The 247,859-nt window shown below is 33.5% G+C and overlaps 1 protein-coding gene and 1 pseudogene across 4 annotated transcripts; one reads left to right on the forward strand and one right to left on the reverse strand.

Annotated features, from left to right (window-relative positions):
- Positions 1-73,080: 73,080 nt before the first annotated feature.
- Positions 73,081-241,676, reverse strand: Dph6 (diphthamine biosynthesis 6). 4 transcript variants are annotated; one of them, XM_076850525.2, is made up of 9 exons: positions 241,614-241,676; positions 238,366-238,460; positions 234,385-234,575; positions 149,806-149,879; positions 136,734-136,852; positions 100,126-100,187; positions 82,859-82,953; positions 76,044-76,131; positions 73,081-74,509 (listed from the first exon to the last, which is right to left on the reverse strand). In XM_076850525.2, exons 1-9 carry the CDS (start codon positions 241,634-241,636, stop codon positions 74,456-74,458), a joined length of 801 nt encoding a protein of 266 aa, XP_076706640.2. In that variant the 5' UTR covers positions 241,637-241,676; the 3' UTR covers positions 73,081-74,455. The 4 variants fall into 4 exon arrangements, with proteins under 4 accessions (XP_076706640.2, XP_076706639.2, XP_076706642.2 ...); XM_076850524.2 differs by having other exon boundaries at positions 234,385-234,578; XM_076850527.2 differs by lacking the exon at positions 82,859-82,953 and having other exon boundaries at positions 234,385-234,578.
- On the forward strand, positions 134,757-134,870 carry LOC143396192 (small nucleolar RNA U13; annotated as a pseudogene).
- Positions 241,677-247,859: the final 6,183 nt, after the last annotated feature.

Consider the following 247,859-nt stretch of genomic DNA (forward strand, 5'->3'; position numbering starts at 1 on the left):
TCACACACAAGCAAAGCAAAGATTTTTCATTATTAAAAGTAGAATTCGGGCTTGGGTTGTAGTTCAGTGGTGGAGTGCTTGCCTAGCATGTGTAAGGCACTGAGTATGATCCTTAGCATCACATAAAAACAAATAAATAAAATAAAGATATTGTGTACATCTACAACTTTTAAAAATATCTTTAAAAGTAGAATTATTATTTTCAAAACTGTCAATGCTATAAGTACAAAGAAAAGCTTCATAGAAATGTTCCACAGCAGAGAGTAAATGTAGTGATCCTAGGTTAAGTCCTGTACTATAGGCAAAATAATACTGTTAAGAGTATCATTAGGTCAATTCATAAAGTTACAATACAGATGAAAGATTAGAATGTATCAGTTTTAAATTTACTTGTATGTAAGATAATATTCATATTTTTAGGAAATAGACACTGAAGTATAAGGGAGTAAAGAGCTGTGACACTAACTTTCAAAAGGTTCAGAAAATGTACTTATGTATACATGTTTGCAGTACTATATACATACATGTTTTATATATCTATATACTGTTAAATAACATATACTTAAGCAGAAGGAAAAAGTGAGAGTTATTAGCGTATTCATTTATAAAGCAAATGGGGCAAATATAAAAAACAGGTGAATGTGGGCAGAATGTAAATATATGAGCATTCTATGTACTATTCTTATTTTTGTTATTTTCCCTACAATTTGAAATCACTTCAAATAAAACTCTGAAGATATGAAAACTTCTACATGTCAAAAACTTCTACAATATACCATACAAGAAACCATGTGATGTAATGTATATATTGACCAGCTTGATTTAATCATTCTAAATATAAACATATATCTTCTGTGTGTGTGTGTGTGTATATATATATGTATAATATATATATTATATATTTCTAAAACAGAAAGATATAGTCAGCTATGGTAAGAGGTAGGGAAGACCTGAAGAAGGGATGAGATTTGTGAAGTAGACAGAAACCTCTTAAGTGGCTAGTAGTCCAAAAGAGCAAAAACTATTTGGATAAGCTGCAATTGGAACAGCAATTCCTATTGAGATTAGAGTATACACTTATGCCCAGGGAAGATTCTTTCTTTTTCATATGCCATAAACACTTAGGAGTTGAAATATCTTGTATTTTAAGGAGACATATTTAAAAACTGATCTCACCTACTAGACACTAAATATAATAAGTGTAACTGGAATGTAACAATAAGATGATCACTGTGTATAGAGTTAATATGTGCTTATCTGAAAATTAGCAGATAAAGAGATACTGACTGCCATGATAAACAAGCCAGAAAGAGAGAAAGGACATTCAAAGTACATTATTGTGTTACCAGAACATCTGGTACTAACACTGTCAAGTTTACATATGTTCTCAAATACTTATTTATGTAACAATCAAATGCTAAGCATTCCAGCTGCACTTGTAAACTTTTTATGAACTGAAGTCATATGCACAAGCTCAGCTAAATACACTTCACAGAGGGAGGAGCGAGCGTGAGGAAACTATTAACTCTCAGAACTGAAGTTTGATTGCGGTCAGGCATTCTGGAAGTGTTATGGACCTGGGACTGGTATGAGAGTTGAGCTGCTGGCTCATGTGAAATTCATTTCATTTTAGCAGGTAGAATCATAAATATCTAACCAATGGGTCGTTATTATGATTTGGCAGTTACCTTTTTTGACATTATTTACTCAGGTAAGAAAATGGTATAAGGGGAAAAATTAGAGCAAATGACACAGTAAACTCATTAAGAGAAAGAGCATTTGATAGTAAAGTGAAAAAATAGAGTTCTCAATTATTCCTAGAGCTAGTACAGGTAGATTGACTGTGGCAATACGAAAGTAGAAAAGATAGCACAAAAGAGAAGGCATTTTGGTACCATAATTATATAATATTACTCCTAACTAAAATTTGTTGTGTGAAATTCCCTCCTTCAATACAAAATGAGTAGAAATACCCTTAAAGCCATTTTTTTAAAATAAAATGGCAGAAACAGGGAAGCAAGTATTTCTATGCTCCATTTTTCTCTTTTACTAACAATGAAGCAGATACATATATTTTCCCCAAAGTTTACCTAATCATTGCTTTAATGCAATTTCTAAGGTATGAAATATTGCAAAATAGAACTAACTTACCATAGTCTTTGTTTCATGAACAGAAGATCTTACAGTGATTTCTGACAAGTTATGGTTAAAAGATCATATCACTCTTGATATGACTGGCAGAATTCTGAAAGTTTACTTTAGAATTAACCAGATGTTTCAGAGATTTGCTGATCTTGAGGTGTATTGTAATCTGTGAGATCCTTCTGCTTGTACTTTTAAACTCTCAGTAGCAGTTTACTTGTTCCAGCATAGTAATCACAAACCTTGGGCCTAGGAAAAACAAACAGCTTTTTTTGTTTATTTTTTGTTTTTGTTCTGTTTTAGTAATTTTAGCACAGCAGCTCTCAACTTAAGATGCACATTGAATCATTTGGGGATTTGGAGAACTTTTATAAATTGCAAACCCAGGTCCTATCCCAGACCAATTAAACTGGAATGAAACTCAGGCATCAATACTACTAGATTGTGCTGCCAAGGTTGAAAATATTGGTGAGAATGAGGGTGGGAACTGTTTATGGATTGTGGCATTAGTTTCACAAAAATGGTATTTTTTGCAAAATAATTGAAGCACCAGTCACTTCCCATTGTGCTTTTTCATTGGGCTCTGGAAATTTGAGAGTTACAATTACAAGAGTTCTGACTCTTCAAACTCCACCTCTTCTCAGATCTTGGAAGCATCTTTAGTGCTCATAAGTGAATGTCTACGACCAGTCCTTCTTCTATCCTTCTATCCTATGTCTTCCCCCATTTTCACAGAGGAAAGGTGGAGCAAAACAAATTGACCCTCCCCCATTTTTGACATATTATGAAAAATGGCAATTTCTACATTCAAAAATACATTGTAAAATTGTGAATGTGAAGAGGGTAGGATATAGGTGGGAGCTTAAATCACAGGTAGAATAGGACATAATTAATAACTTTTAGGAATGCCTGTTAGAGCTGTTTGAAATAATGTGACATATATATGCAAATTTTAGTATAACCGTATTAACTAGTAGAATTCTGTTCAACTTTAAAAAGGACTGTAAGACCTGGTCTTCCTGGGTCATTCCCATCAATTATCTACTGTCTCAGTATAATTACTCATAGTACCTTCTTTGACTCTTAATGTTTAGATAAAAAATTATACTAAAAGAGTTGGAGAGTTCTTGTTGAGCCGAAAATTTGTCCACAAGTAAAGACAAGATACATGAATTGCACATGGTATATACTAGATAAATATTAACTGCTACATGGTTATTGTCATTATTATTAATTCAGAACAGGTTTCTAAAGACAATCTATAAGTATGAATATAAAACAGAAATGCATGCCCTTTATTTCATTTGTATCTTTGAAATTAAAGATGAGTTTTCTTTATATCCTCACAATGGTTATGCAGCAATTGTCTTACTCTTTTTTAATAGAATAAAAATAAAAATAAATTTGATTATTATATGAAGAATTCTGTCTTCAAAAAGTCAGACAAATTTATATATGATAATAGTGTTTTAATAATTACCAAATTGATGCCCTTTTTATGATTATTTAGTAATTTATGTTCAATGCTTTGGTATAAGAAAGCGACAGGGAGTGGGGAGAGAGAGAAAGAGGGAGAGAGGGAGAAGGAGAGGGAGGGAGAAGGAGGAGTGGCATTTAGATCTGCTTTAAGTACAGCTATCTAAAATGTTCTCTTGTTTTGACGTATTCCAGAAGGACAACTTGTAACAATGAGTAAATGCGTATAAGTTACAAGGAGGCATATTTTAGCTCAACATAAGGATTTTTAAAATAGAGTTGTCCAACAGAATGGATTGTTTCAGGAAATGATGAGCTCCTTTACTGAAGATATCCAAATTGAGACCGGATGAGCATATGCCAAGGATGCTGCAGGAAACATTTCTGTTCTGTGTGGGAGGTTAGCCAACAGAAGATGATGTCTTATCCTTTCAGCATTAAATTTATAATCTCATAACTATTTTCAACATGAATAACTAATGATAACATATCTCAAGTTTGGTTAAGAACACAAAAAACAATAACAAAAACCTAATTTTCCAACTGAAGAATAAGAAATTATTTACCAAATTATTTACAAAACAATTATGTACAAAACAAGAAGATAAGAATCTAGGCAGAAAGCCAATGAAGGGCTGAACAAGGGTTTTCATAATCTCACAGTCCTATGGAGACAAAAACTGAATTTTAGATACTTCCAAGGGGAAGAAATCCTGACTAAAATCCCAGGATCTCAACTAGGGATCCAGGTTTCCACATACTAGAAAATAAGAGATAAATAAGGGGCAGACTGAGCACTATAAAGTCTGTAACTGAGTTCCAGAATTAGAATAAAGTAATCTGCCAATACTCTGTTGTTTTACCAGATACGTGTAAAGCAGTAACATTATCCAGAAGCAGTATGGTTTAAAAAACATAATACTTAGCATTAATAAAAAAGATACAACAGATATGGCACAAAACAGGACATGATACAACAGATATGGCACAAAACAGGACATGAAACAAAATAGATACATAGATGTCTCATTAGAGTTATCAAGTTGGATAAAAGTAGCTATGATTAATATGTTAAAATACGAGGGATATGGTAAATAATTTATAGATTCTAAAGATCTAGAATTTGTAAAAAAGGATTAAATAAAAAAATTTTGGGACTAAGGAAATATAAGAATTGCAATTAAGAATGCAATAGATAGGCTAAGTAGAATATTAATGTGAGGATAGTATTCTGGAAGAATTACCAGAAAGTATTTGTGCTAAAATTTGGTGATTCAAAAGGATGGATCATAATACTGAAGAGATTATAGCTGCAGTATTACACTGGTACAAAGGCATACCTAATTGAAGTCCAGAGAGTATACAAGAGAAGAAATAGAAAACAACTGAAGAAATAAAAGTAAAGCATTTCTAAAGTGAAAGATATTAAAGCAAAGAAAACCACACCTGAGTATGTCACAGGAAAACTGTTGAAAATTAAAGACAAAGGAAAAGAAAAATAAAAACTTGAAAATAGCCGAAGGACAAAATCTATATTACCTTTCAAGGTACAGCAATAAGATGTATGATTGACTTCTCAGTAGAAATAATAATAGACAATGGGATGATATTTTCAAGCCACTGAATCAAAAACTGTCTTCTGAGAATTTTGTACCTAGCAAAAATGCTCTCCAAAAATGAAAATAAGATAAAGACATTTGTAAATAAACAAAACTAAAGTAGAATTTTCACCAGCATATATTCATTAAAGTAAATGCTAACATGAATTCTGTTAGCAAAGCAAAATAATTCCTTGTGGAAAGATAGTAATATGGAAAGAAATGAAATATGACAAAAAGAGTAAAACTATGGGTAAATATAAACAATTATCAACTACATAAAACAGTAATTATTATATCTTCTGGTGAATAAAACTTTTGTGGGATTGAAATGATAGACAACAATAATACAAAGGATAGTGATATAAGTTAAACTATTCTAAGGTCATAGCATCAGCCAAGAAGTATCAATGTATAAAGTTATATTGGGTTGCAATAAGTCTTGGCATTATACTATATTCACTAGGTTATGTACTAAAACACAGTAAAATAATATTCAATTAACAAACTAATGAGAGGGCAAGAATAATAAAGGATTTCTATCTAATAAATCTTAAATCATGTAAAGAAGGAAAAAAGGAACATTAAAGCTAGTGAGACAAACAGAAAATAGATCTAAACTAATATAAACAAATATATCAGTAGTTGCATTGAAAGTATTTGTTCCAATTAAAAGGTAAATGTTTTCAAATTGGATTAAAAATGAAACTGGGTGCTACTTTTAAGAAATATTCCTTACATGTAAGGAGGAATAAGATATACTATGGAAAAATTAACCAGTTTTCTCTTTAAAAATTTAAAAATTAAAGAGAAAACTGATATATTATTATATTATTAAAGTAGAATATGTGATATAAGGAAATCTAGTAGCACAATAATATAATTTTAAATTTGATTTCACATATCTTCAATTACCTAATAATTTATAAAAAAGAATAAAATAGAAATGCTGTAACTAAAGAAGGAAAGCTAGGCATGGTGGTATATACCTACAACCCTAGTAAATTGGGAGGCTAAGACAGGAGGATTGCAAGTTTGAAGCAAGCCTTATCAACTAAGTCAGACCCAAAGCCACTTAGTGAGACTGTGTCTCAAAATAACAATAAGAACCAATAAAAAGTGCTAGGGATGTGGCTCCATGGTAAAGTGCCTTTGGGTTCAATCCCTGGTACAAAAAAAAGAAAAAGAAAAAGAAAAAAACTCAGCACAGATGTCAGTCTAAAGTCTGTTTTTAAAATAAACCTTATTTAATTGGCATATAGAAAACACTACACAAAGTCACAAAGATAACAGAATTATACATTCTTTATAAGTACATATGAATCATTTGCCGGAACTGGTCATGTGCTGGCCTGCAAGGCAAACCTCAAAAAATTTAAGAGACTAAAATCATATATAGTACATTCTTTGACCACCATTTAATTAAGCTATAATTCAATGACAAAAAAAATAGCTTGCTTCACATCCTAAACTAAGACTACAACAAAAAGATCTGCCAGTTGTCCTTGTAGAAAAGGATCCAAGATAATTATAAACATTTAAAAGTATATTTTAAAATTAATTCATATTTATTTTCAATTAATAGCATGTTTCAAATAACTTTTATAGATAAAATCATTCATAGTCTTGTTTTTCTTCATTATTTTAGCCTACAAATCTAATTGCCCCATTTTAATGTTGTCAATATACATACCTGAGATCACTAAGATTTATTTATAAACTTGATTAATACAGAAAAATTAAGTGGTCAACTTCTGTCACATAGTTGGTTGCCACAAAAGAAAGAAAAGCTTAAGTAAGTCTACTAAACTTGACAGACCAATTACTTGGTCCATGCTAGCAGGTGCCCACAGAGAAATACTCTTGAACAGGCAAGAGCTGGGGTGCTCTCACTCCAGAGATCCTGCATAGTCTGAGTACTGGTCTCATCACCAGTCTTCATGTCACTTTGGTAAAAAGGGCAATCTATGAGAAAAGTACTTCTTTTAGCATCATGGTTTCTACATACACCCTAAAAAAGAAACTTAACATAAAGGAATAATGTTAAGTGAAAGAAGGAAGGAAGGCAAGCAGGTAGGCAAGCTACATATTGAATATGGAAAGACTATTCCCTCTAATCTTAAAGGTATTGTGACAGATGACACCTAGTTTGGTTCCATAGCTTGGCTATTGTGAATTGAGCTTCTCTAAACATTGATGTGGCTGCATCACTTTCATATGCTGATTTTAAGTCCTTTGGATATAGACTGATGAGTGGGATAAGTGGATAAAATGGTGGTTCCACTCCAGGTTTTATCAGGCATCTCATACTACTTTCCAGAGTGGTTGCACCAATTTGAAGTCTCACCAATGATATACGAAAGTACCTTTCTCCCCACATCCTTGCCAACATTTATTGTTACTTGTATTCTTGATAATTACCATTCTGACTAGAGTGAAAAGGAATCTCAGTGTAGTTTTAATTTACATTTCTATAATTGCTAGAGATGTTGAACATTTTTTCATATATTTTTAACCATTTGTATTTCTACTGTGAGGTGCTTGTTCAGTCTCTTTGCCCATTTATTGACTGGGTTATTTGAATCAACCTAGGTGTCCTCCAACAGATGAATGTATAAAGATATACATAATGGAATACTACTCAGCCATAAAGAAGAATAAAATTATGGCATTTGCTGGTAAATGGATAGAACCGGTGACTATCATGCTAATTGAAATGAGCCAGTCTCCCAAAACCAGAGGCTGAATTTTCTCTATGATATGTGTATGCTAACCCACAAGGGTGGATAAGGAGGGGAAGAACAGAGTTCATTGGATTAGACAAAGGGGAATAAAGGGAAAAAAGTGAGGAGAGGAATAGGAAGGACAATAGAATCAATTGAACATAACTTTCCTATCCTTGTATTTGAATACATGACCCGGGTAAATCTTCATCCTATTCAACCACAAGAATAGGATCCTAATTAGAATAACTTATAATCCATGTATGTAAAAATGTCAAAATACATTCTATTGTCATGTATATCTAAAAAGAACAAATTTAAGAAAAGATATCATTGTGGTTCATGGTGAGAGATTGAACCTAGGTATTTCTTGTCCCTCCACAAATTTTAATGAAGTGACAGTAGAAATACAAATCTAAAATCATACCTTTAACAAAACTATAAGTTAGGGATGTACTACCAGCATATAAGAAAAATGAATTTATGGATGATACAAAGAAAGTTTAAGAAAGACTGATAAAGAATTGCAACAAGGCTGAGAATCTGCTGACTCGGCAAGAAAAAATGTTAAGTGCAATAAATTCTTACACTTTCCCTCTCTATGCCATTTTACATGGAGTTATGTGACAATTAGTGTTCTTCCTTTTGGTTCACCAAAGTGACCTTTATTTGCTTCTATTATTTAGACTAATTACTGATTATATAATTTCCACCTCATCTTCTCCCCCAAGATGTATCTGCTTAAAGTCACTAAAATAATTTTAAAGTTCTCTTTGTTTACAAAGTTAATTTTGTTTCACCACAAGTTATATTAAGTTTGATGCCTCTTTGTACTTACATTGGTTATTCTTCAATGTTTGGTTCTTCATTATTTATTTTTATAAACAAGGGTCTTGACAACTAAATATTGTTAGCTGGATTGTATTTCAAGAGAGAGTGTTCAACTGGCTCTGAGGGTGAAAATGATTAATGACTATATGAGCACTGGGCACTGTCAGGCTGGCTTGTGTAGATAGCATGCTGTTATGGTTTGGATATGAGGTGTCACCCCAAAGCTCACATGTGAGACAATGCAAAGGGTTCAGAGGGGAAATGATTTCTGAGAGCCTCAAACTAGTCAGTGAATTAATCACTGGATGGGATCAATTAACTGGTACCTGAGGGCAAGTAGGGTGTGGCTGGAGAAGGTATGATTTTAAGGTATATATTTGTATATGGCAAATGGAGTCTCTCTCTCTCTCTCTCTCTCTCTCTCTCTCTCTCTGTGTGTGTGTGTGTGTGTGTGTGTGCTTTCTGATCATCATGTGAGCTGCTTCCCTCTGCTACATTCTTCTGCTATGTTGTTCTGCTTACCTGGAGACCCCGAGGAATATAGCTGGCTGTCAATAGACTGAGACCTCTGAAACTGTGAGCCCTCAAATAAACTCTTCCACCTTTTTGTCACAGGAGCAAAAAAGCTGACTGAAACAGAAAATGGTACCAGAAGTGAGTTGTTGCTGTGACTAACCTGACCTTGTAGTTCAGAAGATTTTGAAGGTTTTGGAATTGGTGGGGGGATTTTGAGATGCTTAGCAGTGCAAACTAAAAATGCTTTAGATTGTTGTAAGCAGAGCTTAATGGACGATTCTGATGGGAGCTTAGAAGACCAGGATGCCAATAAGACTGTGAGCAGTGAAGACAGGGCTCAAGAGGAAAAAGAGGACACTTTTGGAATTTGAAATGGGAACTATTTGTGTTATGTTCTGGAGAAGTTGTTCACATTTTGCTCATGTCCTGAAATTTTCTGTGAAGGTGATTTTGAAAGTGATGGGCTTTTTCTTTTTTTAAATTATTTTGACTTATACATGACAGTAGAATGTATTTTGACATATTATATGTACTTGGAGTATAACTTCCCATTCTTAGGGTTGTACATGATGTGGAGTTACACTGGTCATGTATTTATATATGAACATAGGAAATTATGTACGATTCATATCTCCCCTCTCTTCCTTCTCCCCATCCCTCCTTGTCCAATCTGGTGAGTCTTCTAAAAATGATGGACTTTGTACATTGATTTTAAAAGTGATGAACTTCTTAATTTTGCAGAAGAAATGTCTAGGCAACATAGCATTCAGGCAGTGGCATGGATATTTCTGGCAGCTTTTAGCCAAATTTATTGTAATAATCAGGAGCAGAAAGCAGAGCAGAAGGATTTGAAAAACTTGGACTGAGACCTCTGAAACTGTGAGCCATCAAATAAACTTTTCTTCCTCTAAAGTTGTTCTGGTTAGTCACAACAGTGAAAAAGCTGACTAAATCAATAAGTGGGATGGAATCAAACTAAAAACTTTCTTCTCAGCAAAAGAAACAATCTGTGAGGTGAACAGAGAGCCTACATCCTGGGAGCAAATTTTTACCCCTCACACATCAGATAGAGCACTGATCTCTAGGGCATATAAAGAACTCAAAAAACTAAGCACCAAAAACAAACAAACAAACAAACAAAAAAACATAAACAAATAACCCAATCAACAATGGGCCAATTGCCTGAACAGACACTTCTCAGAAGAGGGTATATAATCAATCAACAAATATATGAAAAAATGCTCATCATCTCTAGCAATCAGAGAAATGCAAATCAAAACTACTCTAAGATTTCATCTCACTCCAGTCAGAAGACAGCTATTATGAAGACAAACAACACTAAATGTTGGCGAGAATGTGGGGAAAAAGGTACACTCATACATTGCTGGTGGGACTGAAAATTGGTGCAGCCAATATGGAAAGCAGTATGGAGATTCCTTGGAAATCTGGGAATGGAATCACCATTTGACCCAGCTATCCTTCTGCTCAGTCTATACCCAAAGTACTTAAAAAAGCATACTACAGGGACACAGCCACATCAATGTATATAGCAGCACAATTCACAATTGCTAAACTGTGGAGCCAACCTAGATGCCCTTTAGTGGATGAATGGATTAAAAAATGTAGCATATATATATATATATACACACACACACACACACAATGGAATTTTACTCAGCAATAAAAGAGAATAAAATCATGGCATTTGCAGGTAAATGGATGGCGTTGGAGAAGATAATGCTAAGTGAAGTTAGCCAATCCCCAAAAAACAAATGCCGAATGTTTTCTCTTATATAAAGAGGCCAACTCACAGGGAGGGGGAGCATGGGAGTAATAGATGGATTCTAGATAGGAAAGAGGGGTGAGAGGGTAAGGGAGGGGGCAGGGAATTAGCAAGGTTGGTGGAATGTGCTGGATATCATTATCCAAAGTACATGTACGAAAACACAAATTGGTGTGAACATACTTTATATACAAACAGAGATGAAAAATTATAGTATATATATGTAATAAAAATTGTATTGCAAAATAAAAACAAAAACAAAAAGTACATGTATGGAAACATGAATTGGCATGAACATATTTTATATACAAAGATATATATATATATATATAAACTTGCCTTTTGAGTGGGTACACTTGCTTATTTTCCGTACCCATAGTCAGGGAACTTTTAATCATTAAAAGTCTACTTTGAGATTACCCCTCATCATATTTAGATTTCCATACTTGTGGCTTTATTCTATACTTAGGAAAGTTAGCTGCAATTGTTCTACCAGCCTATAATTGATTAAATGACTAGAAATACATAGCTTATTCCTTCCAGTTCCCTACAACCTTTCTCTTGGGCTTATTTTCATATTCTTTTTGGTTTGGAGGATGTTTTCCATCTCTATGGAATTGCAGAGTCCACTTTGTTGGGATTTGCCATCCTAATTATCCTATTTCTTTTATATTATTAAGAAATTCACATTGATTAGCCTAAAACAACAACAACAACAACAACAACAACAAAAACTTGGGAATCAATCTAACAAATGAGAAAAAAAGACCTCTATAATGAAAACTATAAAACACTAAAAAAAGAAATTGAAGAAAACCTTAAAAGATGGAAAGATTTCCCATGCTCTTGAATAGGAAGAATTAACATTGTCAAAATGTGTTGCAATGCACAACTAAAATGGTCAGGGTCACTCCAAGTGAATTTTGGTGGAATAAATAAAGACACAGACACAGAAAGTACCTTTTCTTTGGGTTCAGTGACAGGTCCTCAGCCATAGCTTCCACAAAGGGGGCAAGGCAGGCAATAAAGAGAAGGAGAATAACTCAAACCTAGGTTTTATTGGGGAGAAGCCATTCAAATAAGGAAAGGGGTCAGGTTTCAGGGGGTTGAGTCTAGCTTTGTGATGTCTTGCTGTCAGCAGATTGACTGACATTTTGGGAGGTCACACCCATCTCATGTGTGTGAGAGCAAGCAAAAGGGACACATATGTTCACAGTCCAGACAGAGCAACAGTGTCAGTCCAGTCTGCTTTGTGAACTAAAAATGCTCACAGATCATACACACAACCCATGGCTGGCTTGTTACAGAAATGCCCATACTACCAAATGTGTTATATGGATTTAATGCAATTCCTGACCTTAAATTATACTACAGAGCCATAGTAAAGAAAAAAAAATCATGGTATTGGCACCAAAACAGATATGTAGGTAAAGAATACAAGACTCACAGTCAAACCCACATATATAAAGTTATCTCATACTAGACAAACGTGCAAAAAACACACATTGGAGAAAAGATAGCCTCTTCAACAAATCATGCTGGGAAAACTGGAAATCTATGTGTATCAAAATGAGATTAATTCCCTATCTGTCACCCTGCATAAAAAAATCAACTCAAAATGGATCAAGAACTTAGGCATTAGAACAGAGACCCTGTGCCTAATAAAAGAAAGTAGACCCAAATTTTCACCATGTTGGCTTAGGAACTGACTTCCTTAACAAGGCTCCTAAAGCACAAGAGGTAAAATCAAGAATCAATAAATGGGATGGATTCAAACTAAAATGCTTCTTCTCAGCAAAGGAACAATAACGTGAAGAGGGAGCCTACAGAATGGGAGAAAATCTTCACCATATGCACCCCAGACAGAGCATTAATATCCAGATAGTACAAAGAACTCAAAAAACTAAATGCCAAAAAAATAATAATAATCCAATCAATAAATATGCTAAGGAACTGAACAGGCACTTTACAGAAGGAAAAATACAATTGATCAACAAATACATGAAAAAATGTTCAACATCTCTAGTAATTAGAAAGACACAAATTAAAACTACACTGAGATTCATCTTACTCCAATCAGAATGGCAGTTATCAAGAATATAAGCAACAATAAATGTTGGTAAGGATATTGGGGAAAAGTACACTCGTACACTGCTGGTGAGACTGCAAATTTGTGTAACCACTCTGGAAAGGAGTATGGAGATTCCTTAGAAAACTTGGAATGGATCCACCATTTGATACAGTTATTCCACTCACAGGTTTATACCCAAATAACTTAAAATCAACAGACTACTGTGATGCAGCTATAAACATCAACTATAAACAGTAATGCAGCCATATCAATGTTTATAGCAGCTCAGTTCACAATAGCTAAACTATGGAACCAACGTAGGTGCCCTTCAAGTGATAAATCTATGAAGAAATTGTGGTGTATATATATACATAATGTAATATTACTCAGCCTTACAGAAGAATGAAATTATGACATTTGCCAGAAGTGGGTGGAACTGGAGCCTATTAAGGGAAATAAGTCAATCCCAAAGAACCAAAGGCTGAATGTTTTCTCTGATATGCAGATACTAATTCACAATAAGGGGAGGAAGTGGCTAGGAAAGAATAGAGGTACTTCGGATTAGACAGAGGGGAGTGAAAGGTGGGGAGAGGGTCTGGGGGTAGGAATGATAGTAGAATGAATCGGACATAATCACCCTATGTGTGTATATGATTACAAGACCTCTGTAACTCTGTATCATCTACAACCAGAAGAATGACCTGTGTATCTCTGTATCATCTACAACCAGAAGAATCGGACATAATCACCCTATGTGTGTATATGATTACAAGACCTGTGTAACTCTGTATCATCTACAACCATTTATGTATGATGTGTCAAAATGCATTTTACGGTCATGTATAACTAATTAGAAAAAATCTAAAAAATAACAACAACAAAAAAAAATTCACATTACTGATGATGTCCTTCACTGACTGCTTTTAAAAGTTGCTATGGATTTATTACCGTTTTATATTTTTCTGTCATTTAAACAGAAGCTTGGTAGAGAGGAAATATAAAAACAGTCAAAATGTTCAGTGAGCTCTCTTGAACAAATATATAAATTTCTCTGTCACTTCATTTGCATTATCTGAGCAATTAAACAAATGAAATCTAATGGGACTTTCTGATTTACTAAGATGAGAGCCAACTGTCTTAATTCCAATTATATACTCCATTGATGTTTTAGTGAATTCATCCAGCATCTCCTTTTCCCATCATACTTAAGTATACTAACAACTCCCCTCTCACTCACACACCTACTCCTTCTTTCTTTTGCATTCCTTTCTCTCTTGAGCTTCTTCCTTTTTACTACTATGGATGATAAATCTCTTCTATTGTAAAGCAGTTTCCTCCATTTTACCTCCTCCTATCCTTTAGAGATACTTTTCACAGGAAAAATAGTATTTTCTCATTAGTGAATCATTTTTTGTTTATTTACTTATGATGGGCCTTCAGTTGTTTTATAGGAGACCTATTTTTTTGAGACCTATTTTTTTATGTAAGCTTGTCATGAAAATTTTTCTTTCTTTCATCTTTCTATTATAATGTTCTATATCAAAATTACATGAATGTTTCTAAAAAACTTCCTATAAAATTGACAGCACTGTGAAGCTACTGGAATTTTCTTTAAGTATTTTCTATTATACAATCAAAACCATGTTCTTTTCTTCTTTCCTTTTTCTCTTTGAAGTGTATTTCAAAATAATTAGAAAATGCAGTTAAGTATTGGTAAATTTCCCTATTTAGTCTCATGTAAGCAAAACAACAAAACCTCCAGTGTTTGGTTGTTTGAGATTTTGTTTGAAACCATGTGTTTTTTTTTTAAATTTAAATTTTAATTTTAATTTTGTTTGTTTGTTTTTGGAACTGGGAATTGAACTCTGGGGCGCTCAACCACTGAGCCACATTTCCAGCACGTTAGTTAGAGACAGGGTCTCACTGAGTTGCTTAGCACCCTGCTTTTGTTGAGGCTGGCTTTGAACCTGCAAGCCTCCTGCCTCAGCCTCATGAGCTGCTGGGATTACAGATGTGCACCACTATGTCTGGTTTGAAACAGTGTTTTTTAAGGATAAAAAAAATGGCCAAATTAGACCACTTGAAAATAATTATAGACAGGAAGGATAGAGGAGAGATGAAGAACAAGGGAAAGAGTCTACTAGTTCTATGAAGATTGCATTTTTATACTCATTGACAAAACCTTTCCAATATTAATTTTTCTTTCCTTATCTCAAAGAATCCCTTCATTTCTCTCATTGTCCTTTCCTTATCACTACATTTTTCTTTTGTAGAATGTCACCTAATATCATCCAAGAATAGTTCTGGGCGATAAGTTTTAATATGAATCATCATGTCTTTTAAAATAAAGGATAATTTTCTTTTATTTTCAAAAATTGCCTTTTCACTACTACCTATTTGACTTTTTTATAGCAGTGGGACCTCCTAGAATTTTCTTTCATAGCTTCAATTTTTCTCCCATATTATCCAAACAGTTTTATATTTTGGTACATATCCTAGATTGATATAAAGTTACCACAGGTTATCAACTTATTTATTTATTTTAAATTATATTATGTGACTCTGAACATCATGTCAGTCTCAGGTTATATCTAGATGATTGTTGGAATCTCATCAAAATCTGAAAACTCCACAGGTTTCAGAACAAATTTATCAATGTCTTTGAAACATCTGATCTGGAATTTCACTACATTTTTAAAATTTCATTCAAATATTATTTAAATAAGTGAAAGAACAAAAAAAATGACAAAATGCTTATTGATGAGTTTGCGGTTTTTAAATCCTCTTTTTAAAATTCTCATATTGTAGAGACATAAAATAATTAAATTGAGCTTTTAAAAAGTTGAAGTTCTAAATATTGCATATAAGAAATCTATTTAAAGATGATGTTTTGAAGGTATAAGAGACTTTAGACATGGCATTTTCCCATGAATGCCTTTGAATTGATGTTCTTATGGACAATTTTCATTTTATGTCTGGCTTTAAACATTTTTTTGGTTTTGTTTCAAATAACATATTTGTGGGACTACAGCCAAGAGAATGTTCCACTTAGGGAAGGAGGGGAAACATTTTGTTTCCTTTTTTATTTTTCCCCTAGGGATATTTTTGTTTAGAATGAACACAGGATGCCATCTAACTTCCAAATATGAACAGCAGAGGTGACTTTGTCAGTATCACTTTGCTGTTGAAGTCAGTAGCTTTCCAAAATAGTACAGCTGCCAACTGACCTCTTTAGGTATTGTCACCTTTGGATGCTGAAATAAAAGCCTATTGTTCACTTTAAGCTTTATGTATTGTGTACTCAAGGTAAATTTATTCATAAGTAAGGATTAATTTGCCATCAAATTGCTTTCACAACACTGGAGAATTACTTTCACAGTTACTAATAAACTAAACACAGCATCAAAATGCACTAGCATTTAACTTTGGGTTAGGCACAGGGGAGTGAAAGAGGGTTGGGGGTCTGGGCATAGAAAAGATGGTAGAATGAGACGGACATTATTACCCTATGTATGTGTATGATTGTATAAATGGTGACTCTTCATTGTGTACAACCAGAGAAATGAAAAGTTGTGCTCCATTTGTATACAATGAGTTGAAATGCATTCTGTTGTCATGTATAACTAATTAGAACAACAAGAACAACAAATCCACCAGCATTTGCTGAATGTCAGTACTTATTCCTATCAACATTCCATTTAAAATAATTGTACAGAATATGACAAATTTCTTTTTTTAAATCATTATTCATTTATTTTTATGTGGTGCTGAGGATCAATCCCAGGGCTTCATACAAGGGAGGCAAGCACTCTACCAGTGAGCCACAATCCCAGCCCCCAGAATATGACAAATTTCTATACTTCAATTTCATACTGAAAATTTCATATCAAAGTACTTCCATTCTTTCAAAATCCTTCAAAAACTGATTGTAATGTATGTATATTGCTGACCTGTGGAGTAGACATATTGCATAGAGGTAAAGCACAGGCATTAGAGTCATTGTGCTTGAATATATCCTACCACTAACTAGTTATGTAAATGTTGAGAGCCACAGCCAGAATGGCCCCTGGCATTTTGCCAGAAGGCACAAAATAACTGAGCCATTAAGATGATGATAATTAAGTTAAGCTGTGTATAATTGCTGTGACTGGATGATGCTGGATTGAAACAGGCTGTGTATTCAGTTGTATATTAGACCCTGCTGTCCGCCAATAGGGCAGCTACTGCTGCCTCAGGCCCGGCTACTTTTGAGTTCTGGAGTTCCTGTTGAGTTCCAGTTTAGCTCTCACGGGGATTCCTGGAGAGTTCTTGTTGGTTGGTAAAGTTCCGGTGGAGGGAGTTTTGGTTGGTGTGTGGTGTTCCTGGAAGGGCCATGTGGGCGGCGTTCACAGGAGTTTGGGTAATAAAGGAATTCCTGTTTGAATCTACAATTTTGTTACTTCTGTTATTCTCAATCCTTTCTAGCAGTTACCTCTAAGACCAGATATTTCCTCTCTCCCTCTCTCTCAGTGCTGAACATATACACAGTTTTATGAAGTTGAGGAATCTTCCAACTCAAAACAGAAATGAAGGGCATTAAATGTAACACACTCCTGTAATTTTCTCATTTCTTTGTGATTAAAGAAAAATTTCTTAGCTCAAACATTTGGCTTAGTAAATAGGTATTTAGACCTGTTTTTTCTCCTATTCATCCCAAGTGCTAAGATTATGTTATATTTAAATTTATATTTAACTTTCAAAATGGCCAGTTTTTGTCAAAGAGATACATATTCCTTAATTTGTCTGATACTAATTATAATACTTAGTTTTCTTTTGTTAAGGCTTTTTGTTGAGTTTGATGATTGTCTGCCCTACCTGTGTTGGTTTTACTCAAAGTTTGATGATTATTGATTGCTAGTTTATATTTATGATTAAGCATTTAGATTCCTGATTATTTCTGGCTACAATGTATATCCTCAATCACAGTGACAATCTTCTCTCCTAGGTCTGGATAAAGAATCTGATTATATGAGTTTTGGTTATGCTGCCAGTGTAAGGGTCCAGCGAAGCGTCGGAGGAAGAGACCACCAAGAGACTGACTTTATGCAATAAGCAAGAGGGAGTTTATTGAGGATCCGATTCAGTGCGCTGAGGCTCCAGGCAGGCTCGCTCAAGAAGGGAGAGCAGCCCAGAGCCCAGAGCAGAGGTCAAGCAGAGCTTAAGTGCACTTTTTGGGGAGGGTGGGGGCTTTGCATACATCAGAACAAATCATCATGAGACGCGGGAAAATTGAACAACAACTCTGAGACATGATTAGTACATTCATTGGCGGGAACAGATTGGACGGGGGTGATTGGTCTCTCCTAAGCGGGGTACACATTCAAACTGATTGGTTTTAGGGCCTAAATGCCTACGTGACATACTACACAGAGTCCCAAGTTACTACACAACCAGGGAGTCAATGGAAATATTTACTGGGCAGTTCGGGTATTGTCCTAACAGCTACAGGGATTTCAAGTTTCGGGGGTAGCAGAGGAATTTAACAATACTTGGTCTTTTCCTCTTTAACCCAGGCCTCGAAGCTTTACAATGCCCGGTCTTACACTTTTACTCAGGCTTTGCAGTTTAGAAGCAGCTTAAAAATTTTACCCTTACACCAGGTCAGTTCTTATAGATCACTTATATTTTAAATTTAAACCTACATCTCTGGTTCCAAAGAATCTGTCCATGGGAGTTAGATTCACATACTTAAAGATTTGGCCTGGGTTTAGATGGCATATTCAGCTGCTTTGAGAGTGAGAATCTGATGGAATTGTTCTACTATTTGTAATAAAATAACAAGTCAGACAGATCCTATACTTCCCAGTTTACTACTGCCTTTAACCTTGGATGTAAAAGTTGCATGCTAGTTTGCTTTATGTATTTATGAGAAGTCCCCCCGCCCCCCCCCCCCCGGGAACTGGCATCTGAACTCAAAGCTATGGCAAGCACAGAATTCTCCCTTTTAACAGGGGTCACCATCAACTGGGCAGTTTTCAATCAGCACCTTCCCACCGAGAAATTCTTAGGAGTGGTGTCAACTCCAAAGCGAGAAATTCTTAGGAGTGGTGTCAACTCCAAAGCAATTATTTCATTCACCACTCCCATACTCCAGCAAGGACTAGCTGAGAATCACAGAGAACAAGCAAAGCTAAAGACATAAAACATATCTCATGCTAGATACAGATGAGTATTAAAGAGATATTTAAGACAAGAAGCAGTAAAGGAAGTATCAGAGTGAATGTAAGGCATTCATAGATAGATTAGCCAGGGAAGTCCTCACTTAGCCAGTGACTTGCCCCTAAAGGTGATGAAAACGTGAGCTATACCCATACTTGTAAGAAGAACATTCCAGGTGGACTGAACTGCAAGTACAAAAAACCTATAAAATAGTAGAAACTTCAACATAAGAAAGCTGCCTTCTAGATTTAATCATTCCAATCCTATCTTCTGGTTCAGTGATAGAAAACCTGCCTAGCATGCCTGAGGCCCTCAGTTCATTCCCAAGTAACACACACACACACACACACACACACACGCACACACACATACACACACACACATATACACACATAAACACACACACACATACAACCATGCATTCTGGAAACTATACTGGGTACATATTTTCTTTATGCTGTAATTCCATATGTGGCAAGCTTTTGTAGCATTACAGATTTTAGTTCCTACTTAGAAGTTATAATCTAAGTGGTGAAAATTTTCCTAAAATTGACTTTCTAAAATCAAATATAATTTTTCTACCTTAAAGTAATAACTGAAATCTCTAGAGAAGATTCTTGAAATAATGTTGAGAGTCTATTAAATCAAAATCATGGTTCTAGTCCCATTTCTGCTACTCACTTGCTGTGAAACATGATCTCTAACTTCTTCAGGCTTCAGTTTTCTCATCTAGGAAAGGAGATAGGTGGGGTGATTCAAGGATCTTAATTTCCTGTGTTGTTGACTAGCTTTAGACTGAGCATGCATTCTCTGGTTTATCTCTCTACTTTGTCACATCAAAACTTATCACCTTATACCTGGCCCATTTTACTCCTTAGTTATCTGCCCAACTCCTGCCCAAATGATCCTTGTGGCTTTTCCAGGTGTAGCAGCATGATGTCACATCTGGGCAGAAATATACCTGGGATGCAAGTGCCTACCTTTTATGAAGCTTCCAGAGGTAAGGTTCTGGGAGAGTTGACAGAATAAAAGTACAACTATAAATAGCTCATAGAGTTATTTTTCTTACAAAAATACTCCATCTTAATCATTAAACACAAATTGGATACATAGATCACAAGCTCTTTGAGGGCAGGACCTATTCTTTAGATGTCTTTGTATCTTAATGGCACAATAACTTAGTATATGCTTATAGGGTCAATTTATGTTAATTTTTGCCTCTTCTATCACTATTTTCAGGTACTATAATTATATTCTTTCTCACTTCTAGGCCTTAAAATGCTATTTATTGTCTGATAATTTCTTGTCTGACTAGCACCATATTTCTTGTTATTTCTCCCATTTTTACCTGGTATCTATACAGCCAGAATACAAAAATCTAAGATAAGTGCATCTCTTTCTTACTCTGTGTCTGTCTCCAATTCTCTACCTTAATTAATTAGGATAATTATGTACATTTCCTCACCAAACTTTAAATCATGTAAGTACAAAAAAAGTATATTTTATTATCCTTAGGAGAGTTAGCTTCTAGCACAGTACTTGACATAGTAGACACTAAAAATGTACTGCTAAATGAATTTTTTGGAAGAAGACATGCTAGGATGTGCCTGGGCAAAAGAAGAAAAGGGATGAGAAAAATATAATACAAAGAAATAGAGACTTAAATTTATTTATCAAGAAAGATAATTTGAAATTAAATCTTAAAAAGTCATTTAAAAAGTGTGACATAATGACTGCTAAAAAATGAAGATGAAAAATCCTTATAGATTACTATTCTTAATCCTAAAATTTATTTCCTATGAATTGTTCCAAATAGGAAGAAAAATAATGTCATAAGTCCAAGAAAGGATATCTCCTTAGGGGTCAGTAAAATACATTAGAAAATATAAATTAATGTTTATTGAGGAGTAATGAAGCAGAGTAAACCATAGTCTCAGATGATGGCAACATACATTAGCTTTTGCTAACACTCCAAACACATTGATTTCTAAGATTATAATACACAAATGCTATTTGGTAATATTTGTTTTTATATAAGATGCAAGGAAATAGAACTGAAAATTATGAGAGAAGCATTCATTTTCAAGAAATTAATACAAGAACATAAACTATTTGCATTATAAGCAACTTAATATTATTTAGGCTCAGTTGTGAAATTCTAAATTCCTAAATTTCTAGGTTTCTAAATTCCTCTGACAAAATGTATCTTCCTTGGGGATTATTAAATCAATTAACCTTGCAAAGGGAAGGTTAAAAGGGCTGTGTATACTACATTCTCACAGCATGAAAGAGATCAGACAGAAGCCTAAGTGAACTGCTGGTAGGGTTCAAAGCAAGGCTTGTATAAGCAGATGATTAGCTCTGTTCTTGCTAAAATTTGGCAAAGAAACACATTGTGGTTTCTTCAGATGACAGCATTGTAATTCATTTAACTCTCCACTACCTTTTCACTAAAAGGCCAAAGCCCCATAGGAAATGTGAGCACTGACATTTTCTACCAGGATCAAAACTCTCTATTTTGCCAGAAATTGAAAACAAGATAGCCAAAACAATAAATACATGGTAATATTTTGAAAGAAACAGGCTGCTGGACTGGTCAGTGACACAAAATTTCTGTTTTAACTTCTGATAGATAAAAAGGTAAAAAAATATGTTGGATTGGCAGACTTCCATGCAAATATAAAGAAAACCAAATAAATGTTAAAGAATTCCTTTGCATTAATTTACAGATAATGTCTCAAAGATTTATGTTACACACTGTGCCTTTAATGGCAAGTTTGATTATACATTTCTAGCTGATTTCCAGGCAGTTAAAAGCTAGCTTAAGGGCCATCTAGAAGGCATGATTTCTTTGCTTCTTTATCATTCTGTATTCAGTCATGAACTCAGCTGCACAAGCCAAACGTAAAGATTTTATGGGCCAATCTATCATGTGAATTCGTGAACAAGAATACAAGCCTACTCATGCAGACACTAGGGGTGATTTCCATTTTTATGAATGAAAAAGAACCCTGCATAAACATTCTTTATTTAAAGTTTTAAATGAAGAAAGATGCAAAACAAAATGGGAGCATTTTGTTTTATATGTCAATATCTTGTAAGAGGAGCAAAGTAAGGAATCTGGCTCACATGATTCCCAAGACAGCAGTATCTCCTTTGCATTAAGTACATAAATGAGATTTATGGCCACTGACCTAATCTTGGATGCCAAAATGTACAGCAGGAACAGCTTTCTGGAAAACTTAATTTAAAATTATGGTGTTAACAAAAGCACTTTAGGAAGCAGACAACCTACCCAGAACACATACACAAATGCACTTAAGAGACCTGACCATAGAAAGGCACCAGGGTTATTTGAATATGGCTATAGAATACATTTCAGAGATAAGTTCATATGTATTACATTTTATCCCTACAACATTAATGTTTATGTATTTCAAAAAATTCATATCAATAGTCAATTTTAATTATTAAAGCTCATTTAATATCATATACTCATAGGTTCAGGTTTGAGGAGGATAAAGAAACTAAATAAACCAGTCAATTCACTTTTCTGTGTTTTTTTAAAGTGATTTTCCTCCTCACTAAATATTAACTAAATTAGCTACTCAGGGAGAAGAAAAGTCTTGAGCAGCTACACATAATATGCTTTCTTCACTGATTGAAAGAAATGGGCTGTGATGCTACTAATACACAGGTAACCACTGGGAGATGTTCATGAACACACTGGTTTCTGATCTTGAAAAAGACCAAACAACAATAACAACAACAATAATAGCAACAACAAAAACCAACACAGTAAGTGAAAACTATAATAACAGAGGTCAAATCTACACTTTCCTGATATATCCTAATATAACCCATAAAACAGAATTCTTGGGGGAAAAATAACATCCTCAAGAATGAAATGTCATGTTAAAGAAATATGTCATATTTCTTATCTCTGAGTACTATCAAGTGATCTATGCATACTTAGAGAAGGTATATATAAAGAAACCAATATTTCTTTAATGATTTAAAAAATTTATGTTTAAATATGGATTTGAGCCACTTGTGGTGGTAAGTGCCTATAATCCCAGATAATTGGGACACTAGCAAGTTCAAGGTCAGCCTTGTCAATTTAGCAAGACCTTGGATCTAAAAATAAAATGGTAAAAAGGACTGAGATATAGCTCAGTGGTAGTACCCACCCCTGTGATACATATTTATGGAAATGACATGAACGTTTCAAGTATACATAAATCTATCATCTCTTTGCAACAGACAACTTATGCTACTATGTAATATGTAGAGAGCTAAAATTATTTTAGAGTGCATTGAAATTTTGAAATTAAAATGTACCATTCCAAAAAAGAAAAAAGAAAAAAAAAACACCAATGGGTTCCATAAGTTATTAGAAGATCCAACTTTAAATTTCTCTCTTAATTCAGATTGTCCAAAAGGAGTCTAAAACTAGAAGTTGGATGTAGATAATTTATTTATCTCAAGACGTAGATGGAGGGAGCATAAGAAGTGAGACATATGAAGTGAGATGGAGAAGAAAAGACCTATAATAAAGCTATTGAGTTGGTTTTTGGAAAACTTAATTTAAAAATTATGATGTTAACAAAAGCACTTTAGGAAGTAGATGACCTACTTAGAACACATACACACATGCATCTGGGCAACCAAGGATTATCCAGGGAACTCTAGAATGTGACTCAAAATTGCTCGTCTGAAGCATATTAGACTGGTACATACTTTCACGAAATCCTGCCCTGTCTCCTGGTATCTGGAGGTTGCTGCAGAAGGAAGTGACTCCTTCATTCTTTCCGGCTTCATTGACAAGAAATAAGTAAACTCCTTTGGCTTCAGGAAAGAGCCTAAGGCAGAAGAATAAAGAAATGCACATCCGGAATCTATAGTAGAATATTGTCAGTGTGCCCAGATCTACTTGGCACCACTGTAGCAGGGATGAGAGCTGGGAAAACAGCATGTAATATGGGTACAAAACCCTGTGACTTAACATGCAACATCACCTATAACAGTTTTGATTATGCTCTTTGAATCACCTCCCAAGATAGAATTGGTAAGACTCTTCATCAATCTAATGTTTGTTGTACATTATTATTCATATTTTTTGAAAAATATGAAAAAAAGACTCATAAAAATAATTAATATGTCCATATAATCAATCTGATCTCTCTTCCAACTAGCATATATTTGACATGTGGATGCATATGGGTTTTCAGAAGAAATTGATGCTAAGAATGAGGCCAAACTGAATTTAAAATAAAAAGGAAAGGAGTTAATGACAGTAAAAGAGGAATAATAAGTATAACAACCAATTTTCACATTGTTTCTGTAGTCTAAAATGACTTAATGGAAAATAATCTGATCAGCTGTATTCTGTTCTTATCTCAATAACAATATGTTTTGGATTAATTTCATATTTTTAGCATCACGAAAACACTTTCTTAATTGTACTTTTAAAAAGTCCATGTGTCAAGAGATTCAAGATAACAGGCCAGAGGGAGGCAGCATTCTGGGTCACTCTGTGACCCGTGTCTCAACTAGTGGGAAGAATGCTTCTCTGAAAGTGATAGAGGACCCCTACACAGCTGTTCTCACACAGAAATCACCAGCACTGTGCCCACACACAGGGTTCCGGGCCTCAGCATTGGAGCAGGACTCCTTACTCCAGACACAAAATTCCAGACTAGTAGCCCATGCAGGGCTCCCGAGTGCCTTAGCAGGATCACTACATCAGCACTGGTGCAGAACTTTCAGATACTGCTCTGCTCCCATGCAGGACACTCAGCTGCTACCCACCCACAGGAACTCCAGCCACCATTCCCCTCTAGACCCACATCTACCAATGTGTGGCTCCCCTGGTTGCCTCCATCTTGTGCTTCAGCAGCTACTGCCAAAGTCCCCAATGCACAGTAGTCTCCCTGCACCTGAGGACATCCCACAGGCTCTGAAGACAACCAAAAGCTGCAACACTGCATGCCGCAGAGCTCATCTCTGAACACATCGCATAAACCCATTGCCCAGCTCCCCCCCCCCACCACCTGACCGGACACCTCATCGCTGGAAGCAGCCCACCTCCATCTTAGGTCACCTTCCTCTCCATCTTTGGTAAGGGCAGCTCCCAGATTGGAACTCCAGCTGGCCAGGTACTCTGTTTACAACTCCCCCCTCTCCCCAGCAGCCAGTAACCCAGCACAGTAACTGTCCAACATTAAACAGCTCTCAGTGGGATGGGTGCACAGTGCAACCAGAATGCAGCCCAGGAGAGCCCCCATGAGGGAGGTCCCTAGAAGGGGAGGGTGCAATAGTTTGGAGACTAACAGACAGACAAGGAACAGGGAAATCTTCAGGCAAGATAGGGAGATAGGACCAGGTACTCAAGTCAGATGAGCAGACCCAAAAAGAGACCCTTGAGGTGTAGTCTCCCTTCAGGGATTTGCAGGTTCCAAATCTCACTTCCAGGTGCCCTGCACTGGAACCAGCCTTCCCACTCTGATTACCTTCACCATCCTGAGGGTGGAGATACCAGCTAACAATGGGCAACCTCACCTATTGGATGAGAAGGGAAGCAGGAAAGATACTTATCTCCAACCAAAACAGTTAACAATCCTGGTTCCTTCCTACCAGATATCTTTTTCTCTTTTTATTCTCCCCCTCTATTCTACAGCCCTCACATCCCCAACATGTGTGAAACCAAGTACTTTGCATTAAATAGAATTTTAGGACTGGGACGTCTGAATAGTACATTATACTTGTGTTGTATATGCCTTTTTTGCCTCCCCCCCCCTTTTTTTTTTTTTTTTACTATTTTAGCATGTCTGTTTTATGTACTATACTGTCTTCCCATGTACTGTCTACCCAAAATGACTTCCTATATATTCTTCTGCTACTAACCCTCTTCATTAGATTTCCCTTTGACACTTCCTAAGATATACTAACTCTATATCCTCACATCCTGCCTCTTCAGCATACTATCCTACACTTCACTCTCAGTTCATTGTCCTCCATCAGAAACTATAAACACTTTTACAAACCTACTGATTATGTTATATATAAGAATCAAATTCAACATTTGTGTACATAGTGGCCAAACTATAAATGTCTTAATAGCAACAAATTGTTTATAAGTAGTATATTGTTTATATTGGGATCTATTAACATTGTTCTTCTCCACAAATGAGAGGTATTGGAACCCTTCAGGAGTAATATAAGCCTATAGGTAAAAACAATAATGCCTTGGACCCACAGAGCTAGAAGGGAAGACTCACGTACAACATGAAAAGAGAAGAGAAGAAAGTGCACTAAACAAATCAAGATACCACATTATTAGAATCCATGGATACACAGCAGAAGAAAGACAGAGAAGGAATTCAGTATGTACATGATTGAAATGTTTTGTGAATTAAAGGATGATATAAGAGAGCAAATATAGGCAACAAAAGATCATTCTGACAAAGAGCTACATAAACACATACAGAAAGCAAAAGATTAGTTCAATAGGGAGATAGGGGTTAAAAAAAACAAAAAAACAAACAACAGAAATCCTTGATATGAAAGAAACAACGAACCAAATTAAAAGTTCAACCGAAAGCATCCCCAACAGAGTAGACCAGTTGGAAGACAGGACCTCAGACAATGAAGACAAAATATAAACCTGAATGTTAATGGCCTAAACTCACCAATCAAAAGACACAGGCTAGCAGACTGGATTAAAAAAAGACACAACAATATGGTGTATCCAAGAGACTCATCTGATAGGAAAAGACATACAAAGACTGAAGGTGAAAGGTTGGGAAAAATCATACCACTCACATGGACTATGGAAACAAACAAGGATTTCCATCCTCATATAAAATAAAGGAGACTTCAAGCTAAAATTAATCAAAGGAGATAAAGAAGGGCATTTCATACTATTCAAAGGAACCATACACCAACAAGACTTAACAATTAAAAATATATATGTCCCAAACAATGAAGCATCTACATTCATCAAACAAATTCTTCTTAACTTCAAGAGTCAAATTGACCACAACACAATAATCTTGGATCTCTTTAACACACCTCTTTCACCACTGGACAGATCTTCCATTCTTCTTAACTTCAAGAGTCAAATTGACCACAACACAATAATCTTGGATCTCTTTAACACACCTCTTTCACCACTGAACAGATCTTTCCATAAGAAAGTTGAACAAAGAAACTATAGAATTCAGTAATACACTCAATAACAGACTCAACTGACATATAAAGAATATTTCATCCTTCAACAAACAAATACACTCTCTTCTCAGAAGCACACAAATCCTTCTCTAAAACAGACCACATAATGTGCCACAGAACAACTCTTAGCAAATACAAAAAAGTAGAGATACTACTCTGTGTTATATCAGATCATAATGGAATGAAATTAGAAATCAATAATAAAATAAAAAATTAAAATTACTCAACACCTGGAGACTAAATACTATGCTACTAAATGAATAGAAGATTTAAAAAAGACATAAAGGAGGAGATTTTAAAAATTTTGCAGATAAATGAGAAAACTGACATAACATATCAAACTCTCTGGACATTATGAATGCAGTACTAAGAGTAAACTTCCTTGCATGGAATTCACTCCTTCAAAGAAGAAAAAGTTTTCAAATAAATGACCTAACATTACTCTCAAAACCCTAGAAAACAGAAGAACAAATCAACACCAAAAGCAGTAGAAAACAGGAAATAATTAAAATCATAGCTGAAATCAATGAAATTAAAACAAAAGAAACAATTGAAAAATTTGACAAAACAAAAACTGGTTCTCTGAAAAAAATAAATAAAATCCACAGACCTTTAGCCATGCTAATGAGGGGAATGTGAGAAAAAACTCAAATTACTATCATTTGTGATGAAAGAGGAAATATCACAACAGATACTACAGAAATATAGAAGATATTTAGAAATTATTTTGAAAACTTGTACTCCAATAAAATAGAAAATATCAAAGGCATAGACGAATTTTTTGAGTCATAAGATTTGCCCAAACTGAATCAGGATTTTATACACAAGTTAAACAGATCGATTTCAAGCAATGAAATAGAAGATGCCATCAGAAGGCAAGAAAAGCCCAGGACCAGCTAGATACACAGCTGAGTTCTCCAAAACCTTTAAAGAAGAACTAATACCAATATTCTTCCATTTATTTCAGGAGATAGAAAAAGAGGCAGCACTTCCAAACTCATTCTATGAGACCAATATCACCCTGATCCCAAATTCAGACAAAACATCAAAAAAAAAAAAAAAAAAAAAAAGAAAGAAAAAAAAACTTCAGACCAATATCTCTAATGAATATAGGGGTAAAACTTCTCAATAAAATTCTGTCAAATTGAATACAAAAATATATTGAAAAGATAGTACACCATGATCAAATGGAGTTCATCCCAGGGATGGAAGGTTGGTTCAACATACAAAAATCAATAAATGTAATTTATCACATCAATAGACTTAAAGATAAGAATCATATGATCATCTCAGTAGACTCAGAAAAAGCATTTGACAAAATACAGCACCCCTTCATGTTCAAAACACTACAACAATTAGGGATAACAGGAACATATCTCAACATCATGAAGGCTATCTATGCCAACATCATTCTAAATGGAGAAAAATTGAATTCCCTCTAAAAACTGGAATAAGACAGGATTCATTCACCACTTCTATTTAACACTGGCCAAAGCAATTAGACAGACTAAAGAAATTAAAGGGATACAGGTAGGGAAAAAAAGAACTCAAATTAGCATGATTTGCTGATGATATGATTCTATACCTAGAAGATCCAAAAAGTTCCACCAGAAAATATCTAGAACTAGTAAATGAATTTAGCAAAGTAGCAGGATATAAAATCCACACCCGTAAATCAAAAACATTTCTGTATATCAGTGACAAATCCTCTGAAAGGTAAAAAAGGAAAACTATCCCATTTACAATAGTCACACACAAAAAAATACTTGGGAGTCAACTTAATGACAGAGGAGAAAAACTATGAATTACAAGATGGAAAGATCTACCTTGTTCTTGGATAGGCAGAATTAATATTGTCAAAATGACCATACTACCAAAAGCATTATACAGATTTAATGCAATTCCAATCAAAATCCCAATGGCATTGCTCACAGAAATAGAAAAAGCAGTCATGAAATTCATCTGGAAAAATAAGAGACCCAGAATAGCTAAAGCAATCCTTAGCAAGAAGAGTAAAGGAAGTGGCATCACTATACCATACCAGACTTTAAGCTATATTACAGAGATATAGTAACAGAAAACAGCAGGCTATTGGCATCCAAAAAGACTTGTAGACCAATGGTACAGAATAGAGGACACAGAGATTAACACACTAAATTATAATTATCTTATGTTTGACAAAGGTACCAAAACATAAATTGGATAAAAGATATCCTCTTCACAAATGGTGCTGGGAAAATTGGAAATCCATACACAACTAAATGAAATTAAGCCCCTATCTCTCACCATGCACAAAACTCAACTCAAAGTGGATAAAGGACCTAGGAATTAAACCAGAAACCCACTGTCTAATAGAAGAAAAAGTAGACCCTAATCTTCATTATGTCGAATTAGGCCCCAACTTCCTTAATAAGATTCCTATAGCACAAGAGTTAAAATCAAGAATTAATAAATGGGATGAATTCTAACTAAAAAGTTTCTTCTCAGCAAAAGAAACAATCAGTGAGGTAAAGAGAGAGCCTACAACTTGGGAGCAAATTTTTACCCCCTCACACATCAGATAGAGCACTAATCTTTAGTGTATATAAAGAACTCACAAAACTAAACACACACAAAAAACAAAAACAGAAATAAACAAACAAAAAAAACCCCACAAAAACAAATAACCCAATCAATAAATGGGCAAATGGGCCAAGGACCTAAAGAGACACTGCTCAGAACATGATGTACAATCAATCAACAAATATATGAAAAAAATGTTCAACATCTCTACCAAGTAGAGAAATGCAAATTAAAACTACAAGATATCATCTCACTCCAGTCAGAATGGCAGTTATTATGAAGACAAACAACAATAAGTGTTGGCGAGAATGTGAGAAAAAGAGTACACTCATACACTGCTGATGGGACTGCAAATTGGTACAGCCAATATGGAAAGCAGTATGGAGATTCCTTGGAAAACTGGGAATGGAACCACCATTTGACCTAGCTATCCCTGTCCTCGGTCTATACCCAAAGGATTTAAAAACAGCATACTACTGTGACACAATCACATCAATGTTTACAGCAGCACAATTCACAATAGCTGAACTATGGAATCAAACTAGATGCTCTTCAGTAGATGAATGGATAAAAAAAAATGTGTTATATATACACAATGGAATATTACTCAGCAATTAAAGAGAATGAAATTATGGCATTTACAGGTAAATGGATGGAGTTAGAGAAGATAATGCTAAGTGAAGTTAGTCAATCCCAAAAAGCCAAATGCCAAATGTTTTCTCTGATGTAAGAAGACTGACTCATAGTTGGGCAGGGAGGGGTGCATGGGAGGAATAGATTAACTCTAGATGGGCAAAGGTGTGGGAGGCAAAGGAAGGGGAGATGGGGTTACAAATGATGGTGAAATGAGATGGACATCATTATCGAAAGTACATGTCTGAAGACACTAATGGTGTGAAGATACTTTGTATACAACCAGAGATATGAAAAAATTTGTGCTTTGTATGTATAATATGAATTGTAATGAATTCCACTACCATATATAACAAATTAGAGTAAAAAAATTAAAGAAAAGAAGTCCATGTATTATACTGGTTAAAATTGCTTAGTCCTTAGGGGTAAGCTGCTTATGTTAGAATTCTTACTCTAAAATTTACCAGGGGTACAAAATGGTGATAATAATAGTACTTAAGAATATATTCAGTAATTTTCAATTTAAGATTAAGGCATGTACGCAGCTGTCATAAAGGTGTCTATTTCACAATGAATGATCAGTATCATTAGTTATGACTTTACCTCCTAATGTAATAGTCATCATAACAACACATTTTTATTATATGTGCATTCACATTCAATTACACTACAAAGGAATAAAGGAGAAAAAAGAAGAATATTACTGAGTAAACTATCCACTCACTCTTATGTAGAAAGGGAGTCAGTGATTACCAGATGAAAGGTAAAGTTTTACTTTGTTCCTCTTCTTTTAGTAGAGTAAGAATATCATCCTCATTATAGTTCACCTCACATGGGCAATTATCCACAAACATCTTGTCTCAGGATGCCAATGTTAAGAATAAAGATCAGTGAGAGAATAGGAAATAATGAATCAGGAAAAAAAAAAGCTGATAGTTAAGTGCAATTTACATTTACTCAAAGGAATACATAAAGTGAGAAGTTTATCCATTAATAGATACTAATGTCTTTCACAAAACAAGTTGATATCATTGATACAAATCATCAATGACAAATGTAAAAGTCACAGAAAGCATACTGTAATCATATGCATACTTGGTACATTGCTATTACACAAAGGAGTAAAAGTATGTGATAATAGCACAGAGCTCTGAATTACTAAAAGGGAAAATATTATATAGTTATTAGAGAGAAAAAACAAATTTAAAAAAGGATACATTTAAAAACTAGTAGAAAAAAGTTGATCACCATTAGAAAGTCACAGATTAGTATCAGTAATAAATGAATGCAATTACACAACTTAATTAACAAACAAATTCATAACATTGTTCAAAGTAGGCCACTGTAATATAAATAATAAAACCTAAAACATACTGTAATAAACTAAATTTACATTCAATGGAATAAATTTGTTATTGCAAATTGGTACAAATTTGATCTAAAACACTGTGGAGGCATAATGGGCATCAGAGAGGTAGGAGATAGCTATTTGAAATCATTCAGACTCCTCTAATTTTGTATTTAAGAGTGAAATAGGAGGGCCTGGAATTGTGACTCAATAGTAGAGCTCTTGCCTGCACTTATGAGGTCCTGGGTTTGACCTTAGCACTACATTAAATAAATAAATAGATAGATAGATAGATAGATAGATAGATAGATAGATAGATAAAGTTCAAAAAGGTAAAATAGGAAAGCATACTTATATGAGATTTTGTTAATTTCAATTCTAAAAGAAACTTATACTAAGATTAAAAACTATATAAATTATCTGAAGTTACCTTAAAGAAATACTTCCATTAATTAATTCTAACAGACTCTTGAATTAAAAAATGTTTGGTTTAAAATGAATAGATAGACTAAAACATGTCTTTAAACTAAACTTGTATATTAAAATAGCAAAATAAAATGTATTTTGTCCAGTTTTTCAAAGTAGTTTCTTATTGGATTTTAAACTAGAATTTCATATCAAAACAGTATTCTTCTTATGAGTTTTCATAATATGAACTCAAGAAAAGAAGTCAAATGTTTTCCTATAAAGCTATCCAACAGATTGAAGATTATAGAAAAGTAAAGATGATTAATTTGCATTCATCAGCAAATTTAAATGGAAGTAGTTTGTGGGTTACCTGTGTTTCTTCCTTCATACACTCAAATGAGAACTCCATCCAGTCTAGAATCCCTGCCTTCCACCTCTATAAATTTTCAAATCAGAGATAATCTTTTTCATCTATACTTTTGCCTACTACTTCTTCCTCTTACCATGATTACATAAAAGCAAATCTCAGATTTCAAAGTGTTTCATCTGTCCATATTTCATTAAAGACTGGGAACTCTATTTTTATTTTTAGAAATATTTTTAGTTATAGATGAACACAATACCTTTATTTTATTTTAATGTGGTATTGAGAATCAAATCCAGTGCCTCACATGTGCTAGGCAAGTGCACTACCACTGAGCCACAACCCCAGCCCCTCTATTTTTATTTTTACATATACTTTGAATACTAATTTCATACCTAAAAAACAATGCCTTAAATGTTTACATAAAAATTGACTAAAATACAACAAAATGTAAGACATCTCAACAAATATTATAACAAGTGGCCAATACAAAATCTATAGGTAATCTGTGTAAGTGCCTTAATTCTTAAAACACATTTAGTAATTAATTATTCCTTTTATATGACTTATTATCAGTCAAAGTTCTTAACCATCCAGTGTTATTAAATTTGAAGTTTCTGGGCTGGGGATGTGGCTCAAGTGGTAGTGCACTTGCCTGGCATGCGTGGGGCGCTGGGTTCGATCCTCAGCACCACATAAAAATAAAATAAAAATATTTGTGTCCACTGAAAATGAAAAAATAAATATTAAAAAATTCTTTCTCTCTAAAAAAGAATTTAATGTCTCTTAAAAGCAATACAGAAGGATTTTTTTTTTTTTGTATTGGGGATTGAATACAAATCCCCAATACAAAAAACCCAGGGGTGCTCAAAAACTGTGCTATCTCCCCAGCCAATTTTTTATGTTTTATTTTGAGACAGGTTCTTACTAAATTGCTTAGTAGCTCACTAAGTTTCTGTGGCTGTCTTTGAACTTGCCATCCTCCTGCCTCAGCCTTCTGAGCCACCAGGATTACAGGTGTGTGCCACCATGCCTGGCTACAAAAGGATTTGACTTCAAAATTCTGGCTTTACCAATGAGATATCTCCTGTGTTACCCCACACCCCACCTTTTAATATTTTTTAATTGTAGATGGACACAATACCTTTATTTTATTTATTTATTTTTTTTGTGGTGCTGAGGATGAAACCCAGTGCCTCACACATACCAGACAAGTGCACTACCACTGAGCCACAGCCCCAGCCCTCATCTGTGTTAACTTTTTTCTGTGAATAATTACCCTAACTTCTCATATTTACACATATACACAAATTTAAAAAGGGCAATGTTGCTTCTATGCATACCATATAAAAGTCCAGGTGATCTTTCTAGTTACATGACAGCCTCATATCCTATTAGATACTACCTTATGTCCTAGTAACTATTTTATCTGTGGTAGCAATGAATAGGTAGGACTCTAGACTACTTTAAAAGATTGTTTTAGATAAATTACTTATCCTTTGACAAACTTAAAGGCTAACTCAATTCAACTTAATTCAACAAATATTTATTAATGCCTATGTAATGCCTCATGTTCTATGATTAATATACATAGTTGATGTTAGTAATCAAAAAGAGATAAATGATCTCTTTATTTGTCAAGCTTATCATTTGGGCTAGTATAAAAACATAAAAAAGTATGCCAAAGGAAGGTTCAAGTAAATTTAATTCTAAAATCAAGAAATGTGATATTTAAATCAATATCCAACATAAGTCTCAATGTGGAAAATATGATTTTGCTAGGGAAAAAATGAGGAGAGGCAGGAAGTTTGCATATAGAATACCACTCAACAAATACTACTAGGACTAAATTGATTAACCTAGGTTTTTTTTTAATAGGTTGGAATACATTACTCTTAAAGTTCAATAATAGTTAGCTATGTTTAAGTCAGGTTAAACAACCTGTAATTAAATCTGAATAATCAATTAAGATAAATTTGAAACATCAAGTTTATATTTTATTATAATATGGTTTTCTTTTTCAGAAGTTTATGATTACCACTAATGATAAAGAGAGGCCAGACTGAAGGAAAATGAATTGGCAAGACTTATACTAAGTTCAAAGAGGAAAAGTAAATTGCCAATTTTAAATCTACTTAAAAATGTTCTCTGTCTTTAGAAAAATATTTGTTCCAAGCTGAAAGCCCCACTATATGCAAGGGAACTGACCCTTAACTTATAATTAGCTTTGGGTCAACAGTGTAAACCAAAAATTCAAAATATACATACTTACTTGACCTTAGGAAAAATGTCTCCAGTTAAGAAAAAGCTGTAGATTTTAAAGTACTTAGGAAAGACTTCCCTCTAGTCTTTTAGGAACTAAGTTGAAGAAGGCCTGACAAAAAGTTTGTTGCACAAATACTACATTCTAAAATGTATTTATATTCTCTCATTAGATATCCCCAAATTTAGGCAAACATATGACCAAATCATAGATACCAAATTGGATCAACAAAAATAATTAAATAGTATATGACATAAGCCAATTTATAACTTTCCATATATGTGATTCATAGTCTACATTAGAAATAAAAAGTAAGTTACTAGAGTCTGTGACTCTATTCTGAACTTAATTCAATTACAATGAAGCTGGAAAAGTCTTCATTTATGTATTATGTCACAGTTAAAGAATGTGCAAAAACAGAAATAGTTACTAGTTCCTCTCATTGCAAACTGAATTTGAAGTACCTTTGGAAGTTATCCAGGGAAATTACTTTTAAAACAGAGAAAAATCTTATTTATAAAGTAATTTTAATCATTTGCCTTTGGTATCCTATTTGAAAAGAGACATTTTTTGAGAAGAAAATGTGTTTTGCATGCTTGACTAAGAAAAAATATAAAAAAAATGCTAAAATATGGAAAAAAAATTTGACTAACAATGTTAAAACATGGGAAAAAATAGTAAAATACAACATTACTATCTCTATTTTATAGATGATGAAACTGAGACATGAGGTTTTAGAAAATATGTCCGAGACATGAAAGAAGAAGGAGATCTTGTATATATTCTATTTCTTGGTTTATGTAGATAAAATTGATTTGAAAATTAACTTGTATCTAGAAAACCTATCAAATTCAGTACTAGTTTAAAGAATATCTGTAGATTTGTTTTGTATTTTATTTATATAGTCATAATCTGTGAATAATGATAGTTTTGTTTCTTCATTTCCCTTTATTTGGTGAATTCATTCTAATTTTCAGAAGTTATATCAGTCTTTGGATTTCAAAAAATGAACCCCTTCTCTTTTCCAGAAAATTTTCTTTAAATCCAGCCATTTACCCTTTAAATGATTTGTAAAATTTAAATGAAGTCATCTGGGCCTGGAAATATGTGAAAGTTCTTAGAAATTGATTTAATTTATTTAATAATATGCAACTATTCACCATTTACCTATTTCTCAGGTTTCAAAATATTTCAGATATTATTTCCATTTCATCTAAGTTTTCAAGTTTATTGATATAAAATAGTTGGAAATATTACCATCAGAAGGAACTATAATGATGTCTTTAAAATTTTTCTGGTGCTGGTTATTTGTGCCTTCTCCATATCTCAATTAATAGTGCTAAAGATTGATCAATTTTACTCATTTCCAAGAATGAACTGTTGGCTTTGGTAGCCTATTATATGTTTATATTTGATTTATTTAATTTTTAATCTAATTTCCTTATTGTTTGTTGGGTTGAATTGCTATTGTTTAATTCTTCTTCTTCTTCTTCTTCTTCTTCTTCTTCTTCTTCTTCTTCTTCTTCTTCTTCTTCTCATTCTTTCTCCTCCTCCTCCTCCTCCTCCTCCTCCTCCTCCTCCTCCTGCTTCTAAGACAGAGTCTCACTGAGTTGCTTAGTGCTGCACTTTTGCTAAGGCTGGCTTTGAACTCATGATCTTCCTGCCTCAGTCTCCCAGACTGCTGGGATTACAGATGTGAGCCACTGTGCCCAGTGCTATTGTTTAATACTTAAGATGAATTCTTAGAACTCAAAATATCACTATTTGCCAAAACCATGATTCTATATTTAGAGGAGCTGAAAAATTCCATAAGAAAACTTCTAGAACTATAAATGAATTCAGCAAAGTAGCAGGATATAAAATCAATACCCATAAATCAAATGCATTTCTGTACATTAGTGACAAATCCTCTGAAAGAGAAAGTAGAAAAGTGACCCTGTTAAAACAAAACAAAACAAAACAAAACAAAAAAAACCCTGGAATCAACCTAACAAAAGAGGTGGTAGACCTCTACCATGAAAACTACAGAACACTTAAGAAAGAACTTAAAGAATATCTTAGAAGATGGAAAGATCTCCATGTTCTTGGATAGGTGGAATTTATATTATCAATATGAACATACTATTAAAAGTGTTATATAGATTTAATGCAATTCCAATCAAAATCAAAATCAAAATGCCAATGACATCATTCATTTTCATCTGGAAAAATAAGAGAAATTGAATAGCCAAAGCAATCCTTAGCAAGAAAAGTGAAGCAGATGGCATCACAATACCAGACTTTAAACTATACTACAGAGCTATAGTAACAAAAACAGCATGCTATTGGCACCAAAATAGACTTGCAGACCAATGGTACAGTAGATGACACAGAGACTATTACACATGAATACAGTTATCTCATACTAGGCAAAGATGCCAAAAACATATATTGGATAAAAGATATGCTCTTCAACAACTGGTCCTGGGAAAACTGGAAATCCATATGCAGCAAAATGAAATTAAGCCCCTATCTCTCACCATGCACAAAACTCAACTCAAAGTGGGTCAACAACCTAGGAATTAGACCAGAGACTGCACCTAATAGAAGAAAAAGTAGGCACAAATCTTCATCATGTTGGATTAGCCCCTGACTTCCTTAACATGACCACTAAAGCACAAGAAATGAAATCAAAAATCAAGAAATGGGATGGATTCAAACGAAAAAGCTTCTTTTCAGCAAAAGAAACAATCAATGAAGTGAAGAGAGAGCCTACATAATGGGAACAAATTTTTACTACACACACATCAGAGCACTAATCTCTAGGATATACGAAGAACTCAAAAAACTTAACACCAATAAATAAATAAATAAATAAATAACCCAATCAATAAATGGGCCAATTACCTGAACAGAGACTTATCAGAAGGTGATCTATAATCAATCAACAAATACATGAAAAAAATAATCAACATCTCCAGCAATTAGAGAAATGCAAATCAAAAAACGACTCTTTAAGATTTTCTCTCTCTCCAGTCAGAATGGCAGCTATTAGGAATACAAGCAACAATAAGTGTTGGTGAGGATGTGGGGGAAAGGCACACTCACACACTGCTGGTGGGACTGCAAATTGGCACAGTCAATATGGAAAGAAGTATGGAGATTTCTTGGAAAACTGGGAATGGAATGACCATTTGACCCAGCTATCCTTTTCCTTGGTCTATACCCAAAGGACTTAAAAACAGCATAATACAGGGACACAGCCACATCAATGTTTATAGCAGCACAATTCACAGTAGCTAAACTGTGGAAACAACCTAGATGTCCTTCAGTAGCTTAATGGATAAAAAAAAAATGTGTTGCATACACAATGGAATATTAATCAGCAACAAAAGAGAATAAAATCATGGCATATGCAGGTAAATGGATGGAGTTAGAGAAGATAATGCTCAGTGAAGTTAGCTAATCCCACCCCCCAAAATTCTGAATTTTTCCTCTGATATGAGAATGCTGATTCATATTGGGGTAGGGAGGGGTAGCATGGGAGGAATAGAGGAATTCTAGATAGGCCAGAGGGGAGGGGGAGGGAAGGTGGTATGGGTTTAGAAATGATGGTGGAATATGATGGACATCATTATCCAAAGTACATGCATGAAAACACAAATTGGTATGAGTATACTTTGTATACAACCAGAGATATGAACATTTTGTGCTCTATATGTATAATATTAATTGTAATGAATTCCACTGTCATATATAAATGAAAAAAATAATTAAAAAACACCCCCAAATCAAATAACTCTATAAACAAATGGGCTAAGGAACTGAACACTAAAAACACTTTTCAGAAGAAGATATACAATCGATCAAATATATGAACAAATGTTCAATATCTCTAGTAATTAGAGAAACGCAAATCAATACTACTCTAAGATTTTATCTCACTCCAGTTAGAAAGGCATTTATCAAGAATACAAGCAACAAGGGCTGCAGTTATGGCTCAGTGGTAGAGCACTTGCCTAGCACATGTGAGGCACTGGTTTGATCTCAGGACCACATAAAAATAAATAAATAAAACAAATGTATTTTAAAAAGAATACAAGCAACAATAAGTGTTGGTGAGGATGTGGGGGGAAAGGCACACTCTTACATAGGTGGTGCATTTGTGTACTATGAATTGAAATGCATTTCTTTTTTGCAAATTGGTGCAAAAAATCTGGAGAGCAGTATGGAGATTCCTTAAAAAATTTGGAATGGAACGACCATTTGACCCAACTATCCCACTCCTCGGTCTATACCCAAAGGACTTAAAAACAACATACTGTAGGGACACAGCCACAACAATGTTTATAGCAGCACAATTCACAATACCTAAACTGTGGAACCAATCAAGATGCCCTTCAATTGATGAATGGATAAAGAAACTGTGGTATATATACATAATGGAATATTACTCAGCATTAAAAGAGAATAAAATCATGGCATTTGCAGGTAAATGGATGGAGTTGAAGAATATCATGCTAAGTGAAGTAAGCCAATCCCAAAAAACCAAAGGTCGAATGTTTTCTCTGATATGTGGATGCTGATCCATCATAGGGGTGGAGGAGGGAGCAAGGGAGAAATGGAAGAACTTTGGATAGGGTTGAGGGGAGGGAGGAGAAATGGGGGCACGTGGGTAGAAAAGATGGTGGAATGAGACTAACATCGTTGCCATAGGTACATGTATGATGACATGAATGGTGTGACACTATATCCTGTACAACCAGAGAAAGGAAAAATTGTGCTCCATTTGTGTACTGTGAATCGAAATGCATTCTGCTATCTTGTATAACTAATTAGAACAAATAAATAAATTAATTCAAAAAAGCTGATTTCTTAGCTTGTTGATTTTTCAGCCTGCATTTATCTAATATGTATATTTCAGGATATAAATTTCCTAGAAAGTACTGCTTTGTGTTATTTTATAATTTTGATATGTTAAATTTTTATTAGCCTATGATTTAAAAATTATTAATCTATTTTTGGATTTATTATTTGTTTCATATATTATTTATAATTTTATTCTTTTCATTTTCATATAAGACTTTCTAGATGTCTTTTCCCTGGCAAAAACACATAAAAATTATAAATACGGCAAAATTTATGTTAAGCCTACAATATAGTACTATTAACTATATGAATCTTATTGTGCAACACATTTCTAGAAGTTTTTCTTGCAAAACTAAAAGTATATAACAACTGAACTTGCCTTTTCTCCCTTCATATAATGCCCCCAAAATATTCTTTCTCTCTTATGTTTCTAAGAGTTTGACCACTTTTTTTTAGACCTGCAATTTTGTTAAAATTTTAATTTGTTATATATGAAAACAGAATGCATTAAAATTCATATTACACATATAAACCACAATTTTTCATGCCTCTGGTTGTACACAAAGTAGAATCACACCATTTATTTCTTCATACATGTACTTAGGGTAATGATGACCATTGAATTGCACTGTCTTTCCTACCCTTATGCCTTTCCCTTCCCCTCTCTCCTCTTTTCTCCTTGCCCTATCTACAGTTCATTTAATCCTCCCACCCACCCCTCACAGCATATTATGAATCAGTATCCTTACATCAGAGAGATCATTTGGCATTTGGTTATTTTGGGATTGGCTAACTTCACTTAGCATTATATTCTCCAGCTCCATCCATTCACCTGCAAATACCATGATTTTATTCTCTTTTAATGCTCAATAATATTCTATTGTGTATATATAACAAATTTTCTTTATCCATTCATCTACTGAAGGGCATCTAGTTTGGTTCCACAGTTTAGCTATTGTGAATTGTGCTGCTATATACATCGATGTGGCTGTATCCCTGTAGTATGTCATTTATAAGTCCCTTGGGTATAGACCGAGGACAGGGATAGCTAGGTCAAATGGTGGTTCCATTCCCAGGTTTCCAAGGAATCTCCATACTGCTTTCCATATTGGCTGCACCAATGTGCAGTCCCACCCGCAGTGAATGAGTATGCCTTTCCCCCCACATGCTCACCGATACTTATTGTTGTTTGTTTGTAGTCTTAATAGCTGCAATTGTGACCAGAGTGAGATGAAATATTAGAGTAGTTTTAATTTGCATTTCTCTACTTGGTACAAATGTTGAACATTTTTTCATATATTTGTTGATTGATTATACATCATCTTCTAAGAAGTGTCTCTTCAGGTCCTTGGCCCATTTATTGACTGGGCTATTTACTTATTTGTTTTGGTGTTTATCTTTTTGTGTTCTTTATATACCCTAGAGATTAGTGCTCTATCTGATGTGCATGTGGTAAGAATTTGTTCCCAATTAATAGGCTCTCTATTCACCTCACAGATTGTTTCTTTTGCTGAGAAGAAGCTTTTCAGTTTGAATCCATCCCATTTATTGATTCTTGATATTACTTCTTCTATAGGAGTCTTATTAAGAGAGTTGGGGCATAATCTGACAATCTCTATTTGACTCTTGAACTTGAGAAGAGTTTGTTGGATGAACATAGCTGCACCATTGTGTGGGGCATATGTATTTATAATTGTTAAGTTTTGTTGGTGTATGGTTCTCTTGAGAAGTATGTAGTGTCCTTCTTTATCCTTTTGATTAACTTTGGCTTGAAGTCTACTTTATTTGATATGAGGATGGAAACCCCTGTTTGTTTCTGCAGTCCATGTGAGTGATATAATTTTTCCCAAACCTTCACCTTCAGCCTGTGGATGTCTTTCCTGATATCAATCTCTTGAAGGCAGCATATGGTTGGGTCTTTTTTTTTTTAATCCAAGCTGCTAGTCTATGTCTTTTGATTGGTGTTTTTAGGCCATTAACATTCAGGGTTATTATTGAGACATGATTTGTATTCCCAGCTATTTTGTTTATTTTTGGTATTTAACTTGACTTGGTTTCTCCTTTGATTATTTTTTTCCTTTAGTGTAGTACCTCTCTTTGCTGATTTTTAGCATTGTTTTTCATTTCCTCTTCATGGAGTATTTTGCTGAGAATGTTCGTAGTGCAGGCTTTCTAGTTGTAAATTCCTTTGACTTTTATTTATCATGGAAGATTTTTATTTCATCATCAAATCTAAAGCTTAATTTTGCTAGATAAAAGATTCTTGGTTGGCATCCATTTTCTTTCTGAGCTTGGTATATGTTGTTTCATGATTTCCTGGCTTTGAGGGTCTGGGTTGAAAAGTCTGCTGAGATATGAACTGGTCTCCCCTTATATGTGATCTGATTCTTCTCTCTTGTGGCTTTTAAGATTCTATCTTTATTCTGTATGTTAGGCATTTTCATTATAATGTGCCTTGGTGTAGATCTGTTGTAATTTTGTATATGTGGCGTCCTGTAAGCCTCTTGTATTTGGTTTTCCAATTCATTCTTCATGCTTAGGATATTTTCTGCTATTATCTCATTGAAAAGATTGTGCATTAGGTTTGAAACTCTGTGCCTTCCTCCATCCCAATAACTATTAGATTTGGTCTTTTTATGCTGTCTCATAATTCTTGAATATTCTGTTCATGGTTTCTTGCTAATTTCACTGTGTGGTCAACTTTATTTTCCAGATTGTGTACTTTGTGCTCATTATCGGACGCTCTTTCTTCCATGTGAACTAGTCTGTTCTTTATGCTTTCTGCTGAGTTTTTTATTTGGTTTATTATTCTTTCATTTCAAGGATTTCTAACTTTTTTTTTCAGAGTCTCTAATTTTTCTTGAAGTAATCTTTTGCTACCTGTTTTTGCTTTCTTATCTCTTTGTTGAGTGATCAATTTTTGCCTGCATTTGCTCATTTAGGTCATTCTTTAATTCACAGATCATTTTAATTATGAACCTTCTGAAAGCCTTCTCTGACATTTAATCAACTTTGCTGTCCATGGGTTCTGTTATTATAGTATCCTGGTTTGTTTGGGGGTACTTTTCTCCCTTGTTTTTTCATGTTGTCTATGTTTCTTGTTTTTGTTTTTTGTTTTTTGTTTTTTTTTTGCTGTGTGGATCTGAGAAATTACACCTTTCTTCCTATATTCTTTTAGTACCTGTGCAGATTGTACTTACCTCACCTTGATGTTGGGCTTCCAGACCTTGCTGCTTGTCCCTCAATGTATGCTATTGCAAATAAAGGTGGTGACAGCAATAGCTGAGGTAACTCGAGATAATAGTGGAGGTGTCCCAAGATGGATGCAATGTCTTACAGGGATGGGCTGGAAGAGTGGGCCTTGGAGTGTCTTTGGGATGCCTCCTCTGAGATGCAGCTGCTTCTAGGCCCTGTCTATTGTCAAAAGGTAGGGGTTACTGCATGGAGAAGACTATAGTTATGTCTGCAGTATGCCAGGATGGTAGTGAGTTAGGCTTGGGCTCCCAGGTGTGGGGGGAATCAAACTCAGACCTACCCTGGGCCTGGGTCCTCTGTATGTCATTGTGGACAGATCTGGGCCAGGCGTGAGCTCCCACAGTGGTCTGCTGGTCGGAAGAGGCAGTCCTGTGCCAGAGCCTATGCTCCAGCAGGTGTTTGCAAGTGGCAGAATGGGCCTGGGCCTACTGTGAGCCTGGATCCTGTGTGGGCAGATCTTGAGTTTGACTATGTTAAGTACCACATATAAGTGGATTTATGCCATATGTGTGTGTGTATCTGTGTGTGTGTGTGTGTGTGTGTGTGTGTGTCTGTCTGTCTGTCTGTCTGTCTTATTGCATTAACATGATATTCTTAAGGTCTACCCACACTGTCACATGTGACAGGATTTCTTTCAGTTGTGACTGAATAATCCATCGTATATATATGCCACATTTTCTTTAACCATTCATTCATTGATGGATATTTAAGTTGCTTCCACAACTTGGTTATTGTAAATAATATAGCAATAAACATGGAATACAAATATAATCAGTTTTTGAAATACTTATTTCAATTCTTTTGAATAAATACCTGTTTTATTCAGTGTCATCAAGATATACCTATCTTATTATGAAAGGGGATTTATTAGATTGGCTTATAAGATCCAGATCATCTCACAATGGCCATATGCAAACTTGGGAGCTGGAAGAACCAGGAGCTGCTTAGTTTAACAAGCTGAACCTGCAGAAGATAAAGAACCTATGATGAAGCCCCAGCCTGGGGCTGGAGACCTGAGAACTCCCTGGAGAGTTTTTGATCAGTCTTCTTTGGAAGAGTGAAGGAGCTGGAACTCAATGTCTGCAATAGCAGCAGGCATCCAAACACCTGACTAAAACTGAGAAAATGGCACCTATTTCCATATTGATTTTCTCCTTCTTCCATCCCTTTTCCATCTAGACCCCCACCCCATGGGCTGCACTAGCACATTCAGGGTGGCCCTATCATCTACCCCTCTCAGTTTGCTGTTCCACAGGTCAATAATCTCTGGAAATATCTGGGGATTCAAGATGGCAGATTAGAGGAAGGCCACATTCCTATTTGCTATGCATCTCAGGGTTCAAGCCACAGGAAAACTGCTTCTCAGCAAGGTGAGTGAAAGAGGGATTTCACTAAAATTTGGTATTTGACAGAGTGTCTTACAGACTCATAAATTTGAGTGCATTAACAAACAAAAAAGACTATATTGGATCTAAGGTAGTTGTAGCAGCAGCAGTGGTGTTGGTTCACCAGAGAGGAGGGATAACAAACAGAGAGAAACACAATGGACAGAGTTGATATGGAAAAACCTAAAATCAGAAAAGCATCTTGAACTTAATTGATCCAGAGACTGAACCACAAAATGGTGTTTGAAAAGTGCTATGTATTTCTCAACTGGAAAGTGGAGCCCTCTTGAGGAGGCCATGCTGCAGCTTGCAGCTTGCAGCTGATGATCCTGGGAGATCATAGCAAATATTGCCACACTCTTGCAGCAAGCACCTACCATGTGGCATAGGGTATTCCTAGCAGAACATGAGTTAAACAGCACCATAGAAGATTGTACACAGTGGGGATTCAAGTCAGAAAAATGAAGGGGAACCCAACTCTCTTTTTCTTGAAATCTGGCAGTGTATGTGACCAGCTGAAGCAGGTCAAGAATCTGAATAGGCAGGTGTGAATATGCTCAGGGACTATAGAAACTTGGGAAGGCTGTGCTGGTGGGCAGCAGAGTGAGTGAAGGATTGGCTCCCCTGCCCCATGAGAAGAATTCATGGGAAGCTTCTGGGATCCAGACTATCAGCAGAGATCAGCAACTTCTGGGCCCTAAGATTGTGTTTATCTAATTTCTACAGAGCAGATATAACCCAACAAAATCCCTAAGGCATTATCAGACCTAAGCCTCAGCCATTGGAACTCCCTTCATAGAATTCTGCAGTAGCCTAACCCTGGGAGTACATAGATCTGATCTTTGCAGACAAAACTCCAATTGATGGTAGTTTACTCTCCAGGCCCACCTTGTACTGGTAAGAAGGGAAGCTGAGAGCTATTTCAACCAGCTACAGTCATAGGTCACTGCAACTCAATGAGCAATACAAAAAGAAACCTTGCATTATCTCTATTTCTCTCTTCCGTCTTCTCTCCCACCTCCCCCGCTCCTCTATACATCCCTCCCTCCCTAGCAGAAATGGAAAGAAGAGTTGGGAATAAGCAGTGACCATCTACTCTAATCGACTATTTGGCCACTTCATTTTTAATTAAGAATATTTTTTTCTATATTTTCTTTTCTTTCTTTGTTTTCTCTGTGTGTGTTCTGACTGTACTGATTGGTTCATGGACATATATACCTGTACATATTTGTTTCCTTTCCCCCTCATTTTTAACATTTTAAAATGTAGTTATTTTTCCTTGTCTTGTCTTTTAAGGGTTAGGGGTTTTGTTTTATTTTACTTTTATTTTGTTTTTGTTTGTTTTCTCTTTCTCTCCCCAACAGTTAAATTCTCTTATTGTTTCTCGCCTTAGTTTTTTCTTATTTTTCCTCCTCTTTTCTCAGAACCATCACCTGCTACATCTTTTCTGCATTCTCTCTGTTTACTCTTTGAACATGGTAAAATCTCTTGTACCTTCACATTTTCTGTTCTCTTAACTCTATCAATTTTAAACCCTAATTGATTAATACAATTATCAATTGCAATTATTACTGCTGAGATGACATAGTTGACACCTGCTGTTTGCTTTAATGTCAGATCTAGTTCATGGTTATCTATTGTTTTTGCTGTTGGCAATTGATGACCTCTTCATTCCGATTTTTTTGTGGTCATTAATGTTGCAGAGTTTACAGTAGGAACAGGGTATTTATTTTAATGCTGTAAACCAATGACCAGGCCCCAAGAAGAAATAGCTAGGGATGGGCCCACAGGTCCTACTCACAGACATCCACTACTACAACAGACTAGAATTAACACAAAGATTATGGAAACCATGCTCACAAGGGTATCTTGATTTAGATCACTCTATGACACTTTGGCAAGGGAAAGCTGTGTTCTAAAAAGGCCCACTGATAAGAATGGAAGCAAAATTCACCCCAACAGATGCATAAAACTGAACACACTAGTAAAAGAAACTTTAAAAAACAAGGTAACATTACACCTTCTAAAGTTTACAATTTACCAGCAACTGACCCCAAAGATATTGAAGTAAATGAAACACCAAAGAATTCAAAAGTATGATTACAAAAATGATCATGAATTCCAAGAGAAAACAGAAAAACAACTGAATGTATTAAGGAAGTCAGTATAGAATATAAATGAGAAATTCAATAGGGAGATATAAAAATTCAGGGGAGAAATTTAAAAATCTTAGACTCAAATAAGTATAGCAATACAACGTACCAAAACCTCTGAGACACTTTGAAGGCAGTTCTAATAGGAAAGCTTATAGCTAAGAGTGCTTACTTAAGAAAATCAGAAGTATTCCAAATAAACAACCTAGTACTATATTTCAAGGACTTTTGAAAAGAAGAACAAACCAGTACCAAAACCAGTAGAAATGATGAAATAATATCAGAACTCACAAAACTAAATAAAATTAAGAATAAAAAAAAACTACAAAGAATCAATAAAATGAAGGGTTGGCTCTTTGAAAATTAAACTACACTGATAAGTTCTTAACCAAACTGACCAAAAGAAAAAGAGAGAAGATACAAATTAATAAAATTAGAGCTGAAAAGGGAAAAAAACACCACAGATATCACAGAAATCCATTGGATCCTTAGAAATTATTTTGAAAACTTATACTCCAGAAAATTGAAAAACTTAGAAATGGATCAGATCTAGACACTTATGACCTGCTGGCATTGAATCAAGAGCACATAGAAAACAGAACAATAACTAGTAATGAGATAAAAGCAGTAATAAAAAGCTGTCCAAAAAGAAAAGCCCGGGACCAGATTAATTCTCCACTGAACTCTATCAGACCTTTAAAGAACTGTTGCTAATTCTTAAATTATTACATGAAACAGAAAGATATGGAACACTTCCAAATTCATTCTATAAAGCCAGTATCATACTCATACCAAAACTAGACAAGGACACATCATAGAAAGAAAACTACAGACCAATATCCCTGATTAACTTAGATGCAGAAATCCTGAATAAAAGAATAGAAAATCATATTCTACAACATATTAATAAGACTATATCTCATGACCTAGGTAATTTTATCCCAGAGATGCAAGAGTGTTTTAACATATGCAAATCAATAAATGTAATCCATCACATGGACAGAATTAAAAACAAAAATCACTTAGTCATTTTAATAGCTGTAGAGAAAGCATTTGACACAATTTGACACTCACTTATGATAAAAAACACCAAAGAAATAAAATATAGAAAGAACATACCTCAATATCACAAAGGCTATATAATGAAAACCCAGAGCTTAAATCAAAGTAAATGGACAAAGTGAAAACATTTCCTTTAAAATCTAGAACAAGACAAGGATATTCATTCTCACCACTCCTATTTAACATAGTGCTAAAAATTCTAAGCAAAGCAATTATGTAAGAGAAGGATTAAAAATAAGAATGGAAGAAATCAAATTATCATTGTTTGCGGATTATATTTTCCTGTATTTAGAAGAACTAAAAACCTCCACCAAAAAATAACTAGAGTTAATAAATCATTCAGCAAAGTAGTAAGTTATAAAATGAATATACAAAAATCAACCACTTTCCTGTATACCATTAATGAATCTGAGAAAGGAGAACAAACCCATTCACAATAACTTTAATAAAAATATCTAGAAATAAATCTACAATGGAAACTACAGAATATTGAAAAAAAATTTTTTATTGAAATTGAAATTTCTTCTTCATTGAAATTGAAGAAGACCTCAGAAGATGGAAAGACTCCATGTTCATGGATAGACAGAATTAATATTATAAAAATGGTCATACTACCAAAAGCTAATAAAAAGACTCAATGAAATCCTCATCAAAATACAATGACATTCTTTACAGAACTAGAAAAAAAAAACAGTTCTAAAATTTATTTTAGAATAAAATAAAAGACCCAGAATAGCCAAAGCAATCCCAAGTTAAAAAAGCAATGCTGGAAGTATCACAATATCTGAATTCAAATCATACTACAGATCTATAGTAACAAAAACTGCATGGTACTGGCATAATGGTGCATAATAAAAGATACAGAGACAAAAACCACACAAGTCATCTGATCCTTGAAAAATGTGCCAAAAATATACATTGGAGAAAAAACAGCTGCAGGAAGCCATCTGTCAACTGTGTGTAAACTAAAGCAATGTTGAAGCCATTAGGCAGCCTGGTATCAGGAACTCCCAGTAGGAACCCCACTGATTTGAGAATGCCTGGTTCATGTAGTGTCCTGATAGCTTTTGCTCAAGTTCTAGCATGGTGTTGGAGATGAGAATGACCCATTGGAGCCACACAGCCTCCCAGAGATTGGTATGGCTTGACAAATGCAAATCAACCTATTTACTGCAAGACCCCTGCCACACTGAGAAGCCAGCACTGAACCAAGACTTCTCCTGCTGAAACCTTAACCCTGCCTTTGATATACTGCCCCCAAAAGAGAGAGAAATGTGTCACAGTAGATTGGGTAGAGAGAGGTGATGGGAAGGGAGGGGAGAGGAGGGGGTGAGGGGAGGATAGAAGGGCAGCAGAATACAATAGACACTAGTATTGCTGTATGTATATATGTGGCCGTATAACCCGTGTGATCCTGCAACCTGTACACGTGGAAAAATGAGAATTCATACCTCATTTGAATTAAATGTATGATATGTCAGGATCATTGTATTGTCATGAGCAACTAATAATAATAATAATAATAATAATAATAATAATAAAGAATTGGAGCCTTTTTTTAGTTGTTCAGTTTCAGCTCCTATCAGGACTGGAGACCCATCGGGCACTCCTCTTTGAATCTAAATTCTGCCTCTGTCTTTATTTCTTACTGATTATTTCAGACTTTTGATTTCTCAGGTGGCTCATACTTCCTGAGCACCCTGTCAGGGTGCAGTCACCTTGTCAAACAGCCTTTTAAACCACTGGTGACCGAAAACGGATTATCCATATGTAGAAGAATGAGATCGTATCTCTCATCCTGCACAAAAATCAACTCAAAATAAATTAATGACCTAGAAATCAGACAAGATTTAGAAGAAAGCAAAAATCTTTGAAGTTGTTCCTAGCATATAGACACTCTAGCATATAGACACTCTAGCATATAGACACAGGCAAAGGTTGTTTTTTAAGTAAGACCCCTAAAACTCAGGAAATAATAACAATAATTAATAAATGGGTAGGCATTGAATTAAAAAGTTCTGTACAGTGAAGAAAACAATTCAGAATGTGAAGAGAGAGCATATAGAATGGGAGAAAATCTTTGCTGGCTACTCTGCTAACAGAGAATTTATATCTATAATATATAAAAAACTCAAAAAACTTAAAACCAAACAAAAAAACAAAACAAACAAACAACCCAATTAATAAATGGGCAGATGAATGAAACATACATTTCTCAAAAGGAGAAGTACAAATGTCCAACAAATATATGAAAAAAAAATGTTCAATGTCATTAGCAATTAGGAAAATGCAAACCAAAACTACAATGAGATTTTATCTCACACCAATCAGAATGTCAGTTATCAATAATCTCTGGAAACAACCTCATTAACACACAGGATTATCTTAAGCCAATCAAGTTGACAATTCATTGCAATCAAGTTGACAAACTATCACAATACCTCAAAGTTAAATTGTTAGATCATATGCAGCTCTCTTTTTAATGTTTTGATCAACTTCTATTCACTTTTCCATAGAGGGTGCACTATTTTATATTCTCATGAGAGTGCAAAAGTGTGTAATATGAATGATACAGCAAATATTGCTGTATCATTCATATACATGGTTCTACTTGAAGTTTTCTGAGAAATTTTCATACTGCTTTTGTTATGATTTGGATGTGAGTGTCCCAAAAGCTCAAATGTAAGACAATGCAAGAAGGTTCAGGAGGAGAAATAATGGGGTTATAGCCTTAACCTAATCAGTGAATTGATCACTGATGGGATTAACTCAGTGTTAACTGGAGGCACGTGGGTGTTGCTGGAGGAATTGTTTCATTTGGGGTGAGGTATGGAGTGTATATTTTTTATCTTGAGAGTGGAGACTCTCTCTACTTCTTAATCACCATGATGGGAACTACTTCCCTCTTCCAATACTCCAGCCATGATATTTAGCCTCACCTGGAGCCTGAGGAATGGAGCCGGCCTTCTATGGACTAAGACCTCTGAAACCATAAACGCTCAAATAAACTTTTTCTCCTTCATTGTTGTTCTGGTCAGATCCTTTAGTCATAGCAGTGAGACAGCTGTCTAAAACAGCTTTCCAAAGGGGTTACAACAATTTGTAGCCCCACCAGCAATGTACAAGTGTACATTTCCCACCACATCCTTGCCAACATTTATTGTTGATTGTATTCTTGATAGTTGCCATTCTGCCTGGAGTGAAATGAAATCTCAGTGTAGTTTTGATTTTCATTTCTCTAATTGCTAGAGATGTTGAAGATTTTTTAAATATATTTGATGACCAATTATATTTCTTCTTCTATAAAATGCTTGTTCAGTTCCTTTGCCCATTCATTGATTGGGCTATCTGAGTGGTTTTTTTTGTGTTTCACTTTTTTTTTTTGAGTTATTTGTATATCCTGGATATTAATGCTCTATCTGAGGTGTAGATGGCAAAGATTTTCTCTCATTTTGCAGGCTCTCTCTTCACATTCTTGATTGTTTCCTTTGCTATGAAGCTTTTTAGTTTGATACCACCTCAGTTATTGATCCTTGATTTTACTTCTTGAACTTTAGAAGAAAGTTGGTTCCTAGGCTGACAAGGTAAAGACTTGGGCCTACATTTTCTTCTAGTAAGCACAGTGATTCTGATTTAATGCCTAGACCCTTGATCCAATTTGAGTTGAGTTCTGGAGAGAGAGAGAGAGAGAGAGAGAGAGAGAGAGAGAGAGAGAGATAGATCCAGTTTTCCCAGCATCATTTGTTGAAGAGGCTATCTTTTCTCCACTGTATGTTTATGGTGCCTTTGTCTAGTATGAGATAATGATATTTATGTGGATTTGTCTCTGTCTTCTATTCTCTTCAATTGGACTCCATGTCTGTTTTTGTGCTAATATCATGTTGTTTTTGTTATTATAATATAATATTGTATTATATAATTTAAGTTCTGGTATTTTGATGCCCCCGGCTTCACTTTTCTTACTAAGCATTTTTGGCTATTCTGGGCCTCTTTTTTTTCCAGATGAATTTCATGACTGGTTTTCATATTCTATGAAGAACATCATTGGAATTTTGCAGTGCATTAAATCTGTATGGCACTTTTGGTAGTATGACCGTTTTGGTAATACTGCCTATCCAAGAACATGGGAGATCTTTCCATCTTATAAGTTCCTTCAATTTCTTTCTTCAATGCTCTGTATTTTTAATTGTAGAGGTGTTTCACCTCTTTGTTGTATTGAATCCCAAGTTTTTTTTAAGGCTATTGTGAATGGGATAATTTTTCTGATTTCTTTTTCAGTGGATTCATCATTGCTGTATAGGAACAAAATTGTTTTTATGGTTGTTAGTTTTATATATTGCTACTTTGCTAAATTCATTTATGAGTTATAGAAGGTTTCTGATAGAGGTTTTTTTTTTTTGGTCTTCTAAATATAGAATCATGTAATCAGCAAATAGACACACTTTGCTCTTCTTTTCCTATTTGTGTCACTTTAATTTCTCTCGTTTGTCTAAATGCTCTGACTAGGGTTTCAATGACTGTGTTGAATAGAAGTGGTGAAAGAGAGCATCCTGTCTTGTTCCAGTTTTTAGAAGGAATGCTTTCAATTTTTCTCCATTTAGAATGATATTGGTCTTGGGTTTAACATATATAGCTTTTCGCTGTTGAGGTATGTTTCTACTAGCCATACTTTTTCTATTGTTTTGAGTATGAATGGATGTGAATTTTGTCAAATGCTTTTTCAACCTCTACTGAGGCTGTGATTCTTGTCTTTAAGCCTATTAATGTGATGAATCACAATTATTGAGTTATGTATGTTGCAACAACCTTGCATCACTGGGATAAACCCACTTGATCATGGTGCACTATCTTTTAAATGTTTTGTATGTAATTTGTCAATATTTTAGTAAGAAGTTTTGCATCTATGTTCATTAGGGATATTGGTCTGAAGTTTTCTTTTCTTGATATATTTTTGTCTGGTTTTGGTATCAGGATGATACTAGCTTCATAGAATGAGTTTGGGAAAGTTTGCTCCTTTTCTATTTCATGAAATACTTTGAGGAGTATTGGTATATGTTTTTCTTTGAAGGTCTTGTAGAACTTGGCTAAGAATTCATCTGGCCCTGGTCTTTCTTGTTGTTGTTGGTAGGCTTTTGATGGCATCTTCAATTTTATTGCTGAAAATTGATGTATTTAAATTTTCTATGTCCTGCTGATTCAATTTGTGTAGGTCATATGTCTCTAGAAATTTGTCAATGTCTTCATGATTTTCTATTTTACTGGAGTATAGGTTTTCAGAACAGTTTCCGATTATTGTTTGTATTTCAGTAGTGTCTGTGTGGATATTTCCTTTTTCATCAAGAATTTTAATAATTTGAGTTTTTGTTCTCATTCTCTTCATTACCTTGGTAAGGCTTATCAATTTTATTATTTTTTCTTAGAACAAACTTTTTATTTTGTTGACATTTTAAATTTTTTTGGTGTTTTGTCTGTTTCAATTTCATTGATTTTGACTCTGATTTTAATTTTTTAGTATATTCTACTGCTTTTGGGTTGATTTGTCTTTTTCTAGGGCTTTGTGATGTAATGTTACATTATTTGGTGACTTTTTAATCTTTTAGTGAATGAACTTAATGCTAAGAACTTTCCTCTTAGCATTGCCTTCAGTCTTCCAGAGATTTTTGATATACTGCATCATTATTCTGATTTACCTTTAAGTATTTTTTATTTTTTCCTTAATTTTTTGTGCTATCCATTGGTCATTCAGTAGCATATTATTTAGTCTCCATGTGTTGGAGAAGCTTCTATTTTTAATTTTATCATTGATTCCTAATTTCATTCCATTATGATCTGATAGGATGCCAGGTATTATCTGAATTCTTCTGCATTTGGTAAGAATTGCTTTGTGGCCCAAGATATGGTCTATTTTAGAGAAAGATCCATGTTATGCTAAGAAGAAAGTGTATTCAGTCATTGACAGATGAAATATTCTATATATGTTTGTTATTAAATTACTAATAGTATATTATAGTTCTATAGTTTTTTAATTTAGTTTTTCTTTGGAGCATTTGTCCAGGATGAGATAGGTTCCTTAAAGTCACTCAGTATTATTGTATTGTGGTCTGTTTGATTCTTCACATTGAGAAGAGTTTGTTTGATGTATGAAAATTAGTATTAAAAGATATTAAGGATAGAGTTTATTATGAGGAAATAAGAAGAGATCAGAGAGTAGAAAAGTATTTGCAATTTCAAAGGGTAAACAGAAAAAATGAAGTGGTAACTTAGGATATATTTTTAATGAGAAAGAATAATAAATTTAGAAAAATATAAAGGAGGAGAAAGAGAATGTAATTTGGCTGTCAGCAATAGAAAAAAGAGAGAGGGAGACAAGGGAGACAGAGTAGTAGCAAAACCATACAACACAAAATCAAAATATGCTACTCAAAAACCCTAACCCTCAAAATATAGAGCATGGGAAAATAACACCTTAAGAAAAAAAGTCTAGAAATGAGAAGAAAAACAAATATGTATATGTATAGTAGTCCTTGAATCAATTAGTATACATCCAAATAAAACAAAAACCCAATATAGAAAACCAAAACAAAATGAGAGAGAGAGAGAGCGAGAGCGAGAGAGAGAGAGAGAGAGAGAGAGAGAGAGAGAGAGAGAGAAAAGAAAAAATCCTAAGATTGAGGAATCATTTCTACTAGGGTGGGAAAAATAGTGAGACTGATTCTGCCAAGTTATGTGTTTGTTGTTTGTGCCCAACTGATTTTCTTTTTGTTTCTTCTTGATGTATGAACTGAGTATGAGAGTATGGGCTGTGAGCTGTTGAGTCTTTCCTTTTTATTGTGTTGCTCACCAAGTTGAAGTTTTAAGACTTGCCAACTTCTCTTCCTGGGAGATTGGTGTAAGTAGGCTGAGCTGCTGGCCAAGTGGTGAAGCTGCTGCCTGGGCAGGTGTGCCTGGCAGCACATGTCGTATTGGACAACCTGGACTACAGCCAGGTGACAAAGCAGCTGGCTAGGCCATGTGGTACACTGGCCTGTTGGCTGGGCCCAGCCAGCCCACTCTGGGTGAGACAGGAGGTAAAATGGCAAGCTTGGCAGGCCAGGAGAAGTGGTTGGCTGGACCAGGTGGGCCTGGTGGTGAAGCAGTGTGCCCAGTAAGCTGGGGTGTGGCCAGGTGGTAAAGCAGGTGGCCATGTCCGTTGGGCCTAGCTGGCTTTGGCTAGGTGTATCTGGGCTGGGTAATGGATCCTGTGGGCTAGTGGCAAAGCTGTGTGCTTTGCTGGGCAGTCCTGGCAGAGATGTGGAAAGCTGGCAGGCTGGGTTATGGGATGATGGCAAAATTGTGGGCCTAGTAGGTTGAGCAGTGGGCTGGGTTGGGGACTGTAGACAGGGTACCCAAGTAGGTGATAGACTGGTCCCAAACCCAGTGGGTGACCAGGACCTGAGGACATGTGAGTACCAGACTGCAGAGTGAACCAGGGACCAGGCTGGTATTGGGATACTGAAAGTGCTGCCTTGGGTGGCCCTGACAACCTGGTTAGTGTTGGAATGGCTAGATGGGCAAGCAGAGAGCCAAGTGCCCTCACACCTACTTCTCCAACCACCCAACTTGCTGTAGCTGGCTCTAAACCACTGTCAGCCACAGGAGTCACAGGGCTAGGGAGAGCTGGGTTCTCTCCAGACTCCTTGCTAGGCTCAGAAAGGCCCATGCACACCTAGTGGTGAACTCATGGATCTGGATTTCCAGTTCCTGTTGGTTCTGCTGCACTGCAGTCCCAAGGTGGCTCCTGGATTGCAGGGTGATTATTATTATTATTATTTTAGATCGTTTTAATGAGTTGAACAGTCTCTGTTTCAGCTAGTGGGCAGACTGCCCTTCCAGTTTCAGGATTTTTCTCTCTAATCCTAGGGGAGAAGTATTCCTACTGTTTGAGTTATGGATAGCTGAGATAGGAGAAATGCTGTTCTATAATCCACCATCTTCCCTCCCTCCCATTTCATTCACTGACTTTTGAAATGTTCATTAAATACCTTGGTTATAGACCACTTTGGGTTCAATATATTTAAGTCTATTGGGTTTCATGACTCAAAATGTTCATTTCTCTCCCTAGATTTGAAAAGTTTTCAGTCATTTCTTTTAACAGAATTTTGGCTCTTTGTCTTCTTCTGATAGTTCCTCTGACTGGATAATTTCCAATGGTTTGCCTTTGATTTCATTGACTCTTCTGTATGACTCAGTCTGTTTTTGAAACTACTGAATTTTTTTCACTTCAGTCATTGTATTCTTCAGCTCCAGGATTTCCTGCCTTGTTCTTTTAAGATATTTCTATATCTTTATTATAAACTTCTCATTTTATTCATGTATTGTTTTCCAGCTTTTGTTTAGTTGTCTATCTTGGTTCTCTTATAACTAGCTCATTGAGCTTCTTTCAATGAATATTTTCAATTCTCTGTCAAGTAGTTCATGCATCTCCATTATTTTAGTGTAGTATATTGGAGCTTTATATGTTGCCTTTGTTGCTGTTGTTTGACTTTCATTTTCATTCATATGACCTTTCATTGTATTCTGTACAATTGAAAGAATAAACATCTTTTGCAGTCTTTCTTTAGAGACAGATTCCGCCAGGTAAAGATCTGCTTGTCTGACTGCCTTGGGGATCCTGGTCAATGGAGTGGGGGACTAGAGCAATGTTACATGTATACTGCTGGGTCTGTATTCAGTTCTGCAGTTAGGGAGCCTGCTACTGGAGGAGCAAGTGGATGCGATTCCTGCCAGGTTCCTATGTGGATGGGATTGTCTCTGGAACCATGGCTGAACAGGATTTGAGAGAGGTCACAGGGTTACTTGGTCTGAATATAGTAAGTAGGCTTGTTACCAAGGACTGAATGATTGTGACTCCTGCTGGATACCTGCCTGCTTAAGAAGAACTGATCATGGAACACAATATATAGGGAATAGAGCAGAGTCAGAGGGCTGCTTTAGTGTCCCCAGTAAGACATGAAGTCAGTAGGCTTGTTACTGGAGCAGAGATACAAGTGCCTTCTGCAGAGTACACAGGTGGGCAGTACTACCCCCAGCCTATAGCAGAGTGATGTTAGAGATAGGAAAAGTTCAGGGTATAAAGCCAACAACAAGGATGGTTTGCTACTGGGAGTACAAATGTGTGTTGTGTGTCTCTAAGAGCATCTCTGGTTGGGTAGGACTATCCCTGAACCCACATATTTTGTGGCTAATGCCTAATTATGAATGAACAACTTTACTGTTTAATTAAGTCTGAGGTCCACAGGCCTGCCACTAAAAATACAAATAGGTGTGTCTCCTCCTAGGTTCCTTCTGAGTAGGAATACCTCCAGACTATATAACAAAGCAGAATTGGGGTTGAGTCATAGGACCACTTCAGGATCCACATCCAGTACTTAATTTGGTGGACCTGCCACTGAGTATGTGCATTACTGTGATGACTTCCAGGTCCCTTGGTAAATGCTGCTGGTGATAGGACTGAGACAAGTCAGAATAAAGGTGAGACCTCAAGCAAAGAGGACTGCACCCAGTGTTTAGCTGAGACTATTATCAGTGGACCCAGCTAATGGGGTGCAGGCTAACCTTCTCAAGGAGAACCTTCTCAAGGAGGCCCTCCTTAGTCTTGAGCATCATCAGGGCTTTGCAACCTGTTATTTGGATCACAAAGCTTCCAGTAAAACACTTTTTGTCCTTGTATGATTGCCAAATTTTCATTACTAGGAAGAGAAGTGAGTTCAGAACCTATTCTGTCATCTTGCCTTTGACATTATTTTTTACTTCTGATGGTTTAATTATAGTGTATCAGAGAGTAGGACTCTTTGAATTCATATTATTTATAGTTATTTACTCTTGCTTCTGTGTGGCTACTTTCCTCAGATTTTGGGGAAAATAGGTGTGTCTCTAATTTTTTTAATCTAATTTTTCTCTCTTTTTTCTTTTTTGTGCCTTATATAAATTTATAGTCACTTAACAACAGGAATATGCTCTAAGAAATGCATTTTTAGGCAATTTCATCATTGTAAACATAATAGTATTCAGGCATGTGTCACATGACACTGCCACAGTCTGGCTGGGCACAAAATCACGAGCCACTCAAACAGGAACAAACTTTATTATTTTTGAAACTTCCGCCAATGCCCTGTATGCTCCCGGGAAATATGCCGACCTACACACACTCGGCGTTCTCCCGGACACACACACCAACAGGAAATCCCTCCTCCGGAATTCCCTCCTACCGTACTTCCCCAACCAATGGGAACTCTCCAGGAGTCCCGTAGCAGGTCGAGGTGGAAAGCAGGGGTCTAATATCCATTTGAATGCAGATCTTAATATAATCATATCATCTCAATGGCTTTCTGGCGTCACCTTTCAACCAAAAATGCCATGCATCATTACTACTTGGCTATGGCTCTTAGCATCTCCCCTCTTCTGTTTAATTAAGCAACAAGCAATGTGGCTTAGGGACCGTGCCTGTTAGGTTGTCCAATTCAACATATGGTTCTGACCCGTCATCGGATGAGCTGACCTCCTGTCTTAGGTTGGTACCACTGCAACTGGATCATACCCGTCACTGACTACCAGTCCAGCATACAGCCATACTTGTGGATAGGCCTATGCACCACTTGGGGGGTGAGGTTCATTGCCTCACCTCTGTTGGCCCCTAAATTTGGCCTTGGTGCCAGTGGGGGAGTGAGGTTCTTTGCCTCACCTCTGTTGGCCCCCAAATTTTAGACCATCACTAGCAGAAGGGAGGAGGATACAGAAATGCCACCACACCAAGCCAATTGATGGCTCCTTTGGAAAAATTGTATCACTGCTGACACCATCAGCAAAGATACGCCAGCACTACCACAATTTGCTGTACCAACAGATAGTTCACAATTCATATAAGTGATACATAGTCCAGGCAAGTTCTGCAAGTAGTTCAAAGCGGAGGAATCTATCAATATGTCCATTTCCTCCCAAAGTAAATTGACTCCTTGATTGAGCATTACTTGTTGGGTTATTATTCATTGATGTATCAGTTTATACAGTTTGTTGTGATAACTATCAAAGAAGTTGTAGTTTGGTTTCATCTTTGTCTTTACCGGCACTGGGATGAAGATAGGAATTCTGACAATGATGCTAAAAAAATTATGTACAATTCCAACAGGTACTAAAAGAAAACAATTTTCTGAACAATTTACATTATCCTGAACAGAATTATTAAATATAATGAAAAGGAAAGGTGAAAGTAAACAAACAGATCTGTCAACCTCCTATTTGTTCACATATTAAAACAATCCTCAACAGCTGTTTACCCAATTTAAATTAAACCATTAAAATAACGTGAACAATAAAAAAATTATGGATACATTTTTCATGAGCGCTCCTCATATATGATATATGGGCATACACACATACAGACATAAAACACAAAACAGAAGTGTGCACAAAAACATACAACACATAAGACAATAGTAAAGGCCTTGTAGCTTTACACAGGTGAAATCTCCATTGCAATGTTTAAAAACTCCACAGTCAAAAAATAAAATTGATCAGAAAAACATTAACCTAGGTCTGTATGAGCTCAAAAAATAAAATAGAACTTTATGATGTGGGAAAAGGCAATAATAAAATAGATACTGAAAAAAGCATCCTGGTTAATCCCTGTCGCAGATGTAAGAATAGCCAAGCTGGAGCTCTGGATATCAGCTGTTATGGATTTGAGTCAAATCATCTTCTTTTTGGTCTGTAGAAATTACTTTGGTTAGTCTCTCTGGAATACAAATCAGCTGCTGTTTTCCCCGTGGAAACACACAAACAGAATCCCAACTCCAGACAGTCACTGGGTCAGGACCTTTCCATTGTCCTGTTAGAATATCCTTCCAAAGTACCTTAGGCTTATGTACATTTTTTGGATACATACATCTTTCCGCAGCACTAAGTCCTGATGAATCCAAATTTAAAAAGTTTAGAGAAAAAAGTGTTATTTTAAGTTTATCTTTGGGGGATATATACCCCTTTCCAATTCCCTCTTTTTGCTTTAATAAGTACATTTTAATAGTTTGATGAGCTCTTTCAACTATGCCTTGTCCCTGTGGATTGTATGGAATTCCTGTTATGTGAGTAATGCCAAATGATGAGCAAAATTGTTTAAAAGAGTTAGAGGTATAGCCAGGACCATTATCTGTTTTTAACTGTTTTGGAACGCCCACAGTAGCAAAATTTTGTAAGCAATGAACTATAATATCTTTAGTTTTTTCTCCGGCATGAAGGGAGCCCATTAAAAATCTGGAAGAAGTATCAACTGTAACATGCAAATATTTTAATTTTCCAAATTCTGGCAAGTGTGTGACGTCCATCTGCCAAATATGATTAGGTATCAATCCTCTAGGATTGACTCCAAGATTAACTTGTAGTAAAAAGGTCACACAATTTTGACATTGTTTTATTATATGTCTGGCTTGTTCCTTAGTTATTATAAAATGCTTTTGTAAAGTATTAGCATTGACATGGAACCTTTTATGAAAATTTATAGCTTCTTCTATTGTGGAGAAAATATGTATGCCATATGTAGATTTATCTGCTAATTCATTGCCCAAACTAAGGGCTCCAGGCAATCCTGTATGTGCCCTGATATGTCCTATAAAGAATGGATCTTTTCTGCCCCAGATTAGACTTTGTATAGTGGAAAACAAAGAGAAAACAGTAGAGGAAGGGGAAATCCTACCAGCATCTTCAAGGGATACTATAGCATTAACTACATACTGACTATCAGAAAATAAATTAAATACAGAATCTTTAAACATCACAAAAGCGTGTAATACTGCATTAAGCTCTACCTTTTGAGCTGATTGTTTGGGTACTAAAAATGTAAAAGTTTGATCATGGGTAACTACTGCTGCTATACCATTATTTGACCCATCAGTGAATATATTTGGAGCATTCATGATAGGGTTTTTTTTTTTTTTTTTGTCATTTTTGGAAAAACTACAGGATGCGAAGACCAAAAAGACAACAAAGGATTAGATGGTAAGTGATTATCAAATAAAACATTAGATTACACATGATTATTGTCCAAGTATTTAACTCATTAGCTAACTCATCAATTTGATCCATAGTATATGGAGTAAAAATTTTATTGAGAGATATCCCAAACACTCCCTTTGCTGCTCTTATTCCTTTGAGTATTAATTGTCCTACAGCCTCAGGATACCTAGTAAGAATAGTGTTAGGAGAATAAGATAAATGTATCCACAATAATGGACCTTCTTGCCAAAATACCCCTGTAGGAATATTTTTTGTTGGTAGTACAATAAATAACAAAGGCAAACTTATATCAATTCTATCCAAATGCATATTTTCCATATATGTTTCAATGATTTTTAATGCCTTTCTTGCTTCAGGTGTTAACATGCGGGGTGAATTTGGATCTGATGGACCCTTTAGGATATCAAATAAAGGTCCCAACTCTCCTGTTGGTATGCCTAGATAAGGCCTTATCCAATTTATGTCTCCCAATAACGTTTGAAAGTCATTAAGTGATTTGAGTTGATCTACTTGTATTTGAATTTTTGGTGGAACGAACATGGTTGAGGATAATAGAACTCCTAAATAATTAATTGGAAGATTTAATTGTACTTTATTGCTATCTCTAGATTATAATTTTTTAATAAATTTGTAAGTGTGGCATAACATTCTAGCAATGTGTTTTTATCTTTATGTGCCAATAATACATCATCCATATAGTGAAATATTTGTAGTACAGGATTTTGATTTCTAAGTGGCTGGATTGCTTTGTTAACATAAATTTGACACATAGTTGGACTGTTAGCCATCCCTTGAGGGAGTACTTTCCATTCATATCTCTGATCAGTACCTTCATGATTTAGTGCAGGGATAGTAAATGCAAAACGTGGACTATCCTTATGATGAATTGGAATTGAAAAAAAACCATCTTTAATATCTATAGCTAAAACATACCAGGTTTTTGGCAAAGTAGACAATTGGGGAATCCCCGATTGAGCAGGTCCTATAATAACCATCTCATTATTAATGGCTCTTAAATCTTGCAATAATCTCCATTTACCATATTTCTTTTTAATGACAAAAATGGGAGTATTATGGGGAGATACAGAAGGTTGTATATGTCCCTCCGCTAATCGTTGTTTGACCAGGTCATGGGCTACTTGTATCTTATCTTTAGTCAGGGGCCACTTAGGAACCCATATTGGTCTTTCTGATTTCCAAGTAATTTTGATTGTCTCAGTGGCCCTTTCTGAAAACCCAATCCATGTCCTTTTATTCCTCGATCTATTTGAATTGGTGCTGTTATACCTTGTTCTTGTTCTCTTAATCTTTTTTCTTTCCTAAAACCTTGTCTAGCCCTAGTTGGCGCGTTAGGATTGATGTTATTTGTTAATGTCAAACCTAATTGATCTAGGACATCTCATCCCCATAAATTTATAGGAAGATGATCCAATACATATGGTTGTATAGTTCCTTCACATCCTTCAGGATCCTTCCAATCTAATACCATCGCACTTCTATGGGGATTAGTTGCCACTCCTAGGCCTCGAAGCTTTTGAGTGGCTTGTTGTAATGGCCAATGTTTTGGCCATTCTTAATTTCTAATGTACTATAAAGATAACGCAACCCAACAGGATAACATAAAACAAAACCGAAACAGAATGAAACAAAAACGGAACAAAAAATCATTGTATCAATTTTCTCTTTCTCAGGGCGGAACAACTTCAAACCTTGAGCCAACCATTTTTCCCAGTTTGCCTGAGAAAGTTCTAGGGATAGGCAGCTTGAAACAAAAACAAAATAAATCAAAACAAGAACACATTGTTTTTTGAAATGGTTACCCATTCTCTCGCCTTCCCTCAGGGGCGAGCAATTTTACTCACCTCCAAACTTCAGGCGTTCCCCGTACGGGCCACCAATTGCTGCAGTCTGGCTGGGCACAAAATCACGAGCCACTCAAACAGGAACAAACTTTATTATTTTTGAAACTCCCACCAATGCCCTGTATGCTCCCGGGAAATATGCTGACCCACATACACTCGGCGTTCTCCCGGACACACACACCAACAGGAAATCCCTCCTCCGGAATTCCTTCCTTCTGCACTTCCCCAACCAATGGGAACTCTCCAGGAGTTCCGTAGCAGGCTGAGGTGGACAGCAGGGGTCTAATATACATTTGATATTAACATAATCATATCATCTCAATGGCTTTCTGGCGTCACCTTTCAACCAAAAATGCCATACATCATTACTACTTGGCTGTGGCTCTTAGCATGACACTGTGGTCAGTGACAGACTGTAGATATGATGGTGGTTTCAAGATTATAGTAATAGTAAATCTAAAAGTTCATGCTGCCTAGGAACCTCATAGTCTTCATAATTGTGTAGTCTAACATATTACTCATGTGTTTTTGCTAGTATAGGCAAGTCTATTGTGTTTCCCGTATGAAAGTATAGCACATACAATTATGTACACTATGTAACATTGACAATGGTTAGAATTATATTACTGGTTTCTGGAGTTACTATATCATACTTTTAATTGTTAAGGTCTAGTCCTTCTACTCACTTAAAAAATAGTTTGCTCTAAGTAGTATGCAATGTTATACTAGCAGAAGCCTTATCATCTTGTTTACTACATTTCTTGACTATATCATTTTCTTTTGCTTGATTTGATCTCATGTTGTTTTGTTCATTGTGATCTATAAATGTACAAAATCCCCACCTAATGTTGCCAGTAAAAAGTCACAATAGCAATAGGCTATACCATATTAAGCCTATGTAAAGATTTGTGCAAGTATACTGATGTTTGCACAATGAAGACATCATCTAATGGTGCATTTCTCAAAATTACTGCCTATTATTGAGTCAAGCAGAACTATACTTACACAAATGTAGATGTTATGGGTGAATACTGGACTAGTCCTCTGGATTCAATTAAGAGAAAAAGTAAACACTAGATGAATGAGGCTACTGCTGGTGTAAACTGACATATTATTTCACAATAAATATTTTAAAAATAAGTATTAAGAATACACTCTAGAATAACAATAAAAATTATGGTATGGTAAATACATAAGCTAAATACATTTATGAAGTTGCCAATCCCCCAAACCAAATGCTGACTGTTTTCTCTGATATAAGGAAGCTGATTCATAGTGGGGTAGGGATGGGGAGCATAGGAGGAATAGACAAACTCTAGATAGGGCAGAGGGGTGGGAGGGGAAGGGAGGGGGCATGGGGTTAGAAATGATGGTGCAATGTGATGGACATCATTATCAAAAGTGCATGTGTAAAGACACGAATTGGTGTGAATATACTTTGAATACAACCAGATATGAAAAATTATACTGTATATGTGGTCAAGAATTGTAATGCATTCTGCTGTTATATATAAATAAAAATTAATATAAAAAAGTATTATATACTGTACATAATTTTATGTGCAATACTTTCAGAGCAGTATGTCTTTTTTTACCAGCAGCACCACAAATACATGAGTAATGCATTTGACAATGTTGTTATGAAGTCTAAAGTGTCTCCAAAAAGAAAACATATTCCTATGTTCTGTTTGAAAATTTCTTAATTTCCCTTTTATTTTTCTCAAATTTTTATGAAGAAAATTCCATACATACAATTCAAAAGACTTTACAATTACCACCTATATATCCACCATCTAAAATCTACAATTAACATTGTATTATTTTATTGTAAATATATCTACTCATCCATTCACTATTAACTATCTTATATTTTTAAGCATTTCCTAATAAATTGCAGACTTTATTCCTAAATGCATTATCAGGTATGTTGATAATTAGGTTAAATATTTGTTTATTTTTTAAAATTTTAAATATATTTATTTATTCCAATTTGTTATACATGACAGCAGAATGCATTTCAATTCATAGTACACATATAGAGCACAATTTTTCATGTCTCTGGTTGTACACAAAGTAGAGTCATACCAGGTGTTTATTTCTTTTTTTTAAGAGAGAGAGAGAAAGAGAGAGAGAGAGAGAGAGAGAGAGAGAGAGAGAGAGAGAGAGAGAGAGAGAATGAGAATTATTTAATATTTAGTTTTTAGTGGACACAACATCTTTATTTTTATGTGGTGCTAAGGATCGAACCCAGCACCCCGCATGTGCCAGGCAAGCGCGCTACTGCTTGAGCCACATCCCCAGCCCAGGTGTTTATTTCTTAAGGGGGAAAAATACAGAGTAAAATAGAACATTACACATTCACCATTGAGTTTTGTCAAATGCATTATTACTTGCTTGGAATTTTTCTCATTCTTCTTCTTTTTATTATTAGTATTTTTGGTACTGGGGATTGACTCCAGGGGTGCTTAACCACTGAGCAACAACCCCAGACTTTTTAATTTTATTTTTTAATTTGAGGCAGGGTCTAAGTTGCTTAGAGCCTTGCAAAGTTGCTGAGGCTACTTTGAACTTCTGATCCTCCCGCCTCAACCTCCTGAGTTGCTGGGCTTAAAGGCGTGTACTATTGCACTTATTTCTTGAAGGGTATTTTTTTTTTCTGGATTGTAGTTGTTTTCATATAGCATTATAAAAGACATGATTGCATTGTCTTTTGACTTCAATTTTGTTGTTAAAAAGTCATGTTTTGCCGCAGGCCGGTTGCAGCAGAATAACCGGGGGGTGACGAATAACTTGTGCATGTTGATGCAGCAGGAATGGAAGCCGTTTATTGTAGGATAACAGAGGTATTTATACATTTTGCACAGCTTATCTTAATTAGCATAAACTAGATACAGCAGTCAACCAATCAGGAATCTCCACACTTATGGCTTGCTTTTGTTACTTTACAAACCACTCCCTCTGGCATTTTGCCAGGCGCCATCCAGACTTGTTTACAGACTCTAACATATCCCCCTTTTGTTTAATTTAAATAACGACCATAGTGGTTTTTACACAAACACCATAAATAACCTGCTAGAAACAGAAAGGGAGGATACAAAATGTTACAATTCCAAGCTAATTGATGGCTCCATGCAAGAAGCCCTTGGAAAAATTATACCAGCAATGACACCGTTAGCAAAGATACTGAGTTACAATTTGTTGTAGATTATAGTTTGTTGTCTCAGTCCAGATAAAGCAGTGTCTCAATAGATTAACTCACAGTCCAGGTAAATTACAGTCCAGGTAAGTTCTGCAGGCAGCTAGCTTAAATCACAGTCCAGGTAAGTTCTGCAGGCAGCTAGCTTAAGTTGTAGCAGCAGAAACAGCAACAGCTCCGAAGTCTCCTCGGGTTCTCAGCTGAAGTTTCCTCCGGTTCTCAGCAACACTGTAAATTCTTTCACCTTTGTTTTCACCGGCACTGGGATGAAGGCAGGAACTCCGGATGGCTAAAGAAAATCCTGTAGCATTTCACTGAGAAAACAACCTTCTGAACAATTTAGTACATTATCTCAAGGTTTTTTACATTTGAAATAAGCCTTAATAGTGCTCATTACTCATCAGCCTCCAGGTGTGGGAAACCCATTGTAGTTACTGGCCTTGGAAATGATCAAACTTCAGGGACGCCAGTAGCGTCTTTTGCCAGCTGTAGCATCCTGGGCAGCCCCAGATGGCCCTGGGGAGAGTCCCAGATTCAAACTGCTTCCGGGCACAGGGAGCAAAAGCCTGGAGACTGTGCCTCCAGGTCAGGTCTAGATTTGGGCTCGCAGTGGCTATCCGCTCCCCCGGGCAGGGGGGCAGGGAAGAGCCCACAACTGCCGCTTGGAAGATTCTTGCTGTGCCATGATCAGTTTGGGCAGGTGGCAGCCGCCTTGTCGTTTCAAGCACCCTCTTCACGAACCCTCCGGTATCGAAAAGTATTCAGTAATAGCTTTTTGGTGCAACTTTTTTCTTGATAATCTTTTTTCTTCTGAACTTTCTTTTTCTTTCTGACTAGAGTTTCTGGGCTTTTATCAACACATGCCCTAACTATTCTTGGTTCCACTGGGGTGCCTTTTTCTCTTATCAATTTACTTCTCACCCCTTCCATATTTTCATCACAAAGACAATACAACATTTCGAGACAAAACAAGACACAAACATACTGCATCAATCTTCTCCATTTTCTCGAAATGGCCATTTTTCCTCTCGCCCTATCTGGCTAGGGACGAGCAGATTGCTCCCGTCCTATCTATGGACAGGCAGCTTTTTTCATCACTTACCCCCGAGTGTCCCGGGGCTCCCCGTAACGGGCCACCATCTGCCGCAGTCCGGCTGCAGCAGAATAAGCGGGGGGCGACGAACTACTTGTGTAGATTGATGCAGCAGGAATGAGAGCCGTTTATTGTAGGATAACAGAGGTATTTATACATTTTGCACAGCTTATCTTAATTAGCATAAACTAGATACAGCAGTCAACCAATCAGGAATCTCCACACTTAATGGCTTGCTTTTGTTACTTTACAAACCACTCCCTCTGGCATTTTGCCAGGCGCCATCCAGACTTGTTTACAGACTCTAACAATGTTTAATTCTAATTGTTGCTTCTTTAACCTACTTGGACTGTTTGCAATTTTTTTCTTTGCCTTTTTATTTCCAGTTTTACCATCATGTGCCTAAACGTGGATCTTTTTATTTTATTTGAAATTCATAAGACTTATTGAATTGATACCTTGGTATGCTTTATCAGCTTTAGAAAATTTTCAGCTATTATCTTTTTAAATATGGCACCTTCCCTATTTCCTTTCTTTTGTTTCTGATAATCTAATTACATATATTTTAGATCTTCTCACTGTATCTAATCTTCTATCCCATTATTATTATTATTTGGTACTAGGAATTAAACCCAGGAGCGCTTTACCAGTGGACCATATCCCCAACTTTTTTTTATATTTTATTTAGAGACAACATCTCACCAAGTTGTTTAGGGTTTCGCTAAGTTGATGAGCTGGCTTTAAACTTGCAATCCTCCTGCCTCAGCTTCCTGAGTCACTGTGATTATAGGCATGCATCACCATGCCCAGTTTGTGTGTGTCTTTTGTTTTTCTCCATAATTTATTCTGAATATTTTCTTTTGAACTCTTTCCAAGTTCATTGATTCACTCTTTGGCTTTAACGACAGACTCCTGGTAAGACTTACCTCTTCCGCACCCCACTTCAGGTACACAAAGCTCATAATCAACATCTGCCAATGTGACCAAAATGACTGGTGTTTTTTAACTCCCAATCTGGGTTTAAATATGTCATTTAATCATCACATCACATCTGTGGGCAGTGAGTGAAGCAATTTTTACTCCATTCCCTGTACTTTATCTATGTGATTTACTTGTTTTTCTATTTTATTCCATAGGACACATGTTCTAAGAAGGCAATAATTTTAGATGGTTCAGTTCACTACTATACCCCAAATGCTGAAACAAGAATAGGCATTCTATAAGCACTCAATAAATATGTACTGAATAAATAAATAGTATGCCACTTTCATTTTTAAGTAATCACCAAACTGGAGCTTTCAGAAAAGACAAATCAAAAACTTTATTTATTAAAATAACAACAAAATTTACACAGAACAGCATTACAAGAAAGTAAAAATGCCTGAAAGCAGAAAAGGAAAATAGTTGGTTGCTTATTTGTTATTTTTCTCTCCATATTAGCCAGATGTCTATAGATTTAGGGTATAAAAACAATCTTTCATTTCCCACTTTGAATCCTGACTCCCTAACTTATGGTTTGGATATGTGGTGCTCCCCAAAAGCTCATGTATGACACAATGCAAGAATGTCCAGAGGTGAAATGACTAGGTTATAAGAGGTATAATTTAATCGGCTTAATCCACTGATACAGATTAATTGGATGATAACTCTAGGCACATAGGGTGTGGCTGAAGGAAGTAGATCACTAAAGGCATGTCTTTGGTTTATATATTTTATCTCTGATGAGTGGAGCTCTGCTTCCTGGTGGTCATGTCCTGGGATGAGTTTTTCTACCAAGCCTTTTCGCCATCTGTTCTGCTTCACCTTTGGTCCGGAACAATGGGGTCACTGTCTATGGACTAAAACCTCTGAAATTGTGAACCAAATAAACTTTTCTCCCTTTAATCATTCTTGTTAGGTCTTTTAGCTACAGTGATCAAAAAGCTGACTAAAACACCAACACAATGACATGTCACAGCTACTACTGAGGTTTATTTACTAGGGTTAGAAATTAATCAAGTAGGTCTAAATTTGGGTGACTCTAATGTTTATTAATAGCTTCAGTGATCACCTATAGCAGCACCATCCCAGAAGTATTTAGGGTGCAAGGCACATCCAAGTCCCAAGTTGTATCATTTAGGTTTAAATACCTTGTTTTAACCTTTCCAAATAAGCTTTCTTCTCTTTAGACTGATGGTAAATGTTGGGAGAAGGTAAATTTCCTTAATCAATTTCTTTTTGAGTTAAAGTGTATGCTCATTGTAAGAAAACATAAATTACAGAAATATAAAGCATTAAGCTTCTCTATGTTTTTCTCCTTCTTTGTCCCTTCCCCCATACCCAAATCCAATATCAATATAGCAGTTTTATATGTAGCTCTTACACTTCTCGTTCATACACAAACTTTTTTATAAGCTCCAAGTTTATACCATAAAAACAGGCAGATATAGGAGAAAGACAAAACCATAACTTAAACATTATTCTTCATTTTTGAATCAACAATATAGTATGGCCATAACTTTAGCTCAGATTAGCTAACCTAGTGATATCTGTTGCTGTATCACAGTACTAGGAATAATGAATACTGGTAGTAATTTGTACTTATCAAAACTAGAATTATTCTGTAATTTGTCCATACTTAGTTAATTCCATGTAGAACTGAGTAATTACTCAAAGTCGAAGGTTTGATGAAGAGAAAAACAAAAGCATGAAGATGGTTTAATGTTACAGTGTTTTTTCAAGTATTTGATGATATATCTGAAATACTGTAATTCTGAAAATAATGCAAAATAAAATGAAAAGGTCAAAAAAAAAAGGACACAAAATAGTGATGTCTTTCAAATTCTAGGTTTGTGGGCTTTTATAATTATACAAAGCATAATTTCCTATGTAATTATTTCAACAAAAAAAGTTCTAAGTGATTATAGGATAAAATTTGTAACCAAGTGATTATTTCCAAAAAAGCAAAATTAAGTACTAAGTCATAGTAGAACATTAGCAAAGCTAAATTTCTGTGAACCTCACTTAAAAAAAATTAAATAGATGTAGATGGACATCATGCCTTTATTTGTTTAGTTTTTTTTTTTTTTTTAATGCGGTGCCAAGGATCGAACCTGGTGCCTCACATGCTAGGCTAGCACTCTGCCACTGAGCTACAGTCCCAGCCCCGAACCTTGTTTCTTTATAAATACCTTGGCTTTGCCAACAATTAATTTGAAATACTATTGTCCATAAATCTATCTGAAAATCCAAAACAACTATATAAGGAAAAGTATCTGAATAGTTACAAATAAAAGTCTTGATTTTTCTCTTTTTGAAGGTTATACATTTTAATATGATCTTTTGGTTGATTTATGTAAAGCTTTGTATTTTTCATTTTCTCAAGACCATCATTGCAGTGATATATGATACATCTTAATATCGAGTTTTCCATAAGCAATAAAATCAGGGTCCCAAAGAAATTTTAATATATTTCCCCATTTTTAACTCAGAGCTTTGCATTATTCAACTATTTTGCTTGGGATCCATGTTTAGTTGATATTTTAATACACACATAAATAATTCAAGATTTTAACTTAAAGGTAAAATTTAAGTAAATTATTTAAAAGTTTAATAGTAGTCATTACATACAAAGTGAAAATCTGAATGATAACTTAAAATATACACAAAACAATCTCTCTAAATGTTGTATTTTATATTCTAGTTTGCTTAGAGCAGTTTTCTATAATAAAAAATAAAGTTATTCATAAAATGATATTGAACATAAAATGGAAAACGTATCTTTAAGAGTCTGTATGAAGGAAAAAACGAAGTATAAATAATTAGTTCAATTGCAAACTTCTTATTGTTTTTTCTCAATTTTAGGGATTGAACTCAGTACATCATGCATATGCGGGGCAAGCATTTTACCAACTGAGTCACATACCTAGCCTCTCATATTGAACTTTTACCTAACACTTAAAAGCTAATAGCTGAACCAGAGGGTGAGATAATGAAAAAGATCAGTCCTCAAGAAATTTTCAACCTAGTAAAATTACTTAAGTCCTTGATAACATAAAGCTAAATAAAGTTATTTGTAACAAAAAATGGGAAGAAACAAAGTGTTAGGGTAGTTTATCTTGTTGAATAAATGCATGGCACAGTATTTGTGTTCAAGGTTGTGTCATGGATAAGATGTAATCAGTTAAAGGGAAGAAGAAAAGAAAGCAGATAAGACAAAATAAGCAAAGGTAAGGAGAAGAAAAGCAGAAGGCAGTTTCTAAATGTTTCAGTATTATTAGAACAAAGGATACATATAGGAGAGGCCTAAGACAAAGAGTGAAAAAGTTGCTATAGACATATGCCAAATGGCCTTTGATTCATGGCCAATCATCTTATAACTTTAGAAAGGAATGTAACACTATTGTGGAATTTTGTGCAAGGAAATGAACACTAGAAAGGAAAATCAATATGGTGGTAGAATTGACTATGAAACATATGGAAGCAAAGAATGAACTCAAACTAGAAGAGTTTGGGCAAGGTACAACTTTAATTGAAGAGATGGCCATGGGGATGTAATGAGGTAAGAGATATATTAGAACTACAATATAAAGGATGTGATAATCAATTGAATGTTCATGGTGAAAGAGATATAGTTTACAGAACGATGACAAAATTCTGTGCCTGAACCACTAGGGGTGAATCAGTTGTGATAAATAACAAAATAAGAAAAATACATGTGGAATGGGAAATAAGTTCAAATTTTATATATAATGACAAATAGTCCTAAGGCCATATTTAACTTGTCCAATTATAATAATGGATATAAAAGATATCTAAACAGAACTCTGATGAATTCAATAAAATTTTAATATATAACTATATAAGATTAACAAAATCAAAGTTCTGAGAACTAAGCATGTGAGGAGACTCAATATTACCAAAATGTCAGTTCCTTCCAACCTTATCTATAGATTCAACACAATTCCCATAAAAATTCCAACAAGGTATTTTGTGGATAAGAAACAAAAGACAGAACTGGGGTTGTGGCTCAGTGGTAGAGCACTCACCTAGCACAGGTAAGGCTCTGGGTTCGATCCTCAGCACCAAATAAATTAATAAATAAATGTTAAATTAAAAAAAAAGGACATAGTATAGTTGATATAATATTGAAGAAGAACTAAGTAAGTCTGAAGACTGATACTATCTGACCAGACTCACTATGTTTTAATAATCCCAAAAGTGTGGTATTGGCAGAGGAATAGATGGGTCAATGGAACAAAGTACAGAGTCCAGAAATAGTTCACACAAATAACTAAAATAACAAGGCAATACAAAGAAGAAAAATGGTGCTAGAACAAATGGATATCTACTTTTAAAAAATAAATCTATACACTGATCTTATATCCTTTATAAAATCAATTCAAAATGTATTAAAGACACAAATGTAAAACACAAAGCTATCAAACTCTCAAAAGACAACATAGAATAAAATCTAGATAGACTTGGGTTTGGGTGAAATTTTTTGGATATAACATTAAAGGTACAATAAAAAAAGGAAAGAGTTGATAAGTTTGGCTTTATTAAAATTAAAAAACTTCTGGTCTGTGAAAAACATTAATTACTATGAGAAGCAGATGTCAAACTACAGAATGGGAGAAAATATGTGCAAATGATATGTCCGAAAAAAACCTGCTATCTAAAATATACAAAGAACTCTTAATACTCAATATTAATATTAATAATCCAATTAAAATGGGCAAAAGAGGGGCTGGGTTTATGGCTCAGTGGTAGAGTGCTTACCTAGGATGGGTGAGGCGCTGGGACCATGGTCAGCACCACATAAAAACAAATAAACACCACCAAAAAATAAATAAAATAAAGGTTAAATTCTAAAAAAGAAAAAAAAATGGGTAAAAGATCTAAAGAAAAATTTTACCGGAGAAGATATACAGATGGCAGATAAGCATATGAAAAGATACTCAATGTCTTAAATCATTAGAGAACTTCAAACTTAAACAACAATGAGATAACGCTACAAACCTAATATAATAGCCAAAACAACATCTAATGCTGGTAAGAATGGAAGAAAAAAACCTCATTTATTACTGGTGGGAATGCAAAATAGTACAGCTATAATGGAAGACAGTTTGTCAGTTTCTTACAAAGCTAAACATCCTTTCATTATACTTTTATAAATACAATAATCATACTCATTGGTATTTACACAAATGAATTAAAAACTTATGTTTACACAAAAACATGCACATAGATGTTTATAGTAGTTATATTCATAATTGCCAAAAGGTGGAAGCAACTAAGTTGTCCTTCAGGAGGTGAAAGGATATAATAAACTTTGTTATGTTCAGACAATGGAATATTATTAGATACTTATAAGAAATAAGCTAACAAGACTTTAAAAAAATAAGGGAACCTAAATGCAAATTAACAAGAGAAAGAAGCTAATCGGGAAAGGATACATACTGTATGATTTTATATGACATCCTGGAAAAAACAAAGGTATGGAGATAATAAAATGAGTGATTGCCAGAGATTAAAGAAGACCAATGAAGAAATGAATAGGTGGAACATAGATCTTAAGGTGGCAAAACTATTCTGTATGATATTGTAATAGTGGATACATGTCATTTGACATTATCAAAACATAGACTGTAAAAATTAACAGTGAACCTTAATGTAAACTATGGGCTTTTTATGATAATATTTAATCAAAATAGGTTCAGCAGTTGTAAAAAATGTATGACTCTGGCACAGAAAGTTAATGGTGGAGTAGGCCATGCTTCTGTGGAAGCAGGGAGTATATGTGGGAACTCTGTACATCTCAATTTTGCTGTGAATTCTGAAAGATGCCCCCCACGTTCTATTTTTTTTTTTAAAGAGGATGTAAATAAACATAAAATAACCAATAAAAGTAATGGTATTATTCCTATTTGTCCAGTAACATTGATACTTTTGAAACATAAGTACATTCAAAACAAAAATTAGAGATCATTTTGGTGATATGCAGTAAAATAAACTCAACTGGCTAAATAAAGCGATTGTCTTTTCATATGCCTCTGTATCATGACATAGATTGCAAGGATGAGAAGAATAAAGAGGAAAATAGTGAAATGAAAGAAATAATTACATACACAGGAGTTACAGGTAAAATTAAAGGGGAACAAAAGAGACATATGTCACATAGAAGTCACGGAAAGGTTGTGTTAACCAAAGAAAAAGTCAATATAGAGAAGTTGGTAATGTTAATGAATAAGCTGTTGATATTTTTTCAATTAATCAATGATTCTATTAATTTCTTCTTAAAAAAAGCATTTAAAAAATAAAAAAATAAAGTAATGGGAAAAACTGGCCATAGTAACTGACAAAATGCTATGTTAACTTTTCTGTACAAAAATGACTGCTTAGTCAATGATGTTTTTGAAAATGCTTTTTCAAAAATTATGTATATACGTAGATGTTTTATAGTTGTCAGGCTCTGGAGATACCTGGAAAAGAGAGAGAGAGAGATAAGAAGAATAAGAAGAAAATGAAGGTAAATGCATCATTTTTATTCAATGTCAGTAGATATCTCACCTTAAAGATCTAACATTGTAATGTGCAACAGGGAAATGGACTGTAAAGACAAATACAATACCAAATAGCAAAGTGAACAGTGAGCTGTTTAGGTAGAGCTGAACATATATAATGGTAGTAGTATCTAAACAAGAATTTAATGGTTTTGAATTTGTGTGTATGTACATGCAGCAAAAGCAGAAGGACCTAAAAGTAAGGGGTTCCTTTTAGTAAGTCTGAGAAATGTTCAATCAGTTTTTTGATAAAAGGCAATTCCAGCCCAATTGACTGACCTATTTTTCAATCCTGTTCATCATCATCTTTCTGTAGACCTGGTATCAGTAACTATTTTCTATTATGGAAACTCTCATTCAAAGAGTTTTCCTAATTTTTGCTGAATCCTTGTTAATTCTCTTGATCCTTCAGATTCCCTATCCCAAACATGTAAGTAGGAGTGTGTCTCAAGATTTGGGGAAAAAACACAGACACACAGAATACTTTCTCTAATCTTTTTTTTTTTTTTCTGTCATTAGTCTCATTTCCTTACACAATTTCAGCTAGTATTTCTATGAAGACAGAAATATATAAAGCAATATTTCAAGGATCAGACCTTACAATCAAAGGATCTAATCCAGATTTTTACTGATTCCACTCAACATATTTTTTTAAAATATGTTTTATTTATTTATTTTTTATGTGGTGCTGAGGATCAAACCCAGTACCTCACATGTGTAAGGCAATAGCTCTACTACTGAGCTATAACCTCAGCCCCCACTCAACATCATTAAATTGACATTTTGTTGTATTTAAAAAAGAGCTCTACTGCACTTTTGCCTCATTTTCCATCTTTCCCTTGTACTTCTCTTCCCCTGAATATTTTCAGAAAAGCTGTATATCTCCTCTCTTCTTATTTGTATGAAGAAATCCAATTCATCATCAAATCTTCCCTGTAAAACTTATGCACAATAACCTAATTCTTTTTTTTTAAAGAGAGAGAGAGAGAGAGGGGGAGAGAGAGAATTTTTTTTAATATTTATTATTTAGTCTCAGCGTACACAACATCCCTGTTTGTACGTGGTGCTGAGGATCGAACCCTGGGCGCACGCATGCCAGGCAAGTGCGCTACCGCTTGAGCCACATCCCCAGCCCATAACCTAATTCTTATCTTGCTACATGATTTAATACTTGGTTTTATATTGTCCTTTATCTTCTCATTGTTTAATGTATTACTCCCATTTCACTGACCTGCAAACTTTTCTGAACAGTAATGTCTTTGTATCATAGCGATCTTAAGATTATAAGCAGTTTTAATATTCTTAGTTATTGACTGAGGAGCTGAAAAAAATCACTAATGACAAAATCAACTTTCTTTCTCCTCTCATCTAATGTCACAGAGCTATATATACAGAGTCAATGTGTGTATCTCACTTTTCAAATAAAGTCACTGTAAATCTTAGATTTACTTGCCTTGTCTTCTAAGTGCAATTCTAAAAAGCGTAGATAAGCCACAGGTGCAAATGCATCGGCTGAATGTACAACCACTTCTGAAGAATCCCTGAAATATAATTATAATGTATTTATTTACTATACAAATTATGGCCAGTTACTCCTGCTACTGACAGAAGAGACAAAAAATCCTCACTGTGTACTAATTTCCATTGATGTACAACATGCAGTGATTAACATGTATTTTTAATGATTCAATAATTGGGTAAAAGGATCAAGAATAGTAAACTTTTGAAAAAATAATGAAGTTTTTCATCTTTATAAGAGCAGATAGTTCAACTTACAGGTTCACTCAAAGCTCTTGGAACAATTTTAAGACTTAAACTCCTGTTCAATTTCATTTTCACAAATTTGCTTGGTAGGGACTAAACATTAGTGCTTTATCTTCATTATTCTTTTTATTGTCAAAAGGTAATTCATTCAGTGTTTCACACAAAATCTCAATTATCTTTCACAAAAGCATTACCCAGGATGGTTTAAGCTTCAGCTGAACTCTTCACACTGCAACATCATTGCTATTAAAATTGATCGCCTGACACAGTAATTACCACATTCAGGTAAAATGGTATGAACTGCTTGTTGGAACCATATAGATACATGTAAATTAACCCAACTTTATCAAAGATACCCTGTAAAACACATATGAATAACAAATTATGTGTGAAGTTCTAATAGCTAATTATTTTTTATTATTGTTTATTGGGAGTGATAATACTTTGCATTTTAACTGAAAATTTAAATAGAAATTTCTCATATCTCTTTAATGCCTTAGGAAGTAGTTCCATTGTTTGATTTAATATTGTTAGCATTTTGATCACTGTAGTATAGCAGAATAAATCCTTACTTTGATCTTTTGTCACAAAAGTATGTTTGATGATTTAAAAAAAAGTGAGTTACATTCATGAACCTTTATATCAAATATGCATTTTGTTAATGATTAGGAAAAGCAAATTAAAAAGGACTTCTTTTATATATAACTATAATGCACCAATTAAGATATTAATAGTAACAACAATAGAATGATCACTAAAGTAGAGCAAACAGATCAGGGGAAGGGAGTTGGGTGGGAAAGGGAAAGTACTGGGGAATGTGAGTAATCAGTTTTTACGTAATATGTACATATACAAATACGGCATAATAAATTCTATTACTATGTATACTTATAATCCACCAATTAGAAGACAGAACTTGTTGGACATTAAAAGAAAAGCAAAGTATAACACAACAGAAATAGAATCATTCATGAATCAGGATCCTGATGAAAAGATATGACTTACCTTCATAGGTTACATCAACTAAATGATGCTTCCAGGTATCATGAGGAGGAACAGAAAGATAAAGTACAGAGGAAGCCCTCTTGCTTGTTACCACCTGCCTCTCTGGATTAATCCCCACTTGGTTTGTTATTCCTAATTTGTTATTTCTTTATTTCTCAGAGTTGTCTACTCTAATTGTATCTTGGCTGAGCAATCAGATTCAACCACCAATTCCTGTTCCTGTTACAATGTCACTTAACAGATTAAACTTTAATCTGTTTTTGAACCTGGTCTTGGAAACTGATCCTGAGCTTTAATTATGCCTAATTTAGGCAGCTTGGCTTTGATATCCCTGATAATGGAGTGCACCAAAACTATAATTAATCTGAAGCAATACTATCTACTGAAAGAATCTATCTCAGTAGGAAGGTGCAGGCCCTCCCTTCTCATGTCAGTTATCACCAATAAAAAAACAAAGGATGACAGCAAATAGCTTACTTAATTGATGCAATTATTGCATTTGGAATCAAGGTAATTATAAAGAGAGAATATATAACATTCTCAGCATTAAATGAAAGAAAATGTGATTTTGGTGGATTCTATTAAATCAATAATCTCTAATTGACTAACATCATTTCATTCATTTATATAAAGCAAGACTCAACTGGGAGAGAATAGATCTGATATGAACAGTTTTTAGTTTTAGACAGAATATATCACTATTGCTCTTCTTTTTCTATGAACTGAAGCCACTATTTTTTTCAAGGATGCCTGGTCTCTGTTTTCATCGTACATTGCTCTGAGTTCTAAAAGCAGGATCTGTCAGTACATCTTTAACCCAGAAAATTAAGATCAATTGTGCCACAGCAAATATGCTTTCTAATTGGCTGCTGTCTTCCCCATTCCTTCTTAACACAAGTAATCAGTGCGTTACTACTTTTTCTATAAGTGAGGCATTTGAGACATTTCCATTCCAAGTACTTATCCACACCCCCCCACACTTTTTTTTTTTTTCTATATTGAGCTCATGCCTACTTACAACTTTAAAATGGCAGCTAAGTCTGGGTTGAACGTCTTTCCTGAGGCCAGTCTCCTGATATGTGAGAGAACCTCAAAAGAAACAATCACCTAAAAAGAACTTCTTACTTCAAAAGAAAATTCCTTGTATTTTTTTTTTTTTTTTTGAGAGAGAGAGAGAGAGAGAGAGAGAGAGAGAGAGAGAGAGAGAACGAACCTGGGCCACACCCATGCCAGGCAAGCACGCTACCGCTTGAGCCACATCCCCAGCCCCCTTGTATTCTTTTGAGACTCAGAAATGGTCTTTGTTCTTTCCTCTCCTCTAATAAAACACCTGTGATAGGTTGGGGCCAAGACACTGTATATCATTCCAATTCAAACATATGGTCTCTGTATTCACTAAAGTATACACAGATAGTCCTGTAGACTCACACCTACCCTCACAGACATCTAGATGTGATTTCTGTGAAGCCAGTCCTTATACCCACAGTCAGTACTAGTTTTCTTCTTCATGTTCTTTAGTATTGTATTTATAGCCCTGTTATAACACATCTACTGTAATTGTGTGAGAGGTATTAGTTTTGTTCATCTTTGCCTGTTCATGTGCCATCCCAATCTACCCCGGCTCAGTAGAGCACAATGGCTGGGATTAATTAGACATTAATAACTGTATAGTTAAACTTTGTCAAACACCTTTACATTTTCATATTAACTACTGAAATGATCAGAAATCCACACTAATTTTAATTACCTTCACATGAATACATACTTTTTCATACATACATAACATTGTCTCTTTCATGAGTAATACTTTAAATATGTGAAACAAAGCATGTAAACAAAATAATAATGGCAATTTAACAATATTTAATATGCATACCACATTTGATGTACATGTAAACATTCATGCACACATAGATATCAATAATGCCATATAGTATTCCTAGCATAACAAAAATAAAGGTTAATGGATCTAAAAATTTAAATATAAGAAAAAGAGTTAATACATTTAAATACATTCCCAGGTTTCAAAATCAATATGAGAAGGCAACAAAGTTAAAAGTCTTTGCTTCCTCCTCATGGGGAAATGCCTCAGTATGGTGCTCTGTACTGAATATATCTTGAGTAGGTAGCAAATATGAGCAGTTTGAGAAAGTGGAAAACGAATGGATAGTTTAAAAAAAAACTTTTTTCTTTTAATATTTGTTTAGTTATCAATAGATTTTTATTTTATTTATTTATATGTGGTGCTGAGAATTGAACCCAGGGCCTCACACATGCTAGGTAAGCGCTCTACCACTGAGCCACAACCCCAGACCGAATGGATAGTTTTTTAACCATGTGATTTAGTCCTTCCTTCCTTCATTCATTCTTGTTTTCCTTTACCCCATATGTAACAACTTTGTAGCAGTAGTATAGCAATACTGACTATCCAAAGGAAAATACTGACAGTAAAAATATCAATACTGACATTAAAAAGGATTATTCATCAACAGAGAAAATAAAGTGATTACTTTCTTTAATATACTTTAGGATTTAAGTTATGATATATATGTATAAAATAGTAATTTTTTAAGATTTGAGAACCTATAATTTCCCAGAAATTGTACTCTTCTTTTAAAAGCTAGGCTGTAATTCTTTTCATCAGAGCTTCTAAGAAAAAAAAACCAACTTAATTTTCTGATCTAAAATTTGTATTTTAGAGGTTAGTGACTTTATACATTAATTAATATGAAAAGTGAATTATAAAAGGTTCACGTTGAATTTTTTAAAATTATGAAGGTTTATGAAACTGTCTAGAAGATTTAAAAAATGTTAAAGTTCTGGAATCATTTCAATCTCTAAATTATTTCACTATACAACAAGGATTCAATCTGTGTTTAAAATATTCCTAATTATAATCAAATAATTTGGCATGTGAAAGTTTATTTAATATAAAATATATAAAGTAAAATATTCCTATAATAATCAAACAATTTTGCATATGGAAGATGTGGTCTTTTTCTTTTTTAAAATAAAAAAATTTATTTGAATCAGACATTTGAAATATGAATCCTTATAAATAATTAGTTGTATGCTAACTAGGGCAGACCAGAATTTATTACATAAAACAAAAATTATTAAATTTTCCCCAAATGAATTCTGAACTACAAGATCCATCATTATTAATGGTTGAATGTTATTAGAAAGTTATCTTTTAATTGTATCATATGGAAAACTGTGTCTAAGTAAAATATCTTTCATTTATATATAATTTTAGAAGGGATAATGCATGTTAACTTACATTTGATGCATATTAAGCAGGCATGATAAGGATAATTATATCTTAAAGGGGAGGAAAGATTTTGCACATAGTAAGAAACATCCTTTTTCCATTGAACCAGGATAATCCTCAATATACAACCTCTAAATATTAGAGAGAATAATACATAAAAATATGTGAAACAAAGCATGTAAACAGAAATAGTAATAAAATACAATTTAACAACACTTATACTTATCAGTGCCTACTGTATGTTCTAAGAGTTCACATATAGAACAAGCACTGGAGGTGGTTGGCAGCACAAACCTTCAGAAAGGGAAAACTCTATCAAAGTGGGCAGAAATAGGAAGGTGATTTAAAAGAAAGGAATCAAGTAAGAAAGAAATGAAGCTGAAGAGAGAGATAACCTATAAAGAAAAAAGAGGAAATAATATGCTTAAACATCAGAATTTGGTGATAAACTGACAAATGAATAAGAACAAAAAGGTAAGACTTCCTTTGTGTCTCAAGGTGCATCTGTATGGTGGCACCTCTCACATATTGTTGATTTGTCTGTCCACCTCTCTTTTTACAGAAAGAACTCTTGCAGAGCAGGGAAACAGTTTGCAGTTTCACTTAAAAAATTTCCCTCAATAAATGATTATTTGGCTGCAATGAATAGTTCTATTTGGCATTAGACAGTTCTAATATACTTTCTCTGATACCTTTTCTTGAATAGCATGACAAGTTCCCCTCAAGAGTTTGTCTCCATCAGGTTTAAGGGATGCAGATATCCACAAAATGGAGAGGTTGAAAAACATCCATTTTCTAGGTTTAAGTATTATGATAAGGTGCTGGGGTTGTGGCTCAGTGGGAGAGTGCTTGCACATGTGAGGTACTGGGTTCGATCCTCAGCACCACATAAAAATAAGTAAATAAAATAAAGGTTAAAAAAAAGAATGCTTTAAAAAAAAGTACTATGATAAACAGATATTCTGGTTGTGAAGTAAAGCAATACATGTTTTATAATTATAGGACTTCAGTTTTTCAGGTAAATGGGCAAAGTCTTATTCTTTGGATTTCTTCCTCTTAGTGTTCTCCCCTTGGAGAATTTTGCTAGTCTCATATTAGTAACTAAATATATATCAAGTTTTCCATTATACTATAAATTCACTCTAGCATGTGGATGCTTTTCTTAAATAATCAAACAGTGCTATTTCATGGAAGTAATATCTCATGTATATTTCATTTGTGAATCATTGTGTGATCACCACAGTCAGTAGGATGATCTGGACATAATAGACACCTGATAAATATTTGCTAAATAAGTCATTATTATGTTGATTATTAATAGGAAAGAAAACAGGAAAAACATGAAAGTATACATGAATTTTGTACATGAATTTTTGTGATAAAAACATTTTGCTATATTCTTTTAAATAAATGTTTTTTTTAGAAAATCTACCTCAAGCTGTCTTAATTTTCTTAACTTACTTCCTCTCTTATTAATATGTACAAAGAATTCAAATCTTATTGTTGAAAATACCAAAAACTGTCCATTCAGTCAAGCATAATTCAGATAGTCTTTTCTAAGAAGCATAAGAACTCAGGAAAAGGAGATAAAATGCTTTTTTAGCATATGACAAGAGTGACATAAATTAGAACATGGATAATAATGTAATAAACTGAAGAAAGCTCCTATTTTTCTGTATACTAATTTTAACAATTTATGGTAAATAAATCATAATACTTACCATAAATTGAACCTATTTAAAAACAAAGTTTACATGTAAAAATAACTACAAGTAACTGAAGAGAAATATTTAGTATGCTATTCTAACTTTTTAAAGCCAAAAATAAAAGGAAAAAGAGGATGGAGTTAATGGAACCCACAGGCTACTGATGTGGCAGTTTATCAAATGTTGCTGTAATGAAAGATAAATAATACAGGCAATTCACACTTCATGAAAGGATAAAAGTGTCAGTGTGTAGGTTCCAGTTTTACTGCAGGCCATAATCAGCAAGTAAACGAAAGTGCAATGTCTAAAAAGTTTATAGCCTTCTATGAAGGCCTCGTCTTGTCAGGTATTGATTTAAGTATTCAGACGACTTCACTGGTATTAAACAAATTGAGTGTTTGTGAACTTAGAGGACGTGTTCTATTTCTCCCAACAAAAGTTGCCTCAAGCTTAATGTTAAGTTGCTTCTTCTATCACTTAAATTTAAGGAAAGGGCAAAAAACTTCTAAAATGATATCTTACACAATTATTTTCTTCTTAAATAGAGGGCAATCCAAAGTGAATGTTTCATATTCTCCACCTTCTCCACATACGTGGACTCCATATTTCTTAGAAAGCTGAAAATAGGAAGGGGGGGCGGGGAAGTAATAGAAAACTTAAAATTAGACAGCAAAAATGCTCACTTAACTTGTATTATTTTGTACTAAAAAAAATCATGCAGGAAATTTTGATTGTAAAACAGACTGTAAGCTACAAGAAAATAATAAACTTTCTGCTTAAAACACATTTAAAATCACTTCAAACATTTTATCAAAAAGCATAGGATTTTTAATAGTCTCGAAACCTTTATAAAATAGTAAGGGACCAATATTTTTCTCTGTAGTGTCAAAACTTAAAGATACTATAAATTTTAGGAGTGATACTAACTTTAGATTCAAAATGAGGCCAAGCTACTAAGTAGTAAATAATCTATACAGCCACACTATGTTTTCTTTGTCCGTTGAACTTTAAGTATGAGGGGAAAATCTGCTGTTTTTGGAGAACTTCTCAGGAACAGAGAAAAAAACCTAAGACCTTTCCTTAGGCCTGTGAACAAAAAAGAAGTTAAATACATAGTCAGGCGCAGTGGTGCACCTTTGTAATCCCAGGGGCATTGGAGGTTGAGACAGGAGGATGGTAAGTTCAAAGCCAGCCTCAGCAATGGTGAGGTGCTAAGCAACTCTTCAAGACTCTGTCTCTAAATAAAATACAAAATAGGGCTGGGGATATGGCTTAGTGGTTAAAAAAAAGAATGCTTTTAAAAAATGTACGATGATAAACAGATATTCTGGTTGTGAAGTAAAGCAATACATGTTTTATAATTATAGGACTTCAATAGGAGTTCAATCCCTGATACCAAAAGAAGAAAAAAAAAGTCACATGCATCATGGTTATTATACTTGAGGCTATATAATAGTGTATTTGGAAAGTTCCAAGGCTATGAAAAACCAGTGAAGATCTAAAGTGTAGGAAATCTTAAAAAGTTCTAAGTCCAAAAGAGATTGAGATAGCTTGTAAAGTTGTCTCCAACTTGAAATTAAAAGATAAGCAAAGAAGCAAAAAAAAATACAATTTATAATTTTCATTTAAACATAATCCATGTTACTGAAATGAACATGATACCCAGAATTTTTAAAAAAATCTCCTATTTGGTTGGTTCATGGTTGGTATCAATGCTGGGGAACATTCTCACCAGCTGTCATTGTCTTGAATCTTTCAGCTCCTGTGGGAAGTCTTTATTATTATGATTCCCTCTCCTTTATTCTCAGTTTTCCCTGCTTATAGCGTCTCCTTGCCTAATGTTCTTATAGCCAAAAGAAGAGTGATTTGTTTTGATTTATTACTGCTAATGCTGGAACTGTTGCCTAAGTCTTCAGCTTTACACCCATAGTTAAATATTTATTTATTCATAGTTACATATTTATTTATCTGGTTATTTTTGAAGCTGTGATACTATTCTGAACTTACTAAAGTTCAACTATTGACTATATAGGCATAGTCTTTAGGAATTTAAAGCATGGGTCTAAGAGAATTCTACTTTTCTCATTAAGGATGAGTAGTTAGTTATATGAGGTATTAGAAAGGAAGGGAAAAAAAAAAAGGAAAACTGAAGAGGAGAAAACTGAATGTTTTCTATAAGAGCTCCCAAGAGCAAAGTAGATACATTTTTATCATGCTGGGTCATAAAGCAGTGACTTAGCAAGGCCAAATTGTGAGTTGGTTCTATGATTCCAAATAAGAGGAACAGATTGCTTTATCATAGTAAATTGAATTAAATCTATATCTGCTTTGCTATAAAAATGAATAATAATGGATAAGAATTATAGGGGTGTTTCTCTGTTTTGTTAGCTAGTACCTATCCCCTTCTGTTCATGGCCAATCTCTCATGCAAACTTTCCACTGAGTGAACCTTCTAATCTCACATTTATGACTTATTGCTAGCCTCTTTATATGAGTCTACTTTATCATTATTAGTTTTCTTCTATTAGTAAATGCTTCATCGATTCTTTACATTATTTTTGTTATCCACCATCAAAGAATAACTGGATTTTTAAATTAAAGTTCGGGTAGCTATTGTGTCCTTAGTAGAAATTATGTAAGCTGTTATGTTAAACCAGCATTTACTCTATAAAAGGCTGATATATTCAAGATGGTATTCACTAAAATCTGGATTTACCCAGTGATATTTTCAATTTATATAAAATATTTCTATTCAATTAATTCTTCAATAAATACTTATTGAACAATGATTATTGGCTAGGCCTTGCTAGATGTTAAAGATCCGAGAATAAGCAAGACAACGTCACTTGAAGTTCACCAAATATATTTCAATACTACAAAATATGACATAACATGATGTTGCCTCGATAAATGAATATGTACAATTTCTTTTGCCTTTCTATCAATGATTCACCAGTAATGGACACACAGATTCCAAGTCAAGAAATCCAGATAAAGGGCATAGAGTTTTTAAGATTGAGAAACCAGGTAAGTGTTGTTAAGACATCCTTATGATGTCTTTTGTAGCTCCTCTAACTCTACTAGCTTCAAGCCCTAATATACATAAGTACTGAGAGAAAAACTCACCTTTATTGGCTTACTTTTAGCCAGCTTGAGAGTGGTCATGAAAGAACCTCCCCAAGAAGCAAAGCCTATGCTAGCTATATTTTAAAGATTTGACTATTAAAAATCAAACCCTTGTATCACAAAAGTATGATTTATGCATGTGATGGAAAGTATCATTTTAGGTAAGTGAAGGACCCAGATACACATATTTCAGACACATTTAGGGTGCAACCTTCAATTTACTTTTCTAAAACTTGCAGGTCGATGTTACTAATATTTCATAGAAAACAACAACTTTATTTCTAAAACATCTCAGGTCTGTCTCTGGCTTCACCTTAAAATTGAAAATTAATGTATGCTAGCACTCAAGCACTCCAAATGCAATTTTTGCAGTTCTCTTTGATAAGTTTTCCTATTAGCATAACTGCAATAAAAATACTAAAAATCTAGACTGTTTGGAACTTTAGCTTCTTCCTGAATTTTGAGATTCCATAATTTACATATATATAATAGCAATCTATAACGAAAAATAAATATTTTCATGTTGTCTATTCTTTTAAGAACTAATATTTTTAATGATTAAAATATATTTATGTTTTTTACTGTATATGTACTGTATATGAAAAGTGGAAGTTGAAAGCTATTCTCATCATTACAAAAATGTTGGATGGGTTATAAAATTGTGCTTTTATAACCCAGAGTGCTGAGAATGCAGTCATGTGGATGAACTAAGTTACAGATTGGATAAGCCTTTCCTGAGAAAGTGAAATTCCATGTCTACTTTCTTAATTGGAGAACCAAGGGAAGAGATTCAAACCTCCATAGATTAAAGGATTATATCAATGCATATAGAAAGCAGCCAAACTTTTATGATCAGTGGACTCCTGTGATAAATTTTTAGAGTCCTGAGAAGATCCATGGAATCTGTTTAGTCTGCTAGTTATTTACCACAAATCTTAATTGAGTGCATATAGTGACTACATGCAGTATGCTGGGGCTTGGACAAAAAGGAGATGAGGAACACCTGCTCATCAAATCTTTTCTATTAAATTTTCACTTCACCAAAGACTGTAGGCAGGATAGGAAGACTGAGAAATTTCCTCTAGGGCTTGGAGGGGCTGAGAGTAGAAGCAGAACTGTCTGTAAAGTGGGCTGGGGGTTGGGTTCCCTAGACTCATTAAAGTTGAATCCCAAGCCCAGATGAAAAGAGAGTCCTAACCAAAGTAACTTCAAGAAGTGCATATTCAAATGAAATGCAATTAACAGTCCCAGTTCAACTGGAGATGAGACTGAAGAGAATAAACATCCCAGACTAGCTGCCAGATGGAGAAAGGAATATGCCTTTTTCTAGGTTAAGAATTATTTACCTCAATCTCTACCATTCTTTTTTATTCAATATATGACGGGAAATATAAAAGAGATGTTAAAACATACAAAATGTGACCTATAATCAAAAGAAAAAAGAAAAACCCCAAACAAAAGGAAATAGAAACAGACCTACAAAATAACCAAATGTTGAACTCAGTAGACAAGGACAAAACAATTATGTTGTAGTGCTTAATGGTAGAGGTAGACAAAATTCATTAAAGATGGTGATTGCAACAGAGATGAAAAATTGGAGGTAGATTCATCTAGTTCATATAATGGCTGAAATACGTCTTGGGCAGGGGATCTGGGATAAGTTGCTTAACTTCTCTCAATTTCAGTTTTCCTAGGTAATAGCTTTTGGGGACGTTGTGAAGTTAAATAAGATATTATATACAAATCTCATAACAATATCCGGCACGCAGAAAGCACTCAATATATGTTATCTTCTGCCCATTAGATTATTTTGCCCTTCTCTTGGGTCTTTGGCTCTTTTATTTATTACCAATACTATTATCTATTACTTTTAGGCAAATGATTCTTAAAACTCCAAGCAAACAATCTCTCTCCAATATGTTAAATCCCCCAAAATGTTTATCAAATGTTTTATTTGAAAGCATTAAATAAATAAAACAAAGTTCTTGGTATTTCCTCAAAACTTTATTTCTCTGTTCAAGTTCCCTGTTTGTAATAGTTAAAACAAGCTTAAAATATTAGAGAACTTTGTCCTTTCTTTCTGTATGTAGCCTACATGTAAAAAATGATTAATTCATTTATTGAATCAAAAAATATTTTCTCAGTACTTAGTAAGTACCAAATCTATTTGTACATTAAAGATATGGCAGTGAACAAGACAAAGTGCAAAATTTCTTTCATCCTAACACCCTGATGACCACCCTGCATTTCAACCATTACAAAGATCTCATCTTCCCACTTTGTTTTCACCTCTCCCAAACTCTTTACAAACTATCAACACAATAACTTTCCTTAACACTATATTATTGCAGTACTCATCTGCTTACTTTTGGTGGCTGACGACTGCCTATTCAGTAAAAATCAAGATCCTTAAAACAGGTAATCAAATACTTTAGCCAATTCAAAAAAAACTTTAGTTGGCTTCAACAAACCCCAAAGACTAAATCTTATTAAATATAAAGTGATAAAAATAAATTCCAAGATGTACTCCCATAATGGCTGCAACAATTTGCAGTCCCACCAGCAATGTATGAGTGTACCTTCTTCTCCACATTCTTGCCAACACTTAGTGTTGTTTGTCCTCATAATAGCTGCCATTCTGACTGGAGTGAGATGATATCTTAGAGTACTTTTGATTTGCATTTCTCTGATTGCTAGAGATGATGAGCATTTTTCATGTATGGTTGATTTATTGTATATCCTCTTCTGAGAAGTTCAGGTCCTTGGCCCATTTGTTGACTGGGTTATTTGGTTCTTAGCTTTTTGAGTTCTTTATATACCCTAGAGATTAGTGTTCTATCCGATGTGTGAGGAGTAAAAATTTCCTCCCAGGATGTAGGCTTTCTGTTCACCTCACAGATTGTTTCTTTTGCTGAGAAGAAACTTTTTAGCTTGATTCCATCCAATTTATTGATTCTTGGTTTTAATTCTTACTATAGGAGTCTTATTAAGGAAGTTGGGGCCTAATCCCACATGATGAAGATTAGGGTCTACTTTTTCTTCTATGAGACACAGAGTCTGTTGTTTAATTCCTAGGTCCTTGATTCATTTTGGGTTAAGTTTTGTGCATGGTGAGAGATATGGGTTTAATTTCACTTTGTTACATATTGATTTCCAGTTTTCCCAGCACCATTTGTTGAAGATACTATGTTTTCTCCAGTGCATGTTTTTGACACCTTTGTCTAATATAAGATAATTGTAATTTTGTGGATTATTCTCTGTGTCCTCTATTCTGTACCATTGGTCTACCAATATGTTTTGGTGCCAATACCATACTGGTTTTGTTACTATTGCTCTGTAGTATCATTTAAGCAATGCCACCTGCTTTAACTCTTCCTGCTAAGGATTGCTTTAGCTATTCTGAGTCTCTTATTTTTCCAGATGAATTTCATGATTGCCTTTTCTATTTCTATGAGGGTTGCCATTGGGATTTTGATAGGAATTGCATTAAATCTGTGTAGTGCTTTTGGTAGTATGGTCATTTTGATAATATTAATTCTGCCTATCCAAGAGTAAGATAGATCTTTCCATCTTCTAAGGTCTTCTTTGATTTCTTTCTTTAGGGTTCTGTAATTTTCATTATATAGATCTTTCATCTCTTTCATTGATTTGCAAGTATTTTATTTTATTTTATTTTTGAGGCTACTGAGAATGGGGATTCTTAAGAGAAAAATAATCCTAAGAAAGACCAATCATAGATAAATGATAATCATAGATAAATCAAAGATAAAGTAATCATTCTTCACTTCTAAGGTGATAATTTTAAGAACTTGAAGAAGTTTAAGATGCAATGGCTAATATTATTACATCATTAATTTAGGTTATTACATATGTAAGACTATAGATGTTGTTCTTTAACCTAGAAATTACATTCATAGGATTTTATATTAAGAAAATGATAATCAGAAATGTACATGAAGATTTATGAGAAAATGTCATAATTATAATAATTTAGAACCAATATTTCCAAAAAGTGATAACTTGTAATCTCTTATGCAAATATCTAGCATATTATATAATGCAATATGTAACTATGACATGATACATTGAATATGAATATGTAAAATATGAACATGATGGGATCTACCCAGCCTCTAGTTAATGTATTTTCAAAATACACTTAGTTATATGAGAAAATGAACATGTATATCTGGGGAAAGAGATGACAAAAATGCATGTATGGTTATACTACTGGTGTGACTGAGCACAATGTACAGCCAGAGGAATGAGAAGTTATGCTCTATTTGCATACAATGTGTCAAAATGCATTCTGTCATGTATAACTAATAAGAACAAATTAAAAAAATTATATGTATAGTTGACTCCATAATGTAAGTAAAATCTGTATTAAGTATGCAACTACATGAATTTGCATATGAAACAAACTCTCAGAAATATACTAACATGGAAATATACTAACATGGTAGCACTGTGCACCATGGGGCAGTTAGAACTGTATTTTTAATTTATTTTCCTACACTTTATTATATTTCCAATTATCAGCACATGGTAGGTATTTTTATTTTTCTATTTTTTAAAAATTCCTATTTATCTTCATTCCTTATTCCCCCTTTTTTTCATTATACAGGCAGATTTTTAAAATATGTAATATATGTATTTTATATTTTTATAAATATACTAGTACTTTGTGATGCCTGAATTCTTAAATTATTTATATGCTGATAGTTTTCACTCAGCACTATTGCTTCTATAAGTCCTTCAAGTATATATTCCTACCAGCAGACTTATATTTTATGATATACATCTACAGAATTTTAATATCTTCTGTTTCAGGAACTGATATCCATATTGCCTCCAATAACCCTACCACCATGAAAAATTAAACCTCATAAGACTATTTTTACTAATGTCCCTTTATAAACTAATAGAATTGCTTTTTTAAAGGGGATAGTTACATTTAATCTAGGTATTTCAAAATTGTCCCCAGAATGGGATGGTTCCTGTCTATACACTAGAGGGGTTCTATAAACCAACTCCTGCCAACAATTGTCATTGGCTTTGTAATTTAAAAAATTTTAGTTGCAGATAAACACAATTTCTTTCTTTCTTTATTTTTATGTGGTGCTGAGCATTGAACCTAGTGCCTCACACGTGCAAGGCAAGCACTCTACCACTGAGCTCTATAGCCCCAGCCCTGGCTTTGTAATTTTTGATAAACAGGTAAAAACTAACACCTCCTTTTTGCTTTAATTTGCATTTCCCTAACTACTAAACCAGTGAGCATCCTTCATATTCATATTAGCTTTTGAGACATTCTCTTCTGTATAGTGGTTCTCCATAGCTCTTGCCTATTTTTCTGTTAGGATTGTTATTTTATATGATAATATGTGAGAGTTAACAATCCCTTGACAGTTTTGAACCTTATTCTCATTACTACCCAGTATTTGATATATTTTGAAAAGCAGAAAAATTTCTATTTTTTTCTTTAGTAATCATAAACCTCATGACTGTAAATATTGTTAACATTTACTGAATAGTTAGAATGTGTCAGATACTGAACTAGGCACCTTATGTATCATTTCACTGTAATTACCATCATTTTACACATGAGAAACCACTTAAATTAATGTTTCAGGTAAGTAAAAGGCTTATGGGCATCCAGGCTTAATGATGCTTTGCTGATCACCATCCCACACTGCCTTTTACTCCATGTGATCTGAATGAACTATAAAAAGGGCTTTTGAACTGGGCACAGTGGACATGTCTGAAATCCCAATGGCGCAGAAAGATCACAAGTTCAAAGCCAGCCTCAGCAACCTAGTGAGGCCCAAAGCAACTTAGCAAGACACTGTCTCAAAATTAAAAAGATAAAAGGGGTTGGTGTTATGGATCTGTGGTAAAGCATCCATGGGTTCAATTCCTGGTACAAAAGAAAAAAGAAGCCCAAAGTAATCTTCTGTCTACCACTGCTACCACCAACCTGTCTGTAATCTCACAAATATTAATTTTCACAAGGGAAACCATTACAACATATAAATATTCCTTTAATTAAAAATATTAACTCTTGGATATAGTAATACATTAAAATATTGACACAGTAGTAAAACTGACTTATTACAGTTAACTAGTAATGTCCACCTAAATTACACAAGAAGTACATAAGAGGCATCTCAGGGGCATGGAGGCTGGTGAACAAAATAGGTTAGGTTCTCCTATATCTAACTCTTCCTCTAACCTATAAAAGTTCAAGGATTACCTGTTTTTTTTTTTTGTCTCTTGTATGAGTATTCCTTATTATTCATAACTTGTGTCAACAAGTTGAAAAATGAATATATGGTTAATCTTTTATCTGATTTAATGAGATTAATCACATTCATAAAGATAAGAAGACATAGGCATTCCTTGCCATCTGATTTGTCTTAGATAATGATGGTAAATATAGAGTTGGAAGTAATAACTTAAACAAATCATACTCTCTAAATGCAGAAAGAAGAAAAAAGTTGGATAGGTGACTCATTCTATTTTTATATCCAAATCATCATGCTCTAGATACAACAGGTAACTGAGGCTCCTTTATGAATTTATACAAAAAGGTAAAAAGCAGAGAGAAAAATGTGGGGAGTCTGAATTAAGACTGGGTTCTGTAAGATAATTGTTGTGAATAAGGTGAGAAACAAATTTCTGTATGTGTAAACATTTATTTAGCACTCACTTTATGGACAAATTACACACACACACACCAAAAAAAAAAAAAAAAAAAAAAAAAAGCCCATACACATATATAATTTTTACTCCACAGAAGTCAGAGAAAAATTTAGAAGACAACACTCAGATAGTCTTATATAATTCTCTATAACTCTCAGGATAAGAATTTCTGTTAAAAATACTTAATTATACATTAAAATCCTTCCCTCCCAGGTAGAACAACTTTTATAATCCTGATAAACTACTTGTCAAAATCAGCAAAGACAACCACAGCTATTTTCTACAACAAAATCTCTTCAAACATTGCTTATATTCTATTCTCTCTCCTCTTTACTCCTGAAATTTTAATTGCATGTGTATGATGATCATATTTCCCCTATATCTTTTATATATTTTTCCACTATTTTCCATCCTCTTTTCTCTTGAGCTTCAAGTATAGATATTTTATTTTACCTTATCTTCCAGTCAGTCACTATTTGTACATACAGCTGTATCTCATCTACTAGAAAACTCATATATTTATGTTCTTAATATCTGATAGTTAATTTAAAAAAAATTTTTATTAGCTACACATGACATTTCAATGATCTTGGCAATTCACACATATGAATCATTGGGGTATAATTTCTCATTTTTCTAATTGTACAGATTGCAGAATCACACTGGTCATAGAGTCACCTATATACATACACCAATCATAATGTCTATTCTATTCTGCTGCCCTTCCTATCCCCCCTACCCCTCCCCTCCCCTCCCATCATTTCTCTCTATCCAATCTAATGTGACACATTTTTTTCTTTTTCTCATCACAACATCTTACATGTATTCTGTATAACAATGAGGTTCTCCTTCCATCTTCCGTGCAACTCCCCTTCTCCCTCTTCCCTCCCACCTCTCTTCCCTATTTAGTGGTAGTCTTCTTCTCATGCTCTTCCTCCCTATCCCATTTTGAGTCACCCCCCTTATATCAGAGAAGACATTCGGCATTTGTTTTTTAGGAATTGGCTAACCTCACACAGCATAATCTGCTCTAATGCCATCCATTTCCCTGCAAATGCCATGATCTTGTTATTTTTTAGTGCTGAGTAATATTCCATTGTGTATAAATGCCATATTTTTTAATCCATTCATCTATTAAAGGGCATCTAGGTTGGTTCCACATTCTAGCTATTGTGAATTGTGCTGCTATAAACATTGATGTGGCTGTGTTCCTGTAGTATGCTCTTTTAAGGTCTTTTGGGTATAGTCTGAGATGGGGAATAGCTGGGTCAAATGGTGGTTTCATTCCCAGCTCTCCAAGGAATCTCCATACTGCTTTCCAAATTGGCTGCACCAATTTGCAGTCCCACTAGCAATGTATGAGTGTACCTTTTTCCCCCGCATCCTCGCCAGCACTTATTGCTGTTTGACTTCATGATGGCTGCCATTCTTATTAGAGTGAGATGGTATCTTAGAGTAGTTTTAATTTGCATTTCTCTGATTGCTAGAGATGGTGAGCATTTTTTCATGTATTTGTTGATTGATTGTATATCCTCTTCTGAGAAGTGTCTGTTCAAGTCCTTGGCTCATTTGTTGATTGGGTTATTTGTTTTTTTGTTGTTAAACTTTTTGAGTTCTTTGTATACTCTAGAGATTAGAGCTGTATCTGATGTTTGAGGGGTAAAAATTTGTTCCCAGGATGTAGGCTTCCTATTCACCTAACATATTATTTCTCTTGCTGAGAAAAAAACTTTTTAGTTTGAATTGGTCCCATTTGTTGATTCTTGGTTTTAAATCTTGTGCAATAAGTGTCATATTAAGGAATTTGGGGCCTGTCCCCACGTGATGAAGTTTAGGGCCAACTTTATCTTCTATTAGACACAGAGTCTCTGGTTTGATTCCTTGCTCCTTGATCCATTTTGAATTGACTTTTGTGCATGGTGAGAGAAAGGGATTCAATTTCATTTTGTTGCAAATGGATTTCCAGTTCTCCCAGCACCATTTGTTGAAGATGCTATCCTTTCTCCATTGCATGTTTTTAGCACCTTTGTCTAATGTAAGGTAGTTGTAATTTTGTGGATTTGTCTCTGTGTCCTCTATTCTGTACCATTGGTCTACCAACCTGTTTTGCTGCCAGTACCATGCTGTTTTTGTTACTATTGCTCGATAGTATAGTTTAAAATCTGGAATCGTGATACCAACAGTTTCACTCTTCCTGCTTAGAATTACCTTAGCTATTCTGGGTCTCTTATTTTTCCAGATAAATTTCATTATTGCTTTAATTAAAATCAGAGCTGAAATCAATGAAATCAAAACAAAAGAAACAATCGAACAAACTGACAAAACTAAAAGTTGGTTCTTTGAAAAAATAAATAATATTGATAGACCACTAGCCATGCTAACAAAGAGAAGAAGAGAGAGAACCCAAATTACTGGCTTATGGCATGAAAAAGGTGACATCACAACAGACACTTCAGAAATACAGAAGATAATTAGAAATTATTTTGAAACCCTATACTCTAATAAAATAGAGGATAGTGAAGGCATCGATAAATTCCTTAAGGCTTATGAGCTACCCAGATTGAGTCAGGATGATATAAACAACCTAAACAGACCAATATCAAGTAAGGAAATAGAAGAAGCTATCAAAAGACTACCAACCAAGAAAAGCCCAGGACCGGATGGATATACAGCAGAGTTTTACAAGAACTTTAAAGAAGAACTAATACCAATACTCTTCAACCTATTTCAGGAGATAGAAAAAGAGGGAGTACTTCCAAATTCATTCTATGAGGCCAACATCACCCTGATTCCAAAACCAGATAAAGACACTTCAAAGAAAGAAAAATTCAGACCAATATCCCTAATGAATATAGATGCAAAAATACTCAATAAAATTCTGGCAAATCAGATACAAAAACATATCAAAAAGATCGTGCACCATGACCAAGTAAGATTCATCCCCAGGATGCAAGGCTGGTTCAATATATGGAAATCAATAAATGTAATTCACCACATCAATAGACTTAAAGATAAGAACTACATGATCATCTCAATAGATGCTGAAAAAGCATTCGACAAAATACAGCATCGCTTTATGTTCAAAACACAAGAAAAATTAGGGATAACAGGAAATTACCTCAACATGGTAAAAGCTATATACTCTAAGCCTCAGGCCAGCATCATTCTAAATGGAGAAAAATTGAAGGCATTCCCCTTAAAATCTGGAACAAAACAGGGATGCCCTCTCTCACCATTTCTATTCAACATAGTTCTTGAAACACTAGCCAGAGCAATTAGACAGACGAAAAAAATTAAAGGCATAAATATAGGGAAAGAAGAACTCAAATTAGCACTATTTGCTGATGACATGATCCTATACCTAGCAGACCCAAAAAGTTCAACAAGAAACTTCTAGAACTAGTAAATGAATTCAACAAAGTGGCAGGATATAAAATCAATACCAATAAATCAAAGGCATTCCTGTATATCAGTGACAAATTATCTAAAATGGAAATGAGGACAACTACTCCATTCACAACATCCTCAAAAAATATAAAATAAAATACCTGGAAATCAACCTAACAAAAGAGGTGAAAGATCTATACAATGAAAACTACAGAACCCTGAAGAAAGAAATAGAAGAAGACCTTAGAAGATGGAATGATTTACCTTGCTCATGAATTGGTAGAATTAATATTATTAAGATGACCATATTACCAAAAGCACTTTACAGATTCAATGCAATTCCCATCAAAATCCCAATAACATTCCTTGCAGAAATAGAAAATGCAATCATGATGCTGTTACTTTTAAGATCAACAATTCCATCTGTTTATTTTATAGATTCTAACTCTCGTCTAAAATACTACATCTTCTCATCTATTTTACTGAGCATATTAGCTTTAACCATTTTGGAGTGTAAATCTGATAATTCAATTACATGGATATCCTCTGGGATGTTTCTATTTTCTATTTTTCTCTTGAGTTTCAGATACTTTATCAGGTCTCCTGATACACTAGGCAGTTTTGATTGCCTATTGAAAATTGTAAACAAAATATTTTAGAGGTAATTTGAAGTTCTGAATTATATTATCTTTCCTCAGAAAGAAATAGGTAATAAAAGTAGAACCCAATCACTTAAATCAGTCTAGAATTGACATGACTTTAAAGATAGATACGAGTATTTACAAAGGCTAGACTATTTTGGATTTATCTCTACTCCTAACATATAGCCCATTCAGTAGTTTCAACTAAAAAAACAAGGGAAGGATTAGCATTACTTCTGATGCTCTGAATGCTAACTTTTGTCTCCCTTTCCCTATGAAACTGAATGCCTATTCATCTTCTCAGCTGGAGTTTCCCCCTCAGCTTCTTAACATCTCTGTACTATTTCTGAGTCAAAAATTACTTTGAAGGGGAAATAGGTGATGTTTGAGCTTCTGCTTTCTTTGAAAATCTTGTCCTTCAAATTATTACAGTTATGGCAATTCTCTAATGCCTTCTAATGTTATTTTTCATATAACTTTTCTAGTTGTTTGTGGGAAAGCTAGTCTGATATAAGTAATTCCACCATAGCTGGAAATAAATATCTTCAATATTTATTAAAATTTAAAACATATATACCCTCAGACCTAGAATTTCCACTTCTACTATTTTATCCTACAGAAAAATACAACATGGAACCCAAACATATGTACAATAATGTGCACTCCAGCATTATTTGTAATAGCAAAAGACATTTAAACTCAATAAAGAATAATGTCCACTAATAAAAAATAGGTTTGATTATAGCATATCCATGTAATTGAACACAATGACTATAAACAAATGCCATGGATTTGTATGTGGTAAAATGCAAGATGAAAAAAATATGTATAGTATGCGCCAATTTGGGTAAAAATGAATAAACACATGCATATATATTTGCATATGCCAAAATGTTTCTGAAGAAACACATTAGAATAGAAAAGAGAGGTAACTCTGGGAAAAACACAAAACATGAGTGCTTGGAATCACTGGAAGATTCTTTATTATTTTTTTTGTCTTGAGTTTATTATTTATATAATACAAATGTTAATTTTACAATAAACACTATGAAGAAAATAAGATATACCATGAGAAATATTATAAACAATAAAGAAAAGAGCAAACTGCTACTCCAAGAAGGTATTTTTTTGTTGTTTTTTAAGCGAAACAGTCTCACAGTAGTGAATTATGAATTTAGACTTTAAAGATATCCTGAATTTAGCTAAGTAAAGGAGGGATAATGCTCAGAGAAGGGGAGGAGAATCATCAATAGTTCAAAATTGATGAAACACAGGATATACGTAGTAGATTGTCATCTTATAAGCCTGATTTTCCTCAAGGATACATGAGTCAAGGGAAGGTATTTAAACATTTTATTTTGAGGCAATGAGAAGCAACTCAAAAATTTATAAGGAAAGTGTGATAAGATCACCTTTGCACTTCCTGTACATTGTGGTTGTGGAACTGTGGATAATGAATCAACAAAGGAAAAGACAAATAGGAGAAAAACTTAAGCTAGAATCTAGCTGCAATAACCTACAGGGGACTCTACTGTGGTTAACAATTGAGTATAAAAGGGGGCAGATAATGAGATATTTAGAAGGCAGAATTAAAAGATTTAGGGCTTTATTTATCAACAAAGGAGCATATGAAATCATTTATTACTATTTACTTTTTCTTGACTTTGACAACTGTGTAGATAATGGAGCTCTTCACTGCCAGAAAATGGCACTGATAAGTTAGGATAAGTAGAACTCAGTTCTATGTTGTTGAAGTTCAGTATTTGGGACATTTAAGAGATGAAGGTGAATTTAAAACTGGTCAGAAAATCAGGTCCAGAAATAGATGAGGAACATAAATTTAATTGTTCTAAGATTCAAGTTGGCAGTTGAATTCATTGAGATATTTAAGATCATCACAGAAAGAAGGCTAGGGATGCAACCATATATATAAGAAATAGATTCTATATGAAAAGCCTCCACAAGAAAATAAGTACTCAGAAAGTGTTCAGAAGTGAGTAGTATCATAGAAGGAAATAGACCATAGTTTCAAGAGGGCACATATTCTTTCAGAGGAATCTAGAAGTATGGGGTCTTAAATGTGTCAGTGGTATTAAGAAACTAGAAGATGATATACTGTACTTAATCCCTGTGTCAGAATTACCTAGTGCTTGAGTAAAGGTCATCATCTTTTGTCCTTCTGAATGGAAATTTCTTGAGGTTAAATGAGTATATGATTTTTAATAATGTCACCAGTGAACTATATTTTTAGATCTGAAAACAACTAGAATAGATTGTAAATGCTTCAAGAATAAGGATCATGATTGATTAATTCATCATGTATACTTAGTGCTGTCTGCAGCATTTGTCACCTAACAGACCCTTAATAAATGTTAAATAATTTAAATATGGGATGAATAAATAGATGAAAAGATGAACAAGTACCTGAATGAAGAACTAAAGAACTAATGCCTACCAAAATCTTAGCAAGATTATTAGAGCTTATGTTCTAGCATGGCAATGGAGGGCAATAAAGATACATAAGATAATGTGGAAAGACTGCTCTAACTTGGCCAGCTAGGAAGAGGTTCTCTGAGGCGGCTATATTCGAGCTGTCAAATTATAAAAAGATACTAACCTTGTGATGGTCTGAGGAAAACATGCCAGGAAGGATAAAGTTCAAGGAGAAAAAAAGGTAGTAAATGTGCTGAAATAATAAAGAGGCATATGTGGCAATGGCTCAGTGAACAATATGGAAACTAGTAAAAGGTAAGCCTGAAAAGACTGATAGGATGCTGATGATACAGGGTCTCACAGGTTGTGATCTCATAGGAGTTTAGTTGTTACTCTAGCTTCAAAGAGAACCCATTTAAATTTTAAACAAAGCAGTCATATAATATGATTTACACTTTAAAAATGTCACTCTGGCATCTGTATGAATAATGAATTACAGAGGGCAATGGTGGAAATAAGTAGACCTGTTAGGGGCTGATGTAATATGCCAGACAAGAGATGCTTATGGTGTAGAGGTAGCAGTATAGAAAGTAAGGTATGCTTGAATTTAGAATATAATCTGGAGACAGAGCGGACAAGATCATGTTCATGTGTCACATATAGGAGGGGAGAAAGAAAGACTCCAAAAAATTTTGATTTAGCCTGCAGACAATGACATTCATTTAGTTTTGAGGCATGAGGCAAAATTTGGGAAATAAAATAGAATGCAGAGGAAAATTTGGAGGTGTCAGTTTAGGTCTGAAGTGACAGGCATCCATATTAAGATGAAGACAAAGGGAATGGTAAAGAACAATGATATAAAAGCCAAATCAAGTATGTAGGGATGTAATTTGTGGTCTCTGTAGGCACTGGAGATAGAAGAGAAATATGAGCTAGAAAGATTTAAGAATAATCAAAATAGACTTAATAATTAAAGCTGTGTGAGTAACTGTGATCAAGAAAAAGTTTATAGAGTGAAAATGGAATATCTACTATGAACAACTGGCAAAAGAGATGAAGAATGACCAAAAAAAAAAAAAAAAAAGAAGGAAAACTAGAGAAGTGTGGCATCATTTTGGTGAATAGAAACATTTCAAGGAGTGCTTGTAACTGGCAAATAAAAATTAATGTCTACTGAGTTTAATAAAACAGGATCATTATCATCTTAGAGCTGTATCCATTTAGAGGTGAAAGAATTCAGACTCCAGGTACATGAGACATCTGAGACCAGGAAGTACTGACAAAGAATATAGATAACACTCCTAGTGTTTTTTGTTGTTGTTTGAAGCAAAGATGATTTTCATAATTTCAAACTTTTTTTTATATTCATTAGAAGTATAATTTCATAAGACATGCAATAAGTATTTCTAAAATAAAAATCATTTTTATAGTCATATGCATAGCACTTCTTTTTTCTTCCTTTATGCTTCTATATTTTGAAAAGTAGCATATTCTTACCTCTAAGAGATAAGGCTCCATCTCATCCAGCGTTTTCCCAAGATGTTTATCTGGATCTAAACCTGCCAAGAAAGATTTAAAAGTTTTTCTAGATAACTGTAGATAAAAACTTAAAGACATATTCACCTTCCTTTTGCCCCTCTTACCTAGGAAAGCAGTGTGAATATATTTTAAGTTGATTTTGTCTTAAAGTAAAATGTACTTTGCTAGTATTTACTTTCCTATTCTTCTTTTTGTGCTGATTTTTTTGCTCTCAAAAATAAGTTTTAGTTTATTTCAATAGCACTGCATCAATAATTAGATGCATTATTTTGATTCCTTTCTCTTTTTTTGAGAAATTATAGTTAGAATGGGAAAAAGTATAATTTTAAAGATGTGAAATTTAAATTCTTGGTATTTTAATCATTGCAGTTTAGTTTACTCATGAACAACCATATGAATTTTCTGATTTATCCTTATTTAATTTAAACTTGAAACTTTGCACTTTATGCCTGTAACCGTAGCAAGTTATGAGGCTGATGCCAGAGAATTTTAAGTTCGAGACCAGCCTGGACAACTTGGGGAAATGCTGTCTCAAAATAAAAATAAAAAGAATTGGGGATGTAGCTCAGTGGTAGCGCACCCCTGGGCTCAATAGCCATGAATGAAAGCAGAAACAGAACAGTGGTAGAAAGTTCTATCTATATAATTAATTTGCTTAATAGTATCACATAAGCACAAATAATTGTATTATTAAATAAACTGACATTTTGTTTTTATGACCACTTTTGCAACAATGTGTTTTCCAAGAAAACGGAAAAACAACTCTAAAATCACTATTGTGCCAAGAGCATTTTCTTAGGCTACAATAAACAGATTCAACTAATATAACAGTAGAGTATGAGGGTGATGGAGCAATAATGAGAGCGGGGAAAAACTCATACCACAAATCAACTGCAGAATTAAAGAATTCATTTTAGATATTTATTTCTATATGTACATTTATGGATTTAACTCCATTTAAGTAAGTTATTTTTATTTATCATTGATTAAAACATTCAGATTCTTAATTATACAAACTGATTAATAGTTTTCTCTTTTCAGTTGGATGCCTTTCTTGAGTAACATGACCTTTTTTCCTTTCTCTATCTTTTAGTACTGGGGATTGAATCTGGGGTGCTATACCGTTGAACTAGTCCTTGTTTATTTTGAGATGGAGTGTCACTAAATTTTCCAGGCTGAACTTGAAAGTGTGCTCCTCATGCCTCAACCTCCTGAGTAGTTGGAATTTCAGGAATGCACCATCACACCCAGCAACATGACATTTCTTACAGCCAAAATTTCATAGTACCAAGGAGAAATGTAGGACTTATGGCTTCTTCTGCTATTGTGTATTATGTTAGATCATATTCAAAACAAAACAACTCAGACTGGTAGCAGTGGGTACATTATTTAAGTTAGCTTCCTTCATAGCAACCCTGTGGTAGGCTGGGTGAAAACATAAATGAACTCTTGACTATGTCCAATTACATTGCAATTCAATATATAAAATAAATAAATAAATGAAATACTTTGAAGTAACATAACATTTTATAAAAAATAACATTTTGCTACATAAGCCTTTTTACTAAAATTGAATCTAGGGTCTCATTCATGCTAGGCAAGAGTTCTGAGCTGCATCCCTAGCCCTCACTAACTTTTCCTTAAGAAATTAAATACCACCAATGCAACAGAATTTCATAACATATCTACCACTAATCAATATGCTCTACTCTTTTTCATATGGATAATCACTCTTCTGAAGTTAGTGTAATACTTTTCAACTTTGATTTTGTAATTTTACTACAAATCTAATGTCTATAAAACAGTATTTAGTATTGTTTGTGAATGTTAAAGTTTTGCACAAATGATACAATTTTAAGAATTTTTTCAATTCACATTGTTAATGAGTTATTTAATTCTAGCTTCTTGATTTGAACACTTGATTTACTTATATTTACATCTTTTTAAAAATAGGATTTAAATAACAATATTGGACATCCAAAAAATTTGAGAAATTACACTTGTCATTTAGTTTTCCATATTTCATGATTTTTATTGCTATTAAGGAATCACTCTTGTGTGAACACATATATTTTCACTACTTTTTGTTGTTTACTAATTTGATTGTATTGAGGGTAAAGACTGCAGTCGTTATGATAATAACTCTTTAAAATTTGGTTAAGTTCAATAGTTAAACCTTACAAAACAGAATGCACTAGGTCCAGAAAGATTCACTGGTAATTTAACTAAACATCTAAGAAACAAATTATACCTATTCTCTATTGTCTCTTTTATAGGACAGAAGCAAAAAATATTTTCAAAAACCCATTTTAATGAGGCCAGTATTACCCTACTAGCAAAGTGAAAGCAATTACAAATAAAGCAAACTAAACACTAATATCTCTCATGAACACATATAAAAATCTTCAACAAAATATTAGCAAATGGAACTTAAAAATATGTAGGTATATACTATGACCAAGTAGATTTATCCCTGGCATGGATGGCTAGTTAAACATCTGAAAATCAAGTAATGAAATCCATTACACCAGCAGAATAAAACAATAGTAAAAAAATCACATGATACTATCAATAGATGTGAAAAAACATTTTACAAAACCAACATCCATTTATGATAAAAAAAATTTTCAATAAACTAGAAATAATGGAGAACTTCCTCATGTTATCAGAACTCTAATGATAATATCATATTCAATGGTGAGATACTGAAGTTTTCTCACTAAGATTGGGAACAAGAAAAGGATATCCCATTTCCCTACTACTTTCAAAAAACTTATTAAGTTTTGCTAATGGAATGGAGAAGGAAATAAAATATATACAGAATAGAAAAGAAGAAAGAAAACTATATTTGTTTAAAGATAACATAATCATATATGTAGAAAATCTGAAAGAGTCAAGAAAAAATATTATAGGAATTAATAAATTATTATAGAATGGTTGTAGAATACAAGGTTAATACACAAAACTCAATTGCTTTCCTACATACCAGCAATAAACAAGTGGAATTTGTAATTAAAAATACAATGTCATTTACTCTAGTACTCCCAAAATAAATTAAGGTATATATTGACCATAATATAAATAAGATCTATGTGAGGAAAACTGCAAAACTCATGAGTGAAATCAAATAACTAAATAAATTAAAAGATATTCACACTCCTGGATAGAATCAATAATGTCATGTTTTCCCCACTGTATACATATATTTATAGCACTGACAAACTACCAGAATGTTGTGGGTATGAACAAACTAATTCTAAAGTACTTATGGAGGGACAAATGGCCCAAGGTAGTCAACACATTAATGAACAAAGTCAGAAGTCTGATAATACTTTAAGACTTACCATGAAGTTATAGTAATTAAGACAATGTGGCATATTGGCAAAATAGAACAGAGAAATAAATCAAAAAAGTAAAACAAGGAACCCAGACACAGATCCACATAAGTATAGTCTTATGATTTTTGGCCAAGGAGCAAAAACAATATAATGGAGAAAATATAATCTTGAATAGTTCTGGAATAGGTGAAAGATTCACATACAAAAAATGTATGCAGACAGAAAAACCTTATACCTTTCACAAAAATTGATCCAAAGAACTGAACCCAATCATTTAACATTCAATATTATCTGTCTGGACCTATTTTTATTATCTTGGTATCTGTATTAGTCCATTTTGCATTAGTATAATGAATTGCCTGAGGCTTTGTAATTTTATCAAGAAAAGAGATTTTATTTTGGTTCACCATTCTAGAAGTTCAAGGACAAAGGACTGCATCTGGTGATGGCCTTCTGACTAAGAGTCCCAGGGTGGCATATGGCATCACATAGCAAGAGATAAGGAAAAGGCAAGTGCAGTATCTTCTGGACACTTTTTCTTATGTTATACAGCTATCAGTATTCAATTATCGGTATTCTTAATACCTCCAAAAGGCCATGCCTCTAAACACCATGGTCAGAATCTAAGTTTCTATTCAATAATTTTATTGGGCCTTCTAACTATAGGATCATGTTGTTGGCAAATAGAGATACTCTGAGCTTTTCTTTTCCTATTTGTATCACTTTAATTTTTTTCTTTTCCAGACGGCATTGGCTAGAGTTTCAAGAACTATGCTGAAGAGAAGTGGTGAAAGAGGGCCTCCCTGTCTTGCTCTAGTTTTTAGAAGAAATGCTTTCAGTTTTTGTCCATATAAAATCATGCTGGACTTGGGTATAGTACATATACTTTTGCAATATTGAGGTATGTTCCTACTATCCCTACTTTTTCCAGCGTTTTAAACATAAATGACTGCTGTATTTTGTCAAATGCCTTTTCTGCATCTGCTGAGATAATCATGTGATTCTTTTGTTTAAGTCTACTTATCAGGTGAATTACATTTATTGATTTTGGTATGTTCCACCAACCTTGCATCCCTGGGATGAAACCCACTTGATCATGGCGCACTATCTTCTAAATGTATTTTTGTATGCAATTTGCTCGTATTTTATTAAGAATTTCTGCATCTTTACCAAAAGAACTTAAAATCGGTATACTATAATGATAAAATCGGTGTACTTATAGTGATGAGGACACATCAATGCTCATAGGAGCTCAATCGACAATTCCTAAGCTATGGAACCAACCTAGGTTCCCTTCAAAAGATGAATGGATAAAGAAAATGTATTATATGTACACAATAGAATATCACTCAGACATAAAGAAAAATGAAATTATGGCATTTGCCAGTGAATGGATGGAACTGGAAGATACCAAGTTAAGTGCAATAAGCCAATTCCAAAAAACCAAAGGCTAAATGTTCTCTGCTATGCAGATGCTGACTCACAATAGGCTGTGGGGAGAGAGAAGTGGAGGTTCACAGTACTGGATTGGGCGAAGGGGGTAGAAGGATGGGAGATGGGAATGTTCCTATGTTCATATATGAATACATGACCAGAGTAACTTCACATCATGTACTACCATAAGAATGCAAAGTTATACTCCATTTATGTATGGTATGTCTAAATATATTCTAATGTCATGTATAACTAAAAATAACCAATTAAAAAAAACAAATAAGAACCAGGAGAGAGAGAAAAAAAGGAATTTCTGTATCTAGTTCATCCAGAATACTGGTGTGAAGTTTCCTTTCCTTGATGTGTTTTTATCTGGTTTTGGTATAAGGGTGATACTAGCTTCATAGAAAGAGTTTGGAAGGGTTCCCTCCTTTTCTATTTCATGGTATAATTTGAGGATTGGTTTAGTACTTCTTTTAAGGTCTGGTAGAGATCAGCTGAGAATACATTTGATGTTGGGCTTTTCTTTGTTGCCAGGCTTTTAATAATGCCTTCAATATCATGACTTCAAACTGCTCTGTTTAAATTTTGTATGTCCTCCTGGTTCAACTGGGTAGGTCATATGTTTCTAGAAATTTGCCAATGTCTTCAAAGTTTCTCAATTCATAAATTTTCTAAATAGTTTCCTTTTCATCATAAAGTTTAATATTTCAGTTTTTCTATACCTTTCTTTTGTTTTCCTGTGATGTATTTGTCAATTTTATTTTTTCAAAGAACCAACCTTTTGTTTGATGTTTTGATTTTTTTTGTTTAAATTACATTGATTTAGCTCTGATTTTAATTATTTACTGTCTTTTATTGATTTGCTGCTGATTTGTTTTTTTTAAGACCTTGAAATGTTAGATTATTTATTTGGTGTCTTACTATTCTTTCAATGAATGAGTTCAGTGTTATGAACTTTGCTCTTAGAACCACCTTCATAGAGTCCTAGAGATTTTGATATGTTGTATCACCAGTTTCATTTATCTCTAAGTATTTTTTTTAATTTCATCCCTGACTACTTCTGCTATCCATTTATCATTCAATAGTGTATTATTTAGTCTCCATGTTATAATAACATCTGTTTTTATCTTATAATTGATTTCTAATTTCATTACATTATGATCTGATAGAATGCCAGGTATTATCTCCATTTTATTGTATTTGCTAAGCTTTGCTTTGTGGCTTCATAACTGGTCCATTTTAGAAAATAATCCATGTGCTGCTAACAAGACATTGTATTTAGTATTGATGGACAGAATATTCTATATCTAGTTTAAATTATTGATAATATTATTTAGTTCTATAGTTTCTTTGTTTAGTTTTTGTTTCACAGATCTATCTAGTGATGTGAGAGGTATGTTAAAGTCACCCAGTATTATTATGTTGTTGTCTATTGGATTCTTAATATTGAGAAGGGTTTGTTTAATGTATGTTTGGGGTATAAGTATTTATGATTGTTAGTTCTTCTTATTGTATAATTCCCTTAAGATGCATGAAATGACCTTTTTTTTTCCTTTTGATTAACTGTGGCTTGAAGTCCACTTTATCTGATATAAAACAGAAATCCCTGCTTGTTCAGGAGATCTATGTGAATGATATGATTTTTACCCACCTTTTCCATCTTTATCTGTGGATTTCTTTTCCCATGAGCTGTGTCTCTTGGAGAGAGCATATTGTTGGGTCTAGTTTTTTAATCCAGTTTGCCAGTCTATGCCTTTTGATTGATGAATTTAGGCCGATTACATTCAATGTTATTACTAAGAAATGCTTATTTCTTGTCATTTTGATTCATTTCTACTTTTTTGGGGGGTATTAGTTTCTCCTTTGATTGACTCTTTTTGTAGTGTAGTTCTTACTTCTGCTCGTTTTCATTTCTTCTTCGTGAGATAGTTTATTGAGTATTTTGTAGTTCAGGTTTTCTAGTTGTGAATTCTTTTAAATTTTTTTGTTCATGGAAGGTTTTAATTCCATCTTTAATCCTGAAGTTCAATTTTCCTGGGTATAGTATTTTTGGATGGCATTCATTTTCTTTCAGAGCTTGGTATATATTATTCCACCACCTAGTTTTGAAGGTCTGAATTGAGAAATCAGCTGAAATCTGGACTGGTTTACTTCTACATGTGACCTGTCATTTTTTCCAAGCAGCTTTTAAAATTCTATCCTTATTCTTTCTTAGGCATTTTCATAATAATGTGCCTTGGTGTGGGTTTGTTGTGATTTCTATATTTGGAGTCCTATATAACATCTATGTTTGATTTTTCATTTTAAGATTTAGAAAATGTTCTAATATTTATTTCATTGAAAAAATGTGAATTCCTTTAGTATATATTTCAGAGCATTCATCTATCCCAATGATTCTTAAATTTGGCCTTTTCATGTTATCCTACATTCCTTGAAAATTCTGTACAAGATCTCTTAATGTCTTTGATCCATGGTCAACTTTGTTTTGAAGATATTTTGTCTTTTGCATAAAACTCTGTCTTCCCTGTGGGCTTCTCGTTGGTGATGCTTTCCATTGAATTTTGTATTTAGTTTATTGATTTCCTTCATTTTGAGGAGTTCTGTTGATTCTTTTTCAGAATATCTCTTTATTGATCTTTCACTTCCTGTATCTTTTCTGATATTCATTTTTTACCTCACAGATTAACCTAACAATGAACTTTCTAAATTCCTTCTCTGAAATTTTCTCCACTGAGGTGTTAATAGATTCCTTTATTTCAGTCTTTTTGGTTTGTTTGGGATGGTTTCTTTTCTTTTTCTATTTATTCATTTACTTTTTATTTAGTTGGTGCCTTATTGATATACATAAAGGTGATATTTACTGTGGTATATTCATATATGTATTTACTATATTTGGTCAACCTCATTCTGTAGTTATTCCTTTTTCCCATCTCTCCTCCGTCCTCCTGAGTCTGCTTCTTCTACACTCAATTCCTTTCAATTTTTATCTCCTTACTTCTCTCTAGCTTCTTCATATGAAAAAAAAATCATTTGACCTTTGACTTTCTGAGTCTGATGTATTTCATTTACCATGATGTAAATGGAACATCTGTTTACCCAAAAATGCCATAATTTCACACTCCTTTCTGGCTTAGTAAAACTTCACTGTGTATATACACCATATTATTTTTTAAAAATCTATCCATCTGTTGACAGGCTGGTTCTATAACTTGTCTATGACCATTGTGAACTGGACTATAAACATTAGTATGCATGTATAGGTACAGTATGCTGAAATTTAGAATATAAAAAAAGGATTAATGCAGCAAAGAGTTTGTTCTTGGAAAAGATAAACAGATTGATAAATCCCTAGCCAAACTAATCAAGAGAGAAAATACCTGAATCAACAAAATTATAAATGAAAAAGTATGTAAAATCACAGACATTTCTGAAATCCAGAAGATCATCAGGAACTATTTTGAAAATCTAGATGATACTGAAAAATTTCTAGACATATATGATCTATTCAAATTGAAGCAAGAGGATACAGAATATCTTCTGAAGTTTTAATTGTTTTCTTAATTTGTGTTCTCTCTTTATGTTGGTTTCTGGATAAATTACTTTTTTCCTTTTTATCAACTTCACTCACTTTCTCTTTATCTTGCCACATCTAGAGTTTACTGTGCTCATGTTTTTTATTGTTTCATTCTCAAAATTTCTAATTGGGTATTTTTCATATCACCCTGTTATTGTTTCATTCTGGATGATTTATATTTCTCCCTTTATGTTTGTTCCAGATTGAACCCAGGGGCACGTAACCACTGAGTCATATCCCTAGGCCTTTTTTAAAAATTTTGAGACAGAGTCTCAACTAAGTTGCTTAAGGCCTCACCAAGTTGGTGAGGCTGGTTTTCAACTTGCAATTCTGCTGCCTCAGTCTCTGGAGCCACTAGGATTATAAGTGTTAGCCACCCTGCTTTGCTTATATTTCTAATTGATTACTATTTAAAAACATGTATTTTACATTTTTATTTCTTTGGGTTCTCCCATGTGAGACACTTTCAATATCTGTTTCCTCACAAAACATGTTCTATCAACTGTGTTTGTTATCTTTCTGATACCTAAATTACAGCCCACAACTTCGGTCCTGCTTTCTATTTTGTATGTCTCTTTCATTTCTAGTTCACAGAGATGTTTCCAGGTTTTCCAGTAGAAATGTGCCTTTCCCATTTTTCCTTTTTATACTTAACTATTACTTCCATGGGTTTGGGGTGTGAATGCAAGAAAGTCAAAGCACAAAATATGAAAGACCAGCATGTACGGAAGTCACTTTTTAGCTTTCCTTCAAATTCCTTGATTCCCACATCTGTATCAGTCCAACAACACATAAATATCTCATTCAGCATTCAGGTATTAGAATATATATCATTAAAATACTTTAAAACACTCATGATTTAATCTGAGAATTTATGTTTTACATTCTATATAAGAGTAGAAGAATAATTTTTTACTGTTTTAATGGCATAAAAAGGAATTTAAGAGCACACAATTTTTTTATACAGGTAAGCACTGGAAGGTCAAACTGATGATATTCTTATGTTTCTTACATTCTTTTAGGTTATTGCAGAGTTATCAAGCCCTAATTTGGAACTGTTAAAGTATAAAAGCGTCTGCTATATCTCACCTCAAAAATGACTATATTTCATAATAAATATAATTTGGCTTGCTTTCAGAAAACTTAGTAAAATATCTAGACATAAAGCACATGGGCACAATTTTCCTACACAAATTTGTGATTATCACATAGGTATACCTTCTTAAAACTAATCTGAGTATTTAAAGATTTTTCTGTATTCACAGAAATATTTTAAATTTAATTATTACTGGGCTAAGTACTGAAAATTCTGTGAGGCTAAAATTACTGAAATAAATAAAAATTTAAAGCATTATGAAAGATATTTAAATATTTTCCTGAAACACATTGTAGTTCATTTCACTATAATAGTATATTATAGTAAAACTGAAAAATTCCTCACATAAAAGTGTGATATTTCTTTTGCTTACAGTTAATAATGACACAAGTCCATGTATGGCTTTTTATAGGTTTGATAATGAGGTCTGTGTGTTGCTATGATCCATAGATCTGTGTTGCTATGATCTATAGATCTGATGCTTCAGACATTTCATAGAGGGCAGATCAGCAGAAACAATCTTCCACAAAAACAAGATTATTGCTCTAGAAATATAAAGCCAAGGGACTAGCAGGAACAGATAAACAATTCTGAAAAACTGTAATTTATCAAGGTTTACCTCAGCTTATCTAGATAGGCTTTGTTTGGAATGAGCAATGACTTAGGAATTCTTATCTCATGATAACATACTATTTAAACAGATTATAATTCTTTTCCAAAAAAATGCCCAAGTTTTATAATTAAACTGTGCTTGTCTAGATTCAATATAGTGGCCTAGGTACTCTTCTCAATGAATCTTTCAATTTTAAATCAATGCTGTATATAATATATACTTGTAACAAGCTAATATGTCCCACTGCATTTGATTAAAATCACTACTGAGATCTTTTTCTTCTGATGCCTTGCTGATAATTCCATCTGAGTGCAGATTGCGTTTGCTATGATCTCTGTTTATTTGAAAGTGACATGTCTTTGGGGACCCCATGATCACTGCACATTTGACATGCATTTCAGACTGTTTTTAGAAAATACTTTCTTGGATGAGATCCAGAGACTTCTAGAAATTGGAGCTACTATCCTCGAGAAAGCAATGGCCTAAAACCAGCTTGATCTCAGATCTCTTCTAAATAAACCAAAACTATAATATTAGTGAGGGATATCACAGGATATTATTCAAACTTCCCCAGAGTACAATCAAATGCAGAGTTTTTCCTCAAATTCTTAATGCTTAGAACACCCCATAAATATTAATAACATAAATTTAAATACTTAATTATTTTTATAAATATAATAAAAGACTAAATACTTAATTTTATAACAGTTGTATATTTTTTTCTATAAGCTTCTTGTTTAGAAACATTTTACCACTGTATGTATATATGGTCTTTATACTATTTTGCTTCTCAAAATGAAATACAATAATTATTAAACAATTTACAAACAAGAAAAAAAATGTATCTTTAATGAGAAAAATGGTTACCTTATCTATAGTTACGCAGCTTCAAGATTTTAGTTTCTTATTTCACATATTTTGGTTTTGGAATTTTCTAACTGAATGGTATGCACACAGCATGCTAACATTCAAGATCATTTGTAATTGAAAACTGAGGGTCAGTGTCAGATTAGTATCAATAATATATATTCATCATTAGACTCATTTTGAATATTTTTAAGTGGTTCAAAGAGAAACATTTTAAATAATCAAGTCAATGTTCGAGTTAAAATTTGGCACAAAACTTAGAAAAAATAAATCCTTTTTCAATTTAATTTGTTTAGTTTACCAATATTCCTAAGTACAACTAAGAAATGGTGCTAACATACCAACACATTTATTCTCAAATAAGTCTATTATATAGAATAAATTTAAATGTATTAATATATAAGAATACCTTAGTAGTTTTAAAATTTATCTTACACATTTCCTTCTATTTCAATTTTAAGGAAGTACTATTTAACTAGTAAATGCAACCAGTCCAAAAGGTACAATCTTCTCTTTAAATAAACTCTGCCATTAAGACCCATATAATTTCAGAGTAATTTGAAAAATCTTTCTACTAATCTTTGTAATGTCATCATTCCTATTTCATTTTATACAAACCTGTATTACATTAAAACCCTTTGAGGGACTATGAAAAGTCTATGTAAAAGCCCCATGGGCTTTTTCAATGTAATTAAAAGTTTCAATTTATTCTAATCCTAAAGGGGATGTTTCTCTTTTAGGTTGATACTTATTGTCTAGTGTGAATGTACACAAATTGAAATTCACCAAAACCTTAATAAGTCAGTTTAATTCACTTCCTCAACTGGTCAACTATGGAATATTAATCTCAATTCATCTATCTTTTCTATAGAAATCTTTATAATTACTAAGATGGTTACACTTACTAATGCTGATATAAATATAAATATCAGAAAACATCAGTATGAATAAAGAAGATGACAGTCTATAGGATCCAGGTTGCTGTTATATTTAGAGAACATTTTAATTCAAATATATGAATAAGTTCTTTAAGTTACTAACAAGCTTTTTCCAAAGTACAGAAAAAGATTAACTATAAGTCTTGACATATAACCATTTAATCATGTCTTACAGACATTCTTTGATAGAAGCTGGGTGGATGAATAAACCCACAACAAGACCTAGGCACTGGATAACTCCATGCAGAATTAAGAAATTAATTAGGAGGAAGAACCATAATTTGCAGAGCTGACATCTATTTTACTTTACTTGCATGTATCAATGGCAAGCAATTACAATTCAATTAAAATATTCAATTTTATTACTTTACTGACTGACCTTGAAGTTAATGCCTGTTTTATTTAATTGCATCATCTATGAATAAATGTTAACCCTACAATGTTATGCCCCATTATTTTCAATGCATTTCAACTTTCTAACTGAATTATATCAGTCAATTTATTATCTACCGTCATGGAAGCAAGTGAAGGTTTATTTCTTCATGACAGTCCAATATATGAAGAGAGAAACATTACAAAATGCTTGATAATGCTATTTTTAACAGTGAAGTAAATGAATTGTGTTCTCATCTTAAGTGTTGTAGCTTAGACTTTTACTGTAAAATCAGTATGTGATATTAGTAAAGGTATAATCAATTTGAAAAGCAATTTCTAGTTGGCCTATAATTCTTGATTTTAATTCATAATAGTCAGGGACTAAATATCCTATGTATCTTTAAAACTAAAACACAAACACACACTCCTGATAATCTCTTCTTTTTTCTACCAGGCTCAAAAACTAGTTTCATTTTTTAAAAAAATACTTTGCTTTCAAATAAATATTATTTTTCCAGACTCTATATAAAACATACCATTATTCTATAATTGACCATTTTAGAAGAAAAATGATAGAATTTGTGTTAAAAAAGACAGAAAAGAAGATCTATTATGTGATCTCTAAAACAAAAATGAGCTCATATGTTTGAATGATTATGTATGAAGAGACCCTATTTCAATTTCTACATTTTCAGTTCTATAATCAGACCACCAAGTGCATATCATATGTACCTAAGGAGTTATATCAGGACTTAATCTCAACATGTGACTTTTTTTCTGAAATCTATGAAGTAGCATTTTACTTCAGTATAAGTAAAGCAGATTCATACTCGATAGATTCACTTTTAAGATCTATGGCATACATAAAATGAATGACCAATAAATCATATTAAATACACTTATGCAGTTAATGATAATCAATACTTGCTAGCAATTTATTCTGTCTACATTTAAAAATACTATAGTTTTTAACATGTAAAGAATAAAAAGTGAAAGATATATAGAACAAAGAGGTTTTGTTCCCTCAGGAAAGGATCTGAAATATTTCTTCCTAATATTTTCTAATAGTTTTCAACATGAAAACTACTAGAAAACTGAAAGTAACTCAATCTGAGTAGACAGCATTTGAAGCATGAAAAATTAAAACTAAAAATGTAGACAAAAGCCAGATCCTATAGCAACTTGTGTTTCATTTTAAGGAGTTTATATTTGAAAGGAAGGTCAGAGAGAAGACTGAGAAATTTTAAGCAGAAGAATGGCATGATCTAGTTTGACTTTTAAAGAGGTCATGCTAGTTATGGTCTAGTTCTAGGAAGGAAACCAAGATTGACGATAATAAGAAGGTAAATAAGAGGGGTGCTGCTATAGTGTAGATGAGAGAGGATATGATAGACAAGGCTATATAATATATATATGTACATGTTAGTACAATATAATGTAGTGTGTGTGTGTGTGTGTGTGTGTGTGTGTGTGTGTTTCTTGCTGACAAACCAGGTATGAGAAATACAGGAAAGAGAAAAGGCAAAGATGATTTACAGGTTTCTGGCTTTGGAAAAATTAAAAAGAAAACAGCTCTAGCAGCCATTACATCAGATGTAGAGTAACAGAATAAATGTAAGTTTGGGAAGGAAAATTAAGGGTGAATGCTATTTTAGACATTGAGATTCCTATGTAATCACCTGAGAAGAGATATCTAATTGGCAATGAGGTAGGTGGTTCTGAATCTAGGCAAGAGGTCTGGGATGGATAATAAACTCAAAATAGAAGTTCTGAGATGAAACAGCTCAAAAAAAAAAAAAATACATAATGTGACCAGAAAAACCCAGGAAAGATCATGGAGAAATATAAATTTTAGTAATTATAGTTAAGAATGAACTGTCCAAAATATAAATCTGATTTAGTCATTTTCATCCTCTCTGCAAACTTTACTGAAGTATAATTAACAATTAAAAGTTATATATACTTCAGGCATGATTTGATATATGTATACCTTTTGAAATATTCACCAAACTCAAGCTAATTAACATACCTATTACATCACACAGTTACATTTTTTATAACATGGTGAGATACCCAAGATCTATCTTCTGTACTCCACAAATCTGTATCATTATTATGTATGAATTAAAATAAAACAAAAAACTCAAGAAAATAAAAATTAAAAGTTAACTATTTTTTTAAATCTACCATTTTCACAAATTTCAAGTATATTACAATATTGTTAATTACAGTCACATTGTTATACATTACATCTCCAGAACTTACCTTGCATAATTGCAACTTGTCCCCAAATGCCCCCTCTTCCATCCAGCCTGTGGCAAATAACCTTTCTATTCTCTGTCGTATTGAGTTTGACATTTTTAGATCCCGCATATAAATGAGATCATGCAGTATTTGTCTTTTTCTGAATGGTTTATTCAGCATATTGTCCACCATATTCATCCATGTGGCTGCAAAATGAAATGATTTCCCTTCTTTTTAAGTCTGAATAATATTTCTTCATATAGACATACCACATCTTCTTTATTCATCCATCCAAAGATGGGCACTGAAGATGTTTCCATATCTTTGCTATTGTAAATAATGCTGAAATGAACATGGGAGTGCAGAAATTTAAGATACTGATTTCATTTATTTAGATATATGTCCACAAGTGGGACTGTGAGATAATATCATAGTTCTAGTTTTAAATTCCTGAAGAACCTCAGAAACTATACTATTTTCCATAAGGCTGTAACAATTTACATTCCTATTAACAATTCTTTTTTCTTTAACATTTATCTTTCTTCTTACTGATAATAGACAACTTATCACTTCTAATAATAAACAACGTATCAGATGTGAGGTGATCTCTTTGTAATTTTTATTTGTATTTCCTTGATGATTAATGATGTTTAGTACCTCTTTACATATCTATTGATCATCTGTAGGTTTTCCTTTAAAAATGTATTTTCAGTCCTTTGGGCAATTTTTAGTCAGAGTATTTATATTTTTGCTATTGAGTCCCATTAGTTCCTTATGTATTTTGGATATTTACCCCTTTTTAGAACCTTTAAGGTTTGTCAATACTGCTCCCCACTGTATAGGTTGCCTTTTTATTCTGTTATTTATTTTGCAATGCAGGAAATTTTTACTTTGATGCAATCCCATGTCTGTTTTTATTATTCTCGTCTGTGTTTTTGGTTTCAGGTGCAGAAAATAATTACCCAAACCAAGCCTCTCCTATTTTCTTCAAGTAGTTTTATATTTTCAGGTCTTGTATTTAATTATTTAATATACTTTGAGTTGACTATAATATATGGTACAAGATAAGGGCCTGATTCTTATGTATGTGTATGATTATCCATTGTGCATTGTGTGTTCTTGACATACTGTTGTGAGATAAGTTGGTCACATGTGCATATATCTACTATTTTCTTTTAAAAAAACTCTAGCTCTATAACATGTTAGAAAATCTGTAAGTATAATGGCTCCACCTTTATTCTGCTCAAGATTAACACTGGTGATACCTTGTGGATGCAGTTGAATATTGGGATTTTTTTTTGTATTTTTATAAAGAATGACAATAGAATTCAATAAGGATTGCACTAAATCTATAAGTCATTTTGGAAAATATTGAAATTTTTTTTGTAAAGTCTGAAGAATTTTCTACATATTTGATCATGTTATTAACAAGTAGGAATAATTGTGCTTCTTCATTTATTATCTGGATGCCTTTTTGTTTATTTTTTGCCACATTGCTCTGACTAGATGTCTAGTTCTATGCCAAATAGAAGGTAAGAGTGGGCAACCTTGCCCTGTACTATGATCTGGGAATTTTCTATTTTAAAATCCTTAATCATACATTTGGGCAAGATAATTATGTGAGCATGGGCATCAAATTGTTCCTTTTCTTCCATTCCCATTTCAAATGTCACTGAAATTATAGAATAAAGGATAAAAAAATATCAGAATTACAAAAAGTAGTAAAAAAATTTCATTCATATACCCAGAACTTAAATTACATTCTGCTTGAGTAAATGTGGAATAAAGATTTAAAAAAAAAAAAAAAGACTCTCCTATGACTTCTCCAGTGCAAGAATAACTGGTTAGAAAAAGATGTAAGGAAAACTATGGAGAACATAGATCATGCCTACTTTAGACCTTACATTGTGAGATTCAATACCACATCTGGTTCTTATGTAAGTTTACTTGAGTAGGACTTATGCATGGTTATAGAAATTTACCTACATATGTTAAAGACAGCAATCAATACAACAGTACCGATTTATAAGAGAATTTATTAAAGGATAAGCACTATAAATTTTATAGCATCTCCTTGCTCCAAGCAGTTTTAATACATGCATTTGGACTTTCAGCTAATGCAAGACATTAAATTTTACCATCATGACAAATAAGGAATATTTGTATTAAGGTGCTAAACCTAAATATCTGCTTAGGAGGTATACTCATTAAATAATCTGACTGTTACATAGAGAAACAGAAAAACACTTGCTGACCTATTTTTTGTGAGGAGATTTCAGGTAACAGTCACATGTTATCAAAAAAGTAATTTTAGTATAATCTGCGTGACATAATCATATACCATACAACTATAATAGAATTCTCTCCTGTTTGTGAATATTATATTTTATATGTTTTTAATTTGGAGAAGAATTAGAACTACTGGTTGTGATAAAGGCAGAAATGCAGGTTTTCAAATTATGATGTAGTAGATTTTAAAATATATATGCATGTATATATACATGATATACATATACAATATAAGTATTACACACTTTTTATGTATGGAGATAAAGGAGAGATATATATATATACATATATATATATATATATATATATATATATATATATATATATGTACTGGATAAATAGAATCTTAATCCATTCAAAAATTTAAGGAATATGTGCGGATAAGTGCATGGAGTACTGCATAGATGGCATACATTAAGAGCTTCTGAGTGGCAGGCCACTCTTCTCATGCTAGGCATGTGAGCAGCAGGCCGCTTACCCCGTAGGCACAGCCCTGGGTGTGAGGCCATGTGTTGCAGTCCCTGTGCTTGCTCCACGACCCACTCCTCGATTGGTCACTACAAGGACAATTAGCAGAAATTGCATTGGAGGCTGCCTGTAATCTGCTTAGCTACTGCCTGAGTATATATACATGGTAACTGTGCGATAAAATCAGACCTGCTTCGTGCTTGATCTCCAGAGGTCTTGATTAGTGACTCCACAGCCACACTCTCCTTTACCTTGTTCCATGGACCTCCTGACTGGATGAGAGAGAGTCCACGCAAATATAAGCACCAAGCAGTTGTAGGCCTAACTTATTTTTAGAAGAACTTGCCCTAACTGGTAAAGGAAATAATGTATATATAGATGCCCATATATATGGTAAAATGAACCCTAACAGCATTTCTTTCTCCTGCTTCCCATTACAACTAAGCAAATGGCAACTCAGATGGACGGCTATGTGACCAGTGTTATTTTTATTTAAAACTACATAAACAGAATTTGATATTTAATCACTGGTGTTGTTTTTAAATTGAAAATGCAGGCAACTCACAATACATTTTGGAAACTGTTAAAACTCTCAACTTTTAATGTTTCAATTCTTGAGTCATAAGTTTAAAAAATTACTCTGAACAAAGATAGAATATATTTAAATCACAATTAACTATACTTGAAAGCATATTAAGTAATCTTTTTGTAAAAAATAATTATTTGAACAAAGTTCAGGTGTAAAAAATGTTATGTTAACTATAGAATATGAAAGAATAACAAATTGCTTTTAACCTTTACTGTTCAGCATTTTTTTTCCCTAGGAGGCTATTACAATAAATGATTTTAATTATGTCCATTATTATACAAATGAATGACAGAAGAGCACAATGTGTAGAAGCAATAATTAACATGCCTTATCTTGGCTTATTGGGCAGTGATAAAAAAGGAATCAGATTAACATATAGGAATTACTACAGGTGAGTATGCGTAGGAGTGGAATTCAGCTCTTAGTTCTAATTAGTATGGGCATCTCTTAATGTTAACAAAAAGGGTGAGAATTTTAAAAGTATATGTTAAAAATAAGAAGGAAAGTCTGTTTAGCAATACTTCAAGAAGGCAGGAAGAGTTTAAAAAGCATTTGAACTGCTTGGAAGACAGATAAAGACCTAGATAGGAGAAATATACATGCTGTGACATTTGAAAGGTCAAAAGAGAAACTTGTGGATCGCGTTAAAATTAAAAACTGGAAACAATTTGGTAGAGACATTTATGAATAAGTTTAAAGTATCCAGAACGTCTTACAATCTGACATTTTAAAAAACACAATACCAAAAATGTAGCCAGGAAAGGAAGAATCTCAGAAATACAAAGACAAAAAGTAATATGAACATAAACAGGCAATGTGAATAATTGTACTAACTGCTGAGCTTCTCATCAGAAAATGAGACAGCAAGTAAAAAGATAAGAAGTAGCATGGAAGTTAATTCAGTTTTGTTTTGCATTGACCTTTGCTGTACAGGATAGTGGGGGAAACGACTAGTCCAAGGGCACTTTCTGAGAAAAACCAGTGGGGCAAAAGCAGAGAGCAAATCTCCTAGGAGGAAATAACAGAACAACTTGAGAAATTCTACAGCAATAAATCACCATGGCCAGATGGTATTCAACTGAGAGTTTCTGAAGGAAATAAAGTGTGAAATGGCTGAGCTAAAGATGAGGATATGCAATGTAACTGAAAACCAGCACTGTTTCTAAATATTACAATTTTGCTAATATGAACTGTTTCTTTAGGAAGGACAAAACAATAAAATTAAGATTTATAAAATTACAGACCAGAGGATTTCTTGTTGATAATGGAGAAACTGATAGAGTCTAATTAAGAATAGCTTCCTTTAACATCAGGATAAGGTTAACCTGCTGAGGTCAAATCGCCCACTGAGTCTATAAAGAGAACACTGTTTCTCTCCATCCTATTAAACTTATCTGGAAATGTCAATAAAATACTAGAGAGAAGTAAACCAGTAAATGTAATTTATTTGGGAGTTACATGAAGCTTTTAACAAGGTCACATGTGACTGTTGGGGAAAATAAATAAGAAGAGTCTTTGGGAGAAGTCATAAGAGAAACTTCAGTCGTTAATTGTAAAACTTGCTAAGTAATGAAAACAAAGTTTCAGGAACTATTTTTCTTTCCTTCCCTAACACTGGGTTGCCTCTTCCAGAAGTATAGATAATTTTCAAATAAAAAAAATTAAAAGAATTTCACTACTGGGGCTGGGGTTGTGGCTGGGGCTGGGGTTGTGGCTCAGCGGTAGAGTGCTCGCCTAGCACATGTGAGGCCCTGGGTTCAATCAAAATAAATAAGTAAAGATATTGTGTTAAAAAAAAAAGAATTTCACTATAGATAAGGAGGAAAGGAAGATGAGATTCCAAATCAAGAAAGAAAAAAAAAAAAAACAGATTCACAAGCAATGTAAAATAAGTATATATTATAAAATTTATATTCATGAAATGCAATCTGAAAGCTACAACTGAGTATAAGTACTTTATCAGTGTGGTTTTAATAAGCATAAGATTTTAATAAAAGCTAACAAGTAATAATGCACGAGAAAAATTTCTATGTATTCACTTGAGTACTATCTCCTTTGATGTGGTCGCTTTGGGACATCATGTTTATTAAATAGTATGTATTTGCCCTTGATACAATTATTTCTGAAAATACTACTGTAGAATTGTCTTTATAGTCAATAATATATTGGTCTGAATTCAGAATAGAGCAAGAAATCACCAGGAAAAGAGGGAATTTATCTCCAAAAGCAAACTCGGCATGCAGCTAAGTTCATAGGATACATTTAATTCTACAACCTTAAATTACCTCTCTGTCTCATCATGGAGCACTATTATTCAAGGAAAGAGCAAGGGCCATGCAGTAGAAGCTTGAAGAAACCCATACAAGGGCCTGGGGTACCACTGTATAACATTATATGAGAGTCAATGTTAGGAATTAAGACCTGTTTCACGACATAAGTTCTTCTTGCTCTTAGAACTATTCTCTGAACTCACAGAAAGTACTAGCGGCCTTTCAAAAATTCCTGTTCTCCTTGGCTCAGTAACCTACTGCCTTCATTTCAAAGTAAATATAACCCCTTTAAATAGTTCACATATGCCACCATTACTTGTCCTTTCATTGTTCTGGTTATTCACCACTATGAATTTTAGTTGTTTCTGTGTCCCATCTTAATGCAATCTTTTCCCATTTAAAATGGCAATTTCTGCTCATTATAGGAAATAAAGAAATACGTAAAAAAGAAAATTTATTTTTTTCATAATAATACTCACTGAAGATATCTGTTGCTAATACTTTGTCATTTTCATTTTTTGGGTTTTTTTTCTATGAATACTTTTGGTGTAAACTTGAGGTCCAATTTTTTTTTACTGTCTTTTTCTTCAATTACTATAACTATAACCCTCTTAAATGAAAATGCCTATAACAAACACGATACTTCCCATATTAACTTGTTATTCAATCTCTCAGAGCTGATTGCCTGTTTTGGCAGCCACAAAGGGCCAATGATACATATTAAGTATAGCATAAAACCTCTTAGTTTTTTTCTCTTAAGTGCTAGTATTTAACCATTTCCTCTCATCCTATATTGTATAATTGGTTTTAAGGATTGATATTCAGAACTCTATATATACCTATTACATTTTACCTCATTTCATAATTCCTCATTTCAACCAATTAATATGAGTCAGTATTCCAATTCTGTTATTCGAAGTATTACTAATCACAGCAATCTTTGTCATCTGAAATCTAATCAGCATGCCATTACAGTGCTTACTCAAATAACTGTGGAAAAGAGCTAAAAGAGTTGGATAAAGAAATAATGATGTCACGTATCAATAAGGGTCCTTCACACTTGTTCATAACAACCTATTACCAACTTCATATTAGGTTTATTTGTTTAACTAGTTGAATTAATTGTTTGTTTTATATTACATTCCTCACATATACACTCTTATATACACGTAAAGTTTGGTGTCTTTATACGAGACGTGTCTCTGAGAAACTAAAAGTAAATTAAATCACCTTTTAAATAACAACAAAATTCAATTTGAAGGGATTTCTGTAATGAAAAAAGCTACCTCTAATATGAATATACTTTGATAATGCTGTTTTATATTAACTGCTATTGTTGTGCAATTTTAATGAGTTAGAATTGCAAAGTCAAAACTGATTTAATAGAAGCTGAAGATTTTAGAAAGAAGAGATAAACCTAGTAAGGTGGAAAAAGGAAGAAAAGATTAATTTGTTAATATAGATCTCAGTGTTGGAGTAAATTAACCTTGTTAGTTTGCAAAGAATGAACTATCAAAGATGATATTTACCTGTTCAAATAAATGTTCAAGTGAACCTTGAGCTTTTCCAGTGAAAGAAGTGGGGGGAAAAAAAGGGCAGAAGTAGTTTTAAGTTATAGTAATACTAATGCATGCAGGATGGAGATCTAATAATTGCATACTTGCAGCAGCATGCACTTCTGACTGGAGTCTATTATTTGTTGATGTATTCACTGATACTTACTTTATATAGTACCTAGGGTATTTATTTAAAAAATAAATAGATAACCTGTATTTCAACTTTTTTTGCCACTTCATATATTAAATAACCTTCATACTTAAAAAAAATATGCAATTACTATAGCACACCTGAATGACCCCAGAGCACACAGGCTCCATTAAATTTGCTTATGTCTAATTTACTCCTGCCAAAGGCAGGTGAGAAATAATTCTGATAAGATCTTTTATCCTGTAGCCAAAAAATAAACTAAGATGAAATCAGTGATTTCCAATCAAATTACTATCTAAAACTATTTGCTCTTTAATACCTTATAAAGCTGGGCTTTATGCAATAACCATTATAATTATGTTTTTAACTAGTAAAATCATTTCCTCCTAGCAAAATTAGTGGAAGTCATTAGTGTAAACCATCATCAAGGCCAACTATGAGTGTATTTCCTGTATTTCTCATGTTAAACATTATGATTTAGAAATTGTGATACTGTTTCAAGTTTCCTAGAACATGTATCAATATTTGATCTGAACTATGTTTAACAAAGTAAGTAAAAATGTGAGATTAACATGCAACATATAAATCTCCATACACCCAAGGCTGAACCACAGTTTAGACAATGATATTTATGAATCTGACAAAATATGAAAACAATATCTTCTAATTCCAGTTCCATCGAACACTATACACTTTGTGTTTTTGCTTATATTCCATTTGTTGCATGAGAAGTTCTCAAAGATTTTTTTTATATTTTTTTAGTTGTAGACGGACACAATATTTTTATTTATTTATTTTTATGTGGTGCTGAGGATCAAACCCATTGCCTCACACATGCGAGGTAAGCACTCTACCACTGAGCCACAATCCCAGGCCAAAGACTCTTAAATGTGGAGAAAAAAAAGGGAGGTGTTTTGAAATTACCTTGTAGAATAGTTAATATAACACCTCTAGGACCCCTAAGGTTCTCTTTGCAAAACAGGAAAGTAAAACATATAAGAAAATACTCAATAATTTCACTTGTTGTCATATATTATAGCATATCGAAAGGTTCTCAGTAAGTACTTACAAGTAATAGGTTATATAGTAGTATTTATGTGTGTAACATATTTAACTCTTCAAAAAACGTTCATATATACTTTCCCATTTCAATATTACAGATTTTTGACTTTTGAGTCTGGTAGTCTTTTCCTGAAGATGAAATTAACCCATAATAAAATAAAGAAGTGCTCAGCAAGCTAGTGTGCAGTCATGGTTGTAAATCACTGATGTAATGTTGCACAAAATATGAATAAAATAAGGATGAGTTCTGTAGTTAAACAAAAAGGATAGAGGTATATGACAAAGGAATATAAGAGAAGAAAAAAGTCCTATATGATGTTTGATGCATGAAATAGGTTAAACTGGGAAATATTTCATGCAAAATACATTGCTAATTTGAAATGTTGAAGGAAATTCTCATCTTATACTGTGAGTTGCAGTGCGGTTTTCTGTCACCATTCACTTTCCTTGTTGATAAGTTTTTAAGACTCTCATTTATAACAGATATCTTAGACTATGTACAGATCCTACTAGAAATAAACCCACAGAATACAACTGGAAAAAGGAAAAGGAGACTTACTCTGGTGGTGCTGCAGGTGGTGGGGTGGGGTGAGGTTGTGGCTAGAAATTGATGAATTGAAGCCAGGTGCCGTGGTACATGCCTATAATCCCAGCAGTTGAGGTGGCCAAGGCAGGAACATCATAAGCTCAAAGCCAGCCTCAGCAATTTAGCAAGGCCTTAAACAACTTAGGGAGACCCTATCTCAAAAAACAAAAAAACAAAACAAAAAACAGAAGGGGCTGGGGATGTGGCTCAGTGGGTAAGAGGCTCTCGGTCCAATCCCCAGTACCAAAAAAAAAAAAAGGTGTGCTGAAATAAAGTTTCCTAAAAGCATTTCCTGCATCTCAGGGAAGAAGAGAAGAGGTATATCCATAGAAAATTTTGAACTATTAATAAAATTAATCACAAAGCAAATATCAAAGTTATTTCCTAAGGAGAGAAAAAAAAATCCCTAAATATGTTAGCTTTCACATGTTGATGCAAATGAAAGATAATCTGGGATCAAGGAAAATATATTTGACATATACACAATAAATACCTAAGACAGGTATTTGATATATTCTACTGAATGAATTAAAAAGAAAATAACTGGACCAAGAATAAGTAAGTTGTGACATAAAACAACTAATGGCAAGCATTCAATAAAACTCCATTACCATATTAAGTGATGAGCCAGATTTTGGCTTCTAAATTAATTACCTTTATACTTGATCACTAGTTCTCTGCCTTGGCTTACTATTGGAATCAATTCCTACTGCAGCTCTAAAAAATACATGTGCCTGGATACTATCTACAGTTACTTTGATTTAATTGATCTGGAGTGTAGCTTGACAACTAGAATTTTAAAAAGCTTAACAGGTAACTGTGATATGCAGCCAAGGTTGAAAACCATTGTTATAGGAACCTGACCTGGGCCCATGTGTGTATGAACAACTGAAGAGAAGGGAGGAAGAGTGTCTTTATTTGGCTGTGACATTACCAAATGTACTATATCAGGTTGCTCAGAACAACATATAAACTGTCAGGGTACAACAACACATTGCCCTGAAAATATTTATATTTATTTCATTATCAGTTAAAAACAAGTACAAGTCAGACCCAAATAGGAGGCCTATTTCTGAAAAAATACAGGAGGGTGGTTTGAATCAAAGACTAATGCTTTGTATTTCTGGAATCTTAAGTATTCCAAATAGGTCTGAATTTCTAGTCTATCTGTAGGGCCAGTCCCTTAAATTCCTTATATTGACTGGAAAGGCTAGGAAGACACTATTAAAATTTTGATGATGTTGCTATTTAAAGAATTATAAGTTAAAGAATATTTTTGTAAAGATTAAACCTAATTATTAGTAGGATGCATTCCTCCTCAAGCAACAGAGGACATTAAAATATTCCATAGAGCAAAAGACAGAAAATATGGACTAAAACATGAAAAATTCATGATATACGATTAATACAATCAGATGGAAAATTAAGAAGTAGCCTATCAATTCTACCAGTAAACATAGTGAACTAAAAATTTTTAAGACAAATATTGGGTTATAATAAAGTCTAATGCTTTGCTAATTATAAAACATGCATGTAAAAGCATATGTATAAATACATACATATACTCAAGGAAAGATTAAAAACAAAAGAACCCACAACAATATATAAGGCCAATGTAAGGAAATGTTGCAGTAGTCCTATCAAAGCAAAATTCATAGCAATGGTATTAATAAGAATAGATAAAAGTTTTCAAGTGATAAAAATTAAATGGAGAAAAACCAAATTGCTGATGAGGTTTTATGAGTTAATTAAGACTCTACTGTTACAAATAAAATAAAATAATTCCCTTCTTCCAGAGTAACTAACATATATGGCCTTCCCACAAAATATATACATCTAGATGATGAAGACAGATTTTTCAGACCTTGAAGACAAAGTATAGAATCTTGAAAATAAGGGTGACCATAAAGAAAAGATATTAAGAGACCAAGAACAGAATATGTAAAAAAATCTGGGATAACATTAAGAGGCCAAATTTAAGATTAATTGGTATAGATGAAGGCTCTGCAATGTAAGCTAAAGGAATGCACAATCTTTTCAATGAAATAATATTAAAAAATTTTCTAAACCTTAAGAATGAAATAGAAATTCAAATACAAGAGTCATATAGGACTTGAAATATATAAAAGCACAACAGATCCACTCAAAGCCATATTATAATAAAATTCTTAACACACAAATAAGTATAGAATTTTAAAAGCTCCAAGAGAAAATGGACTGGTCACATTTCGAAGTAAATCAATCCGATTTCAACTAATTTCTCAATCCAGACCCTAAAAACAAGAAGGCTTAGAAATATATTACTCTATACGAACCTCTGAAAGAAAGTGGATGCCAGCCAAGAATACTATATCCAGGAAAATTAACCTTCAAAAATGAAGATGAAATGAAAGCTTTCCATGATAAACGGAAGCTAAATGAATTCATAACAAGAAAACCTGCACTATAAAACATACTCAATAAAATATTTCATGAAGAAGAAAGGAAAAATAAAAATGAAATCTAATAGAGGGAGACATTATACGAGAAGAATAGTAAATTAAAGCAGAATCAATTATCATTAAAATATTATCATTAAAACATAAATCAAAATGGCAGGAAATAATCATCTCTCAATAATAATACTGAATGTAAATGGTCTAAACTCTTCAATCAAGACATAGGCTGAAGTATTGGATTAAAAAACAAGACCCCAAAATATGCTACCTGCAAGAGACTCACCTCATAGGCAAAGACATCTACATAATGAAGGTAAAAGAATGGGAAAAAAACATACCATTCACATGGGACTTGTAAACAAACAGGGGTAACTACCCTCTTATCATATAAAGTGGACTTTGATCCAAAATTAATCAGAAGAAACAAAGATGGTTATTTCATATTGCTTAAGGATATCATACATCAATACGGTAGAATATTTATGCCTTATAATATTTATGCCTCAATCAAAAGAGCATAGACACATATCACACAGACTCTTTACAATATTAAGAATCAAATAGACCACAAGAAAAATACTGGGTAACTTTAACATGCCTCTTTCATACTGGATAGATCATCTAAACATAAACTAAGTAAAGATTATACAGAACTAAAAAACACAATTAATAATACAGATCTAGCAGACACCTACAGAATATTCCATCAATCAATGACTGAATTCACTTCTCAGAAGCACATGGAACATCTTCTAAAATAAACTATCATGTACGTTAGCAATGTGAATCTTAGCAAAAAACAAACAAACAAACAAACAAACAAAACAACAACAACAACAACAAAAACCCAAACAAACAAAAACCCAACCCAGAAATACAGAATCATTACCTTGCATTGTGTCAGATCAACATGGAATGAAATTAGAAGTCAAAGATAAAAAACAAAACCATTCTTAATATCCAGAGATGAAAGAATACAATTTCAAATGATCAATGGACAACAGAAGAAATCAGGGGAAAAATAAAACAATTCTTAGAAGTAAATGAGAATAGTGATACAACAGATCCAAATCTCTGGAACAGTATGAAGGCAGTTCTAAAAGAGTTCATAGCATTAAAAGAATAGAAAGATACCAAACAATCAATCTAACATTACATCTCAAAGATCTAGAATAAGAAGAACAAACCAACACCAAAATCAGTACAAGATAGAAAATAATTAAAATAAATAAAATTGAGAATAAAAATAATACAAATGATAAGACAAAGAGTCAGTTTTTTGAAAGTAAAATTTACTCCTCACACTTCAGATAGAGCCCTAATATCCAGAGTATACAAAGAACTCAAAAAAATAAACAATAAGAAAACAAATAACCCAATCAACAAATGGGCCAAAGACCTGAACAGACACTTCTCAGAGGAGGACATACAATCAATCAACAAGTATATGAAAAAATGCTCACCATCTGTAGCAGTCAGAGAAATGCAAATCAAAACCACCCTAAGATACCATCTCACTCCAGTAAGATTGGCAGCCATTATGAAGTCAAACAACAATAAGTGCTGGCGAGGATGTGGGGAAAAGGGTACACTTGTACATTGCTGGTGGGACTGCAAACTGGTACGGCCAATCTGGAAAGCAGTATGGAGATTCCTGGGAAGGCTAGGAATAGAACCACCATTTGACCCAGCTATTGCCCTTCTCGGACTATTCCCTGAAGACCTTAAAAGAGCGTACTACAGGGATACTGCTACATCGATGTTCATAGCAGTACAATTCACAATTGCTAGACTGTGGAACCAACCTAGTTGCCCTTCAATAGATGAATGGATAAAAAAATGTGGCATTTATACACCATGGAGTATTACGCAGCACTAAAAAATGACAAAATCATGGAATTTGCAGGGAAATGGATGGCACTAGAACAGATTATGCTTAGTGAAGCTAGCCACTCCCTAAAAAACAAATACCAAATGTCTTCTTTGATAAAATGAGAACAACAAAGAACAGAGCAGGGAGGAAGAGCAGGAAGAAAAGATTAACACTAAACAGATACATGAGGTGGGAGGGAAAGGGAGAAAAAAAGGAAATTGCATGGTAATGTAGGGAGACCCTCATTGTTATACAAAATTACATATAAGAGGATGTGAGGGGAATGGGAAAATTAACAAGGAGAGAAATGAATTACAGTAGATGGGGTAGAGAGAGAAGATGGGAGGGGAGGGGAGGGGGGGATAGTAGAGGATAGGAAAGGTAGCAGAATACAACAATCACTAATAGGGCATTATGTAAAAATGTGGATGTGTAACCTATGTGATTCTGCAATCTGTATTTGGGGTAAAATTGGGAGTTCATAACCATCTTGAATCTAATGTATGAAATATGATATGTCAAGAGCTTTATAATGTTTTGAACAACCAATAAAAAAAATTCATAAACTCTTAGCCAAACTAACCAAAAGTAAGAGAGAAAAACTCAAATGAACACAATTTGCGATGAAAAAAGATATATCACCAGACATTATGAAAATCCAAAGGATAATAAAAAACTATTTTGAAAATTTTTACTCCAATAAACTAGAAAATCTTGAAGATATTGGCAAATTCCTAGAGATAAATGATCTATCCAACTGAACCAGAGGATATAGAAAATTTAAACAGATTGGCATCAAGCAATGATATTATGGTGAGGATGTGGGGAAAAAGGTCCACTCACATATTGTTGGTGGAACTACAAATTATTCCAACCACCTGGAAAGCTGTATAGATATTCCTCAAAAAACTTAGAATAGAACCACCATAAAACCCAGCTATCCCTCAGTATATATCCAAAAGATTTAAAATCATCATGCTACAGTGACACAGCAATGTTAATGTTAATAGCACAATTCACAATGGCCTAGCTATGGCACCAATCTAGATGCCCTTCAACAGATGAATGGATAAAGAAACTATGGCATATAAACACAGTGGACTATTACTCAGCCATAAAGAAGAATAACATTATAGTATTTGCTGGTAAATGGATGGAAATAGAGATTTTCATGTTAAGTGAAATAGGCCAGTTCCAAAATGTCAAAGGTGGAATGTTTTCTCTGATATGTGGAAGCTAATCCAAAATAGAAGAAAGATCAGTATAGTATAAAAAGGGGATGAAAAGGGAGGGAAAAGGGATGGGATAAGGAACGAATTTTGGAATGAATCTGACTTAATTCTCCTATTACATATATGAATATATCACAGTGAAACTCTCCATCAAGTATATTCACAAGACATTAATTTAAAAAAAAAAAACTAATAGCAGAAAGATCAGTAGAGTGATGGGAACAGGTGGAGGGAGAAAGGGAGGGAAAGAGGAAGTACAAGGCATTGAATCAGAACAAACTACATTCCATGCTGTTATAAGTCTATCAAAATGAATCCTATATAACTTAAAAGAACCAATAAAATTCCATATGTAATAGTTAAAAAAACAACTATATGTACTGCAAGAACATAGGACAAAAAAGTTTTAAGAATGAAATAACTAAATTATACAAAAAGAAACCAATGGAAAGCTAGCTTAGAAATCAATATCAGACAAACAAACTTTAAGGCAAAAGCATTATTAGAAATGAGACATTTCATAACAATAAAGCATTACACCAGGAGAAGTACATAATAATGTAAATCTACATGCAGCTAATAGCACAACTTTGAAATACATTAAGCAAAACTTGATAGAAATACAAAGATAAATGAAAAACTCGTCATATTACCAATTGAAAGAGTTATATTTAAACCTTATACTATGATATAGGAAAAAAACATATGCGATCTGAACAACATGCATAGACAGCCTCATTTTATTTCTAAGTATATTGTACTGTACCTCAAAATAGCAGAAAAAGCATAATTTTCTAGTGCACATGAAACATTTTAACAAAATTGACCATTTTGAGCATCCATTCAAAATGCTCAAAAGTTTGAGCAGTCACTCAAAGTTTTAAAGAAATGAAACGAATTTCAAGTATACTATCTGACCAAAATGTGATTGTGCTAGAAACCAACTTCAAAAGAGAAGACTCTTGTTTGGAAATTAAGAAACACATTTCTAAATAACTCATGCGTTCGATAAGGAATGTACTTTGAACTAACTATAAATAAAAATAGAACTATACCTGCAATTAGAGGAAACATATAGGTTTAAATACATACATTAGAAAACAAGCATAAAATTTAACAACTATGCATGCATCAAGAAATTAGGATTAATAAAATCAAACGTTTACAATACTGATAAAGTGGAGGAAAAGAACTAATTACCTATTGGAATGAAAGAATAACATAATTACTGATCCTAGAAATAATATAAAAAAATAAGAAGACATTAGGAAGTACATTATATCCATAATTTCCAAAACTTACCAATAATTCAGAGAAAAACAAATTCAGAGAAAAACATTATCAAATAAAAAATCTTAATAGTCAAATATAACACAGCAATGGAACATCTAATAAAATCCTTCCCCAAAGGAAATCTTCATGTCCATATGGCTTAAGCAATAAATATTTCCAAACATTAAGAAAAAAGTAATACTGATCTCTTACAAACACCCTTTAGACAACAGAAAAGGAGGAACTACTTTAAAGCTAGTTTTACAAGTCTTATTATCCAGACCTGTCACTACTAGGAAAGCAAAATTATAGATTGATCCCTCTTATGAAAATACATGTAAAATCCTAAACAGAGTACTGGTAAAATGTATAAGCAATGTATAAAAACCACAACCAATTGTGACATTCCAGAAATGCAGTCAAAATGATTACATAAAGAAAAATAACTTAATAGAATTCTATAAATATAATTTATTTCTCAAAGATATTTATAGATGAGAATTACTTCAATTTGATAGAGATTTAAAATAAACATGTTCACAAATTCTATGAAACTTATCCCAATGAGAAATGGAATTTATGATCCTTTCCTTGAAACTGAGGGGGTTTGTGGCTGTTTGCAGAAGAAAAACTTTTTGGTACTCTGGGTTACCATGTAACAAATAAGAATACCTTACAGATACCATGATGTTAGCAAAACTGAGCACATTAATTTAGCCTGGTGTAGGCTCTTTGCTCACAAGGCACAGCTGATGCCAAGCACTAAATATGTAAATGATGAAGTATCCAGATGATTGCATCAGCCAGTCATTTAGGTCACCCTGAGTTGTCCAATAATTCCCAATTGGTACCCCAAGTGTCAAGGAGAAAAAAAAAAAAAAAAGCACTTTGTCTCTTCTAGATTCCAAATCCACAGACTCTGTAAACATAATCAAATGCACATTATTTCATGCCTTTCTGTTTTGAGTAGTGTGTTTTCAGTAAGAGGTAACAAAATGTAACAATTGTCTACAAAATACTTATAGCACAAGTCATTTTAAGGCTTACTGAAACATTTCTTATGAGAATTATACCTATAACTATCATTTTATTCAACACTGATGATGCACGGCTTCTTCCCAGAACAAGGTCCCATACTGGCAAGAAACTTCTAGGAATAAAATAGAAATTGAGCAGGATAAAGAAAAGATAAATTCAGATAAAAGTGGAGAACAAACTCAGGAAATCTCAAGACATAAAAGTATAAGACTCTTAAAATAAAACATACAAGTCAATCTTTATGACAGAGTTAGGAAATGATTTCTGAGATATAATATCAAAGAAACATTGCTATAAAAAATCAACAAATTAAACTCTTAAAATTAAGAACTTTTGAACTTCAAGGTACACCACAAGAAGCTGAAGAGAATATCAGAATGGGAGAAAATATTTACAAATCACACATCTGATAATAGATACATTTCAAGAATATATATAAAAAAGAATATCTCAACTGAATACAGGAGTGAAAAAACAATTCAATTTTACACAATGGTGAAAGACTGGAATTGTCACTACTGCAAAGATGACATACAAATGGCAATAAGTACATGAGGAGATGCTCAACATCATTAGTCATTAGCAAAATCCAAAATAAAAGCATGATGAGTACAACTTTACATTACTAGGATAGCTATGTTAAGAAAGAGGAAAATTATTATTTCTATCTCTTACAAATAGTAAGTAATAATATCTTGACTTTTTTCTTTCCTTGTCCTTACCCCAGGACTGAAGTAATGAGGATGAGATAAAGTCTTGTAAATAATTTATTTTACACTTTGTAAGGAGTCCCTGTTCCCTTTGGAGATAATTTTCTTTAAAAGTAAGGAGAAGGACTGTGCCTTTACACTTTGGAATGTAAATAAATATTTGGTGGGGATGGGTGGGCAAAAAAACAGTGAATCCAGCTTTACAACCCTGGAGATATCTCTAAGATTCTGATTTCATCCCTGACTTGAAATGTAAACACATGTTGCTAGAGGTAAACTCTTTGGTGTTCCCAATATCTATTCAGTCAACTATTAAGTTCTAAAGGTTGCAGTTTTAGTCTGGATCCAAAGTTTCTGTAAAATTTACTCAGAAAGTACTAACTTCGAAAACATTAAAATATTTTCCCCACAAACCCACATATGTAATGCAATACAAAATGAAGAAGAAATTGAGTTAAGCCAAAATATTAGATTGTCAAATAATAACTCAGAGAAAATCAGAGAATTTATATAGTATCAACATTTATGAGAATTCCAAGAATGGAAGTAATCAAACAACACAGCAAAACAGGCAGAGATTCAGGACAGTCAGAAGAGCTCTACAGGACCTTCTGTACCACATTGACTATATTCTTGCTAATATTAGCCCATACATTCAATTAGAATTACAGCACCATCTCCATTTCGCACTTCACATTCACAGTGTCGTGCGTAGTGCCCAGAGATTATCATTACCAATAAATTCTAGATCTCATCTTGTTTGAGGATATAACTATATACCAGATATCACAGTATAGGTTTTAACAGTTATTGGTGTCTAGATGCCATTGTGCCAACAAGCTCCCTTCAAGACAATAAATGCTCTTCCTTTGGTCTTGTCCAATTTTGATCAGTGTTTCATGAGGACAAATTCTCTTTTTAACAATAATACCTGAACCATTCGTGAACAACTATAAAGGCCACACTGTCCAGTAATGTCCAACCATAATTTAGGCTAACTATAGTATTTCCGTAAGTGGGTATCCTTGTTTGGTTCTGGCCAGACTCCCAGCCATCATTATTTAATAATTTCCCCAGTGATTAGAATATTCAATAGTCTTTCCTGGGTAAGGATAATATCCCTCTTCTTGAACTGTTGACTGTTATGATGTCCCATTTAAGTAAATATTCTATTAGTGTAGTCATTTAAAGCTTTCTTGTCCCTCTAGGGTCATCTCCAAATGTGGCCAGTCTCCTGGAAGAGAGCTCCCTCTAGTGTCTCTGTTTGAATTAGTAAGTCTTTTTCATCATGATGAGCTTTCAAAAGAACATTGATTTGTTCTGATGTAGTACTTGAATCCCCAAGACTAGTACCAAAAATTTCTACAGAATATCAGACAGCAGGGAAGACATTGGTTAAGCCACTCCATGGGTCATTACCACAATATACTAGTAAAATTTATGCAATTTAGGAAAACAGTTTTTATACACATACCCCTAAAAAATATGTTCCAAAGATTGCCATTTGGTATATGGAATATAACTTTGCTTGGATATCATAGGTTTTTCCATAAACATATTTTGCACAACTCCATAGAGGAGTTATTAGTAATGTCTATTCATTAAGCCATATCCAAATCTATCCCTCAAGGGTGATCTTCTAATTTTCTTAAATGAAATCTGAATTCCATTCACATTTATATATCCTATTTGAAGGAGATCACACAATGGTAGACAGCAGAAATTTATCTTTTATTCTAACTAGGTAGATGTCTTAGTGACATTGTTTTGATTATCTCACAAAGAGTGTAAAAACTCTACTATTTGGTATTCCGCACTTAAATAATCCATTCACAGTAGTTATCAGAAAAATGATCAAAATAGTAAATATAGTCTATGAACCAAGAACTGAGTGGTTGCTATGAGCGCTAAACTACCTACAGTGAACTAACCTAATACAGTGGAATTATTAAGCAGTACTGTCATTTTGTTATCCGGGTGGAATCTTTTTAGGTGGAGCTTCTACATCACCTATTTCCCTTCTCTAGAAAAAACAGACCCAAAGTGTTTTCTTAATATTAGTTAAGATCTGTAAGGGATACCTAAGAGTATCTCCAAGCTTGGAGGCTCTGGTATGGGGATCACATGATTATATCTCTCCTTAAAACTTTTTTTTTTGAAGAATTTCTTTTTTACAATACCTTTATTTTGTTTATTTATTTTTTTTGTGATGCTGAGGATTGAACCCAGTGCCTCACACATGCTGGGCGAGCACTCTACCACAGAGCCACAGCCATAGCCCTTCCATAGAACTTTAATTAAAAGTACCTTTCCATCCATCTTTTATAATTCCCCTCAGCCCCATTTATTATCTATTTTTATACATACCCTTTTCTCTAAAATTAGGCTTTCTGGTTCAGTAGATGTATTATGAACCCATAGGGCTGATAAAAATAGAAGACTTGGTAACACTTTTTGGCAGAAATTACAGGGTTTGATAGGACACTTGTTTTTGTGTTTAGAGAGGTCTTAATTTGCCTAAATGGGATTAAGTTATGTATACCCCTAAGAACCTTTAGGAATATATGCTGTCAATCCTTTTGCATGTTCATAAGGGTGATGATTGGGTTTTTGGGTTTTACACCATTGTGTTAGATTGCCTCCCTCAAACCTTGTTATAGTGTTGGTGGTACACTGCCTGTTTGATGTGGGGTGGGGGGAGAAAAAAAGAAAATATATACTATCAAATTTAATGGTATTGATATTATATTTTGTGTTAAGATAATATTTTCCACTATTTGGTACATGCACCTTTGAACTCAGATATAGGTCCAGTAAATCAGGCAAAACAAAAATTTTGCAAAATTGTGAGACATAAAATTATGTTCTTTCATCCTTCCCTATATTCTCCATATTCCTACCTCCCAATCGCAGAAACCTTACCAGTAGAGTCCTGTTATTACTCTCTTTCATAGTTAATATTAGCAGAAAATCATTTAACCGATTAAGCTCACCCTTAAACTTGTATGATTTTTCTAGTGATCAATTTATATACTTTGCTAACAAATATATCTTTCAAGAAGGTCTTCCAGTGACAATAAAGTGGACTTAAAGCTTTTTCTGTCATCTCTTTCTTTGTCTGTTTTAGCAACAAGACTACTACAAGCAGTCCACAGATAAAAGTCTTCCCCTGTGGTAAATATGATAATTTGTTGCTAAGTTTTTGCCACAAAGTCTGTAAGTGATGTGTTAATGAGGAGATGATATGGGTTCTTCCTTCTTGCTTTCCAACATGTGTACTCTAATTACTAGAAAAAATGGATTGCAGACCTGTTTTCTTGTCACTTTGTTTCAAATATTATTAGATTTTGTAAAAAATATCATATCATCTGTTCTTAAGAATCAAGATTTTCATTGTGGAAGAAAAATGAAGAACAGAAGGGATAAAGAATATTTATTTCATCATTCAATGATACAATAAACCTCATAAACATAATATTGAGCCAAAGAAGCCAGACATAATAGAGAATACGCAGTATAATTCATTAGTATGAAATTCAAAAACAGGGTTAGAGATATTGCTCAGTTGTAGAACATTTGCAAATAGTTCAATTCCCTGTACTACAAAACCAAAAATTTTTTTTTCTAAAATTAAAAAACAGGAAAAATCACGTATCAAGTATTGAGAAACTTGTTAACTTTGGGAAGGCAAATACTAACCAGGAAAATGTTAGCAATGCTAATGTCTGCAGTCTTTACCTTTCTTTGATGCTGTTTGAAATGTGAATTTATTTATAAAGTCTTCCACAGTTTGAGACCTCTTTATTTCAGAGATCATCAAGGTAAACATTTACATGAGTAGGCTTTGGGAATCCTGAGGCTTCAGGGCATTTTCTATAATAAGTTCATAAAACAAATGCACTGGGATCAACCCTCTAGTTTCTCAAAATCAACATATTCATAAAAATTCAAAATAACAAATTAACATGCTCATATACAACATCCACATTTGAATCAGATTAGCACCTGCCTATTATGTCTATGCTAAATAATCAAATAACATTCCCTCAAACATGATTTTTTCACCATCCCCAACAAAAACCCACTACCATGTTTATTTCTGATAACACAAAATACATCATTCTAATTTTAGTATTATTCAAAATATGTTAAAAATGTAAGAGGAATATCATGTGTTGTACCAAATACATATTTTTAGAATCTTTTGAAAACAAAAAATCCCAAGGATCCCTGTATTTCCTGTTTCCTACAAATCTGAGTTCCAAATCCTATAACAACTTAAAAAAAAAAAAAGAAACATAATACAATATCAGTTTTAGAATTCATTATACATTCAAAAAAAGAAGCTCACTTTTAATCACTTTGGCAAATGTTCAAAATCCTATATTAAAACTTTCTATTCTTTATAACAAAATGTGTGTTAATTTTTTTTAACTTGTGACTATAAATTTTATATTCTAAATCATTCTTAGTTTTTCATTGTAACTGCTTATTAGTGAACTAAGATTATCTATGTGTTAACAGTCCTCTTTTAGAGTCTAGTTACGTACCCAAAGCTGCTACTTTGATGATCACTGCTTGAATGTTAGATGCTATCATCTCTCGGAGCAAATCTTCCTGGTTCCTTTGCCAAAGGTAAGCTAAGAGTTGGAGATTAAGCCTTTTACACCTAAAAGTAAAAAGAAAAAAAAAAAAAGATGATCTCTTAATGTTCCATACTTAGATCTAGAGCAATTACTTTGATTTTGTACATAATACTTCTTTCAAGGATTTCATCATTTAAAATGCTTTAAAAAACATGTCTTGCCTAATGAAACTTACACACACACACACACACACACACACACACATATGTAAATATTACACAAATATATTTAATTCCCCTGGGTTAAGCATAAACATATAAAATGAAATCTCCAAGCAGACTAGATATATTAATGTTAGTAAGGTTATAAGTTTAGAAATCTATGTGAAAAAGCCTACAAATGTCCATCTACAATGGATGATTATCTCATTAAAAAAAAAAAAAACAAAACTTCCATGGGTACCAAAATTGTGAAGTGTATGCAACTGGGAAAATAAATTTATTCTTATAACCATATATTTAGTAAATTTACAATGCCTATGAACTTCTTTTATCTGCTTAGAAATACTTTTTAAGAATTTTAGTGAAAAGAAAATAACAAAAAGTAAAATTCATTGAGTGCATGATAAACTGTAGGCATTGTACTAGATATTTTATACTATTGATATAGTAGAAAAAATATGGATTTTGAAGTCAAAACATATCTGGGTTTGAAATCTCATCTGTATTCTAGCCGGATGGTTTGAGCAAGTTAAGTAAATTCTTAAGATCTGTGTTCATTTTCCTAGTTCATAAATAAGGGCAAAAATATTTTCATTCAAATTTCTTGATAAGATTAAAAGATGGAAAGTGAAGTCATGCTTTATTCTTGTTCCACATTCCTCATATTCCATACCCAATTTTCACCATACTTAATGTGATTATTCCTCATCAATGCCATTACTAATACCCTGGTCTGAGTCACCATTATCTTTTTTTTTTTTTTTGGTGGTGCAGGTGGGGTGGAGGTTGTTACTAAGGATTGAACTCAGGGGCACTCAACCACTGAGCCACATTCCCAGCCCTTTTTTTGTTTTTGTTTTTGTATTTTATTTAGAGATAGGGTCTCACTGGGTGCTTAGTGCCTCAATGTTGCCAAGATTGGCTTTGAACTCGTGATCTTCCTGCCTCAGCTTCCTGAGCCACTGCTGAGTTACCATTATCTCTTATGTCAATATCTTAATTCCTTTTCCTGCTTCCATCTCTTCTCTTTTAAAATTCATTTTCAATATCACAGCCAGTGTGATTCTTTTAAAATACAGATGATGGGATTCCTTGCAATACCTGTATCACCATTTTATACTTGTCTTTGTAGAGACCTTTTACCTCTTTAAATTTATTCCTGCGTATTTTTTTTGTCAGCTATTTTAATTAAGATTGCATTCTTGATTTCTACTTCAGATAACTGGCTACTGATGTACAGCAATGATGCAGATTTTGTCTGGGCATAAATACCAAGGAAATAAGAGTATACTGAAGAGACATCTGCACTCTTGTTTTTACTGAAGCACTATTCACAATAAAGAAATGGAAATAACCTAAGCATCCATCACCTGTTTAATGAATGTGGAAAAAAATACATATAAATAATGGAGTAATATTCAGCCATAAAAAGAATGCAATCCTATCATTTTTGACAACATGGATAGAGCTGGAGATCACCATGTTAAGTGAAATAAGCTAGGACAGCAAGACAAGTACTATAGAATCTCATTTACATGCGGAATCTAAAAAGCTGACCTCATAGAAATTGAGAGAAGGGAGGTTACCAGAGTTTCAGCTGAGAGGAAAGCAGGAGAGAAAGATGGGGAAAGGTTGATTAATAGGTACCATGTTACAGTTACACAGGAAAAAGAAGTTTGGGTTTGCTATCATATATCAGTGTAATTACAAATGACAATAATGCACTCTATATTTCTTTTTTTTTAAATATCATTCAAAATTTTATTAATATTACATATAATTCATAAAGAACTGAGTTTACAACAACATATGAATAAGAACGAGGTCTGGGGACATTGTACAATCTCTAATATAGACTTTTATACCAATTTAATTATACATGAAACTACACTAAATGAGAAGAAAAATCAATTAGATCAACACACCACAATATATAATAAAAACTTGTAAAGACTTAAGTAATAGAACAATAGTGAATGAAGTGTGGCTTCCAAATGCTAGGGGAATAATGGACATATAATCAGAGATAATTGAAGAAAGATAAGTTACCCACTTTGAGCTAGAACAGCATTTGAAAGAAAGAGAGTCACAAACTTAGCAAAGATTATTCACATCCATTTATATACTTTGTAATATATCCCAAAAGATTTCTGCATGTTTTATTTCAGTCAAATTGGCAAACAATCCAGAAAGTTAAAAAAAGACAAGTATTGCTCCTCTGGTTTTAAAAGCAAGAAAAAAAATAGAGAATTATTGAGCTAGAAAAAGTTACTAGTTAAGAGGTAAAAAATAGAACTGAGATATCCAGAGTCTCAGTATGATGAATTTCAGCCATCCCTGGCTGCACAAGGCATTTTTACTTAACAAATAATTTGTTCACTTATGTACAGCTTAAAGAACATTGCTGTTTTCTTTGTTGTTTATTTTTTATTTTTTTTCACAATATTTTTTTATTGGTTGTTCAAAACATTTCAAAAGGCTAGAAGAAAGGATTTTGAAAGTTTTCATCATAAAGAAGTGACAAAGAAATGAAGAATTTCATCATGAAGAAATGAGAAGATAGACATGTTTCATCTGATTTAAACATCATATGATGCACACATGTCAAAACATTACATAGTTACCTCTTTAATATGTATCATTTTTATGTATCAGTTGAAAATTTTAAAATCCTTGCAATGAATCCACAGGGATATCACCCTGGTTAGTTCCTGTTCCTTACTTAATTCATGACTTTGATTAAATGTCACTCTCTTAGGAAGGATTATAATTGATTAATAATAACTTAAAGGTAATGTGGATAAAGAATGTAACAATGCGTAGATAAAACAAGCATTCATGAAATGGTAGTTAAGCCAAGTGACTTGTCCAAGTCACATAATAAGAGATCAATTTCCAACCAAGAATATCAGTCTAAAGCCATTATCTCTAGGTGTCTGTAAGGTTTATTACTCTCTAACCAATCATCCCTAGAATATATATGGTTGTGTAGCTGACTATTCTGGCCTACACAGATATCTTCTCCCCTCCACCTCAGAATCTCACAGTACCTACTCAATGTACTAAATGTTTTGCATTTACTCACAAATGGTATTAAAAATACCACTATCTTTTCAAATACATACATCTAGAATTTCAAAGAAATCAAAACCTTCTTCATTACAGAGATATTTATGTAATTTTTGTATTTGTAAAATGTCTCAAAGCACCTATGCTGAGGTAGTTAATTTTAAAAAAAGTAATAAAATTTGAAATACCCATGTGACACAAGCACTTTGGTTCTTGATTTCTTGTCACTGATGTTTAATGCCTACTAATCAACTATACTCTCTACATTTTCTTAATAAGATTTTGGTTTTATGGAAGACCTTATTCCTTCCAGTCCTCATTGCGAAATTCTTGGTTGTTGCTCTGGAATTCACAGCATTTAAAAATTATTTTAGGGGCTGGGGATGTGGCTCAAGCGGTAGCGCACTCGCCTGCCATGCATGCAACCCAGGTTCGATCCTCAACACGACATACAAACAAAGATGTTGTGTTCGCCAAAAACTAAAAAAAATTAATATTAAAAAATCTCTCTCTCTTTAAAAAAATTTATTTTAGACTTAAATCAATCTTAACCTATTTAAATTTTTTAACAGTTGAAAATATCATGACTCAAATAAACTTCCTGTGTAAATCACTGTTGCATTTGAGCTTGTGAAATCTATTAAACACTTAAAAATAAATAAATAAGTAAACTGATGCACTATTCCAATGTGGACGCCTAGAGGGAGGCTACATTCTATGTCACTCTGTGACCTGGGATTCAACTAGTGGGAATACTGTTTCTCTGCTAGTAATTAGAGGACCCCCAACAGCTGCTCCCATGCAGGAATCCCAGTCTCTTTCTCCATACAGGTCCCCCAGCCTCAGTTTTAGCACAGGACTCCCGGCCACTTGTCCACACAGAATTTCTAGGTGCCCAAGCAGGTCCACTGGCATCACCACCTATGCAGGACTCCTGGCCAACCACACATATGGGAATCCTGGCTGCTGCTCCTATGTAGGACACCAAGCTGCTGCCCACATGCAGAATCTCCAGCCGCCACTCCCATGTGGACCCCCATCTACCAATGTGGGGCTCTCCCGGTTGCTTCCATTTTGGGATATTGCAACTACTCCCACCATCCCCTACATGCAATAGCTTGCATCTGGAGACACCCTACAGGGTCTGGAGATAGCCAGCCACAACACTGCATGCCACAGAGCTGCATCTCTGAATATGCCACCCAATGCCACTGCCCCGCCACACCTAACCTGACACCTCATCACTGAAAGCAGCCACCTCCATCTTGGGACACCTTTGTCACTGTATTTAGTTGGGGCGACTCCTACTTTGGGACACTGGCTGTGGTTTAAAGGAAAATCAAGGTACCTACAGTCCCCAACTCCACCCTCTCCCCGGCAACCAGTAAGTCAGCATAGTGCTTGGGGCTATATAGCCAGTCCATAGATCGCAAAGCCTGGCAGGGAACTACCTAATACAAAACAGCTCTCAGCAAAAGATATGTACCCCAGAGCGCAGCCCACAAAAACTCCAGAGAAAAAGGTTCCTGATTAGGAAGTAGAAAGGGAGGTGATGAGTGAAACACAGTTTAGAAGCTAAATTAGAGAACAGGAATTGTGAGGTCTACAGGCAATATAAGTAGATAAAACCAGGGTCAACATCCCACGAGTGGGGCTCAAAGGAGATGCTTGGGGTTCAGTCTCACATCAGGAACTGGCAAGTGCTATACCCCATCTTCAAGAGCCCCACCCCCAAGACCAACTCTCCCATCCTAATAATCCTTCACCATCCTGAGGGTGGAAATACCAGCAAACAACAGACAACCCCTCCTACTGGAAGAGAATGGAAGCAGGAAAGATACTGATCTCCAACAAAAACAATCCTTATATCTTCCTTTGAGATTTTTTTTTCTCTTTTTTCTCTCTCTTCTCCTGCCCTCACATCCCCATCAACATTGTGAAACTAAGTACTTTTCATGAATTAGGCTACTGAGGACCAGGATGTCTGAATAGTATCTTACAATTATGTTGTATATTCTTTTATCTTCTATTTTTAGACTTTTAATTTTTCTTATGTATTATGTTTATTTGTTTTCTGTACTCTCTCTATTGTCTTCCCACTTACATGTCTCTCCCAAATCACATACTCTTTTCTCCTGCAATTAACCAACTCCTTTAGATTCCTCTTTTCATGATTCCTAAGATCTAATAACTATATTCTCACCTCCAACCCCCTCAACATCCCATCTTACACCTCACCCCTGGTTCTTTGTCCACCATCAGAAAAGGTAGACCCTTTTGCAAACCTACTATTTATATTGTAGATAATAATTGAATTCTCCATTTATGTATATTGTGACAAAACCATAAACATCTTAATAGCAGCTATTTGGTTTAAGGCTGTATATTGTTTGTATTGGGATCTGTTAATATTGTTCTCCCTCTCAAAGGAGAGGCAGTGGAACACTGCAGGGACAGTATAAGTCTACAGGGTAAAAAACCGTAACACCTCAGATCTGTAGTGCTAGAAGGGAAGACACATGAACAACATGAAAAAACAAGGGAAGAAAGTGACTCTCCCCACTCCCAAACCAAGAGACTACATTATTAGAATCCATGGCCAACACAATAGAAGAAATTTTAGTGAAGGAGTTCAGGATATACATAATTAAAATGTTCTGTGAACTAAAGGATGATATAAGAGAACAAATACGGGCAGCAAAAGATCATTTCAATAAAGAGCTACGTAAGCAAATATAGGAAGCAAAAGATTAATTCAATAAGGAGAAAGAGGTTCTGAAAAAAAAAAGATAGCCTTGAAATGAAAAAAAAAAAAAAAAAAACTCAACAGAAAGCACCACTAACAGATCAGATCACTTGGAAGGCAGAATCTCCAACAATGAAATCAAAATATATAATCTTGAAAAGAATGTTGACCACGCAGTGAAGATGGTAAGACACCATGAGCAGAGTATTCAAGAACTATAGGATAACATAAAAAGATCAAATTTAAGAATTATTGGGACAGAAGAAGGCATAGAGTTCCAAACCAAAAGAATGTGCAATCTATTCAGTGAAATAATATCAGAAAATTTTTCAAACAAGAAGAATAAATTGGAAAATCAAATACAAGAGGCTTACAGGACATCAAATGTACAGAATTACAACAGATCCACACAAAAGCATATTATAATGAACATGCCTAGCATACAGAATAAGGAGAGTATTTTAAAAGCCAAAAGAGAAAGGAATCAGATTACATATAGGTGGAAACCAATCAGTATCTCTGCAGATTTCTCAAACAAGACTCTCAAAGATAGAATATTCTAGAACAACATATACCAAGCTCTGAAAGAAAATGGATACCAACCAAGAATCTTATATCCAGCAAACTTAAGCTTTAGATTTCATGACAAAGTATAAACTTCCATATAAACAAAAGTTAAAAGAATTCACATAGAGAGCCTGCACTATGGAACATCCTCAGCAAAATATTCCATGAGGAGGAAATAAAAAAAAAAAAAAAACAATGAACATCAGCAGAGGGAGATAGTACACTAAAAGAAAACCAATCAAAGGAGAAACCAAGTCAAGTTAAAAACCAAAAAATAAACAAAAATGACTGGGAATACAAATCATGCCTCAATAATAACTCTGAATGTTAGTGGTCAAAAGACGCTAATCAAAAGACACAAACAGGCAGAATGGACTAAAATAAAAGACCTAACAATATGCTGCCTTCAAGAAATTCATCTCATAAGAAAAGACATCCAAAGACTGAAAGTGAAAGGTTGGTAAAAAAACATACCACTCACATTATCTACGGAAACAAGTAGGGGTTTCCATCCTCATATCAAATAAAGTAGACTTCAAGCCAAAGTTAATCAAAAGGGATACAGAAGGCCATTTGATACATAAGGGAACCATACATCAACAAGACATAAGGATTATAAATATATATGCCCCAAACAGTGGAGCATCTACATTCATCAAATTCTTCTCAATTTCAAGAGTCAAACAGACCACAGCACAATAATACTGGGTGACTTTAAGACATCTCTTTCACCACTGGATAGATCTTCCAAACAAAAGCTAAACAAACAAACTATACAGCTCAATAGTACAATCAATAACTTAGACTTAACTGTCATATATAGAATATTTCACCCATCATCCAGTCAATATACTTTCTTCTCAGCAGCACATGGATCCTTCTCTAAAACAGACCATATATTATGCCACAAAGCAACTCCTTGCAAATACAAATATGTAGAGATACTACCCTGCATTGTATCAGATCATAATGGAATGAAATTAGAACTCAATAGAAAATAAAAAATAGAAGCTACTCCAAAACCTTCAGACTAAATAATATGCTTTTCAATAAACAATGGCTTGCAAAACACATCAAAGAGGAGATTCAAAAATTTTTAGAGGTAAATGAGAAAAATGATACAACATATTGAAATCTCTGGAATACCATAAAGGCAGTACTAAGAGGACAGATCATTTCATGAAGTTCATTCTTCATAAGAATAAAAAGTCAACAAGTAAATGACCTAATATTATATCTCAAAGCCCTAGAAAAAGAAGAACAAATCAACACCAAAAGCACTAGAAGACAGGAAATAATTAAAATCAGAACTGAAATCAATGAAATTTAAAGAAAAGAAGCAATTTGAAAAATTGACAAACAAAAGTTGGTTCTTTGAAAAAGTAATTAAAATTGATAAAGCCTTAGTCACCTTAATGAAGAGAAGGAGAGAGAAAACTCAAATTACTAACATCTGTAATGAAAAATGAAATATCACAATGGACACTACAGAAATATAGAAGACAACTAGAAATTATTTTAAAAATTTATACTCAAATAAAATAGAAAATATCAAACACATTGACAAATTTCTACAATCATATGATTTGCCCAAACTCAATCAAGATGATATACACAAGTTAAACAGATCAATTTTAAACCATGAAATAGAAGACGCCATCAGAAGCCTACCAACCAAGAAAAGCCCAGGATCAGATGGATACACAGCTGAATTCTACAAGACCTTCAAAGAAGGATTAATACCAATACTCCTCAAATTATTTCATGAAAGAAAAAGAGGAAACACTTCCAAACTCATTCTATGCAGCCAATATCATTGTGATTCCAAAAACAGACAAAGGCACATCAAAGAAAGAAAACTTCAGACCAGTATCTCTAATGAACATAGATGCAAAACTTCTCAATAAAATTCTGGCAAATCAAATATAAAAACACATCAAGAAATGATGCACCACAATCAAGTGTGATTCATCCCAGGGATGCAAAGTTGGTTCAACATACAGAAATCAATAAATGTAGTTCATCACATTACAGACTTTAAATAAGAACCATATGATCATATCAATAGATGCAGAAAAAGCACTAGACAAAATACAATACCTCTTCATGTTCAAAACACTAGAAAAACTAGGGATAATGGGAACATATCTCAACATGGTAAAAGCTATCTATGCTAAGCCCCAAGCCAATATCCTTAAAAATGGAGAAACATTGAAAGCATTCCCTCTAAAAACTGGACAAGACAGGGATGCCCTCTTTCACCACTTATATTTAACATAGTTCTTAAAACTTTAGCCAGAGTAATTGGACAAATGAAAGAAAAGCCTACAGATAAGAAAAGAAGGACTCCAATTATCACTATTTGCTGATGATATGATTGTATATCTAGAAGACCCAAAAAATTCCACAAGAAAACTAATAGAACTAATAAATGAATTTAGCAAAGTATTAAGATATAAAATCAATACTCATAAATCAAAGGCATTTCTATGCATCAGCTATGCATATGTCTATGCATTTCTATGCATCAAATCCTCTGAAAGAGAAACTAGGAAAACTACCCAATTTAAAATAGTTTCAAAGAAAAAAAAATACTTTGGAATCAATTTAACAAAATAGACCTCCATAATGAAAATTACAGAACACTAAAGAAAGAAATTAAAGAATATCTTAGAAGATAGAAAGATATCACTTGTTCTTGGATAGGAAGAATTAATATTGTCAAAATGACCGTACTACCAAAAGCACTATACAAATTTAATGCAAATCCAATTAAAATACCAATAACATTCCTCATATAAATAGAAAAAGCAGTCATGAAATTCATCTGGAAAAATAAGAGACCCAGAATAGCTAAAGCAATCCTTAGCAAGAAGTGTGAATCACGCAGCATCACCTTAAACTATACTACAGAGAAATAGCAACAACAACAGCATGGTATTGGTACCAAAATAGACTTGTAGACTAATGGTACAGAAAAGAGGACACAGAGACTAACCCACATAATTACAGTTATCTCATATTAGACAAAGGTACCAAAAACATACATTGAAAAAAAGATTGCCTCTTCCCCAAATGGTGCTGGGAAAACTGGATATCCATATGCAACAACATGAAATTAAACCCCTATCTCTCACTATGCACAAAACTCAACTCAAAGTGGATCAAGGACCTAGGAATTAAACCAGAAACCCTGCACCTAATAGAAGAAAAAGTAGGCACAAATCTTCATCATGTCAGATTAGGCCCCAACTTTCTTAATAAGACTCCTATACTGCAAGAAATAAAATCCAGAATCAATAAATGGGATGGATTAAAACAGAAAAGCTTCTTAGCAAAAGATACAATCTGTGAGGTGAACAGAGCGCCTATAGAATGGGAGCAAATTTTTACCACATGTACATCAGACAGAGCACTAATCTTTGGGATATATAAAGAACTCAAAAATCTTAACACTGAAAAAACAAATAACCCTGTCAATAAATTGGCTAAGGAACTGAACAGACACTTCACAGAGAATAATATACAATCAATCAACAAATACATGAAAAAATATTCAACATCACTAGCAATTAGAGAAATGCAAATCAAAACTACTCTAAGATTTTATCTCTCTCTAGTCAGAACGGCAGCTATTAAGAATACAAGAAACAATAAGTGTTGGTAAGGATGTGGGGAAAAAAGAACACTCATACATTGCTGGTGGAACTGCAAATTGATGCAGCCAATATGGAAAGCAATACGGAGACTCTTTGGAAAACTTGGAATGGAACCACCATTTGACCCATCTATCCCACTCCTTGGTTTAGACCCAAAGCACTTAAAAGCAGCATACTACAGTGATGTAGCCACATCAGTGTTTATAGCAGCACAATACAGGACAGGTAAATTGTGGAACCAACCTAGATACCTTTTAGTAGAGAATGGATACAGAAAATGTGGTAAATGAATTATTATTTAGCATTTAAAGAGAATAAAATCATGGCATTTGCAGGTAAATGGATGGAGTTGGAGAATATTATGCTAAGTGAAGTAAGCCAATTCCCCCAAACCAAATGCCGAATGTTTTCTATGCTATGAGGATGCTGATCCATAATGGGGATGAGGGTGCATAGGAGGAATGGATGAAATTTAGATAGGGCAAAGGGGAGGAAGTGGAAAGGAGGTGGCATGGGTATAGGAAAGATGGTAGAATGAAATGGACACCATTATCCAAATATATGTATGAATACATGAATGGTGTGACTCTACTTTGTGTACAACCATAGACATGAAAAATTGTGCTCTATATTATGTGTACTATGAATTGAAATGCATTCTACTATCATGTATAACAAATTAGAATAATTGAAAATAAGCTGATATAACACAAATTATAAATTGTAAATAAAGTAATTAAAAACGGAATGTATAGATCAATGGTCTCTCAGATATATCACATTAAACTTTTTGAGGTTAAAATTATTGCAGAAATGCTTCATGATATAAAATATGGTCATAAACCATGTGTTGAAGTATACTTGAACTATGTTTTGAGAAAGTCTTTCCCTCAATCATGGGTCATTCATGTGTGTGTGTTTGTGTGTGTGTGTGTGTGTGTGTCTGAGTGTGTGTATGCAGCTTCCTAATCAGGTACACATTTTAATTTGTTTTCTAACTTTTGGAGATGTCAGCCCTATAACTACTAACTCATGTTATGTTTGAACTTACTAATAACATTAATTTGTAAACTAAGTAATTCTCAAGAAAAAATGTCATGAAATTGCAGTGAATAATATTTCTAACTTATGGCTTAAGGAATACGTGATCCATTTTCATCTGTAGATCAGCCTTTTATTACAAATGCAAGCATACAGAACTTTAAGAAAAACATTCTGAAAATTCTGGAGAATATTTGACATCTTCCTCCACCTCCACCCTCCAATGCCCAGAGATCCTGAAATACTCCTAAAATAGAGATCATCATATGCTTTCCCCATCTCTCCCCACATTTACTTTAACATTTTTCATTTTTAACCTTCATTTTTAGCCTGAAATTCGAAATCAAATAAAAATAAACTTTAAATGTTTAAGCCTATTAGTATACATTTTTAATGAAATAATATGAATGTTTGTAAAACTTAAAAACTACTACATAATATAGTCTGTATCTTACTTCCATTTATCCTTTTGAATGGTATAGTAATTTATTTCAAGTCAAGACTCTCAAATACTGGAGTACAAATTTTCTTTTTTGCTAATATAATTATCCATAAAGACTATAATTTTTTTTTTACAAAACCAACATTAAATAATTAAAAAATAGTAAAATTTACCCTTATGATTTTATATAGATCAATGGAATTGACTGCTTCTAATTGTAGATAAAACTAAAATGTTTTACTAGTGCTACATCCCTTGGAGGGAGACTGGGTAACCTGTAGGAGAGCAACAATTTAAAAATGTGTTGAAATTAGCATGAATTCATATATAGGTATTTCAATCACATGAATATTTTCGGCTAAGAACTAAATTCTATAGGCCAAAAAGAAGGAGATTCTGCAGTAAGCATTTTTTTTTCTTTAAAATGTACTGCATTTCTTTTATTTGCTCCTGATTTTTATTACAAATGATGGCAAATTAAAAGAGATGAAGGGCTGGTGTTGTGGCTCAGAGGCAGAACGCTCGCCTACCATGCATGAGGCACTGGGTTTGATCCTTAATACCACATAAAAATAAAATAAAGTTACTGTGTTCACCTATAACTAAAAAATATATATTTAAAAAAAAAGAGATGAAATAGGTATACTAAAACAAGGAGGAAAAATTCAAAATAGTGTCTACCACTTAAAATATCTGTCTCAGGAATGGGGATGTATCTTAGTGGTAGTGTGCTTAGTTATCATGTCCAAGGAAAACCCTGGTTTTGATTCCCAGCACCACAAAAAACAAACAGCAGCAACAACAACAAAACACTCAAAGTCTATCTAAATTTTTAATTATAAATTATTTAGGAACTGAGGCTGAGGTGGTGGCTCAGTGGTAGAGCACTTGCCTAGCATTTGCAAGGTCCTGGGTTCAATCCTCAATGCCACATAAAAATAAATAAAATAAAGATATTGTGTCCAACTACAACTAAAAAATAAATATTAAAAAAATTTTAAAAAAGTATTTAGAAACAGAAAAAGGTAAATCTGACTTTGTAAATGTACACACTTATTCCACAGGGAATATATAATGTATTTATGATTTAGATATGATTATTCTATTATTTTGATTATTATTAGATATAATTATTCTATTTTTGTGTGTGTGTGTGGTGCTAAGGATTGAAACCAGGGCCTTCTACATAATTAAGCACATGCGCTACCACTGAGCTATACTCCTAGTCCCTCATTCACATTCTTAAAATACAAATACTTTAAAACTATAGGACAAAGTAATGTTTTCTTACACATTTTGTACTCGAGCATGCTGATAATCAGAAAGTATAGCACCTACTGATATCCCATCTACTTCTTCTTTTTCCTGAAAATAAAGAAAAAAAGAATTTAAAGGCTCTACATCATGCTCTGAAAATTATAAATAAATAGTATCACCTAGGAAACCACCTTTTAAAAAATTTTATTAATTCTTTTATATATGACAGTGGAATACATTACAATTCATATTATACATATAGAGCACAATTTTTCACATCTCCGATTGTATACAAAGTATATTCACACCAATTCGTGTCTTCATACATGTACTCTGGATAATGATGTCCATCACATTCCACTATTATTTCTAACCCCATGCCTCCTCCCTTCCCCTCCCACCCCTCTGCTCTATCTAGAGTTCCTCTATTTCTCCCATGTTCCCCCTCCCTACCCCACTATGAATCAGCCTCCTTATATCAGAGAAAACATTCAGCATTTGTTTTTTTGGGATTGGCTAACTTCACTTAGCATTATCTCCCCTAACTAGGAAACCACGTTTGAAGAAGAGAAATTTCCTGAAAGTAAAATCCATATTCAGAAAAAAAAATGCATAAATATGTTTAAATCCACTTCTCTCTACTGTAGGAAAAATAATAAACTAGAGATCTCTTTCCATGGTAGAAAGTAAAAATTTAGAGAACACTTACAAAATATCTTTACACATATATTTAAAGTACTAATATTTGATAAAAACTTTTGAAAAATTTCTATTTAAAAACTATATTTTCCCAGGTTGAGTAACTTCTTCTTCTTCTTCTTTTTTTTAAGGTAAGCAATGGCACAGATGATACAACATAATGATCTTTATCTGTTATCTTAAAAGAAAAAAAAATTGACATAGGAGCATCCAGAAAGCAAGAGATAGAGACAGTATATAAAGAATTCTTTCATGGGATGGAAACAATGACTTATTATCAATACAGTTACAAACAAGAATATCTAGCAGTATAAACCAGCACACTCTCACAGGGACAAAGACAGAGATACACTCTGTCTACCGTACGCATTAATGAGCTGAAGAAGAATGTAAATTCGAGTGTGATCAAATTTGCAGATGATACAACACTAGGATGGAGTAAAAAGAAAAGAAGATCAATCAAGTACATAGATGGATATGGACAACTGGGGATGTGGAAGGACAGGTCCAAGGTGAGATTTAATGTAAAGAAATATAAGATAACACACTTAGGGAAGAATAAAATACAAAATAGGTTTAAACTAGGGAACTCTTGTCTATAAAACAGACCTGAAGAAAGTGACTAGGGTTGTAATTACTAATAACAAGCCAAATAGGAATTCTCTGAACAGACCTAAAAGAAATCCATCCTACCATATAGATATACATAAGAAACTACTTGAGAGATGACTTCATTATTAATACTGTTTTACCAAACAAGGTGACCTAGAAAGAGAAACAACAGCATTTTCAAAAGAAATAAAAGATATATATATATATACATATATATATACACTTCTATACATACTAAAATAACCCTGAAACATAACTTAATAACCCCATGTATCTTATAAAATCCCATAATAAATAAACAAAAATGCACAACAGGAATTTCTCATGTCTTTGGAGATAGTCAATTTAAAATTTCCCTTCCAAAATGATAGAGAATACTGGACCATACTGCCCAAAATAAAATGATTATTTCTATCAGATAAAGTTTCAGAAAAAGAGCTATTTTTTTTCTATTTCAGCATCTTTGTGAGAACACTTGCTTATAACTGTTTTCTAACTTGCCTAGTTATTTTCTTTTCATAAAAGTCATTCATTGTATTCACTGGAAAAAGTCAAGATATAGTGTTTCTTATTAATTGCAAATATAGCACAGATCATAGAATAGTGAAGTTATAACAAGAGGAAAATTTCAGTTATATCCCTATTCCATTTATTTGTTTATCTGAAGTTCTGCCCCCAAGAAAATATGAGGTACAGAATGTTATATACATATGCACATAGGTGTATGTATGTGTGTATTTTTCTGTAAAGCATGGAAACAAAGACTAGAGCCACTATTGTTTTTCCTTCTAACTATCAAACCCCTATTATAATAATGATTGAAATTTGTTATCCATTTACTATCTACTGTTCTGCTATGGTTCTCATTTAAAAATCAATATAATCCTAAAACATCTATTTAATTTCTTATTAATATAGCTTCATTTTCTGGAATTCTTTTCTACTTGCATCCTTTTATTTTTTTAATTTAGTAACACCTAATAATTCAGCTCCAGAATCATATCTGGCTGAATTCTGACTTCTTAACACTAAACCTATATAAATATTATTAGTTGTGTTTGTTCAACAATTGTAATCAATACTACACAATAGAAATCTGACTCTATAAACTGTGAGTTTTGAATAAGTTACTTAATCTGTTTCAGAGTCTTCATCTGTAAAGTCAAGATAGTAACAATTCCTGGTTTTTTTTAGGATTACTATGAAGATTAAAATAATCTGGATAAATAACAGTGTCTAGAACCCAAAGAGGACTCAATAATTTTTAAAATTTCATTATCATAATCTCTATTATTCCTACAACTTCTATAAATACTTGTATTACTATTTCTACTACTACTGACTACTACTACTAGTATTGGTACTACCATGGGATAAAGACTTAACCCTTTCATTCGACTGACAAGGCCCTTCATTCTTGGGCTTTAACATTCTTGCTCATTGTTGTATTTCAATACTAGCCTACTAACCCTTGACACTCAACTATGGCTGCAACAAACTTTTCGAACATAGTAAGTCCTCAAATATCCAGGAATCATCATGACTTCTACTGAATATCTTCATCATTCTGAATATAACTACAAACTTCAAAGAAAGGTAAAATAGACCCTTAAGAGATAAAGATCTATCATATAGTCAGTCCTCTCTGGATTAGTCTGTGTTAGTCCTCCCTAAACCATACCTGCTACCACTTGGGGGAAAAAGTCAGTAACTTAATAACAGAGGCAAAATGACAGAAATGGATGTGTCAGGAGAAGAAAAAGGAAATGTCCTCAGATTAAAAATATCATACTGAGACAGTATAAAATTATAACCAAATAAATCGTCTTGTGCCCATAGCTGAAATAAGTGCACTTCAGCAAATAGTTAACATAAGACTCTTGGACCCAGAAGTTGAGGCACATTCAAACTAACTTCCCATAATCCAATTCTATGTCCCTCAAGAAATATAAAGACTACAATGTAGGCTGCCTTGTTACTTTCTACCCCCAAAAGTTTATGCTATGTTATTCTATCAGCACAGCTTTCACCAAAAAAAAAAAAAAAAAAAAAAAAAAAAAAAAAATCAGAGAATCTAGAGTTTAATACATATTAAATAATATTCTTGTCATCAGGATAACTAAATGGTATTCTGCCAATTGAAGGAGTAGGAAATAAAAACAAAACATAAGGATGTCAGTCAGAGAAAAGGTAGAGACAAAGACTGGACCCTAAATGGCCTGGCACATTGCTAAGCCACACTAGCCTCAGATACTAGTGGAAACTATTAGGCTTATAGCATTATTACTATGAAGGATGGATGTATAAATACAACTAAGGAAATAATGTCAGCAATAGCATCAGTGAGTAATAGAAATAGCAGTGCATAATATCTCTAAATATATTAGTATATAATAAACATATTATATTAGTGAATGCTCTCAACAATGCTCTGCTGAGAGCCACGGACGAGTCTGTATGGCCCCTGGCATTTTGCCAACAGTACTGATTGACAGGAGAGGGATTACTCTCCTCCTGGGCTGCTACTTTTGAGTTCTCACGCTACTTTGGAGTTCTCAGTGGGGATTCCCGGGGCGAGAGTTCCCATTGGTTGGGGAAGTGCAGGAGGAGGGATTTCCGGGAGAGATATTTCCAGCTGGGGGTTCCTGGACGAGCCCTATGGTGTTCGGGAGGATTCCCCAGGAGCGTAGGTGAAGTGTTTTCTTGCAGTTCAAAAATAAAGTTTGTTCCTGCTTCAGTGGCTCGTGATTTGTGCCCAGCCAGACTGCGGCAATGCTCCCTGAAGTAGATTATCATTATCTTTCTCATTTTGTAAATAAGGGACATTAAGAGATCCCTACAAAGTTAGCCATGAGCATATGTGAAAAATAGATATCACAGGCTCATTTGTAGCTTTAATCATTCCCCACAACCCTAATCTTTGTCAGTGTGAAAGAGGCTGTGAGATTCCTGGAAAGCTAGTCCAGAAAGCTATCTTACCTACACTGACAATCCTAGTAGAGAGGACACAAACACAAACTCAACAACCTAAAAAAACATAACTTCATTATAACCACTATTTCCACACTAATCAAAAGGATACTTACACCAAGAATTTATTCAGAAAGAATCAATATATCAACACAAAACAATTAAGAATCTAAGGGCTAAATACAGAGGATCAAACATGATTCCTGCAATATATTTTAAATTGTTAACGGGGAAGAAAAATTACAGCAATTTCTTCTGTGATTAGCCTGTATGTACCGCAATTACGGGACAAACAGTTAGTTTTGTGTATGTATGCACATACATGTAGAGCATATGGGTATGATAAGTCCAACCTTTGGTCTTTTAAATAAAATAAAAGAAATTTTTAATTACAGTGAATTTTTCTTTGGTTTTTTGTTTAATAAGAAGAGAAAGAACAAATTGCTTCTGAAAGAACACATAGCATGATACTAATAGGATTGTGTGATGAATAAAGGAAAGTGATAAAGACTTCTACTTTTTACTTTATACACTTCTGTGTTTCTTGAATTTTTCTGTAAAAATATGTAACAGAGAGGCCTGGCCCAGATCCACCCACACCAGCCTGCATAGAACCAAGGCTCAGAGTAGGCCCGGGTCCATTCTGCAACCGGCAGGCACCCACAGGAGCCCAGCCTCTGGCACAGGACCACCCATTCGGATTAGCAGACTACCCCAGGAGGTAAGGTCCTGACCAGATCTGCCCTCACCGACTTCTGCACAATCCAGGTCCAGAGTAGCTCTGAGTTCGTCCCCTCCCAACCTGGGAGCCCAAGCCTAACACGCTTCCATCTTGGGACACTGCAGTCATTGCCATACCTTCCCCACATAGTAGCCCCTACCTTTTTGACAACAGGCAGTGCCTAGAAGCAGCTGCATCTCAGAACAGGCATCCCAAAAACACTGTAAGGCCCACCCTTCCAGACCAATCTCTGTAAGACATTGAATCAATCTTGGGGCACTTACACAATTGTCTCAAGTTACTTTGGTTATGGCTGCTACCACCTTTAAAGTTGCAGTAACATATATTGAGGGATACCAGCAGGGTCTGGAAGCCCAACACCAAGGTGAGCTACAGACAATCTGCATGGATACTACAAGAATACAGGGTAGAAACCATAATATCTCAGATCCACACTGTAAAAAAGCAAGAAACATAGACAACATGAAAAAACAAGGGAGAAAAGTGACCCCCCCCAAAACAGGATACTACAATAAGAAAAACCATGGACAGCAAAGTTGATGAAATGTCAGAGAAGGAGTTCAGAAGGTTCATAATTAAAATTATCTGTGAATTAAAGAATGACCTAAATGAGCAAATGCAGGCAAAAATCGAGTACTCCAACAAAGAGATAAGAGAGCAAATATAAGTAGCAAAAGATTACTTCAAGAAAGATACTCTGAAAAAAATAGCAGTCAGAAATCTTGAGAAGAAAAAAACAATAAAACAAATTAAAAAACTCAACAGAAAGTATAACCAACAGACTAGATCACTTGGAAGAAAAAACGTCCGATAACGAAGACAAAGTACATAATCAGGAAAATAAAGTTGATCACACAGTGAAGATAGTAAGAAACCATGAAGAGAAGAAGAAGAATTATGGGACAGCATCCAAGGATAATGGGACAGCATCAAGAGACCAAATCTAAGAGTTATTGGGATAGAGAAAAGCACAGAGTTTCAAGCCAAAGGAATGCATAATTTCTTCAATGAGATAATAGCAGAAAATTTCCCAAGCATGAAGAACGAATTGGAAAACCAAACACAAGAGGCCTGCAAGATACCACATGTACAAAATTACAACAGATCTACACCAGGCACATTATAATGAAAATGCCTAACACAGAGAATAAGGATAGAATCTTAAAAGTCATAAGAGAGAGGAATCAGATCACATATAGGGGGAGACCAATTCATATCTCAGCAGATTTTTCAAACCAGACCCTCAAAGCCAGGAGATCATGAAACAACATATACCAAGCTCTGAAAGAAAATGGATGCCAATCAAGAATCTTTTATCCAGCAAAATTAAGCTTTCAATTGGATAATGAAATAAAAATCTTCCATGATAATATTATTAAGTCAAAAAAATTTACAACTAGAAAGCCTGAACTACAGAACATTCTCGGCAAAATATTCCATGAAGAGGAAATGAAAAATAATGATGAATATCAGCAATGCGAGGTATTCCATTAAAGGAAAAAATAATCAGAGGAGAAACCAAGTCAAGTTATATACCAAAAATAAATAAAAATGGCTGGGAATACAAATCATGTCTCAATAATAACCCTGAATGTTAATGGCCTAAAGTCACCAATCAAAAGACATAGACTAGCAGATTGGATTAAAAAAAAAAAAAGATCCAACATTATGCTGCCTCCAAGAGAGTCACCTTACCTCATAGGAAAAGACATCCACAGACTGAAGGTGAAGGGTTGGGAAAAAATCATACCCCTCACAGGGACTGTGGAAGCAAACAGAGGCTTCCATCCTCATATCAAATAAAGTAGGCTTCAAGCTAAAGTTAATCAAAAGGGACAAAGAAGGACACTACATACTGCTGAAGGGAACCATACACCAACAAGACTTAACAATTATAAATATATGTGCCCTAAATAATGGAGCATCTACATTCATCAAACAAATCTTCTCATGTGATTTTAACACATCTCTTTCACCGCTGGATAGAACTTCCAAACAAAATTGAACAAAGAAACTATAGAACTCAATAATACAATCAATAACTTAGACTTAACTGACATATATAGAATATTTCATCCTTCAATGAGAGAATATACTTTCTTCTAAGCAGCACATGGACGCTTCTCTGTAATAGACCATATACTATGCCACAAAGTAACACTTAGCAAATATAAAAAAGTAGAAATACTACCCTGCATTCTGTCATATCATAATGGAATGAAACTAGAAATCAATGATAAAATAAGAAACAAAAGCTACTCCAATACCTGGAGACTAAATAATATGCTACTGAATGAACAAGAGGTTGCAAAAGATATTAAGGAGGAGATTTAAAAAAATTTTAGAGGTGAATGAGAACACAGATACAACTTATTGAAATCTCTGGGAAACAATGAAGGCAGATCTAAGAGGAAAGTTCATTCCATGGAGTTCATTCCTTAAAAGAAGAAAATGTCAACAAATAAATGACCTAATATTACTCTTAAACCCTACAAAAACAAATCAACACCAAAAGCAGTAGAAGACAGGAAATAATTAAAATTAGAGCTGAAATCAATGAAATTGAAACAAAAAAAAATTGAAAAAATTGACAGAACAAAAAGTTGGTTCTTTCAAAAAATAAATAAAATTGACAAATCCTTAGCCCTTGCTAACGAAAAGAAGGAGAGACAAAACTTAAATTATTAACATCCGTAATGAAAAAGGAAATATCACAATGAACACTACAGAAATATTGAAGATAATTAGAATTATTTTGAAAACTTGTACTCCAATAAATAGAAAATATATCGAAGGCATCAACAAATTTCTAGAGTCATATGATTTGCCCAAATTGAATCAGGATGATACAATTGAACAGATCAATTTCAAGCAACAAAACAGAAGACACCATCAGATGTCTACCAACCAAGAAAAGTCCAGAACTGGATGGATACACAGCTAAGTTCTATAAGACTTTTAAAGAAAAACTAATATCAATACTCTTCAATTTATTTCAGGAAATAGAAAAAGAGGCAGCACTTCCTAACTCATTGTATGAGGCTGATATCACCCTGATTCCAAAACCAGGCAAAGACACATCAAAAAAAAAAAAAAAAAAAAAAAAGAAAAAAGAAAGAAAACTTCAGACCAATACCTCTAATGAACATAGATGCAAAATTTCTCAATAAAATTCTGGCAAATTGAATACAAAAAAATATCAAAAAGATAGCGCACCACGATCAAGTGAGATTCATCCCAGGGATGGAAGGTTGGTTCAACATACAGAAATGCCGCAGTCTCTGTCTGGGCACAAATCACGAGTCTCCACACAGCTTGTAGATTCAAACAGCAATTCTTTATTCCCGAACTCACACCGGCCGTCTACAAACACGTTCTGGGGAAATCCACGTTCTCTGCTCAAATCCACACTCTGCCCAAATCCACTTCTCCCAAATCCACTACTCTGCCCAAATCCACACCACATGGGCTTCTGTCTCCCAAAATATACTGTCTGACCCTAAGCACTCAAGAGGAACTCAGCAGCAGGATACACCCTATTCTAAAGGGGGAACACCCTAATCTCCTATTATGCTAAACTGCCCTATTCTAAAGGGGGAACACCCTAAACACGGATCCTGCCCTGGTCCTTGAGCAAGGTCACCTTTCAGAAGTCCTTCCACTAGACAGCATGGGAGTAAGCTGGCAAGGAATTTGTCATACCTACTTGGCTGATGGCTCCCAGCACAGAAATCAATAAATGTAATTTATCACATCAATAGACTTAAAGATAAGAATCATATGATCATCTCAATAGATGGGGAAAAAGCATTTGATAAAAGACACCATCCCTTCATGTTTAAAACACTAGAAAAATTAGGGATAACAGGCACATATCTCAACATCTTAAAGGCTATCTATGCTAAGCCCCAGGCCAACATCATTCTAAATAGAGGAAAAATTGAAGGCATTCCCTCTAAAAACTGGAACAAGAGAGGGATGCCCTCTTTCACCACGTCTATTTAACATAGTTCTTGAAACACTCACTAGAGCAATTAGACAGCTGAAACAAATTAAAAGGATACACATAGGAAAAGAAAACCTCAAATTAGCATGATTTGCTAATGATATGATTCTATACCTAGAAGACCAGAAAACTTCTAGAATTAGTAAATGAATTCAGCAATGTAGCAGGATATATAAATCAAAGGCATTTCTGTATATCAGTGACAAATCCTCAAATAGGGAAACATGGAAAAATTATACCATTTATAATAGCCTCAAAAAATAAAATACTTGGGAATCAACTTAGTAAAAAAGCTGAATGGTCTATATAATGAAAATTACAAAACCCTAAAGAAAGAAATCAAAGAAGTCCTTAGAATATGGAAAGATCTACATTGCTCTTGGATAGGCAGAATTAATATTATCAAAATGGTCATACTACCAAAAGGACTATACAGATTTAATGCAATTCTGATCAAAATCCCAATGACATTCCTCATAGAAATAGAAAAAGCTGTCATGAAATTCATCTGGAAAAATAAGAGACCAAGAATAAAGACCAGGAAGAGTAAAGCAGGTAACATCACTATAGAAGACTTTAAACTGTACTATAGAACAATAGTAACAAAAACAGCATGGTACTGGCACCAAAACAGACTAGAAGACCAATGGTACAGAATAGAGGACACAGAGACTAACCCACAAAATTACAATTATCTTATATTTGACAAAGGCACCAAAAACATACATTGGAAAAAAGATGGTCTCTTCAACAAATGGTGCTGGGAAAACTAGGAATCCATATGCAACAAAATGAAATTAAACCTCTATCTCTCACCATGCACAAAACTCAACTCAAAATGGATCAAGGACCTAGGAATAAAACCAGAGACCCTGCATCTAACAGAAGAAAAAGTAGGCCCTAATCTCCATCATCTTGGATTAGGCCCCAACTTCCTTAATAAGTCTCCTACAGCGTAAGAATTAAAATTAAGAATCAATAAATGGGATGGATTCAAACTACTGTGAGCTAAATAGACAGCCTACATCTTGGGAGCAAATATTTACCCCTCACACATCAGATAGAGCACTAACCTCTAGGGTATATAAAGAACTTAAAAAGTTAAATAACAAAAACAAATAACCCAATCAATAAATGGGCCAAGGACCTGAACAGACACTCCTCAGAAAATGATGTACAATCAATCAACAAATACATGAAAAAAATGTTCATCATCACTAGCAATTAGAGAAATGCAAATCAAAACTACTTTAAGATTTTATCTCACTCCAGTCAGAATGGCAGTTCTTATGAAGATAAGTAATAATAGTGTTGGTGAGGATGCGGGGGAAAAAGGTACACTCATATACTGCTGGTGGGACTGCAAACTGGTGCAGCCAATATGGAAAGAAGTATGGAGATTCCTTGGAAAATTGGGAATGGAACCACCATTTGACCCAGGCATCCCTTTCCTCAGTCTATACTGAAAGACTTAAAAACAGCATACTACAGGGATACAGCCACATAAATGTTTATACTGTCACAATTCACAATAGCTAAATTGTGGAGCCAACCTGGATGCCCTTCAATAAATGAACGGTTAAAAATAATGTGACATATATACACAATGGAATATTACTCAGCGTTAAAAGATAATATAATCATGGCATTTGCAGGTAAGTGAATAGAGTTAGAGAAGATAATGCTAAGTAAAATTAGTCAATCCCCAAAAAACAAATGCTGAATGTTTTCTCTGATATAAGGAGGCTGATTCATAGTGGGGTAGGGAGGGGGAGCATGGGAGGAATAGAGGAACTCTAGATAGGGCAGAGGGGTGGGAGGGTAAGGGAGGGATGGGGTTAGAAATGTTAGTGGAATGTGATGGACATCATTTTCTGAAGTACATGTATGAAAACAAATTGGTGTGAATACTTTGTATACAACCAGAGATATGAAAAATTTGCATTCTATATGTATAATATGAATTGTAATGCATTCCACTGTCATATGTAAATTAAAAAATTTATAATAAACAAATAAGCTCAGAAATATTAAAAATATATAACAGAAAATTTCTAAAAATTTACATTGAAAAAGGAAATAAGGGATACTGTTCTTCAAAAAACTACCCACTTGGGCTGGGGATATGGCTCAAGTGGTAGCGTGCTCCCCTGGCATGCGTACGGCCCAAGTTCGATCCTTAGCACCACATACAAAGATGTTGTGTCCGCTGAAAACTAAAAAATAAATATTAAAAAAATTCTATTTTTTTTTAAAACTACCCACTTGTACATAGAAGGAAATTTATATTTCTCTCTTAAGATTCTAGCATTTTCATATCCTAAGCGCCCATCATGCACACACACAGAATTTTGAATTCTAAGTTAGGTTACATATTCTAAACAAAACTCGCGATTCACACATATACACTCATTCCATGCTAAGATCCTTCCATAATTCTCATCTAAAAAAATGACCCCACATATATATTATTGTTTAGACCATATATATATTACTGTTTAGAGTCATCCATGATTTCTTTCTCTTATGACTTACATTAATCAAGTAATAGTTCTATTAGCTTCACCTTCCAAGAATATCCAGAATTCAATCACTTATCATCAACACTCTGATACTAAAAAGATCTCTTCTTAGTTTGACTACAACAGTTTCCTATTCAGCTTCCTTAAGTTTAGTCTTCCTCACTATAATCTACCTCTGTATGATTCATTTTATCATCTCACAAAATTATGTATAATAAATTGCATCAACTTAAAGTACACAATTTCAATGTGTTGTAACAATTGTAATTTCCAGTAAAACTGGAACTTTTTACTTTATATACACTTGTGTTTCTTTAAACCACAGTGATCTAAAATTTAAACTAGAACATATACCTTTCTCCATTTGAAATCCTCCAGTGGCTTCCTATCCTAATTAAAAGTAAATTCCAAGTTCCTTTTGATTAGTCTGTAAGGTACTATGTGGCCTGGACCATACCAATCTTTCTGGCATTGCTGCCTACTACTGTACTCCTGTTTTATTTCATATATCCACACTGGGGAGCTCATTGTTCCTCAAACACCTAAACTTGTTTCCATCTCCAAGTCTCTGTATCTACATCAGGTCTTCCCTAGAATTTACATGGCTTTTTTCTTTATTTCTTTCAGGTCTCTGCTTACACATCTCAGAGAGGCCTTCTCCAATCTCTCTTTCTTAAATAGCCCATTTACTCCTGCACTGCCATGTCTATTTCATTTCCCTGACTTTATTGTCTTCACAGAACTATCTGAAATTACAGTGTATTTGCTTAGTTAATTTCTTTAATGCCTATCTTCACCTTTATGAGGGTAGGTCTTTTGTTCTGTTCCTGTTATATTCTTAGCTTTAGAAACTAAAGCAGCATATACAACAAATATTCATTATTTAATAAAGTTCACTATAAAATTATAGTAATCCTCTACTTCAACAATCAACTAAAATAAAATTAAGGCAAAAATACAAATAAAAATATCATTTTATAATATACATAACAAAGGGTTAATACATTTATCTTTCAAATTAATAAGGAACGGTCAAAAAAAGTACAATGGAGGAAAGCATAGTAATGGGCAATATATGTACATATTTTTTTTCTTTCTTTTTTCTCTTTTTGGTACTGTGGATTAAACCCAGAGGCACTTTACCACTGAGCTACATCCCTAGCACTTTCTAGTGAGACAGGGTCTTGCTGAGTTGCCTAGGGCCTCACTAAGTTGCTAAGGCTGACTTTGAACTTGTGGTCCTCCTGTCTCAGCCTCCTGAGTTACTGGGGTTACAGGCATGTACCACCACACCTGGCTTGATGGGCAATTTTTAAGAGAAAAAATAAAAATGAATAATTTCATTCTTCTTAGAAAAACAAAAGAAATACAAGCAAAATTGAATACATTTTTGTCAAATGAGTATGTTTTAAAATCTAATTAGTATTCAAAGTTGATGAGGTTACTACATAATTCCATACATAATTGATACTAGTGCAGTTACTAGTGCATCTTTTCTAAAAAACAATTTTGCAATATGTATCATACAATTTTATTATGTTTATTCAGTTAAACCGACAATTTTATATTTGTGGGGAAATCCAGACTATAAAATACTTATAAATGTACACAAGATTTATATTATAAGGACATTCATCACATTTATATGTAACATGTATTAAGAACAAAAACTGAAAAATCCTAAAATTCCAAATAAAAGAAGGGCGGTTAAACAAACCATGGTACACAAGGAGAAAAAAAAATAAAGCAGCCATTAATACCACATTTCCCAAGAATATATAATAAATTACTTATGATATAAAATTAAGTGAAAAATATCCAGAGAGTGTATACTAAAATATATGGATTAAATGAATCCTCAAACATAGAAAAAGGACCAGAAATAGACCAAACTGTAAAAACTGCTTATTTCTGAAATGATGTTTTATTTTTTCTATTTTATTTCCAAATTTTAATTCCTTAAATGTTTTTACATAACACATATTACTTTTGTAATTACAGGGGAAATTATTTAAAATACCTCTATAAATATGGACATTCATTTCTTATCCCATATGCTGTAATCTGGCAAGCAAAATTATTCATGTATTATTCAAAAAGTATAGAAAGCCCTACTGTGTGACAAGTTTAAGACCATATTAGGAAAGGGGAAACATATATGAAAATAGCACACTTAAGAGCCTTAAGAAATTAAAATCTAGAAGTGAAAGATTCAGGGAAATGGATAAATAAATAAATAAAATGTATATAAGTTCATAAATAGAGTATAATGGACAACAAAGGAAGATAATATTAGAAATTATTTTTTAAAATTATACTCCAAACATGAAAAAGTTCAGATTATTGAATCTCTGTTCTTCTAGGAAAACAGATGCACAAGCTCCTACTATTGACTTCCTGCATCCTCCTTAATATATAGGATGACTGAATGAGATAATGCAGTGTTGGTGATAAGCACAGTGCTTTGCAAAAAGTTTCCAATGAAAATTTTTAGAGAAACAAATCTGGCTCTAATAAGAAATAGAAAAAACCTATCACCTTACAAGTTTAAACATTCTTAATTTTCAATTTCGATTTGACAGCTGAGTGTACGGTTGTATCTTCCATGTTATGCAAATAATCAATAAGGCCATAATATACCATGGTATTATTCCAATCACAAAAAGAAATACAAACATGGACCTATTCATGACCGTTCATAACCTAGTCCTAAAAACTTTTTAGACTACTCTCAAAACCTAAGTACTGAAGTATCAGGAACATACACAAAGGGATAGGATATGCATTTCTTATACAAAATGCACCTGATGCTGTGTTCTTATTCATACACAAAGTTTCACCATATCACAGCTAAAAGGCACTTCAGACAGAGACTGGGATGATGAAGGCATCCATCCATATGACAAGAGTGATAATTACAAGTTTAGGAGGAAGATTTAAAGGTAGAAATCCAGACCCAAATTGAGACACTGTGCTTTCAATATTCACTTTTCTCAATCCAGAAAAGCTGGCTCACAAAATCAACAAATAATTTGAAAACAAGCTGTCCTTTTATTGCAACTGAAAATGGGATCTACTTATTCTAAAGATGAGAAGATGTGCAGCTTGAAAGTATAGGAAACGTTATTTTCTTTGAAAAATGCCTCAGTTACCAGTATTATTATGTTAATGAGTGACTGCCTGTTGAAAAAAAAATTATCCACTGAATTTAAAGTGTTTTCCATCTGAAAGCATTCTAACATTTTAAATATGAACTATTCATTAAAGAAATGCACTTGCATTATATCTCTTAATGGAAATATTTGGATTTCTGGCAAGGTGACATTATTAAATAAGAAACATTTGGGAATGCCAGTGATGTTCTATGACCTGGATAACTAAAAATTTATATGACCAGTAAAGTATTAGATTCATTTTCTTTAAACTTCCATTTCTTCATTTGGTAACATTATACACATTCAGACTAACAAAAGTACTACATAAAAGAATACTATTTCAGATGAAATAATTCTGAAAGTGATCCTTAGAGTTTCAGAGTAAAATATTCAAGCACCTCACTAAAAATTTTGCTTAAGTGAACTTGTTAAAAAAGTATTTGTTTTTCTTAGCATCATCAAAAAAAAAAAATAAATAAATAAATTCAATAAATGAGAAATGATCACCATCTGAAGTTCTCCCATTAAATAGTGAGCTTATGGCAGAATATTAGGTCACTTAATTGCAGCATTATTATACCCCTTTGTGAGTTTTCTCAAATAGGGGGAAAAGTTGTTAAGGCTAAAAATCAAATGATAAATAAATTGCAGATGATTGAAATAATCTGCCAGTTATTCCCATTTAAAAAACTAACAATTACTTTACTCTTAAATCTCCATCTTAGTTGTAACAGCATGAAGTCAACTGAGACCAAACTCCATCTACAGAAGAAACTGAAAAGAAGTGTAGAACTACAGTTGCTCTGTTTCCTTAAGCTCCCAAGGCATTCTTCTTGTTAAAAGGATTAGGTGGCATTTTGAACACTTCTATGGAATGCTTTGACATCAGCAATAAACAAATACATAAATAAACAAAGGATTAAATTGTTCAATCCTTGTTTTAGGAGAGCAAAGCAACACTCAGGATGAATTCATTTCTAATCAGCCCAGTTTAGTAGCAAGTGTTTTATCTATTTAAAAGCTATTTTCTAAATTTATTTTCTAAGATGTTGAGGAAATGTTCTTTGATTAGTTTAATGTAACTTTAAAATGTAGTTTATATAAACAGGGTTATTCTGTTCTAAAACCTGTACTTAAACCAGTACTATGAAGATAAAATAATTTATATAAAATTATTTTGTAGGAATATGACCAGACTGAAATGTACATATAGATTACACAGGTTTCATAAAACTCAATTCCTTGAGGAATTTCCATTGGATATGAGTAAGTCTACTAGTAAAATTTTATCCTGCTTCAATATTCACTTACTTAACCTGAACTTACCATGAAACTATCTGCAAAGCCCTATGCTTATCACCAACACTGTATTACCTCATTCAATCATCCCATAATTCTTCAAGGGAGATTTATCATCTCCATCTTATCATTTTAAAGATGAGGAAATTAAGGTCAAGAAAGTTTACATAACTTGTCCAAGGTCACTCACTAATAAATAAAATAATTAAAAACAGGTGAAATTCTACACTTGGAACTGTCATTGAGCCGGGTGGAGGACGCACATGGTGCCCCTGAAGTTTGGTCATTTCCAATGTCAATAACTACAATGGTTCTCCCACGCCTGGAAGCTAATGAATAATGAGCACCATTAAGGCCTATTTCAAATGTAAAAAACCTTGAGATAATGTACTAAATTGTTCAGAAGGTTGTTTTCTTAGCACCTGCTGGAATACTACAGGATTTTCTTTAACATCATTGCCAGAGTTCCTGCCTTCCAGGGTGGAAGAATTTCCAGTGTTGCTGAGAAATGGACAAGACTTCGGAGCTGTAGCTGTTTCTGCTGCTATAGCTTAGGCTAGCTGCCTGCAGAACTTACCTGGACTGTGATTTACCTGGACTGTAAGTTAATCTATTGAGACACTGCTTTACCTGAACTGAGACAACAAACTGTAATCTATAACAAATTGTAACTCAGTATCTTTGCTAATGGTGTCATTGCTGGTATAATTTTTCCAAGGGCTTCTTGCATGGAGCCATCAATTGGCTTGGTATTGTGGCATTTTGTATCCTCCCCTTCTGCTTGTAGCAGATTATTTATGGTGTTTGTGCAAAAACCACTATGGTTGTTATTTAAATTAAACAAAAGCGGGAAATGTTAGGGTCTGTAAACAAATTAAGATGGCACCTGGCATCCAGAGGAGTGGTTTGTGAAGTAACGCCATGGAGCCATTAAGTGTGGAGATTCCTTATTGGTTGACTGCTGTATCTAGTTTATGTTAATTAAGATAAGCTGTCTGTAATGTATTTATACCCCTCCTGTCCTACAATAAAAGGCTCTCACTCCTGCTGTATCAATGTACACAAGTTGCTCGTCACCCCCGGGTTATTTTGCTGCAGCCGGACACGGCAAGGAGTTAAAGCTTGAACACAATCATGAAGAACCAGATCTATTCTAATGGAACAAATCTGTTACTCCAGTAGGCAGATTTTCAAAGGTTGTGGGGCAAAGAACTGAAATAGCAAAAGGAGAAAATGAAACTGGCGAGAATGGAAGAAAAGTTAAGACTCATGGAAAAGGGGCAGTAAGCAAGAAGATGAAACTAAAAGGCTAGGCAGAAGCAATAGCATAAACAGGATCGTATAACATAATTTTATAGATTACAGTAAAGAATTTAGATATGAGGAAAAAGGAAAGGAAGACTGAGAGACTTTTAAAGTATAATACCATCAACATTAGATTTACTTTTGTTATTGTGGTAAAATATACAAAACATAAAATTTACCATTTTAAAATTTTAAGTGTATACATAATTAAGCATATAGGCATTAAGTATATTAACAATATTGTGTGATTGGTCTTATATTTTAAAAAGATTAAGGGGGACTACTGCTTTTAAAAATGTCTGAAGTTAGAAGTAAAGTAACTACTTAGGAAACCCTAAAGAAATATGAGTAAGAAATGAGAAGGTTTGAACTAAGACAGTGGTTATAATTACAAGAAGGCTGATGTGGGCTATGTTGATAAAGAATGAGCAATAGATTGTGGTGATATGTTGCTGAGAAAGGTACTTTCAGGTATTTGACTTGGTCACTTGACGGAGAGCAATGGCATTGTTTTAATAAGAAATGTACAACTTTAGGGAGGAATATGGTGAGTACTATCCTGGTCACTGAGTAGAATGTGTCTTTTTGTCATTCAATGGGAAGTTGAGTGTCCAGAGGTAGTTGAGTCTGAGGCACAAAAAAACAGGGTATAATGATGTGATATAAATGTGTATATCAGTGGTAGCTAAAGTCATGATAAGAGATGAGATAAAACAGAGTAAAAAGTAGAGAGTGAAAGGGGAGGGTGAAGAATAGAGCAAGACTTGAAGAATCAAAACATTTACAAAGTGTTTTAGTCAGCTATGTCGCTGCTGTGACTAAACTATCTGACAAGAACAACTGTAGAGGAGGAAAAGTTTATTTGAGGGCTCATGGTTTCAGAGGTCTTAGTCCACAGAAGATCAGATCCATTCCTTTGGGCTTGAGGTGAGTCTGAACATCATGGCAGGAGAGGGTGGCGGAAGGAAGCATCTCACATCACAGTGATTAGAAAGCAGAGTGAGACTCTGCTCTCCAGATACAAAATATATACCCCATAGCCACACCCCAATTAACACTTCCTCCAGCCACTCCCCCCTTACCACCTAGTTAATCTCATCAAGGATTAATCCTCTGATTAGGTTAAGACTCTCATGACCCAATCATTTCTCCTTTGAACCTTCTTGCATTGTCTCATATGTGAGCTTTTGGGGGATGCTTCATATCCAAACCAAAACACCAAGTAAAAAGACAAAGAAAAATCTTAAAAGAAAACCAGACAGACAGATGGAATACAAGGAGGATAAGATATCATAAATGTAAGGTCAAAGAGGTTTTATAAAGAAAGGAGAGTCTATATTGCCAAGTATCAAAAAGAGGGCAAGAAAGGAAAAGATTGGAGATTTTAAAAAAGAAGAAAAATTGCCCACTGGATTTGGTTTTTATTGACCTTTATAAAAAAGTTTCAGTAAATTGGTACTGATGAGAACTAAGCTGCAACAGGATATGAGAATGAGAGATGAGAAAGAAAATATATATAAATAATATTTCAAAAAGATTTGTTACAAAGAAAGATGTTACAATTGTTAGAAAAGAATGTAGGATCAAAGGGGATGTATCATATATAGTACTAAATCAAAAACAAGTGATATGATTTATACAAGTTCACAAAACATGCTGGCAGCACCGTTATGAAAAGAATGATATGTCATTTCCCAGTCCATTCTTACTTCTACTAGCAAAGAGAAACATCATCTAGTTCAGAAAAATAAAGCCATAAAAAATATATCTAGATTTATGATATTTAAAAAAAAATGGTTGACCTCTAAAAAACAATAAAATAAAACCTCCTGTCTTTAATTATAAACACTAATTGTACTGTCCAGGGGGGGGGGGAACTTTTAAAAAGTGTATAACTCTCCTTTTTAAAAACATTTTCAAAATTAAACTTATTGGTCAGGCACCACATAGATCAGCTCTCTCCTAATTAGTAGAGAAAATATAATTGATGGTCAAAAGAATACATGATTTGAAATTTGGTCAAAATAAGATTAAAAATAAGAAAAAAAACAGGGCAATATGAGAGCTTCTAAGTAAAAAAAAAACTTTACAATGTATTCAGTAGGAAAACTTCATAAAAAATCTAAATTCTCGCAAGTTTGGTTTTCTCATAAAATATATATGACAATTCCTAGTTCATATGGTTGTGTAAGTCAACTAGTAAAACATGGGAAACCACTCAAAAAATCATGAAGGGTGTTGGGTTGGCAGCCTTCCCTTCCCCCTCCCCTTTCCATGGCAGCTATGGTTGGGGACTTTCCCCTGGCAGAGGAGACTGGAAATGGCCAATCAGAAGCTGACATGGCAGAATCACATTGGTCATGCATTCACTTATATACACACAGTAATAATAATGTCTGTTTCATTCTACTATCCTTCCTATCTCCCCAATGTGATTCTGCAACCTGTATATTCAGAAAAATGAGATATTATATCCCAAGTGATTCAAATGTATGATAAGTCAAGGTCATTGTACTGTCATGTGTAACTAATTAAAACAAATTAAAAAAAAAAAAAAAGAAGAAGAAGCTGACATGGCAATGGACCTCAAGGACCATGGACTCCTGCCAGCTGAAGCAATCACCTTGTCAACTCATCTTAGCCCAGACCAACCAGCAATAGATGCCTCTAAACTCAGCTCGGCCAACCTGCTATCCGACAATTTAGATGGCGTAGGCCCTCCTATCTTCAGCTTCCCTTATAAGCACTGTTTTTACCTTTCCTGCCCCTGATTTCCCCAGCCCTCACCCTTTTGCAAGGACTGGTGAACCTCGCCTGGGAGTGCCCCCCAATAATTTTCTTTTGGTGCCTTATTCTTGTTCTTATTTCCTCCTTAACCTCTTGTATTTCCTCTTTTTTCTATTTTTGTTACTAGTGTCACTTAGGCTTAAAATGTTCAAGTGATATCTAACTCCTCTCTGAGTGCTTATCTGATGCCAGGTAGATGATGAGACTCAAAGGATGTTCTCTCCATTTTCTAATTTCTTTGCCCTCCAAATAGTCCAAATAAGAGATTTATCTTTCTAAAGTCAATCCTTCCATGCCAAATAATTTTTTCTCCCTAATCCAGCTTTAATTTCATAAACTCTTTTCATAACTATCTATGATTTAGTTGAACACACTAATTTCCTATGTCCATGCTTTTGTTTTTACTCTTCTTTTCATTTGGAATTTTCTCCTCATCCCTGCCCTCAATCTCTATCTGGTAAATCCTATTTATTTCTCACAACCTGTGAAGTCATGCCTGATTCCACTAACCAGAAGCAATTTCTCACTCCTTTGACCTCTTTATATCTTACCTTGAAAGCTTCTTGAGGTATTTAAATGTAATTTCATATACAGTCTAGGTTCTACTAGATTCTGTTAGCATCCACATACTACTAAGCATGGGGATTTTTATTCAGTTCTCAAAAAAGTACAGAGAATATTTCAGTCATTTGTATGGTTCCCACAATGAGAATGTAAAGGGGTAACCATTTATTATATCATTTAGCAATATTTTATATTTTATAAGATTAGGACTTCGAAGGATGTATCAGTCAGGATGCAGAATAGAAAACATTCTAAAAATTTGAAGTAAAGTAGAGGGAATTTATTACATAGCTCACAGAACTAAAAAGCCAAATAGAGAAAAATGAGGCACCACATAGATCAGCAATTACAAAAGGCAGTTAAACTATCCCTAGACTGAAGGGATGTAGAGGAATATACCAGAGCCTAGTAACAAAGAACCTGGTTAGAAGTAACCTCAACAGACCTGTCCAATAGAAGCTGGAGCAAGTGGTGAGCTAGCAATAGCACAGATTCCACCGAGACAGAGAAAGAGGGAAAAGTCAAGAGTCTTCCCTTTTGCCTTCTAATCTTCCCGGTGCCTTCTTTCCACTGACCAAATCCAAGGGAAAGCCAGCTATATGAGTCAACTAAGTACCCCTGGGATATCAAACAGTGCCTGAAAGGGCAAAAAGAAAAAAAAATGATTATGAAGGTAAAAAGGATCAAGAGCAGTAGAAAGAACTTAACAAAATATAATCATTTTTTAGAATTGAAAAGGGGGGGGTGGGCAGGGGACAAAACCACTAACGAAACTGAAATATCTAAAAATCAGCAAGAAACAGATCCCAGTGGACTTTTTTTCCTACCTCGTAAATTGTTTAGAAATTATATGAGTTTCCATATGCTCTACATTCCACAGAGCACAATGCACAAGCAGATATCCCTACTTTCAAGGAACTTTCCATCTTGCAAAGGTGTCTAGAACACATCAACCCTCACAAATAAGACAAAGTAAAATTCAGTGGCTTCCATCATCACGACATAAAGCACTAAGAACTCAAGGCTATCAGCTTCATTTGAAAATTTATTTTGATTCTCTTCTATCAAATCTGGATTCTGGCAAAAGCAATTTACCTGACAACACCAACAGAAATTTAGAAGACTCAAGCTACAGGATATTCTGCTAGGAATTCAGGGATAGAAATAGAATTTTTACTTAATCTTATTTAATAAATGCCACATAAATTACTCAACAAAGAGCAATTCTCACATTTTCATATGAAGTGTAGTAACAATTCAAGGAAAAAAAAAGAAGTAAAGAAATAGTACTAGCTATAAATATGAAGCAAGTGCTGTTATTTGTATAAGTTTGTCAAATAAATCAGAAGCATCATTATCACAAAAAAGACTCATTTTTCAATTATGTGATCCTTTCATAAGGAAGTGAAAACAAAAGTCTTGATAAAAATATAATTATATAAAAGCCTATCTAGCTTTATATTTCTTATGTCTTTAAAAAAATGCTCAATTACCTCAAAGAACATGATAATTTCATTAAAAACCAGACCTTTAAAGAAAACAGGAATGCACATTAGCAAACCTATCTAGAAGGCCTGAACTAGAATTAAGGCAATATCTATTAATACTACAAATACACATTCCCTTAGACTCAGAAGTCTACCCAAAAACTTATAGATATGGTAGAGATGTACCTATCATGCTTGAGGCCTTGGGTTTGATCTCCTGCCCCACAAAACAAAGCAAAACAAAAACAAATAAATAAAAACATAGATATGTTTACATACAGAAAAATAATTAGCAGGACACGCATAGTAACAGCAAATAATTGGAAAAAATCTAAATGCCCATGAATAGAGTCGTAGTTAAAGACATGATAATATCTACATATAGTGGAACATTACTCAACCATAAACACTGAGAAAGTTCTTTTGAAATGAAATTATCACAGGATATATTATTCAATGAAAAATGAAAGGAATAAAAGAGTGTAAACAGTGTGTATATTTTCTTTTATAGACATAAAATATTTCTAGAAGTATAGCTAACTAAAAACTTGACAACAATGGTTAGATTGGAGAAGAAACTGAGTACTAAGGAAAAGGATATCCCTTTGAATATTGTGAATTTTAAACTGTATGAATATGCTGCCTGTTAATACATTTAAAAAAAATTAATAGCAATATCAGCAACCGCAAAATCCTCTAAATCTTTGCCTTTAGCAAATCTGGCAGGAAACTGATTTCTGGACCAAGTTAGATTTCCCTGTTCTTTAAGATAGGGAAAGAGTCCAATTAGCCTTGATCTACATATTATTGCCTGAAGTGGTGTTACCACTATAAAGTTACTGGGTTTCAAAACTAGCAGAATGTTGCTACATAAACATATGCAACTGCACACTGAAGAAGCAAATACTGAGGACCAGTTACATTCTTCTCTCTTTTGCCCTTGATAAACTCAAAGAAAAAATAACAAAAACCACCAACAGCCCTACCAAAAAATTTTAAGGCAGATTGTATAATTTCCAGATTTTTTTTTTAATGGTTAACCTGCACATAGCCTCCACATGGTTAGGTAAATTAAGTCAAAAACACAGACCTATGAGCCTATTTTTCTTGGTAGAGTATCTTTTAGATAGTTTATTTATTTTAGGATCCATGACAAAAAAGAATACTGACTACCAGTCCAAAAATGCTTCTCTCAAAGCATATTTGAAAACTATGTAAATATAAATGTGAAAATAAAGAATTTTTCAAATGTCTATTATATGTCATTAGTAAGCCAGTATTATTTGAATATCAGCCCCATGACTGCACTGAAAAATAGAGCAAATACATGAAGTGTCTTTACTCAAAAAGATTTTTGTTATAAAGAGTTGGTACATAAAGACCAAGTCTATGACGACAGCAGTTAGAACACTGCTCCTCAGCTACTTGCAAACTATCACATTTGGGATAATAGGAAAAAAAAAAAAAACTTAAACAGTTATCATCATTCTTGATTTGATCCCTCCTTCAGACTTAATCCCCCACAAAGTGAAGCAATACACCACTGGAGACATGTAGTGAAATACATTTAATCTAAACACACAGTTATCTTGGTTCTAACTGCCAAATATTAAATCTTGTATTAAAGAAAAATAAGATGGAGAATAAGAGTCACACAGAATATGGAGATGGTATTTTATAGGTCTTGGTCCCACATGTTAAACTGTATGTACATTAGAGAAATCAAGAGATTGATGGTGAGATTTTTTTAATTTCAAGGTCACATATCAGCTGTAGGGCAGATTAAGAAATAAACCTAAGGGTCATAATTGGTTTCAGAATCTGTAGATATTAATGTATATTTGGTGTCTCTGAGATATCTCAGCAATTGAAATCAGAAATCATAAAATTAGAGAACCTAATTAGAGCCAGTATTTCAAAGTTGTCAAAGCCTTTCAGGACCAAGTATTGAAAAATAAAACACTTCAGCATCAGGTGACAATTAAAGAGACTCCAATTAATTTCAAACACATTGCTTAAGTTGAATAATGTATTTCTTTGGTCAAGCCCTTAGTATTTTGTGGTCTATTACAGAAAAGCAGACTTTTCTGCTGCAGTTGCTGAAGAAAGCTGCTTTGAAGCATTTATATCCTGCCAGTTGTATTATATTCATATTTTAATATCACTATTTCATGGACATAATATATCAGAGGGACCAGACATTAAAAAGACAGCCAAGAAAAGGGGTAACAGAAATAATAACAAATTTTGATGAAAAAATTAAACTGGAAAAAATATAAAGCAATATAAATCAGAGTTTGTCCTTAAAAAGTGGTGTGACTCTACTTTCTGTATAATCAGGGACATGGAAAATTGTGCTCTATATGTGTAATATGAATTAAATCACATTCTTCTGTCATATATAACAAATTAGAGTAAATAAAATAAAAAAACCACAGAGCAATTAGAAAACATTAAATGATTTTTAAAAAGCATATACACAGATGGATAAAAGACACATGAATAGAGAATAATACAAAAAGTAAATAAAAAACCCAACAATTTTATAGGTCAAAACATTAAGACATTGCTCTGAATGACTACTGGGAGGACAGAAGAAATGAAATGAAATTATTTCAGACATGAGAAGTCTTACTAGTTCTTAACAAAAGCATTAAAAAATGTATGGCCACTTGAAACTATGAAGATCTTTAAATGATCTATAAAAGTAAGAAATATTCCTAAGATCTCACAGTAGTAGCATTTTACTAGATATATTTTTGATGTTGACTAAGATGTTAGTCAAGATTTCTAAGTTCTTTGGATCTCAGATCCTCACTGGTAAATAAGAGGTTTAAAGTCTTTGAATGTCTATTATTCTGATACTGAGAACTTTCTTTCTATGGAAACTACTCTATTCTGCTCGAAAATGAACACAATGCGAAACCTTCAAAAACAAAACAAAAGCAAATATATTTGTGAATTGTGGCAAAAGACATTTAGCAGTGGCATAATACTTTTTATATCTACAAAGACAAGACTTCTTACTTATGGGTTTTATTTTACATACCTCTGAAACTATTACATTATTTTAGTTTTTAAAGTACCCTATTGCATATCATTAATGGAAGTGAGAAAGAAAAAAAAAAAAAACCCTGGAGGAATACTGCTAGATTAAATGTACAATTACACAATAAGTATTTATCAAAATATAGTATTTATTGACTGAATTACATACAATTTAAAATACATCTTGTTCTAGATTTTTTTCTGCTATGTTTTGTTAAGGAATCTTTGAGGAAAATATTTTCTCTTTAATATTAAACTGCAGTTACTATCATGCTTTGTTACACAGCATGAAGTATTTTTAGAAGTAGAAAATAAATTATATTACAACGTGTTAAGAGATATATAACAAACATAGGTACTGCAAGTGCCCCAAAGCATCAGTGTACTTCATCAATCCAATGTATTAATTCATTAGAGTAGTGCCAACATACACACGGATGGTAGTGATGCATTGGTTCCCGGAAGATGTATTCCTATTACAGGTCAGACCAATGAAATACTTTATAAACCTACAAGAGTGATTTCATTCATTTAGAAATTTCATTTCCTTGTCACAGCCTACAATGAATTCTTCTAAACATTCATTCACAGTGATTTCATTTTCTATCTAGATATAGATACAGAAATGTTTTAACTGGCCAACTAACCAACTGTTTAAATTGATGTGACTACATGGGCTTTCTTCAATTTCACATTCTCACTTTTTATCCAGCTATCTTAGGGTTCAGCAAAAAGAAAATTAGTGATAATGCTTTCAATTTAATTAGTATATTACATGCACTGTAATTATTAGTGGGAAATGTTATATTAATGAATGTAAAAGTTAGCAGTAAATTACCTTGTAGCCATTATCAATTTCCCAAGCTACTGCTCCTTAAGATAACCCTCTCCCTATGGTCCTTCCGGTAATTTTTCTTTGCCTGATAAACATGATGATTAAATAGCACACAGAGCAAACCTTTGATACTTTTTAAATTAAATCCATGCCCAGCCTAAGGGCTGTGTCTGATTTCAACTAAATGTGTCAGTTAATCAGATAAAAAATTATCAGTAACTCAAAGAAACAGCAGCCTTAGGCTTCATCAGTGCCAGGGAAGGCTGAACAAAATAAGACATTCAGACAATATCACATTATGTGTAAAGGTTACTGATAAGTCTATAACTAAACAAATCTGTTTACCACTGTAAAAATGTCTAGAAAAAAATGTTAATTCGACATTCAAATTTCATTAAAATTTTAAAGAAAAAATATAGAAAAAACTGTAAGAATATTTTATCCATCCATCCATATTCATACAAACAATTCCATATAAAGAAAGCAAAAATAAGCAGTGGATTTAGAACAAAATTCTTAAAACTACATTCTCAGATCTTACTGAGAAAAAATTTAAGTAATACCAATGTAACTCGTAGAATACTGTAACAATTATACAAAGTAAACTGAAAATTTTATGGTTTGTAAGGGAAGGTATATATGAATTCAAGATAATTTGTCCACACAGTTCTATGTAGTGCATCAAATCAACTCAGTGCAATTTCATAAATTTTCTAAAATATCTACTCTACAATAGGAAGATTCTAAATTAATTAAGAAAGATCATTTTTAAACCTATAACAATGAGCACCAACAGTCATTTGCAATATTACCAGTTAAAATAATATCAAGGGCCTGATTATTTTAATAAGAGGATTTAAAAGTTCCTCCAATTATTAAATAGATCAGCTTGTAAACCCTTACACTCTCAGAGCATATTATGATTTTCAAAGCATTCTCAAGATTCCTAATTAAGATTGCTTTAACTATAGAGGAAGGCTATCTTATAAACTGATATAACAGTAATAACTGCAAAAAAGAAATTAAATCTAAAAAGAATAGAAAATTATCTTTGAAAGACATAATGGGCAGTAGCTATGAAAAATCCATTTATAAATCAGAATAGGAATCCCAAGTCTTCTGACAAAGAAAATTTCAAATTAATACCCTATCATCTTTATTCTTGTCTTCTACAGTGATCAGATAATTTATTCAACTAGAACAAGATTTTCCTTCTTCTTCACCAAATGCAACTTTCATTTAGTGGACTTAGGAAACAAATGGGTCAATTTTACACAAACATAAGTTGCTAATTATCAAACACCCATACAAATGAAAGAAATCCAATTATTCTAAATTTATTACATGTGAATGGATATAGGGTCATTCTAAAGAGTTTTTATTTTCAACATATTGAAAAGATTAATAAAGATGCTCTAAAATCACTGTTTTAATCAAGAACTATGTGAAATTCAGAGGAAGTTGTACTTCTTTCCTAACTGCTTTAAGCAGCAATATATAACTTTTAGGAGATACTTTCAAAAAGGGGAATCCATGAAGCACTTACCTTGGTTAAAACTAGGTTAATGCTTCTCCAATACTTCTAAACATTTAACCTCACAGACGAACAATTCAAAAATTATCTTCGGATTACAGGATGAACAGCAAACTGTTCACCAAGTGGTAACTTGATCGAGCTGTCTCTCTACCAGTCCCCAGGGCTTTCTGGTCTTCTCTCATATCTCTTAGGGTTTAATTAATAATGACTGCTCCCTTTGACCCTTATTTATCTTATATTAATGCGCACAACACTGTTTCTCTAACACTCCACAACTTCAAATCTATTCTAGAGTGTTAATAGATTGTTTAAGTGAAAAGTACAATGATTTATTGGTCTTAAAAATTCTAAGTGAAAAATAAGAAAGATCTTTTTTTTTAACTTACTACAAAAAAAAATCTTGCCAAAAGAATTTCAGTGAGGGGGCTGGGGTTCTGGCTCAGCGGTATAGCGCTCACCTAGCATGTGTGGGGCTCTAGGTTCGATCCTCAGCACCACATAAAAATAAAATAAAGGTATTGTGTCCAATTACAACTAAAAAAACGTGAAATATTTTAAAAAAAGAGTTTCAATGAGGTTCTGTAATTACAACACTAGATCTATGCTCTAAAATTAACTGAAAAGAAAATAACAAAAATAATTTACTTATTATAATGATATATTTATTACTGGATTAAAAATACAATTTACTGTATTTTCAAATGTGTATTCCCAGATTATTATAGTATGAATGTCCTCTCCAAAACACATACTGAAATTTAATTGATAATCAAACAGTATTGGAAAGTGGGTCATTAAAGAGGTGTTTAGGTCACGAGGGCTTGCTTTGCCTTCATTATGAATTAAGGTCATTATCACAGAATTGGGTTAGTTACTGTGAAAGTGAATAGTCATAAAAGCAAGTGTGGTTTCTTCAGCTTTATCTTGCTCCCAACTCCTTGCTTTCTTGCATTCTCCCCTACCCTGTGATGTTCTCCACTATGTTATGACACAGCATGAAGGCCTTTGCCAGACACTAGCACCTAAATATTAGACCTCACAGCCTCCAAAATTGTGAGAAATAAATTTCATTTCTTTATAATTTACCCATCTCAAGTATTTTGTTATAGTAGAAAAACAGACTAAGATAATAGTCTAAATGTTACTTTTTAATAAGTACTCTAATGATATAATTAACTTTGGTATGCAGGATTTAAATAAATCAATATTGAAGTTTGAAAAACAAAATAAAAGTTAATCTTAAAATATAAAGATGAATTTTAAATAATTTTAAATTAAATAATTTTCTGATTTTTATAGTAATAGTCTAATTTTGCTCCTGGGGTGGAGTCAAGGCATAAGATTTTAAAAATATATGAGGAAAAAAACAACCTATTATCAGGTACAAGCTTATTTGCTGTCATATGTAACTTCTGTGGTCTCGTACTTTAAAAATTCAAAATTTAGAGAATGTATGCCTATAGAGAATTCTTTTAGGAAATCCTATGTAGTAAGGATGATCTCCATCAGACATCTGATGATGGTGTATATTAAAACTGAATTTGGGGTTTGGGGATGATCCTTAGAAATTAGAGCATACTTAACATGTACAAGGTTCTAGGTTAAATCCTCACCACCACAAAAAATAAAAATAAATTTAAAAAATAAGCTTCCAAAGATTTAATAAATGAATATCACTCTGCAGTGTGAATTGCCATGAACACCTATTATAAGGAGATCTTCACTGTCTCATACCAACTACATAAATTAGCAAATATATTTATTAAAGTCTGCATAGGATGCTTTTATTTTTATTTATTTATTTTTTTTAGAGAGAGAGAGAGAGAGAGAGAGAGAGAGAAAGAGAGAGAACTTTAATATTTATTTTGAAGTTTTCGGCAGACACAACATCTTTGTTTGTATGTGGTGCTGAGGATCAAACCCGGGCCTCACGCATGCCAAGCGAGTGCGCTACCGCTTGAGCCACATCCCCAGCCCCGCATAGGATGCTTTTAAAACTCTATAGTTTAACATTTTTACCCATGAATGGTTTAAAACAACCCTATAATACTGTTGTATCATACGCTAATTATATTTAATTTTATAATTCCACAAAAATGTTAAGAAAAATTAAACCATATTTTACTTAAGGCTAGACATAGTTTTAAGGGAAAATTACTTTCAAATAAACAAGGAGTTAAAGATTTATACTAGTTTATATGAAACTACTACTGGGTAATTGCTTAGTAATCAAATAATAGGTGAAGAGAGTCTTTTCATAATCTAACTCTAGGTAGTAAATGAAGTGGGAATAGGTAGGATTGCAGCATCACCATTTTGCAATCTGTACTAAATAATAAATAAGCAACAATCATCAACAGCTGCTAACATCACTTTAAAAAAGAGATAATCAGTTCTTTTCTCATGATGGAAGAACACGCAATCATTTGTCTTATCAAACTTCTAGTATCTGTGTTGCCCTATAGAACTTTTTGCACTGATGGAAATGTTCTAGCTACCCTGTCCAATACATATGTAACTGCTAGTCACAAATGGCTAATGAACATCTGAAATGTTGGCAAGACTAAAGAACTAATATTCAAACTTTACTTAAGTTTAATTAGTTAAAACTTCAATTTATCTAACAACATGTGGCTAATGGCCACTATATTAGACAGCACATCTTTAGATCTAACTACCAAGTCACAGGAAAAACAAAGTAACATATTGCAAAAAAACTGTGGAGATTTAAACAGTATGTTGGAAACTATCCAGGACAAATGACCTAGAAAATTCAATACTGAAATTAGAGAAATGGAGAGGAAAAAATCGATTACAAGAGATTTCAGAGACATATCAAACTATTGCAACTCATAAAAATTATTTAGACTTTCATACAAACAATAAATTATAAAACCGGGCAGGGAATGTGGCTCAAGCGGTAGCACGTTCACCTGGCATGCGCGAGGCCCTGGGTTCGATCCTCAGCACCATATAAAAATAAAATAAAGATGTTGTGTCCGCCAAAAACTAAACAATAAATATTAAAAAATTCTCTCTCTCTCTCTCTCTCTCTAAAAAAAAAATTATAAAACCAATTAGCAATTATGGAATGCAAATCACAGTGAGAATTCAGTCAGAATGGTAGTCATCAAGAATACCAACAATAATAAATGCTAGAGAGGATGATAAGAAAAAAAAGAAAGACTTTTATACTATTGGTAGGATTGAAAATTAGTACAAACACTATGGAAACTAGTATGGAGGTTCCTCAAAAGACTAGAAACGGAACCACCACCTGACTCAGCTATACCATTCCTTAGCATTTATCCTTAAGAATTAAAATAATGATACTACAGTAAAACATGCATACTATATTTATAACAGCACAATTCACAATAGCCCAACTATGGAACTAGTGTAGGAGTCCATCAACAGATGAATGGATAAAGGCAATGCGGTATGTACACATAATGAAGTTTTATTTAGCCATAAAGAAAAATGAAATTATGCTATTTGCAGGAAATAGATAGAACTTAAGAACATTAAGTAAAATAAGCCAAACTCAAAAGGCCAAGGTTCCTATGTTTTCTATTATATGTGGAACTTAAAGAGGAAAATAAAGATGGGGTAGGGGGTGGAAAATGGAAAGGGACCAGGGGAGGTTGGAGAAGAGAAAGGAGGAGATTGCTGGGGAGTGATATTGGCCAAATTATATCATCCTACTATATGTACGTATGAATGAATATGTAACAACAAGTCCCACCATAATGTACAACTATAATGCACAAATAAAATAATATGGTGAAAAAAAAGAAAGAAAACTTATAAAACCAAACCAAAACAAAACAAAAAACCCAGAACACTGTAGGACATTTATAAAACAACTGAAATTTGAACACTGATTGGATATGTAAAGAATTAAAAATTACTATTAAGTATCTTATTTGTGTTATCATGGTGTTGTCACTTATAGATAGCTACTGAAATATTTATAAATAAAATGTAATGTCTAGGATTTGCTTCAAAATAATAATGAAGGGAGGAAAGCAGGTGGATATATAAATGAAACAAGATGGGTTATGACTAATTGTAGCTAACTAATACATTACATTTTCTTTAAAATGTTTACATCTTTTTCCCTGGGTACAAGGTCTCAATAAATTGCACAGGTTAGCTTCCAACTACTAGGCTCAAATGGTCCTCTGTCTTAGCTTCCAAGTAGTTGGGACTACAGGTACCCACCACTGCATCTGACTTCAAAAGTTTATATTTTTTTAAAAGGAAAAAATAGATCATAAATGGTTGTTTTTCCAAAAGGTGGGACTTCAGGATGATGAATTTATTATTTGGCAAATCCTGTCCCACCAAAAGCAATGATAAACTTGGACAAACTATCAAAACAACCATCTTAGGAACCTAGGAATTGACTAAAGGTACACATCATATTAGGAAATGTTATATATGAAAGACTACTGAACTTTGGGAGTCTATAGCAGTCTTGCCTAATGTTGCTCCCATAATCAAGGTGGAATAAGGTGTAAAAATCAACAGTTTTATTGGAAGAGGAATGGGTTCACTGAATTTGCAGTGGGACAAGGAAAGTCCCCACATCCAGCAGCATTATCAGTAACTGACAGAGGAACTCAGAAGACCAATGTCTTAGCTAGCTTGAGGTTGCAGTCCTGAAATTCAAGCAATGAATCTTCAGACCAGCCAGAAATTTAAAAAGGAGTTCAGAAATAAAACAACATATAATAAATTGATATGCTCTACACACATTATGTTGAAGACATCAGGAAGGTCAATCTAGCAATACAGTCCAAGCTGATCATGAGGCTGTACAAAGAATACACAAGAGAGAACAAATGGGAAAACTTATACCACTTGATTACCAAATTTACTATAAAATGACAATAAAGATGCCAGGTGGAACACACTGTGTTGGATAATTTCATTAATGCTCTGAAGAGGCAAGTCTATACACACACTAGATTAGTAGTTGCCTGGGGTTGAGGTGTGAGAATAAGGCTGATTACAAATGGGCACAGGGAAACTGGCTATGGTAGTAATGTTCTAAAGCTGGACTACAGTGATGACTGCACACTCTACAAATGTTATCATTGAATTGTACACTTAAAATGGGTGAATTTTGCAGCTTCAAATTATTTCAGTCCTTAAACCTATGCTCCAATAAAATCATAAAAATAACTAGGAAGGAATAAGGGGTAGGAGTCAAGGACAAAATGAATTTGTTTATATAGTCATCCCTCAATATCTACAGGAAAGTGGTTCCAGGGCCCTTAGGAATAGCAAAATCTAGAGAAACTCAAGTCTCTTGAGTAATATGGCTTAGTATTTGCATATAATGTGGACACATCCTCTTGTAAACTTCATGTAATCTCTATTACTTATAGTACCTAATACAATGTAAATGCTAGTTCAATAGTTGTTAGTCTATATTGTTAAAGAAATGTTAAGAAAAAGAAAGTATGTACATGTTCAATATAGATGCTATTTTCTTTTTTAACATTTTCTATCAGCAGTTGGTTCAATCTGCAGACTCCAACATAATGGTGTTAAGAGAAGGTGCAGCTTCTTTAAGAAGTGTTTAGGGTTAGGGGATTGTCATCATGAATGAAATAATATTATTGTTGTTTTGCGAGAATGGGTTAGCTATAGAAGTTTATTTAGCCCTTTTTTTCTCCCTTTTGGTGTCCACCATCAGTTGGTATAACACAGGGCCTCCATCAGAAGCTAAAAAGATGTAGGTGACCAATCTTAGACTTAAGTCTCGAGAACTATGAGCTAAATAATCTTTTTTTTCTTTATATATAATATAATCTCAGGTATTCTGTTATAGTAATTAAGAAATGAACTAGAATAGTAACCTATTGCTGAAGAAGAAATTATCTCAAAACTATTTACTTATAACAACTATTTATTATTTCACAGATTCTGTTTTTCAAGTATCCATCTACAGTTTAGCTGGATACATATACACAAAGTCTTATGAAGTTGTAGTCATGCCATTTTTTTTTTTTTTTTTGGTGGTGGTGGTGGTGCTGGGGATTGAACCCAGAGCTTTGCACTTGTGAGGCAAGTACTCTACCAATTAAGCTATATCCCTAACCTACCAACCAAGAAAAGCCCAGAACCAGATGAATTCTCAGCCAAGTTCTACAAGACTCTCAGAGAAGAATTAACACCAATACTCCTCAAAGTATCCCATGAAATAGAAAAGGAGGGAACCCTTCCAAACTCATTCTATGAGGCTAATATCACTCCAATAACAAAACCAGACAAAAACACATCAAAGAAAGAAAACTTCAGACCAATATCCCTGATAAACATAGATGTAAAAATCCTCAATAAAATTCTGGCAAATTGAATACAAAAATATATTTAAAAAGATTGTACACCACAATCAAGTGGGGTTCATCCCAGGGATGCAGGGTTGGTTCAACATACAGAAGTCAATAAATGTAATTCATCATATTAGTAGGCTTAAAAACAAGAATCATATGATTATCTCAATAGATGAAGAAAAAGCAATAGACAAAATTCAGCATACCTTCATGTTCAAAACATTGGAAAAACTAGAGATACTAGAAACATATCTCAACAATGTAAAAGCTATATATGCTAAACCCAAGGCCAGCATCATTCTAAATGGAGAAAAATTGAAAGCATTCCTTCTGAAAATTGGAACAAGACAAGGATGTCCTCTTTCACAACTTCTATTCAACATCATCCTTGAAACTCTAGGCAGTGCAATTAGACAAAAGAAAGCAATTAAAGAATACAGATAGGTAAAGAAGAAATCAAACTATCACTATTTGCTGATGACATGATTCTATATATAGAAGATCCAAAAAATTCCACCAGAAAACTTCTAGAACTAATAAATGAATTCAGCAAATAGCAGGATATAAAATCAACACCCATAAATCAAACACATTCCTATACACCAGCGATGAATCCACTGAAAAAGAAATTAGAAAAACTACCTCATTCACAAGAGCCTCAAAACAAACAAACAAACAAACAAACAAAAACCTGTGAATCAATATAACAAAAGAGGTGAAAGACCTCTACAGTGAAAATTACAGAACACTGTAAAGAAACTCAAAGAAAGGAGACACAGAGACAAGGTGCAGGGGCAGGGAAGTTGGCAGAGTGGCTCTCTGTCCAAGTAGCCACTTTAATTTATACCAATAGGCTACATTAGGTCTTTAGTACCATAACCATAACATTATTGTTTAGAGTATCAGTAAAGTTGCCTATGCTGCAGTTACGTTTCACAGTTACAATATTTTCACAGTTACAGTATGCAACATTAGGAGCTTTGTTCTCAAGAAAGTCCATTGTCTGAAGTTACAATTAGGTGGGCAGTTCCAAAAGCTCTGGAGCTTGATGAAACATTGTAATTACTTATCAAATAAATTCTTCTATTCCCAGGAGCTATGTGCCTAAGATCAAGGTGGAAACCCTGGTGAAGAACATTGCTACAGTGGCCAGGCATCCCATGTCTTCAACGTGGGGAGTTTCCCAGTAACCAGGAATTCTGCACCTTTACACAGAAACTTCCCAGCAGCCAGGCATTCAGAAACTTCTAGCCACCAAGCATGCCACAACTACGAAGAGTATCAGAGACCCAATCCCAAACACAGAACTCCTACAGAACACTAAAGAAAGAAATTGAAGAAAACCTCAGAAGATGGAAAGATCTCCCATGCTCCTGGATAGGCAGAATCAATATTGTCAAAATGGCCATACTACCAAAAGCACTATACACATTTAATGCAATTCCTATTAAAATCCCAATGACATTCTTCATAGAAATAGAAAAAGCAATCATAAAATTTATTTAGAAAAATAAGAGTCCCAGAATAGCTAAAGTCATCTTTAGCAGGAAAAGTGAAGCAGGAGGCATTACAATACCAGAACTTGAACTACATTATAGAGCCATAGCAACAAAAACGGCATGATATTGGCACTAACATAGACTTATAGACGAATGGTACAGAGTAGAAGACACAGGGACAAACTGGTTATGTCATACTAGACCAAGGTGCCAAAATATTCACTGAAGAAAAGATAGCCTATTCAACAAATGGTGCTGGCAAAACTGGAAGTCCATATGTAGCAAAATGAAATTAAATCAGTATCTTTCACCCCTACACAAAAATCAACTCAAAGTGGATCAAAGACTTAGGCACTAGACAGAGATCCTGCACTTAATAGAAGAAAAAGTAGGCCCAAATCGTAACACGTCAGCCTAGGATCTGACTTCCTTAACAAGACTCCTAAAGTGCAAGAAGTAAAATCAAGAATCAATAAATGAGATGGATTCAAATTAAAAAGCTTCTTCTGAGCAAAGGAAACAATCAACAATGTGAGGAGAGAGCCTACAGATTGAAAGAAAATCTTTACCACATGTACCTCCGATAAAGCATTAATCTCTACAATATATAAAGAACTCAAAACTCAAAAACACCAAAAAAAAAAAAATAGCTTAATCAATAAATGGGCTAAGGAACTGAACATACATTTCATAGAAGAAGAAATACAATCGATCAACAAATATATGAAAAAGTGTTCAACATCTCTAGCAATCAGAGAAATGCAAATCAGAACTACACTTCAGATTTCATCTCACTCCTGTCAGAATGGCAATCATCAAGAGTACAGAAAACAATAAATGTTGGCAAGGATGTGGGAGAAAAGGTACACTCATACATTGGTGGTGGGACTGCAAATTGGTGCAACCACTATGGAAAGTAGTATGGAGATTCCTCAGAAAACTTGGAATGGAAACACCATTTGACCCAGCTATCCCATTCCTTGGTTTATACCCAAAGGACTTAAAATCAGCATACTACAGTAATACAGCCTCGTCAATGTTTATAGCAGTTCAATTCACAATAGCTAAACTATGGAACCAACCTAGGTGTCCCTCAATAGATGAATGGATAAAGAAAATGTGGCATATAAACTCAATGGAATATTACTCAGCTTTAAAGAGTGGAAATATGGCATTCACCAGTAAATGGAGTTGGAGAATATCATGCTAAGTGAAATAAGCCAATCCCACGAAACCAAAGGCCAAATGTTTTCTCTAATATGTGGATGCTAATTCACAATAAGGCAGGGGGCACTAGAGAAGAGTAGTGTTACCTTAGATTAGGTAGAGGGAAGTGATAGGAGGGAGGGGAGGGAATGTGGGGATAAGAAAGATAGTAGAATGAAACAGACATTATTACTGTATGTATATATGTGACTACATGACTAATATGATTCTGCATCATGTACACTCAGAAGAGTGAGAAATTATATCCCATCTATCTATGATATATTGAAGTGCATAAATGCATTCTACTGTCAAGTATAACTAATTAAAACAAAAAATTTAAAAAGCATGCAAAAAAAATTTATAAACTAATCTCGGACTTACATTCCATCACTTTTGCTCTAGTTTATAGGTTAAAAGTTTATAATTTATAGTTAAAAGTTAGTTCCAGCCCACAAGAGACTTAAGATTATAAAAGGGCATGAATACTAGGAATACTAGGAAGCAGAGATCCCTAGGGGACACTCAGCAGTTGCCTACAATAGGTTGGATTAGCTATATTATTCCTTTCATTTTCATTGTGTTTAAAAGTTTTCATAATAAAAAATCTACAAGATCAGAGAAAATATTATTTGCAGAAATTAGTACAAGAAAGCAGTTGATGCTTAGCAAAACTTCGGGATTTTTTTTTTTTTTTTTTTTTGAGAGAGAGAGAGAGAGAGAAAGAGAAATAAAATTTTTAATATTTATTTTTTAGTTTTCAGTGGACACAACATCTTTATTTTATTTTTATGTGGTGCTGAGGATCGCGAACCCAGCGCCCCGCGTATGCTAGGCGCGTGTTACCACTTGAGCCACAACCCCAGCCCAATTTAGGGACTTTTACAAAGGAGTAAAAAAGAAAATAATATTTTTGAAAAAGTTTTAACACTTACTGACCACTTACCACAACACACAGTGTTCTAATGCTTAAATGTTTAACTAATAAATATTTCATTCTTATAGCAAATAGGTACTATAATGGTCTCAATTTTAAACATGAGAAAATGGAGGTCAAGAAGTTAAATAATTTTTCCAAGGTCATATGGCTAGTAAATAACAGAGACAAAAAATGTCATGAGTGAGTAGTAGGAAGGAAAAGGCACAGGAGAAACTCACCAAAAGTTTATAATCAGGAATTCTTGGTGAAACAGATTTTGGAGTTGACCAGATGCTGTCTTATTAATTTTAAAATCATTGCTATATAATCTGTATGTTAGAATATGTTATATCAAAAAAACTAAATGTTCTTACTCTTCTTTGCCAAAATAGGACCATTAAGCTTGTTCTATGATTCATCTCCTCCTCAAAACATCAGTATGGATTATCCTTAGATATAAGCAATATTTAACAGCTAATTTAATTTTCTCATTTATACATAACAAATGTGGCCAGCTGTTCTTTTTAATTTATTCTTTGTTCTTCTACAAAATCATAAGTCTTCCACAGTCTCTGTCAGTTAGTAAAAGACAAAACTTCTTTTCCCATGCTTCACTTTCCCTGTTTAAAGTCAAATGTGTAATATTGATGTGTTTGGATATAATGCTTAGAGTTTATGAAGTACTCTCATATACATTATCTCACTGGATTTTACTCACAAGAAGCCCGTGATAATTTGACAGTTTACTATAGTATTGGCTGCAATAGAATTGTGTAATACTTTTAGCTCACATTAATGTAATATAAGTTCACTTCCGTTTTTGAATATAACCCTTGCTGCTGGGCTGTTGAGATTTAGGACATCTTTCTTCTTCTTCCTCTTCCCCTCTGTTCCCTAATCTCTTCCCCTTCCTAATCTGGGGAAAACCAGATTACTCTTCTTCCTCATCCTAGTCCAAATTATTTGTCCTTGAGCACACACCCACATCAGGAATGAAGTAATTCAGACTTGGGGATGGCACCAGAAGATTTAAGCAATTTCCCAAATTAACAAGTGACTTATAACCAACATCACCACATGGAGACACACCTAGAATGTAACCTTTAATCACCTCTTTACAAACCCTGTTCCTCCTGATGGGAAGAATCATAACCTCTGTGTTTCTCCTTTGCTAGCAAAGCAATAAAACATGTTTTTTTTTTTTCCTTTTTCTCAACCATGTCCTCATTATTGGATTGGCATAGGGAACAAGAACTGAGCTTTCCTTAACACAGAGAATCCTGCTTTATATTTCAGGGCCCTTCCTTCCCAGTAGTAATCACTATCTTCCTCCAAACTGGTTTACTAGCTAGCTTAAGTAGTTAAATACTGATTTTAAAAAGAAAAATATATATATACATCATGTAATATTCTGCTGTGTTATAAAGAGATAAATATTATGGGGAAAGGAAATTACAATCAGAAAATGGAACTAAGAAGTCTGGTTGGGCTGGCATAGTAGTGCAGGACTGACTGTAATCTCAGCTACTTAGGAGGATCCCAAGTTCATGGCTACCCTCAGCAATTCAGGAAGACCTTTTCTTAAAAATAATGGGGGACTGGGGTATGCTCAGGGGTAAAGCATTCTGGATTCATTCCTCAGTACACACACATGCATGCGTGCACACAACATACATACACACACACACACACACACAGACACACACCCTCTAGAGAGACTCAAATTTTACTAAATTCCCTAAAAATACAATTTTGATATAACAAGTCTGCATAGCAAACTATAAAGTTACCTAGAAGACTGCAGTTTCAGGCAAGTGATGCAGTAAATGCCTACTGAATTATGTGTCCAGTAACTGCACCGCAGTTAGTTGGTGGGTGGCCACCAACTAAGTGGTAATTTTAGCCCACCATTTATAAGATGTCCCTGTGGCAATAACTAAGTGGTTTAATAGTGGACACTCCAAGCTAGACAGTAGTTTATTTTTCAGATATCTGTAATGGAAACAGAGGGATTTCAATCTCAGACTAAAAATATACTCTTCAACAAAGAGATATAATCTTGGAAAGTACAAAGCAGCTATATTTTCTACCATGTGATCTGGGAATAAAAGAGATAAAAATCTGAGAAAACCAGTCCATTAAAAGAAAATGGAGTGGATAAGCAATGCAAAGCAAATACAAAAAAACATTTTGGAAAGTGTTCCAATCCTACGTCACAATTTCATGAAATTCCCTTCTGTCCTAAAATCATACACACACACACACACACACACACACACACACACATATATATAATATATTAAATTTTAATATATTATATATATATATATATATAATATATAAAATTTTAAGCTAGCTTAACTTGGTTTCCGTCAAAATTATTTATTCCGTCAAAATTTATTAAATTTTAATATATATATATATATATATATATATATATATATATATTAAATTTTAAGCTAGCTTAACTTGGTTTCCGTCACTTGTAAAAGGAGATCCAATTAATATATTACTTGAAAAATATTATGCATATTCAAAATATTAGGACTGGGGATGTGGCTCAAGCGGTAGCGCGCTCGCCTGGCATGCGTGCGGCCCGGGTTCGATCCTCAGCACCACATACCAACAAAGATGTTGTGTCTGCCGAAAAACTAAAAAATAAATATTAAAATTCTCTCTCTCTCTCTCTCTCTCTCTCTCTCTTTCTCACTCTCTCTTTAAAAAAAAATATTAACTAGAATTTCAGCAAAGACTTATTCTCTAAAATCTTACAGGGAAGGGCCCTGCAAATACCTACTCAGGGACAAATATTTGAACATGTCTCCTCAACATAATATTAAATAGAAAATAAAAAAGAAATGGAGATATATAATATAGTAAAATCCTTTTTCTTTCTGGAGCTATTACGTGTTTTACTTTGGAAGGATGAAAACAATTTCTGAATCTTCATTTGCAGGTTTATTTGTCTAGTTATGTACTTTTTAAAAAGAATGTTAACAAGGGTTATCATTATGTTCATCTGTATTATGTTTTCAAAATTTTTTTTAATTAAAAACATAATAATGACTACTACAACTAAGCAGCAAAGCTATTTTTGGCAAACAAATTTTTAAACAAAACTATTGAAAATGCATAAGCCTAGAAGGAAAGTTCTTTATGCAGAAGGGGCATCCAAATTTAAAGAAAAGACCCCAAGGCTAAAAGAAGACTATTTGAGCAATTATCTCCTTACTTGGCCTAAATCTATTCCAGGCTCACTAGATCTTTTTCAATTGCACCTGGATCCTTGGGTTAATTTGCACTTCAGTTAACAATAAAGTTTGAGATTCCTGCGGCTTCTTCTTACTCTTATTAAAGGGAAAATGAGAAGAGGGTGGTTTTTTTGGGGGGTGGGGGGCGGACCACAGGCAAGAAGACAGGCTAAACTGTCAGTCCTAAAAAGAGATCTGTAATAAACCAAATGAATGTGGGTTATAACACATAAATGAACTATACTCCATCACTTTAAAACAAATTTTCTTTAGTTTATTTGACCAAAAAAGGAACAATTACGAATGGCTGTTTTTAAGCCATATGTGACCATATAGAGCTACAAAATGATAGCAATCTGTTGTGGCAACATTTCATTTTCTTTAGGTTGAGGATTACACAAAAGAATATTTTCTCATAATAAATTCATGTGATTCTCTTCATGCTATTTTATTTAGAATTTCTCTTCTCTGAGATAGCCTCCTGAGACATGCATCTCATTTTCATGAGGGTCCCTGAGAGACTTAAGCATACAGTATTTACTTCAGTATAATATCAACAACATATTGCAGAACATTTCATCTAAAATAATAATAGAAAATGTTGAGCCATCTTTCCATTTGGAAAAATATATCTGGAAGAATGTGATGTCTGACGAAAGGCACATTGCTTAAAACACATTGTGCCATCTCAGCCTGCTTTGAAAATTTAAAGGGAGTGTGTGTGTATGTGTGTGGGTAAAAAATGGAAGAATGAAGACTGATAGAAGGCTATGTAACACTATGGAAGAGAAAGTTATTGCATTTTTACAACTTGTGACTGGCATAGAATAAATAAAAGCACCATAAGATTAGCTGGTTGCCTAGCTTGATCAACAATAAAATGACTGAATTTTCAGGAAACAAACATTTTCTTTAAGTTATTGCAAACAGCTTAAACAAAATTCAACTGCTTCTTCAGTGGCACTACAGATTAATCATATGACCTGTTATAATCAACATAAAATATGGGGTTGTATTACTCAAGTTTTTCCAAGAAATAGAACTGGAGCGTGTACATATACATGTATATATATATATAAAGAGAGTTATCATAGGTATTGGCTCAAATGCTTATGGAGACTGAGAAGTCCCATAATTTTGCACTTGAAAACCAGAAGCCCAAGAAGGCCAGTGGATTGGTTTGAAGGACTGAGAGCCAGACAACCAATGGTAGAGATTATTGTACAAGTCTGAAGGTTTGAGAATCAGGACCTCTGAGGATAGGACAAAATCAATATCACAGCCTATACTATAACAGAATCAAAAGCTGCTTTTGATAAAAATGCTCAGACATTATTTAGGCTTACAGATTCCTAATGGGTAACTAAAAGCATTAAAAATTTGGAATCTTTGCCTTTATTTTGTATCTGTATACAGCTCTGCACGTAGGCAAGTTAATTTAAGGAGCATTACATCTAAAAATTGGTAATGCAAGGTTTATTAGCCCTAAATCTACCTAACCTATCTTGTCTCCCCTTCAAGATCAAGAACAAGATGATAAGAGTAATTAAGGTACTTTTAAGATTTGTAGAGGCATTCAGTGCCAACTTTTACAACTCTTGTTTTGGGCCTCTGGAGTAGTACCTTGAAGTCTCCTTTCAATGCTCTAAATCCTTCAGGAATAGGCAAGCCTTGCATGCAGATCACCCCAAGATAAGACTGCACCTTAAGAAATCATCTCATGGAAACTGAATAACCCCCTTTCAGAATTACAAATATGACAGATAAACATCCTGCATCCTAAGAAGCACATGGAGATTGCTCCCTCAAGGGATAATGACTTCTGTGGAGCCACTCTGTAGAACCAGAACTGAGATAATGGTCAAGGAAACCATTTGACAAAAACTGCTTAATTAGGCATACCTTTCCTCCCCTGCCCTAATTCCTTCTCTACTTAAATCTATTCATTTATTTCTTATGTGGTGCTGAGGATTGAACCCAGGCCTCACATGTGCTAGGCAAGTGCTCTACTACTGAGCCACAACCCCAGCCCTCTACTTAAATCTAAAGCTCATACCAGTACCCACAAAGACAGGGCTGAGATGCTTGATCTTATTTTGCCTCCTCAATATGGCCACATTGATTTAAGTTCTTTGCCTTCTTTCCACAATTACCTTCTGCATTTGGTTTTTGGAGTTAGTGGCTCAATCTTGTTTGTTGGACTACCATAATTTGGGCTCTGGCTAGGAATCTGGTAACAACACAGTCAAGGAGAGAGAAGAAAAAAGAAGAGAGGAGAGAGGAGAGAACAAATTGCCTCTACCTCTACCTTTTTGTTCTATTCAAGATCCCCAATGAATTGGATGATGCCCACCCACAACAATGGGGAGGGCAATGTGCTTTACTCAGTTTACCAATAGAAATACTAATCTCTTCTGAAAACACCCTCATAGACACACTTAGTAATGAAGTTTAACTAGACATCTAGATGCCCAGATACCTGGATACAATCAAGTTGACATATAAAATTATCACAAAGAATAATGAAGGAAGATAATTTATTTGTGATTCAAGTTTTCCATTCAGACATGTATTTATATATGTATGTGTGTGTATATTTATTTGTCAGTTAATAAATGAAAATTATATCATATTAATGCTACAAGGAAATTCATAACAATTCCCTCCCTCTTTATTGGTAATAGTAACCTACATATTGGAATAAGATTTCCTAAGATTCAGAAATATTTTCTTTTCCCAAAAGATTATTTTCACTGTTTACTACTGACATATTTTCAAGTTTGAGAGTACTACTAGTACAAGCTAAGTTGTTAAATAAATTCATACTCACTGCTAAGGATTTAAAATGTATTATTTAATCTTCACTAAAAGTTTATAAGGTATATGCTCTTTTCTTTTTCATTTTAAAAAAGCAGAAACTGAAGCAGAGTGTTTTAGAAACTTCCAAAACAACATACAACTTCTAAGTGCCATATGTACCAGGATGTGAACCCTGGTTGGTAGCTCCAGAATCAACATGCCACCTCTACATTAAAACATCAGAACAAAGGCATAGAAGAAAATGAATCTTGTTATTTTGGTTTATTAGACACAAGAGAAAAAATTACAAATATAGAGACAAATGTACTAATTACTTTGGTCTAACTGTTAGAGCTATCTTTTATGTGGAAAAGAAAAAACAAAACATGGTTCTATTCCTTACCACAGAAAAGGCACTATCTTTAACCATTTGTTTAATGGCTTCAAGTAGATTCATACTAACTAATTAATCAGAGTAGATTCATGCTAATTCATCAACATTCTCTCATTTTCAATCAAAATGAAAAACATTTGAGATGATTCTCCTTAGTTAGAGTGACTCTCTAATCACAAACAAAACTAGTTAGCTCATCATTATTTCCACTAACTGAATTAAACAGCCACAAATATTAAGTATATTAAATGTGTGTTATATGAAGTATGTATGCAGACTTCAACCATAAAGGAATTACACTTAATGAATCTATGTTGTTTATTTATATTTATGGTGCTGGGACTTGAACCCATGGCTTTGTACATGCTAAACTTGTGTTCTGCCACTGAGCCTTACCCTTGGCTCCACAGAAATTTATTTTAAAGGATGGTTAGGTTCCTAGGCTAACCTCCTTAGCTAGCAATATTTATATTACTATATATAGTAATTAGTATTTCTATCCTTATAATGAAAAATAGAAAGTAATAGAAAACATCTTAGAAATGAAATAATAATAACAAAAACTGTACTTGAAACAACAACACCGAGACATTCCTGTCTGTAATGTTTTAAGGTTTCCTGTATAGAAGTCATACAAAAGAATATGTGTATGTCTTCTATACAGGAAACCTTAAAACATTACAGACAGGAATAAAGAAGCTTTAATTTGTCATACCTAATGGATTGAAAAATAAACATTCTAATGATGTAAAGTCTCAATTTCATCTATAAATTCAGTGAAATCCCAATCAAAAATAATTCCAGTAGATTATTTTTTTTTAGAAACTAACTACTTGATTCTAAAACAGTTGAGAACATGAGAACAGTCATGGTATTCTTTATAAAGTACAAAGCTGAAGAGGAAGTGGAGAAAAAGAACAGTTTTACACTGTTGGTGGGACTGAAAATTGATGCAACCACTACAGAAATCAGAATGGAGGTTCCTCAAAAGACTAGGAATGGAAGGAGCCACCATATGACCCAGCTATTCCACTCCTCAGTATTTATCCTAAAGAATTAAAGTTATGATACTATAATGATACTTGTATATCCACGTTATAGAAGCACATTTCATAATAGCCCAACTATGGAACCAGTCTAGGGGTCCATCAACAGATGAATAGATACAAACAATGTGACATAAATACACAATAAAGTTTTATTCAGGTTTAAATAAATGAAATTATATTATTTGTAGGAAAATGGATAGAACTTGAGAATATTATGTTAAGTGAAAGAAGCCAAAGTCAGAAAGTCAAGGGTCATATATTTTCTTTCATATTTGGAAGTTAGAGAAAAAAAAAGAAAAGAAAGTACATGGAGGGAAGGGGAAATCTCATGGAAGGGACCAAAAAGTGGGTGGTGGGCTGGGGACGGGGGGGCGGGGAGTGTAGAGGAGTGCTCTCAGCCAAATTTTATTTTTAAAAACAACAAAGACCAAAAAATCTTGCTATACTAGATGCTTACAAGAATGTGGAACAACTGAAACTCTCAAACATTGCTGCTGAGAATGCAAGTTGCTATATCTATTTTGGAAAACTACATAACACTACATACAAAATCTGAATATATGCATACCCCTTAATCCGGTAATTTGACTTTTGTACATCTTCTTAATAGTAATAGAAATGTATGTATACAAAGATAAATAAAAAGGTATTCATAAAAGCACCTTCTGGAATAGGCTTAAACTACAAAAACCCAAATGAATACTATCAGCATAGTATTGCAATGTATTCACATACTGAAACACTATGCTACAATAAAATTAGGCAGATTCCTTCTATATGTTAACACAGAAGTATCTCATAGACATCATTTGAAGCAAAAGAACCTAGACAGAAATTCATACATAACATGATTCCAATTGTATGAAATTTAAGACCAGGCAAAAAGTAAGCTATGATGACCAGTCAGGATAACAGTGGCTTCGGGGAAGGGAAAGTAGAAACTGGGAATAGGTACCAGAGAATTTCTAAGGTGTTCTACTGTGTAAAACCTTAAGGCCATAAACTCTTCATTGAAGTACACTACAAAATTTTTAAAGTAAATTTTTATAATGAAGTCCTACATACATATAGAAAAAAAGGATCTAAAATCATTTGACAAATACTTAGAAATAAAACAACATATTTAACTGCTCCTCAAATCTATATACTTCTTCAGCATGTTCACACATAACCCTCAACTTTCACTGTGAGCACCACAGTCACATTAACTTTCTTCTCAGTCTAATACTATTCACTAGGCTATTTTCCTTCTTGCCAGAAGCCTTTGCTCAAGCCCATCTCTCAGAAAGAAACATCTTTCTTGCTTGACTGGAGAAACCACTTACCCAAGTCTTTCTTCAAGTAGCCTTTTCTCATCTTTGATCAGCTCAGTAATTCTCATGACCTCTTTCTTATATTTTCTCTCTGAATCACTTGTCATAGCTGCAATTTTATGGTTTTGATGGTTTATTTGATTAATGTCTGTAGACACTTAGAGCTAATTATGTAATTAATTGGTAATTAACACAGCCATTAATTACTAGAGGAAAGCAGATGCTCACAAAAAGTGCATTTCTCTTTGTTAACCATTATATACCAGCAATGAGCATAAGACCTGTCATAAAAAAGCACTTAACAAATATTTATTAAATGAATAAAGGTAAATATCATAAAAGTAAACTATAAAATAATAACATAAAATCAATAAATGAATAATTCATGAACTTTACATCACAATTTTCATTTTTGTTGTTCCTCTAGAGCCAATTTTTAACTCTACATGTTTTGGAAACTATCATTGACATTAAGGTCTGACATGGAATAGCAGAGTTAGCAATAGCTCTATTCTCTAAACTGTGTTCCTTTTTCATAGACAAGTTTCCTTGCCCAAAGAGAGTGAACCCTAAAATTTAGAAAAATAGCCGCACCCATATTTAGAAGTTAGGAGAGCAGAGCTCCATAACATGGCTAATTAATTCACTGCTAGTTAAAAGCAAACAAACAAAAATAAAAAAAAAAATTTAAAAACATTCCTCTTTTAGTCAATTACTCTATTCTGGAGTTGCTGGCATTGGGGGGAAGAAAGGCTATTATCAATATACCAAAAGTTCAATCAACCCTCAATAAAATGGGAGAATGAAGGGTGGCTCAAAATCATAGTAATAAAACCAAGGCACAAAATGGATCTAATTCAAACTTATTTAGTAATTACTTAATGTTATTCCAAAATAATTTTCTAAAGGACCAGGTATTTAAAAAACAATTGTTATTCTACTAACATTACCCAACAGTGCAAAAATAATATGATAATAATATGAATACAACAGTGTGGAAATAGCAAATACCACAGGAATCAATGATAATAAGACAAAAATTCTTATCTGTTAAAAATAATTGGTTACTGAACTGTGGTCTTCCTTTTTTAATACTAGAAAGGAAACTTATACATTATTAGTTAATCTGAAAAACACCCTCTTTTCTTTCTGTAGGTTGAAAAGACACAAGATAATAATTATAATTATTCATAGCATCATGCAAGTTCATATTTTAATTATTGGCACCTTCACTTTATTGAGGACAAAGATGCCCTCAGTTCAAAAGTTTTTTAAAAAAACCTATGTTCTTCAAGTTAGAGACGATATAGGCTGCAGATCTCAATTCCTCCACAGTTTGGAATAAAAGCAGTAAAAGAGATTGATGATGGAGGAAAGGTACTGACTGGAGAGGTAGATGACAGAGGAAAGGTAGTGATTTACAATACTGGAAGACTTGGAGGGACTCAGGCACTTTGGTTACTGGAACAGGAAATAATTTATTTACGCAGAACCAGCACCTGTGCAATCATGGCAGGTCTGAGGAAAGGTAAACAAAGGGAGGATGAGGGAAAGGTAAGGTTAACAAGTTTGTTTCAAAAACAGTGGTAGAAGAGAAAAACAGAATAAAGCTGGACAGGAGCTGCAAAGCCAACACATCAACAAGAGGTGTTCTCAATTTACTGAGAACTGTGGGAAGCAGCTATTTTGCAGAGTCTACCTCTAAATTTAGAGCATGGAAAGCAATTAAATCTCTATAGCTTCATCCCACATACAGATACTAGCTAATAATCATAGGGAACAACTTTGAATTAGGCTAGCCAAGTAACCCATGTAGTGGGACTGCTGTAAGCTGAAAGCTGCTGAACACTACTCCTTAGCACCTGCAATGAGGATGGAGTGGAGCAGCGAAGAGTGTGTGACACTTCTAAGGAGTGCTGCACCTAGGAAGCAATGTGTGCCTCTACCATGGGCCTCCCACAAACACATCTACCAGGGAGGGCGGCACCTAGAAAGGTACCTTTGCCTTGGGCCACAGGCCCATACCCTGGCCACAGCCAAGAGCCCTGCTGAGATCCAGACACTAGCCTCCACCCTGCACCCTGGCTGCCACACTACATCTCAGGCAAAGACCATCACTTTATACCCCATGCCTCTGCCATGTGCTACCTTACAGAAAGCACTGAAAACTACAAGGGAAAGCTCACACGTGTTTTTATAACTTAGAGCATGCAAAATAAATACCTCCATTTTAAATATCACAGCAAAAATAAAATTAAATTTTTTAATGATTGTTGCATTAACTGTTTTATGTAAAGTGTTTTGTTTCATCCTCCCTCATTACATGTTTTTGCACAGTATTAATTCATTTTATGTATTCTTTCAATTAACTGTATTATTTCTCTATACTTCTTTTCTTCTTTTACCTCACCAGCACCTCCCTTTTCTCTATTCCTCTTTCCTTGTTTGTTGTTCAACCTCCCTTCCCTCCCTCACCTTTTTCCCTCCTTCTAATACAATTTAGTATGAAGTATATCATTAATATTTGACTTTTTAGCCTATTCTATATTACTTCTCCCCACTTTTCTCATTGGTTAGTAGACTATAGAGGTCATTAGCTGTAAGTTTTTCAATATGTTGACACATGGTTTGCTTTTACATTATCACTATTGCTGGCAGATGTTCTCTTAAGTGGTGCTGGTAGTAGAACTGAGCACTTTATAGTGATTGGATGTATTTATACTAAGGTATCCAACCAGCCCAAGGCTTACGGTAAAGAGATAACTGCTTGCTAAAAGAACCTCATACAAAAGAGGAAAAGGAATCCATCAAAGCAGAAGTGCAAAAATAAGATCTCAGACAACATAAGGAACAAACCAACAAAATGTCTTCTTGATAACCCTGAAACAACTGAATCCAAACATCAAAGTAGCTAAAATGCTAGATAAAGATTTCAAAAAGTTGACTGTTAAAAGATCAAGGAATTAAAAGAAGATCTAAGAATGAATTAAGGGAGAAATTAAAGGATATATAAGAGCATTTCAATAAAGAGACAGAGATTCTGAAAAAGAACCAATTGGAAAACTTGGGAATAAAAAGCACATTAAATCAAAAAACTCAGCTGAAACTCTTTTTTTTTTTTTTTTTTTTGTATTTGCAGATGGACACAATACCTTTATTTATTTATATATGTATTTTTATGCGGTGCTGAGGATCAAACCCAGTGCCTTACATGTGCCAAGCAAGTGTTCTACCCCCGACCCACAACCCCAGCCCTCAGCTGAATGTCTTTTAAATAGAATAGATCAAGTAGAAAACATAATTTCAGAGTTTGTAGACAAGATCGACACTTTAAAAATTAAGAAATTGTGATCAGAATATCCAAGAATTCAGGGAGAACATTAAGAGACCTAACTTATAGGTCTTAAGAAAGGAACAGAGATACAGACTAATGTTGCTTTTAACCTATTCAATGAAATAAATGCAGAAAAATTTCCAAACTTTGGGAATGAAATGGACATCAGATCTTGGAGGCATCCAGATATTGGAGAATTCCAAATAGAGAAAACCAGAAAAGAATCTCTCCATGACAAATAATTAAAAGGCCAAAAATCAAAATCAAGGAAAAAATTTTAAAAGCACCAAGAGATTAATAGCCAAACAACTCTAGAAGAAAAACAATTCAGAATAATAGCAAACTTCATAGATGAAAACATGAAGTCCAGGAAGGCTTGTAATGATATATTTCAAATCCTGAGAGGAAATACATGCTAATCAAGATTGCTTTATTCAGCAAAATTTTCATTCAGAACAGAAATATTGAAAACCTTACAATATAAGCATCAACTAAAAAAACTCATGACTACTAAGGCAGCACTACAGCAGATATTTAATGGAATCCTATACACAAAAGAAGATGAAAATAACCAAGTGAAATAAGGAAAGAATAAATCACATCAGAAGAAAATAAAAGCAAATGAGAATTAGGATCAAATCAAACATTAGAAATAAATCAACATGGCAGGAAGTAATAAACACTTCTCTGTAGAGAGAATGTAAATGCTCTCAATTCTCCAATTAAAAGACACAGACTGGCAGATTAGACTAAAAATGAGACTCAACTATATATTAGCTGCAAGAAACATACCTCATAGGCAAAGACATCCACAAGCTGAAAAGTAAAAATATGAAAAATAAATACCATGCCATGGAAACCCAAAAGCAAGCAGGAATGGCTATCTCATAACCAACAAAGCAGACTGTAAATCAAAATCAGAAGAGACAAAGAAGGTCATTACACAGTGATAAAGGAACCACTATAAGAATCCAACAAGAAGATATTATGATGATAAATATCTAGGCACCAAACATAGGTGTACCCAATTACATAAAATAATCACTACTTGATATCAAGTTTCAGACAGATCTTAATACAAAATATTGGGTGATTTTATACCTCCCTAACCAGAAGATAGGACATAGACATAAAATCAGAAAAAAACTCTAGATTTAAGTTTACTATAAATCAAATAGTCTTAACAGAGATCTAAGAAAATTTCATCCAATAGCAGTTGAATATACTTTCTTTGCAGCTACTTATGAAACTTTCTCTAAAATAGATCATATTTTAAGCCCCAGAGAAAGTCTTAGCAAATAAGAAAGTGTTGATATAATTTCTTGCATCTTAACAGATAATAATGGAATGAAATTAGAAATCAGTAGCAAGAAAAACTATATAAAAACATGGAGACAAATGGCATGCTTTTTTTTTTCTTTGTACCAGGAATAGAACCCCAGAGTACTTAACCACTGCACCACAGCCCCAGCCCCCTTTTTTTAAATATATATATATATTATGTAGAGACAAGGTCTTACTAGTTGCTTAGGACTTCAATAAGTATCTGAGGCTGGCTTTGAACTTGTGATTCTCCTGTCTCAGCCTCCTGAGCCACTCGGATTATAGATATGCGCTACTGTCCCAGCAAACAATATGCTTTTGAATGATGAGTGAATCATCAAACATATTCAGGGAGAAATTAAAATATTCTTAGAATCAAACAGAAATGGAAATACAAAATACCTGAATCTCTGGAACACCATGAAGATAGTTCTAAGAGAAAAGTTTATGAGTGCCTACATTAAAAAATCAGAAAAATTCTAAATAAATGATCTAATGATCTATTTCAAGGTCTCTGAAAACAAGATAAACAATTCCCTCAAAAGTAGAAGAAAAGAATTAATAAATATCACAGCCTAACTTAAAGAAACAAAGAATAAAAAACAATAAAAAGATCAATGAAGTAGCTGGGTTTTTTAAAAGAAAGATTGACCAAATGAGATAGAAGACCCAAATTAATAAAACTAGAGACCAAAAAAAAAAAAGGAATTATGACCAAAGATATCACTGAAACCCAGGGAATCATTATATTAGGGTACATTTTTGAAAACTTATACTTCAAAAAATTAGAAATCTAGAAGAAATGGATAAACTTCTGGACACATATGACCTACCCAAACTGAACCACACACACATACAACACAGGAATATGATTCAGCCATAAAAAAGAACAAAATCTTGTCATCTGTGACATGAAACTGGATGATATTAAATTAACTGAAATAAGTCAGGCACAGAAAGAAAAATACTTTATGTTTTTGCTTATATATAGAAGCTAAAAAAATGGTTTCATGTAAATAAAGAGTAGAATAATGATCACTAGAGGTTAGGAAGGAGAGGAATGATAGAGGGAGGTTGGATAATAGATACCAATAGTTACACAGAAAGAAGGTTCTATAGCATGGTAGGGTGCCTCTAGATCACAAAAGTTTATTAAATATTTTATAAAGAACTTGAAGACAGAGTTTGAAGGCTACCAACACAAATAAATGATGTTTAATGAGATGAAAAAATGTTAATTACCCTTTCTCGATCATTAAGTTTATATATACATATCAAACAATCTTACTGTACCTCATAAGTACATAAAATTGTTATATATCAATTAAAATAAAATAAGGTCATTATACCATTGAAATCAAGACATGGTGAGGAACAGGAGGTAAAGTAACTTGCCCAGAGTCACACAGCTAATAAACGGCAACTGGGAAACTAGGTACAAGAGCTTAAAATACTTTCCAACTATGCAATACTATACCTAGGTAGGCTTACCTGCTCACATGATTTTTACTATTAATTATATGCTGATGATCTCTACCATCGATTTATCCATTCTTGGTTTTTCCCTTTGAACCATCACTATCTTTTCTTTTGAAATACCTTAATCTCACTATATTCAAAAGGCCTAACACCCAACTTTCCACTCTATGTCTCTTGTATATTACTATAAAGTATAAATCTTTTCATTTTGTATCTTAACTTGAAAATCTTCAAAGACTCTTCATTATCTACAAATGGGATCTTTAAACTCTTCAGCAAGGCACACAGAGCTCTTAATAAAATGGTCCCTAATTACCTTCTCACTCTTACTTCGTATCATTACCTATGTATCTACACGCATACACACACACATGGTTTAGTCACAACAAACTCTTGAGAAGTATGTACCATGGTTTGTCACATTCCCATGCTCCATATAGAATGTTCTCTCAGTCTAGTAAGTCATTCATCTTTTCTTTTTTTGCAGGTGATGCACTGGGGATTGAACCCAGGAATGCTTAATCACTGAGTCACATCCCCAGCCACCCCACCCCCTTTTGAGACAGGTCTTACTAAGGTGTTTCCGGCCTATATTGCTGAGATTGACCTCAAATTTACAATCCTCCTGCCTAGCCTTCTGAGTAGCTGGGATTATAGGAATGCGCCATCAGCCTGGCCATCCATCTTTTCTTGATGAACCATTACTCATATATTTCCCCAACTGACCACTGTGTACCTTCCCAGGTAAAAACTAATCTCTCTCTCCTCTTCTATATTCCCACAGCATTTTTTTTTAACAACAACAATAAAAAGAAACTATTGTCACAATATAATGCTTTATACTGTCATTAGTAATGTAGACTGTGAGCTCTAATAGTGCTAGGTAATTCTTTTATTGATATTTGTATCCTGTACCCAGAAAAGAACAGTCACTCAGAACATGCTGGATAAATAAGTGGTGATAGCTCTTATTTAATATTCAAAATCAATATATCCTGGATCCAGAAAGATAAAGCAACATAACATAGTAGCTATCATAACCTTAATTAATCATTGTTTACCCCTGAAATGATAAAAATTTAGCAATATCCACAATATATTTTTGTTTAAATATTAATACAAACATAGTCCTTCTTTCTTAAAATGTCAGTAACAAAGAATTCTACCCAATAATAATAGGATAGTAGATAATAAAACACTTGAAGACAAAATAAGAGATGTTAGCCCTGTCTCCAAGCCATAAGACTTGACCATGAATAGTCATCAAATTTTAAATATTACAAAATATATATGCTCATGAAATAAACAGTGAAGTGTTAGTCTCAACAGCTTCCCAGCTACATTAATTTCTACATGTACAAAATATTTTGGTACTGGCATGACACAGTCATGGCTTTAACAAATGGTTATCAAATTACATTCATAATTCACAAAGGCATTATATATACAAATAATATATGTTATATATATAATGTAATATTATATATATAATATGCTCAAATACAAGTAAGTTTGAGATGGACTAAAGCTGTCTCAGTCTCTTGTATGGGAAATGCATTGCTCATTTTTGCTTAGAAGAAAACTACAAAAGTAGAGATCTTTAAAGAAAAATTAAACTAGAAAGCAATGTGATTTCCACTAAGTTTTAAATGGTTGTTTCCTCCTCAGGCATTTTCCTCTTAATTCTACTAAGAAAAAAATGCACAGGTTCAAAATAAGGTGATTGCATTCCTCTTTGTAATACCTATATTACAAAGCAGAGTAATGATTAAATACACAAGTAGTTTGGTTAATTAAGCTACTACAAGGTGAATTAAATTTGTATTTAAAATGTCTTTAAAAAATGTGGAATATCTACAAAATTTTCTCCTAACTTATATTATACTCTCAACATCAACCTTCTCTGTCTGTATTTAATGAATTACCTTGAGTGATTCTAATCCTGAAGTCACTGCCTTAGCTATACTCTATAGTCATACATGGGTTGGCTTATGGTTGAGAGTTCAAAATAATTTCACATTTAATACATGCAATGAAAAATTACACCTGAGTCAGTCACTAGAACATAAAAGCAACACTAATAATGCTATTGTAGACTAAAGAAAAGCAGGAATTGTCAGTCTTTAAAACTTTTACTGTTTTTCTACACTCAAACAGGAAAAGCATTTTGAAAATACAGGATTCATTAAAGAAGCCCTTTCAACTACTGTTATAACTCCTATTTCTGCCTTATAGATGGAACTCTAAGACAGGATTTAATGACCATTTTTATTTACACTTGACAATGTTTTGGAATTTTACACTGTAAAGAGAATAACTGATATCTGACATCACAAAGTTTGACATTGCAAAGTGTACACAGTATCATATTACTAGTGTGTCTAAGACACAACAAGAGAAATAAAACTTTGATTTGTTACAGAAAATACCATGAACAGTTCACTTTTCTTTTTGTATCACAATGTTGATATTTTTATCTTTAGAGCTATGGCTTAAAACTAAGATGAATTAAAATTAATTAACTAAAAATAATACAAACATTAAATCAATCAAAATACTTGGGGAAAAAAAACTCTAGGAGTGTTTTTAAAATTCTGGAGCTTGAAAGTTATTTATATGTAACAAGAGGGCAGGTAATAATGATGGTTTGTATGACAATATTGTCTTTGTTAGTTTTGCCCTGATAGAACTAAAGATTTCCTGATTACACTTTGTAATTTAAGTCAACTGAAAAGATTTCTGGGGAAAGGAAACAAAGAAGAGTCTGAATGCCAGCATTTAAGTGGACTATATTACCTAAGTTTACCCATCAGTGTGGGACATTGTGAATAAGAAGGGCTCCTACTTCTACAGTCCATGCTAGGTCATGACCTGAACTCACTGTATTGGTGTAAAAGAGAAAGTTGTGCTGAAGTCTCTGTTTTACATGCTTCTTTGCTTCACCTTCAGGATCCTGTAATCACACAGGGCTTTACAATGAAGTGTTCATTCTGTACTGTAGCTCATTGTCACGATTTTTAAACAGTTGCTTTTTTATTGTAATGAGCCAATTATGAGCCAGTCACTCAAGCAGTCATTAACAATAGATTTTTTTAATTGCATTTTTAATGAATTTTATTTTGGATAAAAGCCCTTAAAAGTACCTATGGCAAAGGGTAATCATACGTTGAATTAACAGCAAAATTTGTTTAATAATTACTTGTCTTTTATTTACTACAACAAAATAAATTCCAGAAGAGTGCTAAAAAATTGACAGTGTCAGGGAAAAAAGGTTGGGGGGTGGGAAAGAGTTGTATTCTGTACTGCTAAAAATTTTAAAATAAAAACATGCCTGTTTTGCATTGTATTACCTCCATGATCTTTTTCAATTTTATGGTTAACAAATATATCTTGTGAACATAAAGCTTCACTATATTTAGAAAATAATATTTATTAATATTTTATGCATAAGTTATTAGAGGTAATGTAATTCTAAAGAAAGTAAAATATTAGACAAAGCAAGCAAATATAATGCACTCATTTAAATATACTTGTAAAATATGTTATTTTTTGAAACTTTTTTAAACAAAACCCTATGGTGTGAAAACCTTTACTTATTTCAAAATCTTTTTTATGTGTGTGTGAACAGAAAAGTATTGGCTGAAAATAAAAAGTAATCTTAATGAAAATTTGAGTAATTATAGTTGTGAATAGTCAGGTATATAAGTGTGGATTTAAGTTGACCACTAGAAACTCCTAGGTATAATAAGTGTGAATTACAACAGAATATGTAAATATTTCTAGGCACAATGAAGTAAAGATTAACATTAAATTTTATCCCCCAAACAAAAAAAAATTAATACAAGTTGCAAAAAATTACATTTAAAACATATCTGTTCATACAATTCTGAATCACTTAAATTAGTTTACTACTATTAAATAATAATTAAGAGGTCTCTACTCAAGTGTGCTTTAATAAATCACTAATTAGGAATTTGTAAGGATGTGTATTGCTCCTAGAAAACCCTTTCCGGAGAAACTGGTTAGGTATTAAAGTTTTTAATCCACTAAAATTGCGTACCTATACGATAAGAAAAATATAGATGTAAAAAACATAGATACATATCTGTATATCTGTGTGTAAGTGAAAAACTATTCCTGGAAAAAGTATCCCTATGAATTCTTATTTTATTAAGGAAAAAAACTTTTTTGAATGTTCAAGGTTTTAAAACCTTGTGTTTTCTGCCTCAAGAATGGGCTGACTGAAATCTCTAGGCTCTGCAGGAGGACTGTGCAGCCTCTGGTTAATTAATCTGCCAGCTGAATGACAGTGCGCCTAGGGGCATGGTGCTGGCATCCCACACAGGGTCCCAATGTGCTTTAAGCCTTGGATAGCTACATTCGGCACGCCAAGACTTTGCCCAATAAATAGCAGCACAGCCTTCAGAACCTTCCTTCTTCTGCCTGAGACATTCCATTTAATTAATGTAATCCCTCTTTATCTTTTAAGTTTTAATAAAAATTGAGGTTGAGGCAAAATCAACACATCTATGCCCCTGAATGCAGTAACCAGTTGCTCTAACACTTTTCTTATGTACCTAAAAGGCTTCTTTACAAGGCATATAGAAAATGAAAGCAAAAAAGTGCTATTATATGCTCAGAAATTATTGAACATGCTATTTGATTTATTTAAAAAATATTGTACAATCCAATTGCTTAAGAATTAAATTTAATGAATCTGGTAATTTCCATTTCAGTAGGTTTGTGGTTTTTGTAATTAGAAAAATATAAATCATACATGTACCTAAAAACACTTTGAAAATTACTAATACCTAATCTTGAGTAAGGTAAAGCTATTTTTTTAGCAATAGGATACAAAGGATAGTCTCCTAATCCCTTTTACTGCCAGAACAAAACATCTTTGAAATCAAGATAAAAATCACTACATCATGAATGTTAATATCATTCTGAGCAAAATAATACCTTATGACTAAAAAAGACCATCCCTTTAGGGAGAAATGTTGTGTTAAAGTGGATTATTCTTTTAGTAGTATAATAGAATGGCTTCCACCTAGTCCCAGATGGAAAATCAAAATCTGCATTTAAATGGAAATATTTTAAAACAGATAGGACAAAAGGCTAAAAACCATAAGGAATACATACTTCCTTACATTTTAAAAAACCAAAGTGCTTCGTGAGAACTTTTCCAGAAGGCTTTGGCTTTAAGATTTGTTTGTATATTTCTATATTTTTACAAAGAGTTTCTAGCATAACATTATTTCACAGTTTTGTGATTAACATATACTATTTGTGCCTATTATATCAAATTCGCAAATTGGATCAAGAAGCTGGGCTGTACATTACAAGAAACGGATTTATGATTTAGGCTTAGATGGAGTTAAGAATGAATCCTCTATTTTCTTCTTATTTTTTAACCATGCCATTTTATAAGTAATTCTTAAAAGGCAATAGCAGATTGTTGAGTTCAAATAAAATCCGAGTTTCTTCAGCATTGATTCAAATCACCACTATGGTTAGAGAAAAAAGAAAGCAAAATGCTAGGCAATATTATAACAACTGCTCTTTGCGACCTGAAAGATTATTTTCACTTCTTCAGTAGTTACAGCAATTTTCTTAAATCCTGAAGGAGCCTGACAACACTGCACATTTCTTAATGCTTGCATTTACTTTTACATTATAAAACAATAAAACAGCAGGATAATGTTCATGTAGTTTAGAGACTTGTAACATTACCACAAATAATTCTACTGTATTATGGCAAAACATAAGCTTTTTAAATATAGGCAAACTAAAGAAAGGGTAATCTATATTCATTGAAAGCACGGAGACAAATAAGGTTGAAAATATAACATGAATGTTGTACCTAGTTCTAAAATAAAGTTTGAAAAAGAAAGATTGACAATGGATGATTTTCTTTGGTCCTAAATTAAAAAATAATTAATTTTCAAGCATAGTACTTACTAGCAAGGGAAAGGCTTCCCACCTTTCTTTCTTTGAGTTTATAATAAAAGTATGTGACTTCTGACACCTCAAGAATCAGTCACATTAGGTAATGTGATCAATTTTTCATGGATGTTATAAACAGAGAAACTTTACCTTAAAGATACAGGTGTTATGGACAATGGTCATATTTGATTATTCAACAGTAAATCATGAGTTAATCTGCAGAACTTGGTTATATCACCCCTTTCTCAAATTTCCCATCTTCAAATTACTATTCAAGTTCGATACACACCCTTGTTGCCGCAAACTCTATCCATTTTTGTACAGGAAATCATGAGTTTCTTTATTTGAAAGACAACTTAACTTAAAAGTATAACAGGAACAACAGATCCTGCAGATGTACTGGATAATTTTCTCACTTTCAACAGGCAATTCATTTCAGTTTTTGTTGAACATGATTACTGTAGTGATAATCATTAAGAATGAGAAAGAAAAAAACATTTGCCTAGCATGCACAAAGTTCCGAGTTTGATCCCAAGCACCCTTCTGCCTCCACACACACACACACAAAAAATCTATGCAGTAATTTAATTCTCAGATTTACTTAAGGGACTCTATTTCTGCAAGCAGTTCCCTACCATAATTCCCATCCCTTAACTTCATTCCCCCCAAAACTCCCATAAATTTTTTCAACCATCAATGAAAGATAATATATCATAGAATTTAGTCACAAAAAATAAAAATTAATACATGTCATCATTAGTCTACATTAAGTAGCAGATTAAATTAGGAAAGTGGTATGTAGGGGTCATCAAGGAAGATCTAAGACTCCCAAATATTTCAAATACCTATGGTTAAAACAATGCCCAAATCACTGATAACTGAGGAAGCAGCAAATTAGGTTTTAAAAGGAAATAAACCTTTTCTTATTTCTGTAGGTGTTGGATTCAGAGCTAATGTGTAAAAGAAACTGCCCTATAAACCCAAATATTCCTATTCTAAATAAATGACACTCTTCATTATCAGGGAACCCAAGTCTCATATCTGAAGGCTCCAAGTGTAGCCTTAAATAAATAGCATTAGCATCACCTGAGCAGGTGTTAAAAAAAACTTTCAGGCTACACTCAAACCAACAGAATCAGAACCTGGATTTTAAATAAGATTCTCCAGATGATATGTGTTCCTAATCACGTTTAATACTCTTAAGGGTGTATCTGGTTCCTCCATTTATTCTTCATCTATAGACATAAAATAGTGAAGAACAGAACAACTTGTACTCATTAAAACCCATAAATGTTGTAGATGACCACAACTCAAATAATGAAAGAGAAAACAAAGAGAAATGATAAAACTGAAGTATTTGAATTAGACCTAGATCCTGTAATCTTCGTTTTTAACACTTAAAAATTCATTGATATGTGTTTATGCACATATACACATGTGAAAAAAGAAAGAAAAGGCAGAAAGCAAAAAACAGAATGAGAATGAGAGGAAAAAGTAAGGGTACAGGATGAAACCATGCAAGTGTGCACAGTATATGTAGATGGGTTCATAGATGAAAATTAGAAGAAACAAAAATGAACCCAGCAATTTAGAAAAGAGCAGCAACATTCCCTCTCAAAACTCACGTGTACACACCCAAGTCCACTTTCATATCACAAGCAAGGAACTATCAAGAGATAAGTATTCAAAAAATAGGCAAAAGAGCCAGTATTCTCTTAACTGCATAAGACAAGAAAACACGGGAAGAATTAGTTCTGAGAAAGTAGAGAGATGAATGGCAAAAAGTAGTTACAATACCAATAAGGTTATATAATATTCTTTTCCAAAGACTAAATAATTAGTAATCATTACCACAAAACATCATTTGTTTTATTCTCACACACACACAAAAAAATTACAAGTCTAGAAATTAAAAAGAGTTGCACAATAGTTATGTTTGTTTTAAATGCCATGGTAGAAACTGCTAACGTTAACAAGTTAATGAAAAAGAAAACATATTTCATAAAGGCTTGGTTAGATTCCCTTCACGTCACCTCTCACTCCAGTAAGATTGGCAGCCATTATGGAGTCAAACAACAATAAGCGCTGGCGAGGATGTGGGGAAAAGGGTACACTTGTACAATAAGTGCTGGCGAGGATGTGGGGAAAAGGGTACACTTGTACACTGCTGGTGGGACTGCAAATTGGTGCGGCCAATATGGAAAGCAGTATGGAGATTCCTGGGAAAGCTGGGAATGGAACCACCATTTGACCCAGCTATCGCCCTTCTCGGTCTATTCCCTGAGGACCTTAAAAGAGCATACTATAGGGATACTGCCACATCAATGATCATAGCAGCACAATTCACAATAGCTAGACTCTGGAATCAACCTAGATGCCCTTCAATAGATGAATGGATAAAAAAAATGTGGCATTTATACACAATGGAGTATTACGCAGCACTAAAAATGACAAAATCATGGATTTTGCAGGGAAATGGATGGCATTAGAGCAGATTATGCTAAGTGAAGCTAGCCAATCCTTAAAAAACAAATGCCAAATGTCTTCTTTGATATAAAGAGAGCAACTAAGAACGGAACAGGGAAGAAAAGCATGAGGAAAAGATTAACATTAAACAGAGACGAGTGAGGGGAGAGAAAGGGAGAGAGAAGGGAAACTGTATGGAAATGGAAGGAGACCCTCATTGTTACAAAAAATTACATATAAGAGTTTGTGAGGGGAAAGGGGGATAAAAAAAAACAAGGGAGAGAATAAAGCAACAGCAGATGGGGTAGAGAGGGAAGATGAGAGGGAAGGGGAAGGGGGATAGTAGGGGTTTGGAAAGGTAGCAGAATACAACAGTCCTTAATATGGTATTATGTAAAAATGTGGATGCATAACCGATATGATTCTGCAACTTGTAATTGGGGCAAAAATGGGAGTTCATAACCCACTTGAATCAAATGTATGAAAGATGATATGTCATAAGCTTTGTAATGTTTTGAACAACCAATAAAAAAAAGAAAAAAAAAGAAAACATAAAATATTTTCTATGGGATATTTAGTGAACATAAAATAATGATCTAAACCTACATTAATAATTTGTACAATGTGATATATACTTAAAACATTATATGATTCATATAAAAACACACCCTCAAAATGATTAATCTATTTAGGATTAAGTCAGTATTTGATCACCATTTGTTTACTTATGAAAAAATTAGAAATCATTTCTAAATGCTGCCTGCCAAGTGTAATTTGCCAATAGAAAGCAAGTCAGCTGATATCACAGAGTAGTTAACTGAAAAATGGAACCTACTGGAAAAAATAAGTAACATCACATCTATAACTTTAAAAAAATCACATGTGTCTGTGTTCATATGGCATACTAAAATTTAGCCCATTTTTCAGCTAGTCATCAATTGACTGTAGTTCCATTAAACTCTTTGAAACTGACTTCTCACAATAATGAGGAAAATCACCTTGTGCTTTGCATTACATGACTTACCTGCCCTAACATATTTCTTCAGTTTTGTTCCAAGAATAAAATACAATCAAATATGGGCAGAATGCTATTCTCAGCTTGTATTCACCAAATTTTATAAACTATAAAAACAGAATTCCAAGTTAAGGTTTCACATACACTAAATCAAGACTTAAAATTTCAAAATATAAATAATTAATGCATAAATGGTAAAATATTAATGAAAATCAATCATACAGCATATTATCAATGGCCTTAGGAATTATTGGATACATTGATCCATTAATGCTACAAATGGAAATACATACTAGGGAATTAATTTTGAAAAGGACAAGTTCCCCTTTCAATGTGCTGTTCTTTATCATAAAAACTAGATTTAATCTAATTTACAAAATTGGGAATTATTAAGGAAGTTTTTATACAGCCACAAGATGAAATATTATTTAATCATTAAATTATGTTCATGAAAAGGTCCTAATGGCATGAAAAAATATTCTTGGTATTTTCAGTTAAAAAAGTAATGCATAGGCTGTACACAAGTGATTATATACCCACATACAGGTGTGTAAATCTGTGTATGTGCAAAATATATATGTGCTTAGATTATATATCAAAATATTAACTCTTGACTCAAATCTTGAGTAACGTCTTCATACTTTATACTTGTATGCATTTTCTTTAATTTAAAATCATAATTGTTCAATGAAAATTAGGGAAGAATTTACATAATAAATTTTTTTTTAAAAAAAAGGCATAAGGAATAAGGATGAGGACCCTATCATGATACCATAAACTATTAAGAAACTGTATGTGTCTACAAAGAGTACCAAAAATTTCTACTCCGAAGATACTTTTACTTCAGGCTACCTGAGAGGTAGAAGACAGATGAAACAAAACTGACAGTTAAGCATAAAAATATAAAAATTTATTAAAAAGCACAGAATTTTAACTTCATTAGTGTCCAGTAACTAGACAAAGATACCAAAGGGATATTGTCTAATGACAGTTACTTTAACTATGCAAATATAGCAAGTAATTGCAGTGAATGATTTAAAAAAATAAATTATAAGAACCCTTTTTTAGGAGGCTTACACTAAGTCTGGATGACAATAAGGAAAAAAATTAGTTACTACCAAATTACAAGACAAACTTTAAATAGCATAATTTTGTTTCCTACAAAGTTGACACAAAGACTGTTTTCCTTGCCAAAACACAGTTAAAACACATCTTTAAGTTATCCAGATAATGAACATTATACACTCAAATATGTATAAAATTTACATGCTATGGCTTTTTATCAAATAGTATTTTAGCCACTAGAGTAATTATTAACAGTAATTTAAAACAAGTTGCAAATGCTTCATAATCATTTCCATTCCATATGGCTTGATTGATTAACTGATTCCAAATCAATAAACACATGAGGTAAAGGATAGAAAACTACACACACTAAATCTACTGCATACAGGAGGGAATTCAGAGAATACCAGTGATTTTTATACATAGTAGGGACTCAGTACTTAGGAATTAACCATAAAGAAGAAAGCATCAATATAAGTTTGACATATTAATAACTATTTAAATCTTCAAAAACTAAATTAGTTTTACCTATTACAATAATGTTGCTTTGTCTAAAATAAACACAAGTAACAGTTCAAGAAGAAATCGTATGCAAAATAAAAGAACATGAAGGATAAATGAAGCCACTCCAAGTTGCAGACAAAATTCTTGTGTAATGTTCAAGAACTCCATCCCAAACAAGACACCATGATATTAGCCTAAAATTTTACAGAATGTTACCAAGTCTTTAACAGAATCTAGTCCATGATAACAGTAAAGATATCTGACATAGATGATGGATCTACAAATAAGAAGTGGTGTCTGGCTTTCCAAAGCAAGTGATTTAAAAGAGGAAAGTAAACAGTTTCGGATCCATAAACTCAGTATAAACTGAAATAGAAGTTTGATTTATTTCTGAATCATGACTTCACTTAGGCAAACACCTTATAGTGTTACCTTGGTGGAATCCCTGAAAAAATGATGTTAATATGTAACTATCTACTCTCTGTTGGGGAGGACCAAGAGAAAAACTGAACTAATCTCTGGAAAATCCTAGAGTTTAAACTAGTTAAGAATGAACTGATAAATTATTTCAAGGTATTGCTTAAAATTATAAGCTAAATTAAGAATCATAATTCCCCAAACAGGCACAGACAGAGCAAGTTGAGCACTGGACAAACTTAGTAATACTGGTCAGATAAGGAAGGATGGTCACCATGTCGTGAACAAGGAGGAAAGCACTAAGAAATGTACAGTATTTTTAAAAGAGAAAATAATTCACTACTAATAATATTTTTGATTAGTTCATAGAAGCAATATTCTGCCTTAAAATTCAATGCTCAGTCTTTGAGACAGGCAATCATCTATATCTGTGCCTTAATCAGCTACATCTCTAGCACTTAGAAAAATGACCAGAACACACCAAGATAAAAAAATAAAATAAAATACATTTATGTTAACATTCTACAACTCATGGAATGTGTAATCATTACAAATAATGATCACATAGCATGAGATTTCTTATCTTCACACCTATTTCATTTATCATTTTATTGAAGCTCAAAAAGAACAGCATATAGGAGAAAATCCTCTTAAGTGCTTCTTCATGTTGTTTTCTCATATAACTTTTCAAAGTCCCAGTTATGTATCTTTTTTCTGCCTTACAAAGCTTTCCTAGTTAATAAGTTTTAGTAGGCGGTCATCTGTAAGATCATTTAGAAAAATGAAATCTGGAAAATATTACATTAACTGCAGCCTATAAGAAGCTAGAGTAAAGTCAAAGCAAATATTGAAATGCACAAGGTTTGAGATCAGAGCAAAATTAGCAGAATTTCCACCACACAATGCACAGAACAACATAGCTAACTTCTCTAAGTACCAGATCAACAGATAAACCATGATACACAATAATTATGAAGTTAGTTAAGTTTGAGCAATGCTCAATGCAAGAACCAAGTATTTTACCTAGTGACAAATAATAATGTAAGTTAACCTTTACTGATGCTTCCCTTTTGAACTTTTCTACACATTTCATTAAATGCTCACAATAATCTTTTGATAAGGTACTTTTACTAGTTTTTCTTTAGAAATGTGAAAATCAAGCCAATAAAAAGTTAAACCAAGGTCATTCCACATGGTAGGCACCTAAAGCACAGGCAAGTCTAACCCCAGAGTACCTATTTTTTCTTTGAAGGCAACAAACAAAAAACAACATTTCTTGTTAAACACAGGATTCATTTTCTTAAATATATTGAATTAAGAAAGCATGATTGGTCATCATGAAAGGAAGAAAATATGCACTGTGACAGGGGTTTGTCAATCACTTTCTTGATCTCCAGACACTTGTTGGTTTCCCTCAATCAAGTACAACAATATTCCTCATCACAAAACAGTGAAGGAGTTGGGGAGAACCACCCAGCTGCAGCTGATCCTGATATACCTACTCAGGTGTCTTGAGACATACTTACACCTTTATTTGTAATAGTATTACTGGCTCCACCCAAGTCTTGCTTGTGGTGCCAAAATATTTTTAAATAAAATGTATATTCAAAGATTTTGCCACATTTCTCTCTTGTAAGACTCATGGGGAAAAAAAATCACATAATTCAAAATCAACTTATAATAAAGACAGTGAATTGATAAAAATAATAGCATGCTATTTTTTTTCCTCAGGTTTAATCTGTTTCATTCAGCAGCAGTAATAATCTCATCTCCTATCCTACCAACCTTGAAAAAAATTCAAGGATTTTTTTTGAGGACTACTATAAAATTATCATTGACACTTTAATTAAAAAAAGAAATGTATGTAGAATAAACAGGACATTTCCTCTAACAGTCTGCAGTGGCTGCTCCATTGCTTCTTTGTACCGTCTTGGTAAATTATACAGGCTCTCACTAGAGAGAGCAGCTGTATTTCACTGTCTTCAGTAATGTAATCTACATTTATCACTATTTTAATTAAGCAGAGTCTTAATTTGGTACTCTCATTGGAAAGAAAAAATACTTTATTTCATTTTTTTTTGGTAGACACTCTCTTGTCATTCTTATAAAGCAAGAATTTAAATGTGTTTCTTGGTCAACGTCATTATTTTTAAAAGAAATATAATATTTTTATTTATTAAGTTCTTGTTATTTTTTCATTCTATTTGTTTAAAACATTGGTTTCTTCTTTACAATGATAAAAAAGATACTTTTGTGGGTCTCAATTTTAACTCAAGAGATATATACAAAAAAAAACAGGGTTTACTGAATTGCTTTCAAAATTACTCAAAATCAATATGAAACACAAATAAGAACTTTATAATAAAAACAAAAATTCATTTAAAATTGAGAAAATTCAATTCAGAAGTTCTTTATGTATGATGATTTTTATCATTGGGTTATCTGAAATGTCTGAATCTTTAGCTAAACCATCTTTGTGGAATACAACATTTAATCACCTTGAAGGTTAAGTTCTGAATATTTTGTTATTCATTTTCTATAACTGTTTGTAACCAAAATAATTTGCCTAATTAAAAAATAAATTGATAATTATGCTGGAGGTATGTTTGTTTTAAATGGTTCACAGAGAAATAATTACTTTAATATTACACAGCCTTGTTAAAGTGTACATTTTTATAACTGTGATATTTCCCATCTTATACAGCAATAAAAGAAGCCATGATGTTTGAAAAATTTTGTATTCAGCAGATATTAATTGAGCATATTTTATGTACCAGGCACAGAAATAGTTACTGTAAATTAAAAGTAAAACAAGATCTTACAAACACAAAAGGAGTATTAGCTATCAACAAAACACACAAAAACAGGACAGTACCAGAAGCTTTTAAATTTTATTCCCTGGAAGGAGAGGTTCTCTATGTCCTCATCTTCACTTCATCCAGTTAAAATTCACTTTCATCTATTTTACATATCAGTTATTTGTTGCAGCTGGTATAAGAAGTTAAAGCCATTTTTCTACAAAACATGAATAAGGTCTCTACATGACTACTAAGAACATGGGTAAATGAAAATGTATCATAAGTATTCCCTGATACTGTAAAGGAGAAAAATGTATGATTTCTGTTTCTTCTTCTCTATTTATTATCAGTTTTTACATACTGTCATATTTCGGTTTGAACATACATGCCTATTAAAATAAAATTTATAGAAATGGTCTATTTAAGACTTTTGGAAATGAGGTCTGAAGGGAGTTGAAAGTAAATGCACATCTAATTTTGTACATTACCAAGAAATGCTATGCCAACTTTGAGATTTACATAAGTCACTAGAAGTTGCCAGATCAAATTTTTAAAAATGTGAAGTACATTAAATGTATTCTTGATTTTATATTAAAATTTCCTTGCATAAAACAAAGCCATTTACCTTTGTATTGTAATATTTAAAATATAGTTATCTTTTGAGCATTTTTAATGATCTGGCCAATTTATATATAGCATCTCTAATGCCTCATAAAAACTCAAAAGTTTTTCTATTCCCATTTTGTAGATTAGAAAGCAGCCTCAAAAGTTTGAAAATATGTTCAACATTACATAGTCAACATATGGAGAAATTAGGACTTCAGTCCATACTTTTTACTAGAATACTTTCCAAAGCAAAATAAACTTGATTCAGGTCTATCTTCACTTCTAATCATATTTAAACATAATGCCTACTTGTATTAACAATTAATAACTTAACATCTAGTTGTATTTTACAATGGAAAACTTAGCTATCCACATGTTCAAGTAGTTAATCAAAGAGAAGAAGGGAAATCTAAAATTTAAATTGATGCTAATGAATGACAAATACTTTAGTCATTGTGCAACTCTCTGGGTTTGAATTTAAATAATGTCATGTAAAAAGCCCAGGTTATCCAATTCAGGAACAAGTAAAAGTTAAGTCTAGGCAGCCTACTCAGATTCTAATTAAATAAAAGAAACAAGTACAAAGGAGCTAAATTATTTTTAAATACTCTTATTGGAGTTCAACTTCAAAAAGATATTTCATGAAGAGACAGTGCAGCTGTAAGATTCCTTGTATCTCAAATTACTATGATGAATGTTTGATAAAACTTGAGATTTACCACTGGGTAAAACAAGAGGAAGCCAATAATCCTAAATGAAAACTCAGAATGGTCTTTTGTTTTCTTTGTTTAAAGTAAAGCTGCTAGTGAAAACCAAGAATGTCTACTTAAGAAAAAGGGGTCTCTTGTCTGAGCAAAAATTAAATTTAAAAATCTTGCTTACCTGAATATTCAAAATCATCTACATCTAGCTACTGTTGGCTAAAAGACTATAGAGGGCACTGTTGCATCAGCTTTGAAGCTTTACAATAGAAGTCTTTTTTTAAAAAAGAAAAGTCTATAATTTCTCTAAAGGGTAAAATACATGGAAATTACTAAGCCTAAAACCCAAAATGTATATTTTTCAAAAATAGGCCAGACTTCGATGAGAAAAAAAACTTAGCAAAAACAACTGTCAAATTGAGAACACTACACCGGACACATTTTGCATTTCCTTTTGTAGTACTTTCATGAGAAAGGTAACTAATCATAACACCTTCTTATCCATTGGAAACAGCACCCCATTGCAGAATCCTCTTCACAATCAATAGGAAAATGAATGTGGCACCTCATGCAATGCTTCCATAATTCTATCAAGAGAAAGAATGTAGTCTGTTTGCATACTTTTGTCTAAAAGGCCAACTCCATTTGTCCCCCTTTTGGGTAAAATGACAGCTACAGATCAATCATTCTCACATGAAAGTAAACACACTGGAAAAAAAAAAAAAGAAAGAAAACTGAAATCCTCACCTTTAAAAAAGAAAAAAAAATTAACACACACTCAAAGCAAAACAGAAATGCAAGTTCTTCTTCAAATTTACACATTTAGGGCTACTAACTGTGCAACAGTACCATGATGTAAAATAAATGTTACATACAATAGTACTCAAGAATCTTGTAATACATATCAATAGCATTCAATTAAACTTCCATATATTTTCTGTTACATTGTTCCTGTTATAATTCTTTGAACCTAAATTCAATGAAATGCAGTGCAAAAGGGTTTTTTAGTACATATTTGTAACATATACAATAAGACCAGTACACACAACATGAAGCTTCTATTACATTACTATTTAAATTTTTCCACTTGTTTATTCACCAAAATTTTAAATTTTTAAACTCTATAACATAAAAGGAAAAGGAAAATCAAATTTTTTCATTTGGAAAATTTAAAAATAATGTTCTGATTTGCTGAACCTCTAGAGAAACATATATATATTAGCCATGAGAATTGTAAAACTATGGCCCAACAAATTAGAAATAATATATAAAATGAGAAAAGAAGATACTCCATTAACACAAATCAGACCACTACCTCACATAGTAAACAGATCAACATTAATACAAGTACCATCATAAAACTGAGACCTCTAATATAAAATTCAAAATTACCTAGAAAAACAGTATGCAACACATTTTGTCACTCTTAGACTTCCAGAGAGATTAGCACCTTCTCTGAAATCAAAGTTCACTCAAAGTGCAAAACAGTGAAAGCGTAAAAAATTCCTCAATAATATGTCAACCCTCTTATAATTCAAAAGGAGGGGAAGGGGCTTTAGATGTATGTAGATTTCATTTTATTACAAAAGCCCCAGTTTAACAAGTTATTTTCAGCCAATAAAAGTCAAAAGTAAAGGACTGTTAAAGTCTCTAGTTCTGACTCTAGCCTTTAACTTATTAACTTAACCAAAATGGTACTTCACATTGCTCCCTTAAATTATTAATTTATGAGTTTTGCTTAGTCTCCTCCTGAGGCCAGACAGTCTGTAGGTATTTTCAATGCAAGTAAGTAAACAGAAAGCTTTTATAATGGTCTTATAATATACTAAACATAATAAGACAACCCTTTTTTAATGAATGTTGAATGCACAATCCTATGAACTCATGTTTATATAAATGGACTATATAATTTTAAAAATCTGTAAGATCCTCTAGGAAGATAATATACAAATTCAGAAAAATTAAACATAAACCTATTGGCTTTTATTGATCTAATAAAACAAATATAACAGAATCAAAGTGCTAATGTGACTAAGATGACTCACATGTAATCTCAAAGAAATTTAAAGGAAACTATCATAAACTGTGAAAAAATGTATTTGCAGTACTGTTTTTGATCTACCATAGAATGTGAAAAAAAATCAGGTAATGTCTTTTTAATATTCAGGATTTTTAACTGGATATTTTAGTTTACTATTGTAGAAACACAGCATATTAAAATCAGTTTTGGTTAACTAATTTATGCAAAGCTTGATTGTGAGCATAGTTGCTAAAAGGATGTAGCATTGTTGATTCATATACAAGCATTTCACTTAACTACATTGGATAATAGCAGTGCTCCTAAAGGAGAATAAAAAGCAAAGTGATTAGCAGTCATTACTCTTAATTAGTGCTCACATTACATTGCTTGGGATGATTCTCCTTTAAGTTGAATATTTTTGAAGGTTTGCCAAACCTTGCCTAGGTAAGTATTGGGATAAGCCTTCAACTACCAGTAAGCAGAATGAAAAACAGGGACAGATCAGTATCTAATTAGTATGTCTTTTTAAACAGGAAAAGGTTGAGGGGAATGAGTAAAACTGGAAACTCATACTTCACATTCTGCAATCTCACTGATAAAAGGAGGAAATGTGTGTTTATCAAACTTGCTGTGAGTGCACAGTTCATTTGGAGTCTTGTAAACAATTGCCTGGCTTGCCCACTTGCAAATTCATGTGAAAATCTTGGGAGATTCAGAGCATCATATTCAGCAAGCAAGGTCACTCTAGTGATGCCCTGGAAATGGGAAATTAGGAAAATGTGGCAATCAGAGGTTTAGGACTGACCAGAAAAAGCCCTGAGGCTGGCTTCCCATCTTTCACCACGGAGTCAGGCTGTCTCTGCTTATTCAGTACTAACACAACAGCATGTGAGCAAAGTACCTAACTGGGACACCGGTTTTCTTATTTAGAAAACACTAGACATTTGTTGTAATTAGTTAATTAAAATTAAAAATAAATTTTAAAAAATCTCTCTAACACAGCATTTAAGAACCACCTCTGAAAGAAAAAAAAGACGCCTCATGAACCTTCAGAAAGGACCTAGGGAATGGCTGACATCCTGTTGATTATCAAGTTTCCTTTCCCCTATACCATTCTGGGAGTTATTAAATAGCAAACAAACCTTCAACAAAGAAGCCTAGAAAGAAAAAAAAATGCTCATTAGAAGAAAAATATTTAAAACTCAGTTGTGCAAAAATTATATAAGTATTCTTAATACTGTTCACACAGAGATTTAAAATACATCTTTCATATATTTGTGCACATTATTATATAAATACCATTTTATAAAAATGTTATTATAAGGCTGGGGTTGTAGCTCAGTGGTAGAGCACTTGCCTAGCACATGTGAGTCACTAGGTTCGATCCTTAGCACCATATGAAAATAAATACATAAAATAAAAGTATTGTGTTCAACTACAACTAAAAATAATTTTTTAAAAATATGTTATTATACAGAATACTTGGTAATCTGATTCCTTCTCTTGATAACATATACAGATGCAACTTTATCTTTATGCTATATAGCATTCCACCAAATAGATATATCATAATTTAGATCACTAATTACTTCTAAATTTTCAAGTATATCTTTAATTATTTCTTTAGTATAAATTCCCCAAAGTGAAATTGCTTGGTAAAAGGGGTATATATTTTTGTCAGATGAGTTCTGCCAAATTACCTAACAGAAAGGCTGAACCAATCTATAGGGTTCCTGGTAGCACATAAGAGCACACAGTTTTCCAAAACCAATATCATTTCTTATTCCTTCCAAAGTGACAACTTGCATTTTGAGTTAGTGAAACTGAACATTTTTTTTTGCCATTTGAATTTATTACTCTGTGAATCCTATATTGAAGTTCATTAGCATGAGCTTCATTCATATTAGCTTTTTATTATCAAGTTCAATTCATATGACCACTCAAAGTTAGAAGAACTTGGATAAGATTTCATTAAGGTCAATACAAAAATGGATATGAGGCCAATAAAAATGTTTGAAGGAACTAAATTATAAAATGTTCAAAAAGTAAGAGCATAAATTATTTAGCAAATGATGAAGATTCTCCCTTCTCTACCTCCCTGCAATAGTACTTCCTAGAAAAGAGACAACAAAGGAACTGATCTTAAAACAATTTCAATGGCTCCATAATAAATCTTGTAGAAGATAGCAAAGAAGACTTCACAAAGAAGAAAAATTAGTGAATAATAGTTTTTCACTTCTTCTGATTTTGTAATGTATTTTTAGAAATATCTAAGAAGATCCAAATTAACTGCCCATTGGCAAGATTAGATAGGCTCAACTTTGCAGCCTATTTAACAACTGCCCATTGCAAAATCATTTGAGCCAGTATAGGAAGTGATTACTCTGTGTGCACTGTAGGATGCTATAAATAAGTATGATATAATTCTGCAGGTGGTGAGAGGGATTTACATACAGGAGTATAGAGCTCTATTCTACCACTTTTGAATTTCCAAAAAGCCATTTTTAAAATCTTTTAACTTTTCAAATGCTCTTTGGTAAGTCTAAATCCTCTAACCTCAGTTCATCTAACTTTCAAATGGAAGAAATGACTAGAGGTTTTTTACAAATAAGTTAGTAGAAAATGCACTGCTTAATTTTAAAGATAAACATGATGCTAAATCCTAAAAGAATATGCCAAAATAAACTTTAATGGACAAAAGCATGTATTAAATTGCAATCTTTGACATCTTTGGGTTCATCTCTTCATCTCCTTTTTAAAAAGCCCATTCCCCAGTTTTACTCACATAAGGAAATGAGTTCAACATGTCTCTTGGAAAGCTGAATTATCTGACTGAGAGAGTCTAAAAATGACTCAGGAGGGTCAAAAATTATAAGCAACAAATGTAGAAGGATAAATTCAATTCAATCTATAATATAAATTTGTCCCCATTAAAACTTCACAATTTGAACGATGACTATTCTTTTTCTTCTCTGCATTAACTTACTAATAAAGCCAAGAAGAATTACACTGATCTCAATGCCCACTTGCAGCAACTATTTAATATTAATACCTTAATAGAACTTTGTATGCAATGAGAAAAATGACTTTACTGAATTATTTTGAAAGAAAAGAGAAAAAAGACCCAAGACTGACATTAGGTTGACATAATTAAAAAAAAACTACAAAATAAATTAATTTATAAAGCATCTTTTTAAAAAACTTACAAAGGTTCTCGTTTTGTTCTCAATGAGGGTGAATTAAAAATGCTATCAGGAGATGATATGCAAAAAAAAGGAGTTGAAAAGCAGAGGTAGTTTCTAAATGAAGTGAAGAACAAATTCTGACAAAAGTCTAGTTTAGGTGGAACACAGGTTCCTTGTAGGGGAATCTGGGAAAAAACAGAAGATAAATTAAAGTCATTCCAGAACTCCTAACAAATCAGTGGTAAGCAATGACGATTTCTGCTGAAGAGAGAAATGTGATTAGATCTATCTTTTAGAAAGATGAACTTTGCAGGAGTTTGTAAGATAAATTACAGAGGCTGAGAGATACCACACATAAAATATAAGGGGTCAATTAATTTATAAACCAAAACTAGTTTTAGTCTGATCTGATGCCCCAACGGCTACAGATCCTATAGAGATTTTATATTTTGCTTGATTTACCAGTAAATAATTTTTCTGTGCAATTACTATAATAATTTGAATCCCATCTACATGGTTATTATTATATTTTTTAAAGAGAAAGAGAGAGAAAGAGAGAGAGAGAGACAGAGAATTTTTTTAATATCTATTTTTTAGTTTTCGGCGGACACAAAATCTTTGTTTGTATGTGGTGCTAAGGATTGAACCCGGGCCGCACACATGCCAGGCGAGCGCGCTACCGCTTGAGCCACATCCCCAGCCTGGGTTATTATTATATTAAAATACATTAATATATACTTTGCTTCCTTCTATGAATCAACATTAGGTGCTTTTAAGAAAAAAGATAAAATATCATAATTCACTTTGATTATCAATGTTGCCCAGTGAAAGCTGTATAAATCGGCCATGGAACTATTTTACAGGTACCTTATACAGACTGCTTGTTAATATTTCAATACTATCGTCAAATCCTATAAATTCTTCTTTAATGTCCTCTGTTTACTTTTCCCATTCTTGATCCCCCAGTTGCTATCTTTATATATAACCTTTCAGTTAGCCTATTTTTCAGTTTGAACCCTGTATCTATAGAATTGCACTTCTCTAATCTATTTCTTGCCTTATTAGTAATTCAATCTGATGATCATAAAGTTACCTTCCAACTCTACAATTCTATATCATTCCTTTGCAAATTCTTCAGGGTAGTGGTTTTCAATTTTGTTTGACTATAAGAACTTGTCTAACAATAAGATAATATAATTTAACATCCTAGCATATACATAATGCATGTGTATGCACACACACACACACACACACAGACACACTCCCTTGCCACACACATTCAATAGAGTTCTGGAAGTTTTATTCAGAGGAATAGGCAAGAGAAAGAAATAAATGGCACACAAATAAGAAAGGAGGAAGCCAAATTAAGCCTGTTTGCAGATCATATGATTTTATATGTAGAAACACTAAAGAGATCACCTGAAGGTTATTAGAACTAATAAACAAATTAAGAAATGTTGAAGGATACAAAATCAACATATAAAATCAGTAGAAATCATGAAAACAATCTCATTCTCAATAACTCTGTGTGTGTGTGTGTGTATATACACACATACTTTTTTGTGTGTACATATGTGTATATATGTAACATGTATGAAAAAATTTAACCAAGGAAATAAAAGACCTCTACAATGCTAATTGCAAAGCACTGATGAAAGAAATTTAACACACACACACACATACATAAATAAATAAATAAATAGATAAATAAATTTTTAAAAAGGAAAGAATTCCTATGTTCACAGATTGGAAGGATTAACACTGTTAAAATGCCATACTACCCAAAGTAACCAACAGATTCAATACTATCTACATCAAAATATCAATGACATTCTCCACAGACCTAGAATATTCACATGGAGGCACAAAATACCCCCAAATAGTCAAAGATATCCTGAGCAGAAACAGCAAAGCTCTAAGCATGATAATACCATATTTTCCAGATATACTAAGAGAGCCATGGTAACAAAGCAGCATGGCATTGGCATGAAAAGACACATATGAACCTATGAAACAGAATAAAGGATCCAGAAATAAATCCACCTATATTCATACAACTGATTTTCAACAAAAGTGAGATATATATATATATATATATATATATATATATATATATATATATATATATATATATATTATAGAAAGGAGAGCCTCTGCAATAAATGGTGTTTGTAAAAGTATACCATATGTACAGGACTGAAAATTAACACCCATCTCTCACCTGTATAAAAACCAAGATGAATCAAAGATCTAAATATAAGGCTTGAAAATGTAAAAACCACATAATGGAGATACATCAAGACATTAGTAGAGGCAATGATTTTTTAGATCTAACGCAAAATCACAGGGAACAAAATTGAAAATAGATTGTTGGAATTATATCAAATTTAAAAGCTTTTGCACAATGAAGAAAATGAAAAGACAACTACAGAGTAGGAGAAAATATCTGCCAACTATTCATTCAACCAAGGAGTAATATTCAGGATACAAAAGGACCTCAAAAACACCACCAAAAAAAATCAAGTAATCCAATTGAAAAATAATCAATCTGAACAGGCACTTCTCAAAATAAGAAATACAAATGGTCAACAAATAGGGAAAAATGTTCAATATCATTAGCCATTAAGGAAATGCAAATTAAAACTATAAGATACCACCTCACTCCAGTTATAATGACTATTATCAAGAAAATAAAATTTAGCAAGTGCTTGCAAGAATAAGAAGGAAAAAAGAATGCCTACACACTGTTAATGGCAATGGAAATTAATAATTTTATAATGGAAAAAATGGTAGCTCATCCAAAGCTAAAAATTGAACTACCATATGTTCCATTTATCCCACTTTTGTGTATATTTCCAAAAGAAATGAAATCAACATACCAAATAGTTATCTGCATACCCATGTTTACTGAAGAAATATTTACAATAGATAAGGTATGAAATCAGTCCAGGTGCTCATCAGAAGATGAATGGACAAAGAAAATATGTTGTATATATATATGTACAATGGAGTATTTTTCAACCATAATGAAGAACAAATTCTGTCATTTGCAGCAAAATGTATATAACTGAAGGAATCAGATTAAGCAAAATAACAAACACAGAAAAACAAGTATTTTGTGTTCTTTTTCATATGTAACAATTTAAAAAGAAAATAAATAAACAAGTCATCCTGAAAGAAGAGGGATACAAGGGACTGGAAAGGGTGCAGGTAGAAGAAAGGTAGATGTATGTATGCATACATGGAAATATCACAGTAAATTCCATTAATCTATACAATAAAAATTAAATTGAAAAACAAACACTGAATGTTACACAAAATAATAATTCATATTATTTATTATGTATAATGCACCTTGATATTTTCTATTTTATTCTAGTTTTCAAATTTTTTTTTAATTGGTGTGACCCACAAAATTGAGTTTGGAAAATACTACTACAACAGCTTTCCATTTACTGAGATTTCTGACCTAAAATTTAAGACACTCTCTTTTTTTGGTTTCAACCAACCTTTACAGAAATATTCTCCCTACTCCTCAAACTCTGAATGCTACCCAAATTGAACCACTTTATAGTCCCATAATATCTCATGATTTCCTGCTTCCATGACTTTGGCTAAAATCTGTCCTTTATTTGCAACTTTCTGTTAACTATTCTGTTATACCTGCCTCTTTAAAAATACAAACAACCTTCAAGAATATCACATGCCTTCCCCTGTAAGGCCTTTTCTGATTCCTCTCCTGATATTTTCTAGTCTGAATCTCTATAACCCTCTGACTAAGCACTCTTATGGCAACTGTATCTTGTATTAGTTTCTCTATGCATGTATCTTATCTCTTAGGGGTCTATGGGGAAAAGAAACTATGTCTCATACAACTTTTTATTCTCTAGTATTAATATGTTTTGAATTAATGTTTTCTGAATAAAGACATAAAAAGTCTATAGGAGTAATAAAGGTAAAATATAATCAGTCAAAATCAAGTGGGACATCATTTTGATGTACTTAGTATTTTCTCACATCTATATATCACAGAAAAAATCTTATTAAATCACCTCTTACTAAAAAAATTTACTACAAATAAATATTTAGGCATATCACTTGTTTTATGACTATTTTATGATTGACACTATGTATTTACAGATTGAATAATTTCCCATTTAAAAAGGCAAGTCAACATAAAAGATAAAATTTTAAGATATAGCATATTGTTGTATGACCACCAATAAAGTGCTGTGTTTCAAAAGTATGAAAAGATAACAATAAAGGAATTGATCTTGGTAATGTGTTCTCTGTCATTTAATCAAGAATATAGCAAAAACAGGGTAAATTACGTCTAGAAATGAGGTAAAAGACTATAGGACAGAAACATATCTAGCACTTCAGACAACACAACTCCAGAAGCAGAGATCTATGAAAGGTTTCTCTGAAAATAAATAGTAGCATATTCAGGGGCGGGTGTAGGGGGAGCCAACAGGACATAATACCAGAGTTGGAAAGCAAAAAAAAAAGAAAAGTCAAACATACTCAACACACTTTCAAATATAAGGTAGATGATTAAATAGAATAAAATCTAGTTTGTAGAGGAAAGAAATACAGGGTATGAAAGTCAACTGGTAAATTGAGATGCACTGTGTTTTAGTCAGCTCTTTCATTGCTGTGACCAAAGTATCTGACAAGAACAATTTTAGGAGGAAAAGTTTATCTAGGGCTCATAGTTTCAGAGGTCTCAGTCCATAAAAGGCCAGCTCCATTCCTCAGGGCTCAAGGTAAGACAGAAAATGAGAGTGGAAAAGCATGGCGAGGGGAAGTGACTCACATGATGACCAAGAAGCAGCAAAAGACTCCACTTGCCTGACATAAAATAAATATCCTAAAGGCATTCCTCCAATGACTTGTATCTTCTAGCCATATCTTCTACCTGCCTTTGAGTTAGCATCAGTTAATCCCATCAGAGGATTAATTCACTGATTGGGTTAAGCCTCTCATAACCCAATAATTTCTCCTTCTAACCTTCTTACAGTCTCTCATTGTCTCACAAATTAGCTTTGGGGGCACAAGTCACATTCAAACTACAACACACTGAATCAGGAAAAAAGATAAACAGAAAGAATATATATGTTTATAGATAACAGATACATGCAAAGAGTAATAAAAGTGAAGAAAGATCCAAGATTGAGGAAACAGAATGAGTTTTTCCAAAAAAAGAAGAAAGTCATATTTTCTAGGCTTTAAGAGGAATCTATAGATGAAGACTCTGGATTTGTAATAAGTTTAGGAACTATAAAAATTACAGAATATGTTCCAGAATTTTATTGTCAAACAGATTTTCTATCATGTGTATCTGATCTTATCCTCTGAAAAGGCCAGCAATGGCACAGCCTCAATAAAACTGCACCTGGAAGTAAAAATGATACTGGTCTGTTGTAATGCAGACTCTTCCTATTTAGAGTCCAGATCAATACTAGAAAAGAATTTCTTACACCAAGGAATCAGGTTTAATGTCTAAAATCTTGGGAAATAACAGGGTTTAAGATAAGCTGTGCAGTGCTAAAGTGCCCGGAACAATCTGTACAGGGTTATATGCCTATTTATTACACAATGTCTGGGTCTTCCTTGCAAGTCAATCTAAGGGCCATCTTAAGTTTCTCCCACTCCAAATCCTCCATATTTGTCTCAAAGTAACTCAACAACCAGGGTATTTCTCCCCCAAGATTTGAAGTGAAAAGAGACTCACAAAGTAATTTTTTTGCTATAAGCAGGTTTTTTAAAATAAAGATGCCAAAATATTTTGAAAAGTGTCTGCTCAGCATTTTCATAAGATAGTCTGCAACTGGAAATTATTCTTAGTACAGATCGTGGTTACACTGCCAAAACTGATAAAATACGTTATTTTGAAAGCTTTCACTATGATGCCTATTCACTTAAGCCTCTAGATAAAAAGCAAACAGAATCAATTTACCACTGGTTTTATATCATATATTGAATGTGGTGGTTCCCCAGCATTATATAAATTATTAGTTAAAAAGTAATTTGTGGGGCTGGGGTTGTGACTCAGCAGTAGAGTGCAGACCTAGCACATGAGGCCCTGGGTTAGATCCTCAGCACCACATATAGATCAAACAAAGGTATTGTGCCCACCTACAACTTAAAAAAAAAATTGTAAATTTTGGACTTAACTATTTTGTTCAACAATTTTTTAAGAGCCTGCTAGGCACCTGAGATACAACACAGAAGAGCACCGAGCACATTTTTTAATTGGCCCTTTCAGAGGATAAGATCAGATACACAATCTAGCAAGAGAGACAGCCAAATAAATAATCCTAATACACTAAGAACCACAGTAAAGGTATAGACAAACTGCCATTAAAGAAATAGGAAGAAGGTAAATTAGAGCTGGTTTCACAAAAGGATATGAGGTAAGAAGGGGATCTTCAGGAGAACAAAGAAATAAGAATTCAGAAAGGTACAGGTAAAGACTCAGACCTGAAAAAGCAATCTTCTAGAAACCTAATTAGTTCATTATAACTTGATCCCAGAGTCTTATATGGGAATGCCAAGATCAGACTCATAGGAATGCAAGGGCCTCTTCTTAAAGGGTCTTCTGTGTCAGGCTAATATGTGGGTTATTCAAGCATTTGTATAGATCAGTCGACAACAATATGGTATAAGAGCTGGTTGGAGTACAGGACAAATCTGCAGGCAAGTTGACTACTTAGAAGATTTGCATAGCACATAAGAAAAAACAGTTGTGGTGAGAATGGGGGACAAAGGGTTAGATTTTAGAAAACACAGAAGTATTATCTACAGGTTCTAGAGATCTAAAGGTAGTGGTTGAGGTAGAGGTGGGAGACTGAGAAAAAGTAAAAGTCAAGTAGTGAGGACCAGCCTGATTTATACTTGGAGATTCACGATTTCCTTGCTCCTAGAAAATGTGGTCCTAGTAATCTTGACTCTATCTCTCACTACAGAAATGGCAGATAATCAAGGCCTGCACAGTCAAATGAAATTATTTACTTAAAACAATGCCTGGCTCATGAATGATAAGAGCCAGGTTAAGGAAGTCTTGAGTTATTAAAGAAAACAGAGCTTTTCTTACTAGATTTGAACCAGGAAGACTTATAACTGGGAACATTTCTCTAACTATAAAGGTCTCAACTGAGAACAGAGTCAACAGAAAAGAGAGGCTAAAAAAGAAACAGAAAACCAACAAAATAAGAAATTAGACTTTTATATTTTGTTCCTATATTTAGTTACTTGAAGCCAAACCTCCTTTTAGATTATTGCCAATAAATTTTCTTTTCATTTAATACTTCTTGAATGTGACTTTCTTCCCTTTAACCAAAATATTCTAACCAGTATAAAGAAAGAGCTAACTGATATTTCCTCAAAGCATTATATTAAAATCTAGTTTTTAAATAAAACCAGTCATTTATTTATATTTCTTTCAATAGAAAATATTCCATTTAAAAAAGAAGAGAAAAAAAAGTCAACTTTCCTCTTTCCTTATTCATATATTTGATTAGGCAACCAGGACATCTGAGAAAAGCCTACAGCATGAAAGTAAAGAAAACATGAGGAAACACTAATATTTCAGGGAAGAAAGATAATACTTAATATCTCTTAATTATATTTTAAGAAGGATGTAGGAATTCTGCCCCTAAAGAAAGAGAAAAAAGTTATTGTAAAAAAGAAACAATCAATGAACAAGAATAGTTCATGACTATTGAAAAATATAATTGCTAAAATTAAAAAAAAATCAATAAGAAAGTACAGAGTTTTTAAAAGTAACTCTTGCAGAATGTACAAAAAAGACTCAGGTATGAAAAATATGTGAGAAAAGACAAGGCACAGGAAGATTCAATTTTCTAATATTTGACCGGTAAGAGTATCAGAAAAAAGGAACAGAGAATATATCAAAAGGAGCAAATTATCAAACAAATAATGAAAGGGCACTTCCCAGAACAATCTTTATACTGTACTTCTATTGGCTCTGACATTTTTTGTGTGTCAGATTTGACATCAAGTAATCTTCCTTAAAAAAAAAAAAATGAAATAAAAAGTTAAAGAAGTCCTAGGCCTTTTACCCATACATCTGTCTATATCTTTCTATGTGTAAGGAAAGAGTTATCTTCTGCCAATTACCCATCATCCTACGAGTCATTCTATTAGGACAAACATTGGTCAACACGACCACCTATCACTATAGCCAGAAGAATGACCTGTTGTGACTGTTTTTCACCAGGATTACATGCCCATGAATCATCAATGAGGGAAAGAAGACAGGGATATGCCACTAAATAGGGAATTATGGAAGGGATTCAGGAGAAAAATCCCTCAATGTTCAATGTGGCATTATTGTGACATTGTGGTACACCAAGTATAAAGACCCAATCATAAAAGTTAACAGAGAGCAAAAACAAGTCACATAAAGATGAACAAAAATCAGATCAGAATCAGGAAAAGGCTAGGGGACAGTGAGCAGTGCTTTCAATGATTTAAGGAAAAAATTAATTTCATCCTCAAATTCTAAATTCAAGTTAATATATAAATAAAATGTCCAAACAGAATGGAAATATCTCCAAATTACAAGGTGTGGAAAGTACCCTCTCTGAAGAAGTTTCTTAAAGATGATCCCACTGAAGTAAAATTGAAATAAAAAAGAAGAGGACATCAGAGCCAGAGGAAGTAGCTCCACGCTAATGGAGAAAAAAATGATATGTTGATACCTAAATATTTTCTATAGAAATATGATGCTTATGCATGTCTTTTGAAAACTTTTATATTTATGTAACTTAAAAAGAAAACTCACACAATCTGAAAATTACAGAATTTTCAGAATATAATATAGGTTATCTATAATGCCAAATCAAACTACTTCAGAATCAAAGTTACATTTCAATATTACAGAAATTTTAAAGAATAAAGAAAGAGTAGTCACATAAAAGCCAGAAATTTTGCAAACAGCTTGAGATATATATCTGTCAGTTACCTGAAGGCTTATTACATTTCAATTAGTTTTCATAATTTCTACAAAACAGAAAATTTATAACACTATAAATTATTCCAAGTTTTCCTCTCTTATTTTCAGTAATCAGTAAATTAAATTCCTTGTAAAATAGAAAATCACCCATCAAAACTAGATCTAATATTTGCACAGGGCAAAGAGCTAAAGAAACAAAAATGAACTTAAATATGAAAGTCACATAACTTAAATAAATAAATGTTTAAAATAAAAATAAATCTAAATGTTTTCAATGCTTCATTAATATTCAAAGGATTAAAATGTAGCTCTGTATTTTTCTTAGAACAAGTGAAAATAACTTGAAAAATTATAGCTTTTCTAGATTAGTTTTTCCCATAATTACTCAATTATTCATTAGAATATGCAGGACCTCTACGGATTTTACCATAAAAGCCTGGTTGTACAATGTCTTTCACAAAAACTATATATTTCCCATATTTATGTCCTTAAAATATCCTATAGTAAAATTAATATTTTTATACAGAAAAAGAAGAAACTATTTAGTACCAGACAACTTGATAACATCTCTTTCAACTATAGTTATAATTATCATGCATGAAATTCCAAAGCAGAAGTTGTCAAGATTTAACATTAGCATTAATTTATGTCATAACTGACTGTTACTATAAAGATAATGGCAAAGCATCCATTTCCCAAAGACAGCAGGGATCAAAAGGGAAAATTCTTCTTAATTACTACTAATCTGGCCATTTTTAATTAAATTGATTAGTAATTTATTATCTTTCCTTTTCTTGCAGAGCTGTTATCACAGAGCTTCTCCAAAGTTACTAAGTTGGTGATTTTTATTGTAACCCAATTACTTCTAATATGAGTTCTACCATTTTGTAATATTGACTTATATTTCAAAATTTTTTCTGCAATTTCTGTGTACTCTGAAAAAGAGATTTTGAAAGTGCAGGATTTGCATTCAATATTTCACATCTCAAAGAGAACATTGTTGAAATTATAATTGTACCATTTTGTAAAGATGCCTATTAAAAGCAGACTCTTATTCCTACACCTTTCTTTGATAATCAAAATGATGTAATTAACATATATCTCCCCTACGATTTCCTTTGAAAAGCATCTACTCCTTGTCCTATCTATAGTTAAATAATAAATTAGAGAATTGTTTTTTCTATCAGTTTTTTAAATAAAAATGAAACATTTCTGATATACAAAAGAACCACTTTAATCAAGTAAACTTTAAAAGAATTTCAATGCTTCATATATTTTCAAATCAAAATCCTAAATTCATATTAAGCTTTAATTGGTATCAAATTTAAAGTTGTTATGAAATAGTGATTTGAGACTAGAAAATTTTCATAACACAGGTTCATGATAAAAATTATGAAAAGGCTGAACTTATCTGAAGCATGAGAAAATAAACTGCAGTGTCTCCTGGTAGAGAAACAAACAAGAAATCTTTTTTCCTTTCCCTTATGAAAATACTTTAAGATATCCAGGAAATATTGGTCTAAATACCTGTATCATCAATATACCTTACATGATTTGACTGTAGCTGACTGGATAAAAATTCACATTTAAGAATAACATTCAACTGTATTGGAATAGTTGGCTATCAATGAAAATGAAAAGATATCTGCTCAAGACAAAATCATCTCCATTAATTAACTTTACTGAGATTAATCCTTATTAGATACATGAGCCTCACACTTCATACTTCTCTCCTACATTTTGTCTACTGAAATTAATTAGTGCCAAACAGATACACATTACTTAAACATTTAATTCAAACTTCTTCCACCAGATTTAAGCAAGGCACAGTCTCCTACTTGCTTTAGGTTTACTTAAACTTTGTCTTATGAGGAAGGTCTCACTTGATCATCAACTATAGTACCACTCCCCAGCCATACCCTGCCATCAGTTGCTATCTCCTTGACTCTGCTTCATTTTCCTCAAAGTACTTTTCAATAGAAAACATGTTATTTGTTTGTTTATTTTCTGTCTTCCATTAGAAAGTATGATCCATCTGAACAGGCCTTGGTCTGATTTGTTTATTGCCCTATCCCAAGTGCTTTGCACCACAAGTGGAGCACATAGTAGACATTCTAAAAATATTTGTTAAAAATACAATTGAATAGCCATTGGTTTCAATATCCTAAGGAAAAAAAATAGTTAAATATCATTTGACAAGCCTGGATGTCAGACTATATCTAAAGTATATCTAAATTTGGTTTTTAAATATCCTTTAGTATAAAGGCATATTAATAGTTTTTTTTCCTATCCTGAAAAAGATAAAAAATCCTTTCAAAGAAGAGTTGGGCTATTAAGTTGTAAATTATTTACTACTAAATAATTCAGCAATTTAAATTTACAAAATTACACACTAAATTGAAAAAAATCTAAAAGTTCATTCTGCATACCTTAACAAGTTTCAAAAGTTCATAGAGATCTTCAACCTCATCACCTTCACATTTGGTGTACACTTGTCCTATATCCAAGCTCCTTCCTCTTATGGTTCTGCGGTAGAGGGGAAGAGCCATTGCTTCTGCATACAAGTCAATGGCTTGATGACCCACTGTCTGATACATGTAGCTATCCAGTTCATCAGATCCTACTGAAACAATTAAAATGGAAATAATCAGCAAAACAAATTGAAAAAGTGGATTTAAAAGTCTATGTAGGTTTTACTGCTTGAAGAGTAGTCAACAGACTTAAAAGCTTAATGATTCTCTCTGCATTTATGGCAAAACAATATATAAAAATTGCAAATTTGGCTGAGTGCAGTGGCAAATGCCTATAATTTCAGTAACTCAGGAAACTTAGTCAGGAGGATTGCAAGTCAGAGGCCAGCCTCACCAACTTGGCAAGGCCCTAAGCAACTTATCAAGACCCTGTTTCAATATTAAAAATGAAAAGCACTGAGGATGTCACTCACTGGTTGAATGCCCTTGGGTTCAAACTCTAGTACCAAAAAAAAATTGCATATTTGTCCACAGCTGTATTTATTTCATACCAGTGCTAATAATCATCTATACTGCCGATTACAAATAAAATTATATATAAATCTTTAAAAAAAAATGCATCAATGTTTAAAGAGCAATGTAACCAATAAATTTTGATTACTTTATTAAAATTTTGATTACATAAAAGTTCTTAAAAATCATTCTAGGTGATTCACAAAATTAGAGATGTAGTAAAAACTTTTATTAATAAAATATCCACTTAGTTAATAGGTGACAAATATTTGCAAAAAAAAAATTATATGTTCTTGATGTATTTTATATTCAGTACTTCAATAAAACATATACAAATTCAATATTGACAGAATAGTTGCAAGTATGTACAGAAACATGGCAACTGAGACTGTTCAATAACACAATCACTGGTTGTCACAAGATTCCACAAATAACAATATGCAAAAAATATTCAATGAGTCACATCAGATCTTATGGTGGTGATATAAATGAACATAGAAATATGTTGGAATAGATGGGATCTCATAAGTTTACTTTATAGAAAAGGAATACTGAATATACACAAAGATTATCTATAAATATATTCATCATCTCATTATTTATACTAGATTGAAAATTATAGTTTATTCATATAGTAAAATACTAGGCATCCAGTAATATAAGTATATTTTCTAAAAAGTATTTTCCAAAAAGTGTTCTGTAAAATATAAATCCCATAATATACCAATAGCTATTAGAGGAAAGAGGGACTCCATGTCAAATAAATTTGTACAATATGAGAACAAAAAATGCTAAATAGATGTCTTCTGTAATTCTTTCCATACTAATATTCTTTTAGGCCTTCTAATAAGGGGAAAGAGGGTGAACTATCAAGTTTATCTATCCACAAAAATCTTACATTTCATGGAGGTATCAGTGTTCCAAAGAAGACTTAAGGAAAATGCTGTTGTAAAATAATATTAGTGACACAGAAAATATTCACAGTATGTTTAAAAAAAGTTACAAAAAATCACTTTAACAGATATATATGTATGTATGTATGAACATATACCAAATAAATCCAGTTTTCCACTTAATGTGGAAATATCCTATCAAAAGGAATGAATGATATTTTAAGTACTCTTTCAACAATCAAAACTGTTATCATATGCCATTGCACTTTGGCTCACCAGGTTAGGTTTCTGACCCACACATCAGACTGGCTTCTTGCAGAATGGAACTCATGTGGTTATTAGAAATCCTACTCCCACTACAAAGTAGAGATAGATAGCCAATGACCTGAAAATTTTTTAGCCTATCTCTCAAAGTTAGACTGGATCTCTAAATGTATCCTTTAATTAGTGTTAAGGGATACAGATATATTTATCTTTTTATTTATTCAAAGAAATTTGAGCTTCTTAGCAAGAAATATCCTAACGTTGGTATAATTAAAACATTTTACTGTCTTCAAAGACCTAGGATATAATTTTTCTTTAAAGTTTCATTTAGTCCAAACCACAATGTAACTTTTACCAGTGGAAGCTACATAGCAACAATGGGTGTCACATCAAATAAAACCAAAAGGCTTCACTGTTGCCTGAAGTACCTCTATTAAAACACCACAAAGTTCCTACTACAAATTTAAAGAAATGGTTTTGTGAATTTTTTGACAAATGCACGTCATCCCATGGATGTAAATAAATGCCTTTTCAGACTATCTATTGAAAATCCAATGTCATGAATGCCTTTTAACTAACTCTACTCTGCAGTCATTCCTTACTGCAGTTGCTTTTATAACTCATTTTAGGGAGAAGTCATTCAATGAATCATTCAATGATTCCCAACTTCCTGATAACTATAAATCAATATTGGCTAAACTCTCTCATTTACCAATGCACATTAATCTGTTCTCTTCTATGATAGTTTCAGCTGATTTTTCCAGCTTTTAACTTTACAATATTTTTAATTCTTATTATTGAAATTTTTTTTAATCACTAACACTATTCTAACTAAATGCCTCCATTTCACTAACAGGTCTAATTTAAAGATGTACTTTCTTCTTTTATAAGATATAGGTTACAGTACAGTTCTTGATTACCCTAAGAGAGTTTTCTCTTTCTTGATTTTAGAATTAGAAGAGCATTTAAAAAAAAAAAAAAAAAAAAAAAACTCACTACTTAAAAAAAAGTAGCTATTTCACACTTTGAACTCTCAAAGTGTGTATTAACTCCTGACTCTCTATAGAATATGTTCTACTTCTTTTTATAAAAAACTTCTAATGTCTGTTTTTCCACATTCCTTCCAACATTACTTGGGTCTTGGTCACAGGAGAAAAGAAAATTCAAGTACCTGACTGAAATAACTGCTCTCTATCCCAGAGCTAATTCAAGTGTGTTCATTATTCATTGGTCCATCAACAAACTCTTGAGTGAACTCTGACCAGGGTCATAGACCTGTCCCAACTGCAAAGAAATATTCCATGGAAGATGAAAGTTATGAACTCTCCTCTCAAAAATTATAATCAACTAATTTGGGGTTATAAGGCTAAGAGAAAATTAATAGAAACAACTATAAAATTAGATAAAAATAGAAATACTACAAACTGGCAGCCCTGAGAAGAAGGCACAGGAGAAAGGGAAAGAAGGAAGAAAATATGGGAGGGAAGGAAGACTGAAGGGAGGAAAAAAAAAAAAAGGGAAGAAAGGAAATATTCTCATTCAACAAAATTTGCAGGATACCTACTTCACACCTGAAACTATGATTAATGTTTTCGCATATATTACTCATTTAATTCATTCTAAAACAACAGTAAATGAAAAGCATAGAGTATGAAAAAATATTATGTATGGGGATGATAAAAACATATTATTAGAAGAGACACATAGAAAAGCAAAAATTGTAAATTAGGCCAGTACTAATCTTTTCTCCCTTACATTTTAGCAGTTTAATTATGTAGATGTAACAAAAGAGTAAAGCAAATTTGTGAGCATATATATTTTTTAAAAAATTCTAATTAGGGGAATAAAAAGAAAGAAAAAAAGGGAAAAAAGCCAAAATGAAAATGTATCTTACCTATCTATATATTGCCTGCAACACTTGGAAATAAGGTGTAGTGGAATGGCAGTGTATTCTGAAGAAAGAGGGTTCAAGTCTCAGCTCTGAAAAGTTTGTGCTAGCTATTTTACTTTGAACAGACTTAAATTCAAAAGCTTCAGTATTCCAATCTACTAAAAGTAAGAATAATAATGCCTCTTTCTAGGAGTTGTTATGAAGATTAAAGGATATGTAAGTAACAACAATGATTTCTATGAAGAATTGAACATCTTATCTGGCTAAATATTCACTGGTTCTTTTTTTTTCCCCTCTGTCTACTGCATATAATAAAGTGCAATTCTGAATCTGAGTTTCAGTCACTTGGAGAACTTCTTAATAAAATCATAAACTTACCTTGGTTTTCATTGGGTCTTAGATTTGCTAAAGCAACAATCTGATGCCCAGCAGCAATGCACTGCATCATATTGTAACAGCTGTCTTTCCCACCACTAAAAAATAAATTAATAATAGAGTGAGAGACAGAGAAAGGGAGAGAAAGCATACATAAACTATCAGGTTACTGACCATCATTCAACATAGAATAGCTAGATATCAAAATAGAACACATTATTTACGCAGATTTTCCAAATTTATAAGGGACTGTTTCATAACAAGAATGCAATAAGACACACATTAATTTCCATATCATAAGCAAATTTATCTGAATACCAAAGGTTGCAACTTAGGAAATCTTATAAAATTATATCATTATAACAAAGAGCATTCTAAATAAAGTATGATAACTCCTAGGTTCGTGACAGTGGTTTCATTAACATAAAAAGTGCTTTACAAATAGAAACACTTAAAAACTTACATCCTAGCTAAATACTTATTACATATACTCCTTAGACAAAACCCCTTTAAAACTAAGTCCCAATTTCATGACAAAACTAAGTCCCAATTTCATGACAAAATGTTAAATACATGATTTCAGATTCTATAAAGATGAAACACAAAATGCTGAATTATTCTAATAGATATCAGTACTATGAGCACTTCAGCTACCACTGTATATATACAACTAATTTCAGAACTTTTCAAGGAGTGGGAGCATGCAAAAGACAAAGTATAAAAAAGCCCTTGCTCCCTCTCATCAGATTCAGATATTCACCTAAGTAGGTCTTTCAAAACTTCCCCTGTGTATATCACTAACTCTATTTCCCCAAACAAAAAGAAACTAATTCTATCAAATATGAAAGATTGAAAAGCATGCATTCACAATCAGAACATAACCTTACAATTTATTTTAAAATATTGCTAACATATTATGTATGGTTTCAAAGTATTATTTCTCAAGTTGTGTTCTACAAAACACAAGTGTCCAACCAAATGTTAACTGCTCTGTAGGATTTCTCACCTAACATACACAGTCAAAGAACAAAACAGTGTTCAAGGGCAAACAATTTTGGGAAATGCTGACTACCTTACTCTTCTCTTAAAATTTCATGAATTATGTAAGTACAGTCAACCCTCCTTTTCAATGGGTTCCACACCCATGGATTCAGTCAATTGAAAATATTTGAAAAATTGCTTCTGTACTAAACATGTACACTTTTTTTGATCAATAGTCACTAAGCAATATAGTATGATAGCTATTTACACTGTTAGGTATTATAAGTAATCTAAAGATGATTGGAAGTTCATAGGTTATATATAACATTGAGGCATTTGGCGCTTGCAGATTTTTGGTATCCATGGAGAACCTGGAAACGATATCCCATAAATACCTGGGCATGACTGTATTATTAAGTGGGAATTCCTCAGACCGGAGATTTAGTTTCCAACTCACAGATACTAAGCTAAGTTATTCATTCTGCTTGGCTTTATATGCTTCATTATAAAATTACAGAACAGGCTGCTTAAATGATACTCAAGGTGTTATTCAATTGTGAAATCTGATGACACTTGTTTATGTATCAGGAATATAATGTTCTATGGTCTAAGGAAACATAACAACCTCAGTTTCAATTATTCCCTAAAATGCACACACATATCCTACCTCTGTTATATAGCCATACACACACAAACAAAATTGCAAACAGATTCACTATGTTCAAATCTAAATGCATATATCTAATACCTAATTATATATAACATATATAATAAATAATACATAGGTATATGTATATATATATGTCTCATAAGCATATGTATATACACATATGGTTTTGTATTCATTCTTATGGCATATCTAACATTTGTATAGCTATTAAAGTTTAGCAAGGGTTTTCCAACATTGCTTTCTTTAGTAAATTATTATAAACAGAGTATATGTACATTACAGAATATTTAGTGTGATAGACTACACAGATCTTCTCCCCACCGGTAAGTCTAAGGTTGTGTATTACTTTAATCCTTAGACTTTTGTAAAAATGACTGTGGATGTGAATTGTTTGTTTCCTGGGCCACTTTAATTCTTAATATCTCTAGAGCAAATGAAACCCACAACGTTTAAACCTTAATCATTCCCTTCACATGGGCAATTTACTGAATAACAATGATTAGTGTGACAGTACAGTCTAGTTTTCTAAGAATGGCATTGAAGTAGGAGAAATTGGAATGTTTCAGTCACTAGAGGGACTGGAATCTGGAGTCTTTAATTGATCAATTTGTCAACTACTATCAATTACATAGAGCATTGAATTAAACGTTATGAAATCTACAAAATTTCTGAATGTATCATTGTAGTATATTTCAGATACACTGTTCCAATCTAAATCTCATAAAACAAATATTTATTAGCCTAAATTCCCTTTTGTAATATTGCTAGTATGTTTCCTTTTGCCTCAATTTATAGATTGAGTAAAGAGACATGTAAACTGGCCTGGTTTGGGTTCATTTATCTATATACCTAAACATGATGGATTATCATGTACTTTAAACTCCTTTTGGTATATTTTAACATGTCACTAGAGCAACTACGAGCATCCGAAGCAACTGCAACTAGATGTACCATAAAGCTGGCACAATTCCTTTTCCATCAGGAGAGAAGAGATTCCCACTCTGTAGTCGAGCTCCAAGACAGAAACATGAGGATGCTATAAGCAATCCACCTAGCTCAGGTAAGGCATACAAGTAGGTGACCTTACTGGAAAGGGCAGGGTGGAACCAGTAAGCCTAGGGAGAAAGGTAGGACACCGCGGATCGGTGAACTTAAGGGGATCATAGAAGAAAAAGAAAACCGGGAAGAAAGGGGCAGGAGTTAATTAACTGAGTACGTGGAATCAAGCAGTGGCCCTCATAAATTCAAGGCCCAGTACGGCTTTTAAAAATCCGCGGATGGCCACTCTGGAGTAATTAAACCAGCTCCTCTGGCGGTGGGACCCAGGCGTTAGGACTTTTTTTTTTTTTTCTTTTAAAGTTTCCCCAGGTGAATCCGAGTGTGTGAGTACAGGACCCGGGGTAGCGACCGCTGGCAAGGCGGAGCGCAAGCCAAAGCCGGACCTAGCAGGCCGAAGGCTCCGCCTCTTCCTGAGTTGTTAGGAGCTGCCGAGGTCAGAACCGCAGCCAGGACCCTGACCCCGGCTCGGTGGGCACCAGAGGCTGCAGGAAGGAACCAGAGGCAAACGGGGAAGAGGGAAGCGGCTCCGACGCCCGGTTACCTGATCAGGGCCACGACCCTCATGCTAGGTGCAGTGCGCGTGCGTGCGGCAGGAGGGGCGGGGTCAGAGCCGCAGCTGCCGCTCGAGTGACGGCCGGGGCCTAAGGCGGGCGTTCATTCCACCGCCTGTCCGCGGACTCGTGCTCCTCTCCCTTCTACTGCTCGCGGTACGTCTGGGCACTGAGGGTACGCTGCCTCCGCGCCTCCGCTCTGTAGCAGAGGCGGCCCGCCCTCCCCCCCCCACAAAAAAAAAAAAATGTTTAGGCACAGCATAACCACCTAAGTGAGGGCACTGAAGCTGCCGGGAGAAGGGCAAGGCCTGTCCCGCACTTTCGGACCCATGTGGCACTGGATATATTTCAGTTAGAGGATATTTGAAGTCACATGTGCTTAAGAGATGAAAGAAGGAGAGGAGGTTTGCCTTCCTTCCTTCCATCCTTCCCTCAACCACCCCTAGGAAACTAGCTACACACTTTAGCTATTTGGTTTATATCTTCTCTGTCCTCTTAACCTGTGAGGCCCCGGTGTAAAATATAGCCCCTCAGGTGCAGGGTTGTGATGATTTAAAATTCCAGGACTAGCCCTATGACTAGGCCATCTCTGGTTATTGCTCTTTGTCAAACACGGTAGCTGGGAAACTAAGTAAGGCTCTAAACCAAAGAACAATTGCCTTGCAGCAAGAAAATCTAGCTTCAAAATAAATTCACCAAGTATTTTATTGGGTGTTACATGTACCAGGGCTGTTTTAGGCTCTTGGGATATATCCATAAATAAAACAGACCATTCCCCTCATGGAGTTTATATGGAAGTAGGGAGAGCAAACATAGTATATGGTTAAAAAACGAAATAGTATGTTAAGTGAGATGTGCTAAAAATAAAAATTGAGAAGAATCAAAACAGGGGCAAAAGCAGAATTAACTAGAACATCAATGTAAGCCTTATTGAGGAGGTGAGTTGAACTAAGTTTTAAAAGAAAACAGCAGTGTATATAACTGGAGGTGTGTTCCAGGCAGAAGAAAAAACTACATCTAATGCACTACGTGCATTGTGCATTGTGTGATGATGGAAGAACAAGGTAGATGAGTATAATTGGAGTAGGTTGAGCAGCCATAGTGGGAGAAGAGGTCAGAGTAAAGAAAAGGGAAGATCATGTCTGATCTTGTAGATCCTTGCAGGCTTTAGAACAGAGACATGACTTAAAAGGTTTGAAAAGGTTACATTGTGCAATGTTGAAAACATATCTATTAGGAAACCATATTTCAGGAGGAAGATGCTGGGGCTTAGCGTCAAGATGCTGGATTTGGTGAGATGTGAGAGGATTCCACCTCTATTTTGAAGATAAAACCAATAAAATTGAACGAATGAGACATGGGATTTTAGAAAAAGAAAACTATGAGGATGATGAACTAAATAAGATAGTATATGTAAGAAACTTGGGATCCTTTAGTGTGCATAGGTAGGCATTTAATGTCACTATACATACTGTTTTCATTAGCTCCAAGTACTTGGTATGGTTGACTACAGCAGTAATAATTTGCATATCAGTTTTAGCTCCTAAAATCATGTAGTTTTAAAATTCCACAATTCTGAATATTTGCAAAGTGAGTCAAGTGTTTGAGTAGTTTATAGTCGGGTTGGAGAGAAAAAATATATTGAACAAACAACAAGAAAACAACACGTTAGGTGGTGCACATAGTAAGAACTCCAAAAACTAAACTACAGGGTGAAAGCTAGAATATGGATAGGGCTTGAAAGATGAGCAGCGTTGAACAGAAGGAGCTGGTGGACCTACCAGACAAAGGCAGAAAGACAGGAATACATATGGTATGTTGGACAGCAGTGGGCAGACCAGCCTGACAAGTTGAGAGGGTGTATTGGAGATAGGAGGAAATAAATTGGATGGATTGAATGAAGCCCGGTTATCCAGGGTCACAAAAAGCTAATATGAGTAATTTTAATGCCAGGAAAGTTACTCTGGCCTTTTCCCATCATTTTTTAGGAGATTGTGTGAAATTAGTAATAGTTAACATGATGAGTGATTTTGATGAAATAGATTTAGAACATCCCCAAAACTCCTATTGTATTTTCTGCCTATTATTGTTTCCTTTACTTTCACACAAAGATGAGGAGAGGAGATACTGAGGTTCTCCTTCTAAAACCACATTCTTAAGATTAAAAAACTTATAGAGCAGTTATACAAACAAAGACATCCTCAACAAATTCATTACAGTGTGTATATCCTAGGTATATTAGATAGTATACTATATATTAGAAAAAATGCCGAGGCCATTCTTCAAATCACTCTATGTTTAGCTTGATGGTGTCCCATTTTGCCCAGCTCCTGGGCTTCCTCTTAGGATCTTTGTTTTAAGTATCTTTCCTTCAGATTGTTTTTATCCCTTGAATATTTTTTTCCTCTCAATATCTCTTCTCCCCTTTGAAAACATTTTACATAAATTCTATCAATTAATGAAATGTTAACTGGTTGTCTAATATAACACTGTTACATGTATTGTCTCATTAAAAAACTATTATATTTCCTCACTGTATCTTCTCAGAATTACCATGGAAGGCTCTATGCTAAATATCTAGTCAGGGCCACCGTACACATACTAGGTTTAATTTGTTATAGTTCAATAGATATATTTGCATTTCTGAAAATAAAATAAATTGAAATGGTCTTAACCCAGCTATCAGTTATCCTCAGAGTCATAATTTTTTTTTTGGAAAAGTGGGGATTTTTTATTTAAACTGAATTAAACCAGAGCAATTCTTGACCCCTTCTCAAAAAAAAAAAAAAAAAAAAAAAAAGAAAGAAAGAAAGAAAAGAAACAAAAATAAGTTATATTAGAAGCTAAACGTTAGGCTGTTCTCTGCTTTTCCTGTTGAGATCTTAAATCATTCCAATCACCTAATGTGGATATCATTTTCTTTTTCCAAAATTAACAACAGCAGCAACAAAAAGCCCATGTGTCATTAGCCATCTTCAAGAAGCAGATGCTGACCAGGATTAGATGTGTGAAAGACTGATCGAAGAAAATGTCTGGAAAGGAAAACAGGAGAAGGAACAGAAGGCAGAGAGACTCAAATTTGTGATGCAAGTTAAAAACTGAAGGAAGAAAAGGAAAGAGTAAGCAATAAGAATTCCAGTTTGCAATGCAGTTCTGAAAATCTTGCCCAGACTGATAGGTAGCCCTAAACCAAAGTGGTATGTCAGAGGAATTTCAAAATGGGCAGGAATGGCCAGTTTTAGTATCTCTGTTGTGCTTAGTCATTGCCTGAGAGCAGTGCAAGAAAAGCACCAATAATATTTTATCTTTATTTCTTAAAAGTACCTAGTGTGGATTCACAGATGGAAGCAAAGTCAGTAGTGTAGAAGTTAGAGACTACAAACCTGTTCATATGTTTGTAGTTAACTTCTCCATGATTCCTATAAACCTTTCTTCCTAAGGATAAGAAGGATTAGAAAAGTAAGGTCAATTACTAAGGATTAGAAAAGTAAGGTCAATGGGACAGTCCATAGTCCTTGTTATTGCAGTTGGTCTCAGGCCACACTGGTACTTGTCCTGTCTTCACTATCTATTCCATATTCCCTTCACTCTCAGCTAACACTTAAGCAAATTGTGTTGATTTACCTGATAGTAAAATCCAAGCATTCATTTATAAGGAGTTGTAACCCTTGGTCATCATCATCTTTTTAGTCGGGGTTGCTGCATTTATCTATTCACAAGTACATTTAGGAAAAGAAATACTAAGAGGCTGTCAAGTATATAACCTGGGTTCCCCATGTATATTACTTTGTTCTTCGTGTGTATTCATTCTCCTGATAATCATTTTCCCTGCATACTGACTCTGGGTGCAAAGAACCAAAAATGTCCTACAACTAGACATAAATTATAGTTTAATTAATTCTTGCACTGCCCCCTTTCAGTAGAGGAAACCTTTGAATATCAAGATCTCTAACTATGCCCAGCCCAGAGATTTGGAAGGCAAAACACAGGGCTGTGCAGACAGGCAAGACCTGGATGTAGTACTTTCACTGTGCTCAAACGTTGAAAGCAACCTGAGAGAACCATTACTGACATGAATTCCAAGTGTATGGCAACTGATAGCTGTCAGTCATCTGTGCTTTCCATAAGAGGTACTTTTGAGCAGAGATCTGAGTAGGACACCTCCATGGTTACCACACCAAGATAAAGTGACTCTCCCAAAATCACATAAAAAAGAGCAGAAATGTTTATACTACTGTTGATACTGTGCCCTGCTGGAATAAGAAATAGAGAATAAGAAAAGTAAGAATAGTATTTGAAGGAAAGCCAAGCTAAATTTATGAAAGTCTAAATTATAAACAATAGTACTTTTTAGGAAATGTTTAATTTACTTTCAAACAAACATACTAATTTGAACATACTAATATATTAATATTGAATCCTGGCAAAATGTTTTTTAAGTTAATAGGGAAGACTTATTTTTAACTACTAATATGCATTTGCCTATAGATAATTTGCCCAAATTTCAAGAACACTTGGTTTAGCAAGACCCCTATGTGGACAGCGATAAAGAGAACTTTAACCCAGTGAATGTCAACATGACTTTACATATAAGTATTGCCTAAAGCAGTTCTGTCAGGAATACATTGAAATATCTTGCCCAGGATTCACCTTTCAAAGGCATTCTGAGAGTTTCAAATTGTTAAATACAAATGACCATAGATTGGCTTGTAGAATCAACAAAATAGGTGAACAGAAAAATCAGCCTCAAAAAGCTCAATCTTTTGCCAGCTTACTTAAGGAAACTCTCCATAGCCAAACACTGTTGCTGGTAATAAAACTTGCAAGCTGTCACTGAATTCTGCTTCCTTGGCAGTACATCTCACTGATGTGCTGATTGATAAAGATTCAGATAATCAAATAAAAAATGCTACAGGTAGTTACTTTTCAAAAACCTTGAAAAGATTTCAGCGCTTCTCCCTAAAGTCATGATATATAGAAAGTCATCAGAAGGTTGCATTGTGAGGATTTAGGGAAAAAAAGAAACAAAATTATTTGAAGCATAAATTTAAATGTATGAAGATGTAAATGTTATAATCTGTGTCATAATTTCTGCTTATTATGGGATGTCACTCATTTAAATATCATAGCAAACTTATGAAATAGGTAGGATTCATTTTTATCCCAATTTGCAGATGAAGAAACTGAACACAGAGAAGTAAAATGGACTGCTAAAAGGCCTAGAGCTAATAAATATCAGAACCAAGATTAGAACCCAGACATTGTAGCCCTTAACCACTGTATTATAATCTGCCATTGAAACATACTGCTGTTTTTTTGGCTAAAATATCCTATCTTCAGGCTATATTTGGAAAGGTATTCCCATCATTGACCTCCTGAATCTCCTTTTTCTTTGCTTCCAAGACGAACAATACTTTTGCTGACAATGATTTGATTATATAAATTGATATATGAGGTAATTGGCAAGCATTAGGGAACCAAGAGTCTGTCATTTTAAAATTTCTTTTATTCCTTAATGGAGAACAACACATTTAAAATCTATAGGATCCAGGAAACTAACATAAATGAATAAAGTGGTCTGGTGTAAGGCAGTTTGGAATGTTGAAGACTGTGGCAAATCACTACTCACTTATCACTTGTTATAGCCACCCGGTGCACATGTAGAGCCAGTATTACTAGAGACTGATTTTTCAAGAGGTGACAAAATCTTCATTTTAATTAATTCCTTTTTTGTAAAGGTTAGAGAGTAAATTCAAATTAGTAAACTCTATGTACACTGAATAAAACATTTCTGCCTATGTCTTGAGTTTATAATTTAGCTGTGAAGAACAATCTTTTTTGTTTATTTCAGTGTTTTTCTTTTTTTTATTTGTTTTAATTAGTTACACATGACAGTACAATGATTTTTATTCTTTCACTCAACTAAAACTTATTGATGGCCTCTTATATGTTCTTTTGGCAAAAAATGTAAACATTTATACCTTTTTCTACAGAAATATTTTGCACTCGAATATGTGCAAAAATATGCAAGAGTACTAAAGCAGCAGATAAATGGTAGCACACTTCACTAGCATGCACAAGGTCCTGGGTTGGATACCCAGCAAAAAAGAAGGAGTACTACGAGAATGTCCATTACAGCAGCATTTGCAGAATTGAAATCATCAGAGCAGCAACTTTTGTTATTCATTTCTAGAATAATACTAACATGTAATTAAGTACTTAGTGATATTTACTGA

Source organism: Callospermophilus lateralis, chromosome 3 (genome assembly GCF_048772815.1).
Source record: "Callospermophilus lateralis isolate mCalLat2 chromosome 3, mCalLat2.hap1, whole genome shotgun sequence".
NCBI classification, from domain to species: domain Eukaryota; kingdom Metazoa; phylum Chordata; class Mammalia; order Rodentia; family Sciuridae; genus Callospermophilus; species Callospermophilus lateralis.

Bases quoted from the DNA above. Each gene is read 5' to 3' on its own strand.
- Dph6 (XM_076850524.2), bottom strand. From the start codon at position 241,636: ATGAGGGTCGTGGCCCTGATCAG. The intron at 234,579-238,365 runs GTAAGTTTATGA...TAATTGTTTCAG, and splicing joins AAGACCCAATGAAAACCAAG to TAGGATCTGATGAACTGGAT. The intron at 76,132-82,858 runs GTAAGATATCAT...ATTATATTTCAG, and splicing joins TTTAAGAAGAAAATAATTGT to GGATTCTTCAGAAGTGGTTG.